The 219473-nt window shown below is 41.8% G+C and overlaps 6 protein-coding genes, 1 long non-coding RNA gene and 1 other non-coding gene across 18 annotated transcripts; 2 read left to right on the top strand and 6 right to left on the bottom strand.

Annotated features, from left to right (window-relative positions):
- Positions 1-12923: 12923 nt before the first annotated feature.
- LOC135176422 (nucleolar RNA helicase 2-like) lies at positions 12924-30627 on the bottom strand. Its single transcript, XM_064145575.1, has 15 exons — positions 30088-30627; positions 29623-29886; positions 27587-27662; positions 26456-26634; positions 25300-25417; positions 23728-23913; positions 22252-22397; positions 21853-22002; positions 18530-18691; positions 17396-17515; positions 16841-16914; positions 15367-15526; positions 14467-14601; positions 13641-13685; positions 12924-13186 (listed from the first exon to the last, which is right to left on the bottom strand). The coding sequence occupies exons 1-15, from the start codon at positions 30625-30627 to the stop codon at positions 13016-13018; spliced, it is 2526 nt and encodes an 841-aa protein (XP_064001645.1). The 3' UTR covers positions 12924-13015.
- A 963-nt stretch (positions 30628-31590) lies between these two features.
- On the bottom strand, positions 31591-47421 carry LOC135176303 (nucleolar RNA helicase 2-like). Its single transcript, XM_064145273.1, has 15 exons — positions 47233-47421; positions 46380-46646; positions 44378-44453; positions 43543-43721; positions 41573-41690; positions 40514-40699; positions 39834-39979; positions 39202-39351; positions 37359-37520; positions 36501-36620; positions 35188-35261; positions 34845-35004; positions 34432-34566; positions 33345-33389; positions 31591-32172 (listed from the first exon to the last, which is right to left on the bottom strand). The coding sequence occupies exons 1-15, from the start codon at positions 47335-47337 to the stop codon at positions 31954-31956; spliced, it is 2142 nt and encodes a 713-aa protein (XP_064001343.1). The 5' UTR covers positions 47338-47421; the 3' UTR covers positions 31591-31953.
- Positions 47422-48245: 824 nt separating this feature from the next.
- STOX1 (storkhead box 1) lies at positions 48246-56658 on the bottom strand. Of its 5 annotated transcripts, none has more exons than XM_064145267.1 (5): positions 56612-56658; positions 55961-56090; positions 54897-55049; positions 50372-52670; positions 48246-48612 (listed from the first exon to the last, which is right to left on the bottom strand). In XM_064145267.1, the coding sequence occupies exons 3-5, from the start codon at positions 55027-55029 to the stop codon at positions 48447-48449; spliced, it is 2598 nt and encodes an 865-aa protein (XP_064001337.1). In that variant the 5' UTR covers positions 55030-55049; positions 55961-56090; positions 56612-56658; the 3' UTR covers positions 48246-48446. The 5 variants fall into 5 exon arrangements, with proteins under 5 accessions (XP_064001337.1, XP_064001338.1, XP_064001339.1 ...); XM_064145269.1 differs by lacking the exon at positions 48246-48612 and adding an exon at positions 48660-48955; XM_064145270.1 differs by lacking the exon at positions 48246-48612 and adding an exon at positions 48863-49903.
- Positions 56659-74274: 17616 nt separating this feature from the next.
- CCAR1 (cell division cycle and apoptosis regulator 1) lies at positions 74275-107499 on the bottom strand. Of its 3 annotated transcripts, XM_064145264.1 has the most exons (25): positions 107406-107498; positions 106356-106474; positions 99659-99831; positions 99033-99077; positions 97195-97388; positions 96652-96766; positions 96376-96568; positions 95063-95195; positions 94595-94756; positions 94028-94253; positions 92645-92758; positions 91607-91773; positions 90678-90888; positions 89796-89879; positions 89007-89192; positions 87233-87424; positions 86584-86817; positions 86168-86279; positions 85878-85919; positions 84749-84831; positions 79730-79876; positions 79204-79324; positions 78404-78589; positions 77832-78037; positions 74275-76570 (listed from the first exon to the last, which is right to left on the bottom strand). In XM_064145264.1, exons 2-25 carry the CDS (start codon positions 106426-106428, stop codon positions 76511-76513), a joined length of 3459 nt encoding a protein of 1152 aa, XP_064001334.1. In that variant the 5' UTR covers positions 106429-106474; positions 107406-107498; the 3' UTR covers positions 74275-76510. The 3 variants fall into 3 exon arrangements, with proteins under 3 accessions (XP_064001334.1, XP_064001336.1, XP_064001335.1); XM_064145266.1 differs by lacking the exon at positions 89007-89192 and having other exon boundaries at positions 107406-107499; XM_064145265.1 differs by lacking the exon at positions 85878-85919 and having other exon boundaries at positions 107406-107497.
- LOC135176582 (small nucleolar RNA SNORD98) lies at positions 91923-91986 on the bottom strand. The gene has a single exon (XR_010302741.1). It is a non-coding gene; the product is annotated as a small nucleolar RNA SNORD98 (small nucleolar RNA).
- A 7831-nt stretch (positions 107500-115330) lies between the features above and the next one.
- On the bottom strand, positions 115331-194015 carry TET1 (tet methylcytosine dioxygenase 1). The gene is made up of 12 exons (XM_064145263.1): positions 193645-194015; positions 182498-184550; positions 175614-175664; positions 158827-161359; positions 157649-157739; positions 156934-157027; positions 138484-138692; positions 137384-137534; positions 134167-134256; positions 133607-133744; positions 126841-127180; positions 115331-123489 (listed from the first exon to the last, which is right to left on the bottom strand). Exons 2-12 carry the CDS (start codon positions 184433-184435, stop codon positions 122348-122350), a joined length of 6777 nt encoding a protein of 2258 aa, XP_064001333.1. The 5' UTR covers positions 184436-184550; positions 193645-194015; the 3' UTR covers positions 115331-122347.
- Positions 120556-132269, top strand: LOC135176299 (uncharacterized). Its single transcript, XR_010302603.1, has 3 exons — positions 120556-120869; positions 123466-123511; positions 131750-132269. It is a non-coding gene; the product is annotated as an uncharacterized LOC135176299 (long non-coding RNA).
- Positions 194016-202166: 8151 nt separating the features above from the next.
- Positions 202167-218659, top strand: SLC25A16 (solute carrier family 25 member 16). 5 transcript variants are annotated; one of them, XM_064145262.1, is made up of 9 exons: positions 202167-202482; positions 203375-203467; positions 206314-206447; positions 208108-208171; positions 213063-213184; positions 213698-213764; positions 214536-214698; positions 215625-215693; positions 217124-218659. In XM_064145262.1, the coding sequence occupies exons 1-9, from the start codon at positions 202389-202391 to the stop codon at positions 217278-217280; spliced, it is 963 nt and encodes a 320-aa protein (XP_064001332.1). In that variant the 5' UTR covers positions 202167-202388; the 3' UTR covers positions 217281-218659. The 5 variants fall into 5 exon arrangements, with proteins under 5 accessions (XP_064001332.1, XP_064001327.1, XP_064001331.1 ...); XM_064145257.1 differs by lacking the exon at positions 213063-213184 and adding an exon at positions 208733-208770 and having other exon boundaries at positions 202234-202482; XM_064145259.1 differs by lacking the exon at positions 202167-202482 and adding an exon at positions 202742-202847.
- Positions 218660-219473: the final 814 nt, after the last annotated feature.

Raw genomic sequence — 219473 nt, 5'->3', positions numbered from 1 at the left:
GCTCTACATTTAGTTTAAAACCATTGCCCCTTGTCCTGTCACAACAGGTCCTGCTAAAAAGTCTGTCTCCATGTTTCTCATAGGCCCCCCTTCAGGTACTGTAAGGTACTGACTCTTGGGCTACTCAGGCCCTCTATATTGTACCTCATTTCTCTGGCTTGTTCTGTACCATGTTCAGAAAGTCAAGGTACCCAACAGCTGATCTATTAAATGCCTCATCAGCTCACTAAGTGGTCGGGTGACTGGGGAATGATTAAGAAGCGTTCTTTTGGTCCCACACTCTGGTTAGGAGTGAGATGGAAGCCTGGTTTTCAGCAGCTTTACAGCTCACAAGCAGACTAGACATCTAGCAAAATATTTGTTGGGTGAGATCCTCCTGAAGAAAAATTGATAATAGGGCTCTTGCATCACTGGAGCTGAACACATTCTTTTCCAGTATGAGTCTGTATCAGCTAAAGTCACCTTGAAGAGATCTTTACAGCACTTTCTTGACATGAAAAGCTCATGTTCCAGGCCCTATTTCTGACAGTGGACTCAGCAGAAGTTCCTGAGAAGATGATGATGTGTAGATCTCAGTTAAACCTCCCCTGACACAACTTGAAAATGTTTCCTCTTGTCCTTGTCCTATTGCTTGTTACCTGGGAGGGAGAAGAGACTGCTGCTGTCCTGGCTCCAACATCCTTTCAGGGAGTTGTAGAGAGTAAGAAGGCCTTCCTTCAGCCTTCTTAGCCTGGAGAAAAGTTTAAAGTCCTGAATAGTGAAGTTCAGGAATGAACAGCATGTCATCTCAAGGTAATGGCAAATGATGCAGTAGGTCACCCTGCTAATCTTTCACTGCTGTGATGCCAACGTAAGTCTGACTTGGTCGAGATATTAAGTAAGTTCTTCAGTTTCAGCTTACAATAGCCCTTAGCAGATGAATGCTCACCATTTAGCAAGATCAGCAATCTTTGTCACAGCAATGTGAGACACTTGAACAGCAGGGCTGGTGGGAAGGTGCCATAGAAGGACTTTGAGGAGTTTTCTAGCTCCTGAGATAAAGTGTATCCAGATGTTCAGTGCTCAATCCTGAGATTAACCAAACTGACAAGATCTTTATTCTTATTACAGAGTTAGACATATTTATGTTCATTTTCTGTGTGTTCTCATGACAGTTATAGCTGCCATCTGTGTGAAATTTTGTAAGTCTGGAGAGGAGGTGAAGTTTTTGTCTTTTACAGAAATCACTGATAAAATCCAGGAGCAAAGAATGGAGGTTAGGAAGTGTTAAGTCTGTAGGACACAAATCAAAATTCATTTGTACCAGGAAGAAGTAAACTCACATACATGGCACTCGAAAGCCTGAAATTTAAACTGACTTAATTTGACTCCAACTTAATTTGGATTTCATTTTACCATTTCTGATTTTTATGCTACGATATGTCATTTATCAGAGTCCTGTGGATTCTCAAGAGTTCTGCTGTCACAGTTCTCATACTTAGCTTCTGCTGCTGCTGGTACTACAGGTACACTAACAGTCAGAACTAGACTGTACATACAGAAGTAGAACTAGTTGCATGTCAGAACTAGAGCAAAATCTAGAATTAGTCACTAGCAAGCTCTTTTAATCTCTTTTAGTACATCTAAAAGTTGTGTCTTCTTGGTAGAGTGATGCCCACTAGAAATGTACATAGAAAAGCTCTTTCATTTAATGAACTACAAGTTCAGGAAATAGAAGAGGTTATAATTCACCTTTAAATCTAGGTTTCGTATGCAAATAAAATGTCTTATCTCCTTTGTGGAAGGAAATGTGTAAACAAAGCTGCAAAGGAAAAGAACCCAATATAAGTTCAGACATTGGAAACAATGCCTAAGAGAAGACCATAACTTCAACTGTTCTGATTCCCTAATTCAGTTATCCATGCTGTCATCTAACAGTGTCTCATTGAAATTGTTGTAAAATAAGACAACATACAAATCAAGGAGGATAAGTATTAACCATAGCTCAGGGTTTATATTGCAGTAGAAATATCAGCTCTAAGGGTTGCTCATGATGCTTTTGAGATAACCAACATCCACCCAATCAAACAGCACTATCATGAGTAGGTCATGCTATGCTTTGCCAAACTATCTTGACATATATGAGCTAAAAGAGACATCTTTAACTGAACCTGAGAGGCAAATATGCTTTGCATACATTAATTTGTTGCTTCTATGTTCTGAGTCAGTGCACTGTAAAACATTCTATCTGTGCTGCAGGAAAAATTAAAGTTTTTTGTCCTGCAAGAAATGTCTTAATGTAGAATTCTACTGTCAGTAAATGACTAGAATAACACAAACATGGGCCATGCAAAGGCATTTTCTATAGAAGGCACTATAAAATATCTGCCCAGACTTCAGCTCTCATTGATGAAAATGAAAGATTGACATGCACAAGTAGAAGCTTCTTGAAGTCATAAAATCACTGAATGGTTTGGGTTGGAAGGGACCTTAAAGATCTAGTTTCATCCCCTCTGGCCTGGGCAGGGACAGCTCCTACTGGATCAGGTTGCTCAAGGTCCCATCCAAGTTGGCTTTGAATGCTTCCAAGGTTGGAGCCTCTGCAACTTTTCTGGGCAACCTGTTCCCATGCTTCAGCACCCTCATGGGGAAGATTTTTTTCCTAATATCTAAGTCACCCATCTATCCATCAGTATCTTATCACCATAGTAATAAAGCACCTGCTTCTTCTTCTTGGGGCTTTTCCAGAGAGGTTTTCTGCCACAGAAAAGTCCTACCCCTGGGCAGGTTTGGTATTATAGCAGACACAACAGGCAAACCAACGAAATGTCACATGCCCTGTGTCCCCACATTCACATGCACATGTGCTGCAAGAGTCTCACTATTGATTACTGTCATCTCGTCAATGCTTGTTCAGGTGACACAGACATCTGCAAGGCTGGCCTGTGGTCTACATGACACCATTATGCTCTTCTCAGAAAGCTGTTTGGTGTGAAGCAGCAGGACAGAGTCAGACTGTAGGCTGAGGTCTTCAAGGCAATATGCTGTTGGGTTTGCCTCGAAATCTGCCTTTGGCTCAAAGAAGTGTAATTTTTTTTTCTGAGTGGCAGCACAGTTTTAACAAGAGGAGAGAGGATGAAGAATATCCTTGTGATTAGAGATGGGAAGAGAGGTGGGATAATTTTCTGCCAGCACTGTAGACTTTTATTTGTTTTAGCTAATTATGAACTTGCATCTTGAGCCTCATGACTTGTATGAAATCCACGTGCAACATGCTGACTGCTCAGGGTGTCACTCTGAGGTGTTGGACTCTTCCTCTGAGCTAAGTAAGAACAGACCATAGAATGGTTTGGGTTTGAAAGACCTTAAAATCATTTAGTTCCATCCTGCTACAGTTAAGGACACCATGCTATGGAAGAACTGAACACTGGTGCTGTACTGTGTGCTCAAACATTTGCTAAGTGCTTTGGACACTTGCTGCAGCAGACCTAACACTGTTAAACTCAAGAAGGGGTCCTGCAACCCTGCCACTGTTGCCTTCAGTACATCGAAGGCATGGGTACCCACTGAGCACAAAACAAGCTTGTGCAGCCAAATCCACTTAGGAAGAAAAGGCTGCAGTTCCCTCGCATCTGCCTTTCCTCTAAATAACCACAGTAACTGGGATGTGATTCCTCAGCTCCCTCATATACCTAATTCCCAATGACTTCAATGAGTGTTTCTGCCCAAGCCAGAGCTGCAGAATTACTCCTAACAACTGGCATGACTTAACTTGTTCTTTCTTATAATTGTATGGTTTACTCACATGTCATATTGTATTTTCTGGCTATGCAGAATGACTCTAATAATCCTCCTTCCTCAAGTAGGTCAAGATTTTCTTCTTTCCTGCAGGGCAGATTACTGTAAAATGTGAATGTTTCTTGTCTTTTCTTTTTCATGTTTTTGTTGCTGTCATGTGGAGTCTTTTAGGTATCTACAGGTAACTAAAGAGTACACATTAAGCTTTTGCTTTCCTTTTTTGAATCACATAAAATTCTACATCTAGCTGAGAGCAACTGCTGCAAGATCTGTGGCAATAGTTGCTGCTGTGCACAACCAGAACAATTTAGAATTCCAACTTCATAGCAATTAAGGAAAAGTAGATGTTTTCTGAGCCTTAAGTGCCAAAATCAAAGGAGGACAGAGTTTTACTGCAGGACTACCTGATCCTATATAAAATGATGATCAAGCTTACATGAAGCAGGAGTTTGAAGTCAGCCTTTCTTGAGTGTCAAATAACTAGATTCCAATTGAGAGTTATTTCATAATCTCCTAATACCAGAAACAGTCCTTCAAAAAGTACTTTCACATGCAGCATCTATACATTATTATGTAACTGTGTTAGGCCTATTCAGCCTGGAGAAAAGAAGACTCCAGGAAACCTTATAGCAGCCTTCTGGTATTGGAAAAGGACATACAAGAGAGCTGGGAAGGAACTTTTTAAAGGGCAGATTTAGACTGGAAGAAATTCTTAACAGTAAGAATGGTGAGGCACTGAACAGGCAGCCCAGGGAGGTCATAGCTGCCCCATCCCCGGAGGTGTTTAAGACCAGGTTGGATGAGGCCTTGAGCAACCTGGTCTAGTGGAAGGTGTCCCTGCTGATGGCAGGCATATTGGAACTCGATGATCTTTGGGGACCCTTTCAACTCAAACCATCCTACAAATCTATTAATAAATCTGTCCAGTTTTGAGCACATAACCACTTCTATTTCTCTTCTTTCAAGCCTTGCAGAATCCAGAAGAAAGCAAAACCTTTCTTGCTTGAGGGTTGTTTGTGTTTGAAACTCTTCATTTCAGAGAGGAAATGGTAATATTTACGAGGCACATGATGGCAGTTTTCCTGGGAGTAAGGCTAGATGCTTGGCTCCTGAAATCACCTCACAGGGCAGCAGAGCTCTAGCTCCATAAGCCCCCAATTCAGCATTTCAGAAAAATGATCCTGGCAACCTTTACTGCTTCATTTTTCAGAGGTTTATTTTCCTCAGGTGATATGTACGAAGGACTATATAGCACAAGTTCTGTCCTTTCTACATTTTTCTATTTCCTCTGAAAAATGCACAACTGGAGGAATGGAAAAGTGCATGGCTGGACACAAGTGGTGCTCCCCAGGGCTCATTACTGGTGCCAGTTCTGTTTAATAGCTTTATCAGTGATATAAACAAAAAGAGTGAGTGCACCCTAAGTTTGCAGATGACACTAAGGTAGGAGGGAGTGTTGATCTGCTTGCGAGTAGGAAGGTTGTACAGAGGCACCTGGAAAGGCTGGGTCGATGAGATTCTACAAGGCTAAGTGCTAGTTCCTGAACTTAATGGAGACCCTCTGTTACTAGGGAGAAGAGACTGACCCCCACCTCACTCCAACTTCCTTTCAGATAGTTGTAGAGAGCAAGATCTACCCTTAGCCTCCTTTTCTAAACAACTCCAATTCCATCAGCCACGATGCAGAAGTCAAAGCCTGACTGTAGGACAAAATCCTAGAAATTACAGCACATTGACAGTGACCTCAGCACTAGAACGACTGAAATGGTACTGGAGAACAAAGCCCAGATTGCAGTTTGTACATGGAAGAAGAACAGTAATACCTGCCTGATTATGACACTTACATTAGCTTGTATCAATGGCAACTTTTTTGACATAATTCAGTTTGTGCTCTCTCAAAAAACACAAAACAGAAAAAAAACCCTGTAAACTATGAAAGTTGGTTGTGGTCTTTTGTATATTTAATCAAGTAAACTGCTTCAACAATGAGATTTTTTCCTAACATTTCCATTTTTGCTTTCTAAGAAAAATCTCAAATTTCAAGTGATGCTTACTCAAACCAATCAACCTTATTAATTCCTTTTACTGTGATTTGATGGCAGTATGCACTTCTGATTTTTACTTTCTTACACAGAATTACTATGATTCTATTGATGTTATGTGATGCTTTGGCTCGGGGCTTAATTCTTCGTTGGATTCCAAACCCAAAATTTGCTGAAAAGACAAGAAAAAAAAACACCAAAGCTGCAGAAACAGAAGAGAAAAAGCTGCAGCAAACAAACATGGCATAGCAAACGTCAGCCTGTCTTTTTCAGTAGATCCTAGTGGGCTTCCTGATACCAAAGCTGCCTTAGAGGTACAAAGCTCCCATTTTTTGTAGTCTGTTTCAATATGCTATCATATATTACAGTGCATATAAATTACATTGCACATTTCTTTTAAAAAAATATAGCTACCATGTTTTACAATTGCTGCTATCATAGGTCCTCCCCAAATGCACAGTGAAGTTCCTTACCAACTGGGACAGAGGACTGTAACTTCTCTTTGCTATGTGGTTTAACTTAATGGAAATGTTTGGCTTAGAGAACCACGTGGAATAGTTTTCAAGTAACTAATGGATAGCATGATTCATACAAAGAGCTTTTCAGACTTATCTTGTGTTTCAATCTATTTTTTCCTGCTTGCTTTAGATGTGTGAACTCGCCCTAAGTATGACAACTGGAACCATGCTAATGAAGCAGTACCTGTTGCTGCACAGCCACAGATCATTGCTATGTGGATAAAAGCAAAGCAATTAAATCAGTAGCAGAGCAGACACAAACCTAGCACAGAGGAGGAGGTTATTATTTCTCTGAAATCCTGCATAATATTAAAACTTGTATTTGAAAACAAAAATGCTTACTTGTAAAAAAAATCTATTAATGTGATTTTAAAAATTTTTTTGCTTAGAATAATGATGAAGCAAAAAATTCTTATGGCAAGAATTCTTGTTGCCCTCAAAATGCATCTGTGTAATGGCTTGCATCTTGTGGACTGCTCCTAGCTTATCTCAGGTATTCAGTTTTGGTTTACTAGCTGTCAAATTTTAATTACGTGGTATAAACGTCACTTCAATTTCAATTTTGGATGGAGGCAAAATTAATTGTGGAACATGTATTGTACAATGATTTCCTTTAAAACCTTCCATGAGATTAAACAGCTGTGACAGGTAGAAGATTTTTTTTTTTAACTGAATATTTTAATTTTTCAAAAAGCCAGATAGCATCAGAATGAGTACCAGAACTATTCCATGTTGGTCTAACAGGTTGTTTCCATAACCATAGAATCAACCAGGTTGGAAAAGACCTCCAAGATCATCCAGTCCAACCTAGGACCCAGCCCTATCCAGTCAGCTAGACCACGGCACTAAGTGCCTCATCCAGTCTTTTCTTGAACATCTCCAGGGATGGTGACTCCACCACCTCCCTGGGCAGCCCATTCCAATAGCAAATCACTCTCTGTGAACATAATGAGCTCACGTAAACTGAGCACAGAACAGTATTTCCGACCTTTCATTTTTCATGAACAAAAAACTTTATAGAATCACAGAATCATTTTGGTGGGAAAAGACACTTAGGATCACCAGCTGTTGACCCAGCATTGCCAGGTCACCACTAAGCCAGGTCTTTCACCCCTGCATCTACACAGCTCTGAAACCCCTCCAAGGATGGTAACTACACATCTCTGGGCAGCCTAGGAGGGGTTTTGACAACCCTTTCTGGGAAGAAACTGTTCTTAATGTCCAACCTAAACCTTCCTTGATGCAACTTAAGGTGTTTCCTCTTGTCCTGTGGCTTGCTCCTTGGGAAAAGAGACTAAACCCTCCCTCCTTTCAGGGAGTTGTAGAGAGGTGTATTTTAGGGTTTGTACTGGGAGGATTCAGATTTTCAACAGAAAACTTCATGTTAGAATGAATTTACTTTTGGCAGTTGCAAGGTAGAGCACAACTACAGTTTGTTAGCACTCAAAGAATTAGGTGGCTTTTTGACGAGTCTTAGATGTGGCACAGTTTCTAAAAGACTACTTGCTTTTGATCAATCTTCCAAAAGTACTCACTCTGAATAGTGTCACATTTTTCCTGTGATGCTGCTGGGTTATCAGGCTGTTCTAGAGGAATAGTGGTAGTGTAGAAAGGTGCATATCCTCTATTTTCAAAAGAGTTAGTTGTAGTTTATCTGTTTACCACATTTATAGATTCTACCTCTTGTGAAGAGCTTTCTTTAAAGACTAAGACAAATTTCCCTGTTTAGCTAAGACTCTGGTGGCACTGTCTAATGCTTTTGCAGAACAACTGACATGGGTAAATAATTCAAGTTGGTCTCAGCTTTTTGCCAGATACTAGGAGTTAGTTTTAGGTATTAATTCAGTGGCTTAGTTTTGAAAAGCAGTATCAGGAACAGTGTGGCCAGTAGGACAAGGGAGGTTATTCTTCCCCTGTACTCAGCACTGGTCAGGCCACACCTTGAGTACTGTGTCCAGTTCTAGGCCCTTCAATTCAAGAGAGATGTTGAGGTGCTGGAAGGTGTCCAGAGAAGGGCAACAAAGCTGGTGAGGGGCCTGGAACACAAACCCTATGAGGAGAGGCTGAGGGAGCTGGGGTTGTTTAGCCTAGAGAAGAGGAGGCTCAGGGGGGACCTCATTGCTGTCTACAACTACCTGAAGGGAGGTTGTAGCCAGGTGGGGGGTGGCCTCTTCTCCCAGGCAACCAGCAATAGAACAAGGGGACACAGTCTCAAGTTGTGCCGGGGGAAGTATAGGCTGGATGTTAGGAGGAAGTTCCTCAGAGACAGAGTGATTGGCATTGGAATGGGCTGCCCAGGGAGGTGGTGGAGGCACCATCCCTGGAGGTGTTCAAGAAAAGCCTGGATGAGGCACTTAGTGTCATGGTCTAGTTGACTGGATAGGGCTGGGGGATAGGTCGGACTGGATGATATTGGAGGTCTCTTCCAACCTGGTTGATTCTATGATTCTGTGATTGTGGTTTCCTCATTTTGACCAATTCATTAATAATTCTCATTATCTTAAAAAGATGGAACTTGCTGACTGACACAAGAAAAAGCAAGACAGGCATTTAGATCCTGTAATGAATTGTCATCTGTAGAAAACTTTAACAGGGAAATAGATATATTAGGAATGCTTATGTGCTTTCAACAATTAAAAGTGATTAAAAGAGCCATCAAGATGCAAAAGCTATAGATTACTGCCTTAAAATTTATATTATAGTCATGTTACTGTATTTTTTACAAGTACCTCCAATTTTATTGGTACGATGAAGGCAAGCTATGCCTGGTGTGCTAATTTAATTAAGTAGCTCTGTTAAAAAAAGCCAACAGGGGTTTAAAAAGAAAGAAAAAATCAAAAGAGACAAAATGGGTAGCTGTGTGCCAACCCTGTGTGCCTTTCATTTCCATTTATTTTATTACATTTATTAAAAAGCACTACATACTATGATGTTTATGAACAGAAATACTTTGCCTACAGCCAAGCAGCAGAACAGACTAATTTTAATTAGGTAGAAACCATGACACAACATCCTTGTGCAGAAGCTCAGAGATTAGAAGTAGGGCTTGTTCTGGAGGGCATCTAGTCTAGGCACTTGGAAGAGAAGGTTATCAGTAGTCAGCATGGATTTACCAAGTGAAAAGCATGCTTGGCTAACCTGATAGCATTCTATAATGCCATAACTGAATGGGCAGATTCAGGGAGACCAGTGGATGTAGTCTACCTTGACCTTAGCAAGGCTTTTTGACAACTGTCTCCCATGACATTCTAGAGAGCAAGCTCAGGAAGTGTGGGATGGTAGAGCAGACAGTGAGGTGGATTAGGAGCTGGTTACAGGACAGAGTTCAAAGAGTGGTGATCAGTGGTGTCAAGTCCAGCTGGAGACCCATAACTAGGGGAGTTTCCCAGGGATCAGTGCTGGGTCCAGCACTGTTCAACATCTTCATCAATGACACTGATGAGAGAACAGAGTGTCCACCCAGCAAGTTTGCTGATGACACCAAACTGGGAGGCTTGGCTGATACAGCTGAAGGCTGTGCAGCCATTCAGCGAGACCTGGAGAGCTGGGCACAGAGGAGCCAAATGAGGTTCAACAAGGATAAGTGCAGAGTCCTACACCTGGTGAGGAATAATAGACTGCATCAGTACAGGTTGGGAGGTGAAGTGCTGGAGAGCAGTCTTGTGGAGAGTGACCTGGGAGTCCTGGTGGATAACAAGTTATCCATAGGACAGCAAGAAGGCCAATGGAATCCTGGGGCACATTAAGAAGAGTGTGTCCAGTGGATCAAAGGAAGCTGTCCTCCACCTCTACTCTGCCCTGGTGAAACCCCATCCTGAGTATTGCATTCAGTTTTGGGCTCCCCGGTTTAAGAGGGACAGGGATCTGCTCAAGAGAGTCCAATGGAGGGCTACAAGGATGATTAGGGGATTGGAACACATGCCTTGAGGAGAGGCTGAGGGACCTGGGACTTCTTAGTCTAAAGAAGAGAAGACTGAGAGAGGATTTAATAAATGTTTGTAAATCTGAGGGCTGGGTGTTGGGGCGGGGGGGGGCAGACAGGGCTCTTCTCACTTGCTCCCTGTGACAGGACAAAGAGCAATGGATATAAGCTGCAGCACGGGAGGTTCCATCTCAATGCAAGGGGAAACTTCTTCACTATAAGGGTCACAGAGCACTGGAACAGGCTTCCCAGAGAGGTTGTGGAGTCTGGAGTCTCCTTCTCTGAAGACTTTCAAGGCCTGTCTGGATGAGTTCCTCTGTGATCCAAGATAGATTGCATGGTCCTGCTCTGGCAGGATGGTTGGACTTGATAATCAACTTGGGTCCCTTCCAACCCCTAACATCCTGTGATCCTGTGACACAGAAGCAGGCGCAGCAGAAAAAGGAGTGCTCCTCCTTTCAAACTTGAAATTGGTGCCCTGACATCACACTGCATAGGTCCTTGAACATGGCCACTGCAGACAATTACTACTTTTGTATCAGAAATGGTTTTAATTAAATAGTCAAGTCTTTTACAGCCCTTGGGACAAAAGCTGAGTATGCTCATTTACCATCACTGCTGTCAGCTGCACACCTGACCATGTGCCACACAACAATCTGGTTACTGTGAGATCACAGTACTTTGTTACATAACAAACTGATGTTTCCTAAAGGCCCCAAAACAGGAAGATCCATGTAAACGTGTCTGACCATGCTGCATTTGGTAGGATAGAGTTAATTTTCCATTTAAAAGATAGAGTACTACTGCTTTCTAATACAGTGATTCAAAACCAGCAAAATCCCTGGCCCTTTGCCACAAAAGAGACAACTCCCCAGGAAGACACACAGGGGAAGACTTTACCTTCTTATTTTGACTGGCTACTTGAGCAATCTTCAATCTTACAATGAGTAATAGATTTGTAGAGGTGTACTCAAACCTTCACGCTGATTAAGCAGATGTCACCTCAGGATTCCCGACAACTCCGTTAATTTAACCAACATCATTCCACATGAACACAGTTCCTTGACAGTTTTTCAACGTTTCACAAAGAAGCCCTTACCAAACCTTCTCTCATCAGAGAGATCATTTTTGACAGACACAACTAAATAACCGCTCTCATTTCAAGTCTGGAGGGAGATATCTAACCACACACCAGCTGCCATACTGGGGTGGCTGAAGGAAGATCCTTTTGAGACTCTTCATATGATAAGAGCTAATTTTGTTAGCAGTATTCCTTTCTTCAGAATAAAATGGTGATTATTACTACTTCTAGCCCTACAAAACTGTATTTACTCATCTTCAATACAACAGACCACGAGATAACAGACAAGCCTGAAAAGCAAACAAGCGACAACTCTGGAAAGCAATTTTCAGGACACTGCATATATAAAAGCATCTCTGAACTTTAACAAATAACTATTGAGGAATCACAAGTAAGTTCTGGACATATCAAGGTCTTCTACTGATTTATTCTTGCTTAGTTCATCCAAGTTCTGCCTCAGCCCACCCTTAAGAGTACACTGCTTTCTCAACTCCTGATTTCTATTAAGAGTCTCATACAGATGTTTCTGCATACCTAGAGGCATATGCAGCAAGCTTAGAACCCACACCCCTACACACCCACCACCTATGAATCTTCTCTTTGAGCAAGAGACAAACACCAGCTCTGCTGTTTGACATTATTAACAAACAAGCCAGATGGCTCAGGAGCCCTAAGCGCCACGGAATCTCCCTGCAGCTCCTCGCAGAAACCACACATCACGGCCTACAGACAACACGCACCACCTCCCACGACCCCACACAGCCTCTGTCCTCCCACCGTCCTCCCTCTGCGGTTCGCACCCCCAGCCCACCTGGGCCTGTACGCAGATGGAGATGCAGCCCGGGGAGAAGCGGTGGTGCTGGAGGAGCGCCGCGCAGCGCTGCAGGTGCCGCTCGCCAGCCGCTATTTCCTCGGCGTCGCTCGTACTCCAGCACAGCCCGCCGCACGGCGGCACTCGGCTAACGTTCTCCTCCTGCAGCTGGGCCCGGCCGCCGTACTTGGAGCGGCAGGGGTCGGTTTCCGTGTCCTTACGCGACTCCACGGCCGAGAGAATCCGTGCTGCGGAGCTCCCCGCAGAGCGCGGCCCAGCCGCTGCCCGCCGCCGCACCGTGCCGGCAGCGCCGCGGCCCTGGCCGCCCTCAGGGCGCTGGCAGCGCCGCCGGCTTCTCCCGCCAACCCTCTCCCGCCACTTCCAGTTCTGAGCGCTGGTTCCCACAGCTCTGGCGCCGCGGCCACAGGCAACAGCAGCAAGCACCGGGAATCAGCAGAGGCTGACAGGAGCGCTCCAGCGGCTCCACTTCAAATTTCTCTGGAAAAAACCCCTATTTTCGAGTGCAAGGGCAGGCACTGAACAGGCAAGATGCAAACTGCCCATGTTTGGAAGGGGTGTTCACTGCAGTGCTGAGTTTCCAGCAAGAGACTCACGCCCCAGAGACACACACGGCGTAACAGCCAGAAAAAAAGCAGCAGCTGGTTTACCAGGCAAAAAAGGTAAGTCCTCCTCAAAACCTATTGCAGCAAACATGATTTTCAGCCATCCTCAGAGGCGAGCTGCTTTACCAAGGAACAAAGACAAAGAGGAATGTTACTAGACAGGCTTTTACTTTTTGATAAAAATCATCTCAGTCCAGATCTGTACCAGAGGTTACTCAAGTGACCCATTAAAACCATGTCCTCAGTTTCCATTCTTAAACCAGTTGCTTCTCTTGAAACCGCCACCACTGCCACCTTGCCTTCCATATCCGAACCTGGAGAACCCTCGTCCGGCCTCCTGAGGTAACTCTTCCAGCTCAGGCAATTCCTTTGCCACTGATAGTTGCCAGCGCCTGGTGTCACTCCACTGTTCCTAAAACAAGACCAAGTAATGAGGCTTCACCTGCCTGCAGCTGTGTCCATGGTACCCTATATCATCAAAAGCAACACTGAATGAAAAGGCATCTCCAAACAAATCCCATCCATGCTGAAACAGGTCAGCAGATCCCTCTTGGTAAAGAGTTCACAGTCCCTGTGAGAAAAGGATAAATGACCACAAAGGGACAAGAAGGGTGGAAGCAGACGGAAAAATGGTTACTTCTCAGATGCACTGGAGATGTCAAAATTCAGAGCAGAGAGAGAATATATGAGAGGTAATATAATGAGAAGTGAAATCAGAGAGGGTTGCATTTTCCAACAGTTGTGCTGACAGTTGTCTAGGTAACATCCTCATCCTCCCATACCACCCTATAATCAATCCTATACATATCAATCACCAAATCTCAAATCACCAGGTTCCAAAGGCAATTCTGGCCACAGAAACATACCTGTATGTTACTCAGCTCACCAACAGGGATATCAAAGCACACTCCCTATAGCAGGAAAAAAAAACAATTAAGAAAATAAAAGTATCTGCTTTCTCTGTCCAAGAACAGACACACAACCGACACCACCTGCAACTGCTCATACATACTAAGTGCAGAAACCAGAAACAACAAAAAGCCTTATAGAAGCTGAAGAACAATGCAGTTAAAACACAAAAGGTCAAACAAAAACACAAATTGAAATACTCTCTGCCAACAGGAGCATTGCTTGCAGTCAGCCTGGCTGTTTAAAAGGCATCATCTGGCACTAAAAGCTAAAAACATGCTTGCACAGCAGACAAGTGTCAGACATGTCAGAAGCCAGGCTGACAGGTGAATGCTGTATTGCTTCAGGCAGCCAGTCACTGGCCTACTCTACAGCTGTCTTTTCAGTGCAGTGCTATATTGTGTTAACGCAAGCTTACCATGAAAAAATAAAGATCACAAGCACCACTCCCATTATATACATATTTCTGATACGTTGTTTTGTTTTGTTTTAGGATAAAATTCCTGCATGTCAACTTAGTAGCCACATCTCCATGCAGGTAAGTGTCTTTTAAAAACACTCCTCTATCTTCAGTGCATTTGTTTTTCATAGTGCATGCAAACAGCAGTTTCAGAGGGCCTCGTATTAAGTTGCCATTTTCTGAGCAATGAGATTGAGTAGGGAAACAGTGAGATATCAACATTATCCATACTGGTACTTCAGAACTGCTGCCCCAATCACTACAAAAACTAGGCATAGGTACACCCCCCCCCCCCCCCCCCGACCAGTGTTAGGCCATCTTACCATCTTCCCCTTGAGGAAACGCATTGAAGAAATTTTTTCATCTACTTCCTCCCCAAGCTGTTCTTTGAGTCCTCGCCAGGCATAGCCCATGGTATGCATTTCTATTGAACACTTCAACACCATGGTCACAAAGCCCTTCAGGAAATAAACAGAGAAAAGCATTTACAAGACTAAACTTGGTTGGACATCTTGTAACTCACTAATGAACTATGGAATAACTTGTTATTGCAATGAGGTATTTAATCCTAGGAAGTCAGCTTCCCAAAAGTGAAGTAAAAGCCTCCCAAGAAGCTGAAAGTGTCTGTGTAACCTTGGATTGCCCATTGATACAAAGGCCAGTAGCATTTCTGCATTTTAACCCATAATAGAGACATTTATACAACATGAAGTTACTCCTAGAAAACAGGTTAAAAAACCCTGAAGTGATAGAAGCACCACAGTCCAGTCCCATATTATTTCTGAAAGTGTTACCATGCAACAAACTGAGCCAAGTTCTCCCTAAATGCATCAGAGAAAAGAAGGTCTGTCCTTTGTGATTACATCTTTGAAATCAGGTAATCACATGCTTGGCTTACTTGAAATATTACAGAAACATAAAATCTTTGTGGGAAGGGAAAACTACAGTATCAGGAACCAAATCTATTAGCTTGTAAAACGTCATTAGTTAAATTCCCCTAGAGCACTGAAGTGTTCTGTCACTTAGATCTCTGAGAAATTCTTGTAACTCTCATTACATGAAAATTTACTAACTGATTTCAAGCTTCTCTGGTTTCCTGTGTGCCATAAGAGCTGATTTTAGTTCAGGAACCAGCAACAAACCAGCAGCTGGGGAAACCCTACTGAAAGATGCCATCTCAGCTAGACACGAGCAAGTGTTAACACAGGTAAAACGTTACTCACGGCAGTTGAGTTGAGTAAGGAGCGCTGCTGCACATAAGATGCTCCAGAAATATGGGCTAGAGCTGCAGCCAGGGCAGCAACTGCTCCTTTTTCATCTATGAGCTCTTGAGCAGATTTTCTGAAGTAGTCAACTGCAGCAGGAGGAATGGCCTCCAACAACCTACACAGTGATAAGAGATAGCAAAGGCTAGTGTGCAGCCACATGAGACACAGACTTCAGCTTTCAAGACAAACAAATTATCTCTAAAGTCTTTTCCTATTTATGCTCATGCTTCATTACCACTCATTTAATTTAACACCTTCAGGATGCTGAATACCCTACACCCTTCTATTCTGTTAATCTAGCTAAACCTCTTGAAATCTGTCCAACAATGAGGATGTACAATACTGTATGTTGGAAAGCATCAGTAAAAACATCAAGGGCAGGCTCTAATATATCAGCACTCTGAAGGCCACACCCAAGAATCCACAAGAAAGTGTTGCCAGCAAACTTTTACAATGCCAGTGCTGGTCTAGAGAAGGCCTGTTGCTCTCAGTGAAAGCTGACTAAATTGTTTTCACTGTCTCACCCAGAAACAACCGATCTGGGAAGCTGAGAAGAGTTACTTTTGTAATTGTATTTTCAGTCCACCATCATTTCTCACCAATTTTCACTACACAGCAAACCAAACACCATGCTGGCGATCTCTTTTATGCTCATCAAATCAGCTTTAATTATAATAATCCCTATCAATGAAATTTCCACCCATGGGGCAACAAATGTAAGCAGAGCTGTACGGAATGAAAACACAACAACCCTTGAGAATAGAATACAAAAATACAGGATAAGGTTGAGGCACCCTCACTGCTGTAGAATAACTCATACTAAATATTGCACTTTACACACTGCTCCTAAACCATCCAAGAATCACAGAATCAACCAGGTTGGAAGAGACCTCCAAGACGATTCAGTCCAACTTATCCCCCAGCCCTATCCAGTCAACCAGACCATGGCACTAAGTGCCTCATCCAGGCTTTTCTTAAACACCTCCAGGGACGGTGACTCCACCACCTCCCTGGGCAGCCCATTCAGCAACTCTCTGTTCTGCTACTAATTTCTGATGTCACAAAGGTTAAATTCTACAGGAACTTGGAGAACACTGTGCTCTACCAAAAAGTCTGTGTTCAAGCACAGAGGTTGACTGACATCATCTTATAAAAAGAAGCCAGTGTCTATATTGGATGAGGCACTTAGTGCCATGGTCTGGTTGACTGGATAGGGCTGGGGGATAGGTTGGACTGGATGATCTTGGAGGTCTCTTCCAACCTGGTTGATTCTATGATTCTATGATTCTATATGCAAAACATTTTTGACTTTTACAACATGGGCAAGGCTATGTCCAATTCCAGGTGTGATCTCCTACAGCCCTGTATTAACAGCGTTACTGTTGATAAGATCTCTAGACATCCTTGAAGAACAGGCAAATAAACTTACTTTTTGGCATCATCACTTGAAGCTTTAATTACATCTGTAGCAGTAGGAACACCCACACGCTTAAACGTAATCCCCTGAAGTTAAGAAAAATCAGTTACAAGGTGTTTTCAGCACGCTGCAACTCAACCTCACTTAAAGTCACATTACTGTGAGCTCTAGTCACTTACTGTTTACAACATCAACACAATCTTTAAAGTTATTTCTAAAGCTAGAATAAAACTTTTTCATTTCTGCCTCTGTTAATCTGAAGCTACTTTACATCCACCTACATGCAGATTTTGAAGAAAGGCAGTCTCCTTCATGCATTCCTGTCTTTGCCTGCTGACACCAGAGTACTGCTAACAAGGGAAACTAATGGGACATTAGCAGAGGCTGATAGAAATGCGTTTCACAAACGCTTATTGAATACAAATACTGCAGGCCTGCTCTACGTACTGTGAGACTTGAGTCTCGTGTCGGGTTCATAAGGAGCCCATGGTTACAAAATGCAAGAGTAGCAAAGTCTTTTTAGGAGCTGAATAGTTTCATTAAGCTGAGTTCTGAGGTAGAACTCACCGCTTTGTGCTCAACCTGCTTCAAAAGATCTTCTTCTCTTCTCTGAAATAAACAAATACAGACTCCAGTCCGTCCAGCTCGACCTGTCCGTCCAGAACGATGGATGTAGGAATCAACATCCTTCAGAAATTCACAGTAACATGAGAAAATATTATGTCATTTGAATTGTGGACATTCATGCATTTTAATAGAGAGAAAATGCAAGCTAAATTCTATGTAGAAGCCCAAGGAGTGTTACATTTTGTCTCTATATCCATACCTACACTACACACATATCACTCAGGTTTGATATGCTACCCTTCCCCATGTATGCTTCCTCAGGTTTAACAAAGACTAGTGACATAACCTTTTAACTATTCAAAGTCAGAAAGAGGCAGCAGCAGTATTTTAGAATTGTTGTGAAACTCAACAATGTGCTAGTTTGAAGCAGGCTAGAATGTTTTGGTGAGAAGAACTAGATTACAGGCTGTGAAGTGAAAACAAGGCTGATGTCTACTTCGCTCACAGGCTTGCTGAGAAGTATAGGAACAAGAAATAAAAACATAGATAATCACTCTCACTGGGGCTGCTGGCTGAGCTGCATCCCTCCATTTTGAACTAATCCACTTGGCTTCCTAACCCCCTGGCCGAACCTCCATTCTTCCTTGGGACTGGGGTAAGGTTGAGAGGGGTAGGGGGAAGGTGCAGGGGCAGTTGAGAGCCCCTCCTGGGGACTCAGGTTTCTGGGAGGGCTTTTGTGTTTCTGTATTACCTTTTACCTTGTATATTTCTGTCTATAACTGTATATACTGTAAATATCTGCTTGTATGTTGTGCCAGCTGTAAATATAAGCTTCATTCATATCTCCAGAGCCGTCTGAGTCTAGTCTGGGTGACTTTCTAAAGTGTGGGGGGGAAAGGGAACACCTAAACCATTTAGAAGGGACTCAGACAAGCTAAAAGAATATCAAAGCTTTCCAGAGCAACTGAAAGCTGTCACTTTCACCTTAAAGTTTAAAAACTTAACTAGGAAATTCTGCATTTACAGAAAAACCTCATAATTTGTGAAGCAGAACATACTTTTGGTGCAACAGAGAAATAACCTATTGTTCTATCACAAACATAAATCACATTTGTAGCTTCCTTAATGACTTACTTTTGGTGGTGAACACTGTACAACAAGGTCAACCTCAGGAATATCCAAACCACGGGCAGCTACATTTGTTGCAATCAGAACTTCAAACACACCATTTCTAAAGCCTTTTAATGTAATTTCTCTCTGTTTCTGTGGAATGTCACCATGCAATGACTGGGCATCCTGTCAGTGAAATAAACCATTAGCACAGAATTTAAAAGAAGAATCTAGGCTGCAGTATCTAAAAGCATTTCATTACAATCCACAAAATATCGTGCAGAGCAATAGAGAATAACTGCACAGTTGATACCAAAGGAGTATAAAGCATCCCATTTTGTGGCATGATCCCTCTTCTGGGACAATAATACTCAGAAGCAGCAGTTTTACCATAGTATTATTTGGAGTATCCAACAGTAAAACTGCACAATTTGCAGTCTTCCATGGCAAAAGGGTCTACTGCTGCACTGGAACAAATGGATGCAACTTTAAGCGGTGCTTGTCAAGAGAGCTAGCAAGACACTTTGCTCCTTTCCCTAGAAAGCAAAACCTAGAGATGCTGAAATTCCCAACCCCTGCAGGTGATATGAATAACCTCCACATTTATGAACTACTGGGCAAACCACATATTCCCACCACTGCTCGTTCTCTGAAAATTGGCTGTTCTGATGTGCCAAAAGCAGAGCCAAGAGGGAAGACAACCTGCCTGGATGGGCAAGGAGCTTGTGAAGGAATTAAGGGAAAAAAAGAACATATCACCTTTGGAAAGAGGGGGAGGGAACTCAGGAAAAAAGTAAGGATGTTGCTAGGTCGTGTAGGAAAAAAAATAGAGACAAAAGTTCAGTTAGAACTTAGACTGGCCACTGCTGTGACTGATAACAAGAAACATTTTTATAAATACATTAATGGCAAAAAGAGGGGCAAGGATAACCTCCACTCTTTATTGGACAAGGAGGGGAATGTACTGACTTAAGATAAGGAAAAGGCAGAGGTGCTTAACACCTTCTTCAGCTCGACTTTCAATAGTAAGGCAGATTGTCCTCAGGACACCTGCCTCCTCAGGTGGTAGGTGGGGTCAGGGAGCAGAAGGAAGCAATTGAGTCTCTTGGATCCTCACAGGTCTATGGGACCAGATGGGATCTACCCTAAGGTGATGAGAGAGCTGGCAGATGAGCATACCAAGCCACTTTCCATCATTTATCGACAGTCATGGCTTACTGGGGAGGTCCCTGAAGGCTGGAAGCTGGCCAGAGTGGCGCCCATCCACAGGAAGGGCTGGAAGGAGAACCCGGAAAACTACAGACCTGTCAGCCTGACCTCGGTGCCAGGCAAGATAATGGAACAGATCATCCTGAGTGCAATCACAGGGCACCTACAGGATGGCCAAGAGATCAGACCCAGTCAGTGCAGATTTAGGAGAGGCAGGTCCTGCTTGACCAACCAACCTGATCTCTTTTTATGACCAAGTGACCCACATGGTGGATGTGAGGAATGCTGTGGATGTAGTCTACCTGAACTTCAGCAAAGTCTATGACACTGTCTGCCATAGCAAACTCCTGGCCAAGCTGGCAGCCAATGGCTTGGACAGGGGCACCCTGTGCTGGGTTAAGAACTGGCTGGATGGACAGGCCCAGAGAGTGGTGGTGAATGGAGTACATCCAGTTGGTGGTGTGCCCCAGAGATCAGTGCTGGGCACAGTCCTATTTAATATCTACACTGATGATCTGGATGAGGGGATTGAGTCCACCATCAGTACGTTTGCAGATGACACCAAGTTGGGAGCATGTGTGGATCTGTTAGAGGGCAGGAGGGCTCTGCAGAGGGACCTAGACAAGCTGGATAGATGGGCACAGTCCAATGCCATGAGTCTGAACAAGTTTAAGTGCCAGGTTCTGCACTTTGGCCACAACAACCCCAAGCAGCGCTGCAGGCTGGGGACAGAGTGTCTGGAGAGCAGCCAGGCAGAGAGGGACCTGGGGGTACTGGTCGAGAGCTGACTGAACATGAATTAGCAGTGTGCCCAGGTGGCCAAGAAGGCCAGTGGTATCCTGGCCTGTATCAGGAACAGTGTGGCCAGCAGGACCAGGGAGGTTATTCTTCCCCTGTACTCAGCACTGGTTAGGCCACACCTTGAGTGCTGTGTCCAGTTCTGGGCCCCTCAACTTAAGAAAGATGTTGAGGTGCTTGAATGTGTCCAGAGAAGGGCAACAAGGCTGCTGAGGGGGAGCACAAACCCTACGAGGAGAGGCTGAGGGACAATAGGAGGCTCAGGGCAGACCTTATCGCTCTCTACAACTACCTGAAGGGAGGCTGTAGCCGGGTTGGGGTTAGTCTCTTCTCCCAAGCAACCAGTGACAGAGTAAGAGGACACAGTCTCAAACTGCACCAGGGCAGGTTTAGGCTGGATGTTAGGAATAAGTTCTTCACAGAAAGAGTGATTTAACTGCAGAAGTCAGCTTTTAGAAACAGCTTTTATACATTTTAAAACCACACACAGAAATAACTTCATCCACACAGCTGTAACCTCATAATAAGTATTTCAGGACATTCGACCTCTGAATATCACAGAATCATCGTATGTTAGGGGTTGGAAGGGACCTCAAAAGATCGTCCAGTGCAACCCCCCTGCCAGAGCAGGATCACCTTGGACAGGTTACACTGGTTTTGAAAGTCCCCAAAGAAGGAGACTCCACCACCTCTCTGGGCAGCCTGCTCTGGTGCTCTTCACCCTCATAGTGAAAAGATTTTCCTTTTGTTCATGTGGAACCTCCTCTGCTCCAGCTTGCAACCATTGCCCCTTGTCTTATCATTGGACACCACCGAGAAGAGCCTGGCTCTGTCCTCCTGAAGCTCATCCTTCACATCTTTAAAACACAAGCAAGGTCAGCCCTTAGTCTCCTCTAAGCTAAAGAGACCAAGCTCCCTCAGCCTTTCCTCATAAGGTAGATGCTCCACTCCCTTCAGCATCTTGGTGGCTCTGTGTTGGACTCTCTCAAGCAGCTCCCTGAGGTCCTTCTTGAACTGAGAGGCCTAGAACTGTGAACACAATATTCCAGATGCAGCCTCATCAGGGCACAGTAGACAGGAAGGAGAACTTCTCTCGACCTACTAACTACACTCTTTCTAATCCATCTCAGGATACCATCGGTCTCCTTGGCCACAAGGGCAAGACCAGGACTCCCAGTTTCCTTTCCCCTATGCTGCTCTCCAACAGGTCAGTCCCCAACCTACACTGGTCCATGGGGTTGCTCTTTCCCAGATGCAAGTCTCTACACCTGGCTTTGTTGTATTTCATTAAACATGTCCAGAATATCCAGAACTGCTGTTCCTCATTCAGATCACATTACCTGTTTGAGTGAAGCATTCATAGCCAGTTCATTTGCTTCCCTTTTGGTCTCACAGAAGACGATGGTTCTCCCACGGCTGCCACTGTAGACTTGAATGATATCCCCAAGAACTCCTGCCCTCTGTGATGAGCGACACTGTATAGCCAAGTGCTGTTCAGGAAAGAAACTTGATAAGCATCTATGTTAAATCTAACCATGCACAGGACAAACAAAATGAACACAAAGTTTGGTTTTTTTTAAGCTTGCAACTATTACCCCTATACGAAAGTCTTGCTTAAAATATTTGTTTCAGTCATGCACAAGTCCCTACAAGCCCCCATTTGTCAAGACAGTGCAGAAACCACTTCATTCAGGCCACATGCACTTAGGACCTGCACTGCTCCAGGCAAAATCACTCACTTCCACAGTCGTGGCAGTCCTCTGAGTCTTCTTTCCAATCAAGTCAATCTGTTCATATTCATCTTTCATGTACTTTTTTGCTACATCATATACCCATCGTGGACAAGTTGCAGAAAACAGTAGTGTCTGGGGGTTGTTCTCAGAATCTGGAAGGAAAGGCCACACATTTTATTGATTACAACAGACTCTGAAACTTGAAAACCAATAAAAAAGTGAAAAAATCACTCTCAAATTAGAGGTTTCTATGTGCAGCAAGTCAGCTACAAGATGGAAACTCAAAAGCAATGAAAACATTTTTTTTCCAAACCCTCTACACACCAAAGGCAAAACTGCAGTAATTTTAACTGAACCAAACTGAATTCCTCTATCCTGCCTGGGAATAAATGCAAGACAATTCTAGATCTGCTAAAAGATGTTTATACCATGCCTGGTCCTCTCAAATAACAAAAAGAAGATTCTCAATCCCTCTTTGCCTTCATTCCAATACTAACTAGCTGTGAGCAGTATGGCTACATGCAAAGGAAAACAGCAGGCTGGAAATGGCAGACGGAAAGGACGCTGCACACCAGGGTTAAGAATTATCTAACAAGATTACTCCAGGTAAGAACAATTTAACGCACTATCTTCAAGGCTTAACATACTTTTCATAGCTCCACTGGTTCAAACACAAACACACATTGCAAAGAACACTTCCTTACAATTCCCTACAATTTATTTTCCAGCTACGAAGAAAACTTCTAAGATTCAATCACTATGACAACCTAAACAGATTTCCTTTTTTGAGAAGATTATCTGTGCTTTTGGGCTGTCAGGATAAACATCAGCTCAGCACAAATGGGGAGAACGAAACAGTCAACAAAAACTGACAGTGACTGTACAGTATCAAATCTAAGATCCATGAAGCTCATGTAGTCTCTCCAACAGTAGTTAAAGATACAAGAACTCCGCCAGCAATCAGTGTTTTGTGGCTACCAGAGCCAGAACTGATAACCTTGCTTTCAGTAATCTTTGATATTTCTACTTCAAACAATTCAAGTCACTTCTCAAAACTTTTTGGCACTGACACAACATGATGAAGAATTTCAGGCTATTAAACCAACCTTCTTCTGCTCTGTACCTGCTACCTGGTGGCTTTGCTCAGTGCCCACTACATCAGAAATGAGCAAATATTACCTAGTTGTCAACTCTGTGTGACAAGTGCAGACACATCACAACCCTAACCCTCTGTGCTCAGTCACACAGCACCAGGGCTTAGACAGCTGGGTTGTGTTTCTTGCTTGCCTCTTTTCCCCCCGACTTCTTCCCATTCCAGCCCTTCTACCATCTGTGACCTTGCTCTGAATCTTTTCCAACTCTAGTTCACTCTTGTCTCTGAGATCCCAGTACCTCAGAGCATCAAAGCACCAGAAATTTTCAAAGCAGCATAACTGCGTTTTCTGCAATGTCCTCTCCTCCTCTTCTGATGTCAGAATTTACCTTTTTTATAAGCAAATCCTAAGATTTCTTCCACTTGTTCAGCAAAGCCCATGTCTAACATGTGGTCAACTTCATCCAAAACAACGTGCTTCACACTGGAAAGATCCAGTTTGCTATTCTGAACATGGTCTTTGATTCGTCCAGGAGTTCCCACTAGAATATCAATGCCACTTTTAAGGATATCAACTGGAAAATAAGAAAAACAAGGACAGGGTCAGAATGCCAAGAGACAACAAGGTTAAAACTTATTAACAGCTCTAATTTTAGAACAAAAGTTATTGCTCTTAATTTGTGAATAAAGGACTGTGTCCAGTCTGAGCAACAAGCAAGTAAGCTTAATGGCAGTGCAAGTTACTCTGTCAACAATTGCAGCTAAACCACAAAGTTACAGTAAGACATGACAACTTCCAAGCAGCAATCAGCTGCCATTAGAGCTTTACTACAGAAAACCACTTTGTTTTTTCAGCTGTCTGTAGACAGAGAGAGACACACACACACATACACAGTTCTCCGTATGGTTGTTCAGTCCCAGTGCATGTCCACACAAAAATACAGTGAATCATAGAATCAGCCAGGTTGGAAGAGACCTCCAAGAGCATCCAGTCCAACCTAGCACCCAGCCCTAGCCAGTCAACTAGACCATGGCACTAAGTGCCTCATCCAGGCTTTTCTTGAACACCTCCAGGGATGGCGACTCCACCACCTCCCTGGGCAGCCCATTCCAATGCCAATCACTCTCTCTGTGAAGAACTTCCTCCTAACATCCAACCTAGACTTCCCCCAGCACAACTTGAGACTGTGTCCCCTTGTTCTATTGCTGGCTGCCTGGAAGAAGAGGCCACCCCCCACCTGGCTACAGCCTCCCTTCAGGTAGTTGTAGACAGCAATGAGGTCCCCCCTGAGCCTCCTCTTCTCTAGGCTAAACACCCCCAGCTCCCTCAGCCTCTCCTCATAGGATTTGTGTTCCAGGCCTCTCAGCAGCTTTGTTGCCCTTCTCTGGACATGTTCCAGCACCTCAACATCTTTCTTGAACTGAGGAGCCCAGAACTGGACACAGCACTCAAGGTGTGGCCTGACCAATGCTGAGTATAGGGGCAGAATAACCTCCCTTGTCCTACTGGCCACACTGTTCCTGATACAGGCCAGGATGCCATTGGCTCTCTTGGTTACCTGGGCACACTGCTGGCTCATCTTCAGCTACTGTCTATCAGTACCCCCAGGTCCCTTTCTTCCTGGCTGCATTCCAGCCACTCTGTCCCCAGCCTGCAGCGCTGCTTGGGGTTGTTGTGGCCAAAGTACAGAACCCCACTCTTGGCCTTGTTAAATCTCATCCCATTGGCCTCTGCCCACCCATCCAGCCTGTCTAGGCTGCTTTGCAGAACTGCAATCATTCTCTTACACGAAGGCTTACTGGAACTAAAATAATTCAACCCAGGTTGCAGATCTTCTCTAAAAGGAGTATCATGGTTCCTGACCAGAGCAAAATGCTAGAGGGGCAAAAGAAGCCAGTTATGGAATTCATTTGAAGAAAGTAAAGTTGAATGCAGCAGTAATTCTTTGGCATTTACTCACGCTGTTCTTTATATGGAGTCCCTCCATAAAAACAAGCCACTGACAGTTTCCTGGTGAGATTCTTGAAGTCTCTGGCTACCTGAGTGGCCAGTTCTCTGGTTGGAACAAGAACCAGCACCTACAGGGAGTGAAAAGAGACCAAAACACAGCTGTGCTTAGGAGAGGGTACTAGGAGAAAAGGCTTTTGTGCATGTCAAACAGTTTATAATCCCACTCTTATTCTACATTTGTTGCAGAGGTGTCCACAGCAACCCATCAATCCCAGCAATACTTCCTGCCACCTGAAGCCTCATGGCCAGCAAGAGGAAACAGGGAAAAGTGTTACAAGGTAACAGACACATCGAATAACAGGTTTTTCCTCCCTTAAGTTAATGACAGATAAAATAGACACTTCATTAACCAAGGACAAGCAAGGTGTAGGTAATAGTCATTAAAAAATTTGGATTACTAAGCTCTGAAAACATGCACTCTAGGCATCTACTCTCCTCCTCTGCCTACCTACCTGATTTCCTCCAGTATCTATCCTTGCCTCTCCATTTTAAGAATGATACAAATAGCTCCAGAAATATTTCAGACAGGAAGATTTTCAAACTTATATTGTCTTTAATGTAACTAAAAAAGTCTAATGATAAATATACATGCTTCATTCGCTTGGGAATAATGATATCCATGTCTAGTTACCAATTCCATCTCATGCCTGAATAGAAATATAAACACCACTTGCATTCACTGAGTCTCCAGATGAGAGAGAAAAAGGCAAACCAAAAGCCTTTGGTTATCACTACGAAATTTACAGTAAGAAGCAACCTCAGTGAACAAAGCCAAGTCCAGCTGACTCCACTCCTACCTCAGAACAGGCAAGGGACTGAAGCCCAAAGCCATATGCTAACTTCCTGAAGACAGCAGTCTGGTAGTCCATTATCTATTACTGCAGTGACCTGATCATTGTCCCAAATGGAGTTACAAGGAACCCTTAACGTGAAATGTGTTGTAACAATTGTTACATCCCATTGTCATCCCAATCTGAGTAAAGCATACAACACCACAAAACCCAATCCTGGTGAAAAGCTCCCAAACAAGTGTTCCCAAAGCAAAATGACTTTTGAAAACTGCCACGTTCTAGGGATTCAGTGTTAACCCTTGAGTGGTAAGTTACTTTTGGTGCACGGCCTCTTCTTCCATCTTGTGAGACACTCTGAAGTTTTTCAATCAGTGGAACAGCAAAAGAAAAGGTTTTCCCAGTTCCTGTTCGAGCTTGAGCAATTACATCTTTGCCATCATAGATGGGCTGAAAAGTCGTCACTTGCACAGGGAACAGGTACTTTACACCTCGAGCTGTAATATAATCCAAAGAGGTTTCATTAGAAGGTAACAGCTATGTAACTAGCCTGAGGGTGTAGGGTGCATCATGTCAAACTCTCTACACAACAGGAGACACAACTTAGAAGAAAAGCACCCTTTTTTAACTCCTGCTCTAGATCAAAAAGGCTTCCAACTCCAAACACACCTCAGTTTCCAACATGCAATACAGCCTTCTTTGTAATTTCTGGCATAAGACAGAAGGACAGGAAGAAAGGAAATGAACAACCTGCTTTTTCTAGTAGAGCCCAAGACTTTTGGCTTAATTTTGAAGGTGAGATGGAGAGGGTGGTGTTTGTTTCAAAACATTCTAGATTTTTGGCGATTTTGGAATGTGGAAGTAAAATGATCCATCCAAAACAAATTTCTGAACAAGAAAATCATAAAGGAATGAAAATTTTGTGTGATGAACAAGAATTGCACAAGTTCTCAACACAGGATAAAAACTTTGCAATGGCTACTTCCTCAACAAAACTAATTGAGAACTGAGAAGAAAATATCCATAAGCATGAGAATAATCATAGACAATCTGTGCACAGGAGCCAAATAATCACCATATATTAAACACCCTTACACTTAAGTGATATTGTAGACACAGATATGGAACTGAAGTAAAGATACACAGTAAATAGAGTGGTGCTGACAAGAAGAGACACCCTGTCTCTAGTATGTATATCTTGGGATAATCATACCATGGAAGAATAAACTCACTCTAAAACACTAGAAATTGAACAAAACTTTGTTCCTACTATAGACAGTAGAGTCTTTGTATATCTACAGTGACTGCCCACCTGCATATTCTCACCAAACAATAAATCGAAGACCATTTAGGACAATTTACCCTTGGCTTCTGTCTCTGCTCATAGGGCTAACAGAGTTCAGTTCTGAACCAACATTCATTGAAATTTTTTTTGCCATGTTAACTAACCTTTGAGAAGGTTGATGGTGTCTTGGGTGAGAGGGAAATTGGAGAAGGCACCTTCTTTTTCTTCTTCTGTCAGCTCCTTCCATAAAGATGGAAAAGAAAAAACTTACTAGCCATAAGAAATTAGCAAATAATACATGCTACAGAGACACACAAGACAAGTCTGCTTTACTGTTGCTATTTCAGCAGGTATCATCTTTGTTAAAAAAAGAAAACCCTTATCACAGAAGTACTTCACAAACAAAAACGTCATCAAAATGCCAAGTGGGAAATTTGAACCCACTCACACTGTATAACGAGACCCAGTGACACAGGCTGCACCACCTTTCAGTGTTACAGTGTCTCATGATTTTCATTCACTAAGCTTTTATTTCTTCACGAGTAGATGGATTTGCTGAAGCCTTAAGTCAGCAAGCTGTGAGCTTCCACTTAGTTTTACTGAAGAAATTCAACAGTCTGGAGATGTCAAATAATTTTAGGCTCAAAGGGCGTATGAAGAGTCCATAAGAGGGGATTCAGTACTCTGTAGGGGTGTAACTACCCAGGAATTTCTTTATTCAGGTCTCTTTTGAGAGGAGCACTCTCCTGAGGCACCTAGCGTGAGCTGACCCTCCTGCTGTACTGCTTTGCTACACTGTTACTTTTATAAAACACAATGCCTGAATCTGCTTTGGGAAACCAAAGGTTTAAACTTCAGAGCACATTAACATCACACACTCAGAGAGAAGACAAGTGAATTGGGAATAAGCATGCTGAAACTTTGAAGTGTTAGTTAAGTGATATAAAGGGCTGAGTGCACACATGTAAACCTTTAATCAGAAGCTACTGACTAAGTCAAGGATCAGGAATGGATCTAGCTGATCTCTGAGTAGCTTAGAAAGCCAGGGCATTGATTCTGAACCTCACGACTGAACAGGAGGGTCTCCTTTCCCTCTCTGCATCTTTGGTCCCTGTGTAATCACTGCAATCAATTCTAACTCAGTTTTCCCTTCTCCACTTTTTCCACACAGCAACTACCGAAGTGAACCTTGGCATCGAACACTGTCAAGCTGCACTTTTACAAATTATTTAAGTGACCTAAAACGCTCATCTGCAACACTATGACCTTCTCTTACAGGGCGCCTTGTAAAATGCTTCTTTTAAGAGTCTGTAAGCAGAGAAAGAACCATCACAGCTGGAGGCAGGGTACATTCCTGAAACACCGCTTGCCTGCACAGCAAGGAAAAAAGCCTTGGCACTGCAGGCAAGTTGCTATACGACGAGAAGCTAGTACATGGAGAACTGCTCCCTGCTAGTTGCCCTGCTGCACACAGGATAAGCTGCTCCAAGCGGCTTGGCACCTGCCACAGAATCATAGAATCAACCAGGTTGGAAGAGACCTCCAAGATCATCCAGTCCAACCTAGCACCCAGCCCTATCCAATCAACCAGACCATGGCACTAAGTGCCTCATCCAGTCTTTTCTTGAAGACCCCCAGGGACGGTGCCTCCACCACCTCCCTGGGCAGCCCATTCCAATGGGAAATCACTTTCTCTGTGAAGAACTTCTTCCTAACATCCAGCCTATACCTCCCCTGGCACAACTTGAGACTGTGTCCCCTTGTTCTATTGCTGGTTGCCTGGGAGAAGAGACCAACCCCCACCTGGCTACAATGCCCCTTCAGGTAGTTGTAGACAGTAATAAGATCACCCCTGAGCCTCCTCTTCTCCAGGCTGAACAACCCCAGCTCCCTCAGCCTCTCCTCATAGGATTTGTGCTCCAGGCCCCTCACCAGCTTTGTTGCCCTTCTCTGGACATGTTCCAGCACCTCAACATCTTTCTTGAACTGAGGGGCCCAGAACTGGACACAGGAGGGAAAGCACAAGGAGACAGCTACCACGGCTGCCGCACGTCCGCTGCAGCTTGCGCGGGTGCCGGCACTCCCGGGTGCCACCCACCTACGGGAAACCGCGGCGGCGGACGCTGCTTCTGACAGCCTTCACACTACCACGGGACGTGAATTAACCAAGCCAAGGGCTCCGTGGACTGGGCATTAGTACCTCCGCTACGCTGTCTTGCTCTCCAGCGTCAGTGTCCCCGGAGGCGCTCTGGGATGTCACACCATTGCTTACAGCAGAGGAAAAATTCACCGTGTGCTCGCAGACGTTGGTCTCTCCAGCCAAACCGTTTGCCTTCTCCTTGACTTTTTTTGTCTTCTTGGCCACGGGAGGCTCAATGTCACCGTCCCCCAGCCCGTTCTCTTCAGGTTGGGTTTGCTCCCCCTCGATCTTGCTGAGCCGCTTCACCTTCGCCCGGCTCCCCTCCTGCCCAGGGAAAGCAGACGTTACCGGACGGAGCAGCCTCCTTCGCCCGTCCCCTCTGACAGCGCGCTGTTACTCGGCTTTACCGCCCGAACCCCCCTGCCCGGGGCTCCCCCCGCACCGAGCCCAGGGCCGGGCCGAGCCGCACAAAATGGCCGCCCCCGCGGCGGCACATGGCTCGCGTTCGCCCGCGCCCGCCCCCACCTTGGCCTTTCTCCGGCGGCCGCGGCGAAGAGACTCCTCTCCCGACGGTGTCTGCGGCTCGGCGGGGCTGGCGGCGGGCCCGGCGGCGGGCATGGCGAGCGACTGCTCTCCGGGGATGTACACGGCGACGCTGCTAGTGCTGCTGCCGCCGCCGGTCTCGTAGCGGCGTCCCCAGGCGCTGCGCTCCGCCCCGGCGCGCAGGAAGTGAGGCGCGGCGCCGAGCGCGGCCGGCGGGCGGACAGGGCCGCGGGGCAGCGCCAGCAGCAGCAGCGGGCCCGCCGCGGCACCTGACAGCCAGCCCAGCCACCGCCGGTCGCTGAGCGGGCCCGCTGCTGCTGTTCGGGTCGCGCAGAAGCCGAGCCGCGCTGCCCGACCCCACACGCCACCCATGCGGCCGCTGCGCGCCGGCCCCGACCGAGCCCGCCTCTTCCGGCGGCGCTGCCCCGCCGGTCCCTTCCTCCAGCTTCCCCGGCTGCCGGGGCACCGCACGTCGGGTCCGCCGCCTGCTCCTCCTGCCTCCACCGGGCTCCCACCTTCCATCTTCACACTCCGGTAACCGGGTTGCTCTATCACTGCGAACCGGCAAAACAACGCTTCCCGTGTGTAATGGGGCGTGTAAGCGCTGTCTGCGGCACGGACAGTGCGATCGAGTGCACCGTAAGCAAACTGGCAGATGACACCAAGCTGAGCGGCGTAGCCAGCCCGCCAAAGGGTCGAGATGTCATCCAGAGGCAGCTGGACAGGTCCATGTTGAACCTCATGACGTTCAAAAAGCCAAGTGCAAGGAGTCCTCAGTATCAACAGACCGCGGACGAAGGGCAGCCCTGAGGAGGAAGACTGGGGTACTGGTGAGTAAAAAGCTGGACGTGACCCGTTACCATGCACTGACAGCCCAGAAGCTAGCCATGTCCCACCTGCAGTCCCTGCAGCATGGGCAGCAGCTGGAAGTAAGGGATTCTGGAGATAGAGGATTTTGCCCCTCTATTGAGACCCCACCTGTAAGGCTGGAGTCAGCTCTGGAGTTCTCAGCACAGCAAAGACATGGACTTCTTGGAGCAGAGACAGAGGAGGCCACAGTAGTGATGGGAGGGCCAGAACCCCTCTACCACAAGGAGAAAGGTCAGCCTGCAGAAGAGAAAGGTCCAAGGAGACCTTATTGTTCAATTTGAAGTAACCTTAGTGTTTGATTAGATGCAAGGAAGAATTTTTTTCACTGTGAGGATGGTGAGACACTAGAACAGGTTGCTAAGAGGCTGCAGATGCCCTCTCACATTGAAGTTTTCAAGGCCAGGTTGGATGGTCGAGTGGCAGGTGTCTAGTCTAGTGTAAGGTATTCTAACCCCTTGCCATGGGCAGGGACAAGGTGATATTTTAAAGGCTCCTTCTGACACAAACCATTCGATGACCTAGGATACTACAGCATAAAAAAAATCTCCTCCAAATATGTATACTCAAACTATGCTACTCAGGTTTTAAAAGTATGTTTTGTGTGAAGCTAACATGTGAACTTCTAAAATAGTATTTTATTTTTTTTTCAATGTACAGGTTTGAGGGGCAGTTAAGAATTATACATTATACAGTGAACCAGGCTACAGTTTTGAATGTGACAGACATATTGGGTAACATTGAGGTCTTACAGTTGAGATGGCAATACACAAAAGAAAGGAAACAGTTAAGTTTTATTGTTCTGGTGTTCTTTAAAGTGAAGAGGATCTTGTTTATGACCAAAGTAGTACTGAGGAGGGGGAAAAAAAAAAATTTAAAATCGATGACATTTTTCCAAGGGGTTCAAACACACAGGAACAGCCTATTTTAGTATGATATAAAATACTGCAGTCCCCTTCTTTCCACTTTGGATCCTCAAAGTTAACGATCGAATGCTCTGTCAAAACTTCGTTTCTGGCCTCTGCTTCTGAACCTGCTTCTACCAGAGCCACCACGCCGCCCATTCCTGGAGCTTGAGAAGCTTCGGCTGTTTCCACCACCACCACCACCACCTCCTCCTCCTGCTCGTGGCGATTCCACTAACTCAGGTAATTCAGTCGCCACGCACAAACGCCACTGTTTGGAGTCTTCCCATCTTGCCTATCGAGAAGGCAAACAGAGCATGTTAGATTCTAGGATTGCAAGTACAGGGTATTTCATAATTCCTAAGGCAGCTCAATGGAAAAGGCAAAGTTATGAGCTAGTACAGGGGATTCAAGCTTCTATCTGAAGTGGTCAACACTGGTTTCACAATTTTAAGCATATGAGCTACAGCTGTCCAAGTCTACCTCCACTGTTGCTGAAGAGAATGGAAACCTAGCTCAGAGCTTTACAAACCAGCTTCATCAGTAAACTGCTTTCCCATGCTTCATTTATTAAGGAAGACCACAAAAACTACTACTGATCAAACATCCACATCCTGCCCTCAACTCCTCTAATCCAGAATCAAACATTGTTTTTGTTTTAGGGATGAATGAGTGCTAGGGCATGAGGGTATAGATACGCATTAAGGGAGAAATACCTGAAGGAAAGATTGGAAGTCTAGGGAATTTAGCCTGGAGGAGGCTCAGGGGTGACCTTATTGCTGTCTACAGCTACCTGAAGGGTGGTTGTAGCCAGGAGGAGATTGCTCTCTTCTCTCAGGTGGCCAGCACCAGAACGAGAGGACTCAGCCTCAAGCTACATCAGGGGAAACTTAGGCTCGAGGTGAGGAGAAAGTTCTTCACTGAGAGAGTCATTGGACACTGGAATGGGCTGCCCGGGGAGGTGGTGGAGTCGCCATCCCTGGAGCTGTTCAAGGCAGGATTGGACGTGGCACTTGGTGCCATGGTCTAGCCTTGAGCTCTGTGGTAAAGGGTTGGACTTGATGATCTATGAGGTCTCTTCCAACCTTGGTGATACTGTGAATTTTCGCAAACAAAAACCAGGAATTCACTTTTCCATTGAAAGAATTCTGAGTGAAATGAAAAATGGGGATTGTGTAGTGTAACAAAATTCACAACTCACAAAGACTAATCCAGCAGCAGTAACAAGGGGTGAATTGGTCACACCACCACTCTTCTCAGTGCAAGAGTTTCGAGCTACAGACTTTTGGTGGTAGGGAAATGCTTTAGTAAAGGAACATGGCATGCTTGTTCTGTTCTTCAGTTCTTTCAAAGCCAGTCTGTCTTCCAATAAGAGACAGAATATAGGCTATGAAGTATTTTCTGCCTAACCCTTTCCATTCAGTTTCATCTACAGTCTGCTGTAGCCAGAAATTTCAGTGAACATACCTCTATGTCCTTTTGGTCTGCTGCAGGAATATCAAAGCACACACCCTAAAAAAAATAAGAGAGCAACTTATGCATACAAGTCTAGCCTTTTAATGGACTGCAACTGAAAAGAGCAGCCTACAAAACTATGTCCTAGAACAGACAGGTTTACATTTCAAAGTGGTTTTTAACAGAGATTGAACACTGAAAGTTGCATCAATAATTCTCAAAACACCAATACTTGTACTTCCTTAATGTTTTTATCAGAAGAAAAGCATGTAGTATATGGCTTCTGTAGTGGAAACTGGGTATGAGTGAAATATGCATGGCAATTTAGGCATGTGAAAGCACCAGAAAAATAAAACAGTAGAATAAGGCATATGAGAATGGCACATGTGTTGACAGCACATGAATTAAGTTACCTAGATCACAGCATCTCTCTGCACAGATTCAAGTATATTGAAAAACAAAAAATAGACCCAGAAAAACACAAAAATGGAGCAAAATAGCAATGCCTAAACAACAAAAAAAAAAAAAATTCCAGAATGCAGGACAGAAGCATTCCTTGTCCTCTGTGTCACCACAAACAATGCTGAACTCAATTAGTGACATATCCTTGTATTAGTGAAAGTGCATACAAATTGTGAGACGGAGTGAGAGGAAGCCCTTTTGTTTAAAATAACTGTCTCTCTCAGGGAGCTTTGCTGTAGTTGTTGTGACATTAAGAAGGCAACCCAAAAATTAACTTCTTGATCTTTCTTCTTCAGGTACCAAAAATGATGGCCATGCTTGATCAGAACTGATTGTCCTAAGAAATCTTGCTCTGTATTTAGTCATTAAGGCACAGGTAGTACAGTTTGTACCTCTCCCCTTCTTTTGCTGTCCCCACAGCCATGCTATATACTGCATTAACCAATTCAGTGGAGCAGAGAGACCTGAGCCTCTGAGAAGCTTATGTCCTAAGAGAACAGTGAGGCACAGCATTCTGTCAGAATCATGTCCTTAACAGAGCCTCGACTGGGGTAAGAGACTAAATATTTCCCCTAACAACTGCAGAGAAAAGGCTACAACCAAAAGAAATCAACAGCAAAGCCACAAAAAAGCTTACCATTTTTCCCTTGAGGAAACACATTCTGTTCACCTTCCGATCAACATCTTCACCCAGCAGTTCTCGCAATCTTCGCCAAGCAAAGCTCATATTGTTTATTTCTTCTGAGCAGCGCAATATCATGGTAACAAATCCCTAAAGAAGAATAAAATAGGGCATGCTCCATTCTGTCAAGGGAATGAACTTCAGAACATCTATCAAGACACGAGAACCCTGCTTAATTTACATTTTATAAGGTAAGTTTTCAAGTGGATACAGGAGAGCAAGAATATTTATAGCCACAATATTTTTTTATTTAAGCTAAATTATTAGTTCCTATAAATAAAACCATAAGGAGGCAATTAATTGTCTATTCAAACAACACAAGTGTGCTGGATTTTTCTGATTCCAAACATCAGGCCATAGACTCTTACCACATCCGAGTTCAGCAGGGAACGCTGTTCAATGGAAGTAGCGCCTGAAATATGGGCTAGGGCTGCTGCCAGAGCATTAACTGGTCCCTTTTCTTGTATTAAGAACTGAGCAGATTCTTTGAAATACTCAATAGCAGTCTGAGGAACAGAATCCAGACACCTAAATAAAGCAAAATAAAAAGAAATATACACTAGTGTTTACTAGGGTCTGGAATAGAAGGAGAACAGCAGTCTAAGTCTTTAATAGCTATGAGTCAAGAGACACTGCAAGGAGCAATCCAAGCAGCCCTTCTGAACTTAGAAGACAGGAAAATGCAACAGGGACTTGAGTCACCAGACAAACCTGATGGCATCTTTGCTGGAAGCCTTTATTATATCTGTTGCAGTAGGAACACCAACACGCTTGAACATAATGCCCTGAAATTCAAAGAGCAAAATACAGCTAAATAACTCAGTTCTAAAGAAACAGTAGTTGGTTCCAACAAGACAAGCATGCAAATCTATCGTTTTTCTTATTATTTTATCTTTTTAAATTCTACTTGCTAGTAGAAATTACAAGGTTAAGCTTACAGGGAAATGGGTAGCACTTAAGAGCCTTCTATGTACCAGGTGACCTTAAATTGAAATAAATAGAGACCATTTTGGCAGATTCCAGAGATAAAAAAAGTTTTACATATTCTAAATTATTTACTTAAATCTAAGTATGAGTTACACAGCCTTTCTAAATGTAAGTCTTGAGTTTTGCGAGCCGGGACTAAACCTCCTTATCCCAACTAAATCCTTCATTACCAAGAAAACTATATGTAGCAGGTCACAAAGTGCAAAAAAAAACAGAAGTAACAGTTCTCAATAAAGCTACACATTTTCAGCTCTGTGGTGGTTTGGGAGTTTCCCCCACCATGAGATTCACCAGACTAACTCAGCCAGCTGGAAATTAAGGATGAAGCTGTATTTTACAGTGTGGCACATTTTTACAAGCTGCACAATATATATGCAGATATTTACAACTATATGCAAGTTAAAAGTAATACAGAAACTGGAAACCCCTCCCGAACTGAACTGCCCAGGAGGGCTCTGAACTAATTCCCCTTGTCCTTCCCACCCTCTCCTTTGTCTCAGAAGGCTTATGTGCAGAAGTGAGATGCAAAAAGCTGACTAGAGGTTAGAATGAGAATGATTATATCAGCCTACACAGATTCAAGCACAGACAGTTAACAGGGCAAACAGCAGCTAGAGACTGAGAAACTTTGTTATTGTTTCTTGGGTTTATATCTCTAAGCAAACTCAAATGAGTGATACACACATCACTAGTATTTTCTTTTCATAGCAAATGTTCTAATTTCTCTCATTAGAATATTCGAGTTAGCCTCAAACCAGCACAAAATCGCAGATCAGATGACAAGCCAAACTGAATCCTGCTTTTTCTCACTTCCCCAGGTACAATCGTACTGGCATTTGCTGAAAAATGCCACCAAACGGACATGAGACTACAGTGCGCTTCCTGCTCCACAGTAACAGATGGCACACCCAAAGGCTGCAAGGTAACTGAACCTCAGCTAGGTGCTTCAGAAGCTACATTCTGAAACCAAACTGTTGAACAAAACGTGACATGCTACCCTAAGACATGACATTTGACAGAAGAAAACTGTACTTTACCGCTTTTTGTTCCACGTATCTTAACTGATATTCTTCTTTTCGCTGATAAAAGCAGATACAGATCCCAGTCCGTCCAGCTCGACCTGTGCGTCCAGAGCGGTGGATATAGGACTCCACATCCTTCCAAAAAATTGCTTTATGACTTATTTGTTATTTAATCAATTCATTGCGTTCACCTAACTCAGGTGTTATGACAGCTAAGCTTGAGCAATACACACTAACTGCATCAGAGAGCTAAAAATGTTGTTTCACTACAGTCAAACAAATCAGTTTTTTCCAGAACCCTCTAAAATCACAGTTTAAAAAGCAGAACCATGAGCATGGGTCAATGAAGTCATGTTCTGGCATCACCACAGAGAATATGAGAAAACATTTTGTGTATGCCTCTATACCAGTCACCCTCCTGCAAATCAACTTGAGCATAGTTACTGAGATATTAACATCAAATTCACTGAAAATAATCTTCTTACTTTTACACCCTCTTAACTTCAGCGAGCTTCTCAATGTTGAGGTCTCCTCCTCATATGCACCCCTACTTAGGGAATTGTTCTTACAAGGCAAAAAGCCTTTCTTTACTTCCCAATGCTGCCAGATTTGCAATCATCATACACGGGCCTTGAAAGGAGAGGCTTTGTACGGCCTTAAAAGAATGCATTTTAAAGAGACTGTCTTTAAACATGCTAGGGACTGACATACTCTGAAAAGATCCTCTAAGAAACTACTTCTATATAGAGGGACATTTCTTGTCCTTAACTGCAACGCTGATAAACTCTGGTGAATACCATTATCTGACAGCATACAATACTTGAAAACAAGACTACAGGTTATGACAAGATACCCAGCGTAACAATCTCCTACCTTTGGTGGTGAACTTTGCACAACCAGGTCAACTTCAGGAATATCTAAACCACGGGCAGCAACATTGGTTGCAACCAGAACTTTAAAAGTACCGTTTCTAAAACCTTTCAGGGTAATTTCCCTTTGTTTCTGAGGAATGTCACCATGCAATGACTGGCAATCCTGAAAAAAACAGCATAATCACAAGATTGTATCAAAACTCCAGACAGTGCTTCATTTTATGGTTAGTTTTGAATACAGTACCTTGGTATTTGACAGACACCATATGGCAATATCCAGAACTGAGTTATCAGTTTGTGTTTTTGTTGTCTTAGAATATTTACTACATAATTGTTATTCATATACCTTAAAAATCTTTACCAAAGGTAAGAAAAAAGAATGATAGCATGTCTCTTATCTCTGCTGTGACTTATGGGAATAACTGTGCCCTAACCTGCCACCTATACAAGGCTCAGCTGTCTCAAATAGTCTTTGGCAATTCTCAGACCATCTTAGTATTCATTTAGCCACCATTTCCAGATAGTGTTGCTTTTCAATCCTTCTCAATATATTTCATTTCTCCCACCGCCAATTAAAGCATTAAAATATAAGTGGTCCTAAATAAAAACTCCAATGACCTACAGCTTCAAAGATAATTTTGTTTTAACCCAAACATTCTGAAAGTCTTTATCACAGCAGTAACAAGTATGAAGACCAAACATACAAAAATTGTTTTTCTCTTCCACATTTCACATGTAAATACAGAACTACTTGTAAAAATACTAACACGGTGCTCAAAAACCTTGCTCTTTATGTTCAAAACCCGAGACAGTTTTAGACTAATGTCAGCTGGTACATGAAATAAGCATGTATTCTGTTTGAAAATATTCATATGCAAAGCCAGAAACATCTAATTTTTATCTCTTACTTGCCAAGCTCAGTTCTGCCTTGCCTACACAAGATTTAGTATCACTAACACCACCACAACGTGGAATAAGCTTAGCTGCATGCTTAAGTTTGACTGTTCCTGAGGTCACCTAGGAGCAGAGGAGAAATACTCCTGAACACAGCGGTGGCTGATGAAAAAGCTTATCCCTCTGAGAACATAATGCTGAACCATTTTCTAGATGTAACTTAATCCATCTTCTCAGTGAAAACAGAGCTGTAGGTGCTGTAGTACCACCACCAAAACCAAGCATGCATTGCAAGTGTCACTACACATCATGAACATTGCACCACTGCACCAATGAGTTATTTTCCACCAGAGCTGGAATGTGCTCACTGCACAAACCTCAGCAGTACACTAGAGATCATTTGCAAGTGATGGCAGAATGAATTACGTGTATACCTCTTTAAACTCATCATAACAGCTAATGAACATCTTAATGAAAATACAAACACAGCCTCTGTTATGTTACAGCTCTGAACCCCAGCTGCCCCCTCCCAACACTAATTCACATCAGCACTGCAGCTCAGTAACTGCTATTCCATTACCAGGATCTGCTATCCTAGTAGCTCATCGAGTCTAATTCCACTTTTTAATCCAAGACAGTCCTCTCTAGAGAAAAAATAATTCACAAGTGCTTCATTTAATCTCAGTGAGAACTCTTACGGAAGAAATGCCATGTTAGCCCAGTATTTGTTAGTGCAGCCTAGTCCTGAAGTCCTTAATGCTGTAAACTTCCAGTCAGTTTACTTTTTTTTTCTTCCCAGCAGTTGAGAAACTATATGACTGCCTGGAAAAAACTGACTTACCCCCTCTCTGAAAGTCTCTCTTTAAAATTTCTGCAGCATAGGCTTGGTATCAGCATAGGGTTGATATAACTCTGACAGGTGCTGTTACTTAATACAGATTAGTAAATACCTGTTTGATTGAAGCATTCAGAGCCAGTTCATTTGCCTCCTTTTTGGTCTCACAAAAGACAATGGTTCTCCCATGGCTGCCACTGTAGACCTGAATGACATCTCCAATAACAGCAGCTCTCTGAGACCAGTGACATTCTATTGCCAAATGCTACGAAAAAGAATTCCAGTGTTTAGCTTGCATAAAACCACAAGATTGGTTGAACTCAATGATTCTAAAGGTCTTTTCTGCCCTTAGTGATTCTATGATTCCAAGATTCTTTCTTAGTATCTTTGAAGATGAAAAATCCAGTAATGCTGAAGAATTACACACAGTTTCCTGATGGGCAAAACACGGTAACTCATGTTCCTAGAACATGCAAAATCCATAAGGCTCTTATATCCACCACAATTAGTCTAATAGTTATTGAAGTAATTACAGTAAGAGTTAAAAAAATAAGAGCAAGAAAAGAAAAAGCAAGAGATGTCAATCATTTCTCTAGAGAACAGTTTGGGGTGAAAGACTTTGTCATAGTTCTATCAAAACAATTTTCAACATCACTAGGTGCCTTGTAATGTAACTTAGGATGGGATGACCACTTGTGGCATAAAGGAAGAGGCCTAAACCCATTCCACATCAGACAGATTACTCACTTCTACTGTTGTAGCAGCCTTTTGAGTTCTTTTCCCAATAAGGTCAATCTGTTCATATTTAGACTTCATGTATTTCTTAGCCACATCATACACCCAATGTGGGCAAGTTGCAGAAAACAGTAGCGTCTGGGGATTGTCTTCTGAATCTGAAGATACAGAACAACATTTCACCAACCTCCCATCTTTCAGATGTAAACAAGTTGATTACATGGGTTACTAAAAACCTGAGGTCAACTGTCAATATATAAAACAAAGAAGGCAGTTCTGCTTTTTTTAATTTATGCATTACTAACATCTGGATAAAAAACACACAGGAAAAAATAATTGTCAATATTAGGAAAGAAGTTACTATGACCAAAAGTCCAGTCTATATTCAAGCTGTGAAAGTGGTAAAAAAAGCTTCTCCTAATTCCTTTTAACATTAAGAAATCCAAGTGCAACTTATACATAGGGATCTGTAAGTAACTTTGACACCTAGGTAATGGATTTTAAGCTTTGCAGAAGTCCTGTAAGCAATTTCCACTTACACCACACTTCCTCATGTACATTTCTACTAATATTTAGTATTTTATAATCTTTAAACAAAGCCACCTGGCAACTTTCAGCAAATACACCTGAAATTTAGCAGACTGAGTTATTACTACTATGTTTTTATCCATTTGTTTAAATATTGAGATTACCCTTCTTGTATGCAACACGTAAAATATCTTCCACTTGCTCAGCAAATCCCATGTCCAGCATCTGGTCAACTTCATCAAGAACAACATGTTTCACCTTGGTAAGGTCCAGCTTGCCATTCTGAAGATGGTCTTTGATTCGACCAGGTGTTCCAACCAAAATGTCAATGCCATTTCTCATGAGATCAACTGACAGACAGGAAAGAGCAGAAAAGATAGGAGTGAACTAGGGAGCATATGCTACACTAGAAGCACAGGGTAGCTAAAAAGTAACACAAGAACTTCTTAAACCATTCATAAATACTCTCCTTACAAATCTAAGTGACAATAAATAATGCACAGGAGGAGAATACTTGGGTAGGGGAAAGAAGTCCCAGAACTAACTAGGTAGACTACTATTTCTAAAGACAAAAAAAGATTTCCAGCCTTCCTTCCCTCTCCTCATGATGTAAATAAAGCGGCGAACAACATTTGGATTTTAACATACTTTGGGAATAATTACACTTCCCAAATTGTCTACCTTAATTGGAACCTTAAAAAAAAAAAACCCAACCCATAATTCCTTATTTATCTGATTATCTGAATTAACTGAAATCACTTCTTTCCTTAAGTTCTGCAAGGCAAAAAACCCCATCCCTAATACGTGAAAACAAGCTAGTTATTCCTACTCTATTTGCTTTGTTTACAGCCATCACAATAAACTATCTTGTCAGAATAATGAAACACTTCTCCATTTTACAGATCCTCTAGGTATCACACTAAAAAAAGCACCACACCCACTTATCACAGCTAAATATTTTTTGAAGTAAAAAGTTTACAGGAACCTAAACTGAAATACTTTGTACACACACAGAGTATGTATACACGTGAGAAGACAAGGAACATCAAAAATATAATCAAGAGCTACAGGTATTTCTCACAATAAGAAGGCAGATTCCTATCTAGTGATTTCCCCATGAACTCTCCAGTTTCTGAGATAAAAGTGTATGTATGGAAGGTCCCAGCCACATTCCTGAAATATATCAGTCAATCAACATTTTAATTATTAATGATGTCACTTACTTTGTCCATTATATGGAGTTCCTCCATAAAAACAAGCTACTGTTAGTTTTCTTGTGATGTCCTTAAAATCTTTGGCAACCTGGTTTGCCAGCTCTCTTGTTGGACAAAGAACTAGTACCTAGATAAAAGAAAGACCAACACATACTCCCTCAGCACAGCTTCCACCAAGAAACAGTTAAGACTTTGTATCAGTAGTTAAAGTCTGACTATTCACAATTGAAAAAAAAAAGAAACTGGTTTAAACAGTCATCTAAGCAAAGATTACATAAACACAAGTCTCTTGTAACAACACCCTTAATCTCCTTCATCAGAAAATTATTTAGGACAAGCTTTTCAAATGAGATAGACTAAAGGTACTAAGATTTTATTTTGAGCCTTGAACAGATGAGCTACAAGTTTTCTTCTATGTGTGTACTTGCTTAGTACAAGACTGAAGGATTTGTGTAACAAAAGGTGCTGTGCTCAATAATGCCTTATGGTGCTGTACATAGGTGCAAGAAGAGCCATCAACCATCTCTCAGCTTCCCTGTGACTCAGGGAAACTTCTGTTCAATGTGGTTCTGGAGCTTGTGCCAATATCCCTGCAAAAGCAACCCAAAATCCATCCTCTCTTCCAATATACAGGATTCACTACCGGAAATCTAAGAAATGTATATAAATATTTAAGGGCTGGGTATCAGGGAAGGAAGGCACAGCCTCTTCTCACTTGTGCCCTGTGACAGGACAAGGGGCAATGGATGTAAACTACAGCACAGGAAGTTCCATCTCAACATGAGGAAGAACTTCTTTACTGTAAGGGTCGTAGAGCACTGGAGAAGGCTCTCCAGAGAGGCAGTGTCTCCTCTGAAGATTTTCAAGACTCATCTGGACGTGCTCCTGTGAGACCTCCACTAGATTATGCAGTCCTGCTCTGGCAGGGGTTTTGGACTTAGAAGATCCCCAGAGGTCCTTTCCAACCCCTAACATCCTGTGATCCTGTGACAGACAAGGTACTAAGTAGGAGTATTAACTAACAAAGTTTAATGTGTGACTGCAGCACTCTTCTCAACCCTGGCATCAGTGGCTTGACAAAAGGAACCTTAGACGTCCTTATCCTATTACTTATTTAAACATAAAAATATGTTACAGAAAGAAAGTAGTGTACAACAGTTGAGTGAGGCCTCAAATCCTTAACACTCACAACTCCCTCAAAGAAAGCTTTCCCTTTTCTGCAAGACTGCTAAATCCAGACCAGCATTCTCAGGCAGACAGGATGGGCAAATGCAAATAAAATAGCTAGCACCAGTTCTGGAATGAGTTTCAGGTAATCTACAGCATGAGTGACAAGACGAAATCAACTGACACACACAAAAAAATTCACTGTTACTGAGGATAAGATAGGCTTTATCCTATTAGTTTCAGAGGGCATCACAAAAAACCACAATTGGTAAAAAGGACCTAGATGGTGTTCCATTGCAGAATGCAGACAGCTCACAATGAATCTGTATTCTCTGGAGCAGAAGCTTCAGCACCTGGAAGTGGTCCTATGCAAAACTAAACCTATTTTTAAAACCTGCTGTCCTTTACAAAGTTAAAGAAGTATGTTTAAGCAGACTGCTTTTATGATGCAGAAAAAGTCACTAATCCTTTACTTATTTGGGAGAAAAGCCAAACATTCAGTAACCACTAGTCCAGAACAGGTAAGGTGACTGGACAAAATTAAACAGGAACATGTCAAATACCTATAGTTTTGGTTTCCCTGTACACAGAAGAAGAAATTGACTAGTGGATTGAGCTGTTTGGCTCTTTAGTCAGAGTATGAGGCAACACAGAACGCAGGCAAAAGCTAACAAAAACAACTTTCAAAGAATCTTTAACGGGTATTACCTTACCCCTGCAGAAACTTGAAGAACCTTTCCAGCAGGTCAAAACTAGCAATCACTCCTAACATAAGACAAAACAAAGTCAGCACCCTAACCAGGCATAGCTACCTTTGGTGAACGGCCTCTTCTTCTTTCCTGTGAGTCTCCCTGAAGCTTTTCAATTAAAGGAATTGCAAAAGAGAACGTCTTCCCTGTTCCAGTTCGTGCCTGAGCAATTACATCTTTGCCAGAATATACTGGGTTGAAGGTCTTCACTTGCACGGGGAACAGGTAGGTCACTCCTCGAGCTGTGACAATTTCAACAGACTACCTTAGTAAGACCATTTTACAAGTGTTCATTCATTCTCTTCAGAGAATGTTACCCCAAGTAGACCTTTCATCAGCTTGGAAATCATGACTGTGTCACCACCTCCCCCAATTTATTTAATTACACAGGTCATCTGTCAACACTCTGGGCCTGTCTATTTGATTCTCTAGCTGGGACAGATGAAGTTACTATCCTTTAATCAAAGTCCTAAGTACTGTGACTTTATTTATGTAATGTGCCACATTTATCTAAGAAAATCTCTTCCTATGAAATGAAACACATAAAACCTACTTCTTTTAGTTCATACTAAGTGGTTAACAAACTAACATCAGAGACAGTAAATATAAATGGTTTTCCTTCACTCACACTGAAATTTTAATTGAAAAACTCTCACCCCCCCCTCTTTTTTTTGATTACATAATTTAAAATTCTACTGTAAAAGCCAAACTGGGCAATACTGCAAACAAACAAACAAAAAAGTCTTTTCTCAAAGATGTATTTAGGGCAGGCAATCAAAATGCCTCTGTATATTACACAAAAGAAGAGCACATCCACAACACTCACTGAATATACTAAGCATAAAAACACAAGACAGATAATTTACTTCCTGTGGTCACAACATGCCAAGAGATTTACCTTGAAGAAGCTGAACAGTCCCTTTGGAAATTGCAAAATTGGAGAATGCACCCTCTTTCTGTTCTTCAGTCATCTCCTGTTAGGTAAATAATAAATCAGGTAACATTCCATATATAAATATATCATATGACATCAGAAAATTCAAGATAATGGCACAGGCGCTGATGTCATACCCAAGGGCCAAACTTTCAGTGACACTATCACAGCTGCAGCTAGAGTGCCACCTTTGGTGTATGTACAATCATATTTCAAAGTGAGTTAAAAGAGATCTGAAATTTTACATTCTTTTGTACCTAATGACATAACCCTGTAAATGCAAACCAACCAAATTAAAACTCTGAAACCTCTTAATGACATTTTCACATTCTATTTGAAATGATTGCCTTTTAGCAATTGGTATAACAGATTATGTTGCAATACCCAAGAATCAGGCTTACTATCTAGTCTACTTCTTACTTCCCAACTAAAATAACACAGTAATTCACGGATAAATGGAACCCAAAAGAATAACATTGTAACATAGAGCATGAAATATACTCACTGAGCAATTCATCACTTCCACATGTTTTAACACTACAGTGACTAAAATAAAAAGCTAGAGGAAAGAATGCTAACCCTGGAAATCATGCTAACCCTGGAAATCATGCTAACCCTGGAAATCCTGTGTGCTTTGTGAAGTAAGAAACAAACAGGAAAAAAAAAGGTAAAAAAAAAAACTAAACAAGTAATAGCAGAACACAGAGGTATAAAGACTTTTCAAAACAAATTTTAGGGACAACAAGATGTGTTTCCCTTCAAAACCCCCACTTATTCATGTCAAGTAATTTTAAAGGAACTAAATTAAACAGAAATAGACGTAACATTCTTGCAGAAAGGCTTACATAATTAAGAAACATCACATGAACAGCTACTGTTCAGTAAGATATACAAAAACATATTAATACTTCTATTGTTTCTCTGGCCAAATGTCTATTTCACTTGAGATGCATTTGAAATATCCAAAAGAAACCACTTAAACTATATTTGTGGCAATTAGAGTTACATCTAACGATGCCAACCAGTACAGGTTGGGAGGTGATCTGCTAGAGAGCAGCCCTGTGGAGAGAGACCTGGGAGTCCTGGTGGATAAACAAGTTAACCATGGGACAGCAATATGCCCTTGTGGACAAGAAGGCCAATGGGATCTTGGGATGCATTAAGAAGAGTATGTCCAACAGATAAAGAGAGGTTCTCCTCTCCCTCTACTCTGCCCTAGAGAGACCTCATCTTTAATACTGCATTCAGTTTTGGGCTCCCCAGTTTAAGAGAGACAGAGATCTGCTGGATAGAGTCCAATGAAGAGTTACAAGGATGATTAGGGGACTGGAGGGCATGCCTCATGAGGAGAGGCTGAAGGACTTGGGAGCTTTTAGTCTGGAGAAGACTTACAGAAAGCTCTTCTCACTTGCTCCCTGTGATAGGACAAAGAGTAATGGGTGTAAGTTGCAGCACAAGAGGTTCCGCCTCAACACAAGGGGGAACTTCTTTACTGTAAGGGTCACAGAGCACTGGAACAGGCTTCCCAGAGAAGCTGTGGAGTCTCCTGCCGTGGAGACTTTCAAGGCCTGTCTGGATGTGTTCCTCTGTGATCTGAGATAGATTGTGCGGTCCTGCTCTGACACAGGGTATTTGGACTTGATAATCTCCTTGGGTACCTTCCAACCCCTAATATCCTGTGACCCTGTGATCATATTAAAGTAACATCTCATTGTAGCTACCAAGATACTGGTAATGAAACAATGGTGCACTGACTTAGAACTTCAGAACCTTCAGAACCAAAAGTTTTGCAAATGAGCAAGAGAAGGGACAGTTCACATAGCTTTAAACCTAAGCATTTTTAGCAGTCTTTCCACTAACTGGGAGAAAGAGAGAAAATAAAGACAATCTCGCCTAAATTTAATGTTGCTGCAATGCAGGAGTCAATACCTGAAAAATATCACAATAAGCAAGTCCTTAGTTTTACCTGCTCTTGCTCACTGTCTCCCTCACCACTTGAGGTTTCACTAGAATTACTGTGTCGCTTTTTGTGGGAGGATTTAATGCTTGAGGAAGACAATCTCGTGTTCTCTGGGCTTTCTTCTCTTGCATCACCGTTTTGTTTAATTCTGCTCTTTGATTTCTTGAGCTTTGGGGAAACAGGCTCATCGTCTGACTGCTCACTTTCCTCCGTCTCAGCCTTTCTCTTCCGAGATTTCTCGTGGCGTTTAGATTTCTTCTCCTTTTTCTCCTTCTAATAAAGCACAGTTCAAGTAGTTAAATAAAGGACAGGATCCGAGCGACCCAAACCAGAGAAGACACTGCAGAACAGTTAAAACTAAAAGCTTACGTCCCTGTTATTAATGAGGGGGGTGGCACGAAGCAGCAGATCCCACCCCACGGCAGCGCAGATGCCGCCCACAGGCACTTCCCAGAGGACGGCCCGGCATTTTCCCGACCCGGGCCATCATCTTCGGCGCACTTCCCCCGTACCGTGCACCCCGAAGCGCTCCCCGGGTCACTACACGGCAAGGACGGCCCCACGCCCGCTCTGGCCGGCCAAGCACCAACACCCACGGCGGCAGGGCCGCCCCGACACGAGGCCGAGCCCGTTCCCCGCCGACGCCGCAGCAGGCCCCGCCACCGCGCACGTGGCCAGCCCGGTCCGCCCCGCGCCCGCCGTACCGCGCAGACCCGCCCCGGCCCACGGCAGCGGGGCGAGGCAGCCACGGAAAGACCCACCGGACACGAGCCTCGGCGTGCAGGCGAAGCAGCGCGGCGTGGTCGGGCCGGGCCGGGCCGTAGCCACCCACGGAAGCTTATAGACCCCTCCCCGATACCTTACGCCGCCGGCGGCTGCTCTCCTGAGATGATTCTGTCTCCATGGGGCACTCGGAATCCGACTCGGCCTCGCTGCTGGCGCTAAACCGGGTGGCTTCAGGCATCTCCGCTCACCGCCACCACGCCACGCTGCTGCCGACCGCTCCGTGACAGAAGCAGGCCCCACCCCTTGCCCCGGCGGAGCGCGGTGGGGCTGCGCCGCTCGGCCGCCGCTCGGCAGCCAATAGCTTGTCGGACTACAAGGTCCAGCGCGCCTCGGCTCCGGACTACATTACCCAGCGCGCCTCGGCGCACCGCCTCCGTGCCGCACCACACCTCCCGTCGCGCCTCGGCGTGCAGCCTCCGTGCCGCACCACACCTCCCGTCGCGCCTCGGCGTGCCGCCTCCGCCGGACTCTATCACCCAGCGTGCCCCGCGCCCGCCAGGAGGGACAGGGGCGCCTGGGCGGTGTCCGCCATGACAGGCCAGAGAGGCGGTGGGTAGCGGCCTCGGGGCTGACGGGGCAGTGGCGCCTAAGGCCTCATCCGCCTGCTGTTTCGGCGGGAATCTCCTCGAACCGTACCCGCGCCGGAGCCGTAAAGCACTGGCAGAGGGTTTTTAAGAAAACGGAAAAGGTGCTGACAGAGCGGCAGCGTGGGGCGCTGAGAGCAGCAAGGTGCTGGGAGAAGGCTGAGGGAAAAGTCGTGGTACGGGCCCTGAACCTTGGTACGGGCCCTGGGCCGAGGCAGATGGGATTAAGGGCTGCAGGCTCAGCCACCGCCAGCGCCGTTTCTTCTTTTTGGTTTTTATTTGCTGCCAGAGACACCTTTTCTAAATGAAATCTCCAACTGCTGATTAGAACTTCAGCCTTCTGTCTCCATAACTACCAAAGACAAGTTCTCAGTAGGGAAAGAGCATACCGCAGTAAGAGTATGGACAAGTGCCTCAACAAGACTTAAAAGGGCCACAGTGAAATGTGTACGCTTCACTTACAACTACAGGAAGAAATCAGATCAGGAAGTCAAGATTAGTCTTATTAAAGCTGTAAAATGATCCTGGTGGCTGTGATGATGTTGATTCCTGAAGGAAAGGCAGCCCAGAGCAGAGCAGGGGCACACTGGAAGGGTTTTCCTCCAAACAACACCACCGACCCTACCTGTTGTCTGCTACACCAACACATTTTCACTTGCAAAACCAGAATCCTCTTTGCAAGATAGAAACATACCAGGCAGATTCAGGAGGATGCTGAGATGTCTTCAGGACACAGAGATCCTGGGAATGCCAAGAATTTTTGGTAGTACCTGTGTAGCAAGGTGTGTGCCAATCTTGGTTTACATTGTTTTCTGATACGACTTTCAAGAGTTGCAGCATAAGATGGTCCTGTCCAACTGATGCAGTTCCTATTAGAGCAACACATGCCCTTTTGAGGTTAGTGGAGTGATCTGAATGCAGTCTATTACTTCTCATTTTTATTACTGGAGAAATGTAAAAAATCATTCTAAAGAGCAACTATAGAATACTATAGTCAAACGTTGTGGTTTAGAGACAGCCTCCAAGATGTTATTCATTGCATTTACACTATGGTTACAAAGGGAAAGTTTACAAAGCACAGTATAAAAATCATCATGTATTTGTGACCACAGTTAGCTGAAGCAAGGAATTTCATTGCAATTTTCCTTCTGCTTTGTCCTCTTTATACTCTCAGAATTTGTCAGGAAGCTTCTTGTCAGTTCATCTGAAATACTACAATTATTACACATTCTAAAAATTAACTGAGTTGCCTTAGCTTCTGGTGCCACAGATGACAATACAATCAAAGTGAACATTTGAAATACAGTTTGCTAAAGAGTGTCCCACAGATTTCAAAGAAACCCACACCAGAACTGCCTCATAAAATGTACTGTGTGATTTGTTCCTCCATACATAGATATCTAACTAAAACTAAAACTCAAATGGTTAAGTTTCATAATTTGTGATGTTACTAAAAGATCTATTTTTCCCTCACAGCATTTTGCATTTTTGCTAATTTAGTTAGGAGTTTTATAGGTATTATTGACATGCAACAGAGTAAAAAAAATGTTTCCTACCAATTTGGTTTCAATTTAGTTTTTTTTTCAAGTATAGTTACCCTATGTGATGTACACATTTTCCTGTCTGTTGTCAGCAAGTCAGGTGGTATTTTTATACTTTAAGTTTTGATTGAGCACCTCCTTAAAGTTCTTCTTAGTCTTCACCTACATCTGGGGAAAGTGTGACAATGTCTGTAATGTCACATGCATCTGAACCTGTCTGCTAACAGGAGTTTGTCAATCATCACGTTTAACACTGAGTTTATCAATTGCCATATTTCTTAGCATTTCTGCACTTAGCCATTTCCATCTGCAAGGCAGAACTCAAATATTTTCTTGCAAATTGATGCAAAATATGAATATAAACAGCAACATTTGTACAGCTGATTTAGGGGTAGTACTCATATAAAATTACATGGCAGAATTGGCCTGTATCAAAAGCAGAGTGGCCAGTAGATCAGGAGAGGTGATTTTACCACTTCTGCTCTGCTCTGGTAAGACCTCACCTGGAGGACTATGTCCAGCTCTAGGACCCTTATCACAAAGAGGACACAGATCAGAAAGTATCTGTGTGGGTCCAAAGGAAGGCCATGAAGATGATCAGTGGTCTGGAGCACCTCCCCTGCAAGGACAGGCTGTGAGAATTTGGGCTCATTAGCCTGGAGAAGAGAAGGCTCCAGGGAGACCTTGGAGTAGCCTTCAAGTGCCTGAAGAGGGCCGGAGAGGACATGTTTACAAAAGCTTTTGGTGATAGGAGAAGAGGTAATGGTTTAAAACCACAGAAGGGTAGATTTGGATTGGACATTTGAAAGGAGTTCTTTACTATGAGGGTGGTGGAACACCCCCTCAGGGGGAAGGTGGAGGCCCCACCCTTGGAGACATTCAAGGTCAGGTTTGATGAGGAGCTGAGCAACCTGATCTAGTAGACATTGTCCCTGCTTACTGCAGAAAGGTTGAACTAAATGACCTTTAAAGGTCTCTTCCAACCCTATACATTCTAAGATTATATGATTCTATGATTTACAGCAATATTTCTGACTAGCTGTGATTATTAATTTGAAGATAGAGCATCCAACATGTGTTTTCTTACCTTGGGGAGTCAATTCCACTGTCTCCTGTAATGCTGTGGTTTTCCATCCCTTCTGGGTGCTTCTGTCCTGGTGTCACAGTGCAAGCATCCTTAACAAATAGATCTTTCCCCAGAAGGTTTCTTGCTTGTTCAGCCTGTGAGCCCAAAACACAGCAAGCTACTACTGTGCCCATCTCATAGGCGAAGTTCTGCAAAGCATCAGCATCTGAGTCAGCCTCATTAGCTGGGCAGAAATCTGCTGCAGCTGGAGCCATCATACAGTTATTCAGGCCAGTTTCTAATTCCTTTCTGTGACCTGTTGGAAGAACTTGACTGCACAAACGACTTCTTTCTGGGAAGTCTGTGTTTGGATGCTCTTTTGAGCCATTTATTGATTCTGCAAAACTAACACTTTCCTTACAAACATGTTCTCCTGAGACATCTTTACTTACAGTTGTGTTGTGCTGGGCAGGGTAAGTATTAACCTTACAGTTTTTTAGGTACAGCCTTTGCACAGCTGCACTGCTGTCTCTTGTAGTTGAAAGAGCATGGCCAGGAGGCAGGTGACATAGTTCAAAATTGTCATCCAGATGTAATGAGTTACAGATGTTACCATCCTGTGCTTTTTGGTACAGAAGATGACAGTTGTCAGTAAATCCTTCACTTTCCAGCTTCACTGATCGTGGATGGCTGGCACAGTCATATTTAAATACAAGTTCACTCTTTTCATCAGTCTTTTGTCTGTATTTCTTACCTTTTTTTCTTACCATGTTAACTTTGGCAGTATAATTTGAAAGACAGACATTTTTAAATTCTTTTGCTGTCTGATCTACTAACTCACATACAGCATCAGCTTTGCTCCTGCAACACTCATCTTTCGAATGTAATGAAACTTGTGCATCTTCTTTGCATACACTCTCATCTTCAGCGTAGGAGCAAGGGGATTTTATAGCGTCCTCTGGATCATTTTGGACTTTTCTCCTGTAGATGTTTTCTTCAGAAATATTACTCTCCAGAAAGCATTTACTTTTATTATCTGTTTGCAAAATACTGCCTTGGGGATAATTGAAGTTTCCACGTAAACTGTCTATCCTTAGTTGGAGGGAAGACCTGCTAGGGTGGAGTAGTACATTGTGCTTAGCTATGTAAGTCTGCTTTTCCATAGCCAGCTCTTCATTTTTGTAGTCAAAGATTTTGGGGGAGTTCAAGGACTGTGGCTTTTGAAAAGCCCTTTCTTGCTTTCGAGTCCTGGACTTGATCTGTTTGTTAGCAATGCTTTTGTATCCCTTTGCATGAAAGCTGTGTCTTCGTGACAGACCCTGAAAAGGGTTCTTGATTTGTTTTTTATATATGACATGGGATTCCACTGCTATGTTGGATGGCTCTTGATTTCTGATAGGCAGTGAAGGGTTCTCTTCCAGTTTTGCACTTTCGGATGTTAGCTCATGGATATGAGGTTTCCTGTTGCTTCTGCTAATGTGCTTCTCTTTCTTTGATTTGTTTTTACAGGTGTGTTTTGATGGTTTACTTTCCATCTTTGGACTATAATCCTCTGAAGGATGCTTTTGCCTGCGTATTGATGCTTCAGCCAAGGTACCATCACTAGTATATTTTTTCTGCTCCTCAAATTTCTGCATTAATATTGTGTGTTTAATCAAATTGTCAATTGTAAGGGTAGGGTTAATATGCTTGATGATTTCATGTTCAATATCACGTGGAATATTATCTAAGTCCTCTTCATCCCTGACTGGCCACTCCTTAGGTGGAAACTGGGCTGAAAAAGTGGAGTACACCTTCTTCATTTTTTCTTTTTTAGAAGCACTTCTCCAGAAAAGGCCAAGGCCAAACCTTTTGCTTTTCAGTTTCTCTTTCACAGATGTCAGGGATCTGATTGTGTCCCAGGAATGTTTTTCAGCAGATGTGGCGATTCCTTGAGTTTGAATGGAAGGCTTAAGTTCATTGCAGCCTTTCCTCCCTCTTCCATTAGGTTCATGGTTCATTAGGTGCCATTGTTTTACACCAAGCATATTCTGGTCGGGGAAACAATAGCAGGATCTGTAATGAGACACTGCAGAAACATTTTCTTTCATCAGGTCTGCACAGCACTCAAAGTTTACCAGGTAAATGATGGAAGGTGATGAACAGCAACAACTCTTCTCCAATGGGGGGACCTCTCTCTTGTCTTCTATGGTGTCACTTGGGATAAAGTATGTGCTGGGAGTCACAATGAAGTATCCTTCTCCTGTATGATAGATTTTTCTTTCTTTAATTAGAGTGCCAAGAATCTTATGTAAGGTTTTGTGGGAGGGAAGCGTAATGCCTGTGACAGAGATAAAGATATTTCAAATCAGAAATAAGTTTTCAAATAAAATGGGAGCTGACGAAGAAATAACTTTCTTACAGCAGATCTGGAAGTCACTGAACGTAAAACATCCAATGTGTTTAGTTCACGGGGTTTCAAAAGAGGTTTGAAGCTGGAAAGTTTGATCACCTCAGACAGGATCTTTTTCAAATACATCAACACTTTGCTGAACTTACAGAGCCAGCAATTGTTACTGCATTCAACTTTCTCCTCCCTATGCTTCCGGCAGAACAGAAACAGCCCCATTCTGCAGCAGTGTCTTCACTTGGACCAGCGCAGGCTACAGCCCTGACTCAGGGAGAGCCCTTTCGGGCCACCCAGACGAGGGCAGCATAGAAACATCAACCAGCCGAGGGCTCTGGGAGGTTTTACGGATCAGTAACACCCATTTTAACTATGCCACGGCCGTTCTTCACGGATAAGGAAGGTGGTAATGACCAGCTGGTTGTCCCTGTAGCACTGCTGCGATGGAGCTTTGCATGTTCTGCTTCGAATAGGAAGGGTGTTCTCTTTGTGTCTGTCAGGGTATGATATTCATGACAGAAACCTTTTACCAGGTACAAACCAAACAGTATCTTGTTCAAAGCATTTCCCTTTTGGCAGGTTGTTTAGCCGTGGCTTTTATCACTCGCTCTGAAGCTTGTGGTATAATTTTGTCAGATGACAATTGCTATTGAAGTTAACCTCACTGAGACTGGTCTCAGCTATTGGTTTTCCCTCGAGTGTCACATTCCCAAACTCTTTAATCAAATGGCATCTGATGTATCTGCCCACAGGAATGAAAACTTAGCAAGAAATATGTTCTCTCACCAAAAACTCATAGAGTGCTACTTCTGGGTGACTTTAAAACACTACCTTATGATTGTCTCAGTGCACATATAGACTACATCATGTTCCTGGCAGAATTTTAAGCCAGTTTATTGGGGTGCATTAAAGTTTGTCCTACTAGTGAAAAGGCCTACCTGATTGACCTGTAAGGTTAGCAGAGCTATAAGCTTAAGAAGACTGGAAAGCAGCAAGTCAGCCGCAAAGAAAACAACCTCCTGCAGAGGGCCATAACGAGCCTTTGCAAAATCTCACAGGCACACACACATAATGGAGATCTAGGGGAAACTGAACGCTTCTCAAATTTAACTAAAACATAGTGTTTAAGGGAAGTGGCTGCTACCCCTTCAGAAGAGAAGAATTTAAGTCACTCGCTTTCAAGAAAGAAAAGGCTGGAATTTGTGCAAACAAGCATGAATTTGAGGCCAGTTATGGTTTTTTGTTAGCAAAACCAACTCTTAACTCCAACCCAGTGCCTTTGCCATCAGTGTCAGCTGTGTTCCTGTCTCTGAAAGGACTCTGATCTGACACACGGAAGACTTTATGCTGTTTCATATCTGCCAACTAAATACCTCATCTATGCTTTCCCACTCAGTAGAAAGGGCATTCACTCACAGAATCATGAAATTGTAGGGGTTGGAAGAGATCTCTGGTGATTGGCTAGTCCAGCCCCCCTGCCAGAGCAGTTTCACCTATAGGGCCAGTTGCCTAGGATGGCATCCAGGTGGGCTTTGAATGTCTCCAGAGATTAAGACTCCACCACCTTTCTGGGCAGCCTGTTTCAGTGCTCTGCCACTCTGGTCGTCAAGTCCCTTCTCACGTTTAGGTGGAACCTTCTATCTTCAAATTTGTGCCTGTTACCTCTGTCACTGGGCACCACTGAAAAAAGACTGGCCCTATCCTCCTGATACACGTCCTTTAAGTATTTTTAAGCACTGATGAGATTCCCCACACACACTCTTCTCTTTTCCAGGTTTAAAAGCACCAAGTCCCTCAGCCTTTCTTTGTCTAGTTTTCTAATCATCTTCATAGCCTTTTGCTGTATCCTCTCAAGCAGTTCCCTATCCTTGAACTGGGAAGCTCAGAACTGGAGCCAGTACTCCAGATGAGGCCTCACCAGGGCAGGATGCTGTTGCACTCTGTTCCCTCTTAGTGTCAAAGCAGCAGTGTAAAATCTCACAGGTTCTCATGGGTTGGTGAGGGTATGGACATTCGTGTGTTTTACCCATTACCTGTTCATTTAGATTCTTTTACATTGCCAGCTGTGCTTTTAAACATTCGGTGATTACTTGCCCATTAACATAAACTCAACCTTGATGAGACAGTGACTATAAAAGGATGAAGAAGTGAACACATTACCTGGATAGTTTTTGTCTAACTGCTCCATTAAAGCTTCCTGCGTGACTACCACATGGTTTGCATTCATGTCCAATATGGTACGGCATATTCCTTCTGCTAGGGGAACGGAGTGTGACTGTGAGAGAGGGTTCATCGGAGCAGGGCTCACATCACCTGTAGTCCAGGATGGGAAAAATAAACTTGGATGTATTCATTTTTTCTAATAGCTGTGATAGGCTTTCACTACCAAATTCTTGTGTTGACCTAGAACAAGCACCTTGTTCTCAGCTGATCTTCTTTAGCAAATGACTGAAATATTTTTCAGAGAAGGAAATTTGCTCTAGCACTCTCCAAATGCCTTCATAACAAAGGAAACAGAAGGTTACTTTTAAGCACTTTAGTTTGTTTAGTATTAAATACCATCTTAAAGCACATTTAGCTTCATAAACAAGGGATCAGAGAGAGAAAATTATGTCTGATGACTGCTGACTTTTTGAGTGACTGTTTCCATATGAAAACATGCAGAAGTATTTCTCTAACCTAAAGAAAAAGGTCAACACCCAACGATCTAATTACAAAGTCTTTTCACCGAGTCAAAATACAAGTTAAACCAAGACCAACAACAGGCTTTCCCCCTTGTCTAGCACACAAATTTTAACAAAAATGGTTAAAAATCCACTTTCAGACCAAGGGCTAGAACTAGATTATCTACTAGTAATGCACAGAAGGCAAAAACTCCTGATGCAGTTGCATGCATTTTCTAGACTACGTCACCATCTCTCCCGGTGAGAGACAGTAATATTGTCCCCGTTCCACATGATGAAAGCAGAAGCTTGGAGGGGCTAAGAGCGTGGCTTAGCACCCTCAGTAACTCTGTAGCCCCAGTTCAGGGGCCTGAAAAGGGTCTTAGTCCTTTGCCTCAACTCCCTCGTCCATAAAACACAAAGATAAACACTGCCCTTTTCCCTTCACAAGATGAGCAATTAAGGGCAAACTTTCAACATGGTACCAGTGAATGATGTAGAAAAACATGAAAGAAGCATTTTCCCCGGAAGCTGATCGCAAAGCACAAAGTAGGTACTCACATGAAGTCTGTTCGTACAGCAAGACAATGACTGCATACACCTTCTCAGCCCGATGGTCTGTTTCCACTGCCTGCTAGTGTCCTGTGCTTCTCTGTTCTGTGTTGCAGAGAAAGCCCCCGGGTATCCTCAGCTGCCAACGCAAGCAGAAGCGACTCGTTGTTACTGCACACACAGACGCACACACAAACAAACAAACAAACCAACCCCCACAACAAACTAAACCAAACAAAACCCCCACACACAAACAAAAAACTCCACCACCCTATCGTTAAATGTTAACAGTAATTTTCTCGAAAGAAGGGACATTTTAGATGAAGTGATAGTCATATTTAACTCAAGTGCAATTGGATAGTCTGTTGGATGACTCTGTAACCCGATATTTATCCTTTAGGCAGAAAACTACAGCACAAACATTTATCTGAGTAAGTGAACTTAGCAACAGCCCTTTGAAGAGCTTAAATTGCTCTTGACCTTTGTTTTACAACTCCTGCGATGTTCAACAGAAAGCACTCCGAAAAAAAAGGTCCTGGCGTACAATTTCCTCAGTGCTGTTGCTAGGATATTGTTTGCAGGTGCAGAAACCATTGCAAGCTGCTTTTTGGATGAGAAAAGACCATCAGCATTCAGTGATTACTTTTGTGGATCACTTACTGTCTCAAGGCTCTTCTGTAAGCACACCATACTGCTGCCAATTTCACTGCTCCTGCAAAGCACCAGACTGCTAAGGAGTAAACCACCAACATTTGTTCTTCGTCTTTGTTGTTATTACGTTGCTATCATTGTCTGCATCTGCCTCTCAGTCGCAATTGCCATGTCTCCATTCAGGGAAGGCTCTTTCAGAATAATATTTAAAACAAAGTATCAAGCAAAATCCAGCTTGATACTGTAGGGAAAAAACCCCACCAACCAACCAAACCACTAAAACTGTGTGCAAATGCAAATCTATTTTAAATGGTTGATTCAAATCGATAGTACACAGATGTCAACAACACATACATTAAGTATCATTCCTCCTGACTGCAAAAAAAAGCAATAATTATATCATTGGAAGCACCGATAAACAATTTAGGAAAAAGCCCAGGCAGCCCCCTACAGTTGTCTCTCAATTTCTTACTAAAACCTTTGTGGATTCATTTTCCATAGCTAAGTAACTGCACTTCTGATGATCTCCGAAGTTTGAAGGAAATACATAGACGCTGCATCCCTTAGATTTGTATTATCCGTGCCTCATAGGCCTGTCATAGAATCATAGAATCAACCAGGTTGGAAGAGACCTCCAAGATCATCCAGTCCAACCTAGCACCCAGCCCTAACCAATCAACTAGACCATGGCACTAAGTGCCTCATCCAGTCTTTTCTTGAAGACCCCCAGGGACGGTGCCTCCACCACCTCCCTGGGCAGCCCATTCCAATGCCAATCACTCTCTCTGTGAAGAACTTCCTCCTAACATCCAGCCTACACCTACCCCGGCACAACTTGAGACTGTGTCCCCTTGTTCTATTGCTGGTTGCCTGGGAGAAGAGGCCACCCCCCACCTGGCTACAATGCCCCTTCAGGTAGTTGTAGACAGTAATAAGATCACCCCTGAGCCTCCTCTTCTCCAGGCTAAACAACCCCAGCTCCTTCAACCTCTCCTCATAAGATTTGTGCTCCAGGCCCCTCACCAGCTTTGTTGCCCTTCTCTAGACATGTTCCAGCACCTCAACAAAGCCACTAAAATGCCATGCTCATTAAAGGTTTTTGATATCCATCCCTTTACATTTCAAAAACCACTACAGAATCCCCCCCACCCCTTCCCTAGTCTAAATAAATCATCTGATGAAAATCATCTTTCTGGTTTCTTCATATTTTTATGAAGAACCTGCTCATGCCTATGTGCAAAGTACCTGTCAGCAGTCAAGGAACTCGGTTCAATCCTCTTGATGGTTTAAATACAGCACGGTTCCCATTCACACTCTGCAGCTCTTGCAGAATCACGTTTACCAATCCCAGTCTAGGCAGTTTGGCAGCACTCATGCACTCATGTATCATTATCCTTCAGTTTAGTTTACCTGTCTATTCAAACTCTGCTCGTTACCTGGACATCTGAAACCCAAGAGTACCCTTTTGGAGGATGTAACTACTACAGTGTGGGGAAAGTCACTGTAAGAAAAAGCCTCGGAGTATTCTGGACTAAGACAAAGTGATTTTCTTGCTTCATCTCTGACCTTTTTTCACTGAGTGGTAGGATTTTTGCATCTTCTGGCTCTAGGAATTACATACAAATTTTATCTGGGTGAAAACCAGGCTAGTTCTGGGGAGTGGGTGAACAAAGAGGCATTTTAGTTCAGTAGCACTCAATTTACTTCTTAAAAGTTCAGATAAACAATTTACATATCAATAAATGGTTAACAGTAAATTAATTCCAGAGGAAAAAAATAAAGAAAAAACACAAAACAAACCAACCAAACAAACAAAAAATCACAACACAAATGCAGATAGAAAAATTAAATCTCTCATATGGTTCCACTGACATGTGTTGAGACACAGCACATGGAAATATAAGATTTGCTTTCCTGGTTTGTAGCTGGAGAGATTTATCTTGGAATTATCTTGTGTGCTTTGTTAAACTGCACACATCTTTCAGGTCCTGCATCTCTTTGCATGGGAGCACCACTATGGTTGATGTACAGTTGGAGTTGATGATCTTCAAAGTATTTTTCAACTGAAAAAAATTGGTGATTCCACTTCACTCTTTGTAGAAATACACCCAGAAAGCCGTAATAAAGCACAGAACTGCAAGCCTGATGCTCTTCTATGGACTAGAGCACATTGTGGCCACATTTTGTAGTAAAAAAAAAATCACATAATTAAAGGCTGAGAATTTTAAAGAATAAAAACTTATTAAGAACATCATAGGAAGATGGGAACTGTAGCAAAACACTTTTTGAATATCAAGGAAGATTTTACAAGGTATTAATGAATAAAAATACTACAGAGAGTATAAAAACAGGGTTAATATCATTAAAACGTTTTCACTTTTAAGTATATAATAGAGAAACTGTTTTGGCACAAAAATTGTGTGCTATATCCTGTTTTGAGAACCACTCTTACTAAAGCAGAGAGTAAAGAGTTCAATTGCCTTAAAACTGTTTCAGTAACATTAAACTTAAGTTTTGACAAAGAGAACTCTCAGGAACAGCACACAGTATCTTTCTGTTGTTTGATGATTGGGTACAACTCTCATAGAGAGATACAAAATTATCAGTTAAGGTCACTGAAACTTCTTCGTTTGACATTAAAGACCTTCTGCCTTCGTGTTAAAAAAAAATTGACCTATAAATGTTTTCTGAGGTTTCTAACCAAGAGCTCTGAATTCCTTACTCTAATCTTAGGGCCAGTGGCAGCCCACAGCCGTATTTCCTTTTATCTGCAATGAAGAAAAAAACAAAACAAAACAGGGTTTAAGAAGAGAGGCAAGAGATCCATCCTGCAATCTCAATTCAGGCCCTCGTATAGGATGAGTTACCAACACGTTCAGTGTGGTGTAATTTTCCTTCAGCCAAGCACAGTGGGAAAGCTTTTGCCACTGAAGCATATATCTCTGATCTTCAGAGACGTCAGCCCCTTCATTGAACTGCCCACTTAAATGTTCCAAGAACTACATGGGAGCAGGTTTCAAGCTTGGAAGGCACTGAAACACAAGCAGGAGTGCAGCTTCAAAGAAAGTGTTTAAAAGAACAGCAGCACTTCTGCTTGCTTGGGGAGACTAGCAGGCAAGCTGGCCAGTAGAGATCTGTGTTTCACTTACAAGAGCTGCCAAAATACCCAACAAGCAAAACTGTATAAACACATCTGCCTTTGTGACATTCTTGCTGTTCACTGCAGAACTGGCATGGAAATTCAGCTGCGATTAATTCAAGAGAATTCCTTTTTTGCTTACTTGAGCATGCCAATAGCTTTAAAGTCAACTGACTTATGGCACTGAGCACAACCAGCACAGCCAATAGCAAGGAAGATTGTCTTTAGCCATTTTGGCATTCAGAGTCAGGCTTGGTTGTAAAAGACAGATTGATTCAAAAGCTTCTTTGCAGGGAGATACAAATAAAATGAAAATAACCAGTTCCAGGCAAGTTGTCAAACTGTCAATAACTAGTGCATGGAGCCTGAAGAGGAGTAAAGGAGTCACTGGTAGCACCTCTGTCTCCTTCAACTGTAGGTTGTGCCATCCAGTGCTACATGAATTTGACACATGCACACATTTTCCGCTTGGCATGATTCAAAAAAGACCCTTCACAATCCTGACATTTCTCCACTGAAGTGGCTCTGCCTTCTCCTTGCTGCCAGCCCTGTTCTCTCTTCTGCAGTAAATCATGGACCATCCAGATAGATCTTTAATGTGAAATGCTCTGTTCTAAGCAAAAAGCAGTTACTGGGTGTTGGTTAAGTACTTATCTGTGCAGTGAAAGACTTGCTATAAAACCATCATCCTGCAGTTGTACATTCCTGTGCCTGTTCAGCTGAAGGTCAACTCCAACTGCTACAACACTCCTAGGGCTAACTCCTTTGCCTGGAAATCTTCTGTCATGCAAGACAAAAAGTATACAATATAAAGCTATAGACGTGGGAGTTAGATACAGCTAGGGTAGTGTCTTCTCTCCCCAAAATTCACTCCTCTGCACACTCCCTGACTTCAGCTCACATTTAACCTCAGCCAAGGAGAGTTGTGCTGCCTTTCAGTGACACAGTACCTACAGAGCTATTCAGAAGAAAACATTCCCCCCTGCAGGAGGCTTTCCAGAAAACCATAAATCAAGGGACACATGACCACTGTTATGTCAAACTCACTCCCAGGCAACACTTAGCTAAATGCCACCACCACAGAAGAAACTGGCCCTTAGACTCAGGCCTCCTGCTTGCAATAAGGACAGGAGCCACCGTCACACATTGAGGTGGAATGAAGCAGGAAGCAGGCCTCAGATCTTGTTTCAGGGCATATCCCACTGCGGAGAGGCTTTTTTCATTCAGCTGAGACAAAGCTTTGATGGTATATGGGCAACTTCACACCTGCCTGAGCAGCTGATGTGTTGATGGATATGCACACCCACTTTTCCTTCCACTCTCTCTAAACAGATATCCCAACTTTAAAAGATGTTCCCTGTGCTAGGAAATAAATTTCTGCAGCCTTTCATTGGCCTCGAATTTATGGACCACTGAAAAGAAACAAAACCAATAAACTAACAGTAAAAAAAAAAAAAAGGAAACAAAACCAAACAACATCACGAAAAGCAAAATACCAACAAAAAAACCCAAACCAAAACAAAACCACCACAACACCAAAAGCCAAAAACAGCTTAGAAATTAAAAGCAGCATCTGACCACCACGGGAGGTCTCAGAAGTTGTTTGTACACTGCAGACTAAACAGCCTTACTTGACTTAAAAGATTTAAGCTCAAAGTTCCCAAATCTTTCTCCATGGCTTTGGCACTATTAAACACTTTCTGTGCTTCAGTTCATCTAAATTTCAGCCAAAAGGAAGTGACAGAAGCCAAACAGAACAACTGAGCACCTCCACTGTATTACAGAAGACTCTGTTAATATCTTTTCAAAAAACAATTTAACAGAACCCTTACCGAGAAGATTCTGGGGGTTGTTGGGTTCCACACAGCAAAGTGAAGCCTCCAGTGGCAATGAGAGAGATGTGCGGGTGCCTGCAGGACGTTGAAAGTGTAGAACAATTCCAACGAAAAACTTCAAGTATGCAGTCCATGAAGTATTTCAGCAAGTGAGCTGAAGGACAGGCTCTATTTGCTGCTATGTTTTCGTGGGAACAAGCAAAATGTTTCATAATTTCAAGGGAGTTTTCAACCTTGGAAACTCAGTCTGTAACTGGCTGGAAAAATCCAGCATCCAGGATTAAAAAAAAAAGGAATACAAAAAGCAAAACACTGCTACAGGACAACAACAAAAACAATCACCTCACTCTTTTTGTACAAGAAAAGCAGAATAAAGATCACAGAGGTTCAGTTTATTCCAGCTTTTCAAATAGTGTTTCAGCTTTCAAAACAGACTGAGTTTACCAAGTAGAGAGCAGTTTCAGTTGTTTCATTGCCCAAAAATGTTTCTGCTTCAGTACAAATCAGGCTGCTTACATAGAACCTGTGCACTGCCAAGTGAATGGAATACAGATTGCTGCTGATGCATCAGTACAAGATAAAGCATAGTAGGAAAAACAACAACAACAAAAAAAAACCCACAAAACTGTTTTGCATCATGTAATAGTTATTGCCAAGGGCTTCACTGTATTCTCATCATTGACAGCATTCATTCTACACATTGGTAAAGCTCCCTAAATATGAAACAAGATGCAAAATTTTCTGAATAAAGCTGCTCACCTCTTTCTGGTGATACTTCTTACAAGATTTTACTTGGTATCGGATGAAAGCAAGCCTTTTAACAAGGCTACTCAATATTGAGAAACTCCTATTACATAGCAACAAAGGACAAGAGCATCCTGGGCCAGATCAACAGGAGCAGAGACAGCACATAAAAGAAAATTACGATCTGCCTCTACTTGGTGCTTGCTAAACAATATCTAGCACATTAAGTGTAGTTTTGGGCCTCCAGTAGAGAAAAAGTATCTATAAATGGGCCACCAAGATGGTCTGGGCTGGAACAACTGTCTTCTGAGGCAAGTCTGAGGGAACAGGTCTTATTGAACCTGAAGGGAAAATAGATTTGGGAGGACTTGACGGGAGACTCTTGAGAAGATGGAGCCAGGCTCTGCATAGCAGTGCAGGCTGGGAGGATGAAGCAACAGTGGGACATCATTGTTTGGAACAGGAGAGATTCATACTGGATAGAAAGAGAACCTTTTTACCTTTAAAGACAGTGCAGAAGTAGAGTGGGTTGCCCATGGAGGTTGTGCAGTCTTCAGTCCTGGGAAAATTTCCAAGAGGTGGCCTGAATAAAGCCCTGAGCAACCATAGATGACTCTGCTTTGAGCCAGAGATAGGCTCCCAGGAATACAATTAGTCCAGTCATATGGTTTAGTTGCACACTGGTACCTGTGCCTCCCAGAGCAACTTTCAGCCCCTACTTTGACCGCTCTTCCTCCTTTAAACCAGTGCAACAGCACTTTTGACCTCCATTAGCTGTGAAGCCTCCTTGGGTTACACCAAGTTAAGGAAAAAAATGTTACATGTAGATCATGGGGTTAATGAGGCCATGCAAAACAGTGTCCATATGGCAAAGCTATTGCTTTTCTCTTCAACTCTCAAAGAAATAGCAACTGCTTTTTTGCTTGGGTGTTTTGTTTTTTTTCATAACTGAGCTCCATCTGCGTGGGCTCATTGCTAGCACTGCTGCTCTCCACACTGATGGAGGAGAGGTCATAAAACAAGATGGCAACATAGAAAAACTAAAACCATCCTTGAAATGAAGTCTCTTGATTTTGAAACAGTATCAATTACTATAGTTGAAGCACTACTAATTAATGCAATTTATGTAATTACCTACGTGATACTAACACAAACTGTTATCTTTCCCGACTGAAAGAAAAAAAATAGCATGGTTTGAATTACCCTCATCCTGAAAGAGCATTAAGGCAAAGGTCTGCCATTCATAATGTGAGGGCAAGGATCCAAAAGACTGAGAATAGCACAGCTCAGCCTGTTTGCTTAATTTTTTCCCCTCTCACTTCAACAGACAGAAGACATAACTGCTGAGAATCTTTATCACTGCTAAATACACAATACATACCAGAGGCTTCAGAACTAACCTTGTTAGAGGTTATTTTTAGAACAATTCACAGTAATTAAACTGAATGGAGCTTATTATTTAAAAAACCCTATACATTGCTGCTCAGGTTAAAGTGTGACTAGAGACTACCTGCTCAGGGAGTGAAAAATGTTGCATGCACAAACATTTTTGCAGATTATTGAGGTAATTCAATCTGGTAAATGCATCAGAATTTTTGAATGTTACAGTACCTTGTTGCCATGAGTTCAATCAGTAGTTTGAATGTAGCATTAGTGCAATATATATTCAACTAAGAAAAGGCTTTTATAATGCAGGATGAATGCCCTGGTAAGAATTTGATATGGAAATCCATGAAATGTACAAAGGCATCCTCTCACCTGAGGCCAGTGGCTGAATGCCAGCCCTTACCCTTAGGTGCTGAGTGTTATGAAATAGTGTAAGGTTTGCACAGCCATTACAAGAAGATAATTAAATTAGTAACCAAATAATAGCAAAGTAGATAAAAGGTTATCCTTCAAGGAGTAGAATTGTTTTCTTCCTTTTTTCTGTCCTGGAAATACATTGACAGTCACCACTGGAACAACTGTGATAACCTCAAAAAACCAACTGCAACAGAATATGCAAGTTAGAATATTCTGAATCAAACACCTCACTGAAGATAACTTTAACTGTGATGTTTGAGAGTAAAATTATTAAAAACTCAAACTGTTCTTCATGTCCTAGCAGCCTGTACACAGTAGTGCAAAATAAAGCACCATTTTAGGTCATCTACCCTTTTCAGTCCTGAAAGGAAAAAAAAAGGAACAGAACTCTAAATAATCCTAAGTAATCCAACACAAATTATGACCACATACTGCGAGTTAATACTTCACAGAAACCAGCACCATTGAAATACAAAATGATTCTCTTTTGACTTGCAAACTTACATCACGATTTGTGAGGTACGATGAAAGACACTGGAAGAAAGGGATTCCCAAAGAATGGAATGCCATGAAGCACATCCTCAGCTTCTTGCTGAGCTGCCATCCTCATTAAAACTGTGTTCCTGTGTGTACGTACAGAGTGCCTGACAAATTACATCACTCCAGAGTCATGACCTTTTACAGGCAAAACAGGAATCAGCTCCTCTCAAGGCCATAATTTTGACTGTACCTTCACTAGGCACACAGCAGAATGGTGTGAGCTACTTTAAATTATTCAGATGGAAATAAGTCTGTCCTAAAAGCTTCCCAGGTCCATTTGGGAAAATAATTTGTCTCTCACTTTAAGCAAGATTGAGAATTGCTAAGAGGTAGAGAATATTGAAGTAAGCAGTTATAGATGGATGCCAGGTGTACTAGTTCCACAAGCAGCACTTCAAAATGTTTCCTAAAGCTGGCATAAACATGCAGAGAAAACAGCCAGGTGGCCAGTGCCTGCGGAGCCACCTGTCAACACTGCAAAGGCAAGGTACACTTGGGAGTCATCACCGCAAGGGAACGGAGCTCCCCAAAACTGCTTTCTGCCCTTCTTTGGAAGGTAATTACAGCCCATAAATACCATGGAAGTTTTCCTCTTCATCCCTCAAGCTGTCAATGAACATTTTTCAAGAGACGAAATCCCACCCCTCTCCTAGCACAGGAATTCTGTCTGAATGCCAAATTAGCATTAGCATTCCAACACTGCAAAATCGAGGGGCTTCAGAGACCATCTCTGCTCATTTTTTTGGGGCCCCTTTTATGAATGCTTCTCTCTAAATTCTGAGAAAGACTCACAAGGGAAAAAGAAGTGAGCTAGACTTGCTTACTGCAGAAGGGTTGGATTAAGTGACCTCTACAGGTCCCTTCTAACCCGGTGCATTCTATGATTCTATCAGGTTACTCTCTCTAAAATACACAAATTACAAGATCCCAAAATAACTCCTTCTCTGATCCAGTTCCAGCAAAAATTGATTAAACTTAACATTTCACGGAAACCTGCCCTGTCCTTTCAGTGTCACTCTTTGTTGGGATATTTCCTAAGTGAGATAAATTTGTAGCCTGCAGTAGGGACTTGAAGGCTCAGTGAAGCCCAACAATCAGCCCTCTCTCATTAAGAGGAGTGATCAACACAGAGAAATCGCAGCCCACATGCAAATCACAGCCTCAGCCTAACTGGAAAATCCAGAGTTTCCTTAGCTTTCATTGTGAATAGTTGGTATCCCTGCAACAAAGACGCGGAACCGGCAGCAAATTCAGTCTCTAAAGGCTAAGGAACAATGTTTAAAGATTCTGTTTGCCTCTGCTCGACAGGAGCCACAAGAGAAAAAAAAAATAAGAGCCAGGCAGTTCAGCCTCATAGAAAATGCTGTCAAGAGAGAGGGCAGGCTGGACCTACAGAAACGAACTGACTATAAATAAGGACAATAAGCCAGCAGCTAGAGGTGCTTTCCCCGGGAACGGTGACTCCTTTCTCTCTTCAAAGGCTCTGGAGGTAGTGCTTTCAAACTGAAATAGTACTCAATTGTATCTCTAAGTGTCAACTGAGAGGCCCCTACTCCTCACCTGGCACTGCCCTCTATGCATCCCCCGCGGCTGTAGGCGGAAGGTGGGAGGGAGCAGTTTGCCCCTCGTTTGGTAAACAATTGACTGAACAACCTAGTTGAGCACAGGAGATGGTCCAAGGGAGTGTTAGCATATCGACAGAGACTGCTCGGCCCCTGCTTCATTGTCTGAGAGAGATTTAAATTGCAGTGATTTTTCCTTCTTTTCCACCCCCTAAGGAGAACGTGAGAGGTCCTTCCCAGTCCTGGGTATACCACGCAAACTAGAGCTGGGGTCCCTACCGGAAGGATAAAGACATTTCAGATTTTACCTGGGAATAAATACAGAAGAACAGTTTGTATTTCTTTGTAATATTTTTGCACTACATTTTCCCTCTACTTGATTAATCTTCCCGTGGCCAACATTGGTCAAGGTGTAGTCTACTCCACAAAGACAGTAGTGTTTCTCTAGAACAAACCTCATTTAACTGCTAGGATAAAAAATAACACAAAGGTCTGTGGGACCACAGTGTCTTCTGGTGATACCTCTAGATACAGCAGTGAGGAAGATTTCAGAGCTAATTTTTCTCACGAGCCTCAAAACTCATCGACACTTTTCACGTACCAGAAGCAAGGTTAAAGATACTACAGGCCAAGTGACTCCCTCTACTGACACATGACCTGTGAAAATTCACCAAACTGCTGGAGTTTGCAGGAGATGCTATAAACTACTACATGCTGCAGGAAATGTTTCCTAAGAACCATTTAGGGCATTGTTTGGCTCCCAGCATCTCAGCATTTAGTCACAAAGAAACCCAAGAATTTTACCTGATTACAGTCACACGAGATGAGGTAGATTTAAACAAAAATAATTCAGTTCTTTGTGAGAGTAAAATAAGGACAGCAAATGTGATACCAGTAGCTTAATTTTAAAATACTGACAATTCCATTAAAAAATTAAACAAAAAAATTCCTTTGTTCCGTGCATTTTAATCCTCTGACTTGTCACTGGCCTTTCTTGAGCAAAATATATCTAAGGAACAGAGGAAAAGTTTTCCAGAGCAGAAAGTGATCATTATGATGACTGATAGAAAAGAAGGCACAGAACATACCCATTTTAACCTGAAAAATACCTAACTAAAGACACTCAAAAAGTTCAGTTATGCTTCCAGAAATGGAATTAAACCCATGAAAATATCTGTCGTCAGCATGAATTGTCTGAAAAAGTGAAATTCACAAAGAGAAGCTTCTTTAAAAAGCACTGGATTAAAGAAGAGTGAGAGAACTCTAACTTGTTTAGAAACCCCTTCAGGAGATTATGCAGCAAGGGAGGAAATTGTAGGAGAAATTATCTAATTACCTTACCAAAGTAAATTTGCCATCCTATACATCAGAAAAGAGGTTACTGGGAAGCTAGGAGGTAAAAACAAAGGAGTCAAGGACTCTTTCTAAATCATTCCCCGGGGACTGCTAAGTAACATATCTATGTTTTGTGTTCCTGATGAACGCAGATATAGTAAGAGAGAATCATTCCCCAAACACCTAGAGATATTACTGCTTTCCATGTGGAAATCAGTAAGTAAAACACTGCTCTTCCTTCTAATATCTCATCTGGATAAAGAGTGAAGAGGTCAGCAGGCTAATGTGATCAGGGAAGTCGAACTCATGCTGGCACAGATGTTAACAATTTAGTTAAGTTACCAGGGTGCCCAAGAAATGAGATTGCATGAGGAGATCAATTTTCTAGTCAGAAAATGGGGTTGTATCAGGGAGTGGCAATTCCATACAAATTGCTGGGAAAGAAGGGTAAATACATAATTTAATAAACAAACAAACAAGTGATTTAATCTAAAACCAACGTTAAGCAAAAAGAGGTTGACTTGGCCAAGAACAGCATAGGCCAGGCACCAGAAATCTCTCTGTTAAAAAATCTGAAGCAGAATATTAAGCCTTCCCCAATTCTTTCAAATCTGACAAATGTCTTGCTTTGAGAAAGAATTCAAAGCTGCACTTCAACTTGAAGAACTGCTAGTCAGCTTTAATGAAAAGCTTTTGTGATCTTACTATATCCAGTTCTGTTAGAATCTACTTCTAAATTAAACCATAATTCATCTCTGGACAGAGAGGATTATAGAACTACACTCTGGGAAAAACATCAATAAACTTCTTGGATAACAAGAGCTATAAAAATCCCCTCTAACCTTTGGAAATCCAACTGAAAGGAGATTTGCTTGCACGTCACTAAGCAGTTACTACAGGCCTGAACAATTCTAAGATTTCACTGCAGTATTTTCTGCTCAATCTTTTTAACAGCATTCCTGGTTTGGCTACTAATGCTTCTGATCCTTTAGTTTGAGGAAAGTTAAAACACAAGCAGTTCACATCAAAAAGTTAAAGCAGACATCTGTGCTGACACAAAGCAAAGACTGCATTGCTATTTATCACTTACCTGCCTTCTGCTTGAAAATTATCACTTGGTATCTCCTGTAATCAGCTTCAGCAGCGAGCAATCCTAATGATAACCATGTCAAAACTACATAGAAAATTGTAGGAACTACAGAAGTGCCATGGTATCCTCTCCACCCACTAAAGGCTGGTCAGGAGAGATCAGCCTTCCCGGATGCCCCAAGGGACCAGGGGTAAAGCAGGCCCTAGGATTAATGATCCCAGCATACCAGAGTCTGCCACCACTGCGGGAACTGCAAACAGTACTGCAAAATCTGCAGCATCACTCTCTGAACACACTGCAGCCAGTTGTCTCTTCCAGGAAACAACATTACTCCCAAAAGAACACCACAACCAACCAGCACACCTGCTTCCTACCCCATTTTTCATAAATACTGAGTGTTCTTGTCCACACTGAAACAACTCCCCCCGGAAACTACCAACTTGACTTCACACTAGACTACCAGTAACGAACCCCAGCTTATCCCAGCATTACGTATCCCAGTGTACTGACAGGGAAGTTGTACCCTTGCAGAAAGCTGTGGTGGCGATGCCCTGTGTGCTCCCTGCTTTTCCACCAGCTTGGATGCAGGACTTTTGCCTGATAGGATTCACACTAATACCACTAATGACAAAATGCCACAGATAGAAGTTACCTGCTGTGAGAATAGTTTGGTACTTCAGATAATAAAGCCTGATGACAGCTTAGGCTGCCCTACTTGAATCAGCTATCAGCTCTGCGAAAGAGCATGGCTTTCACAGAGAGGACTAGGATCCCACAGAAAGATAGTGGAGGAGATAAGAAATAGTCAAGACTAAAGCAAATACATTCAGTGGTACTGGAGGTCTCCAGCACTGGCTGTGTGCTGCTGCCATCGCGGCCAATTTTGTCCTGGGTCTCCCTTCCCGTCCCTGCTGCTCCAGGATGGGGAACTCTCCCTCCAGAAAAATCCCACTCTGGGAACAAGCCTCTACCTTGCACTAAAATTTTAGACATAAAACTCCTCCCCCACTTCACCCCTGCGTTTTCTTCCCTCAGGGTCGGGGCTCTTGCCCTGGCTCAGATTACATCAGGACGGGCAGGGCAGGCGTTAGCAGTGCTCAATGTAGTTTTCACGTCTTACTTGCACAATCCGTTTCTATTCTACAAAGCGCATCTGTGACAGACAAGATAAGGGCACTGCTCACTTTGGAAGTCAGTGCACACAACGCAATTCTGCGTCCAATTCAGTGTGTCCCTCAGGGAATTTCTGTAGGTTCTTAAATTGCAGGTTGCTTTTGAATAATCTTTTTTTCAAACTCTCTTAATAGAAAATAAGACCTAAAGCCCGTTCATTCTCCTTTTATTTAAAGGGCAAAGCAGATACCAGAATGAATTCACTGCTCAGAATACCTGCACAGTCCTCTCTAACAGTCCTATTTATCCTGATCCCCTGATACGCAAAGGTCAGGCTACACAACTTCTGCTTTTGTTCATGGATCACAATTATTGTACATTGTATCACTCCCGTGAGTCACTTTTTGTGCTATCAAGCTCAAATCACAAGACTGAAAATGCTGACTCCACATTCCTTGCAAGCATAGTTCTGGATCTCACGGATAATCAATCAGAGGATTTATAGATGTGCTGCCACCCATAAGTACCCCAGTACTAGAGGTCATCTGTTTTTCTTCTCCTCAGTATAATGAGAAGATGCCCCTACCCTCCTTCCCCAAACAATCTCATCAGCTTGATTTCAGGAAAGACATCAAGGCAGAAAGAAAGTCAGGTTTCAATACTGGTAAACAGCTAATCCTCATTTTTATCTGTTTAGTCACATTATACATGGCTTCCTTACATCACCAGAGATACTGACATGTATTAGCTTTTTCTCTGTACACAAATGCTTTAAGAATGTTCTCAAGTTGAATTTGGAAATTCTCCCCCAAGATTGTACAACTTTTAACATGAATGTTTTAAGAGTTAGATTTCATTAATGTACTTAATTTGCTTGAATAGTACTTTGATAGAACAAGGCAGAAGGCAAGCTGAAAAATCTGGTGGGAGACTTTGACTAAGTCTCATGAAACAGACAAGAGTGTTTCCAGATGTTTAAGAGACCTTCCAAAATTATCTCATTTCTTATTAGAGCCAAGCTGAAAGTGTAACAACCCAGTTCCACAACCTTTGTGTACCATTACACTTCCAAAGAAAATTGCATACTTCTCTTTTCCTCTGCATACATGCAGTGGGCTGTTTTACAGTGAAGCAGGTTGGTTGGTCTGTGAGACAGGTGTTGTTTGAGACCAGCATTGCAAGGTACTTTTATCTCCACCTGCCAACTTCCAGGACATGACATGTGGCAGCAATTTCTGTTTTGCTTATATGCAGATCTGCTGGCTACCATTCATCACTGCTAAAAAAAGGACCAAAAATGAAGGTTGCTGCTCTCCAGCTGTTTCTGTCCCTTGCACGACAAAACAGGAATATAACTGTATGATCCTGTGTCAGGAAGACCAAAATGCAATATAGGGGAAAAAAAAACCAACCTTTCAGAGTCAGTCCTTCTGTATGCCACATAAAATGTTGCAAACAAGTTAGTACTCTAAAAACAGTTGCTGAAACAGAGTGGAGACAGTTCAGGCTGGGATTCTCTGCAGTGTTTCTTCTTTCCATGCTTCCCCTCTACCCAGCTGTTCGTCAGCAGTGAAATGCCAACACTGATTCACTCAATAGGATCACTTCACTAGACAGAGGCAAAATAATCTAGATTGCCCAGTTTAAGAGGAAGAGGGATCTGCTCAAGAGAGTCCAATGGAGTGCTATGATGATGATTAGGGGACTGGAGAGCGTGCCGTATGAGGAGAGGCTGAGGGACCTGGGGCTTTTCAGTCTGGAGAAGACTGAAAGGAGATTTAATAAATGTTTATACATATCTGAGGGCTGGGTGTCAGGGGAGGACAGACAGGGCTCTTCTCACTTGCTTCCTGTGATAGGACAAGGAGCAATGGATATAAGCTGCAGCACAGTAAGTTCTACCTCAGCACAAGGAGGAACTTTATTGTAAGGGTCACAGGGCACTGGAACAGGCTCCCCAGAGAGAGGTTGTGGAGTTTCCTTCTCTGGAGACTTTCAAGGCCCTGTCTGGATGCGTTCCTCTGTGATCTATGCTAGATTGTATGGTCCTGCTCTGGCAGGATGATTTCTTTGGGTCCCTTCCAACCCCTAACATCCTGTGATCAAGACCTGTGGCACTGGGAATCTATTGTCTTGACTGAAATCCAGCTCAAGTACTTACTTCAAGTAAGTGCCCCTCACAAGACTATCACAGAATGAATAGGGGCTGGAAGGGAGCTCTGCAGATCATCTAGTCCAATCTCCCCTGCCCCAGAGCAGGTTCTCCCAGAATGGCTCCAAAGAGAAGAGATTCCACCACCTCTCTGGGCAGCCTGTTCCAGTGCTCCACCACCCTCAATGTAAAGAAGTTCCTCCCTGTGTTTAGGTGGAACTTCCAATGTCAATCCTGTGCCCATTATGTCTTGTTCTGTTGTTGGGCACCCCTGAGAAAAGACCAGTCCCATTCCCCTAACACCCACTCTCTAGGAATTTTTAAGTGTATTGGTTGTCTACTTGTGCCAAAAGATCACTACAACACTCAGTATCTATGAAGGTGGAAGATTCTATGAGAGAAGAGACTTTTAGAGACACCACATACTACATACTCCTCACAAAGAAAGGAAATAGTTAGACCTCACCATATGGGGCAGGTTGCTTGCCCATGGGAAGTGAATATGAACATGCCTTGACACTGCAGACCAAGTTATTAGCAAGAATAAAAGCCAGTTATGCAAGCTCCTTCCTCAGCCTGGCAGAAAGAGGAAAAGGAGGATTGTTAGCTCTGGACAGAAAGGCATAACTGAGCAGTTTGAACAATTTTAGTCAAGAAAGTATTTCAACATGCATCTGTGGCTTAACATGCTATGGAAATGGTCCAAGTGAAGAACTGCAGGGATCATACAATTGTTTTGGTCGGAAGAGACCTTTAAGATCATTAAACGTGACCATTATCCTAACACTGCTAGGTCCAGCAGGACACAAGAAATCAAAAGCAACATACAACTGCAGCGTCATGTTTTCAGTACAAACTCAGGCATTGCATACCTGGAAATTCAAAAGCAATGTTCCCAACCACTGTTCAAACACTATAAAACACAAGACTCCAGGAAATAATTGCTGTGTCCCAAAACTTTATACTCTGTTGCACAATGCTGTGGATTATATAGTGGATAAATAAAAAAGGAAAATTATTTATGCTTAGAAGTAATGCATTTTTTACTGCAACTACTTTTCATGCAATACATCTAATGAGACTCAGCACTCAGAAACACTAACAGCTTGGTGGGAAAACACTGGCAGTTTTGATAGCTGAGTGGGAGGTATTCATCATGTACACCATTTTTGTTGTGGTATTACATGGCAATACACAAATCCCAGTTGAATTTCTGTTTGTATGATTTCTGCTTTCTGTAAAATATTAGCATGAGGGTACCACCTGTGCTACCTACACATTTTGCAACCTGTTGCTGGCCATAAGACTGTCACTCAAAAATATTTTTATGTTTTATATTTTAAAATATAAACTGCACTGAACAACTGCATTCAAGGTAAGAAGAGGACCTAGATACACAAAGGTTACAGAGAAACGAGAGAAAAATCAGGTTTTGTGCACATTCATGATAAAAGTCATCAGTGAGAGTAGCTGTCACTTACGTCCAAACAGGTGGTTCAGTGTGTTACCTAGCAAAAAGATGGACTGAAAACCATTCAACTCTCTCAAAGCAATTAAACATTGAAAGGAAAAAAAATACTGTTAAAGAGTCAGGCTTTGTAATGTTAGGCTCTGGAACAATTTGGTGATAAATGATGCCTCTGTGGAAACTCCCAACTTCTCCTTTGTACACTTCAGGGCCACCCAGGCTGAGCCAGGGAACACTGGATAAACAAGCAACCACTGGGAAGTGATTTTGCAGCAATGCCCAGGCGCTACGAGCAGAAGCGGCAAGCACTGGGTGAGTCAAGAATTTCATGTCTTCATCCCAGCAGAACATGCAGCAGTGATGGAAGCAGCTCCATTATACTGCAACACTTCAGAAAACTTAGGCAAAAATTCACTACTGGTCTGTTTGCCACCATTGCTATGTAGCACTGAAACTATACACTTCATTTTTTTCGGTACCAGAGCAGAAGTAAATCAAGTCTATCTTGGATCATTTTGTAGGCAGGTGTATTACTTGGGACTTCCTTTTTAGTATTAGCGAGGCATCCATTAGCCTGAATGCAACTTTTAAAGGGTTTAGCTTATTCGTGCCCCCATATTACACAGAATAGAAAAGGTATGGGGAAGTAATCCCTAAACTGAGATGAGATTTCATTTACTGGCCTGCTGTAGCAGTGCCTTTTCAGCAGACAGAACAAGGCATCAGAGTAAGACTTGCCTTACTCACTTTTACCAGTCTTTCACCAGTAACTGTTCCATAAAGACCTAGAAAGCCCACGAGATAGAAACTGGAGACATGAAATACAGTAACACGGTTCAGAAATTAAAACTGACAGAAGACTGCATCTCCAAACCTCCACGACTGACACAATTCAATTTTCTTAATTTATTCCTGCAAATATTACCAGGAAGCTTTAGCTAATGACCAGCATTGATACTGTGTACATACAGAACCTTGTGCGGCTTGGTAGAGCAATTTAAAACAGTCTGTAGAGGTGTCTGTTGTTCCTCAGATTGTGTTCCAGGAGACTGATCAAGCTCTGCATGGATTATAAAACTTCTCGGTTTTCTTCTTAATTCTTCACCCTTTTGACTTCCTTTCTGACATCAGTGCAGACTGTACATAGTATCTGAAACACTATTACATCAAAGCAATAAAGAATAGGATTACACTCATTCTAACCATTTTTTTTCATAAACACTGTAGAAAATGCATAACTCTATCAGCTATGTCACAGGGCTGCTCGCTGAAATGCACAATGAGGCCTGCTTGTTGCAACAACTGCTTTCAGCTCAGCAGATTAAGGTAAAAACACCCCAGCAAAATATGTCAACAGGTGCCTAAAAAGATGTTATCTTGAGCTCTAGAACCATATTCTTGGATGTTGACATGTACTGCTGAAAATGAATGAACAAAGTATTCCAAATGCGATCCTTTCAAGTCCAAGTAAAGAAACAGTGCTCAGCATCAGAAGCGAAACATGCTGTCAGCAACTGGTACAAAGGTAAAGGTGAAAAATAGAATCTGATTACAAAAGAATCTGTTAACACCATCTGTACATCAGATAATGCTCCTTGGAAGGTTAATACCACCATCCTCATTCAGTCATTCTGAGATACTGTCTCTTAGTTCATAAAGCATGCAATAATCAGTGTTTTTATAGTACTCCCTACTTCGGTGTGAACAGTTATTATACAGTGACTTGACTGAGATGAATGAGGGGAAGCTTATGCATGTTATTTTAATGAAAAAATATTGACTTGGCTAGCTCCGAAAGAGCCAAGAAAGGTCAAGTGATAAAAGCACCACTTTAGACTCTTTTGAACATAAATTCAGGCATTTTAATGTATATCTCAGTAAAGCTACATGAGTTTCCATGTAGGTATTCATACATATTATGGCACTTGAACTCTCCTAACAGGTATTTAGTTACCTAGGACAGCTAGGCTAAAAAAAACAAATGTCTGCTAAAACAAACCATTTCTGTAAGAAAACTCTTCTGTCTCAACCTTTAAACCTCTTAAATTTCCTGAAAGTTGCACCAAAATATAACTGTTTATATCTCCCATTGAATAAGTTGCCTTTGACAATGATGTCACATTATATTTTAAGTTTAGATCTTCAGTGATTTGTGAACACAAAGGAAGGTAATCTTGCCCACTTTCAAACAACTGAGTTGCGTGTCCTGCTCCTTCAGAACTTTAACATGGGAGGACTGATACTTGTGTATCCATTCTTTTGTTGGAGACTCTCAAGTAATTACACACATTAGAAAGAAATCCAAATTTCACTGAAAGTGGCTTACAGTGGTAGCTTTTTCTCCACGGAAGGCATAATTCTGACATCTACTGGCCTGGTATCCAACTGTACACTTTAATACACTGCATTTGTGCAATTCAAAGATGAGAACAATAAAGGAACGCAAATGACATACATTTAGAACAGGCCCACGTTACTTCACGTAAATCTCACAATCCTACCATTGTTTTGATAGGTTTCTATTGCTTTCTTAACTCATCTGAACTACTGTATATTGGAAGGCTTTAATGCAAGCAGCTCTGGGAAATAAAGTTACATTTGGACGGGAAAAGAAAGCTGTGACAAGAAAAAAAATGCAAGAAGCTTTTTTTGTTAAAAAAAAAAATCTTTACTTGCAAAATTAAGCAGCATGCTATGTTGTGATTTATATTCGAATTTAAAAGGACTAATTAGACCAAAACAAAAATAAAAACCTAAAAATGGCAATTCTATAAATAATGGAAATTTCGATTTCACTAGACTTTAATGAAAAAACATTTGGTAATTAAATACTTGCTACTGTTCATTACGTTGATGAACTTTCTTAGGGTTAAAACTATAACAAAGTTCATCCTAAAACATTTTGCAATGCAAAATTATTTTCACTTGAGGAGTGTCTCAAATTGAATGCCAAGAATTACAAGCAATCTTCGGAAGTAAGACACTCACATTCATAAAATTTTATACATCTTTTGGAACTAAGATATTTATACTATTAAAATCAAACATGCATCACTTCCCATACATTCTGGTATCATGATTTATATTACATTATGTAACACCAGTCTTCTGAACAGCAGCAGGTTTATCATACGTTCGCTCCATTTTCTTTGGATTTCTGATCTTTATCTTCACTCTTCACAATATCCTTTAAAAGATAAAAGGGAGATGATAACATGAATTCTAGAAATGATATTTCCTCTGTGAACTTTAAAATAGCATGAGACAAATGCACTCTTTGGTGTAAAATTCAAATATTATGTGAATTGGTATCTTAGTTATAACCAATTCATATTTCCAGTACCTTATTGAAAAAAAATCAGGAGGGCAGAAGTTAAATGTGACCTAAACACTTCAGAAGAGAAGCACAATTATCATCCCCAGAAACCTCATTTTATTGTTTCTAAAGGTTTTTGTGCAGGGTTTTGGTTTGCTTTTTGTTTGTTTTAAAGAGCAAGTCAAAAGTTCTTAAAGAAATCATTACATTAAGATAGCAATTGACAATAGCAGCTCTGGTGCAATATACCACCTGAAAACACAACTTAAAAGAAATTTTCATCTCAAAAATACCAGCCTGAATGAGCAAGGCTACTTAACTAAGGGCAAAAGAGGGTTATGCAGTGCCTTCAGCTGCAGGTTCTGGTGAAGCAGCTGGTCTACATGTAGTGAATCACAGGACTGCATAACAATATGGATGACAGATGGCTTCAAGGTAATGACTTGTATGATGCATCACTTGTATCCTACAATTGAGAACAGTAGTTCTAACATTTGTCAAAGTTATCTAGGGTTGTATGCATGTGGTTTTGTTTTTAAAGTGTTTGTAGGTGCAATGTTGTGTTTTCAAAACAAACAGAAGTAGAAGCAAGCCTTCCTCATAGTACCAGATGGCCACTCAGTAGCCTTCATACCCTAGTTCCATTCAGCCTTACTTCATGGGCCCTTGCAGCATTTCTAGGCATTATGCAAGCACTTTTCTGTATGAGGACAGAAATACTCTGGAACATTATGTGGCTTGCTCATTTAATACCCACAGAAATTTAAATTCATCAGTTCTGCCTGAAAGAATCACTCCAAACTGAACAAATGGAAGAGAACATTTGGACTACTGAAGATGAACAAGAAAACATTAAGATGGGTTGAGACTTACATTAACATACCTACACCTTAAAAAAACATTTCAGTCAATAACATTGTTTCAAGCTTAGAAAAAAAAATTATTTGTTCTCTTCCAATAATCAGCATTGTGCTGAGCATCTTATATATGTATATATATGTTAAGATCCTACTGCTCTGAACTCATGAAAATGTTTTGGGTGAGTGTTTATTATTCAGATTTTTTTGTTTTGGTAACAAGACTACAAAAAGCTTGACTACAATAATAAACAATGAAATTAAACATTTCTAACCTGTTTAAGAACACTCTCTATTTCATCCATAACAGTAGCTAAATTTTTGATTGTCTTATTCAGCTGACCCTCAAACTGCAAATTTTTATCACCGGAGATCTTCAAATTTTCTTGCAGTTGACCAAGGTCCTTTTTTGCTTCTTTGAGCTCCGCAGATAGACTTTTGTTAGAATTCTCCAGTTGTAGAATGGTCTTTTCATCCTCATCTTAAAAAAAGAAAAAAAAAAAAAGGATGACACCTCCAATGTTGGGCACCTTCTATCTTAATATTCCACCTACATGCCAATATCGTAACTACTAATTTTTAAAGAACACTGAAGACTACAATGCATTATCATCTGAAAATACTCAATTCTGATTACATTTGGAGGTGTAATGTTCAGCATGAAGATGACAATGGCATTCAGCAACAGCTGTGGGCAAGCTCAAGGTCTCAGGAAATAGAAAACAGTTTACAGTATGCAAACAGTTAAGAAATTTAGATCATCAATGCTACTCAAATTGGTTTAGCTACTTAAGAAGTCTTAGTGTCTTGCATCTATGTGAGTACCACCTTCAAAGTAACATCCCACCTGTTTTTTCTTCCAGTAACTGAAGCTTTTGTTCTATCTCTGCCCGCACTCTTTCACTCTTCTCCAGCTTCTGCAGAAGGCTCCCAACATCCACCATAGCTCCATTGTACACAATGAGGCCAACATTCTCTTCTATGGCTTTTGATTCTTGTTTTACGGTTGGTGATGGTAGCAGTAATCTGTTTCCTGCATTAAATTAAGTAGCATTAGGAAATAGTCACATTGCCATTTTTCTGTTCTAGTAAAATAGCAGATTTGAGTTTGCTGGGCTATTCCTCACATGTTTCTCCCCATTCCTTACCCAATTCCTAACATCAAAAAAAGGAAGCATGATCTTCCATGACACTCTTTCTATGGCCTCCTTTCTGCACTGGTTTCTCTGCAAAAATCAGGCTCTATTCTACTACCTGCAGCACTGATCCTCCTGACTGCAAAAGTGCTGTGAATGAGAAATGGTGTTCATCAACACTTAATATTAACCTCTGCCCTCCTTCCTGCTTCAAGATCATAGAATCAACCAGGTTGGAAGAGACCTCCAAGATCATCCAGTCCAAATAAATGCAAGAAAATCTGTTGGAAGCCAGAAACACTGTAATTCATGAACTACCCAAGATTCACTTTTCTGAAGTGGCAGGTTTCCTGCAGACCTAATTTAGTTTCTACAAGAAAGCTATTTATCTCAAGACTCTCATGATCTGTGAGGTCTCTTCCAACCCTGATGATACTATGATACTATGATCTACACAGAAAATATTCTCTGCAAATTTGTGGCATAAAAAAAATCAAAGAAAGAAAACCACCTAACATATCTTCCTGCAGCTCCTCAGATTCTTCTTGGTTTTCTTCATCTTTAGAAGTATCTGTTAGTCTTCTGTAAAAGCAAGATTCTCTAAGCACTACTTTATTAAGTAGTTTCTTGACCTAAAACACAGACATAGGAAGAAATATGGTGTTAATTAATACAGAGGCATCAGATCACCTGAACAAGAATGTTTCAACCTGGAAAATTTAGAGAGACTGCACAACTTTAACTTGAACATACTGGAGCTTAAAATGAAAACAAGCTAGGAATGAAAAAACCCCACAATTTTAAGACAAGAACTGTACATACAATGTGAGCATACCAAGAGACTCAAAGTTCATCACCTTTTCATTCAAAGACAGTTTACAAAAGATTAAACCAGTATTTCACTGTAAATATGAAGTGATTATATAAGAATCAGGAATCAAGTATGCAAACAACAGCTTTTAGAAGCTAAACTATATTCTGGCCATTTACATCATTCCTGTAATAATTTCCAGGATATTTCTATGACTATACAAAACCTGAGCACGTGACAGGTGTAGTCCAAGAGTGTACAGTATCTCCTCCATGTCCTTCTCCAGAAGATATCCACAGTGACTTTGATCAAAATAAACAAAAGCCATCAGAAGATCTCTATTAACGGTTACCATCTGTGTCTTGTCTTTCTCCTACAAAAAGTCCATGACAGGACAATTAGGAAGTTAAAATATCATTTTCCCATCATCTGCTAAAACCACACAAACCTCTCAGTTAACAGGAGTCTTCCTCTGTTCATTTTACCATTATTTTCAGTCAAGAGATAATAAAACTAACATTTACCTACTGAACTCAAATAGAAGCAAGCTATTTAGAACAAGTCATCTTAAATATTTAAAAGAATTACAGCACAATGGACAGCAACACATGGTAGATACCTTCCTTTTGTTTATGCAAATATGTAAAAATAGGAGAATTAACCTCATTAACACAGTAAACATCCTTTCTCCTCTCATTTATTACACTGCACAGATGTTTTCAAAGTGAAACTCCCATTAAGACCCACAATGAATAAGCATCCAGCTCTCACAGCTACAGAAGTTCTGCAGACTGTGTTTTCCCATTATTGCTATTTCTACATCTCCTATTTTTCCTTGTAGAAAATAAAAAAACTTATTTTATTCTTGCACTTCAAAGAAAGTTTAATTGTAACAAATCAAACTCATGCCATTCCTTAATCTGAATTGTGGAGGCAAGCTTTTAGCCTCACACCACAACAAGCAGGGAGACAGAATCAAGTGATGTTTTTTACAAGCTTCACAACTGAAAAGCCATTTATCAAACAAATTGTCTGCTTTTTTAACTAACAATAAAGCAGTTGGAAAAAATGGATAAAATAATCACATCTGCTACTTCTGACATGTATGGATAGCATTAGTCCTCACATCTATGACAGATCAGAATCTCACGAGAGAAATTTTTTCCAACAGCTTTCACCCAATGAACTTTAAAATGCAAGTGAAAGCTGCTGGTAAGTAACTCACCCAGAGCTGTCACATGTTCCCTAACTTCTACGTACATTTCATGTTTCAGTCCAGAAGTGCTGAATCATAGAATCATAGAATCAACCAGGTTGGAAGAGACCTCAAAGATCATCCAGTCCAACCTATCACCCAGCCCTAGCCAGTCAACTAGACCATGGCACTGAGTGCCTCATCCAGTCTTTTCTTGAAGACCCCCAGGGACGGTGCCTCCACCACCTCCCTGGGCAGCCCATTCCAATGGGAAATCACTCTCTCTGTGAAAAACTTCTTCCTAACATCCAGCCTATACCTACCCTGGCACAACTTGAGACTGTGTCCCCTTGTTCTATTGCTGGTTAACTGGGAGAAGAGGCCAACCCCCACCTGGCTACAATGTCCCTTCAGGTAGTTGTAGACAGTAATAAGATCACCCCTGAGCCTCCTCTTCTCCAGGCTAAACAGGCCCAGTTCTCTCAACCTCTCCTCATAGGATTTGTGTTCCAGGCCCCTCACCAGCTTTGTTGCCCTTCTCTGGACATGTTCCAGTACCTCAACATCTTTCTTGAATTGAGGGGCCCAGAACTGGACACAGTACTCAAGGTGTGGCCTGACCAGTGCTGAGTACAGGGGAAGAATAACCTCCCTTGTCCTGCTGGCCACACTGTTCCTGATGCAGGCCAGGATGCCATTGGCTCTCTTGGCCACCTGGGCACACTGCTGGCTCATCTTCAGCTTACTATCTATCAGTACCCCCAGGTCCCTTTCCTCCTGGCTGCTCTCCAGCCACTCAGTCCCCAGCCTATAGCGCTGCTTGGGGTTATTGTGGCCAAAGTGCAGAACCCTGCACTTGGCCTTGTTAAATCTCATCTCATTGGCCTCTGCCCACCCATCCAGCCTGTCCAGGTCCCTCTGCAGGGCTCTCCTACCTTCCAACAGATCAACACCTGCTCCTAGCTTGGTGTCATCTGCAAACTTACTGATGCTGGACTCAATGCCCTCGTCCAGATCATCAATAAAGATATTGAACAGGACTGGGCCCAGCACTGATCCTTGGGGAACACCACTTGTGACTGGCTGCCAACTGGACGTGGCACCATTCACCACCACTCTCTGAGCTCTGCCATCCAGCCAGTTCTTGATCCAGCACAGAGTGAATCTGTCCAAACCATGAGCTGCCAGCTTGGCTAGGAGCTTCTTGTGGCAGACAGTGTCAAAGGCTTTGCTGAAGTCCAAGTAGACTACATCCACAGCCTTCCCCACATTCACCAGGCGGGTAACCTGATCATAAAAGGAGATCAGGTTGGTGAGGCAGGACCTGCCCTTCCTAAACCCATGCTGGCTGGGCCTGATCCCTTGGCTATCCTGTAGGTGCTTTGTGATGGCACCCAAGATGACCTGTTCCATGACCTTGCCTGGCACTGAGGTCAGGCTCACAGGTCTGTAGTTTTCTGGCTCCTCCTTATGACCCTTCTTGTGTATGGGAATCACATTGGCCAGCTTCCAGTCTTCAGGGACCTCTCCAGTGAGCCAGGACTGCTGATAAATGATGGAGAGTGGCTTGGCCAGCTCAGCTGCCAGCTCTCTCAGCACCCTAGGGTGGATCCCATCCGGTCCCATGGACTTGTGAGGATCCAAGTGACTTAGCAGATCCCTTACTGCTTCCTCATGGATTAGAGGGGGACTGTACTGGTCCCTGACTCCATCCACCACTTCAGGAGTCCAGCTGTCCTGGAGACAACCTGTCCCACTAGTGAAGATTGAGGCAAAGAAGGTGTTAAGCACCTCTGCCTTTTCCTCATCCTTTGTCACTCTATTCCCCTCTCTATCTAACAAGGACTGGAGGTTGTCCTTGGCCCTTCTCTTGCTATTCATATATTTAAAGAAACACTTTTTATTTTCCTTGGCAGCTGTGGCCAGCCTGAGCTCCAAGTGGGCTTTTGCCTCTCTAATTTTTCCTCTACAAGACCTAGCAACCTCCTTGAACTTCTCCTGGGACACCTCCCCTCTTTTCCAAAGGTGATACACTCTCTTTTTAATCTTTAATTCCTTCAGCAGCTCCCTGCCCATCCAGCCTGGCTGCCTCCCTCGTCGGCTCATCTTCCGGCTCAGTGGCACTGCCTGCTCCTGTGCCTTCAGGAGTTCTTTCTTGAAGCAGGTCCAACCTTCCTGGACCCCTTTGTTTCTAAGGGCTATTTCCCAAGGAACTTTCTGAATTAGTTCCTTAAATAGGCTGAAGTCTGCCCTTCGGAAGTCCAGTGTGGAGGTTCTGTTGATGCCCCTCCTGGTTTCTCCACGTATTGAAAACTCTATAATTTCATGGTCACTGGACCCCAGGCAGCCTCCAACCACCACATCCCCTACCAGCCCCTCTCTATTTGTGAGCAGCAGGTCAAGCAGGGCTGCCCCCCTGGTAGGCTCACGTAACAGCTGGGATAGGAAGTTGTCTTCCACACATTGCAGAAACCTTCTAGACTGCTTCTTCTCTGCAGTGTTTAAGTCCCAGCAGATGTCTGGTAGGTTAAAGTCGCCCACCAGAACAAGGGCAGGTGATCTTGAGGCAGCCTCCAGTTGCTTAAAGAGTAATAAATCAACCTCTTCTTCCTGGTTGGGTGGTCTGTAACAGACTCCAACCAGGATATCAGCCTTGTTGGCCTTCGCCTTAAGTCTCACCCATAATGACTCAACTTGATCATCCCTGATTTCTACCTCCATGACATCCAGAGCATCCCTAATATACAGAGCCACTCCCCCGCCCTTTCTCCCTTGCCTGTCTCTCCTGAAGAGTCTGTAGCCATTGATTACAGCACACCAATCATGTGAGCCATCCCACCATGTTTCAGTGATGGCGACAATATCATAGTTTCCCTCCAGCACCAGAGCTTCCAGCTCCTCTTGTTTGTTACCCATACTGCGTGCATTAGTGTACATGCACTTCAGCTGGGCTGCTGCTTTTACTCCTAGCTCTAGCCTACCTTCCTCAATTCCCTTTGATTTATCTCTGGTGCTGTCATGTTTAACCCCCTCCCCCTTCCATTCTAGTTTAAAGCCCTCTCAACAAGCCCAGCCAGCTCATGTGCCAGGGTCCTTCTCCCCTTCTGTGATAGTTGTGTCCCATCTGCTGATTGCAGACCTGTGGCAAGATGAAGTTCCCCAATATCAAAGAATCCAAAGTTATGTTGGATGCACCAACCTCTGAGCCACTTGTTCATCAAATATGCTTTCTTATTCTTCTCTGTATTCCAGCCTGTGACTAAGGGTATAGATGAAAAGATTACCTGTGCCCCTGCTCCCTCAACTGCTTTCCCCAGTGTCTTAAAGTCCCTTTTGATAGCTTTTAGCCCTCTGTTATTAATCTCATCATTCCCTGCCTGTATAACTAATAAGGGATAGTAATCAGAGGGCTGCACTACAGTAGGCAGCCTCCTGGTAACATCCCTGACCTGGGCTCCAGGGAGGCAGCAGACCTCCCTGTGGAAGGGGTCTGGTCGGCATATGGGGCCCTCTGTTCCCTGCAGAAGGGAATCACCAATAACAATTACCCTCCTCTTTTTCTTCTGGGTACTTGTTCTGATGCGAGGGGGCAACTGAGTTGCCCTCCCAGCTGGTGATGCTTCTGCCTGCTCCAGGATCACCTCATCCTCAACCTCTAGTGCCCTATATCTGTTATGTAAGGGCAGCTGGGGATGTGAAGATGGCTGGAAGGGTTTTCCCTTGCCCCTTCTGGCAGGCACCTGCATCCATTCTTCTTGGTTGCTCTGTTCGTCTCCCTCTGGCAAGGGGGACTGCAGAGCATGTTGCTCTTTTGTACCTTCCCTTTCAGCCTTCAGTCGTTCCACCTCTCCCTTGAGTTCAGCCACCAGGGTAAGCAGACAATCAATCTGCTCACACCTAATGCAGCCATTGCCTGTGTCGAGTGCCAGGCTCCAGCACTCCTCACATCCAGGAATCAAGGAGTGCAAATAGGTCTTATAATAGAAATTAACTCTAATTAGGACACCTCTAACAAGGTTATATGTAGTTGCTAAGAAAGGTGTTAATTACCTTATCTTTAGATGCCCTCTCTTTACAATGCCTATTTCCCTCTCTTCTGTCCTCCCGTTTGTTCATTTCCTCTTCTTCCCTATCTGTAAAATAAAAAGAAAATTCAACATAGCCACAGCAAATTGCTCTATAATCATTACCTCAAAATACAGATGCTCATTAAAAACAGTTCACATACCCTCAAATAGCTGAAATTAATTAATATGTTTACTCAAATATTTTATATCATAAACCCTGAATCAATAATTAAAAGCATGTGTTTACACTCATGTCTGGGCAAGACATTACTGATGCTACAATTTAGAATTTCCAAGAAATTACAGATCATATCACTTATTAGATGTGAATGACAAAACTGCAGGGTTTTTGTTTAAAGACAGACTGTATAGGAAAACAAGAACGTGATGCTGTAGGGATCAAATTACAGCACGCAGTCCTGTACCTTACATGCAAATCTGTGGACACAAAACCACGTGCCAAGTTCAGCTTTAAGCTCACCTTTCTTGTGGACAGAACTTGTCTGACTTTATCAACATATTTCTGAGAACCAAGAGCTTTCTCCTGCACCCCCATAGTACGTTGGACTGTTCTCAGCAACTCTAGCTGAGAATGGCACGAGGAGAGATTATGGGAAGCAGAAGCACTTACACAGAACAGACAAGCCTAGGGGCACCCTCACAGCCAGACTATGTATAGGAGTTATTTTAGAAACCACAAAATAGCACCTTTTTTTTTTAAGGCTGGTTGCAATAGTCTGCCAAAATTACAACTGGTTAAAAAATGTTGGGACTGCAGTATCTAAGCAGTTCAAATCTACATCACTAGCAACAACTCTCCACTAAAGGACAAAAAACACAAAGCATGAAGTGAAAAGCATACATCCTGTCTTACACCTTTCTGAATCTTTGCCGGGAAAGAGGGCCACTGATGCTTCCTGGAGGCAGTAAAGCTCCCCAGTCCCTTTCCCCATTTCTTCAGGCAAACAACTCCACCCAAACAGAAACCCACTCCTCCTAACACCTCGCACTACATTCTGGCATAGTGAAAACAGGATGTTATTTCAGAACTGAAGAGCAGGAAGCCAGGCACTTGAAAGTGGCTTGGTTTTTCAGAGGTGCTGAATACTCACATCTCCTACTGACTTCAATGGGAGTTGCGAGTGGTCTGCATTCTGAAAAAAATAAAACCACTTCTATATGCATGCCTTGCTTTGAGTATCACAGGTAGTTAACTGTGTTCATACAATGCCCCACAGGAAGGCAGTTACGTTTCAAGTAGGTCTGGTCAGAACTATTAAATAAAATCAGACTATTAACACAATTTAAAATGGTCTAGTTCCGGTGTATTCTCCAGCTTAATGGAACACACTCACTGGCAATTGAAGTTTCTGAAAGCCACAAAACTTGTAATTCAAGATACCTTCATCTTCATCTTCGGCCTCTTCTGCCTCCATTGGATCATATTCTTCTTGATTATTGTCTTCTTCAGTTTCTTCTTCATCTTTAGAATCATCTTTCCTTTTATCTTCCCTCTGCAAAAAATGTTTCAAAAATGTATCCAGTCAGAACACTAAAAATCTAGGGAAGTAAAAATCTCACTACCATATATTCAAAGTTGGCATGTTAATATTTAGCCACAAACATAAATCCATGTGATACAGCTGAATGTTAAAGTAACTGGATACAGTTGAAGCGTACTTAAATAGAGATCAGTGAGTCAAATCAATTAACTAACACTATGAAACCTGTTTTCAAAAGCAGTGAAGTAAACTTCAAATAAAAACAGTTTAATACTGATCCAGACAGGATAATACTTCATACGAGTTAGCTGCAGACCTTTTTTTCATCTCTGTCTTCTTTTTTATCTTTATCATCTCCAGATTTTCTCCTCTTAGGTTTTGGATCATCTGTTTCATCATCTTTTTCTTCTTTTTTTTCTTTCTTCTCATCTTTTTTGGTTTTTTTGTCTTTTTTGTCCTCCCTCTCTGGAAGCGATATCAGTGCTTTGTAAATTCTGACACCAAAATCTCTCTGAAGCATTTCATTGAAAAGTTCAGCAAACAATGATACCTGCATACAAAGAACAAAAAGAGAACTTACAAGATTTAACACATATACACTTAAATGTATGTACACTTATGATTAAATGGCTATGAGGTGCTGTCTTATCAGCTTTCATCATGACAAAATTTTAGGTAGTGTCAAGACTTCTTATTCCAAACTATCAAAACGCTTCTTTCCTTTACTGCTGCAGTTCAGAACCTAGACTTGCTGTATAAACTCAGTTCCCTGTCAATGACTGTACTGCTCTAGTAATGTACAAAAGACTGGGCAATTATTTCCAAGGACTGCACAATTAAACTGATTTACTGAAGTGTTCTCTTGCCACGCTATTACAAAACTTCTACAACTTAACAATACTGATGTTAACACGTGATTAAAAAGAAACAAGAATGGCTAGCTGTCAGTAGCATAACTAAATTACCTCAAAGGAATGTTCTTTATTGTCTTCTAGTCTATAGTCCAGAAGAACACTAAGAGACATAATGCTGCAGTCAAACTTCCCACTCTTTGCTGCCCAGTTGGGATGTACAATGATTGCTGGCTCATCCGGCAGGATGTATCGTCTCTCCCGCCGCTGACGTTCCATTTCTTCTTGACGTTTTCTTTCCTCTTCCTAAGAAGAGGCGAAAAAAATACATACAGCATATTCCTAAGCTGAAGTTTCAGCCTATAAATCATTTTTAGCACTCAGTGCTTTGCAGAAAGCCCAAGCTGCTGAATTCAACACTGAAGACAGACAAAGTCACAGAACACATACTGTGTCCACTGACAACACTCAGCCAAGACAACTGGAACCCTGACCATCACAAAACGGGCCATGAAGTAGTGAGCTACTTGCAACTACCTCATGAGTGCCTTCCAACTATCTCATGGTGCTAACCATAGCATATTTTTTCAATAGTGGTAGGACATGAGCTAGCTCACTTCAAGAAACTGTGTGCAAGCTAGCAATGAGTCAGTGCTCCTGAGGGCTTTTTTTATTTAGAACTGTGCAGTACAGTAAGCTGTTTTATTCCTTACATAGGAAGAATAAAGGCTTCATACGCAGTCTTCCCAAAGATATCCAACACAGCTTTAACAATTACCAGATGACAATTTACTCTGCTCTTTTGATCACAGGATAGGCAATCTCTGCAGACACAAATTATGCAAATCAAACAAAAGGTTAAAAAAAGGTAAAATACCAAGTTGCTTACTGACTGCCAAGAGAGATACATGAAACTATTATGAGTAGTTTAATGGTAGAGCTTGTGCTTTAAAAACGAAAAAACAAAACGAGCACAATCAAAATTCCCTCCCCTAGTCTTGAAGAAAACTGTGGCAAGAAAGCTCAGGATAGTTGAAGCCCATCCAAGATGAGGGAGAAGGCAGCAGATGACAGAATTAGCAAGCACATGGCCTTTGCTCCCTCATCAAGGTCTATTCAGGGATATAATATTTCACATTATCTCAGATTGGTTAGCAGGTAACATACAAAAAGGAACTTTTAAAAGCAACTAACACACAATATATTTTCCAGATATTGATGACCCTTCTCTGTGGTTGAGCTTCATCCTTACTGTACAGATCTTGTTTATCTTTGTGAAACTGCAAGACAGACTAAGGTAGTACTGAAACAGCAAAGTGCAAAACTAAAACTTCAATACACAGAAGTTCATCGGAAAGTAAAAAATTAAAGCCTCATAATAAAGGAAAACAAACCTAAGCCAACTATTCGCCACATGAAGAATCAGAGCTTTTACATCCTGCAACCTGCCCTCCTTGCATCTCCACAGTAATTCCCCAAGGCTTGGATACCACTAAAAGCTAATACACCTATGCAGTTGCTTTTCACCTAGGTTTAAGCAGTTAAAATTTTATTAAGTGAGTTCACCCCTTCAAGCACAGTTTCTCTCAAGATTTTGGAATTTATTTTTCCTTACATTTAACGACTGACATTAATTCAAGTGCCCCTAGCGTAGCTGAGCATTTCAGTTGACTGTGCTGATATATTCAAACTTGCCAAGATTTCGTTCCAATTGCACAGTTCAAGTTACAGCAAGAGTTCCCAGCAGACCCACGAGAGAACTAGGAAAATCCCAACACAACTACACATCCATTTCCCTACTTTTAACACTTGTATATGGTTATATAAATTTTATATATTTTTTATGTATATTTAATAAGTCTCCAACCAAATATATCCAAAACCTAACCTCTTTGTCATCTTCAGATTTCCTATCCTCCTCCTCTTCCTCTTCTTTCTCAGACTTCTCTAGCTCCTTTTGTTCTTCTTTTTGTTCCTCTACTTTCAGCTGCTTTGTCAGTCGAGCTATCAACTGAGATTTCAGTCCTTTAGAGCTAAGGGTTCGACTTTCTAATTCTTTGCGAAGGTCATTTACCTGGCAAACAAAAGCTCTGTAAGTGCTATCAACCAGTGACACAGCAAAACATCTGATGAGCAAAAAAGGTGAAGGTAAAAGCACTGAAAAGTCAAGTGTCTGCACTGAAACCCACTATTATTTACTGATACATCTGAAGTTGCATTCTCCTCAGGGAAGCCCTTTCTTGAGGAACTTGTCACAAGGACAGAGGAAACATTTTACTACACCAGAATAGCTAATTACTATTATTCATTTCAAGAAAACTTAATTATGTCTCCTGACAAATTTTTATAGAATTACTGCCCTTTTAAGCTAACATTAAAGTATTTTAGACCCCCACATTTTTCATGCAAGTAGACACAATTAGATAATGGAAAAAGTTTTGTTTTCCAGTTAATGTATCATAGCTGCCCTTTCATTGTACGAAGTTCAAGAGCTCAGACTAGTTTGAATTAGCTGTATTCGCTTATTAAAATCAGGAGGCATGCCTGATCACAGTCTAATACCTACAAAATCAACAAGGAAGATAAAACACTACTAAAATATTTTGCACAAGGGAAGCTTGCGCCTTAAAAATTAAAGCGTATAACAGAATAACATTTTAAAGGAAGTCTTAGCTACCTTCATTGTTTTGGGATCCAGTTTAGACCAGTGCGTAGGCGTAGAGATCTCTTTAGCTTCCCCATCATCTTTTTCCTCTTCATCCTGACAAATAAAATTTAGAAATTATCATTCAGAAGCTTGAAAGCTTTTAAGTTATTTTTTAAAATTCTGTTGCTGATCTGTGCAAGGTCACAACTGTTTCAGATAGTCTTCTCCTAAAGTTATTATTTAGACAAGTTCACACACACATTCTACCACTTCATAAATGATCACAGTGCCACTCAGCCAATACAAGCCAGATCTGTGGAACACAAAAGTGTGATAAGCAACACCACAAAGAATATCGGGGTTACACAGACACTGCTGGTCTCCATCAACCACACAGTGTGTGACCTCCCCCTAGATTTTAAGTCCCCCAAATTACTCTGTTCAGTCAGACCTTTCCTTATTCCAAGATGTTGATCAGCCACATGGCCTGAAATTCAGATGTTTCAGACTACTGTTTGTTCAGTTTCGAATATCACAATTAGAACTGGCCACAAGAGAGAATTTAGAAGTTTTAGAAAATGGCAAAATGTTTAAAGACAGCTACTCATAAACTGCATCTCACTCAACAACTGGTCCCAGATTCCAGCAACTACATCTATGATAAAAAATTTTCTGCGCATCATAAGCACAATTTAATTCCATTTGTGGTATCAGCATACACATTTAGAGTTAGTGAACTAGCTGAAATAAAAAGCAACATTCACTACACTGCTGAAAGCTGGTTTACCAGTCATTGTTACCAGTTATGTTCCTCCTGTGTATGTATGTTGTGTAGTATGTGGTGTGCATTTTGTGCCTGTGTTCCTGTGCCTGTGAGAAGCAGAAATAGAAAAAGGGATTAGCGTTCAGTGCCTGTTCTCCATCAGCCTCCTTGCGTTCACCCTGAAGCTTCTCGACCAGCTGCTGCTTGTATCCTCGGGAGAGGGTTTCCCACTCTGAGCGGGTGGGAAGGCAATGCCAAACATCCGGGAAAAATAAAACCACTGTCTCCACATGAGCTGGAACTGTACGCCCCTTGTGGGTCTCCTCAGGGCGATGGTAGCGAATCTCTGCAAAACGGTACCTGTTGCAAGGGAAGAAGCATGTTGGAAAAAAAATTCTACAATACATTTTTAAGAGCCTAGATCACTTGTAGCACATCAAGTAAAGAAACTTTGCTGCAAGACCTTGAAGTTTATCTAAAGAAAAAAATTATGGAAGCCATATTTTCTCTTTTGGCATGTGTGTAAAAAAGGTTATCACAACTGAAAAGGAGGAAACCCAACAAAAGCCTTTTAATTTGACTTGTTGTTTAGCAGAGGCAGGTTTAATGTGCAAACAGACAATGCTGAAGCACTCGAAATTTAGCAGACAATAGACTTCTGAGGCATTAGCAAAAGTGCAGTGAGTACTAACAGGACTAGAAGTCATGAAGAGAAAATATGGCTGTATAACGAACGGCTATTTATTTATAACAAAAGACCAATGAAATGAAGTTCTCTTGACGATCTTCTCCAGCTATGCACAAAATGAAAAGTATTTTCAACGCGCATTCATTAAAAAATTACAGCATGTCAAAATAAAGCCAGGGGTTTTAATTAGTTCTTAATGCAGTGTTCAGCACAGTTGGCATCAATCTTCTTACAAAACAGAACATCCTTTGAGGAGTTTACCTGCACTACCAAGAGCAGCTGGCAAAGAAAAAAGAGGGGTTTCCACCTCTTTTATTTTTTTCCTTCTCCAAACTCCTGGTACAGACAAGTATTTCTACAGTGTACTTTGTTCTGCAGTACAGTACTTACCATTGTGTGCATACACTTAAGTCAATCCCTGTAAGAGCCTTGCAACAACGAATAGCCGTCTTTATCAGCACAGAAGGGTCCTTTTCTGGATCAGGTCCATCCAGTGATGGGGACCAGTGTCCTCCAATAGCCATAGCTTCATCTTTGCCTTTCATACCCACTAAAAACTAGACAAAAAGAGTCCTCTGAATGTTCCCCTGGTAGGGGTAAAGTTATTTTCCCCAAGTGCACAGAATATATCACAGAATACACATTGAAATCCGTGAGTAAACTATCACATTATTTTGAAATCTGAAAACGAAAGTCAGTCAAGAAAGAGTTCAGTTATTTTTTTCCACAGAGTATTTCAGAAATGGAATAGGTTTAAAACATCATCACTCATTCTTGTCTGCAAGACTTTCCATCCAGTCTCTTTACTGGTATAGGCTTATTGCTTTGCAATTCACAGCTTTCTAACACAAAAGACAGATGTTATTTTAAATGATTCCTTACTTCCAATGCACTTTTAAAGATGTTCCTACTTAAAAGTGATACAAGAAAGCTACAGAAGACCACATGAGCATATCTATAAATTCAAGTATTCCTATTTGCTTTAACATGAAGCTTAACTGATAAACAAGTCTGTGCTGTCCTGAAATACTCTAGTGATGACATGTTTTTCATGTTAACGAGAGTTAAATTGCACTTACAGTGCTCAACTTTTGCTTCATTTGTCTTCTCTTCACAGCTAAGCCCTTAAAAAACAAGTCTAAGTGCTTGTAAAAAAAGACCTAACAATGTTAATAATGATGTAATTAATATGTGTTTCTCCAGATACCTATTGTCTGAGTTTAAGTTGAACAAAGCAATAGATATGAAAGCAGTGAAGACAGAGCTTCTATAAACTGGAAAAAGAGTTGACACAAACTAGGTCTATTTAGGAGAAAACATGAAAAGCTGTCACTTAGCTGCCTGCATCTCCTCTCTTATTGAGAAGTATTTTAAAGCTCTATAACCAACCTTTATTGCCAAAAGTGTCTGGCATCGAAGCATATTTACCTTTACAAGCCTAGCAGGATGCTGAAAACCATCCCGAAGCTCTTGAGGATCTTCAGCCAGAGCACATGACTTGTGATAGAGATCTTCCATACTAGGACTAGCCATTAACATCACCTGTTGTGTAAATCACATCAGTCTTATGAAGGTCTCCCTCTATGACCAGTATGACCTCAGTTTGCAGTCACATATATACCAGTGCTTTTCCTTAGTGTCACAAAACCCCAGAACAAGTAAAGGTGAATTAAAATTAGAACCAAGTGTTATAATGTCTGCCAAGAACCAATTTCTCTCTGCCTCATATGAATGCAGTATAATCCTACTAAAAATCCACAAAACATCAAAAGCACCTGAAAGCAATGTGCTCTGCATGCTATCATCATCTGCCAAACACCCCATAGCAAAGAGCACAGACAGCATATTTCTTGTTTCAGTAACTAACCCCTTCCCTTGTGTCACAAGCACAAGAGAACTGTCCAACAAACTTACTTGTAGCCTGTTATCCCAGCCAAATCTAACAAGGTTACTTGATATCTTAAAGAGGTTAGTATTATGAAACAGGACACTATTCCTCAGTTACTGAGTATATTTTGAAGCTTAACCTTCTGAAAGAGAGCTCTTGCTCAGCATCAATAGACCAAAAAAAGTACATCTCATATTTGAGTTAAGGCTTCAAAGCTTTTTACACAGAAGGCATGAAACCCTAAAATTCTTTCAACGGTTAAAGGCAGTTTTGCTTCTAAACTTATCTTTAATGTGAAATGCTTCTAAACCAGACTGACTAGAAATCTCAAGACCTATTTTAATGAAAGCTTTCAAATGGAACAGGTTTAAGGAAGACATTTTGACACTGAGGTCTTTGATAAATCATTACAGCCTTCAATGTTGCATATTTTGACATTCAGATAATCCCAGTATACTCAATTTACTTTCAACAATGTTATTATATATAATGAATTTGAAGGAAGAACGGAGAAATAGAAGAGCATAAACTAGACAGAAGGACCCTTGAAGGTGAAGAGGGGAATGAAAAACAAAAAAGGAGCTACATTAGCTATTCAGAATGAATTGGCTAAGAAATACATTCAGAGTTCTTCCAGGAGCCTGCTTTCTTTCCTGTAATTAGATCAGGCCAACTAGGTGCAGAGAATGGAAAAGACGTCAGTAAAAAGATTTAGGACTGCTCTAGTAACAGAAAACACAGACCTTATTTCAGATGTGATCTTCAAGTTTCACAAACTACCTCTTCACTGGAAACTTTATAACATTGCCTTTGTTTGCTCGAATCCCTATAGAGTATTTTCAGTTCACTTAGGGTCACTTTCTCACCTGACTGGTAAAAATATTTTCTAATCAACAGTCATAGAAGTGTAAAACTGTACAAACCTTTGCACTGTACAGATGATCAGCATCAGGTGGATCAAGGACAGCAGCATTTTTATCTATAGGATCTACTTCTCTATGCATCACATAGAAATTACAGTAGTTTCCCAGCTGAAATGGTCTAGACATAGGGAAAGCATCCACCCACGTAAACTGAGCATCGAAGAAATCGCTTGGGATATAGAGGTTCTGGTAACGTCTCCTCAGCTCCATCATGTCACAGCTACGGCTGAAATAAACAACAGTATTTGGAAGATGGAGCTGCACCATCACTGTATACACCTACAGCCATGTATAACTAACTGGACATGCAAACTTTAAAGAGCAAATACATCGAAGTCAGAGTGTCATGGACTGATGCTTAAAAACAAGTAGCCACTGAACACACTTTCTGACTAACATGTCTACATAGTGTTGAGTATTCATTGAAAAGGGTGAGAAAGCTATTCTGCAGCAACATTCAAAACCAAACAAGAACCCAGAAAAGGTTTTCACCCAATACTGACACTGATCTTTCTCTGAAGATGACCACTTAACATGTGACACAGCTTAAAGCATCCATAAACATACCAGTCCAAGGAAAACTTGGAGAACTGAACGGTGTAACGCGGCACAACACGTCGCGGCCTGCGAGGAGACCTCTCCCGCTCTCGTCTGGGCGATCTCTCTCGGGAGCGTTTTCGCTGAGGTGACCTCTCCCGGGACCGTCGCCGCTCACGGTCTCTTTCACGACTTCGAAAAACACAGACAAGTATTTTTGTGGGCTGATAACACAAACCAGTTTCCAGCACAGCACAGGCTAAGCCTGTCAGAGGTGACTCCCATAAAGGAGAGAAGTTCCTCATGATTTGTTTCAGTACAGTCTCTTCACAATGAGACTGATTCTGTAATTCCCTCCCTTCAGATGGAACTCTTCAGGAGTATCCAAAGGTAAAGGTACTTGTGGATATTGCTTACTCACTTCGGAGCAAGAATCTCAGCTCTGAAGACAGGTCTTTACAGACTGTTTTGATTATAGGCTAGTCTTCTACAACATACCTCCTGTCATCTTTCCGGTTTGGCATAGGGTCTCCTCCTCTGTCATTCCTCCCAGAAAATCTAGATGGTGGGTCTAATCTTCGAGCTGGCTGAGGCTGTGAAATCAGGCGAACAGGGGGCTGTAGCAAACCACCTGCAGCAAAAACATACATGATCAATGAATAGGGGGCAACTATCTGCACTGTACAAACATCACTGAATTACAACACTCAAGTTAAGTTTTCTAGACTAGCTCTAGAGTCAAATAAATATAAATATGTTTACTAATAACAACCACCCTGCAATGGTTTAGTGACTCAATCCATGACACACCCCAAGAAACAAAGAAGAATTTACTTATATTTCACTGATACAAACAGATTCTAATATTTCAAATCCGTTTAAAAGCATCTTCTTAGGATAGAAATGAGTATAATCTAAGCACACAGAAGCTAAGCAGATAGACAAGCCTTTTCTTGGAAAAGTAATTAGTTTAAAGATAGATTAGCTACTCACAGACCTAAAAAAAAAAATCCTGAAACTTATTTCTGAGGCTATTCATGGTTCAAAACAATTAGCTTCCTGAAGAATTATTCTTAAATCAATTTATTATACTGCTGCATCAATCTCCCAGCACATATTGTCTCAAGATATTTAGCCAACTAATTGTAAATGGAAGAAACATTACTATAAAAACTAATGATCAACTAAGATTAATTAGAGTGTAATAATTATTTATCTAAAACACATCTGCTTAGGTTTAAGATCTTCTTGTTTATACTGCAGGCAAGACAGGTCCTAATTTCATCTTATTATTGATTCTATTGCTGATTCTTCAGCTACTTCAATGTTCAAGTGACCTCACTACAAATTCTGTTTCAGATTTGCCACGTTGGCCAGTTTTTCCTCAAATGCCAACTGGGCTAAGTGAATCAAGTAACAGACAAATACAGAAATAATAGTTTTAACAGTAGAGCTGTGTGAAATCTGATCTCATTGAGCACTCAGAAGATACTGAAGAAATATGGTCATTAACACTGTCAAACCCACAAGTTGTCTGTGAAAGCATTAGAATAAAAATCACATTACATGGTTTCAGATTATGAAGTATTTATGTGAACAGGGAGCCCATGAGGATTTCACTAACCAGGTGATCCTTGAGCTACTGCTAGAAACTTGCCAGCTACAGGAAGACACATACTCAAACAAAATTCTACAGAGTCCTTTCCATATTATTTCAACTACTGCTTCAGTCTTCTGACTAACAAGAAAATAACCATCACACACTAAGCACCAGATGGACCAGAACAAAACTCCATGCACTGAAGGAGCACCTTTCTGCTGTGGCTGCTGCAATAAGGGCTGAGGCTGTGTCTGAAGCAAAGGTGTGATTGAAGCTGCTGATATCTGTGCCTGCAACAAGGACTGTGGCTGCGGCTGTGCCTGAACACTGAATGCAGTCTGCTGTGCAATGGGCTGCAGAACTGCTGGAGGTGTCTTCAGTAACGGCTGGGCTTGTGTCTGGTTCTAATGGCAGAAGAGAAAAGGAGTTAGGAATGAGCTTAAACCAGAAGCAGCTGGTACAAGTTAGACTGGATAACCCCACATACCTGATTTGGAAGTGTCTGAATCCTTTGTGCATTCCATTTGAATGGCATATTAGGATTGTAAGTAGCTTCTACCAAAACTCTGTCACCCACCTGAGGTGTCTTTCCTTTAACAGCACTGCAAATGATACAGAAAATGTATTGTAAGAGTTCTATTCAGCTAGTGTTACAATTGCAAGTTACATTTAAAGTTCAGAGAAAGTAGACAAAGTGAAGTTAAAGAAAACGTTTATAGAAACAAATTCAGTCACAGTACTCTCTGTTAGGATTTGCAGTATGCACAAGAATTTAATTCCTGTCTTGGGCTCAAAAGCACAAGTTTCCAAAGCAGTACTGAGTTGAAAGGCAGAAAGCAAGTCATATGCATTTAACCACACACAAACTCTAAAATTTCATGTTACAAAGAGCTTAAGTTTTGGGTTTTGCTCCAAAATTCACAGAAAAATTGTAACAACCACAGGCACCATCACTGAAGGCACAGAATTAGAATGTCATAACCTAAACCGTTTACTTGGTACACCTGTCAGGCAGGTATTGACATCCTACCTGAGTTGAAAAAAGACATCTTCATCCACAAACCCAAAAGTATCATGCAGTTTAGTAACCACCCCAGTGAAGACACGCTGCTTTTGTGGTTGGGTTTGCTGCTGACTTGACCGGGGTGCTGGATAGGAAACAGTTATCTGGGCTGCCGGTTGAGGAGTGGACAGGCTAAGACTGGTAGGTAGTGCAACAGCTGGCTGTAAGCAAAATAAAGCAAACCATGAATTGTATATCTAGATGGCACAGCTCTAACAAGCAGTTTCTTTACCCAGCAAGCAGGAGTTTAAAATGCCTCTAAAACAATGATTCTAACTAGAGATATTCAGGTGGCACATTCTATTTGTTTGGGGGATTTTTTTTATGGTTTTGGAGTTTATTTTGTTGTGGGTTTTGGTGCTTTGTTTTTTTTATTTTTAAGATTAGTTTTTCTACTTAAAATGAAGACTGGCTTTGCTTATCCTTTCCTTTTAGAAGAGTCGACTTCCCCAAAACACACGTGTTGTTGTGAAAAAAAAAATCAAGACTGCCTTATTGTCTATAGCCAACCTGTCCAAGGGGTCTGAAAAGGAGGTAAATTCCTACCTTTGCTAGGAATGCAGCCATGGAGATTATCCTCCATTTAAATTCCAACTATAGCATAAAAGTCAGTAAATGTTGAAGCTAACACAAAACTCTTCCCTAACTCAACTCACATGCTTGCCTTCTCACAAAAGCAGAACAGTGAGCTAATAAAATGAAGTAACCTATTTTTACCTTTTTATTTAAAAAGCATGTTTACAAAGTTACATTGAAACGGAACTAGAGCAACTTAGAGTGTGTTAAATGGTTGCACGTTTAAAGCATTTTAAGCTCAGCAAGACTCCTTTTAAAACTCTTTACACACTTACTGCAATACGGTTAACATAGAAAGTTAAATTCCTTCTCCAAAGGGAGATTTTCCCAGTTTGCCACTAACTGCAAAACAACCAAACACCTGAAGTTGAAAACTAAATTATGATGTAATCAATACACCCTTCAAGATTAAGGAAAAGTGGTTGATATTAATGTTTGAAACCAGGGCATATTTTAAACATCTGGATTAAACAAACCTGTACCAATAAAATCTCCACTTATATTTAGTTCATTTTACAGATTAAGCTACTCAAGACTTCACAAATTTGCACTCTTGCATTATTGGTGTTTGGGGATGAAGACCAAACAATAAAACCAAACTAACCTGAGTTAAAATGGTCTGCTGAGGTTGCTGCAACTTAAAATAAATAAAGTTATAAATTAAATTTCTATGTTTAAGGAAATTTTACAATTTTACCTCCTCTTCACAAGTAAGAGTTTTTGCTTAATCTGAGTCAGTTAATTGTCTTCTGGGGTTTGGTCTTTTCAGCAGTTTGCATATGCTCATATGGTTAACTCTAAGATTGTATAACCCAGGTTTACTTAGTAAGCAGAAATGTTGGGAGGGTTGTAACTCAAAGTTAATAGCAACACCAAAAAAAGTTTTGGCAGCTGGAGAAGCTTAGTCTTGTAATTTCTGTGTTCTTTTGTTCTTTTTCAAAATTCTGTTAAGTTCAAAGACCACTAAAAAAAAGGTATTAGGGAACTTTTTTTTTTGACAGCATAGTATCTATGCTTAAATCTCCTTTTGTGTGGAAGCAGGGAGGCTTCCATTCTAGATATGTCTCTCCAAGTTTATGAACTTCAAGCTCTCTCACTAGGAAAAATGATTACTCAGTTTTGTTAACAACTTCCTGCACCAAGATGATTTTGGAGACAAAACCTACAAGACACACAAACAGCATTACTTTAAAGTTATTTGTGATATACACAGTAAGAATCAGACAAACCTGTTGCTGTACACTATAGAGAGTCTGCTGAGGTTGTGAGTATTGCTGAAACAGATAAAAGCAAAATATCTCATAAATGGGAAGTATTACTAACCCAACATTACCAAATAAATTTATCTTATAAAGAAATTTTAGATAGAAACTACCCATATTTAGCAATTCTAATGTAAAGCATAACTAAGAGTATCAACAGGTTACTACTTTCATAACAAATATTCTTCACTTTTAGACTGGACTCTGATGTACTCTTTGTAGCTAAAATAAGCATTTTTTGTTAAGTTTTACACATATAATATTTAGAACACAGTGTGAAATCAAGAAAAATGCTATAAAAAATATATAGTGATGAAAGTTACTTGAATTCTCAGGTTAGATACAGCAAAACTCCTTTTCCCAAAAGGGCTTCCACAGCTAAAAGTCAGCACCTCCATCGCCAAATTTCCAGCCTTCATATATCAATAACTATGGATAGCTGTAGCCCTAAAATAAGTTTTATAAACAGATTTTTACTACAGTGTTCACCATTTCCCATTCTGAATTTCTCCCAGATACTTTAGCTTTACAAAGTCACTGGTTTATATTGCTCAAGTCCCTGCAGTCAATAGCAAATGTTGCTTTTTGTTTACCTGCTGTAAAGCAGCTGCTGCAGCTGCAGCTTGCTGCTGCAAAGCAGCTGTCTGAGTGAGCTGATAGTTGGTTGGTGTTTGCGTGGTTAGGCCTGCTGCTGCCAGTGCTGTCTGCTGGGTGTATATGGTAGGAGAGGCTCCAAGCAGTGATGGCTGCTGTACACCAAGAGCAGCTGAAAATACAACACACAATAAGCACTAAGAACAACTTTAAACAGCTGAGGCTTCTGACAGTTATATTAGATGCAGTATGTGATGCTGTACTCCTGAGTGAAGTAGATAAATCCAATTCCAAAACTTCAGACAAAGGATCACCCTCACTAGCTTCCCTTCTAAACTCATTTCAAACAGTACACCACAGCAGAGGCACACAGACCCCTGAATATCCTTCTCTCAAGCTGCTTCTGATTTTTTAGTACTAGCAGTTACCATTCCCATCTAGCACCAGCCCCCAACACACACACTGTGTTCTTTCTTCAAGATATTCAGGCTTTGGATGAGCCAGATAAAGACTATCACTCTGTTCTGTACATTCCTGTTTACGTTTCATTCCACATGAGGGCGAGAGAAATCTTTACTGTAATAAGAGCTATGAAGCAGAGACTTCTGAAAATACATAAAGTTTTGCTTCACTCAGCACTGTATTTGTCCCTAAGCAAGCTGAACATTGTAGATGTGAGGGCTGGTAAAAAAAGGAACTGACTTATAATGACAGGGCGTTTAATTGGTCCCCACATACAGAGAGACCAAATCAAGTTCTCTCTAGCTCTTACTAGGAAGCGTTTGTGCTGTCCACAGTCAAACTGCCTGGAAAAAAAGGTTAGTTTATTTTATAGTTATTTCAGATTTTAATGAGTGGCAGATGTCATATGCTATACTGTTTATGCATGTGCTACTTCTGAAGAACGAATGCCTAAGCCTTACTGATGCAGCTTTCGGTGACAGAAAGCTCTGCACAATGCAAACGTGAGTGAAGGACTGGAAACCTGCTCCCCCTCTCAGGCAGGGTTTTAAAAAAAAAAAGCTATCTGCAGCTGCATGATCAAATAACACTTTGTCAGTCTAGCCCCCGTGTTTAAATAAAATCAAACAGCAACTCAGAGGGAAACACTGCCAGCAGAAACAAGTCAGCCAGCCACCTTCAGAACTAGAGAACACTAAACTTGAACAGAGTTCCTTTCTCTTTCCAAGCCATTAAAGAGGAACAATGAAATGAAGAACAGATTTACAGTATAATCCCTGCAGAATTTGTGCTCTGCACTACTGTAGCTGATCCAAAGTGTAACTTTCATTTCTGACCTGGGGACACCACAAGAGATTGCTTGTAGCTGGTGATCATCACCATAGAATTCACAAAAGTGCTTTAACCAACACAACAGATCCTGAATAAAATCCTCTCTGCCACACAAAGTGGCATTCCTCAGAAAGGTGCTGATAATGGCACTGAGCACCTTAGAATTTTGGAATGAAGCACAGAGGAAACATAAGCAACAATGAAAATAATTGCAATCACTATAATCTGGCTCAAATATTGTCGTGTTAAATATTCCAAAGCATTCTATGCAGCGAAAATACAGCATTTCCAGTACTATACACATTACTTCCCTTGTGAACTCCAACATCTGGGCTTCCTTAGAAGTCAAGCAAGCCAATTGAAGTATGTATTTTTGACCACTCAAAAGTACAGCCTCATCCAGAGCCTCACCACTGCCTCACATAACACACTTCTAAATCTAATAAGAATGCCTTACTGCTGCTTTCTGGGACGACTTTCACTTTTCTTGGCTGCATTACTTTGCTGGCTCACTCAAGGCAAATGACCAATGCATTAATCTTCCTATTATTTCCACATGCTGAGCAGAAATTCCTATCAGTGCAGAAATTCACTTCATGCCATTACCTTGTGTTTGAAGCACACTAGCTATTGTTGTTCAACTTAATGTTCTATTCTAATGCTGTTTTAACACAGAGGCATGGAGCTGGGAAGCACCCTCAAACAAGCTTCACAAATTCTCTACTTTTTGTAGGAAAGATAGCCACAAAAATATTAGCAAGCTTGCTCCCCAAACTAGATCTTGAAGTTAACTAGATCTTCAGTTTCCATAATGACAACTTCATTTTCAGTATAACCCATAATTACCTGAAACAATTTCCAGACCACCCTAAGACTCACATTCCATTTGATCTATTAAGGAGATAGAATTTTGCTACATCTAATGTCATTTTATGAGCACTCATTATCAACTGGACACCATGTAATTTACAACACTGCTGATCATCTTACTAACAAACGACAAGAAGACAAAATATTATGAATATCCCTTCAAAGGATAACTCCTGTAGGAGCACATTATTCAGAGCTGGATCTTGTTGCTACTGATTTGCCCCAAAGTATTCCAGGAGTTTAATTTGACCACCTTTCATCTATGTACTCATCTCAGTCAAAGAGATTCTATGGGCATTACTAGTTAAAAAAACCCAAAAAACAATACAAAACCTAAAAGGAAAAATATCACACAAAAAGCCAAGAGAGAAGGTGAATCACAGGCTGAGTGTGGAATTGCCATCTAACTGCTGTACTATTAACGCTGGGTACAAACATCTGCAGTGACAAACAAGAGCTCCTCAGGATGCGTACAGCAATGGAAACTACTTCCTTCAAATGGAGTCTCAGCAACTCCACTCGCACCACATACTGCATGGCACGACCATCTGAAAGGGCTTGGATAAAAACTGGAGCCCTAGGCTGCTGATCAAGTATCCCTCTAGGAAACAGAAATTTCTGTTGTAGAAAATACAAAGCCTGTATTTAGCAGGCTCTCTTGCTGAGAGACCCTTTTAAGATTAGGGAAGCATCTTCCAAGTATGTGACTGCATACATCTCTTTATGCAGCTATATTAGAATCACAGTAAAAGTGTAGCCCATCGAGGTTGTCAGAAACTGACTTTAGGTCCTTGGGGTTTTAAGCTTCTCCAAGCATAACACATTTGCAATACAAATGTCACACAACCTACCCAAAACAGCCCCAAGCCCTCTTAACACGCACACAATAGAAACTAGGCTCAGTGTATTTATCACTTTTATCAATTACAGCATGTCAGCAAACTGTGGATTAGCTACTATGTCTTAGTGTCTTCAAGTCCCACTGCATACTTGTCCCACTCTTTCTTTAGTCACCTCACAGGGGCCACCAGCAATGACATGAAACTAAGCTTCAGACATTTGTGATTTCATCAGATGCACCATTCCTCACCCGAATGCAATAAAGTCTTAATATCACCAAGACAACACCAATCAGCCAGAGCCTGGCATAGTTAAGACCTCCCCATAACCACAGTTCTATAAAAATCAGCCTTGCTACACCAGAAACCATAACCCTGGAAACAGCACATGCCAAGCCCTGTGATACAGACCAAAGACATGGCAAAAATTAATAGCTGAGAGAGCAGGAGGGTATTCTTCTTCACTGGTGTATCAGAAACTTGCATATTGCTATGCAAGTTAAAAGCACAAAGAGAATGCAAAAAGCACTCTGTGCTACCTAGGACTGTTTGGATTTTTAATTTTTTTGTAGCAGGCATGATTTAATTCATGTTTTAGCAAGGCTTAGCCAGCATAGCAGGAACCTCAAATTCTGCTTTTAAACATGCGATGCACAAAACCACGAGATAAGAGCAGAGGACAAGTGCACTATGTTGTGAACAGGAGCCTCTCTTCATACATAGATCTTTGCTTGCACCTGAATCTCCTGTCTTCTAATACCAGACACAGGCAGTAACACATTATCCAAAAGGTATCCCAGGAATTCTTCACTACACAGCACATCACTCTACTTGTGATGGTTTGGGTGTTACCCGCCCCCCCGCACCAAAACATTCTACCCTGCTTCAAACTAGCACACTACTACAACTACTTTAGTGTCACACCTTAAAAATTAAGAGCCTTAACTCAGCTACTACATCTTCACCAGGGATGGCCAAGACCGTCTCCAAGTCAGCAATACAAAAAACCCCCAAACAACAAAATCCCCAAGCCTGACATTACTTTTTTGCAATAACCAAACTGAGGTTTATAACAGCATGACCCACCACTGTTGACTAGAGCTTAGGAAAATGCTATCTATCACAGTGTGCTATAAAAATCAAGATCTCTTTCTTGCATACCCAACCACTGTAAAGCTTTTGAGAAGGAACCTGACAGACAAAACCAGCTGTCCTGCATAAATGTAACGTTACACTGCTGACCAGTCCTCTGAAGATACAAAAATACTTGGTAAATGTAGTTTCTTAAAACCAGTTTATAAGCATTAACGTTCACCAGGGTAAGCCCAACTTCTTGAGCACTGCTGCATTTGAGACACGGCTTGAGCACTGACAGCACCTCTCTTCTGCAAGCAAGCAACCTGACTGGACAGCCGCAGCTTCACGTTGAAAGGTGCATCAGAAGTGACCACTGAGTTGCAGTGCAACACTAACACTGCTCTTCAGATCCCAACAGTGCCAGAGCACTGCATAATTTGCAAAAGAAGCTTCTTGTGCTCTGTATTCTAAATCATTCTGCATCAGAATGGCCAATAATAAATGTCAAGGAACAACTAAGTACACGGGTACTGAAGCACGAGCTAGGCAATAGAGTCCTGAGGACTCTACTCTCAGCAGTACAGAGAGAGAAGAAAGGATGCAGACACAGTGACTGAACATTGCAGCAGGAATAGGAAGAGACTGCACAGAAGGATGCTAGGACTAGATGTCTTCAAGTGATACTGGAAAGAAGACAGGTACTACAGTGTGGAGAAACAGCATGAACACAAAGCAAAGTAGAACTAGCACAGGAAGGTGGCAAAAGTGGAATGAAATCTTAGTCTTTAATGTCTCTCATGTTAGAGTCAGGTGTTGCTGGATCAGATGAACAGCTAAAATTCCCTGGAGATACTGTCCTCATTGAGCAGGTGAAAAAACTCTCACAGTAGCTCATGCTGACCAGTTCTATCCCAATTAAATTTTCCACTTAATTTAATTGAAGCAAGCTCAGAAGCAGGCTACCCAAGGGCAGAGCCACAGGAATAACAACATAGCTAAGACGTTGGTGTGTGCTTCTAGAGCCTTTGCTCCTTCCACCTCTTCTCCAGGGCCCCCTTCTGGTCCTAACCCAACAAGGTCCAAGATGGCTGTCAGCTCCTCCTCTTGAGGTTTAAAGAGGCTTTTCCTCTAAAACAACAAGGAGGTAGCCCTCACTCTTCCACCACTATTTCTGATGCCATAGCTGTCACACCAGCCCACGTGTGAATACTTCACCCCAGATATTGGCATCCTCTGACAGCTCCAAGGTGTCTCCCAGTCAGACATGAGAACTAAAAGCAAAGTTTTTATTTTCCATGTTCCAAATGCTGACCCTCTCCAGCTGTTCAGCTGTTTCTTACAGGAGAGTAGCACCATTTGGATAAGATGGTTCTAGGTGCATGGTTAGGTACAGCAACAGCTTTGGTAGAGAGCAGCAGTGAGTAGGCATGGAGGAAGAGGGCACACTTGGACTGAGTACTGTGAAACACATGGGGAGTGGCAGTTCCCTGAGGATATACTCAAGATTGGACCAATGCCTCAGGTAAAAAATGGAGATGAAAAAAGGTTGAATCAGAAAATATTTGGGTTTTTCGTCATCCATCTCCCCAGCACATACTTCCAAAGCATGGAAGGAAGGGTATTCTCAAAGTCTGATAAGTTCCCAGACATAAAATCACTGTCAAAGGTGGTGTCAAATTCATATCCAACTAGACATGCAAAGGACAACTGAAAAACCATACAACTCTTTAGAAAGACATCTCTTCAACAAGGTTACTGCCTGCGCTCACATTTTGACATCCTGGGTCCTCAATGTACCACGGCTTTGCTGAAGCTTTTTCACATCACACTGAAACAATATTTAGGAAATGCTTTACATTCAAGAAAAGGTCAGCCCAGGACTGAAAACAGAAGCACCAAGATTCACCACACAGCAAGTTTCACATTCTTGCCTCAAAAACTTTATGCTATGAAACATGAAAATCTAGCCAGTTTGGTTTTTAAATATGCTAGCCTGCAGTTACATAAGGCTTCTGAGCTCAAAGGAAACCCTCTGTCATTATCAGGGCAATACCTTTAGTTACAGGGATCTCGAGTTATAATTTAGCATTGGAAATAAAATATACCTTTTCCCCATCCAAGCAGCAAATTTCAGAGACCTCTTTGCTCTGCAAAGTATGTCAAGCATACTAGTAAAGGCAAAATACTTAGTAAACGTTGATTTAGGCTGCCAAGGATATGAAACTCATGCAGCACTTAAAATTATGCAATGCCTGATTAGTGCTGTTATTATTTATTATAGAGCAATCTAGAGCTATTTGATGAAAGGCAAATTGATTTACACATCTTCAGATACGAGTAACTTAATACTTTTGTTTACTGACCAAGAAAATCAATAAAAATTCACCCGGGATTTTACTTCTCACCCCTTACAAAAGAAACCAACCCCCCAACAGCTAGTATGAGGCAACGATCTTTAATGTCTCTAATTGTGTGGAAAAACTCCCAACTCAAACCACTTACACAGAAGTTAAGTAAGTTAGTTAGCATGGTGCTACTCTGAACTCCATATCCAACTACAGAATCACCAAATCTACTAGATGTCAGGGTTCAAACATTAAGTGATATGTCAACTGACCTGGCTGAGATACTGCCGTGGCTGTAAACTGAGTAGCCCAAGGGGGATTCTTCTGGCCTCCAAACTGAGCCATGGTGAAACGTAAAATCTCCTGGTTATCTATCTTCTGTAACTGGAATCTATTAAAACAAAGCACAGCTATAACATTTGAAACATACGCAGGGCTATTTTAATACTGAATCTGACCAAAAAAAAGGAGAGGGAAAGCGGGCGGGGGGGACGCACAGTGTTAAAAGATTATCATTACAGCCTTAAACCTGGTAGGCACCACGCATCAAAAGCGGGAAGCACGAAAGGCTGCAAGACAAGTGCCTGTATTTTTCTAAGCCGTGATCTCCATCTTTTCGGTCTTAACAGCGGGACTAGCGCTGTTTAAAGGCAAGAGTTGATTCAGTATTCCAACGCAGACTATGAGAAAGGTGACTGCAAACCGAGGGTTCCGTGCTTTTTAAATTGTTGTTCCTCTCCCGGGGCTCTGGCCACGCCGCGTCGGGAGCGGTGCCGGCAGAGGCAGAAGGTAGGCTTCCAGTTACCGTTCCGATTCCCTCTCCCTGAGCAAGGGCAAGTTAAGCACGCGAGCGCGGCAGGGCCGTCCACCGCCTCCGCCACTTGCCTCCCGCCGGGGGAACCGTCCGCCCCTGCCCCACAGCCATCGTTTCAAAGACGATTTTAGCCCCTCTCACTGCCGCTAAAAACACCTTTTTGGGTTTTTTCTTGGTTTTTTTTTCCGTTTAGGCGCGCAGCCTCGGACACCCGCCGCGTAACCGGGCCTCGCCGCCGAGCAGCGAGAACTACAGATAAGCAGAACGCACAACGGATGGCCAGGGGAACCGACCCTTCGTCCCGGCCGGCAGCGGCAGGCCGGACGGCGGGAAGCAGGCGCCTCCCCACCCCCAGCCGCGGCGAGGCCGCCGCCCCTCCTCCCACCGCTCCCGGCCAACAATGCGGGCCTGCGCCCGCTGTGCTCTCCCTCAACCCCAGGCGCCCGCAGGGCCTGCTCCCGGAAAGCCGCCGGGGCCTCCACGCCCGGCCTGGGCCTGATGGCGGTACCTGATGGGCACCGCGCCGGAGCCATCGCCAGCCCCTCCGAGCCTCTCGCACCGAGCGCACCCGTACTGCGCAGGCGCTCGCACCCCGCCGGCGGCAGCAGGCGGCGGCGCACGGGTGACGTCAGCGCCCACGAGCGCGCGGCGCCGGCGGGGCCGGGCTGGCGGCGGGGCGCGCGCCCTGCCGGCCGCGTGCGCCGGGGCTCTCAGCGCGGGGAGGGGCCGGCGCCATCTTGGCCACACGGGCCCGGGGGGCAGGGCTGCGGGAGCGCCATCTTGCCGCCGGGGCAGCCGCTCGGCCGCGCTGCACGCCCGTCCCTGCCCCGAAAACGACACCTCGCGGGGGTCTTGCTGCTGCAGCAAATAGGCTGCCCCCGGCCTGAAGCACAGCCGTGTGCGAGCTGCCCACCCCTCGGGAGCTGCTGGTATAACCATAAGCACGCAGGCCGATAGGTAGGGAGGCAGCAGGATCACCTGAGGTGAAGGGAGAGTAGACTCCTCAGAAGGAGCATCAGAACGCTTAAGACAGTTTGAAATAGAAATCGCAGCCAGGAACCATTGCAGTAAGTAGTTCTACAGTTCATGAGTAACAGTAATTTCCTTCTCTTGAGGGTGTTCTAAAGAAATATTTTACGTTTAAACCATAAAGAGTTTTTTACACAAGTTTGCTTTCAGGTGAAATGTACACACAGAATATTACTTAACATTTTGAGAGTAAAGTCAAAAAGACATGTTCTAAAAGAAAACGAGACTTCAAACTGCCTTCTTGTCAGTAAAAAAATGACGGAATAGAATCACCCTTCGCTGGGGACTGGGTTATCTTGGAGGGCAACTACAGAAGAGCTGAATTTCTGTCAGTGTTTGGTACTGGCAAATACAAGTAAATAAGTAAAGATAAACCTTAGCTCTGCAAAGCATGTTGACGATTACATAAAGGTATGTTTCACACTGAGAAGTGTAGGACTTCATTTTTAAGTCTACACATTTTAAACCTTACTCATGCTTCTTCCCTGGGATAACTAAGTCCACCTCAGTTGACTGAAGCAGAATCTCTACTGTGCTCAGGAAAGCCTCAGTAGTGTAGCTCTTTAACTTGAATTTTTTGGGGAATGGAACTATTGATTGCCCTTGGATGGAGGCATGTTTTGGTACTTGATGAAATAGTGTTATTTAAAAGGGCTTAAAACTAACAGCTTTCTGGTTGATTTTTTTCAACGACTGGAGGCTGCAAGAGCTCTCAGAAACAGCAGCTCTGTGCTTAAGCACAGACACAAGGACATTTTGCGCTGCCATAACAGCACCCAGCATTACAGGTTTAGTGCTGTGGAAGCAGCAGCTGATACTTCTGAGAGTATGAACGTTGGAGTAGCGAGTAGAAGTATGCTGGTCTGGGTGTAGGTGGGGTGCAGATTGAGAGGTGGATATCACAGGGCTCCACTGAGCATTCCGGATGTTCAAAAAATCTGGTGTATGACTTGCTTTGAGAGAGAGCTGATGAGCTCAAGGATTCACAGAATGTCAGGGGCTGGAAGTGACCTCGAAAGATCATCTAGTCCAACCCCCGTGACAGAACAGGATCATCTATACTAGATCACACAGGAACATGTCCAGGCAGACTTTGAATATCTCCAGAGAGGGAGAATCCGCAGTGCCCCTGGACAGCCTGTTCCAGTGTTCTGTTACACTCATAATGAAAAAAAATCCTCCTCATGTTTAAATTAAATTTAAATTGTCCTGTCATTGGGTATCACTGAGAAGAGCCTGGCTCCATCCTCTTGGCACTCATTCTTTACATATTTGTAAACGTTAATGAGGTGACCCCTCCGTCTTCTGTAAGACTCTACACTTGTCCTTGTTTAATTTTATTCAGTTTCTCCCTGCCCCACCCTCCAGCCTGTCCAAGTCTCACTGAATGGCAGCACAGCCTTCTGGTGTAGCAGCCCCTCCACCGAACTTGGTGTCATCAGCAAACTTGCTGACAGCGCACTCCATGCCCTCATCAAGGTCATTGATGAATATATTGAACAGAACTGGTCCCAGTGCTGACCCTTGTGGGACTCCACTGGTTACAGGCCCCTAAGTAGACTCCATCCCATTGACCACAATTCCCTGACTTCTTCAACCAGCTCCCAATCCACCTCATTACCTGCTCATGCAGACTACACTGCCTCAGTTTAGCCACTGTCTCCCACTGTGGGACACAGTGTCAAATGCTTTACTGAAAGCAGGATGAACCACATCCACTTCTCTACCATCATCAATCCACCTATTTATGTTCTCATAAAAGGCTATCGGGTTGGTCAAGCATGACTTCCCCATGGTAAAACCATGTTGACTGCTCCTAATGACCCCCTTCTCCTTGATATGCCTAAGGACAGCACCAAGGATAAGCTGTTCCATTACCTTTCCAGGGGTGGAAGTGAGGCTGACTGGTCTATAGTTGCCTGGCTCTCCTTCTTACCCTTTTTGAAGATGGGAGTGATGTTTGCCCTCCTCCAGTCTCCAGGCACCTCTCCTGTCTGCCATGACTTACTGAAGTAATTTCTGCATATGGTATGAATTTTGGACCTGCACTGCTGTTCATACGTCTCAACATTTGCCACATTATGCTTATCATTTGGTGCAGTATCTCACCTTCAGATGAGCAAAGAAAAAAATGTGAAACAGTGTAATTAATTTTAGATATACTAACATACTTGACCTTAGCAGAGCTAATTATTCTGACTAGATCCCCAAGATGTTGAAGAAGCAGGAAAAAAATCACATTTGTCATTAAACAAGTATTTGCAGTTTCCAAACTGGCCCTGGATTGTCTCATAACAGAGATTGTATCATAAACTTAGCACTAAACAAATGTGTGTTGCAGGGGGTTTGCAATCTAAAGGGACTCAATCAGTTGTAAGTAATGCCTGTTGCTGCTTTTGAGGTCTGCCTCACAGCCTTGGAAAAGTAGATGTGCTGCTTTTGAAGTGAAGCAAGAAATTTTTAAAATGCTTATCCTTCGTGAAAGTGAGACTCTGAGTAAGATTGGTTGCAAGTAAGTGATCCAAATTGAATGCTTCAGTGGTGAGATCCCCTGTTCTTACACTAGCACAGATTGCTTCACCCCAGCAGGGGGGGGATCATCCAGGGTCACTTAAAATTTTTACTACTATTGCTATCCATTATTGGCACTATGTATAGAATTTGACACTATAATAGATGCATTATGGCTTAGCACCTGGTATCTAGTATTCTTTATGTAATAAAGTCAAGCACTTATCAAACACTTGTCACTGTACAGCAGCAGCAGAGGTACTGTGATAGTCCCTGCATTGGGCAGAACAAAACTAGTTTCTGGTATCTTAGGAGCATGCTGTGAAAGGAAAATGTAGAATAAAATGTGTAAGAGACTTCTTTTTGGTTAAGAAAACCCAAAACAGATTTAACTGTATTCATACTATGTATCTAGGGTAGTTAACTGGAGAACAGATTGTAATATTCCCGTAAACATAGTTTTGAAAATCCGCACAACTGAGAAGATACAGAAAGTAGTGTTTCATACCAAACATGAAGCTCCTGGACAGAAAATTACTACCACTGGTAACTGGTCATGTTGTATCTGTCCAGCTAAAATGTAAGACCTTTGCCAGCTACAGGAAGATGGTTGTTCTGCTTAGTTTTGACAATGTAACTTTGCTGATGGAAGATCATTTTATTATGTTTTTTTCATATCCTTGTTGGAGATACATTTCAATGGATCCTACTCAATTTCAGACAACTTCTGAATCTATACATGTTATGACTGTAACCTGCTCTTAGCAGTTGTTGATGTTGAACTTGTTTTACAGAGCATGACAGAGCAGTCTGCATTGGTATTACAGGCAGAGAGTGACCCAGTGAAATTAACAGGGGCTTGATCTTGATACAGCTCATTTTACTATTTCTCATATTCATGCCATTCACATCTTGGAATAACCAGATTATGTGAAAGACAGAGTTAATGCACTTCTATAGCCAGGCAATAGACCAGAAGAAAAATTTCAACCACCTTGGAAATCTTAGCTCCATCACTTGAAAAGCAGGACATCGAGAGCCTTTCTGTTACTGCTTGCAATGTTGTGCCTCTTCCCATTGCAGAGCACAGGCTATGATCTAAAGTACAATCACACAAAATCGCCAGGGCAGCATAGCCCAGTGTAGGGATTCAGCACTTTAACCTGCTGCAGACCAAAAAGGCTGTGATTTCCAGCAATAACTGGGAACATTTTGAGGCCTTCTGTGTGTGGTAATGCCTCTTCCAGCTTGAAAGGGCAAAGCAGGAAGATTAAAACTCTAATATTTGCTCAGATGAAGTTGCATGCAAAAGGAATACTCCCCTGTACTCTGTGAGGTGACAGCCTCTAGCACTTGCAGGGCTTGCTGGTGAGCACTCATCAGTAAAGAATGCTGCTTTTTTTGTTGGTGGTTTTTACTGTTACATAGTCAGACCTCAAGAGAGCTGAAGCCTAAGGAGTGTTGTTAAGCAGCATCACACCTTGAGCCACTTACAGCTTCTTACGCTCACAGAACAAGATAATTTGCAGCAGCTCAACAGATCTCACCCTTAGAAGTTGTCACAGCTGTAACCTAGATGAATCCTTCAAAGGCTTTTTGCTATTGTGCAAGTGAGTTAGGGTCTATCACAGAAGTGTGCCTGATGAAGCACTTCACTTCCCAGAAGGGATTCTTCAAGTGAAGGGAAACTGCTGTGCAGGACCAGAAGTCTACATGTGAAACAAAGTGGTCACATGAAACTGAACTGTGATCTATAGGAGGGAAAAGTTTAACTGTTCTGAGCTGAAAAGTAGGGGTAAGTCATGATGCCTGGGGAGGTGGAGGGTGCTGTTCTGCTAAATTAGGGATGAGTGGAGCTGTACACCTGATGCAGCTGTACACCTGACAGGGGAGAGAAAAAAAATATCAAAAAAAGACAACTGTATTTTGGGCCACATCAAAAGATGCACAGCCAGCAGGTCAAGGGAGGTGATTCTGCCCCTCCACTCCACTCTTGTGAGCTGCCATGTGGAGCACTGTGTCCACCTCTGGTGTTCCTAGCACAAGGTTGACATGGATCTGTTGGAGAGGTTCCAGAGGAGGCCCACAAGGATGATCAGAAGCCTGGAGCACCTCCACAATGGGGACAGGCTGAGGGAGCTGGATCTGTTCAGCCTGGAGAAGAGAATGCTCTGGGAAGACTTTACAGTGGCCTTACAATGTCTGAAGAGGCCTACAAGAAAGCCGGGAAGAAACTCTTTACAAGGGCTTGTAGTGATAGGAGAGGGGGAATGGCTTTGAACTAGAGCAGAGTAGATTTAGGTTGAACATTAGGAAGAAATTCTTTACTGTGAGGGTGGTGAGAAACTGGAACAGGTTGCCCAGGGAAGTTGTGGACACCTTGTCCCTGGAAGTGTTTAAGACCAGGTTGGATGAGGCCTTGAGCAAGCTAGTGTAATGGGAGGTGTCCCTACTCATGGCAGGGTGTTGGAACGAGGTGATCTTTAAGGTCCCTTCCATTCTTTGATTTAAGCAATTTTTGGCATCTTGTGAAAAGACATTTTCAAGAATTCATCTGCTGTAAGAATTTTGTGTAGGTGATGTGTGTCAAAGCAAAATACTATCCAGAAGTGAGTAGAATGTACCGGGAATTAAAGACTCTTAGGACTCATGCTCCAGACAGTGATTATTGAAGTAGCTGGGGTTTATTTTCTACATTTTAAATATTTTTCTAGTGTGTCTTAGATTAAAAACACAAATGGGCATTGCTAGTAAAGATGTCATTTTAGACTATCTAGGACATTTCTTGAACTGTAACACTGCTGATGGAAGCACTGTCTCATTTGTCTTTATATTTGAATTTGTTGCTCATTCTGATGTAGAGAATTCACAAAAAGGCAGTATTTTGATGAACTGATACTATGTATGTCTTGATGAACTAGTATTATGTAATAATATTTGTCAACAGTAATCAGCTTTAACATTATGCAACAGCAGTCAAACCCTGCTGTTCAATGATCTTTACTGGGTATTAGAGTACTGCAGAAAATGTTAACTACCAAAAAAGTCCATCTTGCAGTTTAAACTATTGTTCACAATTAACACCAGTTTAATAGTTCTTGTAGTTTAAGGCTGTAACATCTTAAGGATGCAAATAACTGTACTGCATCAGTATTCTGTTAGCTGTATGACTTGTCTAAGAAGTCAAGCACTGATACCACCTCCAGGTGTTGACCTCTACAAGATAAACTCATGTTTGGCAACCTTTCAGGGCTGCCAGGGTAGATAAATTTGGGTTGGTTTTGTTCCCACATGCTCTGGTGTGCACCATGCTGCAGTTTATGGAGTAATGCAGCACTGACTAGGAACATGCTAGGCAACGGGAATGCTGGGGGAGGCAACGTGCAGCTTACTGGCAGGACCTGAAAGGGAGACAAAAAATGTTCTCTTCAACACCTTTCCTCCAAAATGATGTTCCTCTGTCTGCTTCCAGGACTGCAAGTGCCATTCAAAATGCCCATGCTTTTTAGACACCTGTGCTGTGGGCTCCAGACTGCAATGCTAAAGTGTGGAACACAAAGTACTGTTGAAAGATTTGATAGTGCCATTTAGAGAAGGCCTAGGGCAAGCTGTGAGATGTTGCTCTAAGAACCCAGTAATGATTATCCTCTAAAAGAGCAGCAGATCACATAGGAGGGTAAAGGCTTCCCTTTGGATTACTGCATTACTCCCAGGAGCTAGATGCACTGTACTGCATAATGCAGATATTTCTAGGGAATGACTGAAGCCTGAGGATAGCAGCATTGTTACGCTCTCCATGTGATTGCAGTTATCTGCATGATTACTGTAACAGTAGCTTTTCCTCCTACACTTGCTGTAGAAGAAAAAGAAGCAGATCTGAACGTTCAGGAGTTGTATTCCTCCTTCAGATCTAAGCAAAAGGAATTTTCTCTAGCATTGCTGTTCTGTACTAGAATGTAAAACAGATGTAGTAAAGCAGACTAGTGCTGAGGTCAGTTTTGTCTTGAGAGAAAAACAACCATACCCTCTAATTTGAAGCAAATAAACCCTGGACTGTTTCTCCTGGATGGGAATTAAAAGCTACAGCAAATGATTTCCATAACCATGCTCTGTCAGACAGGGCTGGCAGGAAAAAGTGACACTGTGTAGACATGTTCAACATCAATTTTGTCCTTTCTTGTTAGGATTTTCTGGCTGCTTCTCTTGCTGCACAGCTCTGCCTGGGACAGGTCAGTCCTGCATGGAGCACCAGCAGAGGGACAACAAGGACCAGACCCATCCCTTTCCAGTGCAAATACCCTGCTGACTTGCATGAACCACTGCAGTCCTACAGGGTTGAGTTAATTGACAAATGTGTTTCTACATGTAACAATGGTTGTCAGTGTTGAGAGGAAAAACTTCTGTAGGGAAAATGGCTCATAAAATGAAAATCCTTTTATTAGCAATTATTCTCTTACTCCTCACTTAACAAGATGTGTTGCAGGCTATAGGGTAAATTATATAACCATTCAGAACCTAGACTGGTATGTTTATTAGAGCAACTCCTTGTTATTGTCAGAACATGTTTGATGATGTTCTCAGCAACCCTAGATATGCTGCAAGACCAGACTATTTCTAGCCCAGAATCAGAATTTTTTCCATCCTTGTCTAAAATTTCAACACATGGAATGGTTTTAGAGAGGACTGAAATATAACATTAGATGCTCTGTTATGCAGCAGGGCATTACCGCTGCTGTCAGTTGTGTGGTACAGGCTCTCCTGGCCTAAATGTTTAGCCTTTGTGTACTTCAGCATAAGTTTGTTTTGGTTTGTATTAGGAAAAAAACACAATTTCTCAAAGCATTTTACAAGAAATCCATGAAAAATGCAGGAAAGAAAAATTAGACGACTAAGTGCAAAATAGAAGTATAAAATTTATTTAAAACCACCCACAAAGTTCTGTGTAATCAGGAATGGTACAATTTGTAATAGTCTTTTTAAAAACTCATGACAAGATTTAAAATATATTTTCAATTACAGTATTCATTTAGCCTTATTCAGTTAGGACAATAAAAAATAGAAAAAAGGAAAGTTTACGTTCTAAACAGATGAGACACACAAGAAAAATAGAACAGAACAGACAATTTCCACAACAACAATTTTTACATGTATGTTTCAATACTAGTATCGACATTTCAATGCATCTTGCTACATAAACATGAAATCATGTACAACAACTGCTTGCACCAAAAAACATAGCTTAATTAGATCTTTCAAGTAACATGCAGTCACAACTCACAAGTCTTCAAGTACTGCTGGTAAGGGTTCCCTTGTCTGCAAAGAAGATTTTAAGGTTCAGTTTCTCAGCTAGCATAACTGTGCACAGCTCCACTAGCCTCATGAAGCTGTGCTCAGTTTTACTAGGAAAGAATCAGGCCCAAATGTTTTCTGAGAAAAGAAGCAAATTTTATACCTTCTCCCGTAAATAGTGTGACATAATGAAGTGCTTTTGCTTTCTGATTCTTTTGTCCCTGTACATAATCTTTCATTTAAAGTAGTATTTTTAAGTTCCAGATCAAAGTACCATAGGCTGGTAACTGGAAATAACCCAAACCCTCAAATCCAAATTTGAAAAATAAATACCCAGTGCATCCCAGAGAAAGAAAGATAAAGAGAGAAAAAAAGAAAAGAGAGAAGGAAAGAAAGGCAAGGTTCTCTTTTTTGCTTTAGCATGCTGTTAATATTTTCACTATGCAAAGCAGGAAAGAATTCCATTTAACCATAGCATGGCAGTACAGTATGTCCTTACATATTAATGTTCTTCCTTATGACAGCAAAGTCTGAACATTATTTATGACCTGCTCTGATATTGTCATATGATGAAGAGCTGTCTCAAACTGAACAAAGAATTGTAGAATGGTTGGTAGACACTGAAATGTTTGAACTGTTCGTGTTGGTTAGAACTGGCATTGGGATATCACATTTGTTTTTCTTGCCTACAGTTATTTTTTTCATTCTGAGGACAAGAGATTCACAAAGTCCAGATGCTGCCTTTCGAGTTGCATGGATTAGACTGGCATTCACAGAGTTAGCACAAAATCTGTCTTCATTAGACTCTGCAGTATTACTGTAGTTCAGAAATTTAAGGGAGAAAATGTATTTCCTTTTCCTCAAACTTGTATTGAAAGAGAAGTTTGCACCGTGTTGCATTCTGTAACTGCACTGTAGCAGGGCTGGATGCTTACATAATGCTTCCATTGGCAGCAAGGGAAGCTCTGCATGACTCAAGCTTGCAGGGCAGTGCCAATGGTTTCACATTGAGTGTCACCACAGTTTAGGCAGTTAGAAAACACCGGCTTTTAGCTTTGTCTTAAAACTCACCACAGAGTGACAACAACCACAATACTACACACCCCATTGAATCTTCAATCAGAAAAGAACAGAATTAAATGGATTGTCACAACTCCAGTCTGTGTGATGAACTATGGTAAAAGGAAGCAAATATTCTAGGAAAAACTACCAAAGCTCAGACACAGTGTTATTGACAGTTCTTCTGTGAGATTTCTAGCCAGGCCATTACTTAGAGGTACAAAAACCTTGCACCACATTCTCTTTGTACATAGTGTTGGGAAAACGGCAGCCAATATACGTGAATGCTTAAAACCTGATAAAAGCCAAGCCAGTTCCTTTCCAGCCTGTATTTGTAAATGGAGAACAATTGAATGTTACTGTCCAGTAAGCAAACAGTCGGGATATTATTAAATTGATTTCAGATGATTGTACAAATTAGTCATTTGGTAACAATTTTGATTTATACTGCCAACTTTCCAGACCATTGTCAGTGCAATGGGATACTCTGAAGCACGTAAGATAAATCATAATCCATTTCAGGTCCTTTATCATTTTAATGGGATGCAAAGGCCAGTAGTATAAATGATAATCAGGGCCTTAATTCTTATTTTAATACAACTCCCAAACTTAGACACTTTTCCATTACAATAATAAAAATACAGATATACATGTAAAATACTGATCAGGTGACAAAACTTTCAACAACAGTATTAAAATGTTCTGTGGCAACAGTTGCAGTACTGAACATCAGGTTAGCAGTTGCCTTACTCCACTGCAGCAGCACTTTGGAATACAGTTTATCTGCTCTAATTGGTAACTCTCTGTAGATTAACTCCCTATGTGTGTAGCTGTTTGGGGTCTACACCTGCATTCTCTGACTTTATGAGGAAAGCTGGAGGATGTGCAAGGTGTTGGAAACAGAATACTGTCCATCAGTCAAACCAAATAGAGCACATCACCTTCACATTCAGTTGTTTAGCACCCTTCTAGCACTTTAATATATGTATGTGTGGAAAAAATACATACATAATGATCAGTAGAAGAAAAGAGAAAAAGATACTGTTGTGGGAAGAATTAAGAATACAGCATGGAGAAGCATCTCATATCTTTTAAATGTGAAGTTAAAATAAGTGGTTGAACACTGCAAACTGTGCTGGGATGATGAACTGGTGAAATGGACTAAAAAAAGAATCCTAAGGTCTTTACTATTGGAAAGAGGAAAACAATGATGCTGACACCCCTCTACCCTTTAATAAAAGGCAGTAAGTACTTCATTATTTTCTGCTCAACCTGTTAAGAGCATAAGCCTGAAAGTGGCCTGAAATAGACCTGCCTACCTTAAACTCGAGGTGAAGTTTAACCAGAAGTGTTTAACCAGATGTACATTTACTCCAGTCTCCATCTCTCCTTGCAAAACCTATTAACTGTAGGGTTACGAGGGTCTGACTCGGCACTGGCTTTGGCACACCGTTATCATTCAGTTCCATCCAGCTACACATGAAAATGGTGTGAAAGCTTGATGAATGAACACTTTGCAGTCAGGGGGCTGCAGCAACATAAGGAGGATCCAAATTTAGCCCAAATTTAATATAATACTGCAATGATATTAGCAAGTTGTTTTAAAAATCCCAAACAGTTTTATGTTACAAATGATCTTAAGTACAAAGAAGTTGCTATTCACTCATGCTTAACATAAAACATTGCTTAAGATACTAGTCATTTCTTGTTCTAAGCATAGAGAAGCACTGTCACAGGTAAGAAAAGGACTTATAACAGCAGTTATTCCTAAATTAGCTTTAAAAGTCCTTAAAATAAATCTGACTACAACTGTTACAGCTAGAAAGTCACAAGTACTTCTAAGTTCTTAAAAAGCTGTTTAGATCTTATGACCAAAATATTTATAGTAAGAATTATTTCTGTTTTCTGTAACATAATAGCACATTACAAATCAGTAAGCACAGAGAAACTGCATGAGTAAAATTCACTACTGAATTGGGCATGACTGCAGTAACTCCAACAGGGACTGAGTGAGTCCACAGAGCCGCTCCTGCAGAAAGCACTGCTCCCTCCCTCTAGGGTGAGTGTAAAGTGGCAGTGGAGAAAGAGATGAGAGACATTTCTTCTGGGAAGTCAGAGGTGTCCCGTGTTGGATCATGTTTTTGCTAGCATACTGTGAAGAAGGATCAACACACAACCACACCCCATCACCAGCCCACACCTGAGTCCATTTTCTGGTTCTTAACCCACATCATCGTGCCAGCTGCTGGAAACCAGTTAAAATAGGCAGGTCTAACCTAGCCAGCTACCTTCATTGTAGACCCAGCTCTTTGGCTGGCCATCCTTAAAGGACCTTGTTAAGGGCCAAGAGCAAATTCAAGTGGTTGTGTGGGCTGCAAAGAAAGCAACAGACCCACAGATTAGCAAATTTTAAGAGACAAATGCTGTTGTATCATGACAACCCTACTCAAAATGACATAACTATTCTGAGATGTTACAATAAATAGCATTCAGCTGTAAAAAGAGTGAGCATTTGCATCTTCTATGCTGCAGTACAGCAACAGAAAATAGCAGCTTCTCAGATTACAACCTGTTGTGTGCCACAGCAGTACTGAAAGTGGCTGGCCTGCCTGGAAAAGTAGCTGTGTGACAGTCAGCCAAGGAAATAGCACCACCAGTGGCATTTTGTTCTATACACCATAAATTCTTCTCATGTAAGTAAGCTTAAAATAGTTAACTATGAGTTTTAGCACCTATCTGTTAAAGCATTAATTGTATGTTAAGATAAATCTTTCTCTGGTAAAATGGCCATTTCTTAAAAAGACCTCAACTGACCTGTGCAGTGACTTGCCAGAGGCTATGTTTGGAGGTATCCTTTCAGATTCACCTTTCTGTTTCTCACTTCTCTGAGGGAAGCTGCTGGTTTTCCAATGGAACATTTTAATCTCAAAGTTTCCAGTCACGCATAAATTAAACAAAGGCATTTATAGGGGAAGATTTAAGTGAAAATAATACACTTTAACAATCCAAACCCTTTAAAATATCAAGAGATGGCTCTATAATTTACTGATTTAGTATAGAAAAACTTATGCACATGAGAGTGCTCAGAAATCAAGTTTTTCAATCTGCATGGATACAAACTAAAGCTATCAGCACTGAAACGAGTAAATTAATCTTTCCTCTTACATGATCAACTGTGGGGCGGGACAAGGGTTTTCAGGTAGAAAATACATGAGTGAAAACAGTACTGCTTAATGTAGGGACTGCTGGAACTCGTACTAATCTTCAGCTCACCAAAAATATACAAGTTTTTAAATGGAAATCTAAGGCACACAAAATACCATAATGATCTGATGTATACTGTATATTACGTAGCCAAGAAGCATAAAACTGCTGGTAAAAAATGATGGCATAAAATTGGTTTTGTTTTATTACTATTTACAATCCCTTCATATCCTCTATCTGAGCTAATATTAAGCTTTGAACTAGAATTTGCAGCATACCCGGTTTTTACAAACTTACTTAAAATAGGTAAGATACAAAGAAGGGTTCAGTTGGGCCGTCCTCTGCCATCAACTGCTCTGTTAATTCTGACAGGAAGCTGCAGAACTGAACCCAAGGTCCTTACATTGCTACTTCAGACCTGCAGGTGTGCACATCTGTACAGAACAGTCTCGGGGATCTACAGCCACATTTCAGCATTTGTAGCACCAAGGTCCTAACTGGCACTGTGTTAAGAACATAGCTAGTGTATTTTTCGTACCAAAACTGTAAACAGGGCTTACAGTTCAGCTTTCCAAGGAACAAGCACCTTGTCTGGATTTGAAATAGAGCAGATCTAGAGAGTTCATACTCTTCTGTTACAGCACCACTATGCTAGAACATTATCAAGCATATTATTAGTACATTTTCTGACCTCTTTACACCTACAGATTACTCCAGTGGAGAGGACTCCGAGGCAGAAGTAAGGTACAGCTTCACCTCAGGAGCCTGATCCTGCAGCTCTCAGTCAGGAGCGGGGATCTGGCCTGAGCAATCCTGCAGGCTCTGACTGGGCAGCTATGGTTATGCAGAGCTGTTCGCATGCGAGAAGCTGTAGGATGAGGTCAGTTCTTAGCTAATGTTGTAATTTGGTAATCTGTTTAAATAAGTTTAAAAAGGAAATACATAGGAGAGGAGAATCAGAAAGAAGAGTGGGATGCTACAGCATTTAAAAGCAATGGAGTGTCTGGTTTTCTTATGGTCTATCAAATAGTCACTTTTCCAACAGAAATGGAGAAGATAACTTTTCTGTGTTTGGAAAGAAGAACATGCGAACCACATGAAAAATGTACAGAACATTTTTGTACAAAAACTGAACAGAAAGGGCTGGTGAATAGTACAGATACATTATTCTTAATGAAAAATTTGCTGTTAAATATTAGAAGATTTATGTCTTCCAACACTTACATTGTGTTTTCCCCAAATTAGTTATTTTGTTTTTCCAGAACAGAATAAAGCGACTCTAGGGGGTATTTTTTCCAAAACAATCCTACCCCTGAGGCATTAGGAACATTTGGTTGTCATGTTAGCTTAAAATGCTCCAAACAAATGAGACTTACAAACTTATTGCTCAAAAAAATCGTAACAAATGCTGCCTTTAAAAAGACCCAAACGATATTCCTAGCTCCCAACACATGTACTGACAAGATGTCTCCTAACTCATTGTACGCTCATGAAAATAACAACGTGTTTCTGTATTTGATAACTGGTTTAAATGCAACATAAAATCTTCAATGAAAAAGGGCAAGTCTAAAACCAATCACATATGCCGTTAGCACACATACTGTAGCTGTAACAATATGGAACTCTACACAGCAAGAATAAAATGATCTCTTCTGTAGAGTATGCACAAACCTTAGACAATATGAACCTTATACTATACTATTTCAAGTTAATTTTAAAAATAGAAAGTGCTTTTAAAATATATATTTACAGCTTAAAAACAACTTCCAGCCATCATTGCAAATAACTCCATTTTGTACATAATGACCTCTGTAAATCAAAAAAAATCATTGGTTTTCTAAAAGATTTATCTGCAGTTTGGACTATACACCAATGGTTGGAAGTTGTTAAAGCAATGGCACCATGAAGTAATAATTCAGCTTATTTATAACTGTTCAATGTGGTTAAGCACCAAGAGCTGTGTAGAGCTATTACTGTATAACTTGTATAACACCATAAAATGTGAACCTGTTAAAATCCTTATAAATGATTCTTGTAGTAAACAGACTTGATTTAAAGCACCAAATATAAATTCCTAAAGGTAATAAACTGAATGATTCAATCAAGGTTAATAACCTAAACAAAATCTTTTTTAGAATGTATTAAAACTATACAGTTTTTTTTTTGCTTAAATTGTGCTTGAGCACCACCAAATGTTAAAAGTCACAGTTTAAGAAGAAATCCCCCCCCTTTTTTTTTACCTCAGCCTTAAAATGGTTGAGATGAGCAAATAGTAAACTACACAAGACTTGTTCTTTAACAGCACCTTAAAGAAACACTGTGTAACACTGCACCAAGAGGAGGCATTCGATACTGAACCTATGCCCAATGGTTGTAAGGCCCTGCAACTCGTGTAAGGGCGTAAGAAGATACTGTTATCACGTTATCCTTAGTAACTGTTAATGCTCTGCGTGATGGAATTTGGTTGAACTCATTGTCTTCATAAAAAATATCTCTGGTTTCACCTGTTTGCTTTGTTTTCCTGCTGCTAGAGTTTAGTTCAGTGTTCTCCATTCCTAATCTTTCTGCTTCTTTTTCTTTTTCTTTTGCCCGCTCAGCCATCTTTGCTTCCCACATGGCTAAACCATGCTTTGGCTCATTTAAATTTTTGTGTTGGTAGAAAACCAAAGAAATCCTGGTGGGATGATTGCGATTGGGCTTTTTAATAGGCGTGGTAGCATGGAGTTCACGTCTTGCGCATTCAATTAGGATAGAACCGTGAGAAGGTGCCACAGCAACCCCGCCAATCTCATCATCCAAAAAATTGTGCTCACTGTCTGACCATATTTCCTCAGCTTTTTCTTCCACATCAGTCGGCTGTCCCAGTGCAGTGCTCTGTTTTATGTCAGCACATTCAAAATTGCACAGCTGCTCTTTTTGGGAGCTGCCCCTTTCCACTGGGCATCCATGGGAACACTCAGCTTCACTTCCCAGGGCGTCCTTTGCCGGAGAGCTCGGTGGTACTGACAGGTCACAGGAGCTGATGGGCTGCGAAGAGGCGGAGCTGCCTGACTGAAGCTGACAATTCTGCTTGTCTGGCTGATGTTCAAGTATAGTGGGCAGGGGGGCCTTAGGGGCTGGGGAGCCTGGCACAGTGACCTCTGGAAGAATTGGTGGCACACCATTCATCTTCTCATTCAGCAAAATTCCAGTATAATCTTTGACTGACACATCAAAGTTCTTACAATTAACGTAAGGTGTCACGTGAGGTTGCTTACTGCTGCATTCAAAATACCCGTAGGGAACTGAAAAATCTTGTTGAATGTTGGTCACTGCTGTGATGCCAGGCTTGTGTGCTAAAGATGAACAGGGGTGTAAACTATCCACCTTGAAAGGGGAGGAAGCCGTGTACTGTTTCATCAAGGAGCAATTTTTAGTAGTGTTTGAAGTATTTTTAATGGCATAGAGGTGATCAGGAGCCTCCATTTTTATTCCAGGTTTTAAAGCATCTGATGTGGTCCCTAGAAAGCAATGCACACCTAAGTAAGTACTTTTCCTCACTTAATAAAACACACCTTTTATAATATTTCAGTACTTGCTTGCTCATATCAAAGAGACATATTATGTGGTTGCTTTTAGCTTTTCAGGAATACCTTTTTCACCAGAAATACATAGTAATAAACCTTGCTTAACTAGCACATTAACCTTTTCCAGTCAGACTGCTGCTATAGAAAATAGAAAGGGATGAATGAAATAGATAATATGGAATAACCACTCAGTCCTGGTTCACACAACTAGTTCTACACAAGTGCATCCCAGACACCAACTGCTGCACTTCGGCTCTGCCCAGGCTAGCAGGAAGCACTAGGTTAGATTTTTCACATAACTGATGAAATTTAGTCTGTCTGAAATTAAAAATAAGTAAGGTTCATGGCTGCCATAGACCCTTATTATAATAAAAGAAAAAAGTGTATGTATGGATCTTGTCTCTCACACCAGGAAAGTTACTGAATTACACTGATTCCTGCAATTTCAAGCAACTATTCCAATCTTCCTTTAAAAAAAGGCCCCAACAAAGTATACGGCAACATACTGCAGGTGAATCTGTCCTTAGGAAGCTGCATCATGTGCTTTGGCTGTCTTCCACCTAATTGCCACACATTAATTATTTCAGACCTTTGTGGAGATATGCTTCAATTTATGTCAGCTCCCTAATCAATTTCGAGTCTTGGAACCCTGCAGATGTGCTTATTTGTGGAACAGTTGCCTCATGATGACTCCTCCTCAAGGATAAATTCAGTCCAGAGTCCAGTGGAGTAATGGGAAGAAATTCCATTGACTTTGATGGGATTTACGTCATGCCCTGAAACTGCTTTACATGTGTTTTGCTGGCAGATTGGCACCCCACATGCAGCTCTTGCATAGCCTCATAAAAAAACCATCCCTGTCAGTGTTATTTCTTCGCTCCATCAATACGCAGAATATTTAATTACCAGACACAGAATTATTCTTTCTTCCATTCTGTCTTCTGATAATTTGCAAGTAGTGATGGGTTAAAAAAACATTAATTGGGAATGCAAAAAGTGGGATAAATTCTAGGCACGACAGTTAGCATGCAAGTACTGAAGTTGTGGAGGGACATAAGGAAACCTCATGAACTCTTAAAAACCCTTTTCTATGAAATCAAAAGTGTTTAATTTTATTAAGGACACACATCCCCCCCAGGCCAAGGCCTTCCTATGAAAGACAGGAAACGCAGCATTTGGGAATCATACTTCCCATCATCTCTGAGAACAGACCTACATTCTCTGCACATAAGCTGTAACAGCCCCCAGCACTCTCACAATGCCTGTGGCTCCAGCAGATTTCCAGCTCTTGCCAGAAGCTCCTTGCTCTGCAGGGCAAAGTAGCAGAGATTAAGAGAAGTTAATTAAAATGTATGAATAGGGAGGAAGTCATTATGGGTTCAGATAAGGTGGAATTGCTCCCCAGGAGTATATCATGTTCAAACAGAGCACTGGGGGCTGCTGTCTGAAGTGGCCACTACTCTGCTGTGACCAGCTGAGAAATGAAATCGGTGGTTCATCTCTTGCTTTATCCAGTACAATTCAATCTATTCGGTCTCAGACTTTCCAGCTGGAGGGCACTGACAGTCAGATCTCTTTCAAAAGAGCTTACTACGCCTATGTGAGAGGCAACATGGGATAGACAGTCTTCTTGTGGCACCTTCATTAAACTAAAAAGAAATTAAGTATTTCTATTTGCATTTTTCCTTTTCCATCTCCCAGCAACGTTTTCACTCATAAAAGTGTTTCTTCCTCACTTTCTTACTTTTTTTCAGCAGCCCTTATAAATTAATTTACCAAAACACTTCAAGTCCAAACGAATTAAGGCAGGTTGGCTTGTTTACACAGCTATTTTAATATTTGTGCATATCCAAAGGAATGAAGTTTCATGCTTCCAAAGCATCTGCTAAAATCTTGGCTATGGTACCATTTGTTCAGGGCATGGTTTTCAGATAGCAAAGCCAAGCCTATTTGTAACCACAATGCTGTGTGGTCAGGCAGTTCAGAACTCTGTTCAGAAACAACCATCTAGTGAGATCTGACAATTTCCCTCCCAAACCAGAGTCCTCCAATGTTTCCAGGACTTCCAGTCCACCCCGAGCATAATGGGAGTTTTTAATCATTGCTTCACAGTTATTGCTGGACATCATCCTCAGCCCAAGCAATCTATTTATATCTGCTTCAAAACCTGCACTGTCTCTCCCAAACATGCACATAAATTAGCAGAATGTCTGCCTAATTTCTTAGGGGCTTCTCTTCTTATTCTGTCCTGCTCTATGCAGCGTTTATTGCCTGCCTTGACTCCTCTGCTCAGACGAAGCAGGGTGCTGAGTGCAAATTACACAATTGCATCACATGGAGGTTTGGTGTATTTTTAGTTTTTACTCTCCAAACACAAACATTCTTCTAGACACATGGTGCAGTTATTCCTTCCCTTAAATCTACATAGATCGGGATGTCTTTTATGAAATAAAATTCAAATGACAGCAGGTTGGCTAATTTTCCTCTATTCTTCCTGAAAGACAGACTGGCTATGCTTTAACTCTTTTTATTTCATTTCCCCTCTAATTACAGAAGCAACATCCGTGGCTTGCTCCACCTCTTCCTTCTGTTCTTCTCATTATTGTAAAGTTCCAGAGCATAGCTCTATCCTCCAAAGTCCTGGTCCAAACTTGGACCCCAGATCAGAAGCACCTCCACACGGCTCAGCCACGTCATGATTGTGCACTGCACAAACACGTCTGGAGGCAGAAGGGTCTGGCCACAGTAATCTTGCAAGAGAAGAAACATGGCATGCCTCTTACCTAACTGCTGACAGAGACCACCTCTGCAGATCAATTTAAGATACACTGCCTGATTTGATAAAGCCCTGTTCTTTTTTGGGGCAGATCTCTTGCTTTGCAACAGTCTCCATGCCATTGACAAGAAATTACCAGTAACTCAGACTGGGAAAGCCATTTTCTGTCATGAGCAGTGGATAACAAAGTTGTCTTTCAAGTGACAGAAACACACATTATTTATATGACCATTCCTATGATGCTATTTCAATATGATCTTACTGACACTATTTACTAGAATAAGGGGACCTGGATATATTTCATTGGTGATTACATAACCAACACAAACTTATTTTGGGGCAATCACGTGCAAAGAGAGTATTGAGTACAGTGATGCTTCTTAGCCCCTAAAATACAGACTATGCAAGTCATTCATAACCTTGAGTATTCAGCTTTTCCTTCCCCTTGGATAGGTAGAAAGTAACACAGTAGCAGAAGAGAATGGCAGAAAGTAATAAGCACCACTCACCTAAACAAGTCAAGGTGTTGCCGAGATTTTCTGGGGCTTCAGTTTTCAGCTTTACTGGTGTGGGGTACTTTTTGTCTGTTAGTGGCTGCTTTTCACTCGACGTCCTCCTTGTGTCTGGTTTCTTCTTCTTTGTAGCTCTGAGAGGCTCAGCTAACATTCGCACTTCTCTGGGAAAAGCTGTGAGCACCTGTATGGCTCCGGCTTTTATCTTAGCTTCCAATCCCTCTTCGGTCCCAAATTCATCTGTTTGTGAAATTTTGTAAAGAGGTAACACATGGAGCTGTTCATCGCTTGGGATCACCCCCACTCTCCGGTTGTCTTCCTTCGTCAGCGTACAGACCTGGCAAAAGCACAAGCACTTACAAATACAGCTACCCACATGAAATAGGAAGTTACTGAAATATTTAAGCAGTCATCCTAAACCTGACTGTTTTCTCATGGGTTTTTTGCCTCAGTCCTATGGGTCTTCCAGAAGCGTACATCTGACAAGACTTTGTTTGATTCATGACGATGCAGAAAAATTATTGGCACTTGAAAAAGATGATCAAGGCACGTGTCTTGGGTACAAGAAAAATGAACCTTGTCTCAGCCTACGTTATCCACAAACGTGTCACCTTGGTAAATAACCTGCACTGGAAATATACTAGAAATTCCCAAGCATTTGGAGTTCTTGGGGTTTATTCATATTTGATTTGTTTTAAAGAACTAAAAAATATGAAAAAAAAAACCTATTTTTGGATTGAACAGGAAGTTTCTATGACATGGAACTGGTTTTGTTTTTCCTTTCATCTGGCAAATGAAAGAAAAACACACCAGAAAGAAAAATGAAAGAAAAACATACTCCTCTGGATGTTTAGCAAGTCTCAGCTCTATCTCTCTCACACTTTCTTTAATCAACACCCTTCTCAGCTCTGCTTGTCTGCCATGATGAAGCTGTAAGACCCAGGAGACACCTGGATACTCTCAGGCTATCGCCCTCTTGCTGTGTGTTACTAGATGCTGGAGCCAGGGGGAGTGCTGTTTAGATCCAGTTTGATAGGGGCACATCACAAGTGTGGGTAAATGTTCAAACTTACTGTAACAGCCTGTGTGTGATAGTTTTTGCACATCACTGCTAAACATATGCAGTACTTCAAACTTTCAGCAGTTCCAGAGTTTGGGCTGTGATCAATGGCAAGCCTTCGCCATCAGAACAGCACTAAACCCATCACTGCACTTTCTGGCTTTGTTCCATGCTTTCTGAGGGATGGCAGCAGTTTTACAGACACAAGCAAGTGTACAGGTAGTCACATCACTTACAGCTCTACTGATGATATTCACAACAGACTCATGGCTTTCACAACAACATTCTGCATCCCTAGAAAGCCACACATCAGTGTCATGGCTTGGTTCAGTGTCTGTTGTTATTACATATATACATTTCACCGGGATCTGAGCACTGTCCAAGGATGAGAAGACACTCCCTAGTCCATCACTATGTAGGCTGGATATGGTGCCTATCATAAACAGTTCATCCAGTTTCCTAGAATCCTACCACCATGCCTAACATTCCAGGGGAGAAGAATATTATTTACAGGGGAAAGACACAAACATGTTCTATTTCATAGCACAGCTTTCACATAAAGACATCACACAACTATTTCCAGAATAATAAAATCACAGAGTCACAAACTAAAAATCCTAAATTGATAAAGAGGTGGTTAGGGCTTTATAAATAGCTATGTGCAAAGCTTGACAGTTGCAGAGCAGCAAAAGGAGAAAATTTGAGGGACAGACAAAGGAGAAGAACTTTTTGGGTGGCATTTTGAGAGGATCAAGAGAAGGGCTCTTACGAAGGCAAAGTGAAGGGGCAGTTAGAAGCTGATGAGCAGCGCTTACTGATGTGCTTGCTCCATGCGTACTTACCTCAACTGGGCAGCCTTTGGACTATGAGGAAGATTTAGAAAAAACAAGTTGTTCCATGAGCAGCAAATGACACTTTGTTCCCTCTGGAATCCTCCATCCCCACGCTCCCCCACACCCAACCCTGGCACCCTTAGCCCTGCTCCCACCGCTGCTGGGCACCAGCAATCAGAAGCAGAGCCTGGCAGAAGCTGTACCAGTACCTCCTGGCTGCTGCTATAAGAACCCTGCTGCCTTCTCAGTAGAGGAGCAAACCTCCATCCACCTCACTGCAGTTAGCAGTGAAACTGCATAAATTTGAGCCAGAGGTTAAAACTTCCAAATACAATTCCATTTCTGCAAAATTCAGTGAAATCTGGTCGAATTTTGTCTGTGGATTTCAAGTTATTCAGGAAGGGTGAGAGAGGGTAGGACACAGAGAGAGCACAATTCCACAAGACTCACGTTAGAAAATCCAGCACATCCTCCCCTTCTGAACTGAAAACAAAAGCAGTAATAAAAAGTGCATGGAGGGGCCTTCCTCCCAGTTGTACTCATCAGGAATTGCATGATTCTTACTTCCCTTCTGACATGCTCTCTTCAACCTGTGTCTAGACCTAGGCACTAGTCTGAAACATGTTCAGGTCTTGACAGTTCAATTCTGAAAACTGAGCCCCTCATCCAATTCAGTCCCAAACTTTCATGCACTTCACCAGAGACTTCCATGCAAAACTGGTCTCACACATTTATTAGATTTACTCTTTAAAAATATATTAATCATCTTTCATCTAACTTACAACTAGGCAAAGGTAGGTTAGCTTACAGCTTAAACACTGTGACAGAAAATTTAATATGTCACAGTATCACCAAGGTTGGAAGAGACCTCACAGATCATCAAGTCCAACCCTTTACCACAGAGCTCAAGGCTAGACCATGGCACCAAGTGCCACGTCCAACCTTGCCTTGTAACATTTAAAAGTCAGTGTCCTCCATGGCATATTTTAACAGAAATGGAAGGACACCATAACAAGTGGCTGAGAAGTTAATGTTACAGGGAAAAGAGCTGTAACTTGAGGCCCTGCAGATAGGCCAGCAATCTACAGCTGAAGTAGAACAAAGAAATGTCTCTTTCAAAAACCACTCTAATACTCAAATCTGTGCAAAATATTCCATTAAGAAAGTTAGAAGGGAAGCCATCACTAAAAAGGTAAAAGCAGCATTTTCCACTGGCACTGACTGCAAACTGACCAAAATAAAAACCCAGCCATGAGGAAACGATGGGCTCTGTCAGAGCCACTGCACACAGGGAAGCTGCACATCCTGCTACTCTGAATGCTTTTTCCAGAACATGTAGCTACAGCATCCAGAATGCTCAAAAGCCAAAGAAAATGTTGGCCAAGGACTTTGTTTAGGTTTCCACTGTGCTTGGTGATCAGCTCCATTACCTGTTCTGGGTTAAGTGATGTCATGGTAAAACTTGCATATTCGTAAGACTTTATTTTAGTTTTAAACTGAAAATAGACCTCCAAACATCTGTAGCCACACAGCTCCCTCCACATTTATCTCTTTGATCTGCCTTTGTCCTCCTGAACTTTTGATGTAGTCTTTTTCACTCCGTCCTAAGAACAGATGTTTTAATTTTCAAGTTCTGGCCAAACAGTCAAACAGCCTTTGTAAACCTGAAAGGCGGAATCAAGTTTGCTGTACTCATCTCCCCTTTGCAGCTGGAAAGCAGGGTGGGTGCCAGGTGGGACTCTGCGGTGCTGCTGTCTCAGTGCTTCCCATTGTGAATGCCAACAATGTTGCTTTTGTCCGTTATAGCTGGGGCAAATGGTCCTTAACTGGCTTCAAAGAGAAGGAGCCCCGAACGTGTTCAGTCACTTCTGACCACTAGACACAGGTGACCAGTGTCATCAGACTGTGTTTCTGTGCCATAGCTACAATGTGGGTATGGGGCACACACCACTGTCTGGGAGATTGCAGGTTAGCAGAGAGAATTCTAATGCTCCTCTTCTGTTAACAGCTGGAGAACATCTTTCCACCTTTTTGTTCTGATTTGAACCACCCATTGAGACATTCAGCACTTCGGTCACTCACAAAGCAAGCTATGAGACTGGACCAGAAGGTCCATTCACAGAGACAATTGCAAAGTCTTGAGCCTTTTGGCCATGACTTGAGCTACAACTACAGAAATGCAATGAAAGCAGAGGTCTTCCTTAAGTGGATGGGTTGACACTGCTTAATTCTGCTGCCAACAATGTTACATCGTAGTTGTTCTTGAAGCATACATTCTTCCTTTTCCTCTTCTACAGTGCCTGCTACAGACTGTGTGGCACCATTACACACAGCTGCAGCTGTTTTCTCTCCTTTCCCAGCCCAAGACAGACAGACAACACACCCCATAGGATGGAAAGTACTCCTATACATGCTACAGAACTACTGAAGCCTTTGCTAACTGTTCTGTCTCCATCACTGTATGTCACAGTGATTTAAAGGGTTCACACAGGTATGAAGAACAGAATCCTTTGCAGCTAATCCAGTAAAGAAACAAATCCCCTGAACATTACACAGACTCCATGAAGAACTAGAAAAGCTGTGTGTCCCCAAAAGGAGCACTGCACCCTAGCACTGCAGCTGTGCCGTATGTCAGTGCTCCTTCACAGAACACTGAAAGAGTCCAAGTACAAATGAGTTGTATATTTAGGGGCTTTGAAGGTTCTTAAAAACCCTCATTTGGAGCAAGAAGTTACTTTTGTTTCTTTCAGGTAAACAATGGCACGTGTTTTTACTCTGCTACACAACACGCATGGCTTATTCTTTTTTAGCTTTCCAGACAAAAAGCAGCTCTGCTAAATTCAGGGCATGATTCTGCTAGCCAGGAAAGATGTTCAGCATACACCAGATCTCTCTCAGTAATCACCAATCTGTGTGGGTTAAGATGTATTGTTCTGTCTTGTATCTACAGAAGACATTTCCAGTGCTTTTTTCCCCTGACTGATAACTGCCTCATTTGTTTTCAGTCACACAGAAATGATGCAGCTAATCATCAAAACATACATACCCAGGAAAAGACAAGCCTGCTTCTCTGAAATTCCAGCAGAGACAGAGCAACAAAACCGTTAGTGGCATCTCATGGTATTCCTTTAAGCATACAGTAATGCTGGTCATTTAAACCCTTGTAAGTGCTTTGTTGAACCTGTGTCTGGTTTAGCTTATTTACATGGATCCCATTTTGGCTTCAGTTTCAGTGCACTGTGCAGCTTCCCTTTCCTATGTGTGGTAAAAGTGATTCAACACCAACTGATGGGAAAGAAATGCAGAGGTGTCACTTCTGCTGTAAGCAGCAGTGATAGAGCTAGCAGCATTCATAGATAGAGTCTTACAAGGTGTTTACTGCAGCTTTTTTATTTGGGAGCAACTTTATTAGATTATATAAATGAAGATTTCCTGCTGGAATAAGGAGGAAAGGAAGAAACCTTACCAACACTAGCCAGGCACACTTTGTACAGACTGTACGGTGTCATTACCATTTAAAAACATCGAATAAAAGAGACAAATAGTAAATAAAGCTATGGGTGTTTGAGGTTAATAAGGCTGGGCAAATCCTCATATTGTCCATTACCACATCATCAGAAAACAATCATCTACACAAAAGCCGTCACTTCAGATCTGTTACTTACATATAGTACATTTTACAAACAAAATATGTTATACTTGTGTAAATGACTCCTCCATCAGTATCAGTGACTTCAATCAACATCTTTTAAACTAAGTAGGCAGCCAGAGCAATTTTTTTGAGCTGCACAGAAATGCAGGAGATGACCAGACACATGCTAGTCACATCTGTGGTAATTCCTATTTACATTCTTACCACTAGCTTCCCCATGTTACTACCAGACTTAAGCCAAAATTAACAAGCGTGGTTTTAATCATGGTCAAACTAATCTAGAGTGAATAAAGCCCAGCTCCTTCAACAATTGGACCAGTCACTTCCTTAGCGTATGCAAGAGTTTTTTGAATCGCAGCAACAGAATTCAGTTTTCATGTCCAAACTTTAAAAGACTGTTTCTAGAGTAGGCAGAGATTTAGATTTTCATTTTTCCCCCAGAGATGCATCCTTTGATAACTTGTTCTTGCATGCTACCTCCAGTGATGCACAAGAAGTCATCCCAGATAGTCACAGCACTGCAGTGCTCTAACTACGAATAAACAGATGGCCTGTCTTATTTTAGCTGTTCTCCTATGAGCTTGTCTTTCTTCAAGACTACAGTCGCAGTTTCTCAAAAGGTGGCTTGTGATTCAACTGAATTTCTCACTAGCAATCCAGCAAAGTATTCAGTGCTACCACCACCACACCAAAAATCCCCCCATATTTGTGGGTTTTCCTTTCCCTACCATGATACTGTGTTCTGCTTTCTGACAAGTAACCTGAAGCCTGGTAAGTGCACAGTGCAAGAAGTTAGTTTGATGAGAATTAAGCCTGAGGAAGGTGGATTAATAATAAATAAGTTTGGTTTAGCTCTTTCTCTACTGAAATCTGTAAAACTCCTCAGTTAGATAATTATTTGCCTTTGAAGATCAGAACTGCTGTAAATAGCCCAGCTGTTCTATGGCCAGTCCTCTCCAAAGGGCTTGAGTGTCTTGAAACAATTCAGGTCTTTTGTAGACCTCTGCTGACCTGTTCTGTAATGAGATCAACTTCTGTACCCTGTAGGTCAGTAATAAATATATGCAAATAACATGGGGGGTTAAAAACGGCAACATGCAGTTGATTTCATTCCTTCAAAAGCTTCCTGCAAACACACCCACCAAATAGAAGAGCATTTTAAGGCACACAGCCATCACAGCAGTGGCCAGTAGAGATGAGAAAATGCCATGTACATACCACGGTGCTTCCATTGTGCATGTTGTGTGTGTCCTTGTGGGCATGGGCACAGAAATCTATGCACGCTGTTACACCTGAGAAAGGCCGCCCGTCCTTGGAGCCCAGCCGGCAATCAGGGCCCATGTGTTCATTTTCCACCTGAAAGGTACAACAACTGCAGGTACTTGGGACTGCAGGAGAGTGCCCTGGAGCCCTGCCAACCACAGGATGAAACAAACAGCCCCCAGCGATGGGCAGAACCCACAGAGTTTCCAATGCAACATGCAGCACTTAGGACTGGATGTCACCAAGACAGTCATCTCAGCCAGAGTCAGTATGTCTTTTGTAGTAAGAAGTAATAGAACATTTTATTTACAGTACTATCTCTACACCTTTGGCATGTGCACTACTTAGGACATTACCATCAGCTGAAATAAGGGAGGTAACAATATTACAGAATGCATTTCCCTGAGGGCTGCGGCTTCTGCCTGAACAGATTTGGGTGGGGTTTTCATCTCTTTTTCTAGCTAATGCTGTCGACTCAGAGCTACAGCTACACTAGATGGATGTCACAGACCTACCTGGTTCTGGAAAGCTTCAGGAGCAAGCTTTTTATAAACCGGAGCCACATCAGTAGCTAAAGTTTGCAAATTATTTTCAAGAAGTTCCTCCTGCAGAGAAAGGCAACATTCAGAGCGTTGCAATTGCTTTAAAAGATTCTAATGCAGCTCAGAGATGCCCAACAAATCAGTGAAGCTAAGAAGTCCAATTTGACCTTGTATTCTATTAATCTGACTTCTGTTTTGCTGCCTTTTGCCACCAACCATAAAGAAGCCTACATTTGCTTGACCAAAATCGTTAAGTCAGCCAAATAACAAATAACTCAGTACACAAGGAACCAATTCCTGCATTACTTCCCTCTTCTGATACACAAACAGTCAAGGAATGAGGTATGTTCCATGCAAAATAGACAAGTAACACCTGGAAAAGAAAGGTTACACCATACACTGATTGAATTCTAGGTCTTCTTTTAGTGGTTTTTTGCATGTGGGGCCTTGATTTATGTCCTTGATTTAGCCCTCCTAAAGGACCCTCCTAGGCTCCTCCTTTTTTTTTGAATCATGTCAGAAGCTTCCAGTAGAATTTAGCATTCATTTGAGTTCCTGGGGAAGAGGCATGCCTCTGAGGTTGCTGCAGACTCTTAATAGAAACTTTTGATAACTGTTTTGTGCTTTGGAGGTGCAGAAGTCAGAGCTTAGTATCTGCTAGATGAGGAAGTAAAATTCCTTATGTTGGAGTAAGCCATCTAAGCATGGAACTAACTAGGTAGGCTTCTATGGCAGTGCAACATTATAGCTATTATTTATACAAATGATCTCTAATTTATTTTCCTAACTTTTTGCTTTTCCAGGAAAATCACCAACCCACTGGGAAGGAAAAGGGTGGTGCCTTTGTTTTCCTCCAAGTGTCAGGCTTTGAGATACAATTGCAGCTTCAGGTGTGCAATGCTGTGTAGTGGCAAAAAAAACACCAAAACAAACAGCTGCTTCGATTTTGTTTAAAAAAAGAGATTATAAAAAGCCAAAGAAAGAAAACCCCAACTAACCTCACTGTTCATCACCAGTTGTGAACACCAGTGTACATGCACACACAGGGATACTTGTACATTGTTCAGTGTGATGCTCCATTACAAAATCATACTGTATTTTTAACTGGCACCACAGCCAGTTGATCATTACCATGTGTTTTTCTGAACTACATCTGTATTGCCTATCCTATGCTCTATTCTTACCTAGAGATATTACAATCTTAGCCTCATCTCACTCCATCCAGTACCTCAAGTGATCCAAATCTTTCTGGGCTTTGAACTATCTTCTTCGTTTGCTATACCTCTTAGCTTTATGTCATCTGCAAAATCATCAATATCCCCTATTTAGCTAGAAGAAGTATCTGTTAGAAAAAATAATGATAAAACCAAACAAAGAGGAAAATGATTTACCAGTAATTTCACTTCTTCCAGATGCAGTGATAAGCTATGTGTATGCTGCAGCTGCCCAGGCACCACTGCTGCTCAGTGGCAGACCACAGGTGGATATGCTGCCCTCAATACACACCTACATGCTGTGCAACCCTCATGCCCTCTGATCAGCTCCAGACTCCAAAAGGGCTTTAAAACCACTCCCATATAAAAGGGTGATAGGGGAATGCACTTTTAAGTCACATCCATCAAAAATGTCCTGGTTAAATCATCTTCTCTTTTAGGCAGCTGCTTTCAGTCTGTGGTAGAAGGCATTATTTTCCAGAAGCAGCCAGGCCATCACTTCTATGTGCTGCCATGAACATCACCGTGCTTGACTAAGTGTCTAATGGAGTTCAGGGTGGCCATCTTGGACTTGGAGCAAGTGATGGCACCAACAGAACCTCAGCTTAGAGAGTATGCTCTGATCAAAGATCCATCAGAGCGGTCTTGAGGAGATCTGGCACAGACTGGCATTTCACTAACAGTACAGATGAAGCTTGCTGCCTCCCCTGATTGCTCAGGCCACTGTTACTGAAAACATTAGAAACCTACAGAGCACAGAATGCTCCACACACACAGCATTACACAAGGGGAGAACCTAAAAACACTGCATCACTGCGAATGGAAAAGGACAAAGGAGGAGGAGATCAGGAGGGGAGCGTCTGTGTGTAGTCATCCACATAAGCGAGGAAGATGCTTCACCAACTATTTCAGGAAAAAGGAGGATTTTTTTAGATCCAGTGGATCAAGTGAGATCTCTCTTCAAAACATGGTGTTGCACACTATAGATCCACATGTGTGCACTACTCATCAAAAAACACAAGAATATCTCTGCCACTATCTGTACCTCAACCAGCTGGCTCTCTTCTGTAGCTGGCAGCAGTGGAGTTCAGGAACTGAGAAGGATGATTAGCACAGTAACCCAAACCGAGGTCTAGGTAACTGACAACCCTACAAGGACAGGTCTCTTAAAGCATCCCATGTGTGCTTGTAAAGACATGGTATTTTCATCTAGGAGTTACACAGGGAAGTACAGTTAAGACATCTACAGTCAGAACAAAAGGCACTTCTGAGGTACCTTGAACATACATTCATCAGACAGTAGTTACCTTTATTCCTTCATCATGGAAATACTACCAATGTAGGCAAAAAATGGGTTTTTTTGTTAGAGGTTTGTTTCTTTTAGAGGTTTATTACTTCACATGACCCATCACCATGTCTTCTGTGCTATGTCAGCTTTATGTCAGCACTAGCCTTGCAAACAGCAATCATAGTTCAGGGTATTCAGTTCTTGTAGCACGTTTGAAAAACATGCTGTCCACAGAAAAACACACTTTGTTCTCAGTGACAGAAGACCAAGTGGTCAACTGGTCAGATGGCAGGAAGACAGTGCAATCCAAAGCACACAATGTTCTACAACAAGGCAAAAGGACTGAATCCCTGAGCCACAGGCCTGGTGCTTAGAAAAAAAATTTAGTTGTATTTTATATTTAGAATCATTAACATTTCCCAGTGTTACTCAGTAGAGCTAAAAAGTATTTAAGGATAATTGTAGGGTATTTAAATACATGGCAAACACCATACAGTTGAACAACTCTCAATACCACTATAAAACTATAAGTTACTGTTAGTTAGATTCCTGTGTGATAAGCTATTCATGAGATTAGCTATATGTGAGAGAGAGCGAAAGGATGGATATCCATAGATTTCTAGTGTTGAAAATCATCAGATTGAGTATTTGCAGGGAAAAAAAAATCAATAAATCAAGTAAATCTTACTTGTTTAGGGTCATCTGTGAGAAGCCTAAATTTCCTTGGGTTTTTGCTTCTGGCAAATTTACAGCCATTGAAATACATACTCCATGAACAGCCAAATGAGAATGATGCTCCACAAGTTTCTGGATCAAGTCCTTGACATGCACAAGTACGACTAGGAAAGGAAAGAAAGATACATCAAGTCAGCTGACAATGCAGCTGCTCTTCTTTTTAGGTCAATGCTAGTCACTATTTCTTTTCTAATACATAGCATAATACCACAGGAATTTATAAAATAGACAGTTTAGATCTTTTCTGTTAAGGGAACATTAATGTGTAGAGGACTGACATTTTTCCTCACAAGACAATCTAACTCCTGGAAATCCCACTTCTAAGAAATGCACAACACTCCATTACAGCCATATCCATGTACTCCATCCCAGGTCACTTCGATTTTGACCTCTCCAGTTGAATAAAATCTTTACCCAAGAAAATATGACTGCTACTATAGGTTACCCCCTAATCCAGTTATTGCTTTGTTATGTGTGGCAGTACCATTAGCTCCAAACTGATGTGAATTTCAAAGCAGAACCAACTCTGCTCAGCCCACAACTTTAAGAACATGAGCTTTATCTTCATCGTGCAGCTACTGGAGTCTGTTAAATGTGGGCTACACAAGAATCAACACAAAGGCAGCACTGCTCCAGAGACTCAGCTGCAACACATAATCTAGCCAATTAAACCACACTGCTTGCAGGGGCATGGAGAGTAAGAGACTAATTTTGAGTGTTCAACCTGTTGTTTATTCACATATCAGCTCTTAGCTCTCTCACGTGGCCATGTGTGCAAAGGGCACACTGTCTTGGGCAGCCTGCACAAAGCCAGAGAGGAAGTTCACTGTCACCCTCTTTCCCTGGGTGCAGTTGTACAACTATGACCTAGCACCTGCTCTCCAGGAAAAGCCAGGAACTACACTGTACTCTGAAATGACACCTAGTGGTTTGTAGCTTTAGATGAGCTTCTGTGTAGTTATTTCAGTAGTGCAGCTACTGAACACCCGAGTTACTTATTGCAGAGCCTTCCAGAGGCAAGACACCAGTTATGCTGTTCTCCAAGTGACTTACTCTTCGTTTAACGCACACCTACGGCTGGTGGGGCAGCCGTATTTCCTGAGGCTCTGCGTCAGCTCTTTGTAGAGCGTATCGGCCAGGAGGTGAGGGATCCCTTCCCAGGCCAGGATGAGAATCACAATGACGGCAGTCTGACAGTGGTGTCCTGCACGCTGACGTACCAAGCACAGCAACTTCTCCTCGTCGCTACTTCTTCGTATCACCTGGAAGAATAATTGTGTTTCATTTTAGACAGCTGTAGGAAACACTTTATGTGTTACTCTTCTCTGGGGTACACAAGGCCTGAAAGACTAACAAACTGCTGCCCACAGAGTGTCCCTCAGCAAGCAGGACAGGGGCTGCGCGGCACACTGATCTTGGGTGCAGAACATCATTTTCTGTTGCCTTTTTACCTCCAGAAGCAATTGCAGTATGAGGAGGAAGCAATGAAAATCCACTTTTCCTGAGTGAAGGAAGCAATAAAATATTTTAGAACGTGTCTCCAGGTGACCTATACTGAAGTGCTTAAGAGTTTGCTTAAGTTTTGTGCTGAGCTCTGTGATACCATAGCAATCTTTGGCACCCTTAGCGATGAACCACAAAGACTAACATGGAATGGAACAGTACAATATACCACTGAACAGGGAAAACAAAAAGAAAAAAAAAAGCAAGACAGTCCAGGTCTCACATATTCAGGCTTTTATCACAATCTGAAACAAAGTTGTCTAGTAAGAAGACTAAAAGAATATGTTAAAGCTAGGAAATACAAGAACATAAACTCTGAAAAGATGTTTCTCTCTTCCTCAGATGTGTTTTAGCTAGCATCACCTGTATGTTCCAACATATGGGTGTCAAGACCTCAACATTAAGCTTCAATTGTATTAGGCCTGGACCTCTCAGGCACTATATGCTAAATCCTCTTCCTCAGCTCTGTCATATATATTATGAGGACTAGCAAGTCTTCCTTCCTCACAGTGTGCAGATGGTGAGCCCTTAGACTGCAGATACCAGCTGTCAGCTCCACAGACATGAGCGTGTGCAGTCACCCTGGCTTCCCATCCAGCATCCCCTCCCTCTCCACCAGAACTTCCACAGACATGCCCTGCACTGCAAAAGCAGGCAGGCAGCAGTGTCCCTCACTCTTGAATACCTCCAAGGCATATTCCCCCATTTGACTGATGTCAAAGCTTCTTTGTTGCCAGAAGTGCAGCTGTCACTCATATGTGACTCCTAGCCTGATCAGCTGTGACTAAGTTATTTGACATCATGAAAAGTGAGGACCAAAGTACAAGTGCAATTACCATGCACATGAAAAGGTTTTCAATAAGTGAAAAATTTCAGAGGGAATGTCTGCAGGTTTAGCAGGAAGAAGCAAGGTTCATTCATTTCAAGAGAAAGTATCCCCTTTCTAAAGTTAATTGTACAGTCTGACAATCAGCCATACTCTTTGTGAGAATACAAGCAATGCATCCAAGATACCACTTCTCCACAGGAGCCATGGTTGTGACAGACTATCCAGGACAGGATTTTTTATAAAGAAGGAAAAATAACTCATTTACATCTGAGGGTTACAGAAAATATATCTCAGCTGATATACAGTGCAGGGTGTCCATGGCAGTGCAAGTTTCACATTCCTAAGGCAGCAGAGTTCCTTCAGGTAAGGAGGAGAGGAATTTAGCTTTGATCCTCAGCATGCAGGGTGATGCTTTTAGTCTTTTTTTCTATTCTGTTTCTAAACTTAGTAACTTCAGTGAAGGAATCTGGTATCTCTAAGTTTCTTGCAGCAGGTTGCCCTTTTTGAGTTCTGATCTAGTTCTAAACTGGACCTACATGGTTCAAGCGAAACAGCAAATGGACAAGGAAGAAATGTATAGTTTCCTCTAAAATAACACCATACCTCTCCGGAGCTAAATATAGCTGACATTTGCTTCATTATGCATGCAGGAGAGAATGTGACACTTACTGCACCCAAAACCATTTTAGGATCCATCATCTTTCAGCCCACTGAGGTAGCTAACACATCTGTTAGGTGCCTGAATTTGATTTCCATGGCTCTTAAGAAGTTAGATCATGTGCTCAGCTGACTGCTGCTGCTGGAGCACTCCACTCTTTTTGATAGCAGAGGCCAGACACTATTGTCACTTGACTGTTCTGCTCCTAGAAGAGCACAGCTTGCACTGAAGTCATGACTCCTCTGGACCTGCAGCCAGGGTCAGTGCAGACAGAGCTGGAGCCGTGTTGCTTTCCCCGCATAAACTGATGATGCCCCTTGGCATGCTGTGGCTGGCACTGACAGAGCAGACGAAGCCTCTCTTCTGCAGTCATCACACCCCACAGCAATGCCATGCTCAGTACACAGAGCAGCCTGTGAGCAGGACAATGGAAAACCATGGCATAAATCCAAGTGATTTCCTAGTTGCATCAACAGTAATGTAACTCCATTCATTTCCAGCTTGCTGTTTTCCAGTGCTTGACTACACCAAATAAATGTTGGAACTCTACAAGATGATATTGTATTCTATGTAAGCATATTAAGTGAAACTGCCTGCATTCACTTCTGTTACTGAACTGGTGGCTACCTGAGCACAATCCAACACGCACAACTACAAGCTGTGTACCACTGATCAAGATTTTGCCTGATGTGCTTGAAGATTTCTCACTGCTTTTTAAAGTCATGGCCCTAGGAAGACTTTAGTTCATTTCTCCAGTTTATGTCTTTACTTTTACTCCAGCCTGAAATAACTGAGGATGGCTCCATGACCTTTGGACCCTTAAACATGGCCAAACCATAAGTGTTTTAATCACTTTCCCCACCGTTTACTTGACAGAAACATCACACTTATTACATTCATACAAGAGTAACACTGTCTTAACATCATCAGGAGAAGATACAAAACCTCAGCCTACACTTGAGCTCACAGTTCTTTTCAGCATGCATTTGACACAGTGTCCTCTGCAAGGCGAAAGGAATTAATGTACTGTCACAACCACAGACAATATGCTAAATAATGAGATTTGATTAATCAGTTCTTTATGCAATAATTTAAAGTATTTGTTTGTATTGAAAGTTTGCAAATGTAATTCCCAGGGCATTTATTGTTTACCTATGAAGCACTGAAATGCCAAATATTAAGTTAAATACACAACAGATGGAGCAAGTCCCTGAATGTCTCCTCAGACTGTGAGCAACACACAAATCAGCTGGCAGATTCTGTGTCCAAAAGCTATTGCTCTGGCTCTCAGTTTGTGTGCAGTACTTAACAGCAGTAATATAGTAAATAACTTAATACTTCACTTTGTTTAATTTCGGTCCTTAATGAATTTAAGAGGAATAGGAAAGCAAACATTTGGTAAGTGGTGAAACTTTAAAGCTAGGATTTTTTAACATGGAACTTTCCCCTTGCAATTACTTCTCCACACAAAATAACAGCGATGCCTTAGTGACGCAGAAAGAACAGACAAGATGATCAACAAAGCAAACTTGTAATAAGTTGGCAAAGTATTATCTAAGATTTAAATATGGTCATCCTTTTGCAGGTCTGTAGGGCCTAATTATCCCTGAACTCCTTTTAGCAAGCACTAGCTTTCACCAACTAATGATACATTTCAGCTGTCACACAACACTTCTGAAAGATGCAGACCTCACCAACTGCCCCAGCATGCTCCACCAATACCTGCCAGTTTGGATCAGCACTCACAATACCTGGCCACCTAGTCCCTCACCTGTTTGCTAACATGACCATGTCTAGGACAAAAGCAAACAACTGCAGCAGGACACGCCTCCTTCCAAGTTGCTTTCTTATGCATGTACATATTTGAACACACAATCCCACAGGGATCATCCTTGTAGGCTGCTGCTTGGGTGCAATGCTCCTTTATTTTGATGGCTTTCAAACCCAAGTTCTGTACACGTCTCCTATGTTACTGTGAGGCATGGACCACTGCCACTTTCTGTATCATGTGCGTTCTGACTTATTTTGGTTGTCCGTATGTCCTTGTTCCTGCGTACATCTAAAGCAAGTTATCCATTCAAGATATATCTTACTAACTAGCATGGATACTCTCAAATGCCAGAATCTAAGAACATGAGCAACCCTTCAAGGTGAGCCACAGCCATTCAGGACAGAAATACTATCAACAGCTGCTTTGGCAACATACCACAGCCAGATCTCTGTTTCTGCAAGCTACAAAGTAGAAGTTGACTCAATTTTCTTAATGGAAAACACGAGCCAAGAGGTACAGTGTATTTATTGAAATGATGCCAAATACAGCAGAAGTCGCTCCAGCAATTTAGCAACAAGTTATGGGATAAACAAGGGAAGAAGTTAGGTTTTCACTCCCTCACAAACAAGATTAGAAAAGAGACAGAAGGAGATGCTTAAAAAATGAAAGAATTACAGGGTAAGAGTAGGACAATGACAGAGGAATGGACCACCCAGCCTCAGTCTGATCCCGAGGGTGACTGGCAGCAGTTGCCTAAGGATGAGTGGTAAGAAAGGCACTTGGATGTGGGCTGCTTCTCAACAAATTTCAGATACTTGCTGCCAGCTTTTGAAGCATTTGCTTTCACTACATTTGTCCTGTGCAACATTTTACCATCCACTACATTCCTGGGCAAAGCTGAATACCAGCCTATGTGAAAGAAAAAAAAACATTATCTCTTCTTTATGCTGAGCTCATCCCGTTATAGCGCCCTCTACTTTTGCTGTAGGATGAGACTGTGAAGAATAGATTGCAATTCAGCTCTCCATCCCACCAAAGATTTCAGTGTCTTGCTTGCTTTCCTTCCCTCTCTGCCAGGCTGCTGGGTCTGTCTTTCCCAGTTGTGCTCTGCCTCCGTGCGCTGGGGGACCAGAGCCAGGCAGTACTAAAGACTGGAGTATAGCAACTCTTCCACAGAACCACGTCTCATGTTTTCTGTATTGCTCACCAGTTTCTTTTCCTGTTTTCATCACTATTGAACACTGAGGCTGATGTCTAATGAACTCAAGTCCCAAGCAGTAATACTCTACCTAGCATCTATTACTGCGTGCATGAAACTACACACTGCTTTTTGTGTAGCTTTACATTTATCCAGTGGGCTTTATCTGTCACGTTAGTAGCTGTTTCATTTGGGTCACAAGTCCTTCCTCCTGTTCATGATATCTGTCCCTCCTCCTCAACATCCCGAGCAAGTTCATATCATCAATGTTTTGTAACTTCAGCGTCTCCCACATGTTTCAAATAGTTTTTGAATGTAATGACCAGCATCAATAAAGCTGTGTTGTCAGTAAGAACTGCTCTGGCTTTCCAAATGCTTGAGTTCCGATTAGTTATTTCTTTTAGATTGCCAAAACAATTGTCTCAGCCTCTGGCAGGAGCTCAGTAGTCTTCTATGAGGGCCACAATATTAATAGACAAGGGGCAAGTAACTGACATCATCTAACTGGACCCGAGCAAAGCCATCAACATTGTCCCACATGTCAAGGATTAGTCCTGGGACCAGCATTGGTCAATATCTTAGTCAGTGACATGGACAGTGGCGTTGAGTGCACCCTCAGCAAATCCACTGATGACACCAAGCTGTGTGGTGTGGCTGACATGCTGGAGGGAAGGGATCCATCCAGAGGGACCAGAACAGGCTGGAGAGGTGTGCCCAGGCAAACCTCATGAGGTTCAACAAGTCTAAGTGCAAGGTTGGGGCAATCTCAACACCAATATAGGCTGGGCAGTGACTGGTTTGAGAGCAGCCCTGGGAGAGGGACTTGGGGGTGCTGGTGGATAAGAAGCTCAACATGAGCCACCAATGTGCACTTTTAGCCCAGAAAGCCAACCTTGGGCTGCATTAAATGAAGTGTGGCCAGCAGGTTGAGGGAGGTCAATCTCCCCTTCTACTCCACTCTGGTGAGACCCCACCTGGAGTACTGCATCCAGCTCTGGAGCCCCTATTACAAGAAAGATCTAGACATGCTGGAACATGTCCAGAGAAGGTCCACAAGGATGATCAGAGGGCTGGAGCACCTCTCCTATGAAGAGAGACTGAGAGAGTTGGGGCTGTTCAGTTTGGAGAAGACTCTGAGGAGATTTAATTGTGGCCTTCCAGAAGGGAGCCTACAGGAAAGCAGGTGAGTGACTTTTTAGGATGTCGGGTAGTGATAGGACTAGGGGGAATGTGTCCATGGAAGACCAAAATTGGCCTAACATGTCCTGGCTTGTCCAGACATATTTCCCTGTTCCTCTTCTCTTCTGCTATTGGGGGAAGCAAGGGTGGGAAAGGAAGAGAAAGGCCTGGTGCCACTGAATCTCCTTCTCTCCTTCCAAAGTTGTATGAACTTGTTTGTGTTCTGCCCTAAAAGGGTAAAAGCAAGCCCTAGTTCATCTAATATAGTGAAGTTTGGCAAAGCAGCATTCAGTTTGGGTAAGCTCTATGGCTAAAGAGCCATTAGTCTTGGATTGAATCAATAAAAGGAGATGAGCATGCAAACACAGCGTGCTCTGCCTCAGTGCTCTCGGCCATTGTGCTCTCTGCTGTTGTATCCTGTCATGCTCTGCAACTTTCTGCCTGCTGCATAATATCAAGTTCTGATACTTTGGGTTACTTAGAGATACTTTGTGCCTACCTGGAAACTTGCCATGCCTCAGTTTACCAGGGAATAAGCATTAAGGGCTTTCATGTGATAGGCTCACTTAGCCATCAGCGTGACACTGTGCCCGTCTGCACATCTGCAAGTCTTCTGCCAAAACTGGGAGCCTGGAAAGGACACAGAGTCACCCAAGAGGAACCAGGATCAAGTCAGAGATCATCTGCCTCTCTCTCAGCACCCTGTTAGAGCCTGGGAAGATCTAGAAGCCTCAACGACTATTAAGACACTGGCAGAACTCCCTTTAGCTGTTTGGTACTGCCTGGAAACTAAAGCTTAGCCCTGGGAATTGGAGATATTATTTTGTGAGTAAATATTCAAAAGCCTCTCTGTAAGAAATCCTCTGTAAAACTTTGTAACTGTATCCAAGTGCATCCTGCCTTAAGCAGAAAGAATCTTCTCAATCCCCTCTAGTGGACAAGCAGTATAATCAACCACAAGAACCTCTCTTCCAGCTCAACTAAGTTTAATTAAGAAATAACTAGGGAAATACAAACGTTAAGTGTTCTAGATTGCCTGTGTTTTTCCTCTGTGTAATGTTTTTCATGTCTGTGCAAAGTACCTGATTAAAAATAAGTTATGCATAAAGATTAAAGATAAAAAGAATAAATGATATTAATTGAAATAAAAAGCCCGTCCATACCACTACAGAATGGAGCAAAACTAGAAGTGGGTAGATTCAGATTGGATGTTAGGAAGAGGTTCTTCACTGTGAGGGTGGTGAGACACTGGAACGAGATGCCCAGGGAGGTGGTGCAAGCCCCATCCCTGGACGTCTTTAAGGCGAGGCTGGAAGGGGCTCTGAGCAACCTGATCTAGTGTGAAGTCTCCCTGCCCATGGCAGAAGGGGCTGGAACTAGATTGATACTCCCAGCCCTAACAATTCTATGATTCTATCAATAAGTACACTGTGAATAAAAATCATTTGATGTCCTTAAGCATAAGACAGCCTATATAAATTACCACACACATGACTTACATAAGTAGCTCAGACAGCTGAAGCTGAGCATACCAGATGCTGAATTACCACATGGATGAGAAATTACCCTCCAATTTAGGCTCACCATAACAGTTGTGTTAACTTGATCTAAACCAGACACCAGCAGCCAATTGTACAAATATGTAGGTCCAAGTTAAATACACTGCCCTAAGTCACTGCCTGTGCCAAATAATGAAATGAACAAAAAGGTGCTCTTTAGGTTTATTTCAACTCCAGGTGGTTCCACTGCAACCCTCCCTCCAGCACACTCAGTATTTCCTCAGTAAAATAGCTAATTCTCCTCTGTAGAGTATCAGCAGCTGATTTTGAAGTGAGAACACCACAAAAAAAGTTTGGCTCCAGGTTTTCTAATTTGTGGATTTTGTCTCTGTGCAGGTTCTGTGTGTGGACAAGATTCTCTGCTAATCCAGTTTCATAATCACCTACACCAGCACGAAGTGAGAGCATGGTCCTGTTCAATCCTGCTGGTGTTCTGGCAGGCAATGCAGTGTAACAGACAGCAGCAGAAATGCTCTTGTTTGCCACTGAAATCAGCCTGCCCTCTTTTCTGATGCTTCACCCCTACAAGCACAGTAAGCCATGTTAAACTCTCTTCTTACTGGAAAATATTACATCCTTTTATCCTCAGAATGTCTACTAGGCATTATAAAAGGACCTTAGTACCACTTCCCTAAATTCTCTCTTCTTGAGTACCTGCAGACTCCACTGAAAGTGTTAGCACAGAACAGTTACTGTCACTCTCAACACTTTGAAGTGACTTGGTTCTTTTTACAGGGTATCACTGAAGGGTGGTATCTGCAGTTATCTACAACACCTGATTTCAGCTTGCTTCCGGAAGCAGTGTTGCTCACAAATGAGCAGGATGCACCATATGTGTTCCCCTGGAAATTCATGAGGAATTAGTTCAGGACCTGCTGAGCCACCTGGACACCCACAAGTCCATGGGACCAGATGGGATCCATCCCAGGGTGCTGAGAGAGCTGGCAGCTGAGCTGGCCAAGCCGCTCTCCATCATTTTCCAGCAGTCCTGGCTCACCGGAGAGGTCCCAGGAGACTGGAAAATGGCAACGTGGTCCCCATCCACAAAAAGGGTCGGATGGAGGAACCTGGGAACTACAGACCTGTCAGCCTGACCTCAGTGCCAGGGAAACTGATGGAGCAGGTTCTCTTGGGGCCAATAACTGCGCACCTGAGGGATGGCAAAGATCTCAGGTCCAGCCAGCATGGGTTTAGGAAGGGCAGATCCTGCCTTTCTAACCTGATCTCCTTCTATGATCAGGTGACCCGCTTGGTGGATGTGGGGAGGCCTGTGGATGTGGTCTATCTGGACTTCAGCAAGGCCTTTGACACTGTCCCCCACAGCAAACTGCTGGCTAAGCTGTCAGCCCGCGGCTTGGATGGTAACACTCTGTGCTGGGTTAGGAACTGGCTGGTGGGCCGGACCCAGAGAGTGGTGGTGAATGGTGCCACATCCAGCTGGCGGCCAGTCACTAGTGGTGTCCCTCAGGGATCAGTGCTGGGCCCCATCCTCTTTAACATCTTCATAGATGATCTGGATGAGGGCATCGAGTCAGTCATCAGCAAGTTTGCAGATGACACTAAGCTGGGGGCAGATGTGACTGAGCTGGAGGGCAGAAGGGCTCTGCAGCGGGACCTTGACCGCCTGTACAGATGGGCAGAGGCCAATGGGATGGCGTTCAATAGCTCAAAGTGCAGGGTGCTGCACTTTGGCCACAACAACCCCATGCAGAGATACAGGCTGGGGTCGGAGTGGCTGGAGAGCAGCCAGACAGAGAGGGATCTGGGGGTACTGATTGATACCCGCCTGAACATGAGCCAGCAGTGTGCCCAGGTGGCCAAGAGAGCCAGTGGCATCCTGGCCTGCATCAGGAGTGGTGTGGTCAGCAGGAGCAGGGAGGTCATTCTGCCCCTGTACTCTGCACTGGTCAGACCACACCTCGAGTACTGCGTTCAGTTCTGGGCCCCCCAGTTTAGGAAGGACACTGAGATGCTTGAGCGTGTCCAGAGAAGGGCGACGAGGCTGGTTAGAGGCCTCGAGCACAAGCCCTACGAGGAGAGGCTGAGGGAGCTGGGGTTGTTTAGCCTGGAGAAGAGGAGGCTCAGGGGTGACCTTATTGCTGTCTACAACTACCTGAAGGGTGGTTGTGGCCAGGAGGAGGTTGCTCTCTTCTCTCAGGTGGCCAGCTCCAGAACAAGAGGACACAGCCTCAGGCTGCGCCAGGGGAAATTTCGGCTCGAGGTGAGGAGAAAGTTCTTCACTGAGAGAGTCATTAGGCACTGGAATGGGCTGCCCGGGGAGGTGGTGGAGTCGTCGTCCCTGGGGCAGTTCAAGGCAAGGTTGGATGTGGCACTTGGTGCCATGGTCTAGCCTTGGGCACTGTGGTAAAGGGTTGGACTTGATGATCTGTGAGGTCTCTTCCAACCTTGGTGATACTGTGATACTGTGATACTGTGATATGTAGGTTAAGTGATTCTTCTCTAATTATGCAACCAATACTGCAGAAATGAGGGCAAAACTCAAGTCTTGGCTCACAGTGCCCTCTTAACTGCCCCATTCTGCCAAACCTCCCTTTCCATGTATTGCAGACAATGGTCAAAAGCACTTTGTATCATACAGATAACAGCAAGAATCTGCTCTCAGTTTGTTGAGATATTCCTTTTAACCACAGCAGTGATAACAGCAACTTAAACCCCTTGGTATTTTATAATAATTAATAGCTTTTTAGTTTCATGTTTATTAAACTATTTGAGCAGATCTTCATATCAAACAATATTAAAGCACTCCTATTTGTTTCAGAAATCATGTGTAAGTTTCTAATAAATTTCAATCTCAAAGCATTGCAGCCCTTAAAGAATGGCTCTACTTTGGATAACATGCCAAACACTTCGATTCAAATATCAACTGTCCCCATATTTAGCAGGTATGGTGCCCAGCAAACAGTGAAAATGCCTGCACAGCTACAGTACCTGCCACACACACTAATACAACCTATTAAAACAGCGTGGAAAAGAAAAACACTGCTCTAGTACAATATTGTCCAAAAAGGTGAACAACACTCCACCATGTGCCAAAATTACTTCTCCCATGGAGAACACCATTCAATCATAGAGAGAGTTTAACAAAGGAAATAAAATCTTGAAGTACAGTAAGTTGTTTAAAGCAGAATGGAGCTCCACATCCTACATAAACCTGTGGTCAGGACACAGTCAGTGCAGGAAAGTTTACTATAAAGCCATTTTCAAAGCCTCCCCACTATCATGTTCCAAACAGCACAACCACAGAGTACCTCGCTCACTTGGCAGCTCATGTTCTTTAATCATAGAATCAACCAGGTTGGAAGAGACCTCCAAGATGATCCAAGTCCAACCTATCCCCCAGCCTTACCCAGTCAACTAGACCATGGCACTAAGTGCTTCATCCAGTCTTTTCTTGAACACCTCCAGGGAAACACATCTAACAAGCTGTGAATGAGCTGAAATGACTTCTCAGTTTTCTTGCTTTTTCAGTTCCAAATATCATTCACTTTCTCAACTCAAGCCAGACAAGCAAGCTGGAAAAAAAAAATTAAATCCTCTTTTCTGTATCTGAATTTATTGTTATTAGGACTCATTCAGTACTCACAAATTGTAGTTTCTGGTGCTCAGCTACAATTTCCTGTCGGTTCAACGATCTATAAAATCTCAGTTACAACAATGGGTTACCTAGGCGTTACTTTCAAAAATGGATTAATTCCAGTGGCTGATGTCAGTTTCAGGTATGTGCAGGACCCAAATGTCAACTTTTACTACATTTTAGAAGAATTTCTAATCAGTTTCTTTATCCCTTTTTAAAAATTATTTTTATATCCTGCTAACATACAATCAATGCTACAGAAAAGATAATAAAGATCAAGTTACAAATCTGAACTCCAAAAACACAGGCAGTTCGAAGGTGAGAAAGTCTGAGATACCACTTGCAAAAGCCATAAAATCCCCACAATACTAATTAGGACACCAGAAGACTTAGAGAATCTGGAGGGTCAACAAGTCATCCAAGTGGTTAAATGGATGGGGGAAAAAAAGGCACTCGAGATAATGGTCAAGATGCAAAACTCACTTCTGTTTTGTTTAACACCCAACACCCATGAAGTTTGGGAAGATCATCACAGAATCATAGAATGTCAGGGGCTGGAAGGGACCTCGAAAAATCATCTGGTCCAGTCCCCCTTCAGAATAGAACACCTAGAGCAGATCACACTGGAACACATCCAGACGGTTCTTGAACATCTCCAGAGAGGGAGATGCCACAGCCTCCCTGGATAGCCTGTTTCAGTGCTCTGTCACCTTCACAGTGAAAAAAATTCCTCCACAGGTTCACATGGAACCTCCTGTGCCTCAACATCCACCCATTGCCCTTTGTCCTGTCACTGGGCATCACCGAGAAGAGCCTGGCTCCATCCTCCTGGCACTCACCCCTTACATATTTATAAACATGAATGAGATCACCCCTCAGTTGTCTCCTCTCCAAGCTAAGAAGCCCCAGCTCCCTCAGGCTCTCCTCATAAGGAAGATGTTCAATTTCCTTCATCATTTTTGTGGCTCTGTGATGGACGATCTCAAGCAGCTCCCTGTCCTTCTTGAGCTGGGGAGTCCAGAACTGGACACAATACTCCAGATTAGGTCTCACCACAGCAGAGTAGAGGGGAAGGAGAACCTCCCTCAAACCACTACTCACAGCCCTTCTTATACACCCCAGAATGGCACTGGCCCTCCTGGCCACAAGAGCACACTGCTGGCTCCTGACCATCCTTCCATCCACCAGGATTCTCGAGTCCTTTTCCCCTTCACTGCTCTTCAGCAGGTCAATCCCTAACCTATATTGATCCATGGGATTGTTCTTTCCCAAGTGCACAGCTCCACACTTGCCCCTGCTGAACTTCATTAAATTTCTCCCTGCTCACCTCTCCAGCCTGTCTCTCTCTGAATGGCAGCATAACTCTCCAGTGTGGCAGCCACTCCACCAGCTTGGTGTCATCAGCAAACTTGCTGACAGTGCACTCCATGCCTTCATCCAGGTCATTAACGAATACACTGAATAATACTGGTCCCAGTACTGATCCCTGGGGAACTCCACTAGTTACAGGCCTCCAACTAGACTCTGTCCCACTGACCACAACTCTCTGACTTCTTCCCTTTAACCAGTTCCCAATCCACCGCACTACTCCATCACCCAGAACACACCTCCTCAGTTTAGCTATGAGGAAGCTATAGGAGACAGTGTCAAATGCTTTACTGCAATCAAGGTAAAGCACAGCCACTGGTCCTTCATCATCTATCCACCTGGTTACTACCTCATAGAAGGCTATCAAGTTGGTCAAGCATGACTTCCCCTTTGTAAAACCATGCTGACTGCTCCCAGTGACCTTCTTGTCCTTGATACGGCTAAGCACAGCACTAAGGCTAAGCCACTCCATTATCTTCCTGGGGACAGAGGTGAGGCTGACTGGTCTGTACTTACCTGGGCCCTCCTTATTCCTTTTGAAGATTAGAGTGCTGTTTGCTCTCCTCCAATCCCCAGGCACCTCTCCTGTCCAGAAAGTGGTCTGGCAACGACCTCCACCAGCTCCTTCAGCACTTGCAGGTGCATGCCATCGTGACCCATGGACTTATGGATGTTCAGTTTACATAACTGTTCCCTAACCCAGTCCCCATCAACCGAAGAAGCCTTCTCCTTAACCTTCTCTTCCTCTGTGGCCTCAGGGGTGTGGGGCTCCTGAGTACAGATGGAGACAAAGAGGGCATTCAGCAGTTCTGCCTTATCCGTGTCCTCTGTCACCAAGGCACCCATCCCATTCAGCAGTGGGCTTACACTGCCTCTAGTGCTGATTCTGCCTGCAATATATTTGAAGAAGCCCTTTCTGTTGTCTCTGGCCTACCTTGCAAGATTGAATTCCAAGGAGGCCTTAGCCTTCCTAGTAGCCTCCTTGCATCCTCTGGCAACCATTTTATACTCTTCCCAGGTGGCCAGTCCTTCCTTCCACGATCAGTGGACTTTCTTCTTCCACTTGATTTTGTTTAGCAGCTCCCTACTTGACCGTGCAGGTCTCCTGACTCCCCTTCTTGATTTCTTACTCACTGGAATACTCTGATCCTGAGCTTGGAAGAAGTATTAACCAACTATCCTTTGAAGAGGCCAAAGTTGGCCTTTCTGAAATCCAGAGTTATGACCCTGATAGATATTCTGTTCCTACCACTCAAGATCCTGAACTCCACCATCTCATGATTACTGCAGTCATGGCTGCCCTCAACCTTCACTGCTTCTTCTAGACCTTTCTTGTTGGTGAGTATCAGGTCCAGCGGCACTCCTGCCATCCCTGGAGCTGTTCAAGGCAAGGTTGGACGTGGCACTTGGTGCCATGGTCTAGCCTTGAGCTCTGTGGTAAAGGGTTGGACTTGACGATCTGTGAGGTCTCTTCCAACCCTGATGATACTGTGTGATACTGTGATACCTCAGAAACCTTCCACATGAAAGACAGCAAATGAAGTTCCTGAAGTTAACCCCTCCCACAAGTGGCTAAAGAACAATAGGGACAAAAAATACCCCAAACAAACCCAACCTGCAAAAAAAACCACCAACAAACCCCAAACCAAACAAAACCCATGAAAACAACACAAAATCGAACAATCTCCCCTACAAACAGTAGCAATTCACAACGGCCTGATGACATCCACTAAAGAAACTCAAGGATGAAGCAGACAAGTATTAAATGTGACATGCACTCTGATAATTTATAATACATTAACAGCAGAGGGCCTGAGGATACCAAGAGAACACCACTTTGCAAAAAGACCCTAGAAGAAAGACGTTGGTTAACCTGGTACCTGTGTGGGAAAAAGCACACAGGAAAGAAGTGTGATGCACAGGGAGAGGGCCAAACTATTCTGAAGGGAATTCACAGCTCAGTCATACTGCAAGTTTTCCAGATATCCAAATATTCTGTAAGGTCTCTTAGTAAGAGCTCTTAAAACCCCCCTAGTGTGTCTTGGCACAAATCAAAAGCTGACAGACAAATAACTGGTGAAGAGACAGGAAAGAGGCTGGTATGTCTCCAATGGGAACTCTGCAGAACTGCATTCAAGCTTATGCTATTCAGCATATTTTCTAAGGGCAGATAAAAGGATGACAACATTTGTTGATGTTACTAAACAACTCAGAGAGGTGAAGACAAGCACAGTTTGCAAATTAATGAAGGAGTTCATACTGCTGAGTGGGCTGTAAAATGGCAGATAAAATCCACTGTGGATATACATATTTAATGCACATGGAGAAAACAATTCTATTTTTAGATGGAGATAGATTCCAACTTGGCCATTAGCATGCAGGAATGAAAATCTGGCATAATGATAAAGTGCTATGAAACTGCTGAATCACTGCTCTCCAATGGAGAAAAGGCCTTTGCTAAGAATTACTGGGAATAGACCACAATGCTGAAAGCATTTTGCAGCATTTTAACTCTTAACGGGAAAGAAAAGGAGAAATAAAGATGACAACATTTATGAAAGACAACTGAACACAAAGGCCCAGCCTCCAGCTCAGGGAACCACAGAGCTATGAGCAAGTTTTCTGGGAGGCAACTGCCCTGTTCTTAACACCTTTTTGTTCTTGTTCCATGCTGGAGACAGGATATTGGCAAGAAGGACCTCTGGCCTGCACTTATCTCTTGTCATTACTCAGAGCTGGAGCCATGAAACTTACATTGCAACTCTGAATAAAAACACCAGATAGCAATGATAGTTTAGCTGATCCAAGTCAAGATCTACTGAAACCAGAAGAGAGAAGCCACAGGAAATGAGACTAAAGCAGAAAACATGAAGACCTGAAGCTGACCTCCTCTGAGGTCAGTGACAGGCCAAAAGAATGATGAGAGAGTTACTCATGGACAAATAAAAATCTCAAAAGCTATTTCACATTTTAATTTACCATCAGACATACAAAGAAAAAAAAAACCACAACAAATAGATTATCAGTCAAAGCACAGAAGAAACAATGAGACAAATATCATTCAAGTCACTTGTCACAGGATGGTTAAAGACAATGCACAATAACATGAAACATTTTATTATTAAGAATAGGCTACCAAGAGTGATAGGCCAGTGATTTCAGTACTTTAAAGAGTGTTTCACTTATGAAGAATTGTGATCAAGTTAGACAAAGCTAACAAGCAGAAGAAATCTGAACAGTAAAGAGTCTATTTACCCCAGCATCCATCACAGAATGGCATGGTATTTTTAATCACACAGTTACCACCTACACAGACATCCACACTGGCAAAATTCTACTAATTCTATATGGACAGAAAAATGAGACAATACTATTTATCATGTAAAAATAAAATAAAATAAATCAGAGGACAAGCAGTCTTCCTGCCACTGCATGCAGTGAAAACAACTGCAAGCTTATCTTCCCTGCACACAATTTAGCTCAAGTGGGTGTCAGTCTAATGCTTACATGTACAACTACTGTAATGCTTTATATCCACAGCAGTATTTACTGCTAATATTTAAGTTTGGCTAATAGGAACATTCTGGCAACCTCCATCAGGACAACATATCACCCAAAAAACGAAACCATCAGAAAAATACAGAATACACAGATACTTATTTCTTCTCAAAAGAAGACTGAAAGATAAAGGATTCTGCAAGTTTATCAGAATCTGAAGTCCAAGGCAGAAAATATCAGTTTCTGTTGGGGAAAGGAGCCTGTCTTAGTAAACACATCAGGCATGTATTTGAAGCCCCTTAAGGAAAAACTATTTAGGAGCAAATCAGTATTATGAAATGCAGTCACTAACAGGACACAGGTATTTTAGAAAGCCTCCTTTAAACTTAAACAATGTTTCTAACACAAAGTTACCTGACAGAGAAAGGGAAAACTAATTGGGAAAAATATTTCACTATGATCGACACATTTAATGTTTTCTTCTCATATTTGTTTCAGCAGAGCTCCATCTCCTGAGAGTCCTAAGAGCAATGACTTGTTCATCTGCAAAACTGAAATGGGCCTGTCCCAAAGTACACTGCAAAGAAGTGAGTCTCCATGAAGCTGACAGAACTTTGTGACTGCAATTATCAGAGTGTACAGCAAACGTTTTCCATATGCTTTCAAACAAATGTCACAATTGTGTTTCCTTGGTCACAGCCAAACCCTGAACATGCTCCATTATAAGAATTAAAATGAGCATTGCCAATGAAAAGTTAATGCAACATGTTAAGAATATCAACCCCAAAATGTGCACTTTATACAGGATGCAACAGTTCTACAGAGGAGATTTCAGTGATTTCCTTCCCTCTCTGGTATTGATCAGTCATCCAGTAACAGTTAGCAGACTTGGAAAAGCATTCATCCTCTTAGCTCCGAACTTGCACTCAAAAAACCTCAAACCTCACTGCTGCTTAAAACAAAAGTGGAATTTAATGCTAAAGCTTACACTTGCAAACACTGGACATAGAGAAATGTGAAAATCTAACCAGAAGGCAGGTCCCATACCTTAAACCAATCTTTGCTGTATGCATCCAAGGGATGGCATACTGTAGACATGTAGGACACCTACAGCCATGCAGATATACAATCAAATCTATTATTCCTGTTTCACATCAAAGCATGCGGATAAAATCAACAGAAAAATCAAGGTTAGGAGTTACTTTTCAATGCCTTTTTCAATTCAAATGCTCCTAAGTGTTTCTAAAGTAAGAATTTCAACTTCTGCCCTAACATGAAGTGTTCTACTTAGTTGAAATCCTAAGAAAAGACATTTAATTCTGTTTGGGTCAGTGGTTTATAAATGTAGTTTTACCACTTCCATTTCTTGGGTGCTGATTTGTTACTAAATGTTATCTGGAGATATGAGATTTCTTTCTGAAAAACACTTTATGTATTGAGTATGACACAATTTTGACTGTTCCACACAACAGCAGTGTTCAGCATGCAATACCATTCATGTACAACATGTAACAGCCTTGTTTTAGTCCTACAGTTACAAATGCAGTCTACCAAAGGTAGAGTTATCCTCATTGTTTTTTCAATCAAGTCTGAAATTCCTAAGTGTAGCAATAAATGTTTTTTTCTTTTAACAACCAAGTTATTTTACTATTTTCCAAAACACAGTTTACAAGCTTTCCAGTCTACTTTTTACCTCCCTCAGTGGTTTCTGCAAAGATTAAGGAGAATCAATTATTTTCAAGCTCTCTCCTGGAGCTTGTGTCTGTTACCTCACTTTCTGGCTCCTATGAAGCAATGCAAGACAAGATTTTGGTGAAAACTATCACCACAACACTTAAATTTTTTAAACACTGAGTTCAGTTACTCTAAAGTAATAGTGAAGTCCAAGGCATATGAGATGGAACTTCCTCATCCAACACATTCTCTTTTCTTCAGTTGTTCATACAACTGAGAATGATTTTAAAAGCTTAGCAGAGTTTTCCATCTCTCCTAAGCAACAATCTCTTCTTTTCTCCCTTTCACACTTCCCAATAACATATTTCACTAGACACTCCAACTTTTGCACACTATCAGAGTCTTCTTACCCTGGTATTTTTGGTTATCTCTGCTAATTCTCTTAAGCACCTCTCTTTCACACATTCAAACCACAGACTAACACAGCACCACAGATAAAATTGAAATAGATCAATAACATTTTCCTCAGTACCATCATTCATACATATTGGTACAATTAAATTGAAAACCAGATCTTTGTTAAAGATCAGATTATATGTAAGATCAATGACTGCACATTGTTTGATACTTAAAACACACAACAATTTTACTGCTGTAATGTAAAAACTTACCCACTTGGCAATTGGACACCCCTGAGAGCTTTTTCCTTCCTTTCCTGTATAAACCACTACCTCTATTCTTACAGCACTTCCTTTCGCTCCATACCTGCCATAAAAAAGAAAAGTTCATGAGTAAAACAAACTGCTGCAGGTCATTTTAAAACAGGAAAAACGTTCAATAAAACAAGAATAACAAATTTATTTTTATCCTACTGAGAACAGAAGAAAACCAAAGTATTTATAATGTCAAAAAAAAAACCTTTTACATTTAAAATCCTATTTGCAGTACCAATTTTTGACATCTCTCTCATGAAAACAAGTTTATACCACTGAGGAAAAATTATCTGGGGTAGAAAATGTTATCTGTATGTAAATCCTAGTGCACTAGATGACCCTTCTGCTTTGTTTGCCACAGCTTTGTTGCATGTAGGATGCCTGAAAACCTAATTCTGACAGCTGCTGATGTCTGCTTCTCCATCTAACTTTACTGGCTCTTAGGAAGCCGCTGCACTTGATATTCGACTCTAAAGCTGCAAGAGCTCAGAGTTTGGAACAGAAGTGCTAATGCTTACTTCATGCACATCTGAACAGGAAAACACTTTAAAAATGAGTACTGCAGAAAGTTTAGAAAAACAAAGCTAAACATAGCCCCCAGTTTTTCATAGCTCTTCTTTCCTGTTTAGACAGTCAAAAATACTGAGAGCTTTAAATGCTGAGTTTTCCTCACCTGTTCTCCATTATTTCTCTCACAGCAGCGACACTTGGTCCTGTCCCCAGGTGTGTGTAATATGGGCCTTCATCTTTCTCTATTATTTGCTCTGTAAGCAAAATTGATTTATATCATTACAAGTATTCTTAGAAATGGTTTACAGAAACTTCTTACAAATTAAATTACAATACATCAAATTCGTTCCTAAAATGTAATGACAGATTTTTCTCCTCAGAGGCATCAAAATAATTCCATACTTCTTTCCTCCTATTAATCTGCTAGTATTGTTTTTTTAATGTTATGGAGTAATCCTAATTACAGGATTACAAGAGAGTGCAACATATTGACTAAGTAAGCTTTGTTAGGTGGAAAACATTTTAGACAAAAGAGAATTAAGGAGAAGAAAGTAATTAACTGAGAGTTACGTATTACAGAACAGAAAACATAATCCAGGCCTCTTAACTCTGCTGATCCAGAACATTAAAGATGAAACAATCTGCCTGTGTGCAACTTGTTGGTAAGTCTCTTGACCTGTGTTTACATCTGCACGCTTCACTAGTCTGAAAACACAGCAAGTCTAGTGCCATCCACCAAGCTGTATTTGCCAAACCCTCAACACTGAGTTCAATTTGACATATCATCTTGCAAGACAAATACAGGTGGCTCTCCCCTCTGCATGGACTCTTCAAAGCAAAGTGACATCAGTCATCAAGACTAACCAGGAGACAGTACCAAGACCACACACAGCTATGCCCTTCTGCTTATCTAGCAGCATTTAGGCAAGCATCTCAATATACTGGGAATTTTTTACACAGCTTATCTTGAGTAAAAAATAGTCCTGGACTACAAAAGTGACAATCTGATAAACTGCAAACAAATTCACCCAGAGCAGCAGTAAGTGCAATGATAAAACAACCCCCACCTTTTCCTTCTGGGTTGAAACCTAAGTAAAGAATTTAAACCTGCTGGTTGCAATGGCAAATTTACTCAATTCTGCTGTGCTTTGCAGACTCAAAGAACACCAAGCAAAAGTTACAGGAAGGCAAGAAATCATTTCCTCCTGTTTCCTAATGGCAGAACACTGATTCTCTTGCAGCAGTCAAGCAGTTGTCAAATACACTTTCTCACATGAAAACAAGCAACACGAGCACACTTCCACTTGATGGGTACAGCCAAAAGTTAGCAAAAACACTTACCAACACAGTCACAAGTTGGCATTTCAGGCTGTCCTTTTTTTGTAGGTGTATCTATTAAATTTTTTGTGGGGGTATCAAGAAACTTCATAGGTGATTCAAGGAAACTGCTGAGCGTGTTTTTTGCTGGAGAACACCCTGAGTTGCCTGTGCTCTGTGGATGCTCAGTACCCAAACTGGTTGATGTTAGAGCGGTCACTTCACTTGCATGCTCCATTTTCCTGAGAGCTTCAACAGCACCTGGTACTTGGGCCCCACCGCAGGGAACAGGCAGCACTTGCAACTTGGGCTCTACTTGTTGCTTGACAGCACTCTGCTGAATACAGGCTTTGTCTTCACTATGTGTTTCATTAGGTCTCAGGTTAGAATGATCAAAAGTTTGAGGCAAGAGATGCGTCTGGCTGACATTTGCTGTTTGCTGTACCTGAGAATTGTGTTTTTCTGTAAACATCTGTAGGTTTGCACTTGGTCTGTTCAATAAGGAAGCTGGTTTCAACTGTGACACAAACAGAGGGCTATGGGAAGACAGGTTCCTATGCTGGTTGCATGCCACAATTTCACTTTTCAGTGGATTGTTGCCCACTGGGTCACTGGAGCCTGCAGTTTTGATTTGCTCATTCACCACTTCAGAGCCCAACAACCTGTCTTTTTTTCTTTCTTGCGGTACCTCAGGTAAACATCTATGGAATTTTATCTGGGTTTGTGGGAGAAATAATCTATTTTTTTCTTGTGATACTGCAGTATTTTGATTCGGTGGTCTCTGGACTTTGGTTCTTGGCGACTTTTTTTCAGAGGGAGCTATTTTCGAATCCTGTGGCACGGTTTGACCAAGCTTGTGTGGCTTTGATGATATCCAAATGTCCTGCAACTCGTTATGCTGGCACGACAACAGTTCTAGCTGCTTTTGATTGTTTTGTTGATAGCGTGCTTCTTGAGGCTTCTTTTTGGGTCTTGGTTTCCATTGTGCAGCATTTCCTTTTTTGCTTGTTGATTGTTTTTGTTTTAACAGTAAGGACTTATAATTATTCCTAAAGAATACAGATTCTTTTTTCTGCAGCACGTCTTGGTTACATTTTGGCTGCCTCTCATGTGATATTAGATTAAGCAGTGATGCCTTTATGTCATTCTTTTGCTCTGAATGTGTCTCGTTTGATTCAATTAACGCTGCAAGTTGAGTGAGTTGTGCAGCTACATCCTCTTCATCCTGGCTGTGAACTCCACCTTCTTTACTGAAAGAACTAGCTTCCAACTTCAAATCATTACAGGTTGGCTTTTGCTCTAACTGGCCAAGAGCTTCCAAGCTGTTACTTGTTTGCTGGACGTTACATGAGGCATTGCAATACTGTGCAAGGGTGACTGGATCACAAGTATGATTTTTCTTGTTAGTATATCCTGAAAATGACTTTGAATTAGATGTTAAGTCAGATAATGTTTCGGTATCTCTTGAGAATAACTGTGATTTATACATCTCACCCGTCGAGCTGGCAGGTTTATCACACGATTCAGAAACTGAACTTTGGCCATTGTATAACACTGCCTTATTAGGGAGCTGCTTCTGCGAGTGAGCACAGTGAGCCAAGAGCTGTTGCTCATTCTCTAAGTAAGTGTCTTTGATTTCTTTTAATGCAGGAGACGTGAAGGAGGATGAGATATCTCTTTTGTTACTATGGAGCAAGTTGGAAGTTGTTTCTTCTGTACATTCAGTCCTTTCTGTTTTAGCTGGTAAGGTTTCTAAAGGGGCTTCAGATAACCGTGTTAAAGCCTCAATAGCTACAAGCTGCTCTATGGTTAAATTTCTGTTTTTAATTAGGGACAGGAAAGTTGGCTGGAGTGAAGAATCCTCATGCTGTGTCTCTGTGTTAGGTACCTCAGAGCCATCCTTTCCTACATGCACTTCCTCTTCAGGCAGTGGAGGACAATACAAGCTTTCCTGCAGATCCAAAATGGAACTTGTCTGCAAAACTGACTTCTCAGAATCTCCAAAGATGCTGCAAGTGCAGTTTTCCTCTTTCATTAAAATATTCCCTTCTTTTTCCAGGTGAACACAACCCACACCTGTAGTCAGAGTGTTTACCACGCTACTCACATTGGTACCCTTCATCCATTGCTTATGGGAGCTGCTTGTCAAATCTATCCTTTCCTCTAGGGATACTTCTTTCAGCGTAGCAACTGCTTCTGGTGACGAATATTGTAGGGGTTTGATGCCATTTTTGAGAGTCTGTGCAAATGATTTTTTTGGCTCAGCTAACCAATTGGGAGGGACTGTGCTTTCACTGTCCTCTGCATTTTTCAAGTGTTCAGTGCCTGCCAGAGTTGCATGGTTATCTCCATTGACATGGACACCAAAAGATGGCTTTTCGTTATGTGCCCACTTCTCTGTTTCTAAGCCTGTCATTCTTTCTTTCTCGTTAGACTGCACATTTTCAATGGGTACTGCTTGGTTTGGTTTTGCCCTGTATTTTTCACCATGACCACATATACTGCATTCCATGAGTTCTGGTCTGCGGCCATTTACTGGTTTGTTTTCTAAATTTGCCTATAAAATAATAAAAGAAATTTTTGTAAAAGCTGTTCAACTAAAAATAAGAAGCATAAGATTTACTGCAATTAAACTCTATTTTGACAGATATGAGGAATATCCTCATTAAACACAGGCAGAGACATTGGAAAAGCAGCCCAGGAAGTCATAAAATACCTGCAGAAGCCTACAGACCCCATCTGAATTGATAGCCATTTTCCCCACTGCTGGGGGAGCAGAAGAAGAAACCATGTGCATGGGGAGGTGGTGGGAGACTAAACTGAATGAACAGATAAAGAATGTTAGCATTTTGAATCAAATCTAAACAAGTTCAGTTATTAATGAATTTACAGAAGCAGATGAAATCCTCCTTTGACTTCAAAGCAGGACTGAAACCTGAAGACTTGTACCACAGGAAGTTTAGTAGTAATTTGGTGTAAGCTGAAATGGCTGGTGAGATGATCAGCATCAGCCCACCTGAGAGTTACCCTCTAAACACTGCATTTAGCTTCAGTATTTAAATGGGAACTTCCAGCTTTCTGAACAGGTTCTCATGTGAGGTTTCTTTAACAACCCTGTAAACTCAAAAATCTCAGATTTGGTTAAATATAGTCTTCATCTTCCCTGGTATTATACAGTTCACATGGTTGAAGAAATGTCAAAATCTAGACAGAGTCAGAATGCTGTATCCTGGAAAGAATCCCAATCTTAAGACAGCATTATAGATATACACTAAGGCAATTGCAAAAAAAGAAAAAATAAGGGAAGAACTCAGGCAGAAACCACAAAAAAGGTAGGAATCCAATTTTTATTACATTAACAACATTTTACTTCTATTTATATTAGATTTACAAAATAATATGAATTCACAATGGACACTGCTGGTACTGAACCTTAATGTACCATCTAAAAATAATTTAAGTATCCGTAGCCCTAAGCCCCACTTAAGAAAACCAGTGCTGCTTTTCAAACCACATGTAAGCAATACAACTGTTTAATTGATCATATGTTGGCACAGCACATCTTAGTGGCTCCCAGACAACAGCACTCACTTCACTTTAATACAAAAGCTTTAAATCAGACATGGTTTTGTGGTCATACTAACTACAGCATAGGGGCTTCTCTGAGAAAACTCAGAAGAATAAATGCAAATCAGGTTTATGATTAATCATAACCACCAAGATGGAAATGTCAGAAATCCTCTACCAAAACAAGGCATACAGACCCAGCTCCATCTGGATCCCAGTGTTCACCTCCCAGTGTTCACCTCCCAGCTGACCCCCAACTGATAAAAAACAAAACCAGAAACCCACAGCATGCCCTAGATACAACAAAAAACATCCTAAAATCTCATGGAAATGCCATGGAAAAATGTGCAGCACTTACGCAGCTGAGTTGTACTTATGTAGATTATGATAAGAAAGAAAGATAGATATCTTAGTTAATGTCTCACTACACACAGATGCCTAACAGTCAGTGAGTCCGAACTTCTCTGGATCCTGGTGATTAACAATCAATGACCTACACCCCCAGGGGATCACTAAGCGATTTCTAAAAGATCCACAAAAGTAATTAGGCAGCTGTGTTGCTAGCAGAGGTAAATGTAATACACAGGCCTCTGCAACAGCGCCAGAAAATACTTTAAAGAGTCCACCATGGAAAAGTAAACCTCCATGATTCTATACCTGCAAATTTCAGTTCCTTTAATTTGACTCGAAAAAACCCTAGGGTATGACACTGCTGTAATATAGCAAGCACATCTAAGATCTCTATCAGTCCAAACGTTCTCTCAGCCATGTAAAACTGTTACTTAAAGGGTGTAATTAAATAATTAGGAGACAGAGGAGATGGAAGCAAACAGATTAAAATAACTCCCCAGCATTTGCACATTTTCAGCGTGACAACGCATTTTTGTATTCTCTTCATTTTTAGAGTGTTACTCCCTACATTAAAAAAATAATCTAAGTTTGGGAAATTGAGAGCAATGAGATGTAGAGGGAAGGAGAAAGGTTCATCTCTGGACAGAAGAGATGAGAACAAGTTATACACGGGACAGTAATGTGCCCTCGTACCCAAGAAGGCCAGTGGTATCCTGAGATGTATTAGAAGTGTGTCTAGCAGATGGAGGGAGGGTACCAATTTATCTTATTAGAATATTCCATAAGTTTTAAACTACTACACCCTCTACAATAAATCTTAAACTACTACACCCTCTACTCTGCCTTGGTGAGACTTCACCTGGAATACTGTGTACAGTTTCAGGCTTCCCAGTTCAAGAGGGACAAGGATCTACTTGAGAGAGTCCAGTGGAGGGCTAGAAGAGTGATTAAGGGATTGGAGCACTGCCTTATGAGGAAAGGCTCAGAGACATGGGCTTTTTAATCTGGAGAGAAGACTGAGAGGGGATCTAATAAATGTTTATAAATATCCAAGGGCTGGGTGTCAGGAAGGAAGGCACAGCCTCTTCTCACTTGTGCCCTGTGATAGCACAAAGGGCAAGAGATGTAAACTACAGCACAGGAAGTTCCACCTCAACAAGAAGAACTTCTCTACTCTAAGGGTCACAGAGCACTGGAATAGGCTGCCCAGAGAGGTTGTGGAGTCTCCTTCTCTGGAGACATTCAAGACCTGCCTGGATGCATTCCTGTGCAACCTGCACTAGATTATATGGTCCTGCTCTGGCAGGCAGGCTGGACTCAAAGATCTCCAGAGGTCCCTTCCAAGCCCTAACATCCTGTGATCTGACATAGAGTCCACTGACAGCACTCCAAGTACAAAAATGTCATCACACCTCTCTTTTAACTATGCAATTCAACAAAAAATACTGCCATCTGAGAAAAAAGCACTGCTACAGGCAAAAGTACTTAGAACATTTCCTAAGCTGCTAGCAACAGACAGGTGTATTTCCATATCCCTCCCCCCCCACCCCCCCCGCCAAGACCCCAGTAATTCCAGCAGTAAAAGAGGGTTCTTTTTAAAACAAAATAATTCCTCAGACTTCATAATTCCCACTAACATCACTGGAAGCTTCCTGCACACAATGAGGAAGAAAAAAAGAATCAGATGGATCACATCATTGGCAGCTTTGGTCCACATTTTTATAAAAATCTCTGTGTGGAAAAAGAAGTCAGATTTTTTTTTTAATCAAGTGCTTTCTTTTGGGCACTGTGTTGCCTTTTCTCTTCTTCTACTGAACTACAATGAATCCTAAAACAAAAAATAAAAACACCAACACAAACAAACAAACAAAACCCCACAAACATCTTTTTCTTCCCTTTCTCTCCAGACTTCCAAATGGCCTTTTCTGTTTAATATATGAGGTAACTGCTTCCCAACATAAGAAGAAAAGCAGGGGCAGAGGTCATCTGATTCTTCTCCCCAGTGTAAGTCTGGCAGACCAAAAGTAATGGCTCAGCAAAAACCTTTTGCAGCTGAACAATCTATGAGAAATCGATCCTTAAGTCCTTAATAAGGAGTCAAAAAAAAAAGCCATAATGAGCACTTCAGACAAGGATGCCACAATTCCAAGTAATAGTCTTAATATTCATAGGATTTAAGCATATGAGTTTGATCTGATTGATTTCTATATATTTAACACAAGTGTAATGAAAAGCTAAGGCATAAACTGGATCAATAAAAGTAATTTCCTCTCTTTCTCATTAAAGAGACCACTGCTCTATCTCGAGACATCACGATCAGGCTTAGCCTCTGCAGTAGTTCATGGTGTTAGAACAGGAGCCAGAATACAGTCTGCCATGGCTATTGCTCTGTTACTTACACTCCAACAAGATGTACACACGAAAACTCACCCTATGAGCTAATGCTTTCAGTATATATCAAAAGCCAGTTACAGCAAATCATGTCACTGTTATTACCAGGGTCAGACTTTACTTTTGACACAAGATGCCTCTGAGGTAATGCAAGGAGTTCACCAATTCACAACAAAAACACAGTGCTAAAACCACCCTACAGGCATTTCCACATCTGTGCACAGAGACTAGGCCATAGTCTGCAGGTGTTAATAACACAATGAGGAACAATTTATCCCATAAACTAGAAATAACTGATGATGTTCAGATGAACTACTCATGAAATGGCTCTAACAGTGAGCTGTGACAAGTTCCATGATGACCAATGCCAAGTTCCCCTAGCTAGCCCTCCCTGTAGGATTGCCTTTAAGTCCTACAAGAACACAGTACTCAGATCAAAAAATACTAGCACCTCTTAGACTGTGCCAAAAACCAGGATGACCCCAAAGACAGTTCCTCCAAGGCCACAACATTCATCAACATGAAAGGATGTGTGTGTGAGAACTGCTTGCATTTTGCATCTCTTTCCCATTGCAGTGCAGCGGGTAAGCTTGGATCCTGCTCAGCCACCTAGCCAGCATCATATGCCCTTCCATGCTGGCACACAGCTGGCAGCTCCTCACAGCTCAAATCCTACAACAAAAGTTTTTATTTCAGAAAAACTATTTGGGGAAAAAAAACCCAACCAAACATGCTTCACCTAACATTTGAACAGATTCAACTGCCAGATGTCACTGCTTCACCAAGAGATAAGAAAGCCCCAGCTGTCTGACCAGCAGCTATTTACTCCTGTGCAACTTCTTCCTCCTCACCAGCCTCTGCTCCCCAGGACATGGAGAAATTGAGTGGAATCCAGGACTTCCACCGTACAGACCAGGAGATAAGAAATGAACAAGACAAGGAGAAAGAGCACAGATATGGAGAAACAGTTGCTTGTGCCGAGGGCCGCATAAAAAGCCGCATGCTGCTTACAGCCGAGACCAATGTAACGCAGGATGCAGTGGAAAGTACAGGCCACCTTGTAAGTACAGCCAAGTGACAATAATGCATTTTATTTGCCTATCATGTTTGCCTATCCTAACAGACAACAACAACATGTAAGTTGCTGCAGAGAGGAGAACAGCTGAGCATGGCCAGGCTGCAAGTTGGCAACAGAATATCACCATGAACCTCACCAGAGGGACAAAACGATCACCACCATGCTTGCCTTACAACCATGGATGTGAAACAGTGTCCCAGCATGACACACTTGCACAGCACCTTAGGTAAGGCACATTTTCCATAGGTCTTTGCACAGAGAAACAGTTTAGGGCCCCTTATTAATGTAACACAGCCTGCACATGCAAGGAAGGGGTTTTCTTCCTCAAGAGAACGAGGTTCACAGACAGCACTGAGTGAAAGGACAGGTAATAATTCAACAGTTTAGAAGCTACTGCAATCAAAACAAATAGCCTCTACTCTTGGCAAAATGATGTAGACTACTTTTAGTAGAGAGGCTGGTTTACAGGGAAACTCAGAAGACCAAGAGGTTTTGCACATCTGGATCAAGAAATGTAATCCAGAGCATACGGCTAGGATAGCTCAGGATACTTGGCGCTTTCCTGGCGGGATCCCACTCCCAGGTCCTCTGCCCTGGAGTAACAAACGCACTCAAACTCACCAACTTAAGCATCAGAGCAGGTACCATTTCACACTGGATCTTACAGCAGCCGGAAAGTCTGCTACAGCTGATAGTGGTTTTGTTCTTTTATATTCAGTAGCCACAACAGCAAAATACATTCTCTAAGCTACAGCTTATCTCTCCTTCTCTGTTTCATCTCCATTTTATCCTCTTTACTGTGTTCTTCAAACACTAGGCAGCTTTCCTACCAGAAAAGTTCCTTATCTTATCTGTCCACGAGGTATTAAGTGCATTACGACCTTAAAGTCTTTCTCTTTGTTCTCCCCATCTTCTCTCCTACACCATTGCCACAGTCCTCCTGTGTACCTTGTGTAATAGCTTCAGTGAGATGAATCACAAAGATCTACAGTATCAGATCCTAAAGGATACACTTATTAACAAAGTAAAAACTACAGGGTACTAATTCTAGCTCAAAAAGATTCAAATGGTGACCCCCACAGAGTTGGGGGGGGGGGGGAAGTCACAAAACAGGAAAACCCAGGAAAAACACCAGGAAAAAAAATCCAGGAAAAACAACAAAAGAAAAAAAAACAATCCAAATATTACAGTACTTTTTCTGCCACAGAAGCAAATATAAACAAACAGCTTGCTCGGTGGTTTTTGTTTTGTTTGAGTTTTTGGTTTGGTTTGTTTTTCACTGGTGTTTTGAATTACTCAATCATTTGTCTTCAACACTGAAACCAAAGAAACACTGGCAGCTCTAGAAAATACAGCACTTAATTAAACCACAAAAGAAAAATGATACTATCTTCAGCAACATGTATTCCCCAACACAACCCTCTCCTAATGTGCTTTAACTCAAAAGCAGAGATGAAAGAAACTCAGTCTTTGAATTTATCCATTATAGCTAATGTCTCTTGTGGTCTACTCATTTATGAAACCATCACCACTGCATTAAGAAAGCACTGCCTGGCCCTTAACTGTAAATGGAGAATCATCACAGTGTTTCTAACAGGCTCCTCAGAGAACAGATCACAGCTATATAAGACATTTTTAGCAGTGAAAATATTGATTTAAAATAATTAATAATTAAAAGATCAGACATGATGGTCCCTAAATTATCTGGGAAGCCAGCTGCAAGCACACATTTCAATACCACAAAATGTAAAACTGTTACCTAGCTAGGACTGGATTTACAAAAATGCAGTGTTCTGTCTTAGAAAGCAAGGCCTTTAGGGAGGACATTAACATGGTCAATAATCAACTGCACAGTAACTACTGAAACTTCTGTTGCAACTTTATGGCCCAAGGAGTTAGTGTGATTCCTAGGTGCATAAATAACAATATAATTAGGAAAGGACAGGCTACTTTATATCCTGTACTTGGCACTTTTGCACCTGCTAGTGGAATAAAATGTCCAGTTCTGGCACACCAAACTCATGTGAGACATCGATATGCTGGAGAGGGCTTGGAGGACCACAAGAATGACAAAGCATTGAAACATCTCTAAGTGAAAGCCTCAAGGTTCACTCTTTGCTATTTACCAAAGAAAAAGAAAACTGCAAAAGCCAGAAACTGCTGCTATGTGGAAATGAAGCCTGATAACAGAAGGCTCCTTGTTCTAGCAGACAAGAGTATAAGGAGGCTCAATGACTCTAAGCTAAGGCCAAAGAAGTCTGTCCTTGAGTGGCAGAGGGACAAAGAAAGTAAAGAATCTTCCAAGCATCTTGTTAGGTGATTTGATGCACTTTGCTTCCATGGGAACTTTAAAATTGCAGTTCTTTGAGGTATTTTTAAACCATGTTTAATACAAATAAGCTGACACAGTCTTACAACCTCTCTGCACAGGAACATGTGATCACATGTGAAACATACAAGCTCACCATTTTACTTCCCTTTCAGGTCAGCAAAAAATCAGAACTGCCACCCACCACCTTCCAGTTCTTATAATATAACCAGGAAAGTACTCATTTCTTTAATTTAGGGACCAGTGTAAGTGCCTGGCCACCTGCTGTACAATCAATTGTATTACTAAGTTGCTACATGCCAGCAGCTGCTCTCAGAGCAGATCTGCGAAGGACACCCAACACTAAGTTAACAGTGCTGACAACTATCACATACCTCACATTTTCCCCTCTGAAATACCAGTGCAGGTCCCAAGCAGTCTTTGCAACAAGTCTTTTCCAAATGTAAAAGTCTATATTATGGGTATATTTAGCTTGGTTTTACAGCTGATGACTAAAAGGAATAACTAATACTCTCCAGAAATAGAAAAGTTATTGACAGGTAAAAGTAATGAAAATAAAAGAAAGAAGACCAGTCATACCAATCACTTAAATTACCCAGGCTACAAGGTTGCAGTACTACATTCTGCTTATTCACACAAGGAAAAAAAAACTAAAAATGACAAATTATATTTCTCTTCCATTTCTATCAGAGCAAGCATACCTATGGTTTAAATAATGCCCAAAATGGAATTTACAGTGTATGCAACACCTGTTTTCTCTTTAAAGGAATACCAGCTTTCACTCCTATTGAAATAACAGCAAGTTTGCTCTGGAGTGGCACTGCAGCAGTGGTGTTTGCATTGCAACATTCAGACACTAATCATCTGTCCCAAAAGCAAATGCTTTCCATTTTTAAATACACATAAATTCTTACTCTTATTCACAAGTCCAACAGAACTTTTATTTTTGGAAAACGAAACCTCAAGCCAAAATTTATTATAGATCATAAACATAATTATAATACAATACAGACAACAGCAACAAAGCAGCTGAGAAAGGAATTCACAGGACACAAACCACTCCATTTTAAGTCAGCCTTAAAAGATCTTAATATTCTATTAAGCTTCAGTTTAAAGATGCCATGACAACAAGGACAGTCAGCTATTTTCTATATGCTAATTTTACACAAGTTAATGAAAAGTGATCTTTGTTAGTTCCTTACATGCAATTCTTGAGTTTTCCTCCTGATCTTGGTTAGGTTTCACATAACTGACATACTAAAAGACCATCACAGTAAGAATGCATGCATTCTTAGGAATTCCCTTAGGAATTAAACCTTTTGGTCATGACTTAAGCAAGGCTCCTCCTAATGTCAAAGTATCTGCTAAATTAACTTTCACATATTCAGTAACACTAAATACAGAAATATTAGTATAACATTGCAGATAGAAAAATAAAATCACAAAAGTGAAAAACGTGCTGCTAAGTAATTTTGGGACTCTTCACAGGTCTTCTCCTGCATCAGTTGCTAAAAGCAATGCAAAACTTGCTTAGCAATACCATACTGGATTCCTTTTAGAATTTACTATCTATGGATGTATGGATAAACAACAACCTAACAAGAGATTATTATAGTGTACAAAGCCACCTCAGTTATTTCAATGCCTACATGACACACAGCAAGTACAATGCTCAATGAAGCTTGAAATCCAATAGTGAACGCAAATCACACCAACAACCTGTTGGTGTGAAGTTACCTGCTGTAACTTCATTAACACACGTACATTTTCCTTTCTTCCCACACTGTTACTTTTACTGACTGTTTTATGGCATTTTTGATTACAAACAAATCCACTGACATGGAAAACCCAGCACTATACCAAAACAGTGACAGTCAAAACGTACAAATAAAGAGCGATTCCAACCATACAAAAGCCCTTCGAAACCATTCTAATCACTAGGTTCAGCCTGCCTTTACTCCACATTTCCCAGGCTAATTGCACCTCTGCCTCCACCAATCCTTGAGGAGCAACAACTGCTCCAATACAGTAACAAATGAGTTAAACCAGAAAAATATCACCCCTCCCTAGTCTCCTCTCAAAGTACAGGGTCCTCTTCTGTAGGGAAGCAAGGAGTAGCATGATAGTGCTGCTGAGTGAGCAATGCAGGAGCCCTAAGGAGGTGAATGGGAGAGACAGCAACACTAATTAAAGTTAGCTCTGCAGGAAGGGGGTGCAAGGGAAGAAGAGCATCTCTGTATGCTATGCTGCTCACTCTACACCACAAGAAAAAGTCCACAACAGACAGCTTCAAGTGGTCCAGAAGCTGGCTGGAAAAATTAACAGCTAGGAAATAACTAGCATATGATTAATCATAGAATCAACCAGGTTGGAAAGACCTCCAAGATCATCCAGTCCAACCCAGCCCTATCCAGTCAACTAGACCATACCACTAAGTGCCTCCTCCAGTCTTTTCTTGAACACCTCCGGGAGAAGTGACTCCACCACCTCCCTGGGCAGCCCATTCCAATGCCATATCACCCTCTCTGTGAAGAACTTCCTCCTAACATCCAGCCTATACTTCCCTGGGCACAACAATAACGTACAGATAATTTACAAAAGCCTTCTTTGTTAAAAACCCATTTTAAAAATGTCTACAAATGCAAGAGTCTTAGCAGTACTATACAAACTACATAGGGAAGGACTGCCTGTGTTCACAGGACTGCATTGATGTGGGAGCACTGGAAAGAGGGCACGTGGAAGTGTGCTACTAAACTACAGCCATAATCAAGTGCTTACACCAAGTGAGGCACACAGGCCTACAAAGCACCAAAAAAACAGAAAACACCATTTAGGTTTGGGAAACATCCAGTTTGGGAAAGGTCAGAATTAGAGCATATCTTTAAAAACACAATATCTAGGCATATTAAAACAAATGTAGCATTACCTATCTATGTTATTTTAAAAGTAACTAATCTGTGTAGGCTACTCACATTCATAGCAAGAAAGGTGCCTAAGAAATAGGCAGACACATTCTAAAATAAATGTTGATGAGTGTTTACTGAAGGGACACGTTCTAAGGTGATAACAGCACTTTAAAACCCACAGATAATAAAATAAATATTTTCTGAACAACATCCTTTCCAGTTGATATTACACCATTTTGTTTTCTTCTTTGTAAAATTCCACTTCAATGCAATTCCATCCAATGACTTACTCAGACTTACTTATTACTATGTTACCCCTTTTAAAATAAAATGTCATTTCTTCCAGCTAAATTTTCTGGCAGATATTTTGCACTTAAAGTATACACCACGATCTAGAACCAATGTTTAAAATCAGTTCAATCCATGCTCAAAGCATTACCATGACCACGAGCAGCTACTTTGTTTTACTCTTAACAGCTCCTATAACCTTGACAGAAATGTGTATTTTTAATTTCTTTAAGCAGCAAAATTGAAACTGCATAATAAAAAGGGCACTAGCAGGTCTGCCCAACCAACTTTAAAATATAAAGATGGTTTTGATAAGAAAAGACTGTGCTTTTCACATGTATATATTTGTAGCTGTGATGGAAATTAAACTTTTACTGGTTCCAAATATGATGTTTATAAACAACCCCAAAGCTCTAGATATTGAGTCATCTCTGGCTTTTAGCCTGCCTCAAACTGAAGGGATTTTACAGTTTAGCAGGCATCATTTGCACTTTTCTGGCATACATGATTGCCATTACAGTGTTTATGCATAAATATGCAAACAGAATCAGTCAGAGAACAAAGAATGTGCATGCAGTTATAACACTTACTTAGTACTGCATATATTTTTCTGGATCTCTCCCACAGTGTCCCTGGGTTGTTTTTATTGGGCTGCCATCTTTTCTTTTATAATTTTAAATCCCCATTAAGACAGCAAACATCTGCAAGCATCCATATGGTAACCTTGACCTCACAGAAGCCAGCAGAAAAAACACAGACTCGGACTTGTACATCAGCTGCACTCTGACCTGTGCAAGGGTTCCTTACTGGTGCTATTGCTGTCTGTGCTTGCTAAGTGCAGGTCTTCCTGACAACGTAAGTCCATGCTCCATTCCTTAGAGCTCCTTGTTAATAAACTTGTATGTGACTGCAAGAATTTCCCCACTGTTAGGGAGAGGTATAGTGCACTGCCCAAACTGAGTGAGAGCACTGCCAAGTGGTTAAAGGGCTAGCAAGTGAGGCAGAGTGTATAATATGCCTTCTGAAATACAGGCAAATTATTTTTTAGGTATGAATTCTATCTATAGGAACTCTATCAGGAATTAAAGCACCTGCTTACCTGAGGAAAGTAAGAAAAGCCCTAAGTATGTTCATTCCTTAGCATTCATTACCATGGACTCACAAAGACTCTTCCTTCAATGAGCATTTGCTTGCTACAAGAGATGAATATTTCAAATGCTCTTTCGAAATAAACATGGAGAACCTAACACAATGTTTACGGTACAGAAAAATTTCCTAAAGTGACCCATCCTACAATAATCATAACAGAACACTAAAACAAGCATGGAAAATTACCAATACTAAACAAAGGACATAGTATAAAAGCATGTATCATTTTGACTCTTCATGTTTACAGTTGTCCAACCTGTTTTCAAACAAGAAAACATTGTTTATTTTCACCCTGTACAGAAGAACTGGCAAATGTGTCAGTCCTAAGAAGTGCAATTAGAGAGAGCACTAGCCCTCCATGGATATCTATACGTTTCAGAAGGACTGGAGAAACGAATTCCATGAATTACTGAAAGACAGTACTACAAATCCTCCTTCAAGAAAGTTTAAACTACTATTTGAAGCAACACACAAAGGGAGGAAAAAGAGGGGAAAAAAAAATCTAAGTTTTTAAAAGGTCAGATGCCCTCAAGCACTACTGATCATTACATCAGATGCTGAAGTTACAATTCAATGATATAATACCACTTTACATAGCAGTTTTGCCAGTAACAGCCCATGTTAAGAGTCACATTTCCAAAAATACCCTTGTAAGACTGCAAATTTTGTTGATTTTTCTAAGTTTACTGCAGCTGACAGAGAGCTGCAACCTAACTTAGGATGAACTTCCCTTCTCTCCAGTTGAAAAAAACCAAAACCAACAACAATTTAAAAAAAAAGATACCCTCACCAACCCCAACCTAGATGTTTCATGAGGTGCCTTCAGGGGTACCATGACTTACTTGGTAGAGACAAGTAAGCAAACTCTTACAAAATATACTTTAGCACCACAAAACAAAGGAATATACTGGAAAACACAAAGAACTGTACCTAAAGCCCAAAAGCAAACACTGCAGGATCAATTTAGCAAAATCCAACTAGAAATAAACAGAAGTCCAATGACTAATATAGGCCACTATGCACACATACAAAACCAGACAAGACTTTCCATTTCAAAGCCAAATGAAAACAAAACAAAACAAAAACAAACTAAGAGCCCAACTCTTCAGAAGGCTTTTGGAAAGGAGAGGAATCAGAGCATCACATTACAGAGCAACCTGCCCTGCCACTGAATCAGAAAACGTGGCAAAAGACAAATTTGCAGGCCTGCTATGAAGTCCTGCTATAGACACCTAACACAAGGTATTTGCCATCACCACAAAAAGTGAGGTTTTTTAACACTTGTGACAGAACAGCTGTCATACCACTCACATCTCACAAAAAGCTAAAGGGCATATTTACAAACAGTCCTAATTTTGCACACTATTAACAACAAACACAAATTTAACAAATCCTGAAGTTTTAACTGCACATGTGTGCCACAAGAGCAGCAGTAATTCAAATGAATCATTAAAAGCTTATCCATGACTTAATGAAAAATGCTATTGTTTTAATAGACTAATTTATTTCATGCAAGGGGGAAAAAAGGCTCTTATTGCCATTGTGCAATCACAATAACTGTCAACACACAGGGAGGTGGTTTGCACAACTACTCCCACAGAAAAAGACAGACACACTTGAGGTTGGACACACCTACAAGTCAAATAAGGATATTTTCTCCTTGCTTAATGTTTTAATGTTGCTTTGTCTTACAAAATCATAAGTCCTTTAAGGAACTTTCTGTAACGTGTAACAATGAACACAAACCTGACACTTGAAACAAAAATGTTTTTTTCCAATAAAACCATGCCACAGACATTCAACATTTATCAGTTCCACTGTGTCCAATAACTTCTGACACATTAATGTACTGAAATGACACTAAACTATCTTACATTTATATGTTATAACAGTTCCTCAAAGTAAGTTTAACAACTATTTTTTCTTATTTTGCTTAGCTTCATCTTACACCCACTATCCGCTTTGCTTGCACCATCCATCCTCCAACATCTTAGTCTGCAACAGAATTAATAGCTTATTTCTATTCAAAATACCCTAAATATTAACTCAAAAAATGCAATGTCCATATGCTTACCTATTACTTTAAAAAAATACGTTAGCCACGAGTGCAGCAAGTCTGGATTTTACTACAAAAGCTGAAATGCTTCCATTTGAAACCCCCATCTTTTGTTACCATCAAAGCTAGCCATCTGAAAAATCCCGAGGAAACCTTTTACCACGTGAAACTGAAGGCTGCTGTAAGTTCACAGCATTTTCAGTTTCACCTGACGTGCGCTGAAGTTTAAAGCGGAGAAGAAATCAAAACTACAGTAATGGAAACCAAAACTACAGTCGTGTAACAACGAAATTCCCACTTTTGTTCATTTGGTTTGCATCACAACGTTGACTTTTCACATTTAATTTCGGATGCCAGAAAACCTGTATACTAAAAAACCTCACCAGGCAGCATTCAGCTAGTACCCTTTGGAAGTATGAAACTAGAGGAAATTAGAAGTGAATCTTCAATGCAATGGAAAGCAAACTTTTGGTCAGCCGACTTGCACAGAAAGATTCAAATACGTATACAACATAGTGGAGAGAAAGAGGACTGGGGGATGAAAAGAACATGTTCTGTGCTTTAAAATTAGCTCATCTCCTGAATAGCTGGAAAGCGCCTCTTGCCAGCGGTTAACCCTTTGGCTTCCTCACCGAGATGACAAGAAAACGCTGCTTAAAATGGGAGGGGATAAATATGAAAGCAATCATCGGTTACCTTTAAATTTCTTTGCTTCCTCCTCTGAGGTCTTTTGTTTTCAGTTAGGACCTAAAAAGACATCAAATGGCAGAGTAAGTTGCAGTCACAAAGCCAGTCACCTCCGCTTTTATTACCGAACTGCAATTACTGCTTAATTAAAATACCCAGAATGCTTCACATGCGGCACTTCCGAGGGCTGGCAGGCGGCTCTACGCGGCCTCTCCGCCGCCAGCCCGACACACGGCGACGCCGGAGACGGCCGAGGGGAGAGGCCCCGCCGCCGCCGCCCCCCTGGAGCCGGCCTCGCTGGTGCCCCGCATTCCTCACAGCGGCGCCCGCGGGGCGGCCATCTTGCTTCCTGCCGCAGCGGAGCCTCCTCCAGGCGGCGCCGCGGGAGCGAGCCTCGTGCGGACACGCCGCGGCCCCGGCCCCGCCCCCGCCGCCCCGTGCGCACTGCCGGCCACGCGGGCACGCCGCCGGCGCGAGGAGCCGCGAGCTGCTGCCAGCCAATGGCGGGGGCGGCTGAGGCCCGCAGCGCCCCCCCGCGGGCCGCCTCCTGCGCCCGCGCCGGCCCTGCCCTAACAAAGGGTCTCCTGTGCGGACGCCGCAGCGGCCGCCCGCAAGAGGCGGTACGGAGCCACCGCGGCTGCGGCTGCGGCTGCGGAGCCGGGCCGCGGCGGGGGTGGCATGCGGGGCACCCACCCGGCTAGCGGTCCCGGGGTCTCCGGGCTGGGCAAAGGCTGTTGCGTGCGGGGTCAGACGAGGACACACAGCGCCCGTGCACCCGCACGCAGGCCACCTCCGTGCACACGCAGGGATGCACGTGTGCGCGCTAAGCCTTGGACAGGGCCAAGCACTACGGAGTGTACCCCGGGCCCAAGTGGTGCGTACACAGCACCAAATGGCCACGGAGGCTTTACTGATAAAACGGTCTCTAACACACCTCGGCGGAGCCTGGAGGGAGCAGGAATCAGTGCTAACCTGAAGGAAGCCACAGCCGAGGGCTTGTCTTCAACATCTGTCCCGAGCTGAGGGATCAGCTGCGAGGCACCGACACACTCCAAAAGCTCTGTCTGGGTGTGGGAGTGCAGCACCCACCGGACTCCACCACCACGTTCACATGCACCTTGCCTGCCTGCCATAGGCTGCTGCATACAACCTGCACGGCTCAGATGAAAGACAAGGCTTTGTCTTCACCTAATTCTGTCACAGCTAATAACCTACCTGCTGCAAGCACATTATGAGGGGAATAAGCCAGCGTATAAACACCAAATACAATTAGGTTCCCATGTTTCCACCTTTTTAAAACATTCATCCCAATGGAAGAAGGATGGAAGGGTCACCACTGCACCCCAAGTTTTCCTACAGTACCCTAATGCGTCAGACAGACACTTGTTAACCACGGACAACAAATAACAACGTATCTAACACACCATCAGTCACTGCAGGCTTGACTGAAACCATTCGTAGCTGACATCTATACTAGAAATTTAGTCACAGATTTATGAATTACACATGAAAACGCTGTGAAAACATCTTTTCAGCAGCTATGGACTGCAACTTCAAACTGTTTTCTTTATCTAACGCCAAATTACATGTGTAATTCCTGCCCTATCCAGTTATTGGTGCCAATCAGTTAAGTAGTAGAAATGCTCAGACAGACAAAGTCCTTGCCCTTTTGTGTAGTCTAATGCCACCTTACATGTAAGCTCTTTGTTGCACCAGAGCACTGTGTGAAACAGGATTTAGGATGAGGTAAGATAGAAGTATTGGTTTGCAGTGTTTTCCAAAATACAAGACTGCATGGGTCTTTAAGCATAATGAAACAAAGAGAGGTGACCTGATTTGGCCTTGCAGTTCTGTCTATTTAAGATGCTTTACTGTCCAGGGTGAATATTTTGTTTCCTTAGAAACTTAAGACCCAGTGTTCGGATTTAGTCACCAATTTGTTGTATGCACTGGACAGCACTCAGACAGAAGTTTTAGGCTTCCCGGTTAGGCAGTTTCCCCTCCTGTTAAGGTTGGTCCTACACAGAGAAGGAAAGAAACCTCTTCAAAAAAAACCAACAAACAAACAAACAAACAAAAACAAACCAAAACTCTGTAAAAGCTGCAATAACTGACACAGAAAACAAAGAGCAGAGAAAAGACACCTTTTTAGTCATATCCTCTGAAAATAACTAGACCTCAGATGAACCCATTTGCCTGTAATTTAAGATGCATTGCAGTCCACACCCAAGATCAGAGAGAATGGCGAAGAAGTGAGAGTTGTAATTATTTTACACACCCACAGAGCATCTGTGTGTAAAATAAGAGTAAACCACACTACTCCACTCATTGTAAAATTTAACTGGCTTCCATGTTTCTGGAGTCCACTGTAAAATAAATTACACAGTATCTAATTTTCTTGATTGTGACTAGATCTGGATGGAAAACAAGAATTCCATCTTGCCCTTTAAAAAAAAAATCACCTCTTGGTTGTATTTCAAAGTAGAGTGAACCTTTCAAAAATTCAAGAGGAAACAGATGGGAGGTGGGAGACCAAAGTTCAAGCCCCTGATCTGTATCAGGGGAAAAAAAAAACTTAAGCACCAAGCTGTTCTAATAATTCTTTCCCACTTTTCCAGTTTTAAGCAGAGATTTCGTATGGAATCTTAAGAAATTCCCCTCCTCCCCCCCAAAAAAAAAAAGAAAAATAGTTACACCAAGACAGAGAGTAACTGTGAAAGACTGCTGTTAAATCAGCATTTTCTATTCAAGGAATGCCTTACTGGAAAGTTCCCAACCAACTCTTATTGCATCATTCTCTTTAAATACATCTGAGTTTTCAGCAACATGTCAGAAACCCACAAGCAAGCAGGCCCTTATTGTTGTTAAATATTTCCGTGTTAGTCAGACTACAGCTATTAAATAGTCTGTCACCAGACACCTTGATCAACCTACTGAACTTGCACTCAGTGATCTGATTTCTATCCGTTGACTCCAAGACCCGCTAAATCTAACATGATCCATTACCTAATATAACCTAAAGCCCACCTTGGCAGGTGAGCCAGCAGGGGTCCCTGCCCAAATAAGCCCCTAAAACATAGGCTCCTTGAGTAGCCTTGCATAAAGCAGCCTTTGGAGACAAGGAGTCTCCACAGCTATTGTTATTTTGGGAGCTCTACAGCAGCCCTCTCTGTTCATGGCATTTTGGGCAAGAGGAACTCCAACGGCATGGTATGAAACTCTGCAAGTTCACCTCAGTAACTGAAGCTGTTCATCTTGCCATCCTCCTGGGCCAGGGTGATGGCTACACCCAAGAGAACACTGCCCAGCTGGGAACCAGATGAGAACCAAGACCACCTGCCCAACCAGAACCCAGTACCCCATGCACCACAGACAGCTTCATTGATGACTGCAAACACCCATAAGACAACATTTTCATCACAGCATGTGCAGCTACATTTGCAACAGCTGCCTGTGCAAAACAGAAATCCTTTGTCCAATGAAAAGTTAAACAAATAATAGACCATCTTCCTTATCTGTATGATGGTTTTGAAGCCTGAGAAATTCTTGCCCCACACAATGAGTTCAGCCATCCTTGACATGTATGAGGATGGAGTGGCAGCAAAGCAGATCACTTCTTAAATACAGTTTTTGGTAGAAAAGAGCTATGAAACAGCCTTCAGTAACTGCTGTGCTGTTTCAGAAAACAGCAGTTTTGGAAAGACAAAATAGTGAGGGGTCACACGTGAAGTTTTAAAGTGAAGCATTATTCATTCTGAGAGGGATGGTAACCCAGTATCAAGCCTTTTGTCTCTTCTTTTCAAAGATCCTCCTTCTGAACATTCTGCAAGCAAATAATTTACACACATATACGTTCTAGAATGTTCTCTTAGCCAGCTCCTAAGCAAGCAACCTTCAGGAAGAGAGGCATTACATACAACAACATTGCTATCCAGAAGGGCTGTGAACTGGAGTCCATGACACTTTGTGCAGACTTTTATGATGTCACATCACTGCAAAACCATTACTTTCAGCAAGACAAAATATCACTAAAGCTGTGTGGATATTATTTTTGAGTGATATTTTTCAAGTCCACTACAGTTTTCAAATCTTTATCTGAATTGAGTGTGAAATAATGAAAATAACAGTAACATAACCAATACCAGCTCCAAACATGCAACCAGTACTCTCCAAGGGTTACATGCTTGTGCACATGGGGGCACACGTGTTGGAATATGCACTTCAGGCTACATTCACAGCTTCTGCCAGCCAAGCCTTACTCTCTCTAACTGTAAAGTCACCTAAGTTTGTAAGGACAGCCAATGCTGTTTTCTTTTTAATCAGCAAGTGCACCTCTCCTACAGCCATTTAATGTACAGAGCTCTCACTGGTTCTCTGCAACTTCTGCTTTCAGTATCTAGAATAAGAAGAGATAATTCCCTTTAAGGCAAAACACCGGTGTTTACATTATGCTCATGCAGAGTATGTCTATGGCCTACAATCTCCTTTCTAGTGAATTACCTCCAAAATGCTTCAATTCCACCAACATGAGAGGAAGGGGCAGACTCTTCTGAACAAGGAATGCACTGAAACAAAGATCGTTTCTCTACATTATTGCATTAACTTTCTATACCATGGACAGAGACATAGAGTTTTGTGTTTTCTCCAGCTGCCCTCTATTTGAAGCACATTACTGACACAGAAGTTCTCACTGCTGCAGTTACAGTTTGAGAGCTCACCAGTTTAAGAACTCACCTACTCACAATGTAGCACTCTTCCAGAGTGCTACCATCCTAAAGGACAGCTGCTGAGCAGCCATACAGTGTTTCACATCCCCCAACACCTCCTCCTGCATCTCCACATCTGTAAAGTGATCTTGTAGCTTATCTATGTTGTAGAAATACTTTCATTTTTTCATTTTCTCAGAGCACTGTTTCTGAAGCGAGGTGAGACTTGCTTCTAGGTACAGCGGAAAAGGCACCAGCTTTCATTCAAATACAATTTCATAAGAAAATACCAGATATGTTCTTAAATGTCAGCAATACTTCATTTCCTCCATGCAGCACTCTGAAACTTAATGAGAAATGTAGTCTGAAATTTACTGAGAAATTAAGGAGGTTGCTGGTGTAGCTCTAAATGCATTGTGCAAAATGCATCTTGTTCAATAAAAAACACACCAAAAATCATCTGCCAAATGAAAGAATAAAACCAAGGAACCTCTCAAAGGAGGCAAAAGGAGCACCCAGAGAGGACAAAGGTGAAGGGGCAAAGCTAATCTGCAAGGAGAAGGTCAGCCTGAGGAACAAGAGAAGACGTATGTTTAGCCTGGAACACAAAAGTTGACAGCAAAGCTGGAACACTTCCTTACACGTACCCGGCAATAACCCTTTTAAAACATGGCTCTCAGATCGCTTCCTACCTCAGCTCCACCAATTCTCTCTCATGAGCTTCTTCAAAATCCCTCTGACTAAATATACTAAAGGATGCAGGGTTCCTACTATTTCACTGTAAAACGTCAGGATCAGTCTCTACCACTGTTACTGTTTTAACATATATCTTCAGCCACATGATAGCTGTCCTTCTCCTTCCCGCCCCCCCCGCATCCCTCCCCCAAGGGCATTTTGGAGCAGCTGAGACACAAAGAAGTTTTTGAATGAACTCTGAGCCAGGCTCTTTAAAGCTACTTCCCTAAATGTTATAACCTAAAATAAACTTCCCCCCACAAAGGGGAATATATCATGTCCTCTCACTGCTACAGAACTTTTCTTTGTGCTTGCCTACCTTAAAGACAGAATGAACTTCTGTGCAAACTTTGGTAAGTATGGAACACAGCTGTGAAAACTGGAGACCTCTCAAGATCTCTGCATCTGCCAGGAATTTCTACCTGCTATAAGAAGATGCCATTTGAATGAAACTGCTATCAAGAAAGGCCTTTTCCCCAGGGTAAGCTTCTCCACTTGGCATACACACTGGTGCAGAGACTTGAACTTCAGTTTCCCACATCCCAAGGCAAATGTCCCAGTGACATAACTACTGAGATAGTGTCACTCTCTGTGGCCCAGGTAGTACAGTAATGTATGGAGCAGAACTATGCAGCTCAGAGGTCAGATGATTCAGTTGGGATGTGGGAAATCTATGTTCAACTCCCTACTTACCTGATTCAAAGCCTGCTCTTGAAATGAAATCTCTCAGAAGGTCAGTGCTGTTATCATAAGGGCATACAGACTGTCTTTTCCCCTTCTCTTTGTTCCAAAAGTAATGACCTGGGTCATAAAAGGCTGATGGGTCAGAAAAATGAGTGAGAAACAGAAAAAGTATGTATGAGAAATGTAATAACAGACAAAGGGAGATAGGGAGGAGGAGTGAAATAAGAGAAACAGAAGAACAGACAATTAGAAAGGCAGAGAGATGTGAAAAGAGGAAATGCAGCTACAGTTTGGTTCTTAAGTATATACACTCATTTCCACCAAATCATAAGCAAGCTACTTCAATTGAAAAGTCTGTCATCCATTGCTTTTTAACCTTAAATTCTTAGAAATACAGACACTGCCTAGTAATTTAGTCTCTTAAGACAACTCTCATTCTTCCTCCTTTGCACATTTAAGTAGTTCTCATCTCTTCATGCCCTCGATTAATCCATTATTTTGGCCAACATACCAGTATGTGGAACACTGAGTGAAAACCATGCTTACCTCTGATTTTTTTTCATCTACAGCAGAAGGAAGACTAACTCCAGCTCACTTTAATCTACACTTCTATAGATGACACAAGAAAGCTACTGTACAACCTGCTAGCTCCATCAGGAGCCCTAAGCTCTCTAAAGCTGTGCAGTGTCCGGCATTTCCCTGTGCAGATTTTTAAGATGAACCTCAAGCTTCAAAAGAGTGATTTAATTTTCACCTGCATTGGCTTACCTGAAAAGGTAGTAGGATGGGTGGTGGTGGTGGTGGTGGCTTTTTCAGTTCTTCACATTTCCTTTTTTTACATATCCGGTGGCTGGTTTTGCGTTTCCTGCAACAGCTGCATTCTTCACAATTTGTTTTCCGCAGACAGGGCTCGCAGACTCCACAACGCCTTCGTTTCTTCTTTTCTAGCACAGGGAGAAGAGTTGAATATGGAACAGGGTGATCACCAGCTGGATTTTTGAGAGAGGATGGCCCTGAGGCCTGAACTGCTTCAGTGCTGTTGCTTACATGCTGAACCAAATTCAGGCTTACTCCGACACTTCCCAGCTGTGATGAATAATCATTATGCTGCAGTCTTGAGTCAGCTGGCAAATCTGCATTTATGGCTTTTTCTGATGCAAGATCAGATATTTCCATGCCTGAAGGCAGCTCTGAAACAAAACCTTCAGAGAACTGTCCAGAGCTTTCACCAGATATTTTCTCAACTGTGCTTTTTTCTAAATCTGGAGATAAAGTGGGGACGTAGCCTGAATTCAGAATGAATGTTTCTGCATCGATACATTTAGCAAGCTGTTCGATGGCCTCCACATCAAAACTGTTTAAAGAGATATTGGGAACTGGTTCACACACTGCAAGTATGTTTTTTGAGTCAGATTCTGAATTCAGTCTTGTACAGCTCAAATCCAAACTTGAGTCAAGTTCTGTGTAAATGGGGACAAAATCCACAACCAGTTTCATGTGAGATGCTGCAAGTGAGCTTTCACCTTTGAAATGTAAAAGTGAATTTGATTCAGTGGCAGCTACAGAGCTGGAATCTGAACTAATGTCTCTACTCACAGACTCTAAAGTCCACCCTGCCTTCAGACAGGACTCTGAAAATGAGTTTGCATCTGCTAATAAATGTTCTTGTGAGTTAAACTCAGAGGTAACTATAGGTTCAGAATTTGAGTCTTGTTCTTCACTAGGTAGCACCAAGTCTGACTCTGCTTCGACATGGGATTTAGCAAGTGGGACTGACTCTACTAACAATATGGCTGAGCTGAGGTCTGAGGTATCAACAGCACTGGAGTCAGGTTCTTTACTGTTAGGCACCGTATCGAAGGGAGTCTCCACACACCCCTTCAAGTTTGATTCAGAGTTGATGATGGAGTCAGAAGGAAAAGACAGAAGCATGAGCGCAGCATCTTCAACAACTGCTTCAACGGAACTACCTGTATTGAGGTCACTGGGTGCCTGTTCACAAGGCAAGTCTTTGTGCTTGCACTTCACCTCTGATGCTTCTGTATCGTCATCAGTTAGCTGATTACTTGGAATGGAGTAATTTGTTTCAGGTATTTCTAGCTGTTTGTCTTGACTGGAACATGTGGTAGCAGGCTCTTCACCTGCACTACATGGAGCACCTTCTACAGGCAGAGGAATTAACTCACTTTGTGCTAAATCTTGTTTCAAAATGCTTTTGCCCGTTTCAACATTTTTTCCTTCTACTGCTGCCAGGGCTCCTTGCTCATACTTTTCCTGTGATTCTAGTCTTCTTTGTGCTGCAGCTTTCTTGGATTTTGCAACTGTTGGAGCTTGAGACAACCTATGGGAAAACGATCGATTGCGGAGAGACATTGTAAAGCCATTGACGTTGAAAGAATCCTGATTATGAAAGAGGACATTGTCAGCTTTCTCCAAAGTCACCCAAGATGCTCCAGATAAGGTTCTAGTTACACTGCTCCTGAGAAACCTACTGGTAGAGCTCATGATTGTTTTCTTTTCTTGCTGTTTTTTCTTACCATCTTTTTCTTGTGCTGGCTTTTTGCTTTTTCCAGAACTATTAGCTTTTGTGGAGGTCTTTGTGGTTTTCTTCCTCACTTGGCTCGATTTCTTTTTGCTCTGGTTAGTTTTCCTTTTACCTAACTCTTCCTTTTTGACTAATCTGGAAGGCCTTGCATGGTGAGCCATGTCTTTGGAGCAGTAGAAGTATTAAGAGAAGAGATGGAAAAAAAACATGAGCTCTTGTTTCAATAGAAAACTGCATGCTCTCGTAGCTGCCCTCTGTGGTGATCCAGCGTTAACTCTGAAATAGAAGACAGAAAACAACACTTTAAAAAATTGATCCATGAAGGGTGGATATACATTCATCTGACCATTAAAAAATATTAGAAATATTTGTTACTGAACCTTATGTTCAGTTCAGATAAAAGCTTTGAAAAATATTGGTATATTGCAAAATGGAAAGATTGTTGAAGTGCTTCTAATACAAATGAAGAAGCAAACAGAGCTGTTGTTTGAGGCAAAATCACTTATTTACTGGTTTATGTCAGTATTAAGAACTTTGAATCGTTTCAGCCTTATTAGCAGCCCATTAACCACCTCTTCCCTTGAATAAGAATGGATAAATTTTATGCCCATAGCTTTACATTCAACAGCTTGTCTATCACTGTAAGGACAACCAAGGAAAAAGAACAAAGCTAGTTTGTGTCTGTGCACTTATACACCAGGACAGCCCTCATTTCTTTTACCACCCATCAACTGTCCACTGGTGCAATCCTGGCTGAAGTGGCAGAAGTTGCAGGGCAACTGAACCAGAGAAGAACTGAATTTCCCAGCGTTATTTCCCAGGATAATATACCAGCACACTGTATTACACTGCAAGCCTTGATGCTGTCCTGTCTAGCTATACCAAATGTATTATGCAGGCAGTCATTTCTGCTTCACCATTATGACTACTATTGTATGTGCAATCAACAAAATACATTTGTCCTAAGCTTGCCCCAAATACAACCACTATGCAGAAGGCTCCCATCTCTGCAAATACTATTCAGTCACTTCTGATTTGTATCATGAGGAATCTGTATTTTATGTTTTCTTCAAGGTGAGTTGTAATTCTGTAAATGTAAAGCAATTCTCATAAGCACATAGCTTAAGTACATGGTGCTTTTATAGCTTTATTTAGCTATTTGAATAATCAGATGGGTAGACAAGGGCAACCTGAAAATGAGAGTGTGCAGACCAAGAGACTGTATAGTCTCAGGCAGGAGGATACCTTCTCGTTGTTATCATTCCTCTAAATTCCTCAAGTCCAAATAAAGTCACCTATAAGCTGCATTCACTTTGCTAATGAGAAGAGGAGAAGAAAAGGAAGAACAAAAATCCTGGCCTCTAAAGGATGTTCAAAAAAGCAATTGTGGCTTCTAAAAGAAGTAGGAAAGGGAATAAGCACGCTACCAAGTTCCTGACACCTCCATCACATTAAAAGGCGGGTAAGGCAGAGTGCACTCAGCTTCACAGCGCTTCAACTCCACCCTGAAGCCAAGAGGGAGAGCATGCAGAAGCTACAATTACCCACAGCCTGCTCCAAACTTGGCTGAATCTGTGTACAGCTACATTGGTGCAGCCAAATCTGCTTGACACCACAGAAATGTTTAACAGCACTACACTAGCCAGGTTTGACTGGTGTAGGGCAAACAAAAAAGCAAAGGGCACTTGAAGAGCAGGCCTCACAAGCAGAACAGACCCCCAGAACATAAAAATCTATCTACAGCACAATGGACACAGAAAGCTTACAATCATCTGCACCAAAGACCACATTAACCTGCCAAGGGGATGGTCTAGCACAGACAAAACACACATGGTCTCTGTGCAGAACCATCAGCTCCTGCTGCTCTCCAAACCAGCATACTGGCTGGGAACTTGTTTCTGTCTTGACCCTGAGCAGGCTGTCCAGTGGCCACAGTACCTACCAATGCTAACACTAACTCCCAAACTCTTTTAGAATAGCTTGTTTAAAGCATTTTGAAACCTACCTCTTTGTCCATTCAGCACTAAGCCAACTGATCATGTATTCTATGACATATAAACCAAGTATCTGACCTACACACAATGTGATTATTCTGTATCACATCTTCACATCCATGAACATTACTACCTAGAGCAGATCTTCCACATGAATACCATTTCAGAACCAGAACCGCTGTAGTGGCTAAACACACTTCTAAGGTCAGATCAGAAAATAATGCCCATCAAACACAAAATAAACATGCTAACATCATCCCTCTTCCATCACAGTAAAACATCCAACCTGAAAAGTCCAAGTAGACATGTGCAGTGATATATAATTGCAGGTAATGCTTCACATGTCACAGAATAGACCTTAACAGCTCCTGCAGAAATGCTCTGTAAAAGTTGGGTCAGACAGTGAAATAGTGAAATAAATAGAGTGATGAAATTACGGTCACCAGAGTATCTTCCTCCCTTTGCCCTTCTCTGGAGATGCATGCCCACAGAGGGGCATGAACATTACCAGTCACCCTATGAATTGAAGAAAACATTTGCATTGAATCAGCAGGTCCATGAAACAGCCATCATCAGTCTGCAAAAAAAAAATCAGTTTCTTATGGGTTTGATTTTGGCAGAGGCTGGGCTCCTTATTCCAAAGAATAGCCTGGAGGGCTGCAAACCAGTTGGAAGCAAGCAGCAGACAATGTATCTGCAGTCATTAGTGGAAGACGCTAGATAACGTTGGCAGGAGAGGAAATGCAAGCTACTTTCAGAGACTACAGCCAGAAGAGCAAGGAAGAAAGCAAGCAAACAACAGGCAACATGGAAATGTGTTGGAATGGGCACTGAAAATATAGAGGTGTTTTTTTTTCTTTATCAGCCTTGAAACAGAAACAGAATGATGAGAGAACACAGAAGATCTGTAGTGGGAAAAGACCTGATTTTTCAAGGTACTGGACATGCAGAACGCTTTGCTCAGTTTACTTCTCTACGCAAGCAGTTGCCACTGCTATCGTTGAAGTTTGGGAAGCGTGGTCATGAAAACTATTTATTAGAAGCATCATTTGTAACAACTATATATATATATAAATAATCATTACAATTACATGACATGTTTTTACCTGCACATGGAAATTGCAACATGGTTGCTTTGGGATTGAAGAAGCAAGACCATCCAGAGTTTTCACTTGTTTTTTTGTGTTTTTTTTTTTTTTTTTTGGGTGGGCTTTTTACTTCGTTTTGGGTTTTTTTTTGTTGTTGTTGTTGGTTGTTTTTTTGTTGTTTTTTTTTTTAATGCAGAAAAACATACTGGTATGCCAAGAATGTAGAGAAAGTAGCAAAGCCCAAGCCCTGTTTCTTTTCAGGGTTAAAATTTGAGACTATGAACACCTAGTGTCTGAAGACATCCCTTTTTCTTGGCAAACAAAGACTGCTAATATTTGTAGCAAATGAAATGACATTCACGTTGCCTCAGTGAAGATGGCAAAGGGTGCTAGTATTTTTCTTGCTCTGAGATGACAATACAGGAGCACAAGAACAGTAACAGTTTTATACATTTTGTTTCAGTTTTGTCACTGGAGTGAATTTAGGTTTCTCAGAAGAAATCTGGGGGATAGGCCTCTAAGATTTTTTTTTCTCCAATTAATGCTTAACTTTAGTTGTATTTGTCTAGGACTCTGAGCAGTTGATCCCCAAGGTGACTGTAAGGTCTTGAGACAAATGCCTGCCAGTAAGAGATCTCTGTTTCCCTTAAAGAAAGCCCATAGTTTTGATGAATATTAGTTAGTCACAGCAACCTTAACTGCTAGATACCAACTATTTTAGGAGAGTTCAATAAAATTGAACTACACTGTTATATCCTTGTTTACTATTTCACATTTAGGACCAAAGTTTTAGGCAAGTACAAGCTCAGTACTCAAGTGCTGTTTTCTAACAGCAAGAGGAAATATTTTACATTTCCATTTCAAGCACAGTTAATGACTCTGTTAATGCCTGCAGTTACCAATTGCCTCCTGTCACTTTTTAAGGACATCCAACAGCTATATCACATTAGCCACATTCCATCGCAATTAATTAATTAATTGTATTACCAAAATATTTGTGTGGAAGGATTATCAAATGTAGGCCTCATAACTGCCTTATAACTCATAAAGTAACTGCCATAGGTAATAAGAGTGCATCCTGAAACTGTTGATTGAGCTGACTTATCCCTTCTTTAATTCATGTGAAAAGTCAAAGCTGATTTAAGGCCTGTTGCTTAATTTTTATTCATTCAGAGTAATAAATCTGGAGCAATCCCATTGACTGCTATAATCCTCATCAGAGACTGATAAAAAGCTAATCAAGGGCTAAATCTTTTAGCCTCCTCTTGGTCAAAATTCCAAACAATTATAAGGAGAATTTTGCCTACGAAGTAATTGGGGGAATTTAACCCCACACTGCTGGAATCCCTCCAGGGAATAACAAACAAACAAAAAAAACCCAGTAACAACAAAACAACAAAACCACAAATCAACCCAAAGCACCCCCGTATTTTTCTTACTTACTTTCCTCTTACACAAAAGGAAAAATATATAAAGGAAGTTTCATTTTTAGAGGTAGTATCCATTAAGATTCTGTTCCATAATTTTTTTCTTAAGATAGAGGAAAAAAAGGATTAAAATACACATTCTCATAAAGTGGTATCAAGTTTTTTACAGCATCATGAAAGAGATCAAGTGACCCCTGAACAGACACAGCTGCACAAGGAAAAAATGACATAGGTATGTAGGACTAGTTGAGCATGATTTAACTACAGACACTAATTAAATACATTTTGGTTTAATGTGTAGGTATCTTTTTTAAAGTTACAAGAGACAGGTCCAGTGGAGAAGCAAGATCTGGAGCCTTTGATAGAAGTGATTTGATAATACATAGGTCCTGAGCAATAAGGGATACAATTTGACTTAGTTGTCATATACGCTTGGATCTACACCTTTGAACTGAAAAGTATCTCAACCTCCAGAAGCATCTAGAGGAGGATGCAAAAGACACCAGAGAAGACAGAGATTAGAAAATCTGACCTTCATGTTAGCTGAAAAGCTTTTCATATTTTTTTCAGGATTATGTTATATCATCTGCATATCCTTTTTAAGTGCATAAATGCTGACCTGCTTTTCAGTCTTGCCTGACCCCCTGCATCTACAGATTGCTCTGACCAATACTTTGTCTATGAAAAGGGAAATGGGCTAGGATAAAGGAATTAGCTTTGATTTCCCCCTTCCTCTTTCTCTCCTTCTTTAATCCTTGAGTATCTGTATGGTTTTAATAAAATAAATTAAAAATTCTCCTCAGCCTTCTAAGTACCATGAGTTGTTTCATACACAGTCTTGTGAAGAAGCCTCTCCCCTTCCCAAAGCAGACAGTGAAATTTCCCCAAGCTTCTTCCACAGAGGCACCAAGGTTCCCCTTCATTCACCATCTTGCAGTCCCCTATACTCTCCTCCAACAATCTTTTTCAGGTGGTGTTTCTGTAACCTCACATGCCATTCAAGAACAGTTTTCTATTTTGCTACATGTCAGTGTTTTGGTTCATTTTACAGCAAATTATGCCACTCTTAAGGCAATCAGGCATATTTTATCCACATGTATTAAACCTTGACTTAAGTTTATACTTCCTGGGAGCATAACTGCACATCTAAGGCAGGCACTGCAGGGTGTCACCTCACTTTCTCTAATTCAAAGTATAATCCTTTTCTTGCTGACATGAGTATTGCATTTGGTTTTGGAGTGCCCAACTTAAGAAGGACAGGGATCGGCTGGAGAGGGTTCAGTGGAGGGCTAGAAGGATGATTAGGGAACTGGAGCACATGCCTTATGAGGAGAGGCTGAGGCACCTGGGACTTTTTAGCCTGGAAAAGAGAAGACTGAGAAGCGATTTAATAAATGTTTATAACTATGTGAGGGATGGGTGTCAGGAGGGGGGGGACAGGGTCACTTACTCCCTGTGATAGGACAAGGAGTAATGGATGCAAGCTGCAGCACAAGAGGTTCCATCTCAACACAAGGGGTTATTTCAGGGTCACAGAGCACTGGAATGGGCTCCCCAGAGAGGCTATGGAATCACCTTCTCTGGAGACTTTCAAGGCCTATCTGGACCTAAGCTAGATTGTATGGTCCTGCTCTGGTGAGGGAATGGACTCATTTATCATTTCGGGTCCCTTCCAACTGTTAACATGCTGTGAGTAATAGCAGACTATGTTGAGCAGACCAAACACACCTAGACCTTCATCATAAATTTTTACCCTCACTGGACTGAGAATGCCACCTCTCTGCTTGGAGGATAAGTCTGGATGAAGCTGGACAGCCATCACATACTACTTCACTCTTCTGTGTGGGATGAGCAGAGGGCTGCTGTGAAATACACACTCCTTATGAATTCAGGAGGAGACATCAATGATCAGTATTTTGCAGTGTTATGACTTCATGCACCTGGGATCCTGCACAGTGAGTGAAATAGACACACAAAAAAACCCCAAACCAAACCAAAACCAAACCAAACCAAACAAAACACAAAAACACAAACACCACACCACCAAAACCAGCCCCATAACCCAACACCCCAAACCCTTCTGCTTTCAAGAAAGCTCTATTAAAAGGATATTTTAAAGTGTGGCAAGGAACCACACATGCTTAAACCACAAACCCATATCAAACCTCAGTCAAACAACTGGCACGAAAAACATATTGTGAAGACCTGCATCACATGTGCAAGCATTCTCCTCCTAGCCCAAGCAGGAGCACAGGATTGTTTTAAGCTCTCCTCTGTGCAGCCAAACACCGACCTTAGCAGGGGCAATGCTAAAAAGACACAAAGTGTTCCTAAATGAAAGCCCATTCCACCAGAACACAACAGATACTTCTGAATATGGAAAAGGCAAGCAAAACAAACAAATCCCCTCAGCTAATCTTATGGTACTTTAATTCTGCATTTATGCTGTATGAAACACTGCAATTTTTTTTGCTAATATCTGACTATTCTTCAGGGGGGGTTACCTTTTCCTAGCAAAACCAAAAACCAAGTAAAAAAAAAAAAGGCTAAATCATCTTATCTCAAGCTCACTTAAAAGGGGGAGGTAGAGGGAAGAACCTTCAGGCAAAGATTAAGTCTGGAAAATTTCAGCCTGAAAGGTGTTTTGTAAGTAACTGAAAACAGAAAGCTGGATGGAAATGCTTAGTCTACCTTTAACAACCAGAGGTATCATGCCAGCCACAGTATAACACTATCAGTGGAGATTCGGAATTATTGCGCAGTGAAGACTTAGCTCTTAGAGAAACCATAAACACCAGAAAGTTCCTTGGTATGTCTCACCTTGAATTCTTCCCTGATTACCTGCTTCATGCAATCCAGCCCATCCCTGTCTCCTCCAAGCACAACCAACCCCTCTTGTCCAGGGCTGAGCCTCATCTCAAAAACACTACCATCTACCTTTGTAGTGCTGGAAAACCTGCTTCTGAAAACCATAAACAAGCCTTTTCCTTTACAGCCAGGGTCGATCAGGCTACCTGCCCAGTTTTGCCCCAACAAAGAATAAATGCTGAGTTTTCTGGATTCAACTTCTACTCTCAATTCATGCTGACTGATGTTAGTGCAAACAAGGCAATTACTGCACAGAACTATCTTCTACATCTCCACAAGAGCACATTAAAACCGGTACTGAACACAGCTGGTAAGAGCTACTATTTGCAAGATTTTTAAAGTTGTTTTCTTCATTAGCTTTACAATTTAATGAAACACCTTTGCCCCAGAACATTCCTTACCCAATCATGTTTAAATATCTAACTGCAAATGAATCTTTATCCACTTTTGCCTTTGCGTAGTAACAGTCCCACAAAGAGAGCTCTCTGCCCTGATCCAGGCTGGTGTAGCTGCCCTGGCCAGCCTCCTCACAGGGGTCCGACTCTCATTGCCCCACTGGAGGCTGTGCAATGACATCGGTATGCTCATGCCCTGCTCTGAATGATTACTTGCACACTCCTTTCTCCTCCTTAAAGGAAGAGAATCTCACCACGCTGGGCTGCTGCTACATAAGCCAAGATGCAAGTGATGCGGTCTGCGTCGCTCTTTAAGTATCTTTGGAGTGCAGTAGGATAAGCTGTGTGTAGGACAGGCTAGGCACACAATTGGTGCGACTCCATTGACTTCCGCGATGCCCGGTGGCTTCGCCAGCTCGGCATGCTCCTCCGCTCCCTCTGCGGGCGCTGGCAGCTGTATCTTTGCAAGGTTAACTGCTCCTGCCTTCCAGTAGGCTCCCTGCTTCTTTCTCCTTACCCATCCCATTCGGCGAACCGCATCCTTTCCCCGTGGCTCCGTCACGAGCATGGCAGGGACCATCTCCGCTAACACCAAACCTCCAGTTGAGAGAGGGCCACCACCTCTTCTCCCCCAGCTTCAGCAGCAGCTGGATAGACACTCAGCGCCCGAGAGCACTTCGGGGGCTGCAGCCTCGCCGGGCTCCGATTCCTGTAGTGTAGGCAGGCGGACCCGAGGGGGAAGGGAGAAAGGAAGGGGCAGGGACGGCCCGCCTCAGGGGGTGGCAACGGTTCCTCGTGGCCCGGCCCGGCCGCTGACCATGCTCCCCCCAGCCCCCAGGAGCTCTCCCCGGGGCTGCAGACAATGGAAGCGACCCCAGCGCTCATCTATTTGCACCGGCAGCAAAAGCGGGGACCTGCCCTCGGGGATACTGCCCCCAGCCCCGCACACCAGCGGCGCCTCTTGAGGAGAAGGCTGCCCTCGCTTGCTTGTCTGTTGTTTTTTGGGGGGGGGTTGGGGGTTTTTGTGTGTTTTGCTGGTTCGTGGGGTTTCGTGTGTGTTTTGTTTGTTTGGGGGTTTTTGTTTGTTTGTCCGTTGCGTTGTTTGTTTTTTTCTGGAAGAGGGTGGTAGCTAGGGGGGTTTTCCGGCTGGCCGGGGGCCCAGGCTGCCAGGCGAGGTCCCTTTAATTGTTCCCTGCCCTCTGCGGCCGCTGCAGGCAGTTTGTCTCGCCTGGCGGGTTTTTCTAGACAGCCTCTGGCTGCTGCAGCGCAAACACCCTCCAGCACAGCCAGGGAAGCCGGACTTTTCGCTCTTTCGGCCATCAAACTGCATTTTGCATTTCAATAAACCCCAGCTTGCCCACCTGCTTTCCTCCTCCTCGCTTCGAAAGGGCCCGACCAGCCGGGCTTCCAGCTCGGCCACAGCTGTGCCCGTTCTATCACCTCCCCGCTCTAGCTCAACTTTGCAACGAACCAAGCGACTAAGCGAGACGGGAAGGGGGGAGAAACAGATGGTGTGTGGAAAAAAGGAGAGGGGGTCCGAAAGAGGAGGTCTATGCCGCCCCCCTGCATCAGCCCCGGGACCCGTCCCACACACGTACCAGGGCTGCGGCGCGGCCGGCCCAAAGCTCTCGGGAAGGGGCGATGCTGGCATGCCTTGGCGGTCCGCGCTGGGAGCGGGGCGAGGCGCGGTTCACGGCCCGGGCCCCCGGGGGCGGGCGGCTCCCATAGCGCGACGAGCCCAGGCGCGAGAGAGGGAGCCCCGGGCCGCGAAACGTGCTCCTGGCGGCGGCCGCACTCGTCGCCCCTGGCCGGACCCTCCGGGAGGGAGCGGGGAGGGGGCGGCTCGGCAGGGCGCTCGCCGCCCCGAGCCCTCCCGGCAGGCGGCAAAACGCGCCCTGGATCCCCGCGGCTGGAGCGGGATTCACCACCGCCCCCTCCCCCCGCTGCACCCCCCGCCCCGGCAGTGGATATGCTGGCCGGCACGATTCTGGGGAGAGGGCTGGTGGCGGCAGTCCCCTCCTCGGCTGCCACCCGAGAGCCGCAGCCGGCATGCCAGGCCGGTGACACGGGCTATTATTTAACAACAACAGAGAAAACTTAAAACAACGAAAAAAATACGCTAAAAAGAGAAGAGGCAAATTAATTCCGCTGCTGCAGAGACTGCGCTTTGACGCCACGTACCTCTCGATTAGCAGTGGAGGTGACACCCTGTGAAATCATCGCCTTTTTCAAGGCTAGGAGAGGAAAAGCCTGGTCAGCAATGACGGCCGAGGGGTCCCTCTTACATATGCCATCGAGAAGGATCCCCCCAAACACCGAGGTCCTCGCCGGCCTGGTCGTGCCACGAGTGGAGCAAAGACATCCAGAAGCATGGGGAAGATGCTGGCAAAGAAGAGCTGCTGAGCCGCCCTCTCCCTTCTGCAAGAAGAAAAAAAGAAAAGAGACTTGGTCTCTCCCATCCCCCACTTCATCCATTAAGAGCCGCTGATGATATTTGCTATTCCTTTCCAGAGGGAAGCCGGTGAGCAAAGTGTTGTAGTAAGAGAAAGAGTCGGTCTTGCCTTCTTACACAACTCATCACCACAGCCTTTTGTCAGAGTGGAGAGCAGGCCACCAAGTCTAAAGTCACTTCAAACTGAAAACCAGATGTTAGAAATGGGAACTACAAAACATTAAACCCTGGCAGGACTTGTTTAAAAAGCTTCATTGTTATTAAGTTGCAGTATAAAGCACTTTCAGTGTGAACCAAACATTAAATACTAGCCTGCAGAGGGGCTATTCTACAAGTAATACTGTCCACAGCCACTCCTGTAAAGATGCTTTAAATATCAGAGTTGTGCTAATGATTTCAATTCACATTTGGGAAAGCGGAAGCAGCGAGACTAATCTGCACAGTTTGATGTCACCACTGCAATTCAGTGACAGTGAGTAGGTAGCCTGCCTCCAATTTGTACCTTCCTTGCAGTGAAAAAGAAATGCTGTCCAGGAACCTTAGCCAAACTCACTGACTTCTCAGATGCCCACAAAGTGACACCAATGACACCTGCAACAACCAACCCACAACAAACCAATGATTAATTGAACACTTGTTTGATCAGCTCTCTGGGGCAGGTGATTTTAGCAATATCTGTTAATCATAGAATCAACCAGGTTGGAAGAGACCTCCAAGATCATCCAGTCCAACCTATCACCCAGCCCTAGCCAGTCAACTAGACCGCGGCACTAAGTGCCTCATCCAGGCTTTTCTTTAACACCTCCAGGGACGGTGCCTCCACCAACTCCCTGGGCAGCCCATTCCAATGGCAAATCACTCTCTCTGTGAACATCCAACCTATACTTCCCCCGGCACAACTTGAGACTGTGTCCCCTTGTTCTATTGCTGGTTGTCTGGGAGAAGAGACCAACCCCCACCTGGGTACAACCTCCCTTCAGGTAGTTGTAGACAGCAATTAAGCCCTTTTTGTTACTCTGCATCCTTTGTCGGGTTCAGCTCCAACTACGCCTTGGCCTTCCTGACCTCATCTCTGCACAATGGGGTAGTGTTCCTCCCAGTTCACCTGTCCCTGCTACCACTATTCGTGCAGTTACCTCTTGCTCTTTATTTTTACCAGTAGATCTCTACTCAGCCGTGCCAGTCTCTTCCCTTCATTGCCTGATTTCTTAAACACAGGAGTTGAGATTTCTTGTGCTTTAAGGGGAATGTCCTTAAAGATCTGCTACCTCAGTTGTGCTCCCCTATCCCTGAGGATCTTTTCCTATGAGGCCCTACTGACTAACTCCCTAAGGAGATGGAAGTTTGCCTTACTAAAATTTAAAGTCCTGACTCTATTTCTTGCCTGTCTCCTATCCCTTATGGAGTGCAAACCCAATTTGCTGAAAATACTGTTTTCCAGAGGGCTGGAGATAAAAATTTCTGACTTTCCAAAGATCTGCCATGCTAAAAGACATAGTAACACAAACTATTTGCATGAGATAGAAAATAGATGATTTGAGAAGTAACAGAACTATTTCTTTCCAAGTGCTGCACACCTAAAGTAAGAAGGAGGAACTGGAACTCAATAATAGAGCCTCACATAAGCTGAGTATGTTTCTTTGGAAGATGCTAATAATTTGCAAGTTGTGGGCTTGAACAAAGCAGAACAAAGAAGAATCAACAACTGTTTATTCTCACAGCCACAGACATAGATGTTTATGGTCTTTTTCAACACTAATGAATATCTTGGAAAGCAAGTAGCACAAGATGACAATCTTTCACAGCAACACTGAGATACTCAGCCTACCAAGACAAGCAAGGTATAAATGGTTGGAGAAAACTCACACCAATAAGTAGGTGAACTCCTTGCACTGAAATGCAAAATGAGGCGCATGGGGGGAACACAGAAATGATGGCCTCTGAACTAGATGCTACCATTCAAAAATAGAGGTCCTGCTACTGGAACACAGACTTCTATGAAACTGTTTTATGTGAACACATGAAGTGCTAGGAATCATTACTAAAGGATACAACAGTAAACATCACTACACCATCTTTATTTACCCCAGATCTATTATCTGCTTGCATCTTGAATGTAATATATGTATGATCTGCTTAAAAGGTGCAACACAAACTTTAAAAAGCACAGAAAAATGTAACAAGGCTAGAAGATTTTCACCTTGGAAAAATGACAATCTGGGTAAAATGCCAACTGTTCCACTATGAAAACAAGATCATCATGGAGAATGTTATCAGAAAGCAAACACTCACTGAACCTCCAAAGTAGAGGGTATCAAGTCCATTTATCAGAGGCACAAGAAGACAGCTACTTCATGAAACATGTCACACCACAAAATTCACTGTCACAGCATGTTGTACACTCTTAAAATCTACAGATTATTTTTTTTTAAGCAAAATTAATGGAAGAAAGCATAAACAAAGCTATTTAAAGCAAAACTATTATTTTATCTATAATTACTTGATGCCAAAAGAGCGTGCTAAGGAAATATCTCTGTATGTTACTCAAGTTTTCTTCGCTGTGTATGTGCTGCTAGCTACCATCAGGAGTACAGTTTTAAACCAGTGGCCTTTTGGTTCAACGTAGTACTACTATCCCTGTCTTTTTATCCAAAACAATATGCAAAATGCTAGCTATATATCTGCAAAATTAATAAAACCAGACAACACAGTACCAAGTAATATAGTGCATGCACCTGGAGGAGTTCTGTATTACAAGCAGCTCTGGCAAATATAAGTCTTCAGTGAGCATCAGGAAGTTCTAAGTGGTCGCTGCTCTCCGAGAAACAAGGAGCCCTGCACAACAGCCAGCATGACATGGACCTTCCTAGCCAGCGCCCAGCCCCACCGTACACAAATAAGGCAAACAGGACAGGCTTAGGGGTGGTATCCACATTCAGGCAGGAATCCAGATAATCAATCAGCTCCCAGGAGATGAAGCAGCTCCGAGGCTGAACTAAGAAGTCAATTTGTAGGTCAAAAACAGGTCTGGCGATGCAGTGAGTAAGCAAAGCTAGACACTATCCTAGCAGATACTGAGCAGAGTCCATAGTGACCAAACAAGGCCAAAACCAGACTATAGCTCGATAAAGTCCACAATTCACCCAGGTCTGATTTTAAACAGAGCTCCTGGGCCCATGAGCAGGGAATATGGGTAGGACACCAGGTCCATTAGGGCCTGTTAGCACTCTCAGGGCTCTGGCCTCGGAAACAGAACTATTTCAGTATGTTGTCCTTGAATGAGTCATGCAGAGGCATCTGGATCAGATCTCTGCAACAGGCACAGCATCAGTCCAGGTTAGGGAAGGTTAGACATGCCACTGATGCTGAACCTAAGCCCTCCACAAACTACAAGGTCTAGGAATTGCACTGCAAAAAACACCTTTACTTCTTTATAAAAGAGATTGCATTTAACCAGGCTTATCTTGACTATCCCTGCCTTGTAGTGGAAACATGACGCTGAGATAATAGAGCTGGCTCCTTATGCAATTACAAAGCCTGGATTAAAGTATCTGCCTTGCAAGGTCTCCCTCACTTTTATTACATTGGACTCCAGTGTGACAGTGCCTCCCAGACCAGGCACAACCTGTGAAGCCAGCTGAACACAAGCCAACCACTATTAGTGCCTTTGTATTTGTAACACAGATTATCAGATAAATCACCCACTGCATTTTTAGCTGGCAATATCTGGAAGAAAAAACAACAACTGAGCAACACAAGTTTAATGTGGAAACTCTTGAATTATAATTGTGGTTTTGATAATCACTTCCTCATTTAGTCTTTCTTGGCCCTGATCTTGCAGATTGGCACTGAAAATAAGCTAACATTTGTAAGCACACTGAACGTAGCTTAAGCATTAATACTATTTTACTTAAAGACCACAACGAGCTACAATTTCAACTGCTGACACCCATTACAGAGACTCATTGCATTTATTCTGAATATTCCCTATCAGATGTTCCTGACCTGCAGTACATAGCAGTTTGCCTCCAGTTTCTCTTTTTAATGGAGCTATTTGCCCTTACTTCACTGTATGATGTTGTATGAACAATACAAACCATGATTGCGGAACGACTGGGTTGTGCCTGGCAGGTAAAGGAAGACATGGTTAACCGTGCATACACCAACCTCATATTTTTGGATGCTTCAATTCTACCACACTTTTTCAGTAAGTCACATAGTATCAGAGGATTGAGGTGTGAAGAAAGGAAAATGCCTGCTAAGCCAGAGAGATTTGCACCACTGCATGTGCAGACTCCATGATTCTGGATAGTCACGTATTTCTGTTTCTTAGAGACATCACTGACAGCTTTGGGTGGGGATTTTCAGAGTCATGAGGGTGCTGAAGGCCCTGTCAGTGGCCCAGACCAGCCTCACTTGGGGCTTCCACTCATGTACTTCGAGATCTATTTAAGCTCAAGCCTATAATCATTTATTATCTAAGTTGTGTTATGGGTGTTCTTGCCTTGAGTTCTGCCACTAGTTTTTTTGTTTGGTGGTTTGTTTTGATTTTTTTTTTTTTTTTTTTCAGTTGGCACTTGGCTGCTAGATGACTAGTTTCCAGCTCTGTTTTGGGCCTTATCTCCTACTGATCCTCATTTCTCACTGGATGGACCCTGCACCGGCTTTTTACACTTGCTGTGATGGGTGTTTCCCAGCACCTGTCTCTGTCCTGCTGCAGGACTGCACCCTATCGGTCACCCTTGGCTCCTAGCACATCTCACTTGAAGAATCAGTCCTGTCCTCTCTGTTTGCTGAGGAAGAGCTCAAAATGCCACACCGGCAAGTGCTTGAGTTTTTCTACTTTGGAGACTGTAATTCTTGTTGCAGGAAACCAAAATTAAAAAAATCTCAAATTCCTGAGTTTCATGGGGGAAATTTCCATACTTCTGGCAGTCTTGAGTATGATTCTGGGCAAAGGAATGGATAATTTGGTAGATGCTACTTTAGACTCCTAACTAGTAAAGATCAGAAACATGTATAAAATATTTTTTACAATCTTTCTAATGCTTATAGCCCAAAGACATGACACTGGAGTATAATCTGTACAACTGTCTTGAAACAGAGCTTAATATATATCAGAATTTTTTAAAGCACTGAAAATAATTTTTGCAGCAGCAGCAACCTCTACAAAAACAACTTAGCTAACTTCAGCCTCAATAGTTTATTTCAATTTATAATATTTATTAAGAAAAACCCAAACAACCTTAATGAGAAATTAATAACTGAATTACATCTATTGATAAAACTCCTTACCTGCATGATTTTTTTTCCTTCAACTTGGTAGCTTTGTTCTTAAGTACCTTTAATGTCTTCAATTATCACTCTGCCACGCAAGTATGGCATAGTGTCAGGCATGAGTGTAACCTCAGTGACATTCTAAATGCTGTTGACTTTTAACAGTGGCTTGCAAAAGAGAAATCACCAGAGAAATACACTAAAGGTCAAAAAATATTTCTAAGATTAAGTGACAACAGTGAGAATGTTAAGATTGGAAGGAGCAAACAATGAACTACTACTGGGGCTAGTAAAGAAAACAGCAGCTCAGAGCACTTTATAACAAGAAGTAACACTAAAGAATTTCAAAAAGCACTATAGGCATAAAGGTCATCTCTGAGTTCTTTTACGTGCCAGTAAACCTCCTTGAGATGTTCTGTTTAATTTTGCAATACAAGTTTCTTATTTCTTTCCTAAACAGCATACACTCATGGTGCACACTTCCTTAAATTACAGTGGCTGATGAAATACCTTCCTGACATATCTTGCCTGTATCCAAAAGAACTAACAGCCCATTTAGGCAGTTACCTGATTTTTCTAGTCACTGGTGAAACCCTAGAAACTAGATGACTTTCAGCTGTCAGTGTAGCTGAAACGCTTTTCTGTGTGAAAGCAGCAAATGAAATTTATGCAGCTGGGGCTGTTAAAGCAATATGACTGCTGTGGGGAGGTTTTTCCTGAGGATCCCCAGAGAATATAAACTGACTGGGCAAACCCACATCAACAATGACTATGAGGCTTGCTTCAATAGTCCACAGAAAAGTTGTTTTTCCTTTAGACAATGACACACCAGAGTGACTTGAACAAATACTATGAATTTCCCAGGTACATTAAAAGCTGCAAACCGGTTTAAAGGTTTGACAGTTCCCTTCTATAAAAGATTTGTTTTGTATTTTTCTGGAAGATTTTTTTTTTTTTTTTAATTACTGGAATAAAAATGCACACCCTAAAAGCCTAAAAGCCATTTCCTAAACACATAAATGACATAATGAGCAAACAGCAACACAGTTTTCCCTATGATGAAGCAAACATAATTTTAAGTAACATAAGCTATTAAAGAAGAAAAAAGTAATTTCTGTCGAAGACACTTTTGACACAAACAGGGCTGGAAAAAAAAAAAAGGCAATCAAAAAGTTTTCCAGCAAATTTCTTTGGAAATGGGTTCATTTTACTTGAGCAAGCACTGAGAATGGTTTGGGGTGTGCTGGATTTATTGGTGTGTTTTTTTTTTTTTTCCAGTTTTTGATTTTTGTGTGTGTGTGTGTGTGTGTGTTTTTGTTTGTTTGGCTTGGTTGGTTTTTTTTTTTTCTAAATGTTAAAGACTGACTTATAAAAAAGGAATTTTTGGTATGTTAAATACCTGAAACTCAGGTAAAAATAGGCAAAAAGTGTGTGAGAGATCTATGAATAACTGCAGAAAATTGACAGAAAAGCTGACAGCATTACCTTTCTAACCAGTTTCTGGTATCAGACATTCTCTCCATCCCAGAGTCGCAGCCTTAGAAGTTGGAAGAGACTTCCAGAGATCGAGTCCAACGCCCTCTGCCAAGGCAAGATCACCTGGGATAGCTCGCACAGGAATGCATCCAGGCAGGCTTTGAAAGTCTCCGGAGGAGACTCCACTTCCTCTCTGGGCAACCAGTCGCAGTGCTCCATCACTCTCACTGTAAAGAACTTTCTCCTTACGTTGAGGTGAAACCTTCTGTGTTCCAGCTTGTAGCCGTTACTCCATTTATTGCTGCGGACCACCGAAATACCTTCCTTATGCTATGCACCAGAATTCAGAGAACGTTTTGTGTTTTTTCCCCATCAAGAATTGAGGACAAAAGTTTAGCTAAGTGCCTCTTGGAAAGCCCTATACGCTGCATTCAACATAGCAGAAAGCCTGTAACAATTTCAGAAACCAGACAGCTGAAGAGACGATACTAAGTTTAACCTTGATGGTTCTGTAAAAAGCTTTTTTTGGGGGTTTGTTTTGGCTGTATCTACTTCCTTTTCTGACAGGTTTTGAAACTTGAGTGCGAATAATACTGAGAGCTTTTTCTCGATATGAACCTACATCTATAGATAAATATTGACGCTAGAGTAAGAGGTTTAAGTAGTATTTAAAAAAAAATCAATTTATTGTACAGCCTGGGTTAAAGCTATTTAGGCTTTGGCTTCATCAGCTACAGCTCTAAACACAGGTATGTATTGGACCAGGCCATCGATAACTATTTTTATGCAAAACAGCAGGCGACCTCCAGGGACTTGAACGCTTCGCCCAGCCACCCGCCCCGCTTCGCTTCGGACCAGGAACAGAGAGAAAGGCAGCTCCCCCGGCTCCAGCAGAAACGAAGCGGGGGCGGCGAGGCGGGGCGGGGCGCTGCGCATCCTCTGCCTCTGACGCGATCGGCAAGCGCCGCGGCTCAGCGGCCTCCGCTATGGCTCGGCGCCGCGGGGCTAGCAGTGACGGCGGCGGCCGCCCCGAGCTCCGCCCCTGCGCCGCGGCGGGGAGCCGGACGGCACCACGCGCTGCCCGCTGCACGCCTGAGGGAGCCGCTGCCACCCGCGCCCCGTGCCCGGCTCTGTCCCATGGCTTCCCCGGCGACGGCGGGGTCCGGTGCCACGCTGCCTCCGGCTGCGGCGCGTCGAGATTTCTACTGGCTGCGCTCATTCATCGCCGGAGGTGGGCGTCCTGGGCGGGCCTTTACCCGGTCTCTGCGGGCCTGTGGCGGGCTGCGAGGGGTGGGAGGCCGGGCCGGGGCTGGGGAGGCGGAGGTGATTTCCACGTCAATGTCCTTTTAAAACGGCTGTGTAGCGTACTGTCACCTGGGGAAGCGGGCGGCTCTCTTTCCTCTTTCCTCTGGTGCGCTAATGCGGGCCACTCAGTACGTGCGAGCGGCTCGCACGTGTGCCTGTCCCAGCCAAGAGCCCGGGTAGTCGCCAGTTCAGTGTTCAAAGAGCCCAAACCCCGTTAGGGAACTCGGGGTTATACCTGTCCTGAAACGCTTACAGCTGCTGCTGTGAAGAGCCAGGTGGTACGAAGCGGAGGTCAGCCTAGCGAACATGAACACCCGTTACCAATCTCCCAGAGAAAAAGCCTGTCCGTTGCTTTCACAGGGAGCAGTCCTAGCTGCCTGTCTGCGCGGCAGCAGGGGATATGTCGTATTTAAAGGTCTCTCGGCAGGCTGCGCTCGTTGATGAGTCCGCCTTTGGGGTAGCGCAGGTACACAGTGCACAGGTAGCCCGCTCCTTTGGGGAGAGCAGCTGGGGCTGTTTTCCGCGGGAGGGAAGGAAGAAGCTGGGAGGAAGAGTCTTGAGCGGCTTTCCCTAAGTGCTTCTGCTGCGACTTCACAGCTGAGAGATGATGACCCGCGTTTTTGTAATCGGGAGAAGTAGTTTATGCTTTTCATTAAGGCATTAAGGGGTTTGTAACAGTTCTCAAAGAGGCTGTTTACTTGTCATCGGGACTTCTACTTCCTGATTTTTTTCTTCCCTATTCCATTTCGAAATACTTGTTTACATGCTGACATAGAGTTTTTGCATCCCGTCACTTTTCTGTTTCCCCTCTTGGAAAGGTGTTGCAGGATGTTGTGCCAAAACAACTACTGCACCACTGGATCGAGTAAAGATTTTGCTGCAAGCTCATAACCACCATTACAAACATCTAGGTAAGATGGCTGCTGCATTCTAACGTTTGGGTTTCTGTGCAGTGTGTGTGGTTTGGGTATGTTTAATCAGCCCTGTGGCTGATTAAAAAAAGATGTTAATCAGACAGTGTTGGATGTGCCTGGTCGGTTGCTGTGAAATGTTTTGTTAGCACTCAAAAAGAAGCAGCACTCCGCAAGTAAGTTGTGGTGCTGGTTGATGTGTTAGAGATTAAGATGTCAGAATAATCCTCAATAAGGCCTGTTAAGAACCAGGCTTGATCTTCCCCCTTGCTGAAGTCGGCAGGAGATTGATAATCACAGGTCCAAAGCTTAGATCATTTATGTGAAAGCTATCTCTGCTAGTAACTGCCGCAGCTTGCTAAAGCAATTGCCAGTTCCTGGGAGCTGTGGCTAGCCATCCTTTATAGAGCTCGTTAGTTCTTGCAAGCACTAGTGCTTACTTGACAGTGACCACCAAATCTTGCTAGACACAAGTGCTCTTACGCTTGCAAGCAGCAGAGAGGCTGGTGTGATCTGAAGGTAGAAGTGGATTTGTGCATGGTGTGAGGTGCAGGTGATCTTCATTCGGCCCTTGTGTTGCATCATGGTGAGCGAATAAACTGATTTGTTGGCACGTTCAGAACCTTTCTGTGTGGGGCTGTAATAGTGCCCTCTTGTGCATAAAGTACCTGAGGTATTCGACGTCATATGTTCTTGATATACATCATAACTTATGTTATGAAATTTAGATGTGTTACAGTTGTCAAGAAAACAAAGAGCTAGTTAATTTTGCATGCCTAAGTTTTTAACTTAGGCACTATTTTTTTGTTAAAGGTTGGAAAAGAAATCTTGAAACAATATTCAACGAATATGAATTCACTTCACTGTACAAAAAAGGGAAACACAAGTAATGTGACATTTTGGTAGCAGTTGCATAAGTGTGCACTCAAATCTGCAATCTACAAACTTTATGCAGAAATAATTATTTTGATATTTTAAATCTCTGTTTTCAGCTTGCTTTGTCCTGTGCCATAATTGACAAGTAAAATCTTACATGCTTCACTAGTTGTTAGGTGTGACGCTGGCTATTTGAAATGTCTGACTTGAATGCATGTCCTTGTTACATGTTGGCAAAATAGAAAGCTGTATGAATGAGACACAGCGGATTAGTTCACTGAAGTTCTCACTAAATGTCTGCACTGTCCTTGCTCCATGGAGTTGGTGCCCCATGGTTCTCAGAGCCTGTATTTTAAGGCGTATGAACAATAATTCAGCATTGCAGGATCAAGAGAAAGTCTAATCCTGGCATAAGTGTTTTCTGAGGCTGTAATAAGCAAGACAATAGAATATTGTATTCTTAGAACTCTGGAACATAACTGTTTTATTTAAATGTCCAATGAAAATTTGCCAACTACTTTTTTTTTTCTTTCCTGTCTGAAAATAAGATAAATGCCTAAACCTTTGTCATGTTCAGCTGTTACAGTAAGTAGTTGCTTGTGGATGAAAGTTGTTTAACTCTTATAGTTTACTTTATTAAAAAATCGATTTGATAGCACCTTGTGCATAACTAGTACTCATAATAAAGCTGTAGGTTTTGCCCAACTTGTGTGATCTTGCATTGTTTCCCACCTGTTAAATGGGAATAGGATTGCTTTTTGTTGCAACCACTGTGGGACAGAAAGTGGGAGATGTTTAAGTTCACAGGGTGTTAGGGGTTGGAAGGGACCCAAGGAAGTCATTGTGTCCATGCCCTCTGCCATAGCAGGACCATACAATCTAGCTCAGGTCCAGACAGGGCTTGAAAGTCTCCAGAGAAGGAGACTCCATAGCCTCTCTGGGGAGCCTGTTCCAGTGCTCTATGACCCTTAAAGAAGTTCCCCCTTGTGTTAAGGTGGGACCTCTTGTGCTGCAGCTTACATCCATTGCTCCTTGTTCCATCACAGGGAGCAAGTGAGCAGAGCCTGTCCCCCGCAACTGACACCTGGCTCTCAGATATTTATAAATATTTAGTAAATTGCTTCTCAGTCTTCTCCAGAATAAAAAGCCTCAGGTCCTTCAGCCTCTCCTCATAAGGCATGTGCTCCACTCCCGTAATCATCCTTGTAGCCCTCCACTGGAGTCTCTCAAGCAGATCTCTCTCTCTCTTAAACTGGGGAGCCCAAAACTGAATGCAGTACTCAAGATGAGATCTCACCAGGGCAGAGTAGAGTGGGAGGAGAACCTCCCCTGATCTGTTGGATATACTCTTCTTAATACACCCCAGGATCCCATTTGCCTTCTTGGCCACAAAGTCACATTGCTATCCAATGGATAACTTGCTGTCCACCAGGACTCCTAGCTCCCTCTCCATTGGGCTGCTCTCCAGCAGATTACCTCCCAGCCTGTACTGGTGCAGTTATGAGAGTCTTAGACTTGTTTGCTGCACTTCCTCAGTGATGGCATTTACTGCATAATCTAGCATTCAGCTATATTGGATTGTTCTCCTGTGGTTTAAGTATTATTTTTTTAATTGACTGAATTACATCTCAACTGTTTTCCTTCCTGCTGTAGCTAGTATTAGCTTCTGTGAGTGGATAGTGTCATCTGCAGCCTGGGCAAGTTGTGGGGCATGAAGCTGTGAATTTAGAAAGAGGTTCAAATCTGGGAAGTGAGAAAACTGTGGTAACATTTAACTTTAAATCTTTTCCTTTTTGGTAAAGTTTGAAGGTTGAAAGTAGATTTTTCACTCTATATCTTCATGAGCACCATGATCTAGCCTTAGTTCTGTGCATACTTTCTTACTGTCAGTAATATTTGTTTGATTAAAAAAAAAAAAGTTTCCTCTCCCCAGTGTAATTTTTGAATACTTCTTTTTGTGTTGCTGGCAGGAGTCTTTTCTACATTGTGTGCTGTCCCCAAAAAGGAAGGTTACCTTGGGCTATATAAAGGAAATGGGGCAATGATGATTAGAATCTTTCCATATGGCGCAATTCAGTTTATGGCATTTGACCAGTATAAAAAGGTAGTTAATTTTTTTTCCCTTTTTTTTACCCCCCTTCTGCCTCCAATGACTACACATTCTTCAAATGATCAAAACTAACACTGAATCTTGTATCATTAATTAGCTGCATGTCTTTTTTTGAAGGTTGTTTAGTTTTATCTGAATCTCCTCATTAAAAATGTCAGGGCAACAGTGAAACTATTTATAAGGTTGCTTAAGAAAAAAATCTCATTTTTGATTTTTGTACCTTTGTTTAGAGTAAAACTTTTTAACAAAAGGAAAAGGTAATCAAAAGTTTGCTGCTATTTGTAATGCTTTAAGATAACCCTTTGTGAATATCGTAAAATGGAACCTATTTATTTTATTTTGTTGTGATTCTTAGTACTTGACAGAGAGAATAACTTAAACATGAAAGTCTATCTGGAAATGACTGTTACTTGACCTGACCTGGCTCTAGATAAAAATGACTTGGCGAAGAAAATGCTCATTTCAGTGTCCTGCAGGACTAGTGGATTCTCTTCTGCTCTCATGCATTTACTTTTTCACAGTAAATCCCCACAGCGTCTGTGGGAAGTCGTGTTAACATCAACATGATATTACACATAGCTTATGTGGTAAAAAATACTGTTTTACTGCTATCAATGAAGAATCTCATGTTTGAAAGTTCAGAGTTAGTGCACAGTGAAGTAAATTGCATGATCTTTACAGGAGACAGTGAGACTGAAATTGTGATTCCCTTTCCTAAAGAGGAAATTTCAGAAGGCTGATACAAAGAAGTATCTGTAATGAGTTTCATATGTTCTTTTTTTTTGTGCTGCAATCATAAGTGCTATTGACCTGTGCTTGTTTTATGCTGTGTTGAATAAAAGACTGCATGCTATGCTTTATAATGAAACGATGAATCTGCAGATTTCAATAAACTATTTGTCATCATAGCAGTTTCTTTTGCCCATTAACTGACAATAAAGATGCAAGATGTTTTGCAGGAATGTATAAAGGACAAAACATTCTTAAGGAAGATATTAAATTATCTTCTTTGTAGAAGAAACTGCTTCTTAACTAGTCTCAGGCTTTGATAAAGCCTGGAAACAAATTTCTAACTTCCTTCAGGACATTATGTAACTTGCTCTCCAGTATTTGTCACATTTTCCCCCCTTTAAATCCACCTAAAATCTTAAAAATATCTTTGCAGGAGTATGTTTTGCATGCTGTGCATGGAAGAAAAAATTACTCGGATGTCACTCTTTAACTTTGCCCAGTGTCCTTTGCTCTCTATCGTGCAACAGGGATAGTATTCAGTTTGCCTTGTTTGGCACACATTAAAGATAACTAAACAAAAGATCTAGTTTATGAAGTAAACAGTGCAAATACTTTCAATTAATTGTACAAATACTTTCAATTAATTGTACAAATACTTTCAATTAATTGTACAAATACTTTCAAGTAGTTGTTCTGCCTTGTAGAATTTTAGCACTTTCATGGCTTTAGTAAGAAATGTCTAACAGCAGCAACATTCAGAAAATTCTTTAAACAGCAATTAAGTGTTCTGGTTTTTAATTTGTAGCATTGTAGATGTCTTGGAAGCAGCTACAGATTTTGCATGAATGCACTAATAGACCCTGTGATGTACTGCTTTGTGCTTGCTGATACACAACTGTTGCAAATGTTCCATATTTTGCAGGTAATAAAGAAGCAACTTGGGATTTCAGGGCATGTGCATCGATTAATGGCTGGATCTATGGCAGGTATGGTTTTTTACTCTGATCGCAGACATCCCTTTTGCTGAAAAGTTAATATTTATTTAGAGGATGATTTGATGTGCTTTCATGTCAAACTGTTGCAAATTTATGTTAAGAAGAAATATTAGTAGATGGTTTATGTAATAAATAGTCACCTAACTGAAAACTTTTTGTCTGTGTATTTGTTCAGGCACTGAATTTGGTGTGCTATAAGTAACAATTTTTATAGTGTTTGTTGCATCTTTTAGTAAATTAAAAATCCAGTCTCGTCAAGATGAAGCACACAGATGCAGTTTTTAGTACAGTTGGCTCCTCAGTCTGCCTGCCATTGCTACTAGGATGAATATAGACCTGTTGAAAAAGAACTGCGGCTCTTGAAATTGACATTCTTTGGATTTGCTAGAAATGCTTGTACTTGTCAACAGCCAATGCAGGGTTGTCATGATACTTTTCACCTTGTGAGTGAATGTTGAAACCATATTTTATAAGTGCAATAGCAGTAGAAAAACCCATTTGTTAGCTACCTGTATATAATATGATTATACATTTCTGTTTTCCTCTTGCTAGTCATTCAGCCAAAAGTAGCTAAGAAAAAACAGGGAAAGGTAAGTAATAGTGGACTGAATTTTATTTGAGGTGGTTCTTCATGTGTGTTCACTTTGTAAAACTGTGTGGTGGCAGCCCTTATAGTTATGACTTGAGTATTCTTTTGGAATAAAAATATTGGGATTTGTGTAAATATTACTATCAGTTAAACTAGGAGGACGTCATGAAAGTATTTTGGCTTTGCATGTCCTCAGAAGGAAAGGAGAAAGAATTAAATGAAACAATTCAAGATCCTAAAAAAACCCACAAAGTTAGGTTTGTCTTCCCCTAGTTTTAACTGCCCTAAAGAACAGTTTAAATATTTAGTTAGTTTTGCCCAAAAAAGTTGTTACTAGCTTTTTCAGGAGTCTTGTCAGAGACCTGGAACCTGCCTTGAGGCATTGTGAAAACACCGAATAATCGGTTTAACTCGGTTAGTGTTGGACATGATGGAATTCCTTGTGCAGATAAATTAATAGCGTCTGACATTGTTGTAAGCACCTTACAGATTAAATGGGTTTGTGTGGTTAGTCAACAGACCTGAGTGGCCTTCAAGGTGGTGGGAAACATTCAAATATCTTCTGTAACTGATAAACCAGATTGAAAGCATATCCATGGGGAAGAACAAGGCAATGCAGATGAGGGTAGTGAAGTGAGAGAACAAGAAAAAACTATTGTTATGCATGTATTTAGGGAGGCCAAGTTGAAGTTACTGTGGAAACTAACTCTGAATTTCCTGAGTCTTCTGTGATTTAAATGTCATCTCTAACACCTCATTAAGAGACAAATGATGTCTAACATTTTAAGCTAAGACTGAGCTGAGGAGATGATGGAGAAATCATAGAGTTTAGTGGAGTTTAGGAAATGAAATCATCAAATAATGCTTATGTCCAAATCTTGTAGTTTTCCACTTGAAAACAAAAATGAACTGCAGAAATGTGCATTCCTGCATTTAACTGAAAGCTAAAATATTATCTAAAGTAAAATTCCATGCAACTAATAGAGAAACCCTGGTTTTGTGGTTTTTCTTTTTTTAATCTTTTTACTTTCAGTCAAAGCAATTGGAAAGTAATACTGTTTTAAATAGTGTGTCAATAACAGCTATTTGAGTCAATATATGAAAAGGATCTATGCAGTTTATTTCTTTAGTCACAGTCCAGAAACAATTCTATATTGGAGGTCTACCGATATTAGGACTTGTAAAGTAGTCCTTTAACCTGTCTGATAAATATTCTTTGTCATCAGCTATTTCTCTGTAGTTCTCAAACTTTGTTTCTCTCAGAAGATGCCTCCTTGATAAATCAGTTTTTCTACTGATTAAGGAGCATATCTTCTACAATTCAAGGCTGTGACTTGTACTTATCAGTTCTCGAACTCTACGTATCTCCGAATCATGTCGGAGTACGTAATTTGGTCTATGTAGTTATTTATAAAGTACAAAGACCATGATACAGACATAAAAATGCTTATTAGATCTTTGCAGTATGTGATCTTTGTACATGTATTTTACTTCACCCTTGCTACACGTTTTTTCTTTTTTATTTTCTAAGACAATTACTAAGAATGGGAGAATAGTAGTGAAATCAGGAGACAGATAAATCCCTCTACAGCTTATCTTACTGTTAACTCACAAAGCTTGGGAAGCAAATCAAGGGCAGTCTAATTCCTTCTTCGTTGACACTAAATCTCAGTAAAGGGTCTGTGTGACCCAGTATCTTGTCAACAAGAGTGGTCAAGGGTGCTAGAGGACAATATGGTAAGTGAAGAATAGTCTTTCCCTGACTTATGAGTCAGCATCTGCAATGGAAATCTGCTGTATTTGAAGAAGTGGTTCCTTAAAGTAAGGAGAAGCTACCTTGCCCTATTATGATTAGTTCAGACCAGACACTAGAAATTGTTCCTGTTTAACCAACCATGGGAGAGACTTTTGGTTCACCTCTCACTATTTCAGATATCCTTTGCTTCCTCAAGACAGGGAATTTGCTTTAAGGTGCTGTGATCTAACTTTAAATATGAGTAAAGATGAGATTTGTAGTTTTGTAGACTTTACTGCAATGACTGTGTCCCAAAGATGGCCAACATTCCTCCCAGAGAGACAGTCTGAGCCGCAGAGGAAATCTTGATCCCTCATTTTGCTTATATTCACAGTAAGCACTAGTATGCCTCTGAGGTGCTTCAAGAAAGCATTTTTTGTTGATGATATTAGACACCCAATTTTTTATTTATAATTCATGGCTAAAGGATTTTAAGAATAAGAAAGTGGGGAAAAACCCCCAATCAAACACTTCCTCTCAAACCAGTTCTTATTTAAATCCTTATTACTCATTAAATAAATTAAAAAAACCCATCAAACAAACAAAAAAACCCCCACCCAAACCCAACAAAACAACCTAAATACTAGATAGTGGATAGTGTATTCACCAAGTTCTTGGCTGGTCTGTTTGCTAGACTCTGTTCAGAGAATCTTCCTGAATCATGCAAGATTGGAAAGAGAAAGGGCATAAAGATGTATGTTTTCTGAAATAGGATGACTTTCCTGTGAACGCTTAATCTCTGTAGAAAACTTTTTCCCTCTTTTTATTTTTTAAAAAAACTCCTTGAATTCATCTATTTTACAATTTTTCTGGACATTTCAGGCAGTCCATTAGAAAAAAGCTGTAGTCTGAGAGATTGCCTTTAACAGTGGAAACTATCTTAAAGTTGCTTCGGTGTTTTGTAGCTTTCAATTTTTGAACTCTATAGGTGAAACTACAGAAATCAGCTGCAGATCTGTTTTTTTGTTCGGAGTATCACCCAAAAATACGAGATGGTTTTTGTCTTCTGAAATAAATAACTGATAAATACACCAGAAAACCACAAATATTATTCTCACTTGGTAGTTGAGCTTTTTCAGTAGCTCATTTAGTTTTTGTTTATTTGTTTAAATCCCCGCCTAATTCTGGTATCTTCTGCAATAATCATTCAACTTTCTGAAGTTGATGAATATTTTGTTGTTGTTTATTTTCCTCTCTAGAGAGAGAAGTTATGAAGAAGCTGTTTGCTGGTTGTATTTGAGCTTTGTTGGTTTTATTTGAGCTTTGTTGTTTGTTTGTTCGTTTGGGTTTTTTTGTTTGTTTGTTTTTTTCCTCCTTGTGATTTTTCTTTTGACTTTGTGGAATGGAGGGGGAATCATACACCTACAAAAGGAGATACCATTAAGAGACTATTAAAACGTAACACGAAGTAGCAATTTCCTGCCAGCATAAGGAGTGTGCTTATCTTGTATAGCAACAATGTTTAAGGGTGATCTTTAGCTAAATCACAGTAGCTGCTAGAAAACAGTATCAATCCTTGAGATAGTTGCTTGCTTTTTCTCTTTTTTGCAACGTGTGTGTATAATTTTTTTTGTGTGATGGTGGAGTATTGCCAGAAAATAGCTTCTGTTTTTTGCAAACAGTTTTAACTATTTCCTCCAAATAGTTTGTAGGCGATTGAGTTGTTTGCCTCAAAAAGTAGTAGTAGGAAGGAATTGTTTTGTTTTTTTTTTCAGATACCTGTTACAGGAGTTGTTCTCTGTAGTGGAGTTCTGTTTCCAAAGTTATAAGTTGGTCAGCATCTATTCAATTTTGAAGCAGTCCATAACTGGATGAATCCTGCTGATTTTTATTGTTGTAATATTTTGGGGGCATCCTAAATCTAGAAATAGCACTTTTTTTTTTTTTTTTTCGTGGAATCTTCAATCAGAAGTGTTGGTGTAACATGAACTATCAAAATGCAGTAATGCAATGCAGTTGAGTAATCTTCGTTGGTAGGATCTTGACTTTATTTTCAATATACTTAGAATGTGTGTAGTATTTTCAGATGTAATAGATGGGTACTTGTATCTACATCCAGGTTCCAATGCAAAGTTTTTGAAATTAAACAGATAAAAAAAACAAAACAAACCACTAAATTTAAGATATGGTAAGATTAGATTTCATGGTTGCAATCCAGTAAAGCTGTTGTGCTTGGCTAGCCTGATGCTTACGAGCCATGGACTTAACTAAGATTGTTCATGTGAATCCAGTTAGACCCATAGATGCCTGGAAATCCAAGGCCTAGATGTGCAGCTTCAGTGAACACCAAGTATAAACATAAATCCTTTGAGTGTTGCTGAAGGTAGTGTTCCTAGTTGCAGATTATAAATTACTTTAAGTGTTTCTTTAATGAAATAATTTGTATATGCTGTTATATTCACTGCCACAGAAGGAAAATCTTAATTTTCAAAATTCTAAATTCAGATAAGGTGTAGGCGAGTTTTGTTTTGCTTGTTTTGTTTTTGTTTTCAATAAAGGTATTACAGCAGTGATTTGTACTTACCCTCTTGATATGGTTAGAGTTCGTCTGGCATTCCAAGTAAAAGGGGAACACAAGTACATGGGAATTATCCATGCATTCAAGATGATTTACACAAAGGTATTTTTTCCTTTAATCTTCAGTCATGTCAAAGCAAAATATACTCTTTAAAGAATGTTGCACTGCATTGAAAAGAATGGCTTGCTGGAAAATAACGTGACTTCATTGTGTGCACAGGATTTTTTTTAATGTAAAAAGTTGTCTGGATGCTTCTTTCTGCTTAAACTGCTGAGCTGTAGCGAAGGCTCATGTGAGTGGAAAGACAAAAGTATCAGAGTGCTGTTGCTTTTCAGGAATAAAAAACGTTTTGGGAGGAGGGATATGCATACTGCCTCCTAGAGAATGATATTAGATGTAGGTTTTTTTTCTCCTTTGTTCTCATTTCTGTCACGTAGAGCCAGACAGTTGTCCCCTCAATTCTCCAGCCAAAATAAATGGAGCTAGATGTTTGCTCCTTGGTGCTAAATTATGCCAGTCAGGTTGTTGTGATGTGACTCTGTATGAACAGTCCTATATCTTAATATAAATGGTTGTATTTCTTGCCACAAACATGCTTGTGTTTTTCTTTCAAAGGAAGGTGGTTTTAGTGGGTTCTACAGAGGGTTGATGCCAACTGTTGTAGGAATGGCGCCGTATGCAGGTAGGTTAAAAACAGGACGAGGCAGTCCTTCAGCAGTTATGTGCACTACTGAATTTACATAATGTATTTGCACAACTAGTTAATTAGCTTCTGTTAAAATCAAGGATTCAAGCTTTTACTGAATGGAGAGGTGAAGTTAATTGCAGTTCTTTACAGGGCTAATGTGGAATTGATTAATGTGTGAAAACATTTCAGTAGGCAAAGCCTAGCTTTTCTGAAACTCGGAGCTGAGAAGAAGAGATGTAAAGCAGTGGTGCTTTCTCTTCTGCTTCTCAATTTTCCCACGTGAAAGTCTAAAGGGCGTTTCTCTCAAAACAGGTATATCCATGAGAGAGCAGAGGCCACTACAGATGGAGACTTAAAGCCTCTGTATTGGCTCCATCTGGTGGTGACTTATGTAGATAGTTACACCGGCTTAGCCGTGACGTGGGATGGAGCAACACCAGGATTACTTGCCTAACCAACACTTATTTAAAAGGTGTTCTTCGGTTAAAAAAATTGTAGCAGTTATTCTAAACAGAAATATCATAATTAAAAACCCAGTCTAACATATTTAAAGCATTCTTTTAATGTTAATTGTAGAGGCTAATAGATTGGACAGAAGTTACTGTAGAAGTTAAAATACAATTGATCTTTCTAATTAAGATCTTCTAAAATAATTGGAAAGTAATTTCATTTTGTAATGTCATCTTTTCATTTATGATAATGATGCATCGACAAATAGTTTGCTTTTTTTTTTCTGAAAGTACATAAAATTAAATTTCCTTTTAGGTTTTTCATTTTTTACCTTTGGTACCTTAAAGAGCATTGGACTTGCTCAAGCACCTAACTTACTTGGACGACCTTCATTAGATAATCCCGATGTCTTAGTTTTGAAAACACATGTAAATCTGCTGTGTGGTGGCATAGCTGGAGCAATAGCCCAGACAATATCGTAAGTTTGGGGTATTTGGGTTTTGTTTGTTTTCTATATACCTTTTCATTTTGAAGAAACTTCTATCAGATTCTGTATCAGGGTTTTTAAATCAAGTTAATCAGAGTGGAATTCAATTATCTCCTATTGTTTAATTTACTAAATATTTAATCTTCAGGGACTTTTAATGATTGAGTCTATTAAATTTTGACAAATCTGCTAAAATCAGTTGGAATTTTGTTTGGCAAGCTATGAAATTTTGATTTTGATCTTAATTTGCAGAATTATTCTATTTTCAAAACAGTGTAACCTATGAAGCACAGAGTTCTAAGAATGGGGAAAACCCCAAGTCTTAAATAGTTCAAACTAATCTAGTTGAGGATGCCTCTGCTTACTGCAGATGGGGTTGGACTAGGTGACCTTTGAAGGTCCCTTCCAACGCAGACAATTCTGTGATTCTATGATATTGTATTTGACATTAATTATTACTTTGCATGCTTTCTCTGTTCTCATACTGTCTTTGTAATTTTTTTGTCCATAAAATACACGAATAGACTTGTGGCATTGATTTTTTTTTTTTTTTTAAATCAAATCACTACATTGCAAATGTAATTTTCTGTTAATCTTTAAACTGTTAGTTTTACTTTTGATGCAGATATCTTCTCCCTCCAGCACTTTACAGACTGTTTTATACTCCCATCTGATATTAATGTGTCTTCCTTTATTGTGCCAAATTAAGAGATGTGATTTGCTGGTTTTGGCTGTATAGCACAAGTTTCCCTTGTTTTGAGGTCTTTCATCTGTGTTGAGAATCTGAGCTGGATTCCTGATTTGCTCAAAAGGGAGCCCGGAGGGTGCACATAGACTTCTTTATACTCTTTTGTAACCAATATTCATATAGTCATCACACATCTGGTTAAACTGCTGTTCAAATATCTCTTCTGCAGATATCCCCTTGATGTAACTCGTAGGCGAATGCAGTTAGGAGCAGTTCTCCCAGACTCTGAAAAGTGCCTGTAAGTATTTTCTTTTCATCTGTACTGAAAAAAACCCAACCAACAAACAAACAAAAAAACCCCCAAAAAACATCAACAAAATCAAACCAATAATTTTAAAATACACCAAACCAAATCCAAACTACTGTGTTGATGATTTCTTCATTCTTGCCATGAGTAAGTTTTCACGTAGTCAAAAGTTGCCACTATCACTTGGGTTTGAAAAAATATTTTCAACCACAATGTCACTTCAATTAGTAATACTGTATGAGTAACATGGGGAATTTTGTATTTTACTTCAGCTTGTGATGTCTGTCTTTAATATCAGCAGAACCCATGAGAGAGGCTGCATGCTTCTGCTGAAACGAAATGTTTTAAAGTGTTTTCTAATGGTGTAGAACATGTTCCATAAAATTACTCTGCATAATACTGCCTTATTTGACCTTAGCTGGGGTTCCTCCACTAGGAGTGGAAGTACTAGAATATCCTTAATGTATTAAATCAGCTTTCATCTTGAAAAAAATATGTCTGAATCAGAACCAAGAGAGTTTTATCATGGCTACTTTCGGGGTTCTGCATGTCTGAATTCAGCATGAACCTCCTGTGTAGTAAATTGTATCTTACTAGTAGTAATCTGTATTGATGACCTTTCACAAACCACTTAGACTGTTTACTGTTAAAATTGCTGTTATTTTTCCTTAGCAGCCTTTTTTTTTTGGATGTGTGCTTTTATTGGCTGTCTTCCACTCCAAATACTTATAAAATAAAAAATAAGTGAAATCTTCTTTAAGTTTTACTTTGTGCATTTGTGAGAACTACTTTTACAGACATTAGGCTTCTCAGTTTAGCAATGTTATCATGATTGTGTTTGGAGACAGCTGTACCTTAAAGGAAAGCAGACGTTTGTCTTTAGAGGATGAGAGGATAAACAAGAGTAGGAAATCTAGAAACTTTGGGGCATATGCAGGATGTTTTCAAAAAGCTTGGTCTTCAGTGATCAGATGCTCAAAGAAAGAAAGCAGGATACAAGCCAACATACTGATCTTTAATACAAGAAGTGTATGCTAGATTGAGCTAATATTTTCTGTTACTCTGCATTACATTTGTGAGAAGCATCAATTCTTAAATCCTTCTTATCAGATAGGTAATAATATGCATAGCAATTCTGGTGTAAAACATATTAATATGTGTTCTAAGACAGATGTTTTCATACTGAAACTTTGTTAACTGGGATTACACTGTCTGCTTTCCAATTCTGAGTCCTTGTGCCCAAATTTCTTGAGAGAAGGTCAGACTCTTCTAACATCTAGAAAGGCTATAATGCTTTGCTACATGGAGTACCATGGAGTTTTCTTGAGGACCAAGTAAAAGAAATGTCTTGTATTTAAGTAAGTTGATTTTAACTATTGAATATGTGTATCCAATAATGATTTGAGTTCTTATTTTTCCAGTACAATGGTGCAGACACTGAAATATGTGTATCAGCAATATGGAATACGAAGAGGATTATACCGTGGTTTATCTCTGAATTACATTCGCTGTATTCCCTCACAGGCTGTGGCTTTTACCACATATGAACTTATGAAACAATTCTTGTACCTCAACTGATTTTTTTTTTTTGGTTTTTACTTAAGGCCTTTCCTGTAAAATACACCATCAGTCCTCAGATTATATTGGTGAGTGAATTACTTGAAGTTTAAGAAAAAAAACTATCTGTTACTGTGGAACTGCTGCTGTCTGACATTTTTATTTGCCAAAACGAGGTGAATTCCATCATGTCAAACCAAGAGACAGATCAAAATAAACATTACTATGTATAAACACTTTTGTGATTGATCTCATAGGCATCATTGAATTAATGTTTAGAATTACACAGTTTTAAAATCACACCCACATTTCATACAGGTTTCAGGCTGTTAGTCATTCAGCTTATCACCATGACAGGAGTTACACACAATGCTAAATTGCTTTTTAAGGTAGTTGTTAGATAGCGGTTTTCTTTTACAAATTAAATTGCATAAATGGATTTGAACAAAATGCAATTATTTTCATACTCAGATACATGCCTTCTCTGCAGAAGCTGAACCCAGCAGACCACAGCATAATTTCATTAATGTTTTTTACAAAATTGCTGCTTGTAAGAACAATGCCTGTATCGCCAGAGTGGTACACATGAAAGTCTCAACCATTTCAATATGAAATGACAATGTGCGTTTAACATCATTGGAAATTGATGTCCTGGGATGCGTTCTATTCTAAATTGTTGTGTTTACACAAGGGGGAACTTTTACAATGACAAGTGCTAGAAAAGGTCTCCTTAAGGTAATTAATATGGGCCTAATCTTATAAGGCATTTCTGTACCTTATTTTGTGAAGCTGAATGTTCTCAACTCACTTTAATGAAGGCTGAGTGTATTATGTATTTTACAGAACTAGCTCATGTAAACATGTTTGTGCCTACCTTAAAACACAGTGACAAGACTGCATGCTGCTGCATTTACTCATTTAGGCATATGGACTGTATTCAACCTCTGGTGCAAGAGAAGAAAATGAAGATTGTATTGGGAGTCTGTAGATGTGTATATGTACTGTTTCTGAAGTATGGTATGCAATAGGCTATTACAGGTCCATTTGCAGAGGGAATTATTTTCCAGACTTGTTTATACACAATTTGCATTGGCACTCTTGATTTTAATCTCTTAATTCAGGAAAACTGTAAAACATTTATTTTGATGTAAGTTATTTATTTATTGTAAATATCTCAGCAGTGTCTTTTAAGAATTGGTAATGGTTAAAAGTGGTGGACAAGAGCAGTTTGCTTAATTTTCATAGATTTGACAAACTGGATTTTGAGTTATGGAAACATCTGTGGCTCTTTTTTTCCCAGTTTCTTTAAGAGTATGTATTTCTTCAATATTTAACAATGTAGCTATGGATGGAGAATAAGATGTATTTGAGTTTATTTTATTAAAATTTTTGAACTAACATACTTGTCTGATTTGTATGTGCTGCAGCTGGAAAGAGTTTGTTTCTGGAATTATCTGTATGTTTAAACTTGCTGGTGAATCTGCATAATACTGTAATTCTTAATTAAGAGACAACAAATAAGATTTTTCATGTGATCTATAGTTTCAGTGAAAGAAAATTGCCCAGTATCACAGCAATTTTTAATCTTTTGAAGTCCTTGTAGTAGAGCTAACCCCACCATTAAAAAAGAGAGATGTGCCTTTTTTTTCCCCTCTGTATTTTACTGTGTGAGCAAGTAAGCATCTTCTTGGGTGCCAGTTCTTTGTCACATTAATATTGTAAAGGATGTTTAAATTCAGAGTTTTGCATCTTAATGTTATTAAAAGTGATATTATGTGAGGAATTTAGGCTTGAGCTGTGTCATGAGATGTTAAAGACATCTTCTGCAGAATAAAGTAGAATCCTGCTTCTTGAGAAGAGCAGCATTTAAATTGTCCCATATATAACTGAGTAGAACATTGCATGTGAAAAACAGATCTGTGGAATGAAACTGCTGTATTTGCAGAATTAGATTTTCAAAACAAAATTTGGAGGATTTTTAATTGCTTTGAGCAGGGTCTATGAAGGAAAAATAATTTCATGTGGGGGCTAGATGGGAAGAGACCGGAGTTTCTAGTTGTTCTTTTAGTAAGTAGCTATATCTGATTTCTTCTGGAAAGCTTATTCAAATATTTCTTATTCAGATATAGTAATTAATTTATTTAGAATATGTGATTTAATTGCAGATCTCTTTCTTTCTCCAGTGACAGTCCTATAAAAAGTTGGTTTATTTTC

This window comes from Pogoniulus pusillus, chromosome 6 (genome assembly GCF_015220805.1).
Source record: "Pogoniulus pusillus isolate bPogPus1 chromosome 6, bPogPus1.pri, whole genome shotgun sequence".
Taxonomy (NCBI): Eukaryota; Metazoa; Chordata; class Aves; order Piciformes; family Lybiidae; genus Pogoniulus; species Pogoniulus pusillus.
The sequence above is the reverse complement of the archived record's forward strand: the minus strand, read 5'-3'. Positions and strand labels throughout refer to the sequence as shown.

What these genes read in the sequence shown, in the direction of transcription:
- LOC135176422 (XM_064145575.1), bottom strand. Translation starts at nt 30,627, where the DNA reads ATGGAAGGTGGGAGCCCGGTGGAGGCAGGAGGAGCAGGCGGCGGACCC. An exon ending in GCCGCCGGAGAAAGGCCAAG is followed by an intron (nt 29,887 to 30,087) that starts GTGGGGGCGGGC and finishes TTCCCTGGGCAG; the next exon opens with GAGGGGAGCCGGGCGAAGGT. An exon ending in CACCATCAACCTTCTCAAAG is followed by an intron (nt 26,635 to 27,586) that starts GTTAGTTAACAT and finishes ATTATATTACAG; the next exon opens with CTCGAGGTGTAAAGTACCTG.
- LOC135176303 (XM_064145273.1), bottom strand. Translation starts at nt 47,337, where the DNA reads ATGCCTGAAGCCACCCGGTTTAGCGCCAGCAGCGAGGCCGAGTCGGAT. An exon ending in AGGCTGCTACAACAGTAGAA is followed by an intron (nt 39,352 to 39,833) that starts GTGAGTAATCTG and finishes TCTTTTTCGTAG; the next exon opens with CATTTGGCAATAGAATGTCA. An exon ending in TGCAAAGTTCACCACCAAAG is followed by an intron (nt 36,621 to 37,358) that starts GTAGGAGATTGT and finishes ATTTTTTGGAAG; the next exon opens with GATGTGGAGTCCTATATCCA.
- STOX1 (XM_064145267.1), bottom strand. Translation starts at nt 55,029, where the DNA reads ATGAACCCTCTCTCACAGTCACACTCCGTTCCCCTAGCAGAAGGAATA. An exon ending in GTTAGACAAAAACTATCCAG is followed by an intron (nt 52,671 to 54,896) that starts GTAATGTGTTCA and finishes TCTCTGTCACAG; the next exon opens with GCATTACGCTTCCCTCCCAC. An exon ending in AGTGGAATTGACTCCCCAAG is followed by an intron (nt 48,613 to 50,371) that starts GTAAGAAAACAC and finishes TTGCTCTAATAG; the next exon opens with GAACTGCATCAGTTGGACAG.
- CCAR1 (XM_064145264.1), bottom strand. Translation starts at nt 106,428, where the DNA reads ATGGCTCAGTTTGGAGGCCAGAAGAATCCCCCTTGGGCTACTCAGTTT. An exon ending in GGCCGAAGATGAAGATGAAG is followed by an intron (nt 85,920 to 86,167) that starts GTATCTTGAATT and finishes TATTTTTTTCAG; the next exon opens with AATGCAGACCACTCGCAACT. An exon ending in GCTGCAGGAAGATATGTTAG is followed by an intron (nt 78,590 to 79,203) that starts GTGGTTTTCTTT and finishes AATTTAATGCAG; the next exon opens with GAAACAGATTACTGCTACCA.
- TET1 (XM_064145263.1), bottom strand. Translation starts at nt 184,435, where the DNA reads ATGGCTCACCATGCAAGGCCTTCCAGATTAGTCAAAAAGGAAGAGTTA. An exon ending in AGGTGTGCGTTAAACGAAGA is followed by an intron (nt 137,535 to 138,483) that starts GTAAGTCACTTG and finishes TTCCTTTCCTAG; the next exon opens with TCGTACTTGTGCATGTCAAG. An exon ending in CAACACCTTGACTTGTTTAG is followed by an intron (nt 123,490 to 126,840) that starts GTGAGTGGTGCT and finishes ATTGCTTTCTAG; the next exon opens with GGACCACATCAGATGCTTTA.
- SLC25A16 (XM_064145262.1), top strand. Translation starts at nt 202,389, where the DNA reads ATGGCTTCCCCGGCGACGGCGGGGTCCGGTGCCACGCTGCCTCCGGCT. An exon ending in CCACCATTACAAACATCTAG is followed by an intron (nt 203,468 to 206,313) that starts GTAAGATGGCTG and finishes TGTTGCTGGCAG; the next exon opens with GAGTCTTTTCTACATTGTGT. An exon ending in CCAGACTCTGAAAAGTGCCT is followed by an intron (nt 215,694 to 217,123) that starts GTAAGTATTTTC and finishes TTATTTTTCCAG; the next exon opens with TACAATGGTGCAGACACTGA.